Here is a 288358-nt window from a genome sequence, read left to right on the forward strand (position 1 = left end):
TCTGCAAATGTTCCCACCCTGGAACTGCATATCTGTCTCTCCCTCACTCCCTGGCAGTGTCTGCGGCTCCATTATCCCTCAGCTCACTGTTCCTGGGAATGCTTGGGCAAATCCTCCTATGTAAAGCTGCCTGGTTGTCAGTGCTGTGACTTTACAAGACACTTAAGTATTCTACCTGCCTTTTTTAGTCAGTGTTAGTTAAGAAAGAGTGCACTTAGTCAGGGTTTCCTAGTACAATTACCCTGTGATATACATCCAGTTCTTACTGTGTACTGTTATATCTATTGTTATATAGCTGTGTAAGCTAGTCCAGTGCAGTATTATTGTTAGTAATAACCTCTGCATTGTACAGACTGTGACTATTTGTGTGTGCTTTGACAGCTGAGTGGTGTCCATTTCGTGTCTTTCACTCAACCTGCTATCCCTATATTCTATAACCTGAGGGGGCTTGGTGCGTCAGGTTTTATCTAATATAGGATTTTCACAAAGATATACTGTTTTACGTATTTTTCTCTGCGCTTTAGTCACCATATCTCTCCTTTATCTATGCTGGTGCTGACTACACTGCGCAGGAGTTTGGGCTAGAAGTATTGTGCTGCTGACAAATTGTACTGTGTTACCTGATACTGCAAGTTATATCATGTCTGCTTCTGAGGGTAACGGTTCTGGGGCTGAACACACTGCCGGTGTTGCTGAAGCCGCAGATACCTATGAGGAGAATATAGCAGCTTTGGGCTCTGGTTCTGGGGGCTCCTTGCCCCCCAGTGGGACGGTGGCAACGGGGGCAAATAATGACCCGCCGTGGGCCGCTTTTTCCACGCTTCTGCATACGCTAGTTCATAAACTAACACCCCCTATGGGACCCCCAATGCCGGTGCAACCGTTTGTGGTCCCTGCAGCTAACCCGCCGTGGGCGGACGATTTATCTGCTCAAATAAAGAAGTTGAACCAGTCCCTGACTACTAAAAAGTCTGACCGTCGCTCGCCTACGTCCAAGGGGTCCTCACAATCCACTGCTGTCACTGACACCTCGTCGGATGAAGACGGCACTTACACTGACCCCACAGGTTCTGACTCAGATACGGCTGATGGGGCGGGTGGTTCACACGTGGATGTTCCTGATCTTTTGGAGGCTATTAAGTTAATTTTACAGTTTACGGATGATCCCGAGCCATCCGTTCCTCCTAAGAAACCAGATAGGTTCAAGCGTCAGAAGGTGATTAAACAAGTTTTTCCTCACTCTGACCACCTAATTGATATACGTCAGGAATCCTGGGAAAACCCGGGTACGAAGTTTGTGCCTCAAAAGAAGATGCTGGCTCGCTATCCCCTCGCGCCGGAGCTGTCTAAGAATTGGGAAACGCCTCCTCCAGTGGACTCACATGTGGCTAGGATGGTGGTTTCCTCAGCTCTACCGGTCACCACCGTCACGTCTCTAAAAGAGCCTACGAATAAACGTGTGGAGGGTTGTCTGAAAGAGATTTACACCCTCTCGGGTGCTGCACAAAGGCCCACTATTGCAGCTACTTGGGCTGCAGAGGCCATTGAAGCATGGGCCTTGGAGTTAGATGCTGAAATCTCCTCTGACCATGCTAGACAATCAGTGGCGGAACTAGCGAGCGGTGGGCCCAGGTGCGACAAAATGCTTTGGGCCCCCCATCCCATCCAAGTCCACCCCCTCACCCCTGGAGAGGACCTGGTGAGGTGGACCTGCTCAGGGCCAGAGAAATGGATAACTAGCAACAGTGCCGTAACTAGACATTTTAGCACCGTGTGCAAGAAACGGCATCGGAGCCCCACCCCTGCATGCAAAACAGGGGCAGTGCGCGCCGTTGGCGCGCGCAAAAATACATAGTGGCGTGGCTTCGTGGGGAAGGGGTGTGGCCACAAAATAATACCAATTCATAAAACGGTGAATAAATAAATAATGAAAAGCGCTGGTAACCGAGTAAAAAGGACTCTTTTATTTTAATCTATTTGTTCCTTTCTAAAATAAGATTTATATCTCATACATATTTTAATATAATCTTAACATATAATATGCAATATTTGTAAACCATATATTCCAGTTTTGTTTTATCTATCCAAGTTCAGAGATGCATTAATTTAACAGATTTAGTTATACTGACATCTTCTACTGAGCCTGGACAGATAATGGCCCTCATTCCGAGTCGTTCGCTCGGTATTTTTCTTCGCATCGCAGCGTTTTTCTGCTTAGTACGCATGCGCAATGTTCGCACTGCGACTGCGCCAAGTAATTTTGCTATGAAGATAGTATTTTTACTCACGGCTTTTTCTTCGCTCCGGCGATCGTAGTGTGATTGACAGGAAATGGGTGTTACTGGGCGGAAACACTGCGTTTTATGGGCGTGTGGATAAAAACGCTACCGTTTCCGGAAAAAACGCGGGAGTGGCTGGAGAAACGGAGGAGTGTCTGGGCGAAAGCTGGGTGTGTTTGTGACGTCAAACCAGGAACGACAAGCACTGAACTGATCGCAGATGCCGAGTAAGGTTGAAGCTACTCAGAAACTGCTAAGTAGTTTGTAATCGCAATATTGCGAATACATCGTTCGCAATTTTAAGAAGCTAAGATTCACTCCCAGTAGGCGGCGGCTTAGCGTGTGTAACTCTGCTAAAATCGCCTTGCGAGCGAACAACTCGGAATGAGGGCCAATGTTACAATTGTTGCAATTTAGTCTCTACTAACTATTCACAGCTAAAACAGACACTATTCAACCGCTTTAAAAAAGGTAAAATGTATCCTCAATGTATTTATTAGGGAAACTGTCCACAGCTGTGTGGTTAAAACACTTTATCATGAAGCGTTTTCAGTTGTTTAACCACTGTGAGTTTTAATCCATTGCCGGCAATTTATTATACAGCGTATTGATCAGTCTTTTTTTACGTGCAGACATAAGTCCTCAATAGTCACTTATGGTATAGCTCTTAGTGTAGTAAACAGCACCAATGTAATTATGACATGGCCATGTTTGGTGATTTTTTAAAAAGATGGATATTACCACATCCGTCCTGGGAACCCTGGTCCGTTCACTCCGGCCCTGGTAGCAAAATTCCTTTTAGCGGGTCATGGGGGTAATTCCAAGTTGATCGCAGCATGAATTTTTTTAGCAGTTGGGCAAAACCATGTGCACTGCAGGGGGGGCAGATATAACATGTGCAGAGAGAGTTAGATTTGGGTGGGTTATTTTGCTTCTGTGCAGAGTAAATACTGGCTGCTTTATTTTTACACTGCAATTTATAAGATTGCAGATTGAACACACCAGACCCAAATCTAACTCTCTCTGCACATGTTATATCTGCCTCCCCTGCAGTGCACATGGTTTTGCCCAACTGCTAACCAAATTCCTGCTACGATCAACTTGGAATTACCCCCCATATCCGGAGGTCCGAAGCAGGTTCCACAACCAAGGAGATATTAGAATAGTGCAGAGTTTCCCAAACTGTGTGCCGTGGCTCCCTGGGGTGCCTCGGGACACTTGCAGGGGTGCCCTGGGTTGGTGGTCCGGGACCAATTCAAATTATTCATGGTCAATATAATAGGTAAAACCAGTTCTGGTGGCTGGCAGTCATAAAATATGTGGCCAAACAGAAGCAAATCTTGTCCCTCACCACACAACTGACCCTAAGGATGACATATAAACGCGATCTACTTAATGTAATATTTCTTTCTAAATTTCTCAATAAGAAATTTTTGGCCTAGGGGTGCCGTGAAAAAAATTCTGATATTCTAGGGCGCCGTGATTTAAAAAAGTTTGGAAACCACTGGAATAGTGTGATCTCCCTTGGTGTCCACAGCTGTGGACAGTTTCCCTGATAAATATATTGAGGATACATTTTACCTTTTTTAAAGCGGTTGAATAGTGTCTGTTTTAGCTGTGAATAGTTAGTAGAGACTAAATTGCAACAATTGTAACGTTATCTGTCCAGGCTCAGTAGAAGATGTCAGTATAACTAAATCTGTTAAATTAATGCATCTCTGAACTCGGATAGATAAAACAAAACTGGAATATATGGTTTACAAATACTGCATATTACATGTTAAGATTATATTAAAATATGTATGAGATATAAATCTTATTTTAGAAAGGAACAAATAGATTAAATTAAAAAAGTCCTTTTTACACGGTTACCAGCGCTTTCCATTATTTATTTATTTTTCTTTATTCTGATTTACGGGCTGAGTATTCCCTAATTGAAAGCTGCGGCAACTGTGTAGGTATTTGGTTGGTGCCAGGAAATTTTTATTGTGTTCATAAAACGGTGCACAGTAGTCTCCATTATTCAAATTACGCCGCACAGTAGCACCACTACACCAGGTAGAGACCCTTTACACATTACGGCAGGCAGATTCCCCCTTTTTACACATTACGGCAGACAGCGTCCCCCTTTTTACACATAACGGCAGACAGCGTGCCCTTTTTACACATAGCGGCAGACAGCATGCACTTTTTACACATAACGGCAGACAGCGTCCCCCTTTTTACACATAACGGCAGACAGCGTGCCCTTGTTACACATAGCGGCAGACAGCGTACACTTTTTACACATAACGGCAGACAGCATGCCCTTGTTAAACATAGCGGCAGACAGTGTACACTTTTTACACATAACGGCAGACAGCGTGCTCTTTTTACACATAACGGCAGACAGTGTGCCCTTGTAACACATCACGGCAGACAGATTCCCCCTTTTTACACATTGCGTCAGGCAGATTCCCCCTTTTTACACATTGCGTCAGGCAGATTCCCCCTTTATACACATTACATCAGGCAGATTCCCCCTTTTTACACATTGCGGCAGGCAGATTCCCCATTTTTACACATTGCGGCAAGCAGATTCCCCCTTTTTACACATTGCGGCAGGCAGATTCCCCCTTTTTACACATTGCGGCAGGCAGATTCCCCCTTTTTACACATTGCGGCAGGCAGTCCCCCATTTTTACACATTGCGGCAGGCATCCCCCTTTTTGTACATGGAAAGACAGAAAGAAAGAAAGAAAGAAAGAAAGAAAGAAAGAAAGAAAGAATTATACTTACCCTCTCCGCTGGCTCAGGCTCCTCGGTGCAGCTTCTGGTCACGATTCCCGGGCAGGAGAGAAGGAGGAGGAGGAGGGAGCCGCAGCAGCACAGGGTTATTGGTGGAGGCGCTGCTGCTGCTGCCCCTCTGCTTCACTATAGGCTGTTCTCAGAAGACAGCCTATAGTGAAGCAGAGGGACAGCAGCAGCAGCGCCTCAACCAGTAGTAAAGCGCTGCTGCGGCACCCTCCTCCACCTCCCTCCTCCTCCTTCCCCTGTACCGCTGCGCTCCTCTCCTCTCTGTCCGTGCGGCTGTGTGCTGCAGGCAGCGGTTGCCCGCAGAAAACAGCGGCATGTAATGAGTCAGTTTGACTCATTACATGCTTTGGGCCCCTGGACAATGGCGGGCCCCAGTGCAACGCACTGGTTGCACTGGCTGTAGATCCGCCACTGTAGACAATGCTTGTCTTATATTGTCACAGCTTCTCGTTATATTAAAGAGGCGGCTTCTGATGCCAGTGTCCTGGCAGCCAAGGCCTCTACTACGTCAGTCCTGGCTCGCCGGATATTGTGGCTGAGATCCTGGTCTGTGGTTCTGGACTCTAGAAAAACCCTGGAGGTACTTCCTTTTAAGGGAGATATTCTGTTTGGGGAGGATTTAAATAAGATTGTGGCTGACTTGGCTACTGCCAAGTACTGCTTCTTCTGTGTCGAAGGCTAAAGGTACTTCCTTTCGCCCCTTTCGTCCTTCAGGTAAAGCAAAAGGTCAGGCGTACAACAAGCAGGCCCGCACTTCCAAACCTGGTAAGCCTAAGCCCAAAAGAGCCTGGGCGGCCCGTCAGCCAGCTTCCAAGACAGATAAGCCTGCCGCATGACGGGGCGGGCCTCCCTCTGGGGGATCCCAGGGTGGGGGGCCGGCTTCTAGGGTATACTCAGGAATGGTTGAAGACCACTTCAGATGCCTGGGTACGGGAAGTCGTCACTCGAGGTTACGCCATAGCCTTCAAAAACCGACCCCCTCATCGATTTTGCCAGACAGATGTCCCGTTGGACAAGACAAAGGCAAACACTATACATTTGGTGGTACAGACCCTCCTGGATACAGGAGTCATAGTACAGGTGCCTCTTGCGCAGAGGGGCCGGGGGTACTATTCTCCGCTGTTTCTAGTCCCGAAACCGAATGGGTCCTCCCGGCCCATTCTCAACCTCAAGGCATTGTACAGGTTTGTGAAGGTTTCCAAGTTCCGGATGGAAACCCTTCGCTCTATAGTTCTGGCCTTGGAACCTGGGGACTTCATGGTCTCCCTGGATAAACAGGATGCTTACCTGCATATTCCTATAGCAGTGTCTCATCAGCAATACCTGAGATTTGCGATTGGCAACTGCCATTACCAGTTTCGGGCGTTACCTTTTGGTTTAACAACGGCTCCGCGAGTCTTTACAAAAGTCATGGCGGTGATGACGGTGGTACTCCGCCGTCAAGGGGTCAGGATACTGCCGTATTTGGACGACTTGTTAATCCTGGCAAATTCCACAAAACTTCTCCTGCGTCATCTAGATGTGACGGTCCGGTTTCTGTAAGCCCACGGGTGACTCATCAACTGGAAGAAGTCATCCCTGATACCTGCTCAGAGCATGGTGCATCTGGGAGCACTATTGGACACTCACAACCAGCGGTTGTTCCTGTCTCTTGAGAAAGTCCTGAAACTTCAAGACAGGATTCGTTGCTTCCTATCTCGTGCGCAAGTGTCGATACATTCGGCGATGCAGTTGCTGGGCCTCATGGTGTCAGCATTCGACATGGTGGAGTACGCTCAATTTCACTCTCGCCCTCTCCAGAGGCTGATTCTAGCCAAATGGGATGGCCTGCCTCACCGGATCAGGTCTCAAATGATCTCATTGACTCCGGAGGTCTGTCTGTCGCTGCTCTGGTGGCTCTGAGACCAACAACTGTGCAGGGGCCGTCCGTCCTGGATATCCGACTGGGTCCTGTTGATGACAGATGCCAGTCTAAGAGGTTGGGGTGCGGTGCTGGAGCAACACTCCCTTCAGGGGCAGTGGACCAAGGAGGAGTCCCTCCTCTCGATCAATATTCTGGAGTTGCGGGTGGTCTTCAATGCGTTGAACCTAGCCCGGCATTTAATTCAGAACCGTCCTGTTCAAGTACAGTCGGACAACGCCACCACAGTGGCTTACATAAATCATCAAGGTGGCACTCAAAGCCGCCTAGCAATGAAGGAAGTCTCATGGATTCTACAGTGGGCAGAACGCCATCTACCGGCCATATCGGCAATTTTCATTCTGGGAGTCCTGAATTGGGAAGCGGACTTTCTTAGTCGTCAGGACGTGCATGCCAGCGAGTGGGGCCTCCATCCAGAAGTGTTTCAACTCCTAGTGGAAAGGTGGGGCCTTCCAGACGTAGATCTGATGGCGTCTCGACACAATCATAAGGTTCCGGTCTTCGGAGCAAGGACAAGGGATCCTCAAGCAGCATTCGTGGATGCGCTGGCGGTACTGTGGAGATTTCGGCCGCCATACGTGTTCCCTCCGGTGTCAGTCCTGCCCTGGGTAATTCGGAAGTTCAAGCAAGAAAAAGGAATTCTGCTTCTCATAGCTCCAGCGTGGCCCAGACGGCACTGGTTCTCAGACCTGCAAGGCCTATCATCAGAGCATCCAATTCTACTTCCACAACGCCCAGACCTCCTCGTTCAGGGCCCCTGTGTCTACCAGGACCTAGCCCGGCTGTCTTTGACGGCGTGGCTCTAGAAGCTTCCGTCATAAGGGCTAAAGGGTTTTCTGAGGTGGTCATTCAAACTATGTTGATGGCCCGGAAACCGGCTTCGGCTCGGATTTACTATAGGGTCTGGCATTCTTACTTTGTTTGGTGTGCATCTAATGATTATGACGCTTCCAAGTTTAGTATAGCCAAGTTGTTGGCTTTTCTTCAGCAGGGCCTGGACTTAGGCCTGCGTCTGGCCTCCCTCAAGGTTCAAATATCTGCCTTGTCGGTGTGGTTTCAGAGAAAAATTGCGACCTTACCTGATGTGCATACCTTTACTCAGGGCGTGTTGCGTATCCAACCTCCCTATGTCCCGCCTGTGGCTCCTTGGGACTTGTCGGTGGTTTTGGAGGCGTTACAAGAGTCTCCGTTTGAACCTCTTGGTTCAGCTGACTATAAGTGGCTTTCCCTTAAGGTGGTGTTTCTGCTGGCTATTGCTTCAGCTAGAAGAGTGTTGGATTTGGGTGCCCTGTCCTGTAGTTCCCCATATCTGATATTTCACCGTGACCGGGCGGTTCTTAGGACTCGTCCCGGCTATCTGCCTAAGGTGGTTTCTTCGTTCCACCTTAATCAGGAGATTGTAGTTCCGGCACTTGTTTCTCCTGATCTGTCTCCCAAAGAGCGGTCTTTGGATGTGGTACAGGCTCTCCGTATCTATGTGAAGAGAACTGCTCCTATTAGGAAATCTGATTCTCTTTTTGTTGTGTTTGGGTTTTACAAACAGGGCTGGCCTGCTCACAAGCAAACTCTGGCCAGATGGATTAGAATGGTGATTGCACATGCTTATGTGAAGGCTGGTCTCTCTGCTCCTGATCACATTAAGGCCCATTCTACTTGGTCTGTTGGACCTTCTTGGGTGGCCCAACGTGGTGCGACCCTTGAACAATTGTGCAAGGCGGCTACGTGGTCCTCTGTGAACACGTTCATAAGGTTCTATGCCTTCGATACTGCTGCTTACCAGGATGCTTCCTTTGGACGCCGGGTTCTTGTGCCCGCTACAGTGCATCCCCTCCCATAAGGAACTGCTTTAGGACATCCCCATTGTCCATTCCTTGTGGAGCCCAGTGTACCCCGTAGCAGAAAACGAGTTTTATGGTAAGAACTTACCTTTGTTAAAACGCTTTCTGCGAGGTACACTGGGCTCCACAAGGCGCCCACCCTGACGCACTTAGCTTCTTTGGGTTGGTATGGCATTAGCCGCTGACACGTCTCCTGTCGTGAGAATGCGGTGTTGTGGCTACTAACCGTTGTCGTCTCTTTCCCTGCTACTGCATTGGACTGGTTAACTGAGCTCCTGTGCAGGGAGGCGGGGTGATATAGGAGGCGGCGCTATGCATTCTGGGAACAGTCAAAGCTTTGAGCCTGTTGGTGCCTTGGATCAAGATCCTTCTCTACACCCCATTGTCCATTCCTTGTGGAGCCCAGTGTACCTCGCAGACATAGGCGTGCGCAGGGGGGTGCCTGGTGCGCACAGGCACCCCCTAATGTCTGGCACACCGATCTCAAATGCCTGATGCAGCGATCGCTGAGCAGGCTGATTACTGTCCCCTCTGCGCTGCACCCTGTCAGGACTGCATTACTGACCAGACGCCTGGGTTAATCAAGGGTGCCACTGCCACCGCCACCGGCTTTCAAACTCCCGGCTCCACCTCCATGTACAAAAACAGCGTGATGTCATGCTGCTCGCACGCCCACCCGTCACACCCGCCCACCTCACTCCTTCTATGCTATGCCAACACCAGCCACTGATGAGCTGCAGCATGCAGCCAGCGTTCCTCTTAGGAAGACAAATTCAATACTGGCAGGCGGTCGGCAGCAGCATTGACACGTTACTCGTTTTTCCAGCAGCGGCAGTACTAGTCTGCGACTGTCAGTGTCAGTGAGTGACTGACTTGTAAGTAAGCTGCTGCAGCTTGCAGGGGAAATAGAGGGGGAGCCAGACCAGGCTGAGGAGGAGCAGTGTAATTGCAGTGAGTGCCATCAGGGGTATTTGTTTGGTGCACACCACAACATCTGACAATGTATCTGCATTATTAGGATTGGTACAAGGGTAGATATTTTATATTGTGTTGACCATCAATAGATGGTACTAGACACGCCCAAAAGGCGGTGCTAGACACACCCCTCCACTGGTGCACCCCCTAATAAAATGTGCTGCGCACGCCTATGCTCGCAGAAAGAGTTTTAACAAAGGTAAGTTCTTACCATAAAACTCATTTTCATGGCACATGGCCGTGCCCTAACACAACAGTGACAGGAATATAATAACAGTCATGGCCTCCCCAGCCCCCACATAAAATAATATACATATCATCAACACATACCCTCCAACATTTTACACATAAAAATCGGTACAAATTAGAAATGGGGGCATGGCCACTGGTAAAAGGGGCGTGGTCACATCCCTTTTCCTATATTTTCAATGGAAGTTTGGAGAGCCACAAATCGGTACAGACCTTAAAAAAAAAAAGGTACTGTACCTATTAAAAAGGTACAGTTGGAGGGTATGTCAACATTTCATGGACCAGCGGCCCAGCCCCTCAGGAAAAATATAAAACTCATGCACACAGAGTCACACACTCCTCCCCCAGAGGTATAAAATAACGTCTTGTCCCCCCCCTCCCCCCTCCCCCAGCCAGCCCAGCTCCAGGCCCACAGAATAATCATTCACTCACCCTTCAGCCTTCACCTAAAACACGTTAGTCCACTCCAAGGGCAGGGTATTTCACTTCAGGTCCACCGTTCAGGCAGGATTCTTCAGTCCACTTCTCCACAGTCCACTAGTACATAACCTTTGGCACTGCAGAGTGCAGGCAAAGCAGGAGTAGAATGTGGCACCATGCAAGTCTGACTGGCAGTGACCAGCAAAGACAGTCCAGACTGAGGCAGACAGGAACTGTCTGTGTGTCCACTGTCCACTCTGCGTGGCTATCTTACTGGGTGCGGGCAGGGTGACAGCAGCAGTGTGATAAATTTAATGATAAACAGCTAGGCCTGCAACAAACCCATTTCTTGCCAATGGCCGCAGCCTGGGCAGGAGCCGCTAGTGTGAGTGACACTGACACACTGTAGTGTCACCTGTTGTGTCACTCACCACCAGTCCCATGTGACTCTGTCTGGGCTCACTGGCATCATACTCTGCTTAACTTGATGGCAGGCGGGCATGGCTGAAGTGGAGGCTACCATGGGGCTGTGCAGCGTGACCTCGCTGACATCACACCACGCACCTCTCAGACCCCCCCTTCACAGCAATGGCACCAGTGTGCCTCACAGACTCTCCCTCCACTTCAAAGTAATGGTGCCAGCAACCCCCCCCCCCTTCACAGCACTGGTACCAGGGCACGTCACAGACTCACCCGCCCCCCCCCCCCCCTTCACAGCAATGGCACCAGTGCACCTCACACCCCACCCCTCACAGCAATGGCACCAATGCAGCTCACATCGCTCCCCTCCCCCACACACCTTCCCAGTAATGGCAAAAGGCACCAGCACAACTCACAGTAAATGCACAGTGGCATTGGTGCAAAGGCTCACCTTCTAATCTGCTATCCAGTCTCTGGGCCGGGCGGCAGTGAACCTCAGTCTTCTCGGCCTGATCTTCTCACCATGCATGTCACGTGAGGTAGACGTGCAGGAGACACAGCCACGTGTGCTGGAGCCGGCTCCCAGCAGCTGTCAGTTCAAAGCGCTGAAAGCCTGTTGTGGCAGACGGAAGTGAAGTATATAGCAACACAGCCACACAGCATCTAGTGCTCTACGGGGCAGCGTGTGCGAGAGGGGTGCCGGATATTAGGGGGTGCCTGTGCGCACCAGGCACCCCCATTAGCACGCCTATGGCTTGACTCCTCCCCGACCCTTGCTGACATAATAGCGCTGATTCCAGCAGTAGCGGAATTAGTGATAATGCAGGGCTCACTGATAGAGCCTGCAGTAGGATGAACAATGCAGGCTTGCCCCTGTTATAGTAAACCTGGAGCTGGTGCCGTATGCCCCGCCCTCTCACAAAAGAGTTTGTGTCTAATAATCAGTAGGGCCTACCGGTGGTTTCACGGGCTCCCTGGTGGCCCAGTCCGAGCCTGCCTACCGGTAAATCCTTTTCTCGTAATCCGTAGAGGATACTGGGCGCCCGCCCGGTGTTTTGTTCTTCCTGCACTGTTACTTGGTTAAGTATTCTGGTTTGTTCAGCTGTTGCTGTTCCTGTTTCAAGTTTGGTTTGCATGGCTTTCCTATTGTTCTGTGTGTGCTGGTTCGTAATCTCACCACTTTCCTTATCTATCCTCTCAAAGTATGTCCGTCTATTTGGGCACAGTTTCCTAGACTGAGTCTGGTAGGAGGGGCATAGAGGGAGGAGCCAGCGCACACTATCAAATTCTTAAAGTGCCCAAGGCTCCTAGTGGACCCGTCTATACCCCATGGTACTAAATAGATTCCCAGTATCCTCTAGTACAGGCTTTTTCAAGCAGTGTGCCGTGGCACACTAGTGTGCCGCGACCAGTTGCAAGGTGTGCCACGGAGCCAGAGCAGCTTCCTGCACCTTCAGAGTGAACTGTTGGCCCGGGCCGTTCTTAGAGGATCATTCATGCTCCGGCTGTGACCTGTGCCTTGATGACGCGGCGGTGTGATATCATAGGTCACGACCGCCGCATCTCACCACCCAGCCAGCCCACCCGTCTGCATACACATCTTCCAGTTCCCGCCTGCATCCACAGCTTTCCTTGCCCACCCACATCCACACCTGCCCGACCGCCCGCTGCTCAATATTCGCAGCAATCCACTATGAACAACCCCCGCCACTGAGGGACAGGGAGGAGGTCAACTGACCGGTAGGGGCTAATATTTGTTATGTTATTTCTCCTGTGGGGAGCAATAGGATTTATGGGCGGAACAATGTGAATAATTAATGTGGGGAGCAATAGGATTTACGTAAGGAGCAACATGATTTATGTGGGCAGCAATGTGATTGTTTTTTCTGTGTAGGCCAATGTATGTGTGGATTTTTTATTACTGTGAGGGCCAATGTGTGTTTTTTTGGGTTTTTTCTGTGGGGAACAGATGGCGTGCCTTGGCAATTTTAAAATATTGTTCGGTGTGCCGCGCGTAAATTAAAGGTTGAAAATCACTGCACTACAAGAAAAGGATTTACCGGTAGGTAATTAAAATCCTATTTTCTTTCCTTCTAAGCTGCAGGTTTAACTAGCTTCCTTAATACACCATGGTGGTCATTCCGAGTTGTTTGCTCGCTAGCTGCTTTTAGCAGTTTCTGAGTAGCTGCAGACCTACTCCTAGATTGCGATCAGCTCAGTCCGTTTAGTTCCTGGTTTGACGTCATAAACACGCCCTGCGTTCGGCCAGCCACTCTCCCGTTTCTCCAGACACTGCTGCGTTTTTGCCTGACACGCCTGCGTTTTTTAGCACATTCCCGGAAAACGCTCAGTTACCACCCAGAAACGCCCCTTTCCTGTCAATCACTCACCGATCAGCAGTGCGACTGAAAAGCGCCGCACGAACAACAGCAAAACTGCTAAGTTTTTCGTTAAATAACTAAGCGCATGCACGCTGCGTACCATGCTCATGCGCATTTAGCAACAAATCGCAGCATAGCGAAAATCGGCAGCGAGCGAACAACTCGGAATGACCACCCATGTTACATTTGTGCGTGGTTACTCTGTCTATTTAGGGCCTGATTCAGCATGGATCGAAAATTAGAGAATTCGCAAATCAAGCGATTATTGAACGACTTCATGCATTGCACTTGCATTGTGCACACGCCTGGGGTAATAACGACAGAAAATGCGTACAGATCGTAAACGCAATGTAGCCGCTGTTTGACTGACAGGAAGCCAGTGTTTCTGGGCAAAAACATTCAGTTTTCTGGTTGTGTCAGAAAAAACGCAAGCATGCCCAGGTGTAATTGGGGAGGGTCTCTGACGTCAGTGTAGACAACTTCCAGCCCGTCTCAGTCGCATATTGGTGGAAGCTTCAGACCTACTCACATTTGCTCAGACGGCAAAGATTCTTCGATGTTCCGGGATTTGCATATGCATCTGTGTGTGGATATCGATCTGCGATGCATTCGCAAGTCGCTATGGGGGGAGTTTTTTCTTTCTGTCAGGGAGGTGCCTTTCTACTCGCAGACAACTGCAATTTCCCAGATTAACGATCCATGATGAATTAGGCCCATAACGTGCATAACGTGTTGTCTTTGTCTACCTGCTAAATCTTAATAAAAAATCTACTTGCAGCTCCACTTTGTGTGTTTAAGGATCAATCTAAAACAGCTCATGTTTTGCCTACACCATATGAGTAAGAAGAAAAATATGTAAAAACAAAACCAACATCTCAGGAAAAAAAAAAATCTTAGTTTAAACGGCAGCTGCTAAGACGAACGTGTTGGACAGCCATTACAACAGTTCCATCTTATGGTACAAGAAAGTATTACAATTTAAATAATCCTTATTCTTCAGCTGTCGGTAATCAAACTCATGAGGTTGAATCCATAGAGTAGCTGAGAGTTTCAAGCCCATATTAGGTCAAAATTGCTACAAAGCAGGAGGAGCTTTTTAAATCAAAAAGTCTCGCTGTTATAGCATGTTGACATAATTGCTAGGATTTATACAACTTTAATTAAAATATGAATAACAAAATAGTAATAATATCAATAGCAAAAGTTACATTTTTATTTACTGGTTGTTTTGTGAGTCTTTACGTATAACTGCAGTTATAACTGGCAAACATTCTTTGTACCATTGGAATCAAATATGGGGGGTAATTCAGACCTGATTGCTCACTAGCTGTTTTTTGCAGTCCTGCGTTCGCACACTTGCCTACTTGTGAAAAAGCATTTCAGGGAGATTGTGAAAGTAACACCTATCAGCACTGACGTGTACTGCTACATCTGAGAGGCGTGTCATAAAAATGACTTATAGCCAAATGTTAATGAGCCACAAAGTTTGTAAGATCTACTTGTTGAAGAAAAGACACTGATATTTTTCAGGAATTATTTGTGTATTGTGTTTTAGAAGAGCTTCCATATACTGTAAGTGGCCAAGAGAAACCTTATTTAAAATGCATGTAGCCATAGCAATGCAGGAAATAGCACTGATGAACTAATTTGAATGTATGTATCTCTGATTTATTTTTTTACCCCAAGAGTGTAAACTAAAATCAGGGAGATTGCTGGTCTATTCAGGGAGTTAGGGAGATTGCTACTATTTCAGGGAGTCCCCTGCAGAATGAGGGAGGGCAGGCAACTCTAAATTGACGTCAGACACCCTCCCTGCAAACGCTTGGGCATGCCTGTGTTTTTCCAACCATTCCCTGAAAATGGTCAGTTGCCACCCACAAACGCCTTCTTCCTGTCAATCTCCGACGGCTGTGTGAATGGATTCTTCGTAAAACCAATCGCACAGCAATGATCCGTTTTGTACCCGTGCAACACGCTTGCGCATTGCAGTGCATACGCATGCGCATTTCTGACCTGATCGCAGCGCTGCAAAAAATGCTAGCAAGCGATCAGGTCTGAATTACCACCATGGTTCAGTAAATTCTACCCAAAAGTGTTACAGAAGTTCCCACATACAGTATGTATTGCACTTGCTTTGCTTTCACCCTTCTGTCCAATTCATCCATAACCATCTTGATTGGGTTTAAGTCTGGAACATATTCAGATTCAAGAAAAAATTGATATTCCCTCTAGATACTTTTATCAGTTTTTACAACTCAGACACTTTCATTCCTCACTGGGCCGCGTCCTCTCTAGCAGACCCCTGACCACGTTTGAGACTATATGTTTCAGACGCCACTCAACCAAAGGCCTTATTTCCCTCTTATATACTACTCTCACTGGGGACCCTCCCTCTCAGTGTGATCCTCATGAGAGAGCATGGGAGATGGACCTAGGCTCGGCTTTAGATGACGAGGAATGGTCTGAAGCCTGGGATAACGCGGCGTCTAGCTCCATCTGCGTTAGAATCAAAGAGAATATCTATAAATTATTATATAGATGGTATTATGTACCGTCTCGCTTGAGCAAAATGTACCCAGATACGTCGGATAGGTGTTGGAGAGGATGTGGCGCAGAGGGCATATGGTGGTCATGTCCTAAAATAGTGCATATGTGGAGGGAAGTGATACATTTTATTTCTAGCTTATTGCAGATTCCTATTCCTTCCGACCCTAAATACATTCTCCTCCCCTTAAACCTGCCAACGCTAACAAAATGTCAAAATAAACTGATGCGTCATATAGTCTCTGCAACGACATGTCAACTAGCTGCAGATTGGAAAAACCCTATCCCGCCTTCCATGCAATCTATAATTGCCCGTATCTGGTACGTTTAGCGCATGGACTACATGACTAGCATCATAAACCGCTCCTCTAAGTCATTCGATAAAATATGGAGTCCATGGCTGGCCTCCCAGCACGCCCCTTCACCTTTCAACTTGTGATACTCTGTACTATATTTGATGGGACCCTCCCGGGGACTCTACCCCATCGTATTTTGTTTATTTCTCTCTTTTTCTTTCTTCTTCTCTGTCTTTCTTTCTTCTCGACCTCTCTCTATTTTTACTTATCAATGTCAGTCGGTCAGCTGCGTTGCTGACTGCCACATTTTCTGTTTTATACTACCCGCTCTCTGGGTCAAAAATGGATCACTGTTCCTTTTTTTTGGTTATCTTTATAATTACCAACTATTATACTGTATTTGCAACGTAATATGCTGTAACCACTGTCTGTTGGTATCTGTTTGTTTTTGTGATCCCATGAATAAAAATTATTTAAAAAAGATATAAAAAAAAAAAGCCTGGAACATATGGTGGCCATTAGACTACTATTTTGTTATTTTCCTCCTATTTTCTGATATAGGCTGGAGGAATGTTTTGTGTCATATTCCTGCAGTATGATGAGCTCTTTACCAACTAGGCGTAGAACAGAGGGTATTGCATTGCACTGCAAAATGCTGAGGTAGCCCTTTTGGATCAGGGGCAAGTCACTCTGCAATTCAACAACTCAGGATCCAGCAAAAGAGCCCCGACCATCCCACCTCCTCCTCCGTGTTTGATTGTTGATGTCACATAGGTTTATTTACTAAGCAGTGACCTCTAAAAGTCGCTACTTCCTGGTGTGTTTAAGCTCAAAATGTTAAAAGGCAATGCTTAAAATAAAATATAGGGCGTTTTGCTATTAAAAGCACTATCACTTTATAAATTACCCCCACAAATCAAGGAACCATCCATTCGCCTATTCAACAGCTTCCTTAAACCTCTGTCAGGCTTACAGAGCCGGGTTGCACTCGGGAATTTGTACACGGGTGCTTCCCGGGTATGACCTGGCTTGAGACCCCTTTCAGACTTGTGGCCTGTCCCGGCATATTGCCGGGTTGGTGACGTCACTGCCGACAGTACAGGAGGCGGTGCTAGGAGATGATCATCTCCAAGCGCCGCCTCCTCCTTTGCAGAAACAGATGCCAGGTCGTCTTGACCCGGCTTACCCACTCACACTGCACGCATTAGGGGTCAATTCCGCTTCAACCCAGATCGCGACCTGGAATACATTTCAAGACTGATGCGTGTTCACGTGCAATAACACGGGAAATTTTTGCTAGTCTGAAAGGGGTAGAACTGATATAAGGAAGAGTCTGAGAGTTGTTTGAAATAACAAGTGTCACCCAGGAGGGAGACTAGCTGGCTGCCAAATAGGTCAGGACCAGTTGATGGGTACTAGTAGTCAATGAGGAAAGGAAGAATGTTTACTTCTGGGTTCATGGCAAATAGCTTCTCTCTGAACATAACGGGATATTGTATTGCGCATACCTCCCAACATTTGGCATACATAACCCAGAACTCCTGCACGTGTGGCTTCGGCAAAAGGGGGCATAGCGTCAAGAGACTGCTTGTGACTGCGAGTCACACCTACCATCTACCACTAGTTGTGGAGGCATTCCAACGCTCTGGCAGCTGCTGGCATGTCTCCTGTCCCTCTATTCTGTGAATAGACACACAGGAAGCATACAGCATCTATTCACCGCTGCTCTGCTAAGCAGAGCAGCAAGTGACAGGGGTCTTCCCAACTTCGCCACCACCGTGGGACACTGTGGTCCGCAGGTGAGACAGCGGGACAAAGTCAAAAACACGGGACAGTTGGGAGGTATGCTTGTAGCACTAAGTGGCACATCTTCACTAATTGAATTGATTCCAAGAATCAAAATAAATATTGGGGGGAATTCATTATCCCCCATGGGGGGAATTGAATATCCCCCATGTTTCAAGAGGAGATAAAGTGAAGCAGCACCTAAAATAGTGGGAAAAGGGAGCTCCGATACAGTACACACTAAACAGCTGCAAACACAAGCTGTTAATTATCACATAATAAAGCTGTAACCATACCCCATTTAGTTTCTTTGAAATAAGGTGTAATTCTGGATCATCTGTATTATGAGGATGTAGCGTAGGACCTTTTCCTCAAAGACTGCAGTAGATTGTGTTCCATTCTCAAAACTAGGGACGTGCAAGCAGCATCCCTTCACTAGATAATTCCTTGATGCTGCTAAGCAAAGTGAATTTAAAGACAACTTGGGAAGGTGATTCTCAGCCTGTCCTAAATATATTAGCCTGTAAAATTCTGAGGCAAAAGTGGGTCATACAGAGACACTATGGACTACATGTGCTACATAGGCTGTGTGGATGCACTGTACTCATACTGTGGTATCAGTGATTAGTTAGACCAAAGGTGGGAAATGATGGATAATGCACATACAGTAGATGTTTTTTATATTCAAGCTCATTGATCTCTATGAAGAGATGGTGGTGACCGAGCAGTGATGAGAAAACATAGGACCTATTTCACTTTCTTGCCACTGCGCAACTGACCATTTTGATAAGATGCACTTGCACCTCTCCGTAGAGGTCAGTAATCTCTATGTGAGGACCTGTCTCTACTCCATTCAATTGTAAAAAAAATGTAAATAATGCATAAAATATTGTATGGTAAGAAAGTGTGTGACTCCCCTGAGGTCACATGCATTTTGTTTGCACTTGTTTGTGACCCGTCTGAGGTCACATGCATTTCTCTTACACTTGTTTGTGACCCCCCTGAGTTCACATGCAGTCCTCTTGCACTATAATTATTGTGCTTGTCATTGATCTTTGTTTTCTTTCATCCATACTTGCCAACTGTACCAGAATGTACCAGAGTTTCATCTTTCAATGGGCTTTCCGAGACTTCCGAAAAAGTGGGCTAATCACCTGTGAGTAAGCAAAGCTAAAAACACACCCATTCTTGTTAAAGAGGTTTTAATTGATGAACTGAATTATAGTCATAACAAGATGAAAACGCAAATAATTGTTGCTTGTTGCATTTCATTGACTTGCCACTGGCAGACATATTTTCTTTAATGTTACTTTCCTCTTAAACTGATTATCCTTAAAGCACCAATGAATCTATTTTATACAAATGCGGCCCCATCAGGATAAATATAAAGCAAAGACAGTGAAATGTATTTTATCAATACACAATGCCACTTTGGACCATTGGAGAAAAAGGCTCATGTTTACTTGTGAAGTTAACCTACTTCCTGTGTTTGTCATATCAAACCTAAACTGTATTATACTGCAATTGAGTGAAAGCAAAAATAACACTGTTTAATCATAGTGGAGTATATCTCTCTAGGTTTAACTCTGTCATATGTTGTCACTACAACCAAATGGTCAGCATGGCTACTTGTCAGGTGACAGAAATGTTATCTGATGAGCCAAGCACATTACATCGCCTACAACAGGCAATAATGATACTCCATTCAAAAGCTGGGTTGTAGACATGGTGACCTGGGAATTAGCAGAGGGGTATCATCTTCTCTAGCTTCTTCTTGTTACCTGTATTAGTAACAGGTCACTCTAGAGGAGGGCTTCTCAATCTTTTTTTAACACACATCCACTGATGATGGCAAATGTACCCCCTCCCCCCCACCACCCCCACCTTAGGGTGTTGCTACTAAGAACCCCTGGGTGTGAATTTACCCCTTTTATCTCATTAGCATTAAGCATTTGCATGTAAAACTACCACTTCAGATTAGTTTTGAATGGTTTATGTTTTACTAAGGAAACTTATTTTGATCTATATTTAACTCACTGAAGTGCACCTTACCTCTATCCGAGGCACTGTGGTGCATGTACACCCCTTTGTGTATATGCAGGACAGGTTCAGAACCTAGGCTCTAAGTACTTAATTGACTATAATCCAGACATCAGTTACAGAATCCAAGAGGTGCAAAGACAGTTTATCAAAAGGCACACTGAGATGGCATGTATGTAAAGCACCTCAAATTTACACTATGACCTTATGCACTTTTGGGCTGATTCGGAGTCAAACAGGTGCCTGTTTGCGGAGTGCATCTGGCATCAGTACGCACTGCACATGTTCAGAAATGCTGGCACAGTTCAATGAGGGCACGTTCATGCCAATGCAGTCTATGCAGAGCCATAAATGAAGACATGCCTTTATGGCGCCTATCTTTCGCATCTAGTAAAAGGCAGGTGCTAACCCGCACTGATAATGATGATTCCTAGCAGTAAACTAGGCAAGTTTGTGGTCATATCTGGAAATGCATACAACTCCGAATATGTGCAAATCTATGCATTTTATGTGTACATATATTTTCATCAAAGTATGCCCACACTACTTCCAACTCTGTAACAGGCCCTGTGATGCTAACCACAGCCACTGCTGCTGGGGCACCACCACATAATGCTGTTACCTTGTTTCTCTTATTCCAGTACTTCTCTCCCTTTGAAAGTATCTTCACTATACTGAATCTGCATCTTGTATAATTGCGCATTAAAGATTTCATCATTTAGACTCACATCTATATAACAGCCCCTTAGACATGCCTCTCTTCAACTAGAACAACATTCCTAACCTTAAATAAAACCTTTCCAGTCTGCACCAAGACCTTACCTGTTGAAAATATAACATTTTCTTAAATAGAACTGTCTACATCTGAGGACTTACAAACTATAGCAAAGAGAAAATGGTCTAGTGTATACTGCTCCAATGCTTTTATGTATCAATGAGTGCTAATGGTGACTATGATCCATTCTTTGGCATAAGCCTTGGTTGGTCACAAAATAGTTTAGCTAAATAGAGGAAAGGTTTTCTCAATTACATTCCAATATAGCTGCTGCTTATTATCCTCCTAGGACTGAAAGAGATACTTTCTAAAGAGTGGATGCATTATTGCCCTGTATTTTAATAAAGACAAACTTTGTAATATAATGGCCAGTGTGATAGTTTTATCAGCTGATTATTAGGAAAGGCACGTGTGCTGCGTTTATACATATATATATATATATATATATAATTATATCGCAATGATAGGATCAGTTTTATTAACCTTTTACAGAAAGTGCAGCCTGCTTATTAGAAAGACAATTATATATATTTTTTTCTTGTGTTATGAGCTGCAAAAATGTTTTAAAAATATATATGTGAATATGAAAAAGAAATAAAATGAATCTGAAATGTGAAGAAGGTTATAAACTGAGCTGTCCAAATGGAAGGAGTCCCTGTACCCTTCCTAATCGCTGTCGCTTCTCTCAGCCAATACCGCATCAGTGTCCTCTGTGATCTGCAGTAGTGCATTGGGATCAGGGCTTTCTCCTCTCAGCAACTCGTCTACCTCTCCTTCTTCATCGCCATCCCCTCCAACTTCCACCATTTCTGTGGCCTGTACTTCAACTTCCCCTTCACGGATTTTCTTGACATAGAAAGTAAACGGAGGCACCTTGTAGACAGCAGTTTTGGAACGAGCATAAACTGGGTGATCAGGTGTGAAGGACTTCTTTAACTTGTCTCTGGAGGTCTTCATCTTCTCTCGCCTCTCATTTGTAACTATCTTGGTTCCAAGCTTGGTCATCTTCTTCTCAATGTTATGTCTAGTCTTCTCTATGTTCTGCTTGGTCTTTTCTAAATTCTCTTTGGTTTTCACCTTTGTCTTTTCCATTTTCTCCTTTGAGAAAGCTTTCTTTATGTTATCGACTCTCTGCAGTCCACTTCTCTTGATGCGCTCAGCCCTAGACTCTTCAATGATTTCTTCTACCTCAACCTCTTCATCTGAGGAAAGCTGGATATTTTCTGTATCTTCCTTGTTCTCCTTCTCCTGATCTTCCTCTTCTACCTCCTGCTTCTCGTTGTCTTTTAGAGATTTGCTTATGCTAAGCTTGGATGGCAGCTTCACTTCATCCTGGAATAAACAGATTAAAAACATGAAACGTTTAGAGAAAGAGGTAACTGCCATGGTCATCAAAATCTAGTATATTTTAATTAAATAAATTATGTACAGCTCAAGTGCCAATTATTCTGCGCCAATAAAAACAATGATAAAAAATCTTATTATGCATTATGTCTCCACCCATACATTATAAAGACATTATATCCATTATTCTTTGTTTAAAGAAATTACATCCTATATAATAAAAGACTAACGCTGCTCCTCACCTCAATGGGGGAAATTCAAGTGCTTTGCACGTCGAAAGTCACTAGATGGCGCCTGACGGAGCAATTCAAGTGTTGCTCTATTCGGGCATGCACAGTTGCTGGCGCTGACATTACTATTATGATGTTCAGTCATTTTGATGGGCTGATAAGTAGTTGAAACATATTTGTTTTAAAAAGTAAAGAAATAAAAAAAGTAAGAACTTCCTCTGGTGGACATTTATAGTAATAAAATAACTAGCTCACCTTACTATTATGTTGTTTATATGTAAAAAATGTAAATAATCAAAATAACTATGGGGGTAATTCAGAGTTGATCGCAGCAGCAAATTTGTTAGCAGTTGGGCAAAACCATGTGCACTGCAGGTGTGGCAGATATAACATGTGCAGTAGAGATGAGCGGGTTCGGTTCTCTGAATACCGAACCCCCCGAACTTCACTACCCGAGCTCGGATTCGAGCCCAGCTCGGGTTTTCCCACCTGACTCGGAAACCAGAATGAGGCATAACGTCATCATCCCGTTGTCGGATTCTCACGGGTTTTGGATCCCATATAAGGTTGCCACCATTTTCCCTCCGGCATTGAAGAGTGTAGCGAGGGGACGTGTCTCCACCCTCAGTGTCTGTACGAGAGTGAAAGTGGGGTGGCGATTCCAGTGCTATCTTGTGCTGCTCAGTTCAGTGTAGTGTCTTATGCTGCATCAGTCCAGTCACAGTGGTGGTGTCCTCTGCTGCCATATGTCCAGTGTAGCTGCATAAATCTAGTGCAGTGGTGCTGTGTTGTCCTGCATCAGCACAGTGGTAGTGTCTTGTGCTGCATCAGTCCAGTCACAGTGGTGGTGTATTGTGCTGCATCAGTCCAGTCACAGTGGTGGTGTACTCTGCTGCCATATGTCCTGTGCTGCTGTATAAATCTAGTGCAGTGGTGCTGTGTTGTCCTGCATCAGTACAGTGGTAGTGTCTTGTGCTGCATCAGTCCAGTCACAGTGGTGGTGTACTCTGCTGCCATATGTCCTGTGCTGCTGTATAAGTCCAGTCCAGTGGTACTGTGTTGTGCTGCATCAGTCCAGTGGTGGTGTATTGTACTGCATCAGTCCAGTGGTGGTGTCTTGTGCTGCATCAGTCCAGTCACAGTGGTGGTGTCCTCTGCTGCCATATGTCCAGTGCTGCTGTATAAGTCCAGTCCATTGCAGCGGTGCTGTGTTGTCCTGCATCAGTCCAGTGGTGGTGTCCCTGTGCTGCTGTATATGTCCAGTAGTACTGCCGTATATGTCCAGTGATTCTGCCGTATATGTCTAGTGATACTGCCGTATATGTCCAGTGATACTGCCGTATAATTCCAGTGGTACTGGCGTATAAGTCCAGTGATACTGCCGTATAAATCCAGTTCAGTGGTACTGCTGTATAAGTCCAGTGGTACTGCCGTATATGTCCAGTGGTACAGCCATATAAATCCAGTCCAGTGATACCGCCGTATAAGTCCAGTGATACTGCCGAATAAATCCAGTGGTACTGGCGTATAAATCCAGTCCAGTGATACTGCCGTATAAATCCAGTGATACTGCCGTATATGTCCCGTGGTACTGCCGTATAAATCCAGTGATACTGCTGTATATGTCCAGTGGTACTGGCGTATATGTCCAGTAATACTGCCCTATATGTCCAGTGGTACTGCCTTATAAATCTAGTGGTACTGCCGTATATGTCCAGTGATACTGCCGTATATGTCCAGTGATACTGCCGTATATGTCCAGTGATACTGCCGTATATATGTCCAGTGATACTGCCGTATAATTCCAGTGATACTGCCGTATAATTCCAGTGGTACTGGCGTATAATTCCAGTGGTACTGCCGTATAATTGCAGTGGTACTGGCGTATAAATCCAGTGGTATTGCCGTATAAATCCAGTGGTACTGCCGTATAAGTCCAGTGATACTGCCGTATAAATCCAGTCCAGTGGTACTGCCGTATAAGTCCAGTGGTACTGCCGTATAAGTCCAGTGATACTGCCGTATAAATCCAGTCCAGTGGTAATGCCATATAAGTCCAGTGGTACTGCCATATAAGTCCAGTGATACTGCCGTATAAATCCAGTCCAGTGGTACTGCCTTATAAGTCCAGTGGTACTGCCGTATAATTCCAGTGATACTGCCGTATAATTTGTGGGCGCAGTCCAGCCAACGCAGGCGTGGCCAGACCGTGCGGAGGGCGGGCCACAGTGGATCCGTGACATCACACGCAGCCGCTGCGGACCAGGGAGCGACGAGTAGCTACCGGCCAGCACGCTAAAGCTGCGCTGGTCGGGAGCTACTCCTAAAGTGCAAAAACATTGCCGCGTGTCCTATGGTCATGATCGAAGCCCTGCAAAATTTTTACCATTTGGTATCGATCTACTGTGGACAATGTAGATCTATTGAACCAAAACCATCATCCCTCCCTCCTTCCTTAGGCACAGTTACCAGCTCCCCCTCTCTCCCTCCTAGGGCACAGTTACCAGCTCCCCCCCCCCCCCCCCCCCGCTCCTTACTTGGGCACAATTACCTGCTCCTTCCCCCATCCCTCCTTCCTTGGGCACAGTTACCAGCTCTCCCCCTCCACACTGTGCCTGGACCTTAGCTTATATCGCTTCAAGATATGGTAAAACATCTGAGCGCCAGTGGTGAGCTATAAGGGCTTTTGTGACTATTAAAATATTTCCCATCACATATCTATCCCCTGAGGCAACATCCCGGACAAAAAGATTAAAGGGGATCTGGGAAATACAGTAATCCCTGTGGTTTTAGAAGTTGAGAAGATCCTAGTGCCCCAAAAGATATATCCTGGGGCATGCCCAGAAGATATGAAATATGTTCCATAGTTGACCACAATTACGCTAGTATTGACTGGAGACAGAGGGCCATATTTAATGTAGTCTATCAGAAGACAAATACAACTTTATACATCATTTCAGTATGGAAAATGCATTTAGATCACATGAAACACATTTGAAATATGGAATTCCAATAATTCTCTGTAAGAGATCTGGTGAATCCACTTTCTATTTTGAAAGAGCTAGTATAATACCAGATATAGAAGAACCTATAATAAACTGTACCACCAACCCCTCTTGGCTCCAGGCTAGGAAAGCTTCTGTAGAATATACTTCTGAGCAGCCTGTATAGATCAAGAACCTAAATGAAGCCTTTCGAAGCCATATTATGATGGTGCTGTAAATATTTGTAAAATTCTCTAGGGCAGAGGTTCCCAAACTGTGTGCCGTGGCTCCCTGGGTTGCCTCGGGACACTTGCAGGGGTGCCCTGGGTTGGTGGTCCAGGACCAATTCAAATTATTCATGGTCAATATAATAGGCAAAACCAGTGCTGGTGGCTGCCAGTCATAAAATATGTGGCCAAACAGAAGCAAATCTTGTCCCTCACCACACAACTGACTCTAAGGATGACATATATAAACGCGATCTACTTAATGTAATATTTCTTTCTAAATTTCTCAATAAGAAATTTTTGGCCTAGGGGTGCCGTGAAAAAAATTCTGATACTCTAGGGTGCCGTGATTCAAAAAAGTTTGGAAACCACTGCTCAAGGGGAAATGTGAAACCGTTCTTGAATAATAGCAAATGGAAGTAGCTCTCCATCCAGAATAATATCTCCTAAAGTCCATGCCCTTAAAGGCGGCCAAGTGTCCAGACATTAATGTTGCTATAGCTTCTAGTGTAAGGTTGGAGGTAAGAAGACAAAACTTGTCCAACCAAGATATTGCCTTATGCCCAGCAGTTACAGACGGAATTTTAGCCATGGGGAGAGAGGGTAGGTTAATTTTACAGGACTGCGGTAACCATAACAAATCGGGGAGCTGAAAGAGATAAATCCTACACTGTTCTAGATGGACCCAAGTCTTAGAGTGGTCCCCAATAATAGTTTTAATTCACCGCAGTGAGAGATTGACAATTTCAGATACACATCACAGACCACATAGAAAAAATACATTTGTTTTATAACCTATACAAAAACAAATAAACAGATAACATAGGGAAAATAATACAGTCAGGAACATATCCATATTTAGGGGGGAAAACGCACAGCAGCGATCAGGTCTGAATTATCCCCTAGATTCCTTGTATTACTATAATAATCTACAGATAGTTAAACTAATTTAGACACAATATTATGCCAAACTCAAGGACACTGGTATGTATTTAGAAAAGAGCACACACAAAAAAACTTAAGACAGAACTATTTTAAATGTGAGTGCATCTGAACAAAAAGTTAGTACACTGCATTTTCTCTATCGCTATGCACTATAGGGGGGTCATTCCGAGTTGATTGCTCGCTAGCTACTTTTAGCAGCCGTGCAAACGCATAGTTGCTGCCCACGGGGGAGTGTATTTTCGCTTTGCAAGTGTGCGAATGCCTTTGCAGCCGAGCGCAGCAAAAACATTTTGTGCAGTTTCAGAGTAGCTCTGCACTTACTCAGCCCTTGCAATCACTTCAGTCTTTTTGGTGCCGGAATTGATGTCAAACACCCACCCTGCAAACTCCTGGACACGCCTGCGTTTTCCCTACCACTCCCAGAAAATGGTCAGTTGACGCCCATAAACGCCCTCTTTCTGTCAATCACCTTGCGTTTGGCTGTACGAATGGAATCTTCGCTAAATCCATCGCCCAGCACAGATCCTCTTTGTACCCATATGACGCACCTGCGCAATGCGGTGCATATGCATGTACAGTTTTGCTATTTTTTTACATGATCGCTGCGCTGCAAAAATCGTCAGCGAGCGAACAACTCGGAATGACCCCCATAATGCTATGTGGTGACGTGCTCCACGCCAACTACCCTAGCAGAAAGCACAAGTTTCTGTCTAATCAGCTGAAATAAAAAAAAAGTCTTGAATTAATGATAAAAAGGATTTAAATTATGGAACGATATACCGCACACATAGCCTGATTCAGAGGGGACACAGTAGCGATGACGCACACAAATGGTCAATGTTATCTGTGCAGTCGCACTGCACATGCATTCTGATTGCTACTTCTCAGACACCCAGTACAGAGTCGGACTCAGGGTCTGTAGATTTTAGTAGGTGTATGGGGCAGATGCGGGTGTGATGCTGAAAAGCGTCTGCGTCCAAAGATGCTGAACCGCTCACACAGGAGGCCATAGTCAGACAGAGGAACTGCACCAGCCATAGGGCTGCTGCAAGTTTCATTGGTGTGTCTGATGGTGCACCTATGGTATGTCTAATGCGCTGAGACAGATTTCCACAAGCACCGGGCGCTGCAAGTGGGTGTCTCAGTTTAGAAGCATTAGCATAAATGAACCCTGCAGGCCACGGTAGCTGTGGATTTAAGAATATATAGTAACATATGGTAAGCATGTTAGCCAGAGCCGGCCCTAACCAATATGATGCCCTAGGCAAGATTTTGGCTGGTGCCCCCTAGCACCGCCGCTAGTTCTGGCAGCTGGCAGCTCTGCTAACGTCGGTCGCCTTTTGTTTATGAAAATGCATCATAATATTTGCATGACTATGTGGCTAGGATGCACAGGCAGCTTCTGCTGATTAAATTGATATGCAGCATGCCTATATTCTGTGTGCGACTGCGGCTGTATCTGCATACGAAATGCTACATTACAGTGATTCACAGGACTACACTGCAACGTAGCATTTCGTATGCAGATACAGCTGCAGTCACACACAGAATATAGGCATGCCGCATATCATTTTAATCAGCAGAAGCTGCTGGTGCCCCTAAGCATACCAAATGCCCTAGGCATTTGCCTAGTTTGCCTATGTCTAAGGCCGGCTCTGATGTTAGCTATGTACCAGTATGGCTAAATAAACTTAAGTACAAGTAATCCTGATATTGAAGTCCAATAAATGAATGCAGAGGTGGACGCAATGGCGACATCGGACACAAACGCCCAATGTTTTCACTATGCATTATGCGACTGAGTCGCACTGCATATGCTTCCTGATGGTTACCGCTCACAGACACAGATCGAGCTTGCACATAGATAGATGCAATTTCGGTGGGAGCTTCTGGGCAGCTAGCCAGATGCGAGCATTTCGCAAGCGTACCACGTTCAGTGGCGGTGTGTAAAAATGCAGTTGCACTAACACAGCGGCCATGTTCAGAGTGAGATTCTTTGTCTCCATAAGGCTGGTGCAATCTCCGATGGTGCGTTTAAGAAGTATACAGAGGTGGATTAGTGCTGCAGCCGGTGGGCATCTCAGTAGGAAGCCCATTAGCCACAACATTAGCATAAAGAAGGAGTAGCAGTTGTGGCAAAAGATGCAGTCGCAGCTGCATGCACCTTTGACTCTGGCCCACAGGGGTATACTTACTAAAGTGTGGGTTTTTAGAAGTGGAGATGTTGCCCATAGCAACCAATTAAATTCTACTTATTTATCTAGAACCTTCTAGAAGATAATAGCTAGAATCTGAATGGTTGCTATGGGCAACATCTCCACTTCTATAAACCCGCACTTTAGTAAATACACCCCATAGTGTCTCAGAAGCTTGGAAAATATTTTATAGGAGGTCAGACTGCAAGGTTTAGTATTCTTGTCTTCTTGTAAGTATATAAGTACTTTAATGGGGTTATAGAAATGCTCACCCCTCACCTAGCAACACATGTAATAAAGGCTGCGAGTCTGACACAGATTCTGTTTATTCATAACTTTAACCTTCGGCTGGATTTACACAATTTTCTGCAGCGCATAGCTGGCTAGTAGTGGAATAATTAGATTTTCTTTCCATGTGCATATTATTTTCCATGCCTTGGCCTGAGTCAGAATCTTCCGTACACATGGAACACTTAGTTCCATCTCCCATTTAATCGTGAAAGTTGCTTTATAAGGGCAGTTCTCATTTTGTATGCTTTTGGTTTTTGTGATATCACGAGAAGACCAAATATTTAAAATTATATTCTGGAAACTATCTCTAAACTGTGTAAACCAACCTGCTCAGTAAATCGTGCCTGAGATTGTCTTGATGACTGTTTACAAAGAGCAGGTCATATGTGTATGTTGCACTTTTGTTGTAAAAGTGTACCTACTTGGAGCGATTATTGTATACATAGAGGGTCTAATTCAGAGTTAATCGCAGCAGCAAATTTGTTAGCAGTTGGAAAAAACCATGGGGGTCATTCCGAGTTAATCGCTAGCTGCTTTCAGTCGCTGCGCAGCGATCAGGCAAAAAAATCGGCACTTCTGCGCATGCGTATGCGGCGCAATGCTCACGTGCTAAGTACTTTTACAACGGCCGATGTAGTTTCACTCAGGGTCTGGCGAAGCTTTTCAGTCGCACTGCTGACCGCAGAGTGATTGACATGAAGTGGGCGTTTCTGGGTGTCAACTGACCGTTTTCAGGGAGTGATCGAAAAAACCCAGGCGTGCCAGGAAAAACGCAGGCATGGCTTGGGGAACGCTGGGCGTGTTCGTGACGTCAAAACAGGAACTGAATAGTCTGAAGTGATCGCAAGCGCTGAGTAGGTCTGAAGCTACTCTGAAACGACACAAAATTATTTTGTAGCCGCTCTGCGATCCTTTCGTTCGCACTTCTGCTAAGCTAAAATACACTCCCAGTGGGAGCGTTTGCACGGCTGCAAAAAACTGCTAGCGAGCGAACAACTCGGAATGACCACCTATGTGCACTGCAGGGGGGCAGATATAACATGTGCAGAGAGAGTTAGATTTGGGTGGGGTGTGTTCAAACTGAAATCTAAATTGCAGTGTAAAACTAAAGCAGACAGTATTTACCCTGCACGGAAACAAAATAACCCACCCAACTCTAACTCTCTCTGCAAATGTTATATCTGCCACACCTGCAGCGCACATGGGGCCTAATTCAGAGTTGATCGCAGCAGCAAATTTGTTAGCTAATGGGCAAAACCATGTGCACTGCAGGGGGGGGGGGGGGGGCAGGTGTAACGTGCAGAGAGAGTTAGATTTGGGTGGGGTGTGTTCAAACTGAAATCTAAATTGCAGTGTAAAAATAAAGCAGCCAGTATTTACCCTGCACAGAAACAGTATAACCCACCCAAATCTAACTCTCTCTGTACATGTTATATCTGCCACCCCTGCAATGCACATGGTTTTGCCCAACTGCTAACAAATTTGTTGCTGCGATCAACTCTGAATTACCCCCACAGTATGTTCACTACAGAACTGAACACTGGGTCAGTCATAGAAACATAGAATTTGACGGCAGATAAAAACCGCTTGGCACATCTAGTCTGCCCCTTTTTTTTATCCTTAGGTAATCTCAACCCTTTTTGAACCTTAATTCTTTGTAAGGATATTCATATGCCTATCCCAAGCATGTTTAAATTGCTCAACAGTCTTAGCCTCTACCACCTCTGATGGGAGGCTATTCCATTTATCCAGTACCCTTTTTGTGAAGTAATATTTTCTTAAATTTCCCCTGAACCTGCCTCCCTCCAGTTTCAGTGTATGCCCTCGAGTTCTACTACTTCTCTTCCTTTGAAGAATGTTTCCCTCCTGAGCTTTGTTAAAACCCTTGATATATTTGAAAGTTTCTATCATGTCCCCCCCTTTCCCTTCTCTCCTCCAAACTATACATGTTAAGATCTTTTAGCCTTTCCTGGTAAGTTTTGTGATGTAAGCCATGCACCATTTTAGTTGCCCTTCTTTGTACACGCTCTAATGTATTTATATCCTTCTGGAGATATGGTCTCCAGAACTGGACACAGTATTCCAGATGAGGCCGTACCAATGACTTTTACAGTGGCATTATTACTTCTTTTTTTCCTGCTACTGATTCCTCTGCCTATGCAACCAAGCATCTGACTTGCCTTTCTCATTGCTTTGTTGCATTGCTTCCCTGCCTTTAAGTCACTTGAAATAGTGACTCCTAAATCCCTTTCCTCATCAGTAGTTTCCATTATAGTACCCTTGATACTATATTTAGCCTTTGGATTTTTGAGACCCAACTGCATGATTTTGCATTTTTTAGCATTAAACTGTAGTTGCCACGTTCTTGACCATTTCTCAAGCCTAGCTAAGTCATCAATTTGTTTGACCCCTCCTGGTGTGTCTACCCTGTTGCATATCTTTGTATCATCTGCAAAAAGGCATACTTTCCCTTCAATACCATTTGCAATGTCACTAACAAAGATATTAAAGAAAACTGGTCCAAGTACAGATCCCTGGGGTACTCCACTGGTAACATTTCCCTCCATAGATTGCACTCCATTTACTACAACTGTCTGTTTCCTATCCTGCAACCAGGTTCTTATCCATTTAACTGTTTTATAATCCACCCCCACACTTTCAAGTTTATTTAGCATTCTGCGATGTGGGACAGTGTCAAATGCCTTACTAAAGTCTAGGTATGCTACATCTACAGCTCCCCCTTGAGCTATTATTTTCATCACAGAGTCAAAAAAGTCAATAAGATTTGTTTGGCATGATCTCCCACCAGTAAGTCCATGCTGTTTTGTATCCTGTAAGTTGTTTGATTTAAGATATTCCACAACTCTTTCTTTTAATAGTTTTTCCATTACTTTCCCTACTACTGATGTAAGGCTTATTGGTCTGTAGTTACTTGCTACTTCCTTGCTTCTACTTTTGTACAGTGGAACTACGTTCGCTCTTTTCCAGTCCTCCAGAACGGCACCTGTATTTAGTGACTGGTTAAATAATTATGTTAATGGTGCCACCAGAACATATTTTAGCTCTTTTAGTATCCTTGGGTGTATCCCATCTGGCCCCATTGATTTATCCACTTTTAGTTTTGAAAGTTCCGCTAGGACCTTCTACTCTGTAAATGTACTTTCATCTATTTATTTTTATAAATGTCCTTGCAACTTAACTGTGGCCCCTTCCCTTCTCCTTCTGTAGTAAATACTGAGCAAAAATAATTATTTAGGTGCTCTGCTATTGCCTTGTCTCCCTCCACCAAATTCTCACTCTCTGTCCTAAGTCTTATTATTCCTCCATTTGATTTTCTCCTTTCATTTATAAACTTGAAAAAAGTTTTGCTCCCTTTATCTACTGACTGGGCCATTTTCTCCTCAGCTTCTGCCTTTGCATGTCTGATCACTTTCTTAGCATCCTTCCATCTGTCAAGATACACCTCTTTGTCGTTATTATTTTGAGTCTGTTTGTATTTCCTAAAAGTCATCTTTTTTGCTTTCACACTAGTTGATACTTCTTTTGTGAACCTCACAGGCTTCCTTTTCCTGGTGCTTTTCCTAACCCTTTTGATACAAAGGTCTGTTGCCCTTAGTATTGCACTTTTCAGTTTTTCCCACCTCTCCTGCACTCCTTCAGAGTTCCTCCAGTCCGCCAATGACTTACTTAAACATCTCCCCATTTTTGTAAAATCAGCATTTCTAAATTTCAACACCTTTGTTTTTGTGTGACAGGAGTTGGATCCTGTCTGTATACTAAACCATACTACTTGATGATCACTGGATCCCAGGTGCTCACCCACATATATGTCTGATATCCTGTCACCATTTGTGAGAATTAAATCTAATATTGAGTCTTTGCGAGTGGGCTCCCTCACTAATTGCTTGAAGATGCTCCCTGTAAGGAATTTAGAAATTTGCCACTTGTAGCTGAACTTGCAAAAGACCCCTCCCAATTTACATCAGGTAAATTAAAGTCTCCCATGATTATGACTTCTCCCTTTAAAGCCATTTTAGTGATGTCCATCAATAGGTTCCTTTCCAAATCCTGCCCCTGGCCTGGTGGTCTATAGATCACCCCAATGTGAATAATGTCCTTCTCCCCGGTTTTTGTGGTGATCCAAAGGGCCTCCGTGTTGTCTTCAATATTTTGTATTAAAGTAGGATTTATGCTTTTTTTCACATACATTGCTACCCATCCTCCTATTCTTCCCATTATATCCTTCCTAAATAAATTGTATCCTGGTATAGCTATGTCCCAGTCATGATTCTCATTGCACCATGACTCTCTAATTGCCACAATGTCCAGGTTATCCCTTGACATTATCACAATTAGCTCTGCAATTTTTGGGGTCATGCCGACCCGATTACTCGCTGCAGTTTGACGCAGCGCAGCGATCGGGTCAGAACTGCGCATGCGCCGCAGTACGCCAGCGCATGGCAGTCGTCGGTGCCCAGCAATCGCCTCTGAGACAGAGGCGGTCGCTGGGCGGGAGGGGGCTGAACGGCGGCGTTCATGCAGGCATGGCCAGACCGTTGGGGGGGGGGCATGGCGCGGCGGCTACGTGATATCTCACGCAGCCGCTGTGGCCAGCGGCAGCGATACACAACTCCTGGCCAGCCGCAGGAGCTGTGCTGGCCGGGAGTTACTCCACAAATACAAAGGCATCGCCTCTGTGCGATGCTTTTGTATTTGTGTGGGGGGACCGGCACTGACATGCGGGGTGGACTAGCCCTGTGCTGGGCGTCCCCCCGCATGTCTGGAAACATGATCGTAGCTGTGCTAAATTTAGCACAGCTACGATCAACTCGGAATGACCCCCTTTGTCTCCTAAGCTCCTAGCATTTGCACACATAGCTTTAAGAATTTTGTCTGTGCATCTGTTATTAGTAGCCATGTCCAGACAGTACAAAATAAATGACAAGTTTAAAGTTGAAATTACCTGTTTGGTGATGTTGCTCAGTGTTATTTTTTTTATTTTTTTTACTAATCAGGAATCACACTCTGTCCTTTACACCACGACTACACCTCACTAAATGTAAAGATATAGGGGGTAATTCCAAGTTGATCGCAGCAGGAAATTTTTTAGCAGTTGGGCAAAACCATGTGCACTGCAGGGGAGGCAGATATAACATGTGCAGAGAGAGTTAGATTTGGGTGGGTTATTTTGTTTCTGTGCAGGGTAAATACTGGCTGCTTTATTTTTACACTGCAATTTAAATTGCAGATTGAACTCACCACACCCAAATCTACCTCTCTCTGCACATGTTATATCTGTCCCCCCTGCAGTGCACATGGTTTTGCCCAACTGCTAAAATATTTGCTGCTGCGATCAACTGAGAATTAGGCCCATAGTACACCTGACCACAATGGCCAAATGATCAAAAGGAGGTAAACACCAGCATGCAACAATAAACTATGTTTCACTGAGCAACTTCTTCACACATGCAATGTCAATTACAAGCAAATTATTACATCAAAAAACATACATGAGTTTGCATAAGAGAGAACTGTAGTGAGCAGATTGGGGATGTCTTTTCATAGTTTAAAAAGACAGATAATATGCATAAGATGAATTACATTCTTTTGAGGCATTAAGGCAGTCCATATGTGGTAGTTTTGGAGTGTTGATGTTTTCCTTCTGTTTAACGCAGGTATAACGCTAATATTATAATAACACTTTTATGTCAGCACTTCTATGGAAGCACTACCATCCTACGGCTACCAGCCTTATACTGAACTTTAAATAGTAAATGTTGCCATGTGAATGCAATGATTGCAAACTCCTCCCAATACAATCCCACTTACATGAGCGTGCATAACCCGTGTTGCTGTGCGGTCTAAAAGTGCCCAGCTGGAATAATCCGGGTCGAGCGACCCGTTATTCCAGCTCGCGTAGCGAGCAGGGTTGAACACGAGTTCAACCCAGCTCGCTGTGCTGTGTAAACAAAAACCCTGATTGACAGGCAGCTGTTGTTTGGGGGAGGGGAGGGGGTGGTGCTAGGCAGCATTCTACAAAACAGGGGGCATGTCATCCCCATTTTGTAGGTAAGCCGAGGCCAGGGTCTGTGTATTCTGATGCTGACTTCCTAGCCCTGGCAGTGTGAGTAGCTCGGCTATTATGATTAACATAAGGGTTACTTAGTTGGCTGATGTGCACGCAAGTAAACCTATTCTATGTCCTCAGGCAGGGGATCGCAGAAGCTGGCAGGAGGTGCCTATTAACACAAAACGCCTCCTTCTGTATTTGCATTTGCATAATTTAGCAGTAGCAGCTGATTCACCCCCAGACTCACAGCTGATTCACCCCCAGACTCACAGCTGATTCACCCCCAGACTCACAGCTGATTCACCCCCAGACTCATTACTTGCAAAATTGCCTCCATTCTGCTGGGCGTCAGTGGAGGAAAGCAAGAGCCAAACGTATGACAATCACGCCATATAGGCTCTGCCCCTTCTCCGCAAATAGTGTCAAACAGCTGTAAGAGGGCAGAGCTCTGGTTGCAGGCCATATGACTGACTTCAAAGAAATTTGTTCCATCAGGATCGGTTTCTCGGTACTCAGAATCGTTCGAGTGCGCCACTGCCCATGCTGGTGAGGACACCCCAGCTGCGCTGTTATTAATCCTGCTCTGTGTGCTGCTCCCAACTTCTGCATGAAAAACTGAAAAACTTACCTTTTCCCAGAAGCTACTCCCTCTTCTCCTTAAGGGGGGTACTCACGGAGCGATATTCTAAGCAATCTGACTAGATTGCTTAGAATATAAGCCTGATCGCTCCGTGTGTAGCCCTTACAGCGATAGCGATGCGCAGCCCCGCGCATCACTATCGCTGCTGCTAGATTGGCCTGCCGTGCAGGCCAATCTAGCGGGTCGCTCACTTCACCCGCTGGGTGAAGTGAGCGCCCCCCTCCCCCCCGTCTCCCCCCGTGCGCCCAGCACAGATCGCGCTGTGCTGAGCGGCAAGAGAGATGTGTGCTGAGTGGTTCGCTCAGCACACATCTCTCCCCGCATCGGCCCGTCTATATGGGCCTTAACTCTCCAGATTCTGCACTCCACTGCTCTGCTCCCCTGTACTTGTTTGTGTATGCCCATTTCCCATTCAGTATATAAACTCACAAACAAGGACCTCGCTCCTTCCATTGTCTATACATAATTAATTATGTAATCTGCGGGTTGTAATTATGCATTATGTAAATTTGTACAAATGTATGGTATGTAGTCAGGAACTATCCCAGCTCCAAAATCCTGAAGGTCACAATGCCAGTGGATCCTGACGGTGAGTATTAGGGTTAGTTTTAGGGTTCGGCGCTAGGAGGAGAGTTAGGTGTAGGCTGCAGGTTGGGACATTTAGGGTTAAGCTGCTGAAAGGAACATTTAGGGATAGGCTGTCGAAGGTGACGATTAGGGTTAGACTACAGGAGGGGTAGGTTAGGGCTAGAATACTTACCGTGATCCGTCTCCATTGTAGCTGTAGGGTCTCTGCTGGGATTCTGACACTACTGGTACTGTACACATAGCTGTAGTGTCTTAAAATAGCATTTATTTTTGTATTTAGGAGTGCCTCTAAATTTCTCCTTCATGCTTGTGATTAATCTGGTTACAAGCAATGCCCAGCAAAACCAGGGTTTAGGTTTATTCAACAAGTTAATCTCTCTTCTATCATATAACTAGTACATTCTGCTGTCATAGTAACCCCACACTGTTTGGCGAGGAAAGATTTATGGGAATGTGCTTTCTTTGAAGCAGCTGCTTCTACCTGTCACGCTGACACAGTGCAGGAACCGTGCCGGGCACAGATGTGGTGATCTGTGCTTCAAATCTCATTCAGGTCTGAGGCTAAACTCACTAAACCAACTGTAGTTTCTATCTTACTGAATAAATAAGTTAACTTTGCGGCAGTATGCAGCTACAAATGAAAGTCTAGGATTTCACTGGTAACCATGGAGCTGATGAAATTGCTATTTATTATGCTACATGATCCAAAATACTGGTATTCGTTACTGAATGGTAATTTTTCCAGTAGATCTGCAGTAGTCAGCTAGCCCCTCACAAGGGGTCATTCCGACCCGATCGCTCGCTGCAGTTTCTCGCAGCGCAGCGATCGGGTCGAAACGGCGCATGCTGGACGGCCGAAGGCTGTAGTTCCCTAGCGATCGCCTCTGCCTGATTGACAGGCAGAGGCGGTCGACGGATCGGAGGGGGCGGCACAGCAGCGCCTGGCCACCGTTTTAAGGGCGCGGTCTGGCCAACTCAGGCGTGGCCGGACCGTGCAGGGGGCAGGCCACAGCGGCTGCGTGACGTCAAACGCAGCCGCTGCGACCAGGGGCAGCGACGAGCAACTTTCGGTTAGCCGCAGGAGCTGCGCTGGCCGGGAGTTACTCAACAAGTACAAAAGCATCGCCGCTGTGCGATGCTTTTGTACTTGTGCGGGGGGATGGCGGACAGACATGTGGGTCGGGCTAGCCCTGTGCTGGGCGTCCCCCCGCATGTCTGAGAACATGATCGTAGCTGTGCTAAATTTAGCTGCGATCAACTCGGAATGACCCCCATAGTAACAAGCTGTCTGTGAACAAATACAGACATCAGTTATATCATTTCTCATCAGTAGCAAGACTGCGGCATCACCCTTCGAGCCCATTTTTGGTTAATAGTTGACAAGCAGGGGATGCAGTTAAAATGCCGGCGGTCAGGATCCCTAATTCTATCGCTCGCCACCGAGCCTACAGCCTGGCGAACGCAGCAAGCCTACAGGGGGACTTGCTGCTTCGCTGCCAGTATTCCAGTAGACGGGATGCTGCTGTCGGTATACTGACACCTGGCATCCTGTCTGCCGGTATATCATACTGAACCCGGCAAGGAGACCTCTAAATAGTAAATAGGTAAATGTTTGCATTCTGAGTTTAGAGGGCATATTTGCCAGCTGTCTGTCCTCACTTGCACAAGTGGTGATTAACGGAGATGCATCCCTTTTTGAGAACAAAAAATTGAAAGTGGCGCTTACAGGCTACAAAGGCTAACGTTGTATACTGAGATCGCAGTCCCCACACTCTCCTTCAGGGACTGCATTGTGATCACAGATATAGGGACTACAGCAGGTACTCTCTTATTACATTTGGGGGACAATTAATACAGACATCTTCTGAAAGCAGCTGTTAAATAGGCCCTTAGTGCTGCCAATGGTATGTGTTTCCAACACACATGAGAGCACAGGTGTATCTATAATAGGTACAGGGTGTGTGGTGCGCACAACCAGGAGGGCCTGCACCCATACATTATACTTACCTCTCCGGAAACCGGCATTGCAAAAATCAGTCCATAGTCCAGAGCTGCAAAAAGATTTGCCCATGTGTAGTAGAGAAATCACTGGGGACATGGCACAGGTGTAATGTTCCCAGAGACATGTGCATGCATACACAGTAGACTCTGGCATAGTGCAAGAGTCAGCTCTGCAACTGCGCCGGCAAGAGAGCGTAACAGAGATTGCACACGGGTCCCCTCCTCTTTTAACCTGCATTGGAGGTAGTCATTGTGTGTGCTGAAATAACATTCTCAGGAATTTGTCCTATCAGTCCTAAAGAACTATTAGTGACAGCAGGCTTAGATTTATTTTTCTACTCTTTCATCACCACAGAGCTCCATGGTCCACGTTAAACATATCACACAAGCCATGTATTTAAAGTATTGCATTCGCCCAGTTATTTAAATTGTTTTACACTGGCAATTGATACAATGGAGCTATGACGTCTTTAAAAATTTAGGGGCAATTTTAAGTGATATTCTTGTTATCACTCGTTACTAATCTGAAATGGTGTACCAACCAATCAGCTCCTGTCATTTTTTGTAACACATGACGGTCAGGAACTGATTGGTTGGAACACCATTTAAGATTAGTAACAAGTAATGACAAGAATATTACTTGTTAAATCTGTCCCTTCATGTCTGAGTGCTATAACTGAAGCATGAGGTACAAAAATGCGTCTAAATTTAGGTATGTGTGCGAGGCTTAGGTCAGTGATGGGCAACCTGATACACTTCCAGAACCAGATGTGCTGACCTCTAGCCGTCAAGAGCCGCACATTGCCTATAATTTAACTTTAAAAAAAAAACAGCCTTAAGAAAACAGCTACAAATCGGGTGTGGTATGCAAGGTCGACAGTAACTAGGTCGACCACTATTGGTCGACAGTAACTAGGTTGACAGGGTCTGTAGGTCGACAGGTCAAAAGGTCGACATGTTTTTTTTAATGTTTTTTGGTGTTGTTTTCTCCGTACAGTGACCGAGAACCCCAATTAGTGCACCGTGTCCCCTCACATGGCTTCGGGCAAGGTGCTTCACTCCGCTACCGCTGTGTCCGGCACAGGTTGTTATTCCTAATCGTAGTCCGTGTGGTTCGTTAAGTATGAAAAAGGTCAAAAAATTAAAAAAATAATGACAAACTCATGTCGACCTTTTGACCTGTCGACCTAGAGACCCTGTCGACCTAGTTACTGCCGACCAATAGTGGTCGACCTAGTTACTGACGACCTAGTTACTGACGACCTAGAGACCGGATACCCCACAAATCATCCTAAAATGACATCCTACTTGTGCAGCCTGCCACAAAAAAAGTCCACATACTGTATGCACTAAACCCTACTTGTCATAAAATGTCCCTACCCCTGCTTAGTCCTCCTCCCATGCCATTCACACCTTCCCACATGTAAATCAGACATACCCACATAACCCTCAGGTTTTCCACGTGTCTCTCAAAAGTTCCCATGTGACCCTTACACCTCCCCACATGTTCCAGCTCACTGGCAAACCTACAGGCTAAAAATGTCTGTAAAAGAAAAAAAAAAAACTCTGCGCACTCCCTCCTCTTTCTCTGATTCTATGTTCTGCGTAACCGCCCTGCAGTGCGCACAAGAGGTCGCACAGGGCCTGATTCAGAAGTGCTATGTCTTTGTACACAGTGGTTCTATGAAAATATGTTAGTGCTGCAGCCACTGTATTTTGTACTGAGATGCCCACAGGCTGCATGTCTACTCCACTGCTTTCGTACAAAAGACGCAACATCAGTCGCATGTTTTTCACACTATCAAACATCTAAAATCCCTGTGGCTACTCAGAAAGTCCATCAGAACTAAGCAACTGGAGTTATTGTAACTGCATACACACTGGCTGCTACATGCCCACAAAACACATGCGTTTGACTAGCCACTCCCCTCACAAATCCCTGAGTATCCATATGATGGCCCAGAATGGCAGCGGGAACTGAGACAATGGTGTCACGTTTTCTGCTTACAGGATCCCAGTTGTAGGCTGACACGCCCCAAAAATAGTCGTGACAGGCCTGCGCTTTTGCCACCACTCCCTGTTACCTCCCCAAACCATCCGTGACTGCGAGCGGCATCGCAAGCATACCTTGACGTTTGAGCAGTGTGACTATGATACATGTGCAGGCAGCCAATATCCGCTCAACTCTGTAACTATTGGCATTGTGTAAATCTCTGAATCAGGCCCATAATGCAGAGAATAATACCCCTTTCACATCACCAATGCCGGATCCCACCCGGGAATTGGAAACGGGTCCTTCCCGAGTGGGATCCAGCATTGGACCCTACCTGTAGGCTTCCCGACCCAGCAATTTGACATGTTGGTTGCCATAGCGGCGGGGGCGGAGCCGGCAGTGGGGACGGAGACGGCGCTGGGAGATGAGCTCATCTCTGCGCCGCCTCTCCCTATGCAGTGAACGGGTCCCAGGTCGCATCAACCCAGGAACTCGTTCACGCTGCCACTGACCCGGTATTCAACCCGGGAATAACACTGCTTTATTGGGAATTCGTCCATGGCCCTTTCACATCACACACCGACCTGCGTCGTCCCGGGTCAATACCGGGTTATTTGTGCGGTGTGAAAGGGGTATAAGTGTATGCAAGCTCCAGGTGAAGTATTGCCAGGCCGCGGCGGACTTGCATGCCACTTATTGACTTGCTTTCACCTGCTCAACGTATGTGTATATAATAATTATGCATGAATATACAAATCTATTTTCAAAATGCTTCTTAAATATAATGATGATCTTATTACACCTTTTTAACTCATATGAACAAAGGGTTTACTTGTTTGTTTTTAAATGAAATGGCATCTGGTAAAGATAGTTACATTTACTGCCAATGTGCTTCCCCACAATGCTTTGCAGGAGGTGTAAATAATGGCCCAGGAAGCTATTTGTGGAGCGACTGTGTTATTCCTGTGTTATTCCCAGACCATATTTTGGCTTTCATCCATAACCCAGTTAAGCTCACACAACTGTCTCTCTTCCATACATTCATGGCTCACACATCACAACCAATAGACACAATAAGTGAATCATTAAAAAAAATTCCCAAAAGAAGCATATGAGCTATAGTACCTATTATCTGTTAATGAACATGTGTCTAGGAAATTATAAAATTACACTGTTTGAAAAATGGAGCTAAAGACCCCCATACATCTAACCGCCGCAACCACCGCCTGGAAAGGCCGATCAGTTACCACTGGTGATAGTCAATCTGTCGAGGAATCTGGGAAATTCTTCATGATAAAAAATCTTGACATTTTTGGTCGGGATGAGGGAATTGAGATTTTTAAACTTAACTACTCTCCCAGAATATCTCGAGAGACTTCTAGTTTTTCAGCTACTGTAGTTCCCTGTAGGGATGGCCATGGTTTGCCACTAATGGTTGATGGTTTTCCAAACGTTGGTGGAGGTGTGATAGTTCTCCCCAATCAGTAACATCCTGTTAGGAATGGGTTTTTTTTTTTTTTACCAGATGAATGGAGCATAATGAATTTGATTGGTCTGCAGCCCACATAGGGATGGCCATCAATGGGTGCAAACGATCAATGGTTCTCGGGTTTATGCAGGGCAGTAAATAGCGGAGTGCCAGTGGTGGAGAGTGGAGAAATGATGTCTCTCTCAGCCCGACCAGCCAACCCATAGTGCCCTGCACTGCAAAGAGCTGCAGCATTAGGGCGGGAAGGACAAGAGGCTGGTGTAAGCTGCTGCCTCGGATCCAAACGTAAGTAGAACACACACTCTCTCTCTCCCCGATCTCTCTGTCTCTCTCTCCGTCTCCCTCCCTGGCTTTGTAAAAGGGGGGCTCTGCCTGCCGTAAAGTGTAAAAAAAAGGACTATTCCTGGCGTAATGTGTAAAAGGGGCTCTGCCTTCTATAATATGTAAAAGGGGGACTCTGTCTGCCGTAATGTGTAAAAAAGGGCTCTGCCTGCCGTAATGTGTAAAAAGGGGACTCTACCTGGCGTAATGTGTAAAAAGGGGACTCTACCTGGCGTAATGTGTAAAGGAGCTCTAATTGTCGTAATGTGTAAAAAGGGGACTTTACCTGGTGTAATGTGTAAAGGGGCTCTGCCTGCCATAATGTGTAAAAAGGGGACTCTGTCTGCCGTAATGTGTACAAAAGGGGCTCTGCCTGCTGTAATGTGTAAAAAGGGTACTCTGGCGTAATGTGTAAAAGGGGGCTTTGTCGGGCATAATGTGTAAAAACGGGACTCTACCTGGCGTAATGTGTAAAAAGGGGACTCTAACTGGCGTAATGTGTAAATTGAGCTCTGCTTGTTGTAATGTGTAAAAAGGGGACTTTACCTGCCATAATGTGTACAAAAGGGGCTCTGCCTGCTGTAATGTGTAAAAAGGGGACTCTGTCTGCCATAATGTGTACAAAAGGGGCTCTGCCTGCTGTAATGTGTAAAAAGGGTACTCTGGCGTAATGTGTAAAAGGGGGCTTTGACGGGCATAATGTGTAAAAACGGGACTCTACCTGGCGTAATGTGTAAAAAGGGGACTCTAACTGGCGTAATGTGTAAATTGAGCTCTGCTTGTTGTAATGTGTAAAAAGGGGACTTTACCTGCCATAATGTGTACAAAAGGGGCTCTGCCTGCTGTAATGTGTAAAAAGGGTACTCTGGCGTAATGTGTAAAAGGGGGCTATGTCTGGCATAACTTGTAAAAAGGGGGCTCTACCTGGTTCCCATGAAGTCACTCCCATATATTTTTACACACTGTCCTGATTTTAAATATGAGGGTGGCACCAATTCTCTTTCTGGCACAGGGCCCCAAAATGTCTAGTTACGGCTCTGGTTTTATGCAATCAATGTTAACCACCGATGGGACCATCGATGGCCATCCCTAATCCCCCAGACCCCTGGAAGAGTGGATGGTCCTCCTGCATCCTACACACTTCCAAGTAAAGTAGACAGGAAGGAAAAGGCAATTGCGGATTAGTGGGGATGGGGTGGTGCCAATATGACACAACATAATGAGAAATGCATAATATTGGCCTCACCCAATCCTCATCCGTTATTCGCAGCTTATTGATGTGCTAGTCAAGTGATATTTATTGCCACATTATGACAAGATTCATAATTACATATTTTCTCAAACTGCTAGCTCAACCTCTGAAGTACCTGTTATCTAAACTTCACGATTACAAGCCTTACGACTTACTCCAGAGTCTTCTAATGGGGCACATTTGTCATTAAATATTTGTGGCTTACTCCCCCAAAACACCCGTTTCAGGGAGTAATTGCAAATATTTATTATCACCGGAGATATCTGCTGCAATACCTCCATTCCTGTTTGCAGTCGCAACCCCAATAGGTTTTTAATGGGGATGCAATGCTGTGAGATTTACCAAACTCCTATTCCAGAGATTGGCACCCAACTGAAGATGGCATTAGCCCGTTGTAGCCTATGGTCTACTCATCGCAATTATAGCTGAGATAAGGTTCTCCCAGAACCCTCCCCGACAATGGTGGCCGCACAGGCGCAGTAAGGTATAGTGACAGCTAATGCAATTAATTTAGTACTGAATGCAGGAGATACTGTATCTACTGTGTTAGAGGATTTATAAATAATTTATTTACTAATTAATGGTAAATACTGCAAAAACAGACATTCTCACAGTATTTAAGGACTGAGAGTTTCACAAATAGCCACTTAATATGTAGGTGTATCAATCGTTTTTTCCCATTAATATTTATATCATTGGTGCTCATCAGTTAATTAAACTAGAACATAGTATGTGACCTGCAGATGATATGCGTATTTGTTCCTTGCAAATCCCTAGGTTCCTTAATCCAGTAACATCCAGAACATAAAATCTGCTTTTGCAATTAACACCTAACAGGAATATAATGGAACAATGGAGAGGGTTTGGGCGGGCGTCATTCACTGAACAATGAGTGTGAACAGGGGCCGGATACACAAGGTTTCACAGGCTGAATATTCATTCCATTACTGTAATGTACATTAACTCTTCTTTTGTCACTCAGCCCAGTGTAGTTTCCACCAGTTATCACTTGTTATAATATCTGTTAAAATATATATTGTTTTTAAAGAGGAACTAAGCCCATAAACAAAGACATTGCAAAGTCCCGTAGGTTATACATGTAAAAAGAAGTTCTACAAGTGAAAGTGATCTTTGGATATTTAAAAATTAGTTTTACTTCAGTTTTGCAATCTTAGCTACAACCGGCAGGAAGTCTCTCTTATAGATGTTGGTACTGGGCTGCATATAGTGGCAGTATTGGGTGAACGCCAAATACATGTACTACCACATTGCATGCACACTAAAATTTGGGCATAATCGCCCTTATGACGCACACCCGTCCCCATATAAAAGATAAGCCTGGAAACAGCCATATTTATGCTGCAGCTTACATACAGCTCTGCATAACCCACAATTGTGCTGACATCCCCTCACTTTGCCTACATGAGAACAGCCATAAGTGTATCGCTTTGATTCCATTTGCATACAATCTGTTCCAGAGAACGTGCAGTAAGAACACATTGATTGACAGGCAGAGGCAGTCGCTGGTCGGGGGGGGGCGGAATGTTTCGTTGGCGCGGTCCGGCCAATGCAGGCATGGCCGGACCGTGCGGGGGGGGGGGGCAGTGGCTGCGTGACGTCACACGCAGCCGCTGCGGGCCAGGGAGCGACGAGTAGCTCCTGGCCAGCACGCTAAAGCTGTGCTGGCCAGGAGCTACTCCTAAAGTGCAAAAGCATCACCACTGTGTGATGCTTTTTCACTTCTGCGGGGGGGGGGGAGGAAGGGGGGGGCGGCACTGACATGCGGGGCGGAATAGCCCTGTGCTGGGCGTCCCCCCACATGTCTAATTTTGCAGGGCTACGATAAACCCGGAATGACCCCCAAAATGAGAGCAAACAAGAACCTTACGGACATTATTTAGATAAGCAGTGTGAAAACCCTTCTTTTTTCTCTGGTGAGTAGTGTCATAAATTCAACCCCCTGCTAAATCTGCTTGGTTTAGACTCATTTATGGCTGCAATTACAGTGAGTGAGGAGACATTGGCATTGTCTGTTGCAGACTATGCTTCTCTGTTCAAGCATCAAACAAACAGGGAAATATTGTAGAATAACCTATACTACTGTGGCCAGTCCTGGTAAAAGATTAATATATGACATGGTGGAATACCAACAAGATTCTACAGGACAGTACACTAAAGGGCCCTACACGTTAGCCCCCCCCCCTCCCCCTCCCCCCTGAGCTGCCCGACGGCCGATACGGCAGACGGGCGACCCGGCAGTGGGGGAGAGGTGACGGGGGAGTGAAGTTTCTTCACTCCCCCCATCATCTGGCTCCATAGCAGTGCATGCTAATATGGACAAGATTGTCCATATTGGTTTGCATTCACAAGCGACCCGGCACTAACGATGAAAGAGCGCGGGGCCGTGCATCGTTCATCGTTGGTGCCTACACACTGACCGATATGAACGAGTTCTCGTTCATTAATGAACAAGAACGTTCATATCGATCAATGAAATAGCTAAATGTGTAGGGCCCTCTACACATCAAAGAGAGCATCTACAGTGATAGCCAAAGTCATAGTGCCCCTACTGTCCCTCCAGTATAGCTTCACATGTTTTATGTAGATTATAGCTTTTGCTATACTTCAGCATCCCTTTTCAGCAGCTGCAGTTTAGCCCACTAAACCTATTTTTCCTTAGTAACTAGTGATCTTTCCCCAGACTGCTGGTAGTTTAGTGTGCATCCAGACTTGGTAGATGTGAATGGACTTTAATTTCTCTTCAACAACTTTTGGCCATCTGTTGGCTTCCCTTTCTGAAAGATAAGACATGACTTGCCAGGGTGGGGGCTCACATATACTAATTGTACTTGTTTTATGTGAGAGATGTACAGGTGGGTTTCCCTTGCTGAATGCCATCCTCTCTCCGTTCTCTGCACTTGACTGTGTGCTCTTATCCGTGAATGATGCCTAACTTAACACTGAACTCAACCTATCCGACGGCCCTATAGTGTGACGGTCAGGATCCTGGGTGTGAGCATACTGGCGCTGGGATTGTGGTTCCATTCGGGATTACGACGCCGGCATTCTCGGCTGTGTTGGGGTCCCATTTAGTGTTCAATACCGTCTCCATTCTAAGTCTAACGAGACCACTGCATTAGTTCTTCAACAAAAGTCACACTGTTGCTGGTAGACACCTTGTTTGTTTTTGGGTCTATAATTACTTTGCAACTCTCACTCTTTCCAACAAGGATCTCTTCCAGTGCCCAGACAATACAGGTGTTCATCAGCCTTAGCTCTAGCTATCTTTCAGAATAATATACTTGTCATCTTGGAATCTGAGAGTGAGTCCTTTAGTTTCCATGCTGCAAGCTAGGAATAGTCAAAAAGTCAACAGGGTCAAAAGGTTGACAGGGTCAAACGGCCGACAGTCAAAAAGTCAACATCATTTCTTTAGGGTTTTTATTGCTTTTACAACTTTTGCTTCATTTACCACCATGTAACAAACTATTACTTTTAGTAATCTTGTGGCAAGCGAAGCGAGCCACCGAGCCCAAAGCATGGCGAGCGAATGCATTTCAACTATTTTTGGAAAACTGTAAATACAAAATAACACAGAAAAAATGTTAACATTTTGACTCTGTTGTCCTTTTGACCCTTTCGACCTTTTGACTGTCGACCTAATGGCTGTCTATCTTTTAACTGTCTAACTTCTATACCACACCCCAGTGAGCATGGGATACACTTTACTGTGATCAGTACAGGAAAAACTTCATAATATAGAAATAATATCCCTTTTACACCACCTGAAATATCCCGGGATTCTGCGCGGGAGCGCACAAAATCCTGGGATTGCAGGCAGTGTAAAAGGGTTCTTCTCCAAAACCCCGGGTCCATTTTTCCAGGAATCCAACTCTGCTTGCACGCAGGGTTGGACACTGGTAAGACCCGGGGTAGGAGGCGGTGTAAATGGGTAAGCCGGGTCCATGGCCGCCATCAGGGGGGTGCAGGGGGCACAGCTGTCCCGGGCCCGGCCTCTCTGTCAGAGAGTATAGGGCCTGGCATGCTCATGTAGCCCCCTGCCTGCCCGCCCGCCCGCCGCCGTCCCCGCCGTCCGGCTGTCATCCCCGCTGTTCTACCGCTGTCCTCAGCCCTCCAGCAGCTCTGTATTGAAAACGTCACAACCAAAATGGCCGCCGCCACAGAGGAGACAGTTATTCAAGATACTAGGGGAGCCCTCTAGTATCTTTAATAACTGTCTCCTCTGAGGCAGCAGCCATTTTGGGAGGGACCATTTCAATACGGAGCTGCAGGAGGACAGCAGCAGAATAGCGGGGATAGAAGTGGGTGGGCAGGCAACTGCATGAGCATCCCGGACCCTCCCTACAGCAACAACAGCAATGGGGGGGAAGCCCCTGACAACAAGTAGGTACTTGTGTGGCCATAATATGGTATCATGGCCATTACTGTGTGGGGCATAATATGGTGACAGGCATTACTGTGGGGACTTAATATGGTGCAAGGGGCATAATATGGTGTTGCTCCGTGTGTGCATAGAAATTTTATTTTTTATTTTTTTAAAATATTTATTTATTTTTATGTAACTTTTTTTTTCCGGGAGGGGGGCCCTGACTATTTTGTCAGTCTCGGGCCCCACAATTTGTGATGGCAGCCCTGAGCGGGTCATCCAACCCAGTTCCCATTTACAGCATGGCAGACCTCCCCAACCGCAGTGTCCAGGTGGAGCGGTCGGGAGGCTGGAGGTCGCGGCGCATGCTATCTATGCAGACAGCAGCCCCGTGCTGGCTTCCATGCAGCGCCGGAGACTGGGGACACAGCGCATGCTGTGTATGCAGACCGCAGCGCTGTATCAGGTGCCCGGCAAGGCAGGAGGCTGTGGGCAGCCCAGCAGCTTCCAGATTGCTGGGCTTGCCCCCAGCGTGACACAAGGGAGTCCCGATCTGCCAGGTTTCCCAGTGCTTGGAGATGATGTCATCTCTAAGTGCTGGACCCAAAGACACTGCAGTGTAAATGGTACCGATCTATTCCCGGATCGGCTCTGCGTTGTAAAAGGGTGAGTCTCGGGTCTGTCCCGGATTGGAACCGTGTTTCAAAACCTGGGTCAGACGCGGGATTTTTGTGTAAAAGTGATATAAGTCTAACCAACAGGAATCTACAAGAGAGTATGCTACACATCAAAGAGAGACTACACAGAAACAGATTAAGAAACAGTGATAAGACACAGAACCTCCAGTGTCGCTTCTCATGTCTTACTGTGTCTTTGGCTTTTACTGTTTGTGCGTGTGAAGCTTTTTATACAATCACTTGGAGTGCAACTAGAAATACACTTTTTATTAACTTAGTTGTAGTGCACCTAGAATTATGCTTCTCTGCTGCAACATAAAGACGTGAAATGTGTCTTATTAAAAATATAGGACAAGACCTGAATACTGCCATGATGCCAACACTAAGCAAGTGCCATTTCTTTCAACCTCATGTCACAACCTGAAACTTCTTTTGCACTGCTCCGTAAACGTAGACACATTGGGCTTAATTCAGGTTGGATCACAGTGTGCGATCCAGACAGAATTTTTGAGAAAAAGATGCAGGCGCATGAGCAGCGCCCGTCCTGCGCATGCACCCGAATTTTCTGCGGGGAGGCCTCAGAAAATGCAATTGCCTCTGCCTGTCAATCAGGCAGAGGCAGTCGTGGGGCGGGCAACGCTCTGTTTCCATGGAAGAGACGGAGTGTTGCGGAGGCAGAGTCGTATGAACAGGGGGCGGAGCGGTGTGAACAAGGGGCGTGTCGGGGGCGTGATCACGGTAGCTGCGTAACATCACATGCAGATGCCGCGATCGGGAAGATGGCGGTGGGTTTCCTGTGGGCGCAGCTATGCTGTGCCAGCAGGAGGCTTCCTCTATTTCTGCTAACAAGCAAAAATTGCGATGCCATCGCAATTTCTGTTTGTTAAAGTGGGGAGGCTCCAGTCAGCATGCTGGGCGGCCTTGTCCAGTGATGGACGGCCCTCAGCATGCGCTCCAAAGGATAGCAAATTCTGCTAATTATCAGAATTTGCTATCCTTACTGAATTAGGCCCATTAGCGGGGCTGCTTCATACTGAGCATAGAATACTCTCCTATTTTGCTCCTCTGGAAACGTACTTTGCAAACCTACAGTATGTATTTAGGTGGAAATCTAGGTGTAATGTGGGACCAAAAGTAAAAAAGTAATTTTGTTCTGAGTCGCTACTTTTTTGCAAGTTGTAAATGAGCTTGTTGGATTTCACAAATGATTTGTTCTGTTGTTCTCTATGTGATATTTAAACAGATAGACTAGAACATTTTAAATTGTAGAATTTATTGTTGATCGCTTTATTTATAAATTAAAGTCAGTGATTGGAACATTGAACAGACTTTTTACAGAATCATGACAATGGTGCATAATTATTAAAAACTATTTGTGGGACATCCCCCCAATACAGCCATTTTTTGTGGGGCACCTGCAAAGATTAAGGATTCCCCCGAATGTATCGTGGAGGGAACTCGGCAGATGTCTCCAATAACTGCCACCGGTCTCTCCATTTCTGGCAGCAGAAGCAGCTTGCATAGGTTTCTATGGAGCTGCTTAACTGTGTGATTTACTAAGCATTCCGGAGCTTGGGCCCAGAAGTTAACGCCTTCTTCTTTACATTTACCACGTAATTGTATATTATTTATTTGTGTCATAATCCCCTCGATCTACAGTACTATGTAATATGTTGGAGCTTTATGAAGAAAGGATAAAATTAAACTATAACATCCAATCATCTATTAGGCCCTACACACTGGGCGATAATACTCAAAAATATGAACGATCTCATTCATTAATGAACGAGATACCGTTCATATCTTTGAGTGTGGAGGCTCCAGCGATGAACGATGCGCGGTCCTGCGCTCGTTCATCGCTGGTGCCCCGTCAGCTGTGCATGCAGGCCAATATGGACGATCTCGTCCATACTTGCCTGCACTTCTATGGAGCCGGGTGACGGGGGGAGTGAAGAAACTTCACTCCCCCCGTCACTGCCCCCTGCCGCTGGGTCGCCCGTCGGCCGTATCCGCTGTCGGGGCAGGTCGGCGGCGGATCGCTCAATGTGTAGGGACCTTATGACTACAGACTTGCTATTCTTTCCATTGATTGGCAGTAATTATTGAAAGACTGCTGCATGCTATTATGGTTTTATCAGCAAGATAATTTAACACACATCACATGCAAAACAGTTATAGGTAACAATCTTGCAGTTTGCCCATTAATCGTACAATTATATTATATATATACATTTCTATTAACCACTTGCCTGGCATGATCTGATGCCACCAGTCAGAAATTCCCACTGGACAGCTGGCGGAAGATAATCTTCCAGTAGCTGCCAATCTCAGAGGGATCTCCTGCCCGTCTGCATCCTTGTACCCTCCCCCAGTGCCTGCTGTGCAGTCGATCACTGATGATTGGGCAGCCCGACAGCACCATCCACCAGGCGGCTGCAGAGAGGAGCAGCAGCCAGGGAAATGTAAATGTAGCAACCCTCAACCTCCTAGTGTACACCTAGTGGCTGCAAAGAGCAGCAGACTTGGGGATATATAAAGACACAATGTTACAATGTTCCAGTCATGGACCAATGTATCGTCAGTCAATGTTATGTGTTTAAAAATATATATTTCTGCTGCGGGGTACACTGGGCTCCACAAGTCTGGACAATGGAGTGTAGAGTAGGATCTTGATCCGAGGCACCAACAGACTCAAAGCTTTGACTGTTCCGCCTCCTATATCACCCCGCCTCACAGCACAGGAGCCCAGTTTGTTAGTTGGTGCTGCAGTAAGCAGGCACTTAACAGAGGGGCTGCTCCAGGCAGCCCTAAGAAAGGCTTTTTTTCTGAAGAAAAAGTGAAGACTTCAGGGCAGCAGCGGTGGTAAATGTCTTGTGACATTCTCTGCTGCGGCTCCAGCTCCCCCCAGCGGCGCTGCACACTCCCGAGCCCTGGTTGCCGGGTACCTACAGCGGAGGCTCCGGTTTACTTCACGTTAGGCACACACGGCTGGGGCTCTCCAGGATCGCGTGGCCGCGCTTCGGAAAGGTGGTAAGTTGGTCCAGCTTGCGGGACCCTGTTTTATCGCAATCCGGTGCAGTGAGCGGCAGGGCATGGGCTCAGGTCAGGTTTTCCCTCAAAACCGATTTTAATATCGCCCACAGTACCCGGTGGTTTTGCCAGCAAGGGGGATAAGGCTTAGACCTGAAGCCCCACCCCCAGGGCGCTATTTCCAGCAAGTGTTCCCGCCCTGGAGCTGCATCTCTGTCTTTTCCTCACTCCCTGTCAGTGTCTGCGGCGCCATTACTCCTCAGTTCACTGTTCCTGGGAATGCTTGGGCAAATCCTCCTATGTAAAGCCGCCTGGTTGTCAGCGCTGTGCCATTACATGACACTTAAGTATTCTACCTGCCTTTTCAGTCAGTGATAGTTAAGAAAGAGTGCATTTAGTCAGGGTTTTATATAGTACAATTACCCTATGATATACATCCAGTTCTTACTGTGACTGTTATATCTATTGTTATATAGCTGTGTAAGCTAGTCCAGTGCAGTATTATTGTCAGTAATAACCTCTGCATTGTACAAACTGTGACTTTCTGTGTGTGCATTTGATAGCTGAGTCCATTTCGTGTCTTTCACTCAACTTGCTATCCCTATATTTCATAACCTTAGGGGGCTTGGTGCGTCAGGTGTTATTTAATATAGGATTTTCACAAAGATATACTGTATTACGTATTTTTCTCTGTGATTTGGTCACCATATCTCTCCTTTATCTCTGCTAGTGCTGACTACATTGCGCAGGGGTTTGGGTTTAGAGGTATAGTGCTGCTAATAATTGTACTGTGTTGCCTCATATTGCAAGTTATATCATGTCTGCTTCTGAGGGTAACGGTTCTGGGGCTGAACACACTGCCGGTGTTGCTGCAGTCACAGACCCATATGGAGGAGAATATAGCAGCTGTGGGCTCTGGTTCTGGGGGCTCTTTGCCCCCCAGTGGGACTGTGGCAACGGAGGCACATACTGACCCTCCGTGGGCCGCTTTTTCCACGCTTCTACATACGCTAGTTCACAAACTAACACCCCCTATGGGACCCCCAATGCCGGTACAACCGTATGTGGTCCCTGCAGCTAACCCGCCGTGGGCGGATAATTTATCTGCTCAATTAAAGAAGTTGAACCAGTTCCTGACTACTAAAAAGTCTGACCAACGCTCGCCTAACTCCAAGAGGTCCTCTAAGCGAGCGCTCGTCTACTCACAATCCACTGCTGTCACTGACACCTCGTCTGATGAAGACAGCACATACACTGACCCCACAGGTTCTGACTCAGATACGGCTGATGGGGAGGGTAGTTCACATGTGGATGTTCCTGATCTTTTGGAGGCTATTAACTTAATTCTGCAGATTACGGATGATCCCGAGCCATCCGTTCCTCCTAAGAAACCAGATAGGTTCAAGCGTCAGAAGGTGGTTAAGCAGGTTTTACCTCACTCTGACCACCTAGTGGATATACGTCAGGAACCCTGGGAAAGCCCGGGTACGAAGTTTGTGCCTCAAAAGAAGATGCTGGCTCGCTATCCCCTCGCGCCAGAGCTGTCTAAGAATTGGGAAACGCCTCCTCCAGTAGACTCACATGTGGCTAGGATGGTGGTTTCCTCAGCTCTACCTGTCACTACCGTCACGTCTCTAAAAGAGCCTACAGACAAACGTGTCGAGGGTTGTCTGAAAGCTATTTACACCCTCACGGGTGCTGCACAAAGGCCCACCATTGCAGCTACATGGGCTGCAGAGGCTATTGAAGCATGGGCCTTGGTGTTAGAAGCTGAAATCTCCTCTGACCATGCTAGACAATGCTTGTCATATATTGTCACAGCTTCATGCTATATTAAAGAGGCGGCTTCTGATGCCGGTATCCTAGCAGCCAAGGCCTCTACTACGTCAGTGCTGGCTCGCCGGATATTGTGGCTGAGATCCTGGTCTGTGGATCTGGACTCTAGAAAAACCCTGGAGGTACTCCCTTTCAAGGGAGATATTCTGTTTGGGGAGGACTTAAATAAGATAGTGGCTGACTTGGCTACTGCCAAAACTGCCTGTCTGCCTAATACAGCTCCTTCTGTGTCGAAGGCCAAAGGCACGTCCTTTCGCACCTTTCGTCCTTCAGGTAAAGCAAAAGGTCAGGCGTACCATAAGCAGGCCCGCCCTTCCAAACCTTGTAAGCTGAAGCCCAAAAGAGCCTGGGCTGCCCATCAGCCAGCTCCCAAGACTGATAAGCCTGCCGCAGGAATGGTTGAAGACCACTTCAGATGCCTGGGTACGGGAAGTCGTCACTCGAGGTTACGCCATAGCCTTCAGAAACCGACCCCCTCATCGATTTTGCCTAACAGACGTCCCGTCGGACCAGACAAAGGCAAACACTCTACATTCGGTGGTACAGACCCTCCTGGATACAGGAATCGTAGTACAGGTGCCTCTTGCTCAGAGAGGCCGGGGGTACTATTCTCCGCTGTTTCTAGTCCCGAAACCGAATAGGTCCTCCCGGCCCATTCTAAATCTGAAGGCACTGAACAGGTTTGTGAAGGTATCCAAGTGCCGTATGAAAACCCTTCGCTCGATAGTTCTGGCCTTGGAACCTGGGGACTACATGGTCTCCCTGGACATACAGGATGCTTACCTGCATATTCCTATAGCAGTGTCACATCAGCAATACCTGAGGTTCGCTATTGGCAACCTACATTACCAGTTTCGGGCGTTACCTTTTGGTTTAACAATGGCTCCGCGAGTCTTCACCAAAGTTATGGCTGTAATGACGGTGGTACTCCGCCGTCAAGGGGTCAGGATACTGCCGTATCTAGACGACTTGTTAATCCTGGCAAATTCCCCAGATCTTCTCCTGCGTCATCTGGACATGACGGTCCAGTTTCTACAAGCCCACGGGTGGCTCATCAACTGGAAGAAATCCTCCCTGGTCCCTGCTCAGAGCATGGTGCACCTGGGAGCGCTGTTGGACACTCACAACCAGAGGTTGTTCTTGTCTCAGGAGAAAGTACTGAAGCTTCAGGACAGGATTCATTGCTTCCTTTCTTGTCCGCAGGTGTCGATACATTCGGCAATGCAGGTGCTGGGCCTCATGGTCTCGGCATTCGACATGGTGGAATATGCTCAATTCCATTCTCGCCCTCTCCAGAGGCTGATCTTAGCCAAGTGGGACGGCCTGCCTCACCGGATCAGGTCTCATATGATCTCTTTGAATCCGGAGGTCCGTCTGTCGCTGCTCTGGTGGCTCCAGGACCAACAATTGTGCAGGGGCCGTCCCTTCTTGATATCCAACTGGGTCCTGTTGACGACAGATGCCAGTCTAAGAGGTTGGGGCGCGGTGCTGGAGCAGCACTCCTTGCAGGGTCGGTGGACCAAGGAGGAATCTCTCCTCTCGATCAACATTCTGGAATTGTGGCCGGTCTTCAATGCGTTGAACCTAGCCCAGCATTTGATTCAGAACCGTCCTGTTCAAGTACAGTCGGGCAACGCCACCACAGTGGATTACATAAATCATCAAGGCGGCACTCGAAGCCGTCTGGCAATGAAGGAAGTCTCACGGATTCTACATTGGGCAGAACGCCATCTACCGGCAATATCGGCAATATTCATTCCGGGAGTCCTGAATTGGGAAGCGGACTTTCTCAGTCGACAGGACGTACATGCCGGCGAGTGGGGCCTCCATCCAGAAGTGTTTCAACTCCTCGTGGAAAGGTGGGGTCTTCCAGATGTGGATCTGATGGTGTCTCGACACAATCACAAGGTTCCGGTCTTCGCAGCAAGGACAAGGGATCCTCAAGCAGCATTCGTGGATGCGCTGGCGGTGCCGTGGAGGTTTCGGCTGCCGTACGTGTTCCCTCCGGTGTCACTCCTGCTCAGGGTAATTCGGAAGTTCAAGCAGGAAAAAGGAAATCTGCTTCTCATAGCTCCGGCGTGGCCCAGACGGCACTGGTTCTCAGACCTGCAAGGCCTATCGTCAGAGCGTCCACTTCTACTTCCACAACGCCCAGACCTCCTCGTTCAGGTCCCCTGTGTCTACCAGGACCTAGCTCGGCTGTCTTTGACGGCGTGGCTCTTGAAGCTTCCGTCTTGAGGGCTAAGGGTTTTTTCTGAAGAGGTCATTAAAACTATGTTGCGGGCACGGAAACCGGCTTCTGCTCGGATTTACCATAGGGTCTGGCATTCATACTTTGTTTGGTGCGCATCTAACAATTATGACGCTTCCAAGTTTAGTACAGCCAAACTGTTGGCTTTTCTGCAGCAGGGCCTAGATTTAGGCCTGCGTCTGGCCTCCCTCAAGGTACATATTTCTGCCTTGTCGGTGTGGTTTCAGAGAAAAATTGCGACTTTACCTGATGTTCATACTTTCACTCAGGGTGTGTTGCGTATCCAACCTCCCTATGTCCCGCCTGTGGCTCCTTGGGACTTGTCGGTGGTTTTGGAGGCGTTGCAGGAGCCTCCATTCGAACCTCTTTGTTCAGCTGACCTTAAGTGGCTTTCCCTTAAGGTGGTGTTCTTGCTGGCTATTGCTTCTGCTAGAAGGGTGTCGGATCTGGGTGCCTTGTGTTGTAGTTCCCCATATCTGATTTTTCACCGTGACCGGGCGGTTCTTAGGACTCGTCCCGTATATTTACCTAAGGTGGTTTCTTCGTTCCACCTTAATCAGGAGATTGTGGTTCCGGCCTTTGTTTCTCCTGATTTGTCTCCCAAAGAGCGGCCTTTGGATGTGGTACGGGCTCTCTGTATCTATGTGAAGAGAACTGCTTCTATTCGAAAATCTGATTCTCTCTTTGTTTTGTTTGGATTTCACAAACGTGGCTGGCCTGCTCACAAGCAGACCCTGGCCAGATGGATTAGAATGGTGATTGCACTGCTTATGTGAAGGCTGGTCTCTCTGCTCCTGTTCACATTACGGCCCAGTCTACTCGGTCTGTTGGACCTTCTTGGGCGGCCCAACGTGGTGCGACCTTTGAACAATTGTGCAAGGCGGCTACGTGGTCCTCCGGGAACACGTTCATAAGGTTCTATGCCTTCGATACTGCCACTTCCCAGGATGCTTCCTTTGGACGCCGGGTTCTTGTGCCCGCTACAGTGCGTCCCCTCCCATAAGGTACTGCTTTAGGACATCCCCATTGTCCAGACTTGTGGAGCCCAGTGTACCCTGCAGCAGAAAATGAGATTTATGGTAAGAACTTACCTTTGTTAAATCTCTTTCTGCGAGTTACACTGGGCTCCACAAGGCGCCCACCCTGACGCACTTAGCTTCTTTGGGTTCATTTGGCATTAGCCGCTGACACTTCTCTTGTCGTGAGAGTGTGGTGTATGTGGCTACTAACCGTTGTCGTCTCTTTTCCTGCTACTTCATTGGGATGGTTAACTAAAACTGAGCTCCTGTGCTGGGAGGGGGGGTGATATAGAAGGCAGCACTGTACATTCAGGGAACAGTCAAAGCTTTGAGTCTGTTGGTGCCTCGGTTCAAGATCCTACTCTACACCCCATTGTCCAGACTTGTGGAGCCCAGTGTACCTCGCAGAAAGAGATTTAACAAAGGTAAGTTCTTACCATAAATCTCGTTATTTTATTTTTTTTATAAAAAGTTTTAGTTGCCTGTGCATGCAGCTCAATTTGAACTATATTATCCAAACCTGCGTGTTCTGGCCAGTGGCGGAATGATGTCACTGAATGATATCATTAGCGATATTGTTCAGTGTGTACGCACTGTATCGTCTGCCCGGGAGTCAAGGGAAAACACTAGGCGATGACACTCGTGGTACTTATCGCCTAGTGTGTGCCCACTTTAGCATAGATATTTCAACACAATGTTATATGTTCTGCAGTTTCACTTACTAATTTCACATTTTAACCATGCAATCTTGCAATGAGACAATCACTGTTCACTTTACACAATGTACACAATCTTATAACAAAACAAAACAACAAATTCAGTATAGGAATATCACTGTTGTCAGGCCCTCTTGTGTGTAAGGGGTACAGAAGCAGCTAACACACAGTATTTGATCTGCTACCACCACTCTCAGGTCAGTGACTCACTGCAATAATCAACATTTTTCCATGGTGACAGTTACCATAACACTTCCAAAAACAGTCTTCAGTGAATGTAAACTCTCAAGCTGGCCCACATAACTAAATTTCACAGATTTATATAACTTTTTTTATAAAACCTATTCATGAGTCACAGGAACTGTTCAGAGCCTGGAACAAACGTCCTGCTAGTCTCATGGGTACACCAACTTTTAAAAACTTTTCTCTCATAGGTTTACCTCCGGAAATATAATATTTTCAAGATGTACAGCACTGCATACCTTGTAACAGTCCAGCTTTTCAGTCGATATTCAACTGATATATTGCACTCGATATCCCGTCTAAAGTGACGGGAGATCACGGGGCAAAATTCAATTGTCCCCCGTTATCGCCCATATCTCGCCCATAGTAGTCGGGTTTAGCCGTGAAATGCGGCAAAATCCGACTAAAGTCATGGGCGCGTTTGCCAAAAGTCCAAACGGGTCACTTTTTGCGCATTTCAGCTTGCCGCTCCCAGTGGTAGTGAGCTGAAATGCTAATTGCACCCATCAGCAGAAACAATTTTGAATAGCTGCAGGGTTGCGATAGGGGGCAGGAAGGAGTGGAAACAATTGAGGGGCATAGTGTGCTTGGCAATAGTTATGACCTCATGAGAAATACGCAAGATTTGGGCAGATTGTTAAGATAACTGAAAGACTTATCAGTGGCGATTTGAGAGGACGGTGCCACTGTCCTGTTTGCCTGGACTTGCAATGAGTTGGGCAGCATTTCAAGAGGAGAAGGGTGCTTGTGCAACGTACCTAGTTGTCTCTGATGTGTGTGTGAAATCAGGATGGGGCTGAGCGTACCACAGGAAATGTTGCATGACCCAATGTTTTCTGGTATCCCTATTTGTGTGCCCACTTCCACTTAGTGGTGCATGATAATTTTATTTTCCATTTGCTCAAGGGATAAAGATGGGAGCTGGGAGGTATGAGCAAAGGGGGTAATTCCAAGTTGATCGCAGCAGGAAATTTTTTTAGCAGTTGGGCAAAACCATGGCCCTCATTCCGAGTTGTTCGCTCGGTATTTTTCATCGCATCGCAGTGAAAATCCGCTTAGTACGCATGCGCAATGTTCGCACTGCGACTGCGCCAAGTAACTTTACTATGAAGAAAGTATTTTTACTCACGGCTTTTTCTTCGCTCCGGCGATCGTAATGTGATTGACAGGAAATGGGTGTTACTGGGCGGAAACACGGCGTTTCAGGGGCGTGTGGCTGAAAACGCTACCGTTTCCGGAAAAAACGCAGGAGTGGCCGGAGAAACGGTGGGAGTGCCTGGGCGAATGCTGGGTGTGTTTGTGACGTCAACCAGGAACGACAAGCACTGAAATGATCGCACAGGCAGAGTAAGTCTGGAGCTACTCTGAAACTGCTAAGTAGTTAGTAATCGCAATATTGCGAATACATCGGTCGCAATTTTAAGAAGCTAAGATTCACTCCCAGTAGGCGGCGGCTTAGCGTGTGTAACTCTGCTAAATTCGCCTTGCGACCGATCAACTCGGAATGAGGGCCCATGTGCACTGCAGGGGGGGCAGATATAACATTTGCAGAAAGTTAGATTTGGGTGGGTTATAGTGTTTCTGTGTAGGGTAAATACTGGCTGCTTTATTTTTACACTGCAAATTAGATTGCAGATTGAACACACCACACCCAAATCTAACTCTCTCTGCACATGTTAAATCTGCCTCCCCTGCAGTGCACATGGGCCCTCATTCCGAGTTGTTCGCTCGCAAGCTGCTTTTAGCAGCTTTGCACACGCTAAGCCGCCGCCTACTGGGAGTGAATCTTAGCTTATCAAAATTGCTAACGAAAGATTAGCAGAATTGCGAATAGACACTACTTAGCAATTTCTGAGTAGCTCCAGACTTACTCGGCAACTGCGATCAGTTCAGTCAGTTTCGTTCCTGGTTTGACGTCACAAACACTCCCAGCGTTCGCCCAGACACTACTCCGTTTCTCCAGCCACTCCCGCGTTTTTCCCAGAAACGGTAGGGTTTTTTCGCACACACCCATAAAACGGCCAGTTACCGCCCAGAAACACCCACTTCCTGTCAATCACATTACGATCACCAGAACGAAGAAAAAACCTTGTAATGCCGTGAGTAAAATACCTAACTGCATAGCAAATTTACTTGGCGCAGTCGCACTGCGGACATTGCGCATGCGCATTAGCGACTAATTGCTCCGTTGCGAGAAAAATATAACGAACGAACAACTCGGAATGACCCCCATGGTTTTGCCCAAGTGCTAAAAATTTCCTGCTGCGATCAACTTGGAATTACCCCCAAAGACTCATTTACAAGATTTTTTTTATTTTTTTTAAGATATGCATTTCTGTCCTGTGCATGTACATCAAAAGTGTCTTCGAAGAAGAACCACAGCGGGAAAGCATTTGGCAACAACAGTAAAGTTTGTCCACTTAGATGGATCTTCAAATACATCATTGTGGAGGTGTATCACCCCAAAGTGATACACCTCCACAATGCACCACAATGCTGGTGCACCGATATGCAATGATGATGATAACTGTCAATATCACTAACTAGTCACAGCTGATTGGCTGATTGCATATTGACCCCTCATCAGCAAAGGACAACAGTGGGTAGAAAATAATGTTTTATGATACTGACTACTATTATATGCAGTAACTTAAACTGCAATAAGACAGAAGTGTTACTTCAGATTAAATATATTGGGTATCTTTTATTCTCAAGATATTGCATTGCGCTTTAGCTAAAGGCATTAGGAGCATAGGTGTGCGCAGGGGGGGGGGGGGGGGTTTGGTGCGCACAGGCACCCCCTAATGTCTGGCACCCCGATCTCACATACCTGATGCAGCGATCACCGAGCAAGCTGATTACTGTACCCTCTGCGCTGCACCCTGTCAGGACTGTATTACTGACCTGAAGCCTGGGTTAATCAAGGGTGCCACTGCCACCAGCTTTCAAACTCCCGGCTCCACCTCCATGTACAAAAACGGTGTGATGTGATGTGATTACGTCATGCTGCTCGTACGCCCACCCGCCATATGCCCACCTCTCTCCTTTTATGCTATGCCAACGCCAGCCACTGATGAGGATCAGCATGCAGCCAGTGTTCCTCTTAGGAAGACAAATTCAATACTGGCAGGCGGTCGGCAGCAACATTGACACATCACTCGTTTTTCCAGCAGCAGCAGTACTAGTCTGCGACTGTTAGTGTCAGTGAGTGACTGACTTGTAAGTAAGCTGCTGCATCTTGCAGGGGAAAGAGAGGGGGAGCCAGACCAGGCTGAGGAGGAACAGTGTAATTGCAGTGAGTGCCATCAGGGGTGTTTGTTTGGAGCACACCACATCTGACAATGTATCTGCTTTATTAGGATTGGTACAAGGGTGGATATTTTATATTGCATTGACCGTCAATAGATGGTGCTAGTCACGCCCAAAAGGCGGTGCTAGACACACCCCTCCGACGGTGCACCCCCTAATAAAATGGTCTGCGCACGCATATGATTAGGAGTACATCAGAGGGGAACGTCCTGACTACCTTGATCTTTCCATATAATTATTTCAATGTATTTATCCTGTTCCCTTGTCTTCCTCTGTGCTGTAGACTGTAAGCAGACACTATATTGGTGTTCACTTGCCAGAAGCTGCAATCCATATTTAGCTTTGTGATTCACGTTCCAGACATGCAGGATCCCTGCATTCCTGCAGCCTACGGGAACTAGGAAATAGCAGCACTCCCAGAGCTGGACACTTCTGTCAGACCACTCTATGCCACTGACTTCATACTGTGGGTCTGTCACAATCTAAGGACTTGGTGTAGCTGGTCATCAGTTGTCCTCAGGACACCTCTAGAATTACATTTTGTATTTTTATAGAAAACTTAACAACCAATATGTTTCCTAAAATGTTAAATAAAGTGTGTCACAAATAGACACTCTGCTCATAGATCCTCTCCTAAATTGTATATATTTTGTAGCCACACCTGTTAGCCCATTATTGATATGATTGTTTTGTTTGTATACCCTATGGTTTCCATCTGTTCGATTTACAAATGTAGACACTTCCTACTAACACAAAGGCATCAGGAAACATATCTCTGCCACCCATCTGATACACAGACAACAGGTACATTCCCCGGCCCCATGGGCCGTAACAATGCACCACTGGGTCCCAAAACAAATTTGGGTAGGGCAGGGTTGGATTTGCCCACATGGGTAAAGTGGAAAACTCCAGTGGGCAGCACTTCCTGAGGGTGTCGTCGCCCCCCTCCCCCTCTAGGGTCAGGTTCCAGACTATGCACTTGATTTATGCATTATTACTCTATTATAGGATTGGTTAGGTTACAGTACCTTGTGGATCAGACACAGTGGTGTACATTGGTGCTTAGTTTGCTTCTGTAGAAACTACACCAAGGTTTGCCCTCCTGCCAATCAATGTAGGTGGTCACAACACTGCCCTGTCCCCTCCTCATGTTGGCTGTAGGATTTATCATAATGAACATAGTAGCTCTGCATCATTCACTAGCCTACAATAAAATCATCCTCCTAATATACTGACATCAGGACTTGTTATTCTTTCCTCCTCCTAATACGCAGAAACATATACATGGTCGAGTCACATTATTATGACCACCTCCTACATTTGACGTTGGTAGCATACTTTTTCTTAAGAGTATTTGAAGCATCAAGAGCAATGCAGTGCAGATACACAATTTCAGCAAGCAAAGTGAATGAGTTAATGGCTTTTACTAACGTATCATTGAAATGGCAAAAAAAACTGATGAATATATTCAAACGATGCCAACAACTATTTTAATTAAGATAAGGGAGTGGTAGAGTACTGGGGCCTTGAGGGGGATTTGGAATGGGAACAAGGGTGGAAAGGTAAGGGCAGGGGATTGAGAAAGGATGGGTCAAGTCGGTGACTGCTGAAGGTAAAACTAATGCTAATGAACCCATGACACCTTTTAATACATCATAAACAGCAAGAATTATCTGTACCATCCACCCACACACAGCCTCTCATATTTGATGCCCACAAAAGAAAAAGTACTTCTGCCTCACAGTTCAAGAGACTGTATGTTCTTTCTCACCCACTCCTCCCACACACTGACCAATACATCTAGCAGAGCATTACACAACCTCTGCAGGAAAACCCATCTCTAACCATCCTGCAACAGAACAATCACTGGCAACGTTATTATAAAGGACAGCTTGGCTTTTCACAGATACATTAACTACAGTAGACAATTAGGAACAATTTAGAAATTACTTTTACAATGCTAAACATTTAGAAGCAGGGGTTTGCGGCAAAACACATAAAGAAAGGTCCAGAATGGTAAGCATAGTAGGAATCATCCCACATCAGACAGTTGTTGGTTTCAGAGCCATAGGGGAAGAGCTGAAATTGATTTTCATTTAATTCAAGAATCCCTCACCATACCCAAGTCAGGCAGAAGCTCATGTGATACTAGAAATGTGTAAAATGTGCTATTTAATTAATGTTGTGCCTATATCTTACAAGTAAGTCTGTAACAACTCTCTGTAACAACTCTGTCTATGTGAAATAACCTGAGCTGGTTGCAGAAGATCTGTTCATGGATATAACTGTACATCTAGTGCTGTATGCTTATTGCTGTATAGTGTATTAGTGTAGGTATATAGCATGGTGTGAGTGCTGAAGTATTAACATATACATTTCTCAAATCGGAACATTGAGTATAACAGGATACAAATACTGCCAACAGACCTAATATACTTGCCTGTATAAAAATTGACTAGTATGTACTGTTTCTGAAATTTATATGTGTGCTTGTGTATGAACACTATTGTTATCACATTCTGTACATATAATATCCAACTGTAAAACTTAATAACTTCAAATGAAATATATTTCAAATTGCATGTTTTCCAGCTTAAAGAAATAGAAGGGTGTTTCCCACCAGCTAAAGACAATAATAAGCATTTATGGGAAGAAAAGTCTGGCATGACATATAGGGTGGTATTCAAATTATATATCACACCCAATCTCCTTTATAAAGTGATCCCCATTATCGCGCATATAGAGGTACATTTACTAAGCAGTGATAAGAATGGAGAAGTGAGCCAGTGGAGAAGTGCCCATGGCAACCAATCAGCACTGAAGTAACATCTATAATTTGCATACTATAAAATGATACAGAGCTGCTGATTGGTTGATGGGGAAATTTCTCCACTGGCTCACTTCTCCGCTCTTATCACTGCTTAGTAAATGTTCCCCATAGTGTCCATAGTAATCAGGTTTAGCTGCATAAAGGGTTAGGACGCCTCACTACCGCTGAAATGATGATACCACGCCTGTCAGCAGAAACAGAATGGGTGTGGAAGGGGATGGAAAAAATTGAATACCGGCGCCCATAGAGTCCCACGCAAAGACGCTTGTAACAGCGTGTATTGGCAGTCGCCCATCTGCAGCTTTATGCAATTGTCGCTACAAACTCCTGTCCTTGTGTAAATCTGTGTGACGAAATGTGCAGGGACTGAGATGCCCAGCACCCGTGAATGCTATTATACCGACTGGTGCATCCTTATACACCGACATCAGTTGTACCATTGAAACTTTCAGCAGCCCTATGGCAGGTACAGTCTCTCCGTTTGACTATGGTCTCCATGCCTGTGTTTGTGCTTCTGTGCGCGCACCCGCTTTCATTGACACACCCGCGACACTCCCATAATACGCCCACTGAATGGACCATGTTTGCGTGCACTACTAGCCACCTCCCAATCACCGCCCAGACAGGCCCATCACTTTCCTGCCACATTTCTGATACGGTCGGAATTGCTCGAACAGCACATTCTGGATAATGCATGGCCGTAGGGGTTTTCACAAATTATCACATATGTGCAGTTGCAAAATATTGCTGAACTATGTGTGCAGCGGCACTGCATGCAGGGGTAAATGTATAACCCTCCGTTATGGGGGAGAAGTAGTATCAGCGAACGTTATGTGCACTGATACTGCTTCTCCCTCATGTATGACTGCAGCGGTGTGAGCAAGATGACAGGGGTGCTATGTGCCCCTGTCATTATCGGCACTGCTATCTGCATGATAGCGTGCTGGTGTGCAGGGCAATGTATGAACAGTCAGTAGCATAGGTCGTTCCGACACCTGCAGCTATCGATTTCAACCACTGCAGGTGTCGTTGCCCCATACACAGCCAGTTTTACCTGGCTACCGGCTCCGGATTCTTACTAACATAGCGGAGAGGCCCACTGTCTCATATCCACACTGAGCGCTGGGATAGTTTACTAACCATTCACCAGCCAGAGCTAAGCAGCTGTGTGTTTAATCCCAGCAGGGAAGAACAGGTGGTTGCTATGGACATCGCTTAATGACCTGCAAGATATGATGTCCAGCTTCCTAAACTGGATAGAATGGTAAAAAGAAATGGCAGGCTAATGCTGGTGTAGTGGGGATCAGGGGAATACCTAGCAGCATCTGCTGGTGCATTTAAGGTAGTGGCAAATCTCATCCTAAGAGACAGCTTGGTTGTGCCAGTGCTTACAAATCTTTGCAGTCTAGAAGTCATTTAGGTTGTTAAGTCATAGTGGTGATCAGTGCTAGTTTAACAACAGGTTGGCCAGGTAGGCAGTTGAGTTGCCGGCAATCGGGATCCCAGTGGTCAGGATACCGACGGCAGGAACCCGACAATGCCGACAACTGGAATCCGTTGGCTGGGGCGGTGGCCCAGGGGCACTGACACATCGCTGCGTCACCTTTGTGGAAGCACTGTGTCATAATGCGAACTGGTAGTTCTGTATGGCATAATGCGAGCTATAGAAAGGGCACTACACAACACGTTGGATTAGGCCCTGGTGATGATCCACTATGCTGTCATTTATACACCTTTTCTCATACGTCCTAGAGGATGCTGGGGACGACATCAAGACCATGGGGTATAGACGGGATCCGCAGGAGAAATGGGCACTCTAAAGACTTTTCATTGGGTGTGAACTGGCTCCTCCCTCTATGCCCCTCCTCCAGACCTCAGTTTTAGAAATGTGCCCAGGTCGACTGGATGCACTCTGAGGAGCTCTACTGAGTTTCTCTGAAAAGACTTATGTTAGTGTTTTTATTTTCAGGGAGATCTGCTGGCATCAGACTCCCTGCTTCGTGGGACTGAGGGGGCAGAAGCAGAACCAACTTCCTAAAGAGTTTCATGGCTCTGCTTCTGGCTGACAGGACACCATTAGCTCCTGAAGGGAACTGAACGCTAGCCGTGTCTAGATGCTCACTCCCACAGCACACCGTCACCCCCCTCGCAGAGCCAGAAGTCAGAAGACAGGTGAGTATGAGAAGAATGATCTTCAATCAAGTAAGTGACGGCTGAGGTGCGGCGCGGTTGGCGGGAGCGCAGAGCGCCATTGCTGCCCACACACACAGGCACTGCAGGGTGCAGGGCGTGGGGGTGGGGGGGGGCCTGGGCAGCAAGAAAAATGCCTCAAACTGGCTAAAAGGGGGCATAAGATGGACTCCCACCAGTATAAATAATAGGTCATGTACTGAGTGTAAGGACGTGCCATTGTGAGGGAGGAGCTTCTTCCTCAGGCAGCCAGCACATTACTCTGTGCCATTTTCTCTCTCTCCTCAGGCTGCAGAGAACACGCTGGTCCTCTCCTCCACTTCTGACAAGTACAGGGTGCTATAAAGGGGGGGCACAAAGCGATTGTGGTGCATTTGATAGTGTATATTACTATTTAAAAGCGCTTTTGGGCTGTGGACATACTGTGTTCACAGGCAATACTGGCGCTGGGTTTGTGAACTGGCTGCTCCTATCCTGTGTCCCTCTAACAGATTTTACTGTGGGTCTGTCCCCAAAATAAGTCCCAGTGTGTCTGTGAGTGTGGTGTACACGTGTGAGGCATGTCTGAGGAAGGGAGTTCCTCCCCGGAGGAAGCCATTTTAGGGACACAGAGTTGTACTGTGGTGGCGCTATCGGCACACCAAGAGCCTGCTTGGGTGAAAGAGCTACGTGACAGTATGCATCTGATTAACCGTAGATTGGATAAGTCTGAATCTAAAAACCCGCAAGCTGGCTTTGAACTGTTTCCACAGTTCATACCATCTGGTAATTTCCTCACCACTCCCCACCCAGGGCCGTCTTAACAGCAGTGTGGGCCCCTGGGCACAGCAATACACTGGGGCCCCTACTCATCCTCCAGCGGTAGGGGTGGGGGTGCTATCAGCGGCAGCTTTGATGTCCTGCGGGTGGTAGGGGGTGTTCTATCTTCCGCTCAGCATGTAGGACCTGGAGCAGTAATTTCTGCTAATTACTCCTTTACTGAACAGATGGGGCGGGAGGGAGAACACTAAACTGTAGAAGGAGGCATTGGGCTGAATGAAGGGGCCCCGGTACATGACTTCCAGGGTGGTATGGGGTGTTTAATACATAAGGGAGGGGTAGATAGTGGAGTGGGCTTAATTTTCATCATTTTCTGGTGAGAGAGTAGCTTACTTGACTGCAGATATCTCAAGTTCCTTAGCTTTGAATGGGATAAAAAAAAATAGAGAGTCCCACCTGTTAGGAGGTACTGGGAGTTGGGTATCACAGTTCAGGAACCAGAGCAATCCACCAACAAATATATAAAACTGCATATTAGGCATGTGGAGCTGGAGCAGGGACCGGCTGCTGGAAGGCTGATATCTCTGGTTCTGGGCATAGTAGAGAAAAGCTGCCAGTGTCCACAGAGAGTGGAGAGTCACAGATTTTGAAATGTACCCTCAGAAAAACTCTAAGTCATACAGAGCCCGAGATATCTGGCTGGGAAGAGCAGTTAACAGGCTCGGATGGGGACCACTGCTTTGAAGTCCGATATCTCTGGTTCCCCAGGGCCGATTTTCAAAAATCTGGTACCCCTGGAAAGAGGGGACTCTCAGCTATCAGCCTAGGGCCCTTATACTCCTGGGGCCCTTGGGCAAGAGCCCATTGAGCCCATACGAAAAGACGGCCCTGTCCCCACCCCAGCCTGATATGCTGCTATTCTGACAAAACTACTGTCATTTAAACTACTGCTATACTTGTCTACATGTTTTTAATGCCTATTAAATTGTTTTATATGTAAGAAAGACCAAACTGTACATCACTATATGTACATTATTTTTCTCTTTCATATGGCATTTGTATGAGTTCTCAAACGACTTCGGAACCTATTGAGACGTTACTCTATTGTGGAGCGCAGGATAAGTCCCTTTTCTCATTTTTTTCTGTTTGACACGTGTGGTGAAGGGTTGGGAACCTTCAATTGAGAAAGGGGGTGGTATCCAGCAGCTCTAATTTTGCGCACTGAGACCTTCCTTGTATTTCTTTTGCAAATAAGTCTGAATCTAAGGCTGCTTGCTGGAGAAAATCTGTGGAAGATGTGATTTTTTTCAGGATGCTGTTATTCCTTATGCGGGCGGCCCCTCTGGGTCACATAAGAGACCATTTGCAAATGTTGTAAACACTGATACCGACACGGATTCTGATTCTTGTGTCGACGATAGTGAATCCAGAGACATAGGCCCTCATTCCGAGTTGTTCGCTCGCAAGCTGCTTTTAGCAGCTTTGCACACGCTAAGCCGCCGCCTACTGGGAGTGAATCTTAGCTTATCAAAATTGCGAACGAAAGATAAGCAAAATAGCGAATAGACACTTCTTAGCAGTTTCTGAGTAGCTCCACACTTACTCGGCATCTGCGATCAGTTCAGTGCTTGTCGTTCCTGGTTTGACGTCACAAACACACCCATCGTTCGCCCAGACACTCCTGTTTCTCCAGCCACTCCCGCGTTTTTCCCAGAAACGGTAGCGTTTTTTCGCACACACCCATCAAACGGCCTGTTTCCGCCCAGAAACACCCACTTCCTGTCAATCACATTACGATCACCAGAACGAAGAAAAAACCTCGTAATGCCGTGAGTAAAATACCTAACTGCATAGCAAATTTACTTGGCGCAGTCGCACTGCGGGCATTGCGCATGCGCATTAGCGACTAATCGCTCCGTTGCGAGAAAAAAATACAGAGCGAACAACTCAGAATGACCCCCATAGATCATAAATTGGCAAAAAGTATACAATATATGATTGTGGCTATAAGGGACGTGTTGGTGGTTACAGAAAGCACTCCTGTACCTCAGGAGAAAGCTTATTTATGTTAGGAAAAGAAATCCAAAGTCACATTCCCTCCTTCACACGAACTAAATGCTCTGTTTGAAGGGATGTGGGTGAATCCTGATAAAAAATGTTGTATTCCCAAAAGGATTCACATAGCTTATCCTTTCCCTGTTGAAGACAGGAAAAAATGGGAGTCACCCCCTGTGTTAGAAAGTGCACTTTCCAGGTTGACAAAGAAGGTAATTCTCCCTGCTCCTGGCACGGCTTCTCTTAAAGAACCGGCAGACCGCAAAATGGAAACGACATTGAAATCCATTTATGTTACCAATGGTACACTGCTCAGGCCCACTATTGCCTCCGCATGGGTGAGTCGCGCTATTGAAAAATGGTCAGAAAGCGTGTCATCAGAAATTGACACGATTGATAAAGATGAGATACTCCTTAAGTTAGGGAATATCAAAGACGCTGCCGCCTACATGCTGGAAGCAATGAAGGATATTGGACTCTTGAGTTCACAAGCCGCTACCATGGCAGTATCGGCTAGGCGGGCGTTGTGGATTCGCCAGTGGAACGCGGATGCAGATTCCAAAAGAAACATGGAGGCTCTCCCATATAAAGGTGAGGCCTTATTTGGCGATGGCCTGGATGCGTTAGTCTCGGCGGCTACCGCAGGTAAGTCAACATTTTTGCCCTCTGCGCCTGCACCAGCAAAAAAGACCTATCACCCGCAAATGCAGTCCTTTTGGCCCAATAAATACAAAAAAGCGAGAGGATCCCCCTTCTTTGCAGGTAGGGGAAGGGGAAGGGGAAAGAAGCCGACACCGGCTTCTGGTTCCCAAGATCAGAAGTCTACCCCTAATTCTGCCAAATCCCCAGCATGACGCTGGAACTCCCTTGCGGGAGGCCGCTCGGGTGGGGGCACATCTCAAACTCTTCAGCCAGGGTTGGATTCTGTCTGGCCTGGATCCCTGGGTGTTGCAAATAGTATCCCAGGGATACAAACTAGAGTTTCAAGACGTTCCCCCATGCCGATTTTTCAAATCGACCTTGCCAGCTTCTCCGCTAAAGAGAGAAGCAGTAACAGCGGCAATCTAAAAATGATGTCAAGACCAGGTCATAGTCCTGGTACCGTTGTCACAACAAGGGCAGGGTTTTTATTCAAGCCTCTTTGTTGTCCCGAAGCCGGACGGCTCGGTCAGACCGATTCTAAATCTAAAAGATCTGAATTTCTTCCTGAAAAGGTTCAAGTTTAAGATGGAATCACTTCGGGCGGTGATTGCCAATCTGGAGGAGGGGAATTACTTAGTGTCAGTGGACATAAAGGATGCTTGCCTGCATGTTCCCATTTATCCTCCTCACCAGGCTTATCTGAGATTCGCAATTCAGGATTGCCATTACCAATTCCAGACGTTACCTTTCGGTCTCTCCACGGCACCAAGGGTATTCACCAAGGTGATGGCGGAGATGATGGTCCTCCTTCGTCAGAAAGGAGTCAATATAATCCCTTATCTGGACGACCTCCTGACAAAGGCGAGATCCGGGGAGCAGTTATTACAAAACATATCCCTCTCCCCGTCAATACTCCAACAACACGGGTGGATCATAAATTACCCAAAGTAACAATTGGAACCAACGACAAGGTTGTCTTTTCTCGGGATGATTCTGGACACAGAAGTTCAGAGAGTATTTCTTCCGCTGGAAAAGGCTCTGGAAATCCAGAAAATGGTAAAACAGATATTGAAACCATCGAGTGTGTCGATCCATCAGTGCATTCGGTTGTTGGGGAAGATGGTGGCGGCCTACGAGGCCATACAGTTTGGCAGGTTCCATGCCAGAGTATTCCAGTGGGACCTGTTGTACAAGTGGTCGGGGTCACACCTACACATGCACAGAAAGATAATTCTGTCGTCAAAAAACAGGATTTTACTCCTGTTGTGGTTGCACAGCTCTCACCTGCTAGAGGGACGCAGGTTCGGGATTCAGGAATGGGTCCTAGTAACCACGGATGCAAGTCTCCGAGGCTGGGGAGCAGTCTCTCAGGGAGAAAACTTCCAGGGACGTTGGTCACAACAGGAAGCCTGCCTTCACATAAACGTTCTGGAGCTAAGAGCCATTTACAACGGCCTTCAACAAGCGGTACATCTTCTTCAAGACCGTCCCGTGCAGTTCCAGGCGGACAATGTAACAGCAGTCGCATACATAAACAGGCAGGGTGGAACGAAAAGCAGAGCGGCAATGGCAGAGGCGACAAAAATCCTCCGCTGGGCAGAAAAACATCTACAAGCTCTGTCGGCAATATTCATTCCGGGAGTAGACAACTGGGAAGCAGACTTCCTCAGCAGACACGATCTCCATCCAGGAGAGTGGGGCCTCCACCAAGAAGTCTTCGCAGAGGTGACAAGTCTTTGGGGAGTTCCTCAAATAGACATGATGGCATCTCATCTCAACAAGAAGCTTCAGAGATACTGTTCCAGGTCGAGAGACCCTCAAGCAGTAGCAGTGGATGCACTGGTGACCCAGTGGGTGTTTCCGTCAGTGTATGTTTTCTCTCCACTTCCACTGATCCCAAAAGTACTCAGGATCATAATAAAGACAAGGGTTCAAGCAATCTTCATTGCCCCAGACTTGGCAAGGAGGGCTTGGTACCCAGATCTTCAGCAGTTACTCATAAGAGATCCTCAGCCTCTTCCTCCTCGGGAGGACCTGCTGCAGCAGGGGCTGTGTGTGTACCAAGACTTACTGCGGCTACGTTTGACGGCATGGCTGTTGAGCGCCGTATCCTAGCCAGGAAGGGTATTCCTAAAGAGGTCATTCCCACCCTTATTCAGGCCAGAAAGGGAGTAACGTCAAAACATTACCACCGTATTTGGAGAAAATATGTATCTTGGTGTGAATCCAAGAAAGCTCCTACGGAAGAGTTTCGGCCTTGTCAGTGTTCTTCCAGAAACAATTGGCCTCCCTTCCAGAGGTTCAGACCTTCGTGAAAGGGGTTCTGCACATCCAGCCTCCATTAGTGCATCCAGTGGCACCATGGGACCTTAACGTGGTATTACAGTTCCTTCAATCGGATTGGTTTGAGCCTCTACAACAGATAGAGTTGAAGTTTCTCACTTGGAAAGTGGTGATGCTTTTGGCATTGGCATCCGCAAGGCGGGTGTCTGAATTTGGGGACTTGTCTCACAAGAGCCCTTACCTGATTTTCCATGAAGATAGGGAAGAGTTGCAAACTCACCAACATTTTCTTCCAAAGGTGGTTTCTGCTTTTCACATAAACCAACCTATTGTGCTACCAGTAGTTACTGACACATTCACTGATTCAAAGTCTCTAGATGTGGTTAGAGCTCTGAAAATCTATGTTGCTAGAACAGCTCGTATACGGAAAACAGAGGCTCTGTTTGTACGGTATGATCACAACAAGATTGGCTGTCCTGCTTCCAAGCAGACTATTGCACGTTGGATTAGAAATATGATTCAGCAAGCTCATACTACGGCTGGATTGCCGTTACCGACGTCGGTAAAGGCCCACTCCACTAGGAAGGTGGGCTCATCCTGGGCGGCTGCTCGGGGGGTCTCGGCATTACAACTTTGCTGAGCAGCTACTTGGTCAGGGTCAAACACATTTGCTAAGTTCTACAAGTTTGACACCTTGGCCGATGAGGACCTAAAGTTCGGTCAATCGGTGCTGCAGGGTCATCCGCACTCTCCCGCCCGTACTGGAGCTTTGGTATAGACCCCATGGTCTTGATGTCGTCCCCAGCATCCTCTAGGACGTATGAGAAAATAGGATTTTGATAACCTACCGGTAAATCCTTTTCTCCTAGTCCGTAGGGGATGCTGGGCGCCCGTCCCAGTGCGTACTTTACCTGCAGTTTAGTTATTACAGTTACACAAGTTGTGTTATCTTGGTTTCAGCATGTTGCTGCAATTAGTTCATGCCTGTTGGCGTGTGTTATGTTGAATGCCATGTGTGCGGCATGGTTGAGGATGTGAGTTGGTAGATATCTCACCACTAGTTAAGTAATTCCTTTCCTCGAAATGTCAGTCTCCCTGGGCACAGTTCCTACAACTAAGGTCTGGAGGAGGGGCATAGAGGGGGGAGCCAGTTCACACCCAATGAAAAGTCTTTAGAGTGCCCATGTCTCCTGCGGATCCCATCTATACCCCATGGTCTTGATGTCGTCCCCAGCATCCTCTACGGACTAGGAGAAAAGGATTTACCGGTAGGTTATCAAAATTCTATTTTCCACTGCCGCTAAAACCAAACACAGCTCCCCTTTACACCACGGGGAGATTTGCTGTAGGGACGCTGCTTCCTGCTGCGCTGTCACGCATCTGGGGAGGTGGGGGAGCAGTGACATTGTGGGGTGGAGCAAGAGTCTCTATTGCTGCTGAGAGACCCCGGCTGCTGCTGCACCTGTGTGCAGTGTAAATAGCTCTTGCCTGTGAATAATCCAGGTCGGAGCTGCAATGGAAAGGGTCAGACCCAGGACTTGGGTGGAAAAGTGGTATTAGTAAGAGGAAGGCCAAGGGGCAGATTTAATTAGCTGCAGGGTTTAAACAATGCACGTCAACACTATGAACAATTTGTCGACATTATAAATGTTATCATTACAGTGTCAACATTCATGACTACATGATTTTGCAGCCTGTGGATGTTATTGTTTACGTTTAGGAAAGTGAAAAAGTTTAGTCTCTAGTGTAGTCTGTAGCATACTGTACAAGGCAGGAGTGCTAACATAAAAATACATGTATTCAATATTGTTTCTTTAAATAAATTGTAACATTCAATTAAAATTTGTAATTAATGTTTTAGTATGTTTTTCATTAGCTAACATGATAACAAATATCAATGTGGCTGTGTTTTATTATTATTATTATTATTATTATTATTAATTAATTAATTAATTAATTTATTTATTTATTTATAAAGCACCAAAATATTGCACAACGCTGTATGTAGCGGGCATTACAGTATAATACAGACAAATTAAGAATTAAACAGATGCCACTGTTTAGCTTATCATTTAGCATTATCAGCCACCAATATTAAAGCAATCAATGGCAACTGCCATTTGTGTGCAACCACTAGTGGTGCAGTATGACTGGAATGAATTAAGAGACAATGGAATGTGGAGGTTAGAAAGGTTGCTTTATATAGTACATGGGTAAATGTTTAAAATTAAAGACAAGAAGAACACTATGGCTTTCTGGTTGATGTGGAAGTACAGCTTTAAGGTTATATCCCACTGACATTTCTATATTCCTTTTAAAGATACACGTATAATTTTTGATATATGTAATACTCTAATGCACTGCATCAAGTTGAATTAATGTAAACACACACACACACACACACACACACACACACACACACACACACACACACACACACATTTATACTTCAGATTCATGAGTAATGCACAGTTTTAATATGTGTATTTCATTTTGTGAGATTCATTCATGTAATTGATTCCCCAAGATGTTGAGTAGATGGCTGAACGTTTTGGAGTTCCAAAAATAAATTTACTAAGAGAGAAACAAGTAAGTTCCTCTCTGATTAAGTGTACTTAGGGGCCTATTTATCAAATAATATTTGTGGAGTATCCCCTGAAAACAAACATTGTCAGAATCCCCCAAATGCAATATGTATGGTCGTCATCAGATCTATCCAATATTTACAGTAGTCCTGACATTTCTGACAGCAGAAACCACCCCCATACTGTATGTTTCTATGGGGGCTGCTAGTCTGTCGAATTTACCAAGCTCTGGAATATGAGCATGGTCCTGGCAGCTCACGCTATCAAAAGATGCTGTAGCCTATGGCAACAGATAGCTGAAAATACCAGGAGAGGGTTTTGTAGCAATGTGTGCCGTAGATGTGTGGTCAGCAGATTGCACGTGTACAGTAGTGCTATGGAGTGCCGAAAGAGAAGAAAAGTGTTAGCATTAGCAATCATTTCACTTCTTACACTCCTTTTCATGCCTCTGTACCTGCATGTGTATTTTCATACATTTGGATGGTACAAAATGTATTTTTACCTCAAATAGTGGCAATAAGAAATTATAGTTATGTGGTCTAAAATCCAATAATCAATAAATCTGCCCTTTAGTCTCCGTGGTAGCACAGAAGTAAAAGGGGAACTGATGTGTAGTGAGTCCCCCTCAGGGATGGTGATGATGATGCTGATGAAACGGGTGAATGAGTATGACACTTTAAGGGTTATATAGCAATGAGAGAAAGAATATGATTGAGGTAGGGTAGGAGAAGGTAATGATGTGTACTGAAGAGTACTGCATCTAGTGTCTGTAACAGGGATGAGCTATGGGGAGGGTTGGGTGTGGATCAATGCATCGACAATATTATGGTCAACAGTCAATAGGTCATCACCAAATGATCGATATACATTAGGTCGACAGGTACAAAAGGGTGAGAGGTACAACAGGTTTAAAAGGTCGATATGAGAATGGTCGACAAGTTTTTTGAGAATTTTTGGGCCAAATCATGTATATTTCATGTTATATGACCACCATCAGTACACACATGTATCCCTGCGGGCTCGCTGCACTCGCTACGCTTCCGGCAAGGATACTATTACCAATAAATTTATTAGTAAAAAACAAATAAACATGTTTTTAAATTCGCCTGGATAATAAATTTTTAGTATGGCTCCTAGTCTAAAAATTGGTTGATCCCTGACATACCATACTTAACATTGAAGATGCAAAGTTTATCTTTATTCTCATGCGGAGAGAGTACATGCCATCTCTATGACTCATGACTGGCAACATGAAGAAGAGGTGGAGTGGGCGGTACGCACTAATGAACACTCAGAGATTTTGAATGCAGCGAAGAGTGTGGCCTTGTAATAGGTATCTAGCTAGGAAAGAGAGTTCTATTCCTTTCAGTGATTCATTAGTCACACACATTTGCATGCTTTTGTATAACTCCAACCACAGAGTAGCGTCATACAGTAGCATCAATGATTTATCTAATGCACTAGCATGTTACTTGCATCTGGGGCCACTTTATTGTATTGGATGAGTTATAATTGCCATCTTGCTGGTGCACTGTGACTATGCTGTGATATCACAGTACAGTACACTTCAGCATTTCTCCGTGAGTGTGCCTCCATATTAGTATACCCTGCTGTGCTAGAGCAGTGGGGAATCAGTATTTTTATTCTGCTTAAAAAGAAACATATGTTGGCCACATACACTGGTGTGTTTGTGTGTGCCCACCTGGACCACTGTCCACTGCCAGCCCCATACTGGCACAGACCTCAACTTCCCCTCTGATGATCCTGTCTGCCTTCGCTGCCCTGGAGGTGACCATAGCATGTCAGCAAAATGACGCTAGTAGTGATTATCAGTGTGTGCCTGTCGTTATCTATGTGTAGACTGTGTGATAATAACTGTTTTTTTACACTGAATATGAGCTACAGTGCAATAGAGAGGGAAATGTTTGACCATCTATGTATGAGAGTATGAGTGTGCACAGCAGAGGTGCAGCAGGTGCATTGCACCGGGGCCCCTGAGGACTAAGGGGCCTGCTACTGCCCAGACCAGCAATGAGTTATCCCCTGCCCCCCCCAGAAAAAAAAACAACAACAAAAAAACACACCCGCAGACCATATGAGTAACGTCAGATGAATGGTCCAGTGCAAAGACTGGGATGGGCACCACTGCCTGAGGGGACCTGCCTCTTACCTTAGGGATGCATTCTGCTTATACCCCTGTCATCCACTGACTCCCCATCACCCTCTACCTCCCCCTACTTTATGCTGTCACCCTCTGCCTCTCCCTGTCACTCACTGCCGTGTGACATATTGTGAACTTGGGTTGGGGTAGACGAGGGGGGCCCAAATTATATTTTGCACTTGGGCCCACCACTCACAAGTTCCGCCACTGGTGCACAGTGCCCATGTGTGACTGAAAGTGAGTGCAAGCTGGATTTGGGAGAATAAACTTTAGAATGTCCCTGGTAATGACACTGTCCATGTGAGTATAAGCTACACAATATGTAGGAGCTGAAGGGCCTGGCACTGGTTCTGCACCATTTTGCCGGTAGCAACACCACTGTCGTTGAGATAACACCAACATTAGTATTGTACTGTATGTCAGTTTCTACATTTGTAGGTTTTGTTATTGTCTTCCCACTTCCCACCAATTACTTCTTTGTATAGCTCTGTAGAGAAAGATTCATGAATTGAGAAAACTGGATAGCACCCTGTCATAGTTTCTTGTGTTTTTCATCCCACTATTTCAACTCTACAAAAAGACTTGGGGGGATATCCAATTAGCCCCGGTAATTTTCCAGGGCTAATTGTCCCGCCGGGGCTATCCTATTGCTCCCAATGAGCCAGCACGAGCAGTGGCTTATTGGGGGTTACCTGATGCTACACCGGGTGCTGGCTGCTGACAGCTCCCAGTGCAGCGCTACTCCTCCGGTCACATGGGTACTCCCCCGTCATGTGACTGCTGCTGGGGGTAGGGGAGAGGGGGGGATGCGGTCACAGCACTGCCCCGGCTTCTCCGACGGGGGTCACCGCGCCGAGGGCAGCTTCCAGGCCGCGGCGCCATGCCTGTAGTCTCAGCCTGCTTCTGCTGCAGTGGCCATGGGACACTGCAGGTTGTCCCAGTGATTGGGGATTTTGTTTCGCCTGCCTCGGGCAGGCAAAACCAAATCCCCAGAAACAGCCCTGTTTCCTTGTGAACCTGTGTGTGTTTTCGGGAGAAAGGGCATTTTTTTTACAGGCGATCAATCTGGGTAGCCTGTAAAAAAAAAAAAAAAATCGGGGAAACACCGGGGGGAAAAACGCGAAAAACATACGTTTTTTCGCATCCAATGTTTTACCGGGCCTAATAGGATATCCCCCTTGATTTTTATACTAGATCATCCTATATTTTAATGTTACATTGGGCCTGATTCAAGTCTTGACGCTGTAGCGGAGCATGCCACAAAGTACCAATGTTCGGTATGTTGCGCATGCACCTGACCCATATTGAACTTGTGCAGTACGGGTCTGTGACGTCGGTCGCAGTACGGCATCAGACTGTAAATGATTAACAGTCTGATGCCAAGTTGCCAACTGGGGGCAGAGACAGCCTTCATTTCTCAAAATCAGAATCAGAACCATTGAGCAGCACAGTAACCTAGGTTTGGGGAATGTCCTAGGGGCACCTCTTCCCCCTCGGAAATGGATACTTCCCTCGGGTATTGTATCCTCATTACTGTATGTCACTCATTTAGTGTTTCAGACAATCCCTAACAATGAATGCATAACTAAGAAATTGTATATGTTCGCTATTGTTAGGTGCATTTATGTGCCCAATGTTAAACATACAGGAGTTTCTATGTCCCATCTTCTTATGATTAATGCAAGGTATATATGAGGCTTAATTGAGCTGTAACACCCAAAGACACTTTAATTTGCAGAAGTGTCTCCTGACAGAAGAGAGTAGATGTGCATCTTGACCCAGGGAAGATATTGGCGTTTCTATAATGGGTGCACACACTTGCACCCATTTTTTAAGACTTACCTTTCTGGAGTCCCGCGTCAGTCACTGCAGCTGTGGTAATAATCACAGCCAAAATGGCCGCTGTGTATGAGCTGTAGTAAAATTAGTCTCCAAAACATGTCAGACGCCATGTTTCAGAAGACCTGAGCTTGCACAGTAGACTTCGGCACAATGCCGGAGCCTACTGCGCCATGGAGAGGAGGGGGTCCACCCGGAATCTGCACACGGGCTCCCTCCTCTGTTAAAACACCCCTGAGGGAAGACCATCAACGCAAATGACTGCCAAAGTAATGCACTTTGAGTTGTGTGATAAATGAAATCCAGTAGAGGCAGCCATTTTGTGGGCTCTGCCTCTGATCATGGTAATAAGGAGCTATTTGTGCATATTTACTTGAATGCTTACCAGAGCCAAAGAATTTTGTTTTGGATGACCCCAGACCTAGCATGTGCAGTAATAGAAGCTTTGTTTTATAAGGAGATACTTTTACACAATAAATTAACAGCACCACATCTGCAATACAGTATTTAGAATTATAACAGATGGTGGGTCCCGCCCCATTCCACTGCCTATGGGCACACCCCAGTTTTTGGAAAAGCCACTGATCTGTGAGTCATAGGAGAATGCTAGGGTGCGCTCATCCCTTTGGCAGGATTCCCTACAAACACGCTTCATATCTACAGGTAAAAAATACAAGATAACAGATTTCTGCCTTTTTGTGGGAAATTCATTTCTAGATAGCAATGATTCTCTTAGCGGAGACTGTTTATAATTATAATACACAAAGTACAGACATTGCAATGAACCGGTAGGAAGTGAGACAATGGTACAGTAAAAATTCCTGCCCTCAAGCTGTAAAGTTTAAAGAGAAACCTGTTGTTCAGAAGCCGGAGGGACAAGATGTAATTGCTTATACAAAGGCTGCATTACATTTACTTACAGTTTAGGCTGTAGAAAAGATAACAACAAAATAGGTGCGGAGAAATAAAAAAGAAAAAGAAAAGATTAATCGAAAAGAAATGTTTGTATAAATTAAACATTTATTTGCAGAATTTTCAAACTTTGCATTTATGTAGAATAGCCTATTAGCAGTTGTGCTAAAACAAAAACTAAAGGTGGTATTTAAATGATCTATCACACCCATTCTCCTTTCTAAAGTGATTCCCGTTATCGCGCATATCGCACCCATAGTAATCAGGTTTAGCTGCGTAAAGGGTTGGTCGCCCTCGCTACCCCGGGGGTTGTGAGCTGAAATGATTATACCATGCTCGTCAGCAGAAACAGAACGGGTGTGGAAGGGGGTGAAAAGAATTGAATACCGCCCTAAATATGAAATAGATATAATGTATGTTGCCACTAAAAAAGGGCATAAGAATCCTGTAAGATTCTAGCAACAAATCAGATTGTAAATGCGACCTTTGTGGTGCAGTACTGATACTAATATTGAATTATCAGGTTGCTAGCAGCACGTCAGCGCACGCATCACCATGTTACTAAATAAGCTCCTAAATAGTTCTAAATTAGTTTTGAAGAAAGAGGTACTAAAGTATTTCCTTATGAAAATTTCTGCAGGGTCGGGAGGTCCTTGTTACTTGTCCCATGAATCTAAACATTAATGCATAAGGTAGAACCCACTTCAGTTGGTGTTTCTATGGCTGAGAGAGAATATAAACCATAGCGCTTAAACACACAACTACAGCCACTTGGACACACAAATACTCATGAGCAAACACAGAGGCAGAGTACATCTAAGGGCTCGTTCGTATGGCTTATTCGGCCTGTAACAATCCCATTTCTGTTCCAGCGTGCTCCCTGTGAACTCCATAAAGAGTATTCTTCTGCAAGCACAGCTATAATTGATCCATGTAATAGAATAAATGGGATATTCATACATCATTTTCAGCAAAAAGAACTAAATGATGCAGGAATTGATGGTATGCTTGCAGTGTTTAGGTCCATTTCAGTTCACTACAATGGGGAAGGGCACCGAAGAAGAATGGATCTCACTTCCCGTGTGGCAAATACCATATGTTAATAACAGGCTCAAAATTTGCCAACTTTGCTGGGAAAATATTACTTAGCCTTTTTAAATGATTGATTAATTACTGTTAGCATCCCAAATATTTTCCAGCCTGTCAGTACAGTCACAGGTTAAATTACATATCAGTGGGATGAAAATCGAACACAGGTGTTCCTGCATTGTGTGCATTAAAAAACAAATGTGTAATTGTCCATTTGCAGAGTATTGTGCAATTTGTCTTGTAATGCGCAAACTACTATCCATACACTTGTTTGGCTACTGGTAACGATCATCAGGGCGTATCCAAGGTGCAAAAAATGTGTCTGAAAACAGGCGTATCTACTCTCATTTCCAACTCTGCATAGCCTAGATATGTGACAAAGTGCCCTCCCTGAACTCTGCCTACTTGGAAACGCCCTGTTACAGCCCAGTTACCCGTCTTCAGTCATAAATGCAGAAGCTGGCGAAATGCGTAAGAATTTGCTAGTACTTGCATACAATTGTTTATAGAGCATGAACAGTGAGAAAACACACATGATATGCTCCAAAAACAGGCATACATTCAACTCAGCATCACACCCACTGTCTTCTGAGTGGAATTTCCGTCAAAAAACACTTAGGGGCCTATTTCATAAAACAAAGCTTTAGAGCAGTTCCCTATCATCACTTCTGTCAACGATAGAAATCCACCACGATTTATCAATAAAATCTCACTGAGACAGCTGAGCGATACTGTCTGCATTATCAAACTCGCTAGGCCAGACACAAAGTATATGGTTTTGCATGACCTGGCTATTGGAGACAGATCTTTTCGCCATTTGATAAATAGACCTCTTTGTGTTCTAATAGTTTGCTTATCTGGATTTTTATTAGTGGAAACTATCTGAACAGATTACAGTTGTCACTAACTTGATCTGTCAAAATTGTAGCACTATATTGTTGGTATTCGACATTGTGTGACTCGTAATTTGGCGCCAAAATTCTGCATTGCACTAATGTGTATTGATATGCATGCTGGGGAACAAGTTACATTTATTGTATGACGCTGCACTGACCAACATAGACCAAGTAGATGTACTATCTTCTGTCAGATTCGGCAGGTGCATTGCTGCACATCCTATGTCACTTTCAGTTTCTTATAAAACAGACCATGGTTATACAGTATTACCATTAATCTGAAGAATCCCAACTGATTTTAGCGGACATGTTGTTTACCAAGATGGTCCCCAGAAGAGATTTATCTGGAACATACCCATCAGTCACACCCATTAACCCTGTAATGGCTGAACAGGTATGACAAACTTAAAATATCAAACACTAGAAATTTAAAGTAAAGAAAACATAGGCAATACGTCAATTAAATGAATTAAATATTTACATGAGAGACCAAAACTGATGAATTGCATGGATTAAAATCTCATATATTTGTATATATTTGGATGTGCTCACAGATCACTTTATTTTACAGATAAAGTGAATAATTCTGATAACATAAAGATAACTGTCTATCTGGAGTCATCATTTGTGAGACTGACATTAATGGACCATTAAACCTAAAATAGAAATGAATCCAATACATAATTTAATCTCAGAAATAAACATTCCATGACAGCGCATATGGTGTTTGACACTGCATTTATCATTGTTATGTAGTTGAATTAAAGCCTTTGTTCTCTGTTAACAGCCATTTTAGGCTCTGTAAGGCTGTTATGACATTTTATGTATACAGTATATAGCTATTATGCTACATATGTGTTGTTAATGTGAATATCTATTAGCAATCTATAGGTTAAGACTCAGGTAACCAACTTTTACTAGGCGATGTTAGCGGAGTACCAGTGGAGATAGGTCTCCTGCAATAGTGCAAAAATGAATGTGGATGACCTGTTAAAGACTCTATAAGGCTGACAGCATGCACAGATGTACAGACACGGTTCTCACCTGGTAGATCATAACTTTGAAGTTCCTTCGTCTCAGGAGCTCGGACTCATTGGTTTCCAACTTTTTGATCTGTGATTGCTGCCTCTCCAGGTTTTGTCTCACTGTCTTGACATTGACGCTCACCTTCCTCACTTTCTCTAAAAGTTTACTGGCTGTGTTACTGGTGGTGGCATGGGACTTGGTCAGCTTTGTCAGTTCTCCTTGAATGCTGCCCACTACATTTTCCATCTCTTGTTGTCTTGTCTCTAGTTGGGTTTGGGTCAGCTGAATCTGGTCCACTGCTCCTATGATCTTATCTAGCAGACTCAGCACCAGTACCCCATTGATTTGGTCTGCCTTGATGAGCTCGTTGTCAGAAGTTTCTCCTGGAGGGGTGTCGGGGATGATGGTGGGCTGCTCAACAATCTGCAAGGTTGTATCTGCCATTGTGACAGCTGTCGTAAATGGGCAAAGTTTTAAATTAGTTCAAATTAGAACGAGAATAGAGAGGAAAAACAAGCGGTGTGGGATCCAGAAACTTTGATAATGCTGGTTACTGGGATGCTGGCCAGAAATAGCGAGCATGGGATGTGTGTGTATGTGTGTGTGTGAGCTTCTATGCAGAATAGCAGTGCTCTGCATAACTGTACTGGCAGGGTTGGACCTGAGAAAATGGGGAGTGACTATGATCACTGAATCCCTGCCATTGGGTAACTCCACCCAGAGTATATTGGAGAAGCTAACTGCTGAGCCAAACTCTCCCTCTTCTCCTTCTGAAATGATTAAAATAGTTATAAGGGAGGTGACTGGTCTCCTTGCATGCAAACACAGGCTGAGGAATGCACCAGCAGAGGGAGAGCACAGAACACTCAGGCTTATCATGCAATGGGGATTCCTGATGCATTAACCTCTTCACTGACAGGGAGATAGTTTTAGTGTTTAGTGTTTAGTGATAGACAAAGGTTTGCATAATGTTAACTGTTCATTCAATATAATAGTTATTGTTTATGATGTTAACCATTTCCATTCCAGGAAGCAATCACATTACAGTACATAATGAAATAACTTATTTTGTATACAGTAAGAGAGAAAAGCAATGGTTTGTTTTGTTCCAGAAGTGCTGTATGTAGCAATGTTTCCCAGTAGTTTGATAAAGGCTAATTCAATAAGGTATACAAGTTCTATAATTTCACTTGGCCAAATAGATTTAAATAAAATATATTTATTGTACTTAGCTATAAAAGTATTCAAGCAGGAAGAAACTCACCGACAGTCACCACTTGTTCTAAAGTATTCTCTGGAAAATTACTTTTTTGTGCAATCGGAGGAATGTGCGTACACTTTGCCAGGCTGTTAGATACAAATTACAACATCATCATCAAACATGGGTTACTATACACAACAACCCCCACCACCACTATGCATTGCATTACATAACTAATACCGTACAAGCGGCTTTCCACTATACATTTAGGAGCCAACCCAATGCTTCGGGGTATCTAAAGCGGAAACTATGTATTCACGAGTAGGACTGATCATTTGTTTGTTAAGGGAATCTAAAGATACATATAGGGCGGTATTCAAATGATATATCACGCCCAATCTCCTTCTAAAGTGATCCCTGTTATCATGCATATTGCGCCCATAGTAATCAGGTTTAGCTGCGTAAAGGTTTAGGGCGCCGGGGGTAGCCAGCTGAAATGATGATACCACGCCCGTCAGCAGAAACAGAACGGGTTTGGAAGGGGGTGAAAAGAATTGAATACCACCCTTAGAGTATTAAAGATCAGATTGATCTGCTTTAACGCGTGTCTGGCAGTAGTGGTGTTAACGCATGCAAACAATAGAGATAAAAAAATTCTTGTTCAAATATACTGTACATTACAAACTGTTAGTTTTAGATAATGTTCAGCTCTTTATTTGTGTACACAGTAAGGATAGCAAATTCTGCTAATCAGCAGAATTTGTTATCCTTTGGATCGCATGCTGGGGGCCGGCGTCTCCCCCCCTTGATGAAGCAGAAATTGCGAGCGCCTTGCAATTTCTGCTTTATCGTAAAAATGATTGATGCCTCCTGCCGGTGCAGCTTAGCTGCGCCTGCAGGAGACCCGACGCCATCTTAACCATCACGGCGGCTGCGTGTGACACTCCGCAGCCACCACGATCACGCCCACAACACGCCCCGTTCGCGCTGCACCGCCCACCGTTCGTGCCGCCCTGCCCTTGCAGAAAGTATGGGTGCATTCGCAGGACAGGCGCTGCACATGCGCCTGCTGGGCCAGCGTAAAAATTCCGGTTGGATCGCGATTTGCGATCCAACCTGAATTAGCCCCATAACCTGACTGATCTTATCCAATTACTCCTTTTAATATGTAGTATATATTGGAAAAGAAAAATCCAAAGCGTTAATATGATACCACTGCCACAGTATAAAATAATATAAAGTATTAAACACCTATAAACTTACTATGGGATACAGAAGTGATATTGGAAACTTAGCAGATGCAAACTTTAGAACTGAATTCTGTATTTGGCAGGTGGGTGGGCTCAGCTGGAAGGAGACTGGAAAACTCTGCTTATGGCAAGTGGAAAAGTGCTTGAAATCATTAAAGTCAGATGTTTCCCCTCTGGGAACACTCCTTGTGACCACCAGGGACAAGTAAACTGTTTGGGGGTAGTCACAAAGCAACAATGAATGTATTGGAAGCCTGAGGATCACATATGAGTTAAGGTTTTTAGAGCAGGTAGGAAAATGACACAGGTCAGATGTCAGACTCACGCTGACATACAGATGTGTTCTCTTACATCTTTGCCGCAGTCACGCTAAATAGCCCTTGAAGTCGCGCCATGCCATGGTGGGACTCGATATTGCTGAGCTTCTTTTTTCCGTCTTTTTTTCAGCTAATATGCGTCTTAGATGCCAAGTAAATAAATAATAGGACGCACAAGCAGCTTTTGCTGATTAAACTGATAAGCAGCATGCCTATATTCTCTGTATAGTATCTGCATCCAAAATGCCACTTTAGTGTTTTCCATGAAAACACATTAGCATAGTATTTTGTATGCAAATAAAGTCGCAGTCACACACAGAATATAGGCATGCCGCATATAATTTCAATAAACAGAATTTGCTTGTGCGTCCTAGTACTTTACTTTGTATCTAAGAAGCATTTTCATGGAAAAAAATGTTTAAAAAAATGCTATGCGCTACCGAGATACACGGAACTCACGCATTATGTGTAACGTGACTTGTAGCGCATGGAACAAAGATGTAACATCTGTACTGGGGCCTTTAGGCATTTAGCCTTACATTTCAAACTGACATAAAGGGACACTTACTACAGATAGAGCAATATTGCAATATGCTGCTTATGCATCCAGGGGCATCTTAATGTATAGGCACACTGGGCAGCTGCCCAGGGACCCACAATTCTTAGGGCATCCAAGCAGGAGTAGGTGGTGGTCACCACACAATCATAGCGGTGAGGTCGCATTCTCTTCCTGCCACCCAACCTGTAGCCAGACAGTGAATGGCTGCCAGCATGCTGATTGTGGCTGGCTGGAGCTATCCACCAATCAGAATGCTGACAGCTATTCACAGTATAAAACTATGTAGAGAAACGATGTGGAGCCACAAGAGGGGCAAGTTATAATTTTACAATTGCTTCCCGTGAATGGGTGCGTAGGGGCCCCAGTGCATTGCATTGCCCAGGGCAGAGCCGGCCCTAGGCATAGGCAAACTAGGCAAATGCCTATGGCATTTGGAATGCCATGGGGCACAAGCAGATTCTGCTGATTAAAATGATATGCGGCATGCCTATATTCTGTGTGTATCTGCATATGAAATGCTACATTACAGTGTATTCCTGAAAATCACTGTAACGTAGCATTTCGTATGCAGACACAGCCACAGTGGCACACAGAATATAGGCATGCTACATATAATTTTAATCAGTAGAAGCTACTTGTACGTTATAGTCACATAGCAATGAAAAAAATATGCATTTTCTGCAAAAAAGGCGCCAAACGTTAGCAGAGTTGGACGGGAGCTGCATGGCATATTGAGGCAAGATGAATGAGGACACATCTGTATCCAAGCAGAGGAAGAGGTCATAGTGTTAGCGGCCATGTGAGTGCTGTGTGTGGGTAGGTTTGTTGTGCAGTAGCGTTCGGTATATGTGTAAGAGGCATTATGTGTGTCATGTGTATAAATGCATTAATAATGTGCAACATATGTGTAAGGGGCATTATGTATGTCATTATGTGTATAAGGACATTAATAAAGGTTGGCATAATGTGTAAGGTGTATTATGTTTATAAGGACATTAATAATGTGTGTCATATGTGTAAGGGGCATTACTGTGTGGTATTATGTGTAGAAAGGCATTACTTATGTGTGGCATTATGTGTATAAGGTGCTCTACTATGTGGAGTAATGTATAGAAAAGGCGGCACTACTGTGTTGTCTAATGTGAATAAAGAGCAATATGGTGTGGCGTAATTTGGATTGGGGGCACTATTGTGTGGCCATGCCCCTTCCCAAAAGAACACACCCCTTTTCTCATACGTCCTAGAAGATGCCGGGGACGACATCAAGACCATGGGGTATAGACAGGATACGCAGGAGACATGGGCACTCTAAAGACTTTTCATTGGGTGTGAACTGGCTCCCCCCTCTATGCCCCTCCTCCAGACCTCAGTTTTAGAAATGTGCCCAGGCAGACTGGATGCACTCTGAGGAGCTCTACTGAGTTTCTCTGAAAAGACTCATGTTAGGTTTTTTTATTTTCAGGGAGATCTGCTGGCATCAGACTCCCTGCTTCGTGGGACTGAGGGGGCAGAAGCAGAACCAACTTCCTAAAGAGTTTCATGGCTCTGCTTCTGGCTGACAGGACACCATTAGCTCCTGAAGGGTACTGAACGCTAGCCGTGTCTAGATGCTCACTCCCACAGCACGCCGTCACCCCCCTCGCAGAGCCAGAAGTCAGAAGACAGGTGAGTATGAGAAGAATGAACTTCAATCAAGTAAGTGACGGCTGAGGTGAGGCACGGCTGGCGGGAGCGCAGCCCGCCATTGCTGCCCACACACACAGGCACTGCAGGGTGCAGGGCGCCGGGGGGGGGGGGGGGGGGGGGGGGGCGCCTTGGGCAGCAAGAAAAATATCTCAAACTGGCTAAAAGGAGGCATAAGATGCCGCTGGCGCAGCCCTACCATTTTCTCTCTCTCCTTAGGCTGCAGAGAACACACTGGTCCTCTCCTCCACTTCTGACAAGTACAGGGTGCTATTAAGGGGGGGGGGGCACAAAGCGATTGTGGCACATTTAATAGTGTATATTACTATTTAAAAGCGCTGTTGGGCTGTGGGCATACTGTGTTCACAGGCAATACTGGCGCTGGGATTGTGAACTGGCTGCTCCTATCCTGTGTCCCTCTGACAGATTTTACTGTGGGTCTGTCCCCAAAATAAGTCCCAGTGTGTCTTTGAGTGTGCTGTACACGTGTGAGGCATGTCTGAGGCAGGGAATTCCTCCCCGGAGGAAACCATTTTAGGGACACAGAATTGTAATGTGGTTCGCTACCGGCACACCAAGAGCCTGCTTGGGTGAAAGAGATATGTGACAGTATGCATCTGATTAACCAAAGATTAGACAAGTCTGAATCTAAGGCTGCATGCTGGAGAAAATCTGTGGAAGATGTGATTTTCCAGGATGCTGTTATTCCTTATGCGGGCGGCCCCTCTGGGTCACATAAGAGACCATTTGCAAATGTTGTAAACACTGATACCGACACGGATTCTGATTCTTGTGTCGACGATAGTGAATCCAGAGACATAGATCATAAATTGGCAAAAAGTATACAATATATGATTGTGGCTATAAGGGACGTGTTGGAGGTTACAGAAACCACTCCTGTACCTCAGCAGAAGGCTTATTTATGTAAGGAAAAGAAATCCAAAGTCACGTTCCCTCCTTCACACGAACTAAATGCTCTGTTTGAAGGGATGTGGGTGAATCCTGATAAAAAATTTCGTATTCCCAAAAGGATTCACATATCTTACCCTTTCCCGGCTGAGGACAGAAAAAAATGGGAGTCACCCCCTGTGTTAGACAGTGCACTTTCCAGGTTGACAAAGAAGGTGATTCTCCCTGCTCCTGGTACGGCTTCTCTTAAAGAGCCGGCAGACCGCAAAATGGAAACAACATTGAAATCCATTTATGTTACCAATGGTACACTGCTCAGGCCCACTATTGCCTGCGCATGGGTGAGTCACGCTATTGAAAAATTGTCAGAAAGCGTGTCATCAGAAATTGACACGATTGATAAAGATGAGATACTCCTTAAGTTAGGGAATATCAAGGACGCTGCCGCCTACATGCTGGAAGCAATGAAGGTGTCAAAGTCGAAAAATATCGTTATTCTCATGCCTTGTACTAACCCCATGCGCTTGCCCGCTGCACATGCACATTCTCTCCCGTGCGTGCGCATATTCGCAGTTGCGTGACGGCGCCTCCACGGACATGCGCTCAAGCGCGTGGTATGTGCATTTACGGTAGAGTTTGTGTGCGTCTGGCGGGCGACTCAATTGTCACATAGTTAATCCAAATAGTGTATTTTGTAGGTTATGGTCTCCTTAATAATACCAGTAAGTTTGTTTAGTGTAACTGGTTCATGGACAAGGAAATCCCTCTTTACATGATACGAAGGGTCAGACAGGTTTTGAGCAGTGGTGTTTAGTATGCAACGGTAGAGTATATTATTGGTAACATTCCGGTGTTGGTTTGAAAGAGATTAATCGCTCTTGCGAATAGTTATGGTTATAAGAAGTTTATGGACATTTACTGTATTTGCAGTTCATTATCCATGCGGCGGGAATCCTGAGATTCCCTCCCACCTGAGCAGTATGAAATAGTCGCAGCCCACCTGTTTGAATCAACCTATGACCTTTTGTTATAATGTGAAGACAGATTCCTGTGTCCAATGAACAATGAGATTGTAGGCCCCTTTGTAGTATACTGTATGCAGTGTATATAAGGCAGCCAGTTTGGGCCAGCTCAGTCTACTCTCCACAAAAGGTTTTCATCACTGACTAACTTGAGAGCTGGTGACCAGGACTGCGCAGCGATCATTCCCCAGTGTGTAAGTTTTTCTCTGTAACCAACTTGTTCTCTGTTTGTATTTGCCATACTCTCTCTCTCTCTCTCTCTCTGTTATTGTTACGCTGTTGTATATTGTATATGTGTAGTTATTATGTTTAGATATTGATGTTAGTCTGTAGTGTATAAGATGTTAACTGTATTTTCCCTTTTTACATAACTAAATCTCGTTAGTAAAGGTTTTGGAACCTTAGCAAGGTATTGTGTGTTTATTACATCACTGAGGGTATTCGGAGCGTCTCAATCGCTCAAGCGGCTTTTATATAATAGAGGTTAATTAGCATTGCATTGTGTTCACATTAAAAAACCAAGGTTTATAGTATAGGCTCAGCCTTTCATTGTGTTGCATACAAGGTTCACTGTGTGTCATCCTGTGAGCGTCTGCGCCGCTTGTGTTCCTCTTGTGGGCACAGCGTCCGCTACGCTAGTAGCGTAGCATTACGGTACTCGGACCGCCTATAGCGTGCTCGATACCCAGCGTAAGCCGTGAGCGAACGTGCCACTCGTGCGTCTCGACCACGGCCTAGCGTCTGCTACGTTAAGTGCGTACCCTTACGGTACCCCGTATGCCCATTGCGTACTGAGTCTCTTACCAATATATATAGTGAATGTTATAAGATAAATATTTAGCTTTATCAATTGGCGGCTCGTCCGTCCTCCACATATCCGCTCTAGCGAACACAAGCAGACTTTATCTGTCAGCAAAGGGCGGGAAGGCGTATCCCTTTGTGTCCGTGTTGGTGGTGAGGGATACGGTAGTGCTGACTAGATAAGCGTCTGCATCGCTACGCTGTAGGAGTGCTGGTGGAATCCGGAACCGGAAGGTAAGAACAGTACGCTATTGTCTTTTAAAACTGTTTTATTTCTGTTTGATACGCATTGCGTACGCAACACACGCACACACCTGCATTTTGTCATTTGTGTAATTTCACATCTCGCTTTCCTGTTTGCCATTTATCATTGATAACGTGCTGAGAAAGATTTGTTGCTATTGGTAGTTAAAAGTAAAATTAATACGTAAGGGAGTAATTTGTAAAACACGCACACGGCTTGCCTAAGATACAAGGAAGTTCTGTGTGGTGCTTGGTAGATGATTACAGTTAAAGATCATTTACATTGATATAAACGTGTTACTTGTGTTACTGTGGACGTGTCAGGCCTGTGTACACGTGTCCCTAACAAAGGGCGGGACAAGCGTACGCGACGCAAGGGCTGACGCACGTAGCGTATATTACGCAACGGAGCGTATGGGTACGCCCACGTAATACAAATCACACAATAGTATTGTTTTAGTAGGCGATACGGAAGCAACGCGATAATAGCGCAAGTCAATCTCAGTGTCCTAAATTTTAGCGTAAATAATCCTTCTCTAGTTGTAACTCCTTTCGGGACTAGACTGTGATACTGAATGAAAGGGATTTCTGCGCAGAAACGAAAGTAAAGAGTGTATGAGGTGAAAGAGTGTGTATACATATATATATATATATATATATATATATATAAGTTTCTCATTTTTGGGTGGAACCACAGGAAATCGAGTTCTCGTGAGGTACATACGTGAAAGTGACAGCACGGTGGCTTGGGAGGCATCCCTTGTTAACATATTAAAATAAGAGCATTAGAGTATAACGGACCAGGAGGTCCAGAGACAGACCAGGAGGTCTAGGTACAGCGGACTAGGAAGTCCGCTACAGATAGAGTCAAGAAGCACAACACCAGGAGGGTTGGTGCAATACCCATATAGGCCATTAAGCTCTGGCTGAAGGAATTCGCAGCCACAATTTTCGATTCCACTGGTCGTTCCGCACATAAGATTAGTTGCTTATGTGCAGAACGATTGTACCGCATGTAATTGTGTGCATTAGTTAGTAACTTGACCCAGTACCATTTGCGTACGCTAGAGGGGTCATAAACGCTATTTGTACATTCTAACGTGATTTGTGTAATTTTTTTTATTTTAAGGGAGGTTCGCTGGTCACTCAGGAATTCTCCAGCAACTGATGTTTACTGGGAAGGGTTAAGTGCTCTTCGGATCACACCCACATGTTCCAGTAAATAGAGGTTCAGGTCGCAGGGGCCCTAGGTTGAGTACGCCAGCGCTAAGGCAGTGTGTGGGCGTATTGGTCGACGTGGGCGAGTGAGTGGAGGTACTCGGTAAACTTTCACCGTCAGCCTACCCCGGACATCTTGGTTTTTGTAAGGGTTCGCTGAAGACCCTGATTTGAAGGTCAGAGGTAGCGAAAGCAACACCTGCAAAGATGGGGGCCAGTTGTTCAGGTAGGGGGCGATCAACTCTGGTCCAGGTTGATTCAGTAAACCGACCAATCGGGTCGGCAAGGTATATCATGTGTGAGAAATACGGTTCACACACAGAGGTTTTGTGCGATGAATGGGAAAGAATGACTGTGCATGATGGGGAAAAGTTCCTACGGGTAGGCAGTTTTAGCCCGAGGTGTTACAAAATCTAAGGAGAAGGATATGTCTCATTAAATCTGCAAAGAGACGGATCAAACATTATGATTATTTACAATTATGGCAACAGGAAGGTGAAATACAGAGAGGATTGGCTCAAGCGGCTGGATCTAACCCTATCAGGAAACTGATAGCCACCGCTCCACCACCACCATACATAACGGGAGAGAAAGTGGTTACAGAGAATGGCACACTGGTGTATGATAAACATGCACTTAGTAACTGTATAGATGTTAAGAATAATGTAACTAAGATTGTTGATGCTAATACTAACTCGTGCAAGCTGTACCCTGTTTTAAACTTTCCCCAGGATTGTGACCAAGAGGATGAACCCACAACAATATCGGCACTCTCTCTAGCAGCCACCATAGCAGAAACAACAGTGGGCACGTCCCAACCAGTAAGAGCAGTATCAAAGGCCCCTAGTGGAGGGACAGGTGAGGTCGTATCAACTGGTAAGTACGGCACTGTACACTATGCTGAAACCATTACACCACATGTTGTAGAATCTACTCAGAATGATGTTATTGAACTTAATCCCGTTAGGGTAATTGCAGTACCAAATGGGAAGACTGACACTTCAGGAGTCACTCCTGTCAGAAACATTGCCATGCACTGCCCCTTTTCCCGAACGGAATTAAGATCAATGGTGTCTGAATTCCCTGATCCTAGGAAAGATCTAGTTGCAAGCCAGAAGTACATTAGAGAGCTAGGACATACTGTGGAGCCCAATAACAAAGATTGGCGGACATTGCTGAGGGCATGTCTACCCTCCAATGTCGACTCAGCAAGTTTTATAACTGACTGTAGACTAGATGAAGAAGTACCCCTTACTGAGGAGTACAATCAAGATAATGTGAAAAGAATTAACTTGCAGCTGGGAGTATATTTCCCAGCTGTTGCTAAATGGAACAAAATTTTCTCCATCAAGCAAAAGGAGGGAGAAACAGCTGCTGATTATTTTCATCGGGCACTACAGGAAATGGCTAAGTATACAGGGATAGAAGACATTAAGACAAATGTGAATCATAGAGAAGTAGCAGTATCTGTGTTAATGGATGGTTTAAAGGAAGTATTGAGGACGAGGGTACAGACCACCCAACCATGTTGGCGAGGTTTGTCGGTGGCTACTTTGAGAGAGGCCGCTATTGATCAGAGTGATAAGCTGATGGCTGTAAGTATACAGGCCCTTACCACAAGGCCAACTCAGCATAAGTCTCAGACCCCTGTGGGTAAGTCAAATGTGGTAACTTGTTATTACTGTCATAAAGAGGGACATTTTGCACGAGACTGTAGACTGAAAAGTGCACCAAAATCATATCAACCCCCTACACAACGACATGACACATGAAATTGGGATCAAGGACCGCAGAGACGGAGTTATGAGCCACACGCAGGGGAAACAAAAAGGTATCCCCCAAGAAGAGACTGGCAAGTCTCTGATAGTTCCCATTTACCCCCTTCACAGGTAATAGCTGCCAGCGCAATGCAGGGAGGTCACCACATACAATAGGGGTGGGGCCACACCTGTAGTCTGCAGCCAGTGAAATTAATTGCGAGCCTTGGAAGTGAACCCGAGGTCACAATTGATGTAGCTGGTAAATCTCTAAATTTCCTTGTAGGGACGTGGGCGGCCAAGTCAGTGATAAATTCGACCGTGGGCATGAGAACCACTGGTAAAACAATTCCAGCCATGGGAGTAACAGGAGTAGTACAACACTACCCTTTAAGCAAACCTGCAGAGATTACGATAGGGCCTTTGCATACCAAGCATTCTTTTCTGCTGGCTGCATCGGCTCCGACTAATCTCCTAGGGAGAGATTTACTGTGCAAAATGGGATGTGTCATATATTGTACTCCTGAAGGTGTGTTCTTGGACATACCCGAAAACCACGCTCAGGAAGTGCAGGATATGCTAGACTCCCAAACAAGATTAATGTCACACACTGTTATTGTAAATAGGTGTCCATTCAAGGTAGAGGAAATGATTTCCCAGATACCGGAATCACTTTGGACCAAGGATGGACAAGACACTGGATTAATGGCAAACGTAGCTCCAGTAGTTGTACAAGTAAAAGATGGTAGGATAGCTCCAAAAATCCCACAATACCCTCTGAAGCCAGAGGTGGAGTTAGGAGTTTTCCCTGTAATAGAGCGCTTGCTACAACAGGGCACTCTGGTAAGGACATCCAGCACTGCCAACAGTCCCATCTTCCCTGTTAAAAAGAGTGGGGGGAGGGGTTACAGATTAGTGCAGGATCTAAGAGGGATCAACAAAATAGTTGAGAGTCAATTCCCCGTAGTGCCAAATCCAGCTGTCATCCTTATGCAAATCCCTCCCACTGCCAAATTTTTCACTGTGATTGACCTCTGCTCCGCCTTCTTCTCGGTACCTCTGCACCCTGACAGTCAATACTTATTTGCATTTACATACAGAGGAGTTCAGTACACCTGGACTCGATTACCACAAGGTTTCATTGACAGTCCAAGTATTTTCTGACAGGCTTTGCATGATTGTTTACAGTCTTTTCAACCTGAGAGTGGATCAATATTAATACAATACGTAGATGACTTACTGCTATGTTCGGATTCGCTTGAATCGTCCCTGAGAGATACAAAACAACTCCTGTTTCATCTTTCAGACACCGGACACAAGGTTTCCAAAGATAAGTTACAATTATGCCAGACCAAGGTAAAATATTTGGGACACTGTCTGACACAAGGACCGAGACACCTTACCGCTGATAGAATTCAAGCAATTCGTGACATGACCCTGCCACAAACCCAGCAACAGATTAGAACGTTTTTAGGAATGTGTGGGTATTGCCGTAACTGGATCCCAGGTTTTTCCATACTGGCTTTGCCTTTACAGGAGATGGTCTCCTCAAACAAACCTGATCGGATTTTGCACACAGACGAGTCTGAAATGGCATTTGAGAGACTTAAACAGTGACTAACGCAGGCACCAGCATTAGGCATGCCAGATTATGGAAAACCCTTTGAGCTGTACGGAACAGAGAGTGCTGGGTGCGCGGCAGGTGTCTTAAACCAGAAGCATGGTGATGCCAGCAGGCCGGTAGCCTACTATAGCGCTCAGCTAGACACGGTAGCGCGATCCCTCCCCACATGCTTGCGAAGTGTTGCAGCAATAGCAAAAGCGAAGATGTAGTGCTAGGACACAACCTCACAATTCATACACCACATGCAGTGTCAGCTTTACTGAATTCGGCCCAAACCAGACACGTCTCATCAGCACGGTTTACAAGATGGGAATTGGCGTTGATGGCCCCCGTAAACATCACCATAAGGAGATGCAGCGCACTAAATCCTGCAACATATCTCCCAGGTGTGCCTGGACAGGCACAAAGGGTGGAGGATGAGAGTGATGGTGAAGGAGGATTTAGTAAGGAAAATGACACACATGATTGTATGGAATATTTGGCCCAAAATTTCACGGCAAGGCCTGACATCAGTGACAACCCACTGGAAGATGTAGATTTTACTTTCTACACTGACGGCAGTTGTCACAGACAGACGGACTCGGGAGACTTGTGTACTGGATACGCAGTCGTAGATGACCAAGGTACCATAGAAGCGGCACCCCTAGGCCCACCACACTCAGCACAAGTTGCTGAACTGGTTGCCCTAACCAGAGCATGCGAACTGGCTAAAGGCAAGTCAGCCAATATCTACACAGATTCTAGGTACGCCTTCGGAGTAGTCCATGATTTCGGGGCCCTATGGCGCCTCAGAAATTTCATGACGGCAGCTGGCACACCCGTAGCACATGCAGCCCACATCAAAAGACTTCTAACAGCGATACAGGAACCCGACAGAGTGGCTGTTATCAAGTGTAAAGCTTACACGTATAGCCAAGACCCGGTATCACTTGGTAACAGCCGAGCAGACGAAGCTGCTAAATCAGCAGCCAGTAACCCCATACCGACAGACAGCACACAACTGATGGTATTTAATACTATAAACACACAGAAATTATATGAAATGCAAAATTTGTGTTCACCACAAGAAAAGGCAGTTTGGAGGTCAAAAGGATATGGCCAGGAGTCCTCAGGACTCTGGACAGATGGACAGGGTAAGCCAGTGGCACCCAGAGCATACCTTCCAAGTCTAGCGGAAGCGGCACATGGACTGACTCATCTAGGCAAATAAGGAATGTGTAAGTTGGTAAGAGCTTATTGGTGCGCCCCAGGATTTTCTTCCCATGCGGGTAAAAGAGCGATGACATGTCTCACCTGCTTGAGGAAGAATATCGGAAAGGCAATACCAACAGAGCCATCCCATATCCCTCCTACAGATGGTCCTTTCCAGGTAATACAAATTGATTTCATACAATTGCCACCTTGTAGAAATTTAAAATATGTATTGGTTTGTATTGACGTGTTCTCAAATTGGGTTGAAGCATTTCCCGCGGCCACAAATACCGCTGTGCTTACTGCAAAGAAAATTGTGCAGGAATTTGTGTGTAGGTACGGTATCCCTAGAATCATTGAGAGTGATAGGGGTACCCATTTTACAGGTGAAGTTTTTCAAGCAATGTGTAAGTTAATGGGAATTAATAGTAAGCTGCACACTCCGTACCGCCCCAGGCGAGTGCGAAAGTGGAAAGAGTAAACAGCACTATTAAAAACAAATTAAGCAAGGTAATGGCTGAAACAGGATTGTTGTGGCCCGAAGCTTTGCCAATCGTATTATACAGCATCAGAACCACTCCCAGGTCCCCTCTTAATCTGTCTCCTTTTGAAATTCTGTTTGGTCGACAACCCCATGTTATGATTAACCCCCAGGATGATTTGAAATGTAACAATGAAGTCACTGTAAAGTATTTGGTTAAAATGAGCAAGCAATTGAGGAATCAGAATGATAATCTAAAGTTGGTGATTCCTGATTTACCAGACAGTAATTGTCATGACATTGAACCTGGGGATTATGTAATGATACGGAATTTTCTACGCTCAGGTTGCCTTATTGACAGATGGGAAGGACCATATCAAGTCTTATTGACCAGCACGACAGCATTGAAGGTTGCCGAGAGAGAGACTTGGGTCCATTCGTCTCATTGTAAAAAGGTTGCTGACCCAGAGAGGTCCCGTGATAAAGAACAGACGGTAGAGGTTGTATCACTAGAGTGTCTGTTCCGGGAAGGTTGAGACGACACCTGAGCGCTGAGAATAATAAGACTGGAGGCGTTTGTCGAGCCAGATTTCTTTTTCCCTTTTGTTATTTTCTCCAGTTCCCATCTCCCTCCTATTCTCCTTCCCCCTTCTTATTTTTCTCCTTTTCCTCCTATAAGATGGACTTGCCCCAAGAGACTGTGATCCGGATTTTCCTGTTGACCATGATGTTGACCAGAGCAGTCTGTTTCGGTGAGAGTACCATGGAGGTCGAGAAAGGATCTGGAATGGGTTCTGATGACCAGGATGGAGGCGTAGTTTTCCAAGAGCAACATAACCACCGAGTAAAGGCGAGTATCAGAAAACGATCTGGTAGCATTGACAATAGAAGGAATTGTGAAGGATTGTTAGCTGAAGAGAACTGCATCTGTAGGCATTGTGACAATATAGTTGAGGATGGGTGCATCAAGAAATGTCAGTCCAGTTTTAATGTCCACATGGACCGGCATCCATTGAGTGACTATCACTCCTTAGTGGGTAAAGTGTTAAATCAGACAGACTGTTGGGTATGCTCTCAAGTACCTCAAGGTCATAGCAAATCAGGACTAGTACCATTCCCTTTAACTGTAGGAGAGGTACTTGAGTTAAGTGGGGGGAGGCCGGTGGACAAGAGGTTTAATATCTCTAGTCCTCCTAGTTTGAAGCTCCACCAGTATCATGTGGATAAGTCCTTAGTATGCTTTAACATTTCCAATCCCCGAAAGCCGGGAAATTGGGAAGTGTCATGGAGTAATCAAACCATGACATTTTAATATAGAGCCGATAGAATGCCCATAGACACAGAGCTTATACGCCAGATCGCCAACAGTGGAAAATATTTCCGGTATAGGTATACTCTAGGAAGTAGGACCATGCGAGTTGGAGAAGTATCACCAGGATACTGTGCACATATCGTACAACCTGATACGTGTACTAGACAGATGGGAGAGTTAGGGTTAGGAGATTTCACATGGAAAATTTGTAACATGGTAATGTCATACTCCGTCCCATATGTTCTCCCCGATGATGCATATTTCATATGCGGGAGAAAGGCGTATAAGTGGCTTGCCCCAAACTCAGAGGGATTGTGTTACATTGGAAAAGTACTGCCTGAAGTAATGACTGTATCCCATAACAAAATGAAAGACATTCACCGCGGTGCCCAAGCTCCTTATACTCACACTCATTACGAGCACGTCGTTAAAAGGCACCTGATAGAGAGGACAGAGCACTCGGCCTTTGATCTGATCCATGAATCCACCGGGATTCAATTCCTGCTCGCGTTAGATATCACTCGTACCGCCAGAGGAGTGATAAATTATAAATATATATCTGCGCTAGTGAACTTGTTAGACAATATCACCGAAATGTATGACGACACGTTCAGGTACACTGGGAAAGAGTTACAAGCCTACAAAACAGAGCTGGTTCAGCATAGGATGATTCTCAATTATCTCACAGCAGTGACAGGCGGGTATTGCGTTACCCTAGCAACTCAATATGGAGTAAAGTGCTGCACGTATATTACAAACAGCACTGAGGACCCGACCGAGGTCATAGACCAAAAGATGGATGACATTTTGCAATTGAAGTGGGAGTTTCGAAGGAAACACAATCTCACACTCGCTGTTGTGGGTAATGAGCTGACCAGTTGGGAGTCATGGTTGAACTCACGAAATTGGTTCTCTGGTTTAGGAGAATGGGCCCAAGGTATTATAATGGATGTAGGAAAATTTCTCTTGTGTATTCTGGGAGTCGTTATATTGGTTGGCCTGATATTAAGATGCGTTCGTGCTTTAACGAAGTGTAAAGGTAGTACCAGAGTGATGAGTCTGAGGAGCGAGGACACTGTAATAACAACAACTAATTTGATTTATGACCCAACGATAGAGACAATGTTGTGATGAAAATGTGATTCCACGGTCCGTTTCTTTCACCCGTTTCTCCTTTGTTTTCCTCCAAGGTACAAAGACATCCGCTTGGAAGAAGAATTTGACAACCTCTTTTATACAGACCATTGATGAACTATGCCACAAGCCCCCAATATCCCTAGTGACTTTAACTTTTACGATGGCCCAATACTTTAGAGACTGTAATTTTATGGACAATGGAACAGCTTTTGCTCGCTATTTATAGCAAAAGCCCCGAGAGACATCAGACAACATGTACATCAAGACAAGACATCAGACAAGACCTCAATCGGCGACTGTTTATTTAAACTCACATAGTTTACGACTGCATTTATAACGATTGTTTCTTATCTTCATCTCTACAACCTCCAGGTAGTATCTCACATAGTCGACAGGTGATTCTCACATATTAGCATTCACATGTCCCCCCCCTTCATGTATCATCAACTAAATGGGCTCCCCCATTTGTTGCAACCAAAAGCCGAAAAGAGCTCGGTAGAGTTTGACAGCCCATCCACAGACCCTTGATACGGGATAAGAAGGATTCAAATGTATACTTCGCAATACCTCGAAGCTTGATTTAAAACACGTACGGCACGATGATACATGACCCCTCAAACATGGATTTCATACACACATGCTTTTACTATCTCACTAGGTCATACTTTTCCCACCTTCTCCTCTCCTCCCCTTACCCAATCATAAAAAGGTGTTTACATAATGACATATATTTTTCTGTTTTGTTTAGGAAGTGGCAGTTATTGGTGACTGCCAAAGGGTGGACTGTCAAAGTCGAAAAATATCGTTATTCTCATGCCTTGTACTAACACCATGCGCTTGCCCGCTGCACGTGCACATTCTCTCCCATGCGTGCGCATATTCACAGTTGCGTGACGGCGCCTCCACGGACATGCGCTCAAGCGCGTGGTATGTGCATTTACGGTAGAGTTTGTGTGCGTCTGGCGGGCGACTCAATTGTCACATAGTTAATCCAAGTAGTGTATTTTGTAGGTTATGGTCTCCTTAATAATACCAGTAAGTTTGTTTAGTGTAACTGGTTCATGGACAAGGAAATCCCTCTTTACATGATACGAAGGGTCAGACAGGTTTTGAGCAGTGGTGTTTAGTATGCAACGGTAGAGTATATTATTGGTAACATTCCGGTGTTGGTTTGAAAGAGATTAATCGCTCTTGCGAATAGTTATGGTTATAAGAAGTTTATGGACATTTACTGTATTTGCAGTTCATTATCCATGCGGCGGGAATCCTGAGATTCCCTCCCACCTGAGCAGTATGAAATAGTCGCAGCCCACCTGTTTGAATCAATCTATGACCTTTTGTTATAATGTGAAGACAGATTCCTGTGTCCAATGAACAATGAGATTGTAGGCCCCTTTGTAGTATACTGTATGCAGTGTATATAAGGCAGCCAGTTTGGGCCAGCTCAGTCTACTCTCCACAAAAGGTTTTCATCACTGACTAACTTGAGAGCTGGTGACCAGGACTGCGCAGCGATCATTCCCCAGTGTGTAAGTTTTTCTCTGTAACCAACTTGTTCTCTGTTTGTATTTGCCATACTCTCTCTCTCTCTCTCTCTCTCTCTCTCTCTGTTATTGTTACGCTGTTGTATATTGTATATGTGTAGTTATTATGTTTAGATATTGATGTTAGTCTGTAGTGTATAAGATGTTAACTGTATTTTCCCTTTTTACATAACTAAATCTCGTTAGTAAAGGTTTTGGAACCTTAGCAAGGTATTGTGTGTTTATTACATCACTGAGGGTATTCGGAGCGTCTCAATCGCTCAAGCGGCTTTTATATAATAGAGGTTAATTAGCATTGCATTGTGTTCACATTACAAAACCAAGGTTTACAGTATAGGCTCAGCCTTTCATTGTGTTGCATACAAGGTTTACTGTGTGTCATCCTGTGAGCGTCTGCGCCGCTCATGTTCCTCTTGTGGGCACAGCGTCCGCTACGCTAGTAGCGTAGCATTACGGTACTCGGACCGCCTATAGCGTGCTCGATACCCAGCGTAAGCCGTGAGCGAATGTGCCGCTCGTGCGTCTCGACCACGGCCTAGCGTCTGCTACGTTAAGTGCGTACCCTTACGGTACCCCGTACGCCCATTGCGTACTGAGTCTCTTACCAATATATATAGTGAATGTTATCTGATAAATATTTAGCTTTATCAAAGGATATTGGACTCTTGAGTTCACAAGCCGCTACCATGGCAGTATCGGCTAGGCGGGCGTTGTGGATTCGCCAGTGGAACGCGGATGCAGATTCAAAAGAAACATGGAGGCGCTCCCATATAAAAGTGAGGCCTTATTTGGCGATGGCCTGGATGCGTTAGTCTCGGCGGCTACCGTAGGTAAGTTGACATGTTTGCCCTCTGCGCCTGCATCGGCAAAAAAGACCTATCACCCGCAAATGCAGTCCTTTCGGCCCAATAAATACAAAAAGACGAGAGGTTCTCCCTTCTTTGCAGGTAGGGGAAGGAGAAAAAAGCCCACAGCGGCTCCTGGTTCCCAAGAGCAGAAGTCTACCCCTACTTCTGCAAAATCCTCAGCATGACGCTGGAACTCCCTTGCGGGAGGCCGCTCGGGTGGGGGCACGTCTCAAACTCTTCAGCCAGGGCCTGGATCCCTGGGTGTTGCAAATAGTATCCGAGGGATACAAACTGGAGTTTCAAGACGTTCCTCCATGCCGATTTTTCAAATCGACCTTGCCAGTTTCTCCGCCAGAAAGAGAAGCAGTAACAGCGGCAATCCAAAAATTATGTCAAGACCAGGTCATAGTCCTGGTACCGTTGTCACAGCAAGGGCGGGGTTTTTATTCAAGCCTCTTTGTTGTTCCGAAGCCGGACGGCTCGGTCAGACTGATCCTAAATCTAAAAGATCTGAATTGCTACCTGAGAAGGTTCAAGTTCAAGATGGAATCACTTCGGGCGGTGATTGCCAGTCTGGAGGAGGGAGACTGCTTGGTGTCGGTGGACATAAAGGATGCTTACCTGCATGTTCCCATCGATCCTCCTCACCAGGCTTATCTGAGATTGCGGTTCAGGATTGCCATTACCAATTCCAGATGTTACCTTTCGGTCTCTCCACGGCGCCGAGGGTATTCAACAAGGTGATGGCGGAGATGATGGTCCTCCTTCGTCAGAAAGGAGTCAATATAATTCCTTATCTGGATGATCTCCTGATAAAGGTGAGATCCAGGGAGCAGTTGTTACAAAACATATCACTCTCTCTGTCAATACTCCAACAACACGGGTGGATCATAAATTACCCAAAGTCACAATTGGAACCGACGACAAGGTTGTCTTTCCTCGGGATGATTCTGGACACAGAAGTTCAGAGAGTATTTCTTCCGCTGGAAAAGGCTCTGGAAATCCAGAAAATGGTACACCAATTGTCAGCAGGCACAGAAGCCAGGAGAAGTGTGGAGAACCTACCCTACACAGGTCAGGCTCTTTTTGGGGAAGCGTTGGATGCGTGGATTTCCACGGCAACTGTGGGCAAGTCACCTTTCCTTCCCTCTGCTACACCTTCTACGAAGAAACCATTTTCTTCAGCTGTGTCGCAGTCCTTTCGGACCGCTAAGGCAAAAAAGTTCAAGCCACCTACCACTTTCTTTAGAGGTGGTCGTTCAAAATCCAAAAAGCCTGCACCCGCAGGTTCCCAGGACCAGAAACCTGCTTCTGGTTCCTCAAAATCCTCAGCATGACGGTGGACTGCACAGCCTGGAGGACAGGCTGGTGGGTGCGAGACTGGATCCCTGGGTACAGGATATTGTGTCCCAGGGGTACAGACTGGAGTTTCAACAACTCCCGCCTCACCGATTCTTCAAATCAGGCTTGCTAGCTTTGCTGACAGACAGGGCTATCCTATGGGAAGCCATCCTAAAATTGGAAAAGTCACAGGTCATTGTCCCAGTTCCACCTCATATGAAAAACAAGGGTTATTATTCAAACCTTTTCGTGGTACCAAAACCGGATGGTTCGGTCAGACCAATTTTGAACTTGAAATCGTTGAACCCTTACCTGAGGGTGTTCAAATTCAAAATGGAGTCTCTCAGAGCGGTGATTTCAGGTCTAGAGGAGGGAGAATTCCTGGTATCCCTGGATATCAAGGATGCGTACCTCCACATTCCAATTTGGCCACCACACCAGGATTATCTCAGATTTGCACTGTTAGACAGTCACTATCAATTTCAGGGACTGTCATTCAGCCTCTCCACAGTACCGAGGGTGTTCACCAAGGTGATGGCAGAGATGATGGTTCTCCTCCGCAGACAGGGGGTGAACATAATCCAATATCTGGACGATCTGCTGATAAAGGCATCGTCCCGGGAGACGTTGTTGCAGTCCATTGTTCACACGACTCATCTGCTCAGGGAACACGGTTGGATCCTGAACCTCCCAAAGTCACATTCGGAGTCGACAAGGAGATTATCTTTTCTGGGGATGATCCTCGACACGGAAGTGCAGAGGGTGTTTCTGCCAGAGGAGAAAGTGATGGTGATTCAAACAATGGTCCGGGATGTCCTGAAGCCAACCCGGGTATCGGTTCATCAGTGCATCCGCCTTCTGGGGAAGATGGTTGCCTCTTACGAGGCTCTACAGTACGGAAGGTTTCATGCTTGGTCCTTCCAACTGGATCTCCTAGACAAATGGTCGGGATCTCACCTACACATGCACCAGAGGATACGTCTGTTGCCGAAAGCCAGGATTTCACTCCTCTGGTGGCTGCAAATGCCTCACCTTCTGGAGGGCCGCAGGTTCGAGATTCAGGACTGGGTCCTTCTTATCATGGATGCAATTCTACGGGGCTTGGGGCGCAGTCACTCAGGGGGAAACCTTCCAAGGAAGGTGGTCAAGCCTGGAATCCAGTTTACAAATAAACATTCTGGAACTAAGAGCTGTCTACAACGGTCTTCTCCAAGCAGCTCATCTTCTGCGAGATCGAGCCATTCAAGTGCAGTCAGACAACGTAACGATGGTGGCCTACATAAACCGACAGGGCGGAATGAAGAGCAGAGCTGCAATGTCAGAGGTAACAAGAATCATCCTCTGGGCAGAAAAGCATGTGGTAGCACTGTCTGCAATCTTCATTCCGGGAGTGGACAACTGGGAAGTGGACTTCCTCAACAGACACGATCTCCATTCAGGAGAGTGGGGACTCCATCCGGAGTTGTTCACGGAGGTAACAGATCTTTGGGATGTACCTCAAATAGACATGATGGCCTCTCGTCTCAACAAGAAGCTTCGGAGGTATTGTTCCAGGTCAAGGGACCCGCAAGCTGTGGCGGTGAACGCCCTAGTGACTCCGTGGGTGTTCCAGTCGGTGTACGTGTTTCCTCCACGTCCACTTATTCCAAGGGTTCTAAGACTCATAAGGAGAACAAGAGTTCAGGCAATCCTCATTGCTCCAGACTGGCCAAGAAGGGCTTGGTACGCGGATCTTCTGGATCTACTGCTGGAAGAGCCGAGGCCTCTTCCTCTTTGGGAGGACCTGCTGCAGCAGGGGCCATTCGCTTATCAAGACTTACCACAGCTACGTTTGATGGCATGGAGGTTGAATGCCAGATATTAGCTCGGAAGGGCATTCTGAACAAAGTTATTCCTACCCTGATACAGGTTAGGAAAGGAGTAACGTCTAAACATTACCATCGTATTTGGAGAAAATATGTATCTTGGTGTGAGTCCAAGAAGTTTCTTACGGTGGAGTTTCAACTGGGACAGTTTCTCCTCTTCCTGCAAGCAGGTGTTGATATGGACCTGAGGCTGGGATCCGTTAAGGTCCAGATTTCGGCCCTATCCATTTTCTTCCAGAAACAATTGGCTTCCCTCCCTGAGGTTCAGACTTTCTTGAAAGGGGTTCTGCACATCCAGCCTCCCTTTGTGCCGCCTACGGTGCCCTGGGATCTTAATGTGGTGTTACAGTTCCTCAAATCGGATTGGTTCGAACCTCTACCGGAGGTTGAGGTCAAGTTTCTCACGTGGAAGGCTGTCAGTTTGTTGACCTTAGCTTCTGCTAGACATGTGTCGGAGTTGGGTGCTTTGTCTTGTAAGAGACCCTACTTGATCTTCCATGAAGATGGAACTGAGCTCTGGACACGTCAGCAGTTCCTTCCGAAGGTTGTGTCGGCATTTCATATCAACCAACCTATTGTGGTGCCAGTGGCTACTGACTCCTCAATTTCATCAATGTCCTTGGATGTCGTAAGGCCTCTGAAAATCTATGTGAAGAGGACTGCTCATCAGAAAATTGGACTCTCTGTTTGTCCTGTATGATTCCAAGAAAGCAGGAAATATATATAACAAGTATATATAATCAGGCGCTGTGACGAGTGGCTTGATCCAGCAGCTGTATAGATGAGGGATAGTCAAACCCTTAGAAACCAAGGTAAGGAAAAAATAAATTTATACAGCGCTAATTGACACAGAATAGTTTCACAATATAATTGTTTAATATAATAAAAAGTCAATTACACTATTAAAAACAATTCAACGCTAAAATATATAGAACTTCATAAACGTGTATGTCTCACTAGTGTGACCTTGGTGTACTTAATGACCCTTTTAATTCTTGCACCAATAGTAATAACGTATATACAGTCACTAATTAGGACCAAGTGAGGATGAATCATCCAAATGGATATGTTTACCAAAGCTGTGTTCCAATTGAAAGGCTCCTGTAGATACTGATTCGTATGGCAACGGCAACAGATAACAGAGTCCTGGTTCACAGTGAGCAACAGGAACCAATGACGAAGTCCTGATTTTGGCAAGTAATTCTGTGTTCCAATAAATGAGATCTCCAAAGGAAAGGTTGTAGACAGTTGCACTGCCGGCACTGGAGTCCTGGTCCACAGAAGGGGGTAAATCCACAGAGTACTGACTGTAAACGTTTGGATGGTGATGGTGCTGGTCACAATTGGTCCACCTAAGGTCTCAACCTGACGCGTTTTGCTGCACCAGGCAGCTTTATCAAAGGTGGTATAATGTGGAGACTGATGCCCTTTTTATAGGGGAAATGATGTCATGAGTGGAGACAGCTGATTCATAATTAGCACAATAAGCTTTTTTCCTACATATAAAAATCAAGTGGCGCTATAATAGATCCATTTATATTTACACTAAAGAGCTATTTCATTATATATAGAATTAAAATGAAACTGGAGAGGAGAATAACCAATGTTTTTATTTCTAGTTCTAACAGTGATTTTAGTCATGTGATCTTAAGTTCGATCACATGTGAAGGAAGGTCCAATAACACAGAACACAATTGGTCATGTGAATAGAGTCAGATCACATGATCTATCAGTAAAAAGGCTTACATAATCCAGGAATTACTCTGGTCGGGGCTAATGCACATGTGACGTCAGACCACATGACCGGGATCCCGATCATGTGACGTTAGTCACATGTTAATGGTCACCAATCAGACTGCCTGGTGTTTTAATCCAGGAAGATTAATATGGTTGCTAAGCAACTCGTATCTATAAAACAAAAATGACCTATTAAAAGCGGGCCTATAGTAAGGGTCCCAATGGGTCATATGAATAAAGTCAAGTACACACGATCTTGTGATCAGAAAAGAAAAGCTTAAATAATTAAAAAGTTACTACGATCGGAACTAGTGGGCATGTGACGTCAGGACACGTGATCGGGATTCCGGTCATGTGTCCTGACGTCACATGCCCACTAGTTCCGATCGTAGTAACTTTTGAATTATTTAAGCTTTTATTTTCTGATGACAAGATCGTGTGTCCTTGACTTTATTCATATGACCCATTGGGACCCTTATTATAGGCCTGCTTTTAATAGGTCATTTTTGTTTTATAGATACGAGTTGCTTAGCAACCATATTAATCTTCGTAGGATCAAAACACCAGGCAGTCTGATTGGTGACCATTAACATGTGACTAACGTCACGTGATCGGGATCCCGGTCATGTGGTCTGACGTCACATGTGCATTAGCCCCGACCAGAGTAATTCCTGGATTATGTAAGCCTTTTTACTGATAGATCATGTGATCTGACTCTATTCACATAACCAATTGTGTTCTGTGTTATTGGAGCTTCCTTCACATGTGATCGAATTTAAGATCACATGACTAAAATCACTGTTAGAACTGGAAATAAAAACATTGGTTATTCTCGTCTCCAGTTTCATTTTAATTCTATATATAATGAAATAGCTCTTTAGTGTAAATATAAATGGATCTATTATAGCGCCACTTGATTTTTATATGTAGGAAAAAAGCTTATTGTGCTAATTATGAATCAGCTGTCTCCACTCATGACATCATTTCCCCTATAAAAAGGGCATCAGTCTCCACATTATACCACCTTTGATAAAGCTGCCTGGTGCAGCGAAACGCGTCAGGTTGAGACCTTAGGTGGACCAATTGTGACCAGCACCATCACCATCCAAACGTTTACAGTCAGGACTCTGTGGATTTACCCCCTTCTGTGGACCAGGACTCCAGTGCCGGCAGTGCAACTGTCTACAACCTTTCCTTTGGAGATCTCATTTATTGGAACACAGAATTGCTTGCCTAAATCAGGACTTCATCATTGGTTCCTGTTGCTCACTGTGAACCAGGACTCAGTTATCTGTTGCCGTTGCCATACGAATCAGTATCTACAGGAGCCTTTCAATTGGAACACAGCTTTGGTAAACATATCCATTTGGATGATTCATCCTCACTTGGTCCTAATTAGTGACTGTATATACGTTATTACTATTGGTGCAAGAATTAAAAGGGTCATTAAGTACACCAAGGTCACACTAGTGAGACATACACGTTTATGAAGTTCTATATATTTTAGCGATGAATTGTTTTTACTAGTGTAATTGACTTTTTATAATATTAAACAATTATATTGTGAAACTATTCTGTGTCAATTAGCGCTGTATAAATTTCATGATTCCAAGAAACTTGGGTGTCCTGCTTCTAAGCAGACAATCTCTCACTGGATCAGGTTCACTATCCAGCATGCGTATTCTATGGCAGGATTGCCGTGTCCTACGTCTGTTAAGGCCCACTCTACTCGTAAGGTGGGTTCTTCCTGGGCGGCTGCCCAGGGTGTCTCGGCTTTACAGCTTTGCCAAGCGGCTACTTGGTCTTGGTCGAACACGTTTGCAAAGTTCTACAAGTTTGAAACTTTGGCCTCTGAGGACCTAAAGTTTGGTCAATCAGTTCTGCAGGAGCCTCCGCGCTCTCCCTCCCATTCTGGGAGCTTTGGCACATCATCATGGTACTAATGTGGACCCCAGCATCCTCTAGGATGTAAGATAAAATAGGATTTTACTTACCTACCGGTAAATCCTTTTCTTGTAGTCCGTAGAGGATGCTGAGCGCCCGCCCAGCGCTTCGTGATCCTGCAGTGGTTACTTAGTTCAGTACTGCTTAGTTCTTGGTTAAGTACTGTTTTGTTACTTGGTTAAGTAATATTATTCAGCCATTGCTGATTTTTCAAGCTTGTTAGCTTGGTTTGCCTTGTATGTGTGAGCTGGTGTGAATCTCGCCACTATCTGTGTAATATCCTTCTCTTGAAGTTGTCTGTCTCCTTGGGCACAGTTTCTAGGCTGAGTCTGGTAGGAGGGGCAAAGAGGGAGGAGCCAGCCCACACTCTCAAGCTCTTAAAGTGCCAGTGGCTCCTAGTTTACCCATCTATATCCCCATGGCACTAATGTGGACCCCAGCATCCTCTACGGACTACGAGAAAAGGATTTACCGGTAGGTAATTAAAATCCTATTATTATTACCCTGCTTCTCCACACTTTCCTATAATGAGATACACTAGATGCCCTAGTGTACCATAACGTTGCTGGAAGCTTTATACTTCCTGAAGTGTAATCTGGTGACTGGTGTTCCGTGTCTCTGAACTATTATACAGCAATGTCTATGGGAATTATGCTCACTGCTGTGGATGATTCCTGCTGCTGTGTCTGTGTGCGGCTACAGTGCATGAGAGTGTTTACAGACCTCAGCAATCCTCCACCAATAATCTGCCTATTGCTCCTCGTCAGGGGTGTATCTAGGGGTCCGGGCACCCCTGGAAAGTAAGGAACTGGCGCCCCCAAATTTGAAATAGGGAAGTTGCATGTGCAAAAAAGGGACATGATCTTTTGGGAAAGGCGCCTGACCATACAATAGTTCCCCCAATTCAAATTACGCTACACAGTAGTAACCCTTATACACATTATGCCCACACAGTAGCAGTTTCCTTTACACATTATGCCCACACAGTAATTTTTATAACACTGAGGAGACATCAGCAGTGCCTGGCCTGGCTGAGGAGGCAATGTCACCCAAGGCCAGGTAGTATAATCAAATAGTAGTGCAAAGAAGTGCAGTGCAGTGCAGTATCCAGTGGTGCAAGTAGAAAACAAATCTTAGTGGTACTGTGTGGCCAATGAAAATGGGGGCATGATACACATATGACTCCATTAGTGCAGTGCCAGATACACATATGCCCCCAATAGTGCCAGATACACACATGCCCCCACAGTGCCAGATATTCCCCCGTGGTGCTAGATATGCCCCTACAGTGCCAGATACACATATGACCCCACAGTGCTAGATATGCCCCCAGAGTGCTAGATATGCCCCCATGTTGCCAGATATGTCCTGACATTGTGCCAGATACACATGTCCCCACAGTGCCAGATATGCCCCCATGTTGCCAGATATGCCCCAACATTGCCAGATTCACATGCCCCTACGATGCGAGATATGCCATCATAGTGCCAGATATGCCCCCACGGTGCCAGATACATATATGCCCCCGCAGTGCCAGATAAGCTCCCACAGTCATAGTCCCCATCACCCTCCCAGCACATAGCCATAGTCCCCTCCCAGTAAATAGCCATAGCCCCCACCTCCCCAAGCAATAGCCGTAGTCCCCCAGCACATAGCCGTAGTCTCCACCTCTCCCAATACAGTAGTCGCCACCCCACTCCCATCACATAACAATAGTTCCCTGCCAGCATAGATAGCCATTGTCCCCATCCCTGCACATAGCCCCTCACCTCCCCAAGCACATAGCCATAGTCCCCATCCCCCTCTGAGCACATAGCTGTAGACCGCTCTTAGCACATAGTAGTAGTCTCCCCCACTCCCAGCACATACATAGCCTCCCCACACAGTACACAGCCTTAGTCCCCACCCCACAACATCCCAGCAGATAGCCATAGTGTCTGGTAATACCTGCTGTGCCGAGCTGCCAGGGATGAAGGGCGGAGGATCGCTAATGCCTGCTGAGCGATCCTCCGCTCAGCAGGCTTGAGCTGGCACCGCACCAAACTACGTGAAGAAACTGAAAATAAACTACAGCTCCCAGCAGCCCTTGCCGCCGGGAGCTCCCGACAGCAAGGGTTGCTGGCAGTTGTAGTTTATTTTCAGTTTCTTCCCTGTAGTGCATTGTGGTGCCGGACACCGGCGCCAGCTCCTGCCTGCTGAGCGATCCTCTGCCCTCCATCCCAGGCAATGCACAGGCAGCTCGGAACAGCAGGTATTGCCAGACACTATGGCTTAAGGGATTCCTCCCATTGGCCGAGGGTGGTACCGTCGGGCGGCACCCCCTACTCGGCTGGCGCCCCTGGCGAGTGCCATCCTGGCCAAAGGGTAGATACGCCCTTGCTCCTTGTACACTCTCCTGACTCTGTGTGGTCGTGGTCAGTGCCATGTGGGTGTGGTCAGTGCTGTGTGAGTGTGGTCAGTGCTGTGTAGGTGTGGTCAGTACTGTGTAGGTGTGGTCAGTACTGTGTGGGTGTGTACAACCCTACACTATCAGACGCACTGACTCACAACATACATAAAAAAAATAAGAATTTACTTACCGATAATTCTATTTCTCGTAGTCCGTAGTGGATGCTGGGAACTCCGTAAGGACCATGGGGAACAGCGGCTCCGCAGGAGACTGGGCACAAAAGTAAAGCCCTAGGACTACCTGGTGTGCACTGGCTCCTCCCCCCATGACCCCCCCCCCCAAGCCCCAGTTAGGACACTGTGCCCGGACGAGCGTACACAATAAGGAAGGATTTATGAATCCCGGGTAAGACTCATACCAGCCACACCAATCACACCGTACAACCTGTGATCTGAACCCAGTTAACAGCATGATAACAGAGGAGCCTCTGGAAAGATGGCTCACAACAACAATAACCCGATTTAGTTAACAATAACTATGTACAAGTATTGCAGACAATCCGCACTTGGGATGGGCGCCCAGCATCCACTACGGACTACGAGAAATAGAATTATCGGTAAGTAAATTCTTATTTTCTCTGACGTCCTAGTGGATGCTGGGAACTCCGTAAGGACCATGGGGATTATACCAAAGCTCCCAAACGGGCGGGAGAGTGTGGATGACTCTGCAGCACCGAATGAGAGAACTCCAGGTCCTCCTCAGCCAGGGTATCAAATTTGTAGAATTTTGCAAACGTGTTTGCCCCTGACCAAGTCGCTGCTCGGCAAAGTTGTAAAGCCGAGACCTCTCGGGCAGCCGCCCAAGATGAGCCCACCTTCCTTGTGGAGTGGGCATTTACAGATTTTGGCTGTGGCAGGCCTGCCACAGAATGTGCAAGCTGAATTGTACTACAAATCCAACGAGCAATAGTCTGCTTAGAAGCAGGAGCACCCAGCTTGTTGGGTGCATACAGGATAAACAGCGAGTCAGATTTTCTGACTCCAGCCGTCCTGGAAACATATATTTTCAGGGCCCTGACAACGTCCAGCTACTTGGAGTCCTCCAAGTCCCTAGTAGCCGCAGGTACCACAATAGGCAGGTTCAGGTGAAACGCTGAAACCACCTTAGGGAGAAATTGAGGACGAGTCCTCAATTCTGCCCTGTCCGTATGAAAAATCAGGTAAGGCTTTTATAAGATAAAACCGCCAATTCTGACACGCGCCTGGCCGAAGCCAAGGCCAACAGCATGACCACTCTCCATGTGAGATATTTCAAATCCACAGATTTAAGCGGTTCAAACCAATGTGATTTTAGGAACCCCAAAACCACATTGAGATCCCAAGGTGCCACTGGAGGCACAAAAGGAGGCTGTATATGCAGCACCCCCTTGACAAACGTCTGCACTTCAGGAACTGAAGCCAGTTCTTTTTGGAAGAAAATCGACAGGGCCGAAATCTGAACCTTAATGGATCCTAATTTTAGGCCCATAGACACTCCTGTTTGCAGGAAATGCAGGAATCGACCCAGTTGAAATTCCTCTGTAGGGGCCTTCCTGGCCTCGCACCACGCAACATATTTACGCCAAATGCGGTGATAATGTTTTGCGGTTACATCCTTCCTGGCTTTGATCAGGGTAGGGATGACTTCATCCGGAATGCCTTTTTCCTTCAGGATCCGGCGTTCAACCGCCATGCCGTCAACGCAGCCGCGGTAAGTCTTGGAACAGACAGGGTCCTTGCTGGAGCAGGTCCCTTCTTAGAGGTAGAGGCCACTCTTACTCCTCTCCGTCTTATAATTCTCAGTACCTTGGGTATGAGAGGCAGAGGAGGGAACACATACACTGACTGGTACACCCACGGTGTTACCAGAGCGTCCACAGCTATTGCCTGAGGGTCCCTTGACCTGGCGCAATACCTGTCCAGTTTTTTGTTGAGGCGGGACGCCATCATGTCCACCTTTGGTTTTTCCCAACGGTTCACAATCATGTGGAAGACTTCTGGGTGAAGTCCCCACTCTCCCGGGTGGAGGTCGTTCCTGCTGAGGAAGTCTGCTTCCCAGTTGTCCACTCCCGGAATGAACACTGCTGACAGTGCTATCACATGATTTCCCGCCCAGCGAAGAATCCTTGCAGCTTCTGCCATTGCCCTCCTGCTTCTTGTGCCGCCCTGTCTGTTTACATGGGCGACTGCCGTGATGTTGTCTGACTGGATCAGCACCGGCTGACCTTGAAGCAGAGGTCTTGCTAGGCTTAGAGCATTGTAAATGGCCCTTAGCTCCAGGATACTTATGTGAAGTGATGTCTCCAGGCTTGACCACAAGCCCTGGAAATTCCTTCCCTGTGTGACTGCTCCCCAGCCTCGCAGGCTGGCATCCGTGGTCACCAGGACCCAGTCCTGAATGCCAAATCTGCGGCCCTCTAGAAGATGAGCACTCTGCAACCACCACAGGAGAGACACCCTTGTCTTTGGTGACAGGGTTATCCGCTGATGCATCTGAAGATGCGATCCGGACCATTTGTCTAGCAGGTCCCACTGGAAAGTTCTTGCGTGGAATCTGCCGAATGGAATTGCTTCGTAGGAAGCCACCATTTTTCCCAGGACCCCTTGTGCATAGATGCACTGACACTAGGCCTGGTTTTTAGGAGGTTTCTAACTAGTTCGGATAACTCCCTGGCTTTCTCCTCCGGGAGAAACACCTTTTTCTGGACTGTGTCCAGGATCATTCCTAGGAATAGAAGACGTGTCGTCGGGATCAGCTGCGACTTTGGAATATTGAGAATCCAACCGTGCTGCCGCAACACTACTTGAGATAGTGCTACCCCGACTACCAACTGTTCCCTGGATCTTGCCCTTATCAGGAGATCGTCCAAGTAAGGGATAAATAAAACTCCCTTCCTTCGAAGGAGTATCATCATTTCGGCCATTACCTTGGTAAAGACCCGGGGTGCCGTGGACAAACCAAACGGCAGCGTCTGAAACTGATAGTGACAGTTCTGTACCACAAACCTGAGGTACCCTTGGTGAGAAGGGTAAATTGGGACATGGAGGTAAGCATCCTTGATGTCCAAAGACACCATATAATCCCCTTCTTCCAGGTTCGCAATCACCGCTCTGAGTGACTCCATCTTGAATTTGAACCTTTGTATGTAAGTGTTCAAGGATTTCAGTTTTAAAATAGGTCTCACCGAGCCGTCCGGCTTCGGTACCACAAACAGCGTGGAATAATACCCCTTTCCCTGTTGCAGGAGGGGTACCTTGATTATCACCTGCTGGGAATACAGCTTGTGAATGGCTTCCAATACCGCCTCCCTGTCGGAGGGAGACGTCGGTAAAGCAGACTTTAGGAAACGGCGAGGGGGAGACGTCTCGAATTCCAATTTGTACCCCTGAGATACCACCTGCAGGATCCAGGGGTCCACCTGTGAGTGAGCCCACTGCACGCTGAAATTCCTGAGACGGGCCCCCACCGTGCCTGAGTCCGCTAGTGAAGCCCCAGCGTCATGCTGAGGACTTGGCAGAAAACGGGAGAGGGCTTCTGTTCCTGGGAACTGGCTGTTTGCTGCAGCCTTTTTCCTCTCCCTCTGCCACGGGGCAGAAATGAGGAGCCTTTTGCCCGCTTGCCCTTATGGGGCCGAAAGGACTGCGCCTGATAATACGGCGTCTTCTTATGTTGAGAGGCTACCTGGGGTAAAAATGTGGATTTCCCAGCAGTTGCCGTGGCCACCAGGACTGATATACCTACCCCAAATAACTCCTCCCCTTTATAAGGCAATACTTCCATATGCCTTTTGGAGTCAGCATCACCTGACCACTGCCTCGTCCATAACCCTCTTCTGGCAGAAATGGACAGCGCACTTACTCTTGATGCCAGTCGGCAAATATCCCTCTGTGCATCACGCATATATAGAAATGCATCTTTTAAATGCTCTATAGTCAGTAATATACTGTCCCTATCTAGGGTATCAATATTTTCAGTCAGGGAATCCGACCACGCCACCCCAGCACTGCACATCCAGGCTGAGGCGATTGCTGGTCGCAGTATAACACCCGTGTGAGTGTATATACATTTTAGGATATTCTCCTGCTTTCTGTCAGCAGGTTCCTTAAGGGCGGCCGTATCAGGAGACGGTAGTGCCACCTGTTTAGACAAACGTGTGAGCGCTTTATCCACCCTAGGGGGTGTTTCCCAACGTGCCCTATCCTCTGGCGGGAAGGGGTATGATGCTAATAACCTTTTAGGAATTATCAGTTTTTTATCGGGGGAAACCCACGCTTCATCACACACTTCATTTAATTCCTCAGATGCAGGAAAAACTACAGGCAGTTTTTTCTCACCAAACATAATACCCTTTTTAGTGGCACTTGTATTATCAGAAATATGTAAAACATTTTTCATAGCCTCAATCATGTAACGTGTGGCCCTACTGGAAGTCACATTCGTCTCTTCATCGTCGACACTGGAGTCAGTATCCGTGTCGGCGTCTGTATCTGCCATCTGAGGTAACGGGCGTTTTAGAGCCCCTGATGGCTTTTGAGACGCCTGGACAGGCACAAGCTGAGTAGCCGGCTGTCTCATGTCATCATTTTTGTCACGTAATTCCTTCCATAAGCTCAGCCACTCAGGTGTCGACTCCCTAGGGGGTGACAACTCCATTACAGGCAATTGCTCCGCCTCCACACCATTTTCCTCCTCATACATGTTGACACAATCGTACCGACACACAGCACACACACAGGGAATGCTCTGATAGAGGACAGGACCCCACTAGCCCTTTGGGGAGACAGAGGGAGAGTATGCCAGCACACACCAGAGCGCTATATATATACAGGGATAACCTTATAGAAGTGTTTTTCCCCTTATAGCTGCTGTTTTATTAATACTGCGCCTAATTAGTGCCCCCCTCTCTTTTTTAACCCTTTCTGTAGTGTAGTAACTGCAGGGGAGAGCCAGGGAGCTTCCCTCCAACGGAGCTGTGAGGAAAAATGGCGCCAGTGTGCTGAGGAGATAGGCTCCGCCCCTTTTTCGCGGACTTTTCTCCCGCATTTTTATGGATTCTGGCAGGGGTTAAAATACATCCATATAGCCCTGGGGGTTATATGTGATGTATTTTCGCCAGCCAAGGTGTTTTTATTGCTGCTCAGGGCGCCCCCCCCCAGCGCCCTGCACCCTCAGTGACCGGAGTGTGAAGTGTGCCTGAGGAGCAATGGCGCACAGCTGCAGTGCTGTGCGCTACCTTGGTGAAGACTGATGTCTTCTGCCGCCGATTTTCCGGACCTCTTCTTGCTTCTGGCTCTGTAAGGGGGCCGGCGGTGCGGCTCTGGGACCGGACTCCGAGGCTGGGCCTGTGTTCGGTCCCTCTGGAGCTAATGGTGTCCAGTAGCCAAGAAGCCCAAGCTGGCTGCAAGCAGGCAGGTTCTCTTCTTCTCCCCTTAGTCCCTCGATGCAGTGAGCCTGTTGCCAGCAGGTCTCACTGAAAATAAAAAACCTAAAACTAAACTTTTTCTAAGAAACTCAGGAGAGCCTCCTAGAATGCACCCTTCTCGGCCGGGCACAAAAATCTAACTGGGGCTTGGGGGGGGGGGGGGGGGGTCATGGGGGGAGGAGCCAGTGCACACCAGGTAGTCCTAGGGCTTTACTTTTGTGCCCAGTCTCCTGCGGAGCCGCTGTTCCCCATGGTCCTTACGGAGTTCCCAGCATCCACTAGGACGTCAGAGAAAGAAAAATTGCAGAATTTTGTGAGAAAGCTAGAAATACAATTGTAGAACTTATGATTTATGGCCGACCGTGTGGACAGCTAGGTGGCTTGTTTTCATCATACTGTCATGATGATGGGCCTAATTTTATGTGGAGGCCTGGAGCTGGAGCTCCATTCGCCCCATTGTTTATCTGGCCCTAAGCACTGTCCTGGCTTTTGGTGGCTATTAGGGCTCTTGCTTTCAAACATCAGCAGATATGGCGTCCAGTCTGATGAGTGGCAGCTGATGGTGATTGACAGCTGGCTGTCTGCAGGTGCTGGTGGAGAGTGGTACATTAAGAAGGGTGGACAGCTATAGTGACTGACATCCGGCTGTGTAGAGGGCCTGGACTGTGGGGGAGATGTACTAAGCCTTGGAGAGAGATAAAGTGCCAGCCAATCAGCTTTTAACTGACATGTTACTGGCTGTGTATGTAAAATGACAGTTAGGAGCTGACTGGTTGATAGTTTCTCTCCACCTTATCACTCTGCAAGGCTTAGTACATCTGTCCCTTTCTGTGGTAACCAGTGGCGGGTGTGTATCAGCGGCTGTCATTGCTGCTCCACTCTCTGGGTAACCAGAGATCCTGCGCTCACAGACAGCTTCTTATTCCCCCCAGATACTCAGATTCTCCTGGTCAATGTACCAAGTTATCAGCACCGCTCTCTGGAAACTTCAACACCTGTCACCAAAAACTTCAAGACTTGTGCACGTCACCCTTGCCATACCCCCTGCATGTATTAACAGGGCACCAGCATAAGCACGAGGGCCACTGGAAAGTTCTCCATCCCCCAATGTTCAGGTGACTATTAGTGTCCACTCAATATTTCCCAGTAAGTCCTTTAGTGCATGGTCACTTTTCCCTACTAAATAAATACTTTAAATTAAACTATTATTACATTAATTACTAAACTGTAATGATTAATAATTCAATTTTATTTTTTCAAATTTATATAATCCTTAACAATTTATTACAAAACAGCAAAAATATTTTGATATGAAACATAAAAGGGTCACAGCTATAACAAACTCTCCTGCCCTGGTAGTGCTGCTGCACAGTGCCCAGAACGGGATGCGGTCAAGATGCCGCCGGACGGAATCCCGGCGGTCGAAATACCGACGCCGGAATCCCGACCGCCACAATCCCGACATATTCTCCCTCCGTGGGTGTCCACGACACCCATAGAGGGAGAATATAATAGTGTGCCGAGCGTGGCGAGCGAAGCGAGCCCGCAAGGGGCTGCGTTCCGCTCACCACCCCTCTCGGGATTGTGTGATCGGGATTCCGGCGTCGGTATTTCGACCTCCGGGATTCCGACCGGCGGCATTTAGTACTGATCCCCCTAGAACACATGATGTCATAGTAACTAAGCTTCATGGGTCCTAGAACTACTCTCATACTGGCAGGCACTGTGACGTAGTGTCTGCGTCAGTGTCTGGGAAGCCGGCATTGTGGGTTCGAGACCCACCTCGACCACTTCGCCCGGAATGCTACCCGGGAGTGTGATAAGACCTGGCACGCCTACCCGGGAGTGTGGTAAGCATTAGCATGCCTCAGACCGGGAAGAGTGGTAAGTCCTAGCACACCTCTGACAGGGTGGCCCCTGAGTTGAGTCGCAGGGCGTGGATCTCGAACCTGGATCCCAGATACATTTTTTTTTCCTGACATAAAATAAAACTGGACCTTGGAGGGCAGAGTTTATACAAAAGGGGCATCAGTTGGATTTTGACAAAATATTAAAACATGAAATGCAAATAACTAAAAATATTTTTATTGCCCCTGCTCAAGTTATGACCCTTTGTGGAGTGATGAAGTGAATTCACCCACTCACCTATCTGCACTAATAAGGAGTATTGCTCTTTTCCATGTTATAGAAATTGTTTATCACAGAATTTTGTTCGTTAAATTACTGTTAAATTAGTCCACTTTATACCATTCGGGTATAAAGCAATAAATATATGAATTAAAATAAATATGAGAAAAGGAAAATTGTATTTTAAAACCCTAATGGGGTTCGAACCTGTGGCCAAAGGTGAAGTACTACATCGCATTAACCCACATAACATTTAGCAGCGCCCCATAACATTATGGGGCGCTGCTAAAATCTGGAGACCAATAAAACTAGATAAACCCTAGGGTCACTTTTCGACTACCAAAAGGGCAGCAGCTGGCATATTGATTTATACATGGTCTCTACCAGAGCCGGCCCTAGGCATAGGCAAACTAGGCAAATTCCTAGGACATTTGGAATGCCACGGGACACAAGCAGATTCTGCTGATTAAAATGATATGCGGCATGCCTATATTCTGTGTGTGACTGTGGCTGTATCTGCATATGATATGCTACATTACAGTGTATTCCTGGAAATCACTGTAACGTAGCATTTCGTATGCAAATATAGCCACAGTGGCACACAGAATATAGGCATGCTACATATAGGGGGTAATTCCAAGTTGATCGCAGCAGGAATTTTTTTAGCAGTCGGGCAAAACCATGTGCACTGCAGGGGGGCAGATATAACATTTGCAGAGAGAGTTAGATTTGGGTGTGGTGAGTTCAATCTGCAATCTAAATTGCAGTGTAAAAATAAAGCAGCCACTATTTACCCTGCACAGAAACTAAATAACCCTCCCAAATCTAACTCTCTCTGCAAATTTTATATCTGCCCCCCCCCCCCCTTGCAGTGCACATGGTTTTGCCCAACTGCTAAAAAATTTCCTGCTGCGATCAACTTGGAATTACCCCCATAATTTTAATCAGTAGAAGCTGATTGTACGTTCCAGTCATATAGCAATGAAAATTAGATGAATTTTCTGCAAAAAAAGGCACCCAACATTGGCCCTCATTCCGAGTTGATCGCTCGCTAGCTGCTTTTAGCAGCAGTGCACACGCTAAGCCGCCGCCCCCTGGGAGTGTATCTTAGCTTAGCAGAAGTGCGAACGAAAGATTAGCAAAATTGCTACTAAAAAAATTCATGCCGTTTCTGAGTAGCTCCAGACCTACTCCTATCTTGCGATCACTGCAGTCAGTTTAGTTCCTGGTTTGACATCACAAACACGCCCTGCGTTCGGCCAGCCACTCCCCCGTTTCTCCAGCCACTCCTGCGTTTTTGCCTGGCACGCCTGTGTTTTTTTAGCACACTCCCGGAAAACGCTCAGTTACCACCCAGAAATGCCCCTTTCCTGTCAATCACTCACCGATCAGCAGTGCGACTGAAAAGCGTCGCTCGGCCGTGTGTAAAATTGCATAGTTTTGTGTGAAATTACTTAGCGTGTGCACCCTGCGGCCCATACGCATGCGCAGAACTGCCGGTTTTTAGCCTGATCGCAATTCTGCAAGAAACGGCAGCGAGCGAACAACTCGGAATGACCACCATTAGCAGAGCTGGACAGGAGCTGCATGGCATATTGAGGCAAGATGTATGAGGACACATCTGTATCCAAGCAGAGGAAGAGGTCACAGTGTTAGCAGCCATGTGAGTGTTGTGTGTGGGTAGGTTCATTGTGCAATAGTGTTCGGCATATGTGTAAGAGGCATTATGTGTGTCATGTGTATAAATGCATTAATAATGTGCGACATATGTGTAAGGGGCATTATGTGTGTCATTATGTGTATAAGGACATTAATAAAGGTTGGCATAATGTGTAAGGCGTATTATGCTTATAAGGACATTAATAATGTGCAACATATGTGTAAGGGGCATTATGTGTGTCATTAATAAAGGTTGGCATAATGTGTAAGGCGTATTATGTTTATAATGACATTAATAATATGTCATACGCGTAAGGGGCATTACTGTGTGGTATGTTTAGAAATACATTACTAATGTGTGGCATTACGTGTATAAGGTGCTCTACTGTGTGGAGTAATGTATAGAAAAGGCGGCACTACTGTGTGGTATAATGTGAATAAAGAGCAATATGGTGTGGCGTAATTTGAATTGGGGGCACTATTGTGTGGCCATGCCCCTTCCCAAAAGAACACGCCCCTTTTTGGGCTGCGCGTTGAATGTGCGCACTGCTCCTATTTAAAATATAGGAGGTAGGAGCACCAAAATGAGGACTCCTATGACTGAGGGGTGATGGGAAAAGGGTGCAGGGTCAGAGGCGGATCTAGCAACGGTGCTAGGGGCACCACCCAAAATCTTGCCTAGGGCATCATATTGATTAGGGCCGGCTCTGGCCCATGGCCTACTTTGCTGTAAAGACGGCTCTGGTCGCATCAAAGTAACATACAGTACACCTGAACATGCATGAGTGGGGCTATTTTAGCCCCACTATCTGGTATACATCCTTCATCCTGATCAGGGCCAGAGTTGTGCCAACAGGCTAAAATGTCACAATGCGCAAAGTATTATATTTAATTTAGGAGCTACAAATTTATATGTAGAATAAAGTGAGATACAACAGGCACATTAAGTATTACATAGCTAATAAGGCATTTGATACCATTCTTTGGTGGCATCTGTACAAAATAATTTTGCACAGATCCATACTTGCCTACTTTCCTGGAATGGCTGGGAGGCTCCCGAAAAATGGGTGGCCCTCCCGGTCTCCCAGAAGAATAGGAGAGTCTCCCAATTATAGCAGCCCCCAGACCCGGCCAACCACTTAATGAGTGAAGTGGGAGGTCCGGGCAGCCGATGACGTGATTCTCGTTGAATCGCATCATTGTAGCCTCACCCCCTACTTTATAATGTCGGCAATCTCTGCATTATAGGGCATGGGATGTGGCTACGATGATGTGATCGCGCCCACCACGCCCCTGTGCAGTCTAATTTGCATAGCCCCACCCTCGCTTACACCCTGTGATGTCCTGGAGAGAGCAGCCATGAAGTCGCAACTATGCGCAGATCATTTTGCCAAGACTTTATTGGTGTGTTCTACTATTTCCATATCTCTCCACATACACCGCTTCTACCGAATGGACTGCAAAGGGGGTGAGGTGAGGATGTATAGGGGTACCAGTCTGGGATGTCCCTTGTTCCCCTTTCTTTTTAACTTATCCTGGACCCACTTTTCCAATTAATCCAACAGGCCTCCAACATTCAGGTTCAAGGACAATTAAAGTCACAGCATTTGCGGACTATGTGTTTCCTTACTTGCCTCAGCCCACCGCCTCCATACTACATCTGGTGGCCTTACTGGATTTTGGAGATATTTCAGGACTTCATGTTCATGAAAAGTCCTTTGCTTTATATTTGTGGCAAGGATTTGCCCGCCCATATTGGCATGCTAGTGTATCATTTAACTGGGCTAGAGAGAGTTTACATATTTAGGTGTGCAAATTGCTAAAGAAAATCCCCTCTTCTCTTTATCATATGAACATATCTAAGGCTATCACGGCTTTAGTTAGGGATCTGGATGGGTGGCATTGTCTCCAGCTCTCTTATTTGGATAGGGCCAGCTTGCTCAAAATTATAGCACTTCCAAAATTGATTTATTTACTAGAATCACTGCCTTTATTGCTCATGATGGAAGATGCTACAAAGCTTAATTCGGTCTTTGTTAAGTTTATTTTGAACCACAAACGTCACAGAATAGGCCTAATTCGACTTCAACAGACTAAGGGGGTCATTGCGAGTTGATCGCTCGCTAGCTGTTTTTAGCAGCCGTGCAAATGCATAGTCGCCGCCCACAGGGGAGTGTATTTTAGCTTTGCCAGTGTGCAAACGCCTGTGCAGCCGAGCAGTACCATAACAGTTTGTGCAGTTTCTGAGTAGGTCTGAACTTACTCAGCCGATGCGATCACTTCATCCTGTCCGGTCCCGGAACTGACGTCAGATACCCGCCCTGCAAACGCTTGGACACGCCTGAGTTTTTCCAACCACTCCCTGAAAACGGTCAGTTGACACCCATAAACGCCTTCTTCCTGTCAATCTTCTTGTGATCGGCTGTGCGAATGGATTCGTTGTTAAATGGATTCTTTGTTAAATCCATCGCCCAATATAGTCAGATTGCTTAGAATTTAAGCATTGATCTCTCAAGCTAATTGCATACCATTTTCTTGGTTAATCAGTCAGTGACAGATTCAGCCCCCCAGTAAAATCTACCACCTCAGTGAGTCAGTCGGAGTGCATGACTACACTGGCAACTCTGTGACTGGCAGTGACTTCCCATTGGAACTGTTTCCTGCCAGTCAACCGCAGGACAGGCAGTTCCATTGGGGGTGTTTTTTGCCTCTGGGACTGCCAATACGGGCTGCGATTAGCACTAACTGCCTTTCAGGCAGCCCTACCTGGTTTCTATGGACTGCAGCCGATGCAGTTCTAGCGAGCGATCAGGTCTGAATTACCCCCTTTGTGTGTCGGTGTTGATAATCAGAAGAAAGGATTTTAAAAGAGCAGTCTTTTACTTTTTAAAGCACTGGATGGATATAGTTCTGCAATGTTTGAATTGAACTGGTCCCTTTGGTCAATACTTAGCATAAGATATGTATGTCTGTACCAGGGACGTGCAGTCAGGGGAGGCGGGGGAGGCAGTGCCTCCCCTGTCATAATGATTGAAATAATAAAAAGAAGATATTTATCACAGAGTCTGTGATAAATATCTTCTTTTATTATTGGAATCATTTTTCCCCTATTACTGTGGCTGCATGTTAGGGTTGGAGGCAGCGGGAGAGGTGCCTCCCGCTGCTAACATTAAAGTCCGGGCAGCGGGGGGCGGGCAGGGGGCGGAGCGCAGCAATGGGCTATGAAAGCCCATTGAAAAAGAATGGAGAAGCGGCACCACTACAGGTGCCTCAATGACAGGGGCGTGCATTCAGCCCCGATGAATGCACGCCCCTGTCACTGCCCCAGATGTGATTGGCCCAGCGGATCCAGTGTCCAATCACTAGCGATCCCCCTTCACGGCTGCAGCAGACGCCGTGGGCTGTGTGGGCGCCCGCTGCAGCCAGCGCCGCTGACTGACACCAGAGGTCATAATTGACCCCTGGTGTCTGAGTGGCGCTACTAAGGGAGAGACGTCATGAGTCATGACGTCTCTCCCATAGTAGTGAGGAGCCGGCGGCCAGAGACGGAGGACAGCGCTGCAGGATCGGTAAGTATTGTGTGTGTGTGTGTGTGTATTTTTTTTTATGTGTTTGTGTTGGGGGCACAACTACAAGGGGCACCACTACAAGGGGCACAGCAAGTGGGGGCACAACTACAAGGGGCACAGCAAGTGGGGGCACCACTATAAGGGGCACAGCAAGTGGGGGCACAACTACAAGGGGCACAGCAATTGGGGGCACCACTACAAGGGGCACAGCAATTGGGGGCACCACTACAAGGGGCACAGCAACTGGGGGCACCACTACAAGGGGCACAACTACAAGGGGCACAGCAACTGGGGGCACCACTACAAGGGGCACAGCAACTGGGGGCACCACTACAAGGGGCACAGCAATGGGGCACCACTACAAGGGGCACAGCAACTGGGGGCACAACTACAAGGGGCACAAGTACAAGGGGCACAGCAACTGGGGACACAACTACAAGGGGCACAGCTACAAGGGGCACAGCTACAGGGGGCACAGCGACTGGGGGCGCAGCTACAAGGGGCACAATTACAGGGGTTACAACTACTGGGGGCACAGCCACAAGGGGCACAGCTACTGGGGGCACAGTTACAGGGGTCACAACTACTGGGGGCACAGCCACAAGGGGTACGCTACTGGGGGCACAATTACAGGGGTATCAACTACTGGGGGCACAGTTACAGGGGTCACAACTACTGGGGGCACAGCCACAAGGGGTACGCTACTGGGGGCACAATTATAGGGGTTACAACTACTGGGGGCACAGCTACTGGGGCCAAAGCTTCAGGGGGCACAGCGACTGGGGGCGCAGCTACAAGGGGCACAATTACAGGGGTCACAACTACTGGGGGCACAGCCACAACGCGCACAGCTACTGGGGGCACAGTTACAGGGGTCACAACTACTGGGGGCACAGCCACAAGGGGCACAGCTACTGGGGGCACAGCTACTGGGGGCACAGCGACTGGGGGCACAACTACTCGGGGCACAGCTATGAGGGGCACAGCTACAGGGGGCACAGCTACAAGGGGCACAACTACAGGGATCACAACTACTCGGGGCACTGCTACTGGGGGGCACAGCTACTGGGCTCACAACTATTGGGGGCGCCTGCTCCATCCTCCCAGCCAGCAGCAACACTCTCCCCTGTCTGTGCTAACGTCCTTCCGCGTCAGCGAGTGCATAATATTCATTAATTTCTCTCTATTTCTCTCTCTCTCTCTCTCCTCTTGTGGATTACTTCATTTGTAAGTATAATTTTCATTTTTACAGTTACTGGCCCTATTGGATTCTACTGGACAAGTGGACGTGACCGGCGTGGGATGTAGGTAAGTAATCTCTCTCTCATTTATACAGGAACCACCTATTGGATTCTACATGGACAAGTGGACCTTGGGTGTCTGGAGGGGGGGGACCCCTTGATTTAAGGGGTCCCCACTCCTCCAGGGAACCCCGGCCAGGGGTGACTAGTTGGGGAGGTAATGCCACGGCCGCAGGGACCTACATAAATGTGTCCCCCGGCTGTGGCATTATGTCCCTGGCTAGTGGAGCCCGGTGCTGGTTTTAAAAATATGGGGGACCCCTACATCTTTTGTCCCCCGTATTTTTGGAAACAGGACTGGTCTAAGAGCCCGGTGCTGGTTGTCTAAATACGGGGAACCCCTGTCCAATTTTTTCCCAGTATTTAAACACCCAGGACCGGCTCAAGGAGCCCGAGGCTGGTTATACTTAGGAAGGGGGACCTCACGCATTTTTTTTTTTAACCCATTCAGACCCTTCTCCATTAAGTTAATAGAAGCCGTGGACAACAAAATTGCATTTATGTCCTCCTCCCACTCCCTTCCCAGTCCCAAACACTAATTTTTATTTTTTTTCTATAAAAATGTACAATATATCACAAGTATGATGAGCAGGCAGGCAGCGGGCATTGGCGGCATCAGATTGAGATGCAAATTAGTGGCAGAGGGCTGGGTCAGTTGATGGTGGGCAAGTTTGTAAGCCATTGGCGGTGGCAGCAGGCATCGGCTCAGAGGCAGTAGCGGGCATTGGCTCAGCGGCGGTAGGGGTCATCGGCAGAATCCGGCGGACATTATGGCTGTAGTGCCTCACCAGCCACTGACCTCACCGCACGGCACTGGTCTGTACTGTGCATGTGCAACAAAAATGCGTAGTCATATACATTATTCTGGTACATTGACTTGTGTCCCTTGCGTCTGGAGAGGAGAAACATGGGCAGGCAAGCCTAAGCATAGTGCAGTATGCAGGGGCATTTTAAGAGAGGAGGAGACCCGCGTGCAGCCTCCGTTGCGGGCCCCCTCCTCTCTGACAGTATAATGCCAGTCTACTGTGCATGCGCAGGTCTCCGGGAACATGGCGCCTTGTTCCTGGGGACATCTCAAGTATGCATGCGCAATCACTCGGAAATGGTCGCGGCGCCCATTTTCCAAGTGATTTCTGTCTGCTGTGCAGGGCCGCTGTTGTGGGAAATTACAAAGAAACCCTCAAGGCGCCAGAAAATAGTTTACTTATAATGATTGGATAAAATATCCAACTAAAATATCTTGCTGCAATCCTCAAGAACCCTTCTGTAAGAATTCTAATGCAAAATTCAACCACCACTATAAAAAAGAAGATTGCGCAGTGCAGTAAATGAATTGAATATAATAAGGAAATGTAAACTGCCAGTGGTTTTTTAATAAGAATATTTATACTTTATAGCACGTTTTTTAAAAACATATACATAAACAATTATTACAATAAAAATAAAAACATATATGTAATTACTCTCTCAGATACATCCGTATCTCGGTTTTAGCACACACAGGTATGGGTCATTAGGTCGACAAGACTTAGGTCGACCACTATTGGTCGACATGTATTAGGTCGACATTGTCATTAGATCGACGTCTACTAGGTCGACGTGGAAAAAGGTCGACATGATTTTTTTTTTTAAACTTTTTTGGGTGTTGTTTTCTTCGTAAAGTGACGGGGAACCCCAATTAGTGCACCGTGTACCCTCACATGGCGAGTGAACAAGGTGCCTCGCTCTGCTACCGCTGCGCTCGGCACAGGCTACCGTTTCCAATCGTAGTCCACGTGGATCGTAAATTCTGAAAAAGTTCAAAAAATGTACAAAAAAAATGTGAAAAACTCATGTCAACCATTTTCCGTGTCGACCTAGTACATGTCGACCTAATAACCATGTCGACCTAGTGACAATGTCGACCTACTGCATGTCAACCAATAGTGGTCGACCTAATGACTATCGATCTAATGACCATATCCCACACAGACTTGTGACGCATTGAAAAGATACTAAGTTGTAACCGTTTTGTGTGATGACAGTCACTACTGTAATATTTATATGGATGTCCAGAAACTTTGTATCTTATTTCAGTGGCTGGGATATGGACTAAAAAAGTCAGTAAACAATTGGCCAGTAAACAAATGACTTTTGCGTAGCCAGCTGCATTATATACTCACAGCACCAGTTAGCAGTATCACTTTCTCCACGTGTGTGTTAGTCTGCCTGCATACGGAATAACTGCCTTCACTGGGTCAGAATCCCCCCCAGCGGTGAGCAGTGTCTGAGTGCCGTGAATCACAATTCTATAAGCCGAGCGTCCTCGGCTATTTCGGCTACCGCTGTCCTCGCTGCTCGGGCTGCAGCGTGTTTTCCAGAGTTGGCAAGGGAATCCTTGGGTACTGGTGCTTGGTCTATGTCTGAAGCTTCACTAAGCCTCCCCAGTTTCTACAACGGAGTAGTAAGTAATAGTATATCATATGGGTGTAGTTTGTGCGGTGTGGGCCCCAGTGGATCCAGTGTGTACCGCACATACTGCACCCATTATAGAAACTGCCTATTGCAGTATGGACGATGACACATAATAGCAACACAATTAGTAACATAGTAACATAGTCAGTGAGGTTGTAAAAAGACTAGTAGTCCATCAAGTTCATCAAGATGTGAACATACACCCAGACACGCTGTTTACTAGGTTTATATTTTGATGGTGAAATGATTTTATGAGGAGTATCCGCAACACTATCTAACTGCGTCTGTCTGATTGCAGAGGGATAGCAAAACATCAGCATACCTCCCAACATATTGTAATCTTGGTTCAGGAATCTTGCGCATGTTGAAGGGTGCGTGGCCTTTACAGAAGAGGATGTGGCTTAGTGGTAATGCCGAATCTGTGAGCATGCCTTCCATTTTACGTTACTGTGGGGTCATGCCCATGCTCCGGGAGTTGCTGGCCATGTTCCCTGTCGCTCTCTCTCTCGAACAGACACTGTGCGCAGGCACACAGCATATATTCACTACTGCTTTGCTAAGCAGAGCACCCAACTGTCCTGTCCCAACAGAGCACCCAAACCCTGAAAAACAGCCCCATACCATTGTCCCACCAAACTTCACGACATAATGTAATCAGGCAGGTATTGTTCTCCTGGTATTCGTCAAACTTAGACTCGCCCACCTGACTGCCAATCACTCCACAGAACACGTTTCCACTGCACCACAGTCCAGTGTCTGTGTGCTTTACACCACTCCATCCAACGCTTGGCATTGGTGATGAGAGGCTTGCGTGTAACTGCTCAGCTATGGAAACCCATTCCATTAAGCTCCCGTCACACAATTGTTGTGTTTATATTAAATGCCACCGGCAGTTCGGAACTCTTCAGCTATGGAATAAGCAGAGCGTGCACGACTTTAACCCACCATGCGCCATAGCTGTCGTTGACCACGCTTTGTGATTTTACGTGGTCTTCCGCTTCATGGCTGAGTTGCTGTAGTTCCTAAATGCTTCCACTTTCTAATAATATCACTTATAGTTGACCATGGAATATCCAGCAGGGATGAAATTTCACGAACTGTCTTATTGCAAAGGTGGCATCCTACCACAGTACCATGCATGAAGTCACTGAGCTCTTCAGAATTACCCACTTCGTATCACACATTTATGCAAATGGAGACTGCATGGCTAGGTGCTTGATTTTATATACCTGTGGCAACAGGTCTGATTGAAACACCTAAATGTAATAATTAACAGGAGTGGCCAAATGCTTTTGTCCATATAATGAGAGAGAGTGTGTATGTATGTATGTATGTATGTATGTATGTATGTATGTATGTATGTATGTATGTATATATATATATATATATATGAACAGAAAGTATGAGCGCAAACAGACGGTAATATACTTTCTTAAATATGTGTATACATATATAAACACACATAGAAAGTCCAGTAGAACTAAAATGTCCACAGAATTAGATGAGAAACAATGTTCCTTAGGTTCACTGACAACCAATATCGTTTGGAAAGGAAAATTTGTCAGTGTGCACTTCTGGAGCTTCCAGCTGTCGCCTCCCCAATGTTACCCGATCCCGAACGGGTGATAATCCTGACAAAAAATTGAAGAAACAGGGAGCGCCAATAGTGCATTAAAAGAGTACAATGGTTTTTATTTTTTATTTTTTAAAAATCCAGATCGGTCACAAGTAAAAAACCCGTACCATAAAAGGCGGTCAAACCACCGCTTGTATAACCAGCATAAGATTTTACCCCACTGTGCGAAGCAGTATTCTCGATTTCAAATCCACGACGTCAGACCACGCCCGGCGATTGTGACCGATCTGGATTTTTAAAAAATAAAAACCATTGTACTCTTTTAATGCACTATTGGCGCTCCCTGTTTCTTCAATTTTTTGTCATATATATATATATATATATATATATATAGTAAAAGTTGACAATATTTAAAACCCAGTGCAATAGTTAATGTATCCGGACGCAACTCTGCGTCAATTAGCGTACGGCACCTCCGGTGCTATGAATGTGCAAACTCAAACCTGTGAGCATATGGATGCAACTCTGATGAGGAGAAGTGTAGCACTTTACCTTAAATGAACACGGGAAAATAGATACAGAATGCAGTAACCGTTGATCAAACAATAAACACAAATATACAGAAAAATGCAAGTACAGTATAATATCACCAATAGGGGCTTACAGGTAACAGACCAAATACGCTGGTGCCACTGGATCCAGGACTCAGTCGTCTAGCAAGATGACCTCTGAGAAAGGTGACTGAAACCTGGACCAGGTGCGTGTACTTTTATACAATGTTCCAAAAACAGTACAATGGGGAATATAAGATCTTCTTCCATTAGTGCAGGGGCGGGACATATTCAGTACACCGTGGGTCGTTGGTCAGTTCGAACACTGGGCGATGCCTAATCTTGGGATGTGATTACAGTTGTTTACCTCTGAGCTCCCGCCTAAAGACCAGTTCAAACTGACCACAGTATCATACAAGAATATATATGAATCCAGTATCACTAATAACTTGTTGCCGCAATGTGTGACAATATCCTCACAACCACCGGATTAATACTTATGTGACCCTGAAAAATTTAATCCGACACACGGTGTCCTTATGCAGTACTACACACGCATGGCTGAATATCTAATGAAACAATATATATATATATATATATACTGTTGATCAACTGTGTAAAGACTATGTGTAACTCATTGTGTAGGGGGGACAGGTCAGTACTGTGTAAGCCATAAAGCCAGATTAGATAATACATTTGACATATCACTAGTAATTTAAATATCAATGTCTGGTCTGTATTATATTGAATATCACTTAAGATGCACACAAAATTCTGGTATGTGCAGGGGTGTGTTTAAGAATGCAGAGTTTAGAGCACACATTCAGAAGTCTGCATTTCCTTAGCAATTGTGTGGTATCTGGCTTCTTGTCTGTTATACTGCAATTCAGAGACAATGACAGCCCATGAGCAACTGACTCACCACCAAGTCCCAATTGTTCATGCTAACAATTGAGGCAAACATTGGTATTTACACATCCAATCAGTTAAAGGTCTATCTTCCAAGGGCCACTTCTCTCTGCTCATCCTTCTGGACCTCTCCTGTCTTTGACACCGTAGATCATCCTCTCCTCCTGCGCACACTCCAAAACGCTGGCCTCTCTAGCACTGTCCTTGACTGGTTTTCTTCTTACCTCACTAACCGCTCCTTCTGTGTGTCTGCCTCCAGAACCACCTCACACCCTTCCATCCTTCCTGTTGGTGTCCCTCAGGGTTCTGTCCTTGGACCCCTTCTGTTCTCCCTGTACACCTCTTCCCTGGGTGCGCTCATTAACTTCTTTGGCCTTCAATACCACCTCTATGCTGATGACACACAACTCTACCTCTCCTCTCCTGATCTGTCCCCCTCTGTCCTCTCCCAGGTTTTCATCTGCCTCTCCGCAATCTCCTCCTGGATGTCTGAGCGCTCTCTGAAGCTCAACATGGACAAAACTGAACTCCTCATCTTCCCCCCATCCAGAGCAACACCCGCGACCAATATCTCTATCATTGTTGACAACACCACCATCTCCCCCGTTCCCCAACTTCGCTGCTTGGGTGTCACTCTTGACTCCTCCCTCTCCTTTGCACCCCACATCCAAGCTCTGGCACAATCCTGTCATTTCCAGCTACGCAACATTGCTCGTATCAGGCCATATCTCTCCCAGAGTGCAACTAAACTCATCATCCACTCACTGGTCATCTCACGACTTGACTACTGCAATGTTCTCCTCACTGGCCTCGCTTGCTCCCATCTTGCTCCCCTCCAATCTGTCCTAAACTCTGCAGCTAGGCTTATCTTCTTCTCCCGCCGCACCACATCTGCCACTCCCCTTCGCCAAAATCTACACTGGCTCCCATTCCCCTACAGAATCCTCTTCAAACTCCTCACCCTCACATACAAGGCCATCTCTAATTTCACTGCTCCCTACATCTCCAACCTCCTCTACCTTCATACTCCCTCCCGCCTCCTACGGTCGACCAGTGACCGTCGCCTCTCCACTGCCCTGGTCACTGCTTCCCATGCTTGTGTTCAAGACTATGCCCGTGCTGCTCCCCTTCAGTGGAACGCACTCGCCCACTCCATTAGACTCTCCCCGACCTTGCAAAGCTTCAAACGGGCACTAAAAACCCACTTATTCATCAAAGCATACCCTCCCGATGCATAACCCAGTCCTGAAGCTGCGCCTCCACCCCCTTGCCTCATGCCGTGAACATCTCAGCTTTGCTTGCACACTGCCATCAGGCTAACTCCCGCTTGCCTGCACCTCTTGTCATCTGTCTGTCGCCCCTCCCCACTAGATTGTTAGCTCTTCAGAGCAGGGCCCTCTTTCCTCTTGTTATCTAAGCCCTCGTCTCAACACATTTCACTCGCAGCTCTCCCCTACTCAAAGACCATCTTTACCCTGCAAGTAAAGGCTCATCTCCATCTATGGCCACCAGCCTCTAGTAGTACGATGATCAATCCCTCAATACTTACATCTTAGCTGTATTATGTCTTGAGAATGTGTGGTGCTCTATGTTACCTGTACACTATTTCTGTTATTTGTTTACTGTAATGCTATGTTTTGTCTCCCTGTACTGTCCTTTGTACGGCGCTGCGAAACACATGTGGCACCTTATAAATAAAATGTAATAATAATAATAATAATAATGAATAAAGGAATACCACATTTTATGACCCAATGCCTGTTTGGACAGAAACATTTGCTATGTGTTACAGTATGATATTTATTAACAAATGCATCTTCTACTGTACTGTGCACAGTAACTCACCACTATGGTCATTCACGCCCCACCGTATTACCTATAGCATGCGTCATAGACGCGTCCATTAGTTAATGCCATAGTGTATTCGAAATATCAAAACATGCAATTTGACTTTGACAATGTGTGTGTGTGTGTGTGTGTGTGTGTGTGTGTGTGTGTGTGTGTGTGTGTGTGTGTAAAATAGTGAAATAGTGACAATATGGGGTATTTAGCTCAGTAGAGTCTCTGGAGGTGCAATGTTTAGCTGCTCAAATCAGGTCAATATACAGCTTTTTCAAGTTTTCTGCCTTGTGTGGGTGGATATCTCCAGACCCACACAGCATCCATTCCTCACTATTGCCACCTTGTTTGATATTTCCACTATATAAATATATAATGATGTAATGGTTAGCATTACTGCCTCTCAGCACTGAGGTCATGGGTTCGATTCCCACCATGGCTCTAACTCTGCAGTTTGTATATTCTCCCTATGCTTGCATGGGTTTCCTCCGGGTACTCTGGTTTTCTCCCACAATCCAAAAATATACTGGTAGGTTAATTGGCTCCCAACAAATTAACCTTAGTGTGAATGTGTGTGTGTGTGTGTGTGTGTGTGTGTGTGTGTGTGTGTATACATGTAAGCTCCACCGGGGCAGGGACTGATGTGAGTGGGAAAATATTCTCTGTAAAGTGCTGTGGAACATGTATGTGCTATATAAATAACTGGAAATAAATTATATATATATATATATATATATATATATATATATATATATATATATATATATATATATATATATATATATATAGTGGAGGGATAAAGGTACCGGCGACCAATGTTGTGTAAATATGCAAATAATTAATATTAAAAGCTTAAGATTTATGAGCCAAAAAATATAAAATCGAACAAACAGTTTTAATAGCATCAGACTTACCCTTTGAAGAAGTCTGATGTGACGAAACGCGTTGGGTTCCCTGCAGTGACCCCCTTGCCTATTTTAAAGCTAAGTCTCTTACCTTGTTACCTTTTTACCTGATTCGGATATTATATGACCTTTTATGTATTCTATCTATATATGCTATTAAAACTGTTTGTTCGATTTTATATTTTTTGGCTCATAAATCTTAAGCTTTTAATATTAATTATTTGCATATTTACACAACATTGGTCGCCGGTACCCTTATCCCTCCACTATATCTTTTCTCTGGCAGCACCGTACTAGTGCTGCACCCTTAAGGGGTGGCTGACACCTCTAACAAGGTGGTTGTGTATCTTATACCTTTTTATTACATCATATATCCTTTTATTACAACATATAAATCAAGTTAGTACTGAGACTATACCCCACAAGTGGCGCTGTATCACCCTTTTGCAATATATATATATATATATATATATATATATATATATATATATATAAGTTGTAACACTGTAAGGGTACAAGGTGCCGTTTCCTGGGGTAAATGGCAGCACGCAGCAGCTGAGGAATCACACAAGTCCAGTTTGTGGTGCAACTGGCCACAGCCAGTTTTATTAAACAGAAAATAAAACACCAAAAGAAAATACCTTGCCTGTCCGGCACTAACTAAACACAAGACGTTCCTAACTATCACTAAACAACAACACAGAGTTCTCCAGTAAACACTGTATAGCTCACTTGTATAAGGAAGCTCCTCTCACAGAGATTCTGCAGTCTCTCCCCAGGCAATCTGCACACACTAATCAGGATAGCAGCCCTAAAAGGCTCTTGCACAGCTGAAAGCCCTGATTAGCCCTCTGTGAGGCCAAAGACCCGAACTGGGCCCAATGTCTGGAACTTGCCCTATCTCTCTTTCAGGGCCCTTATCCAGCTTTTCCAATACACTAAAAAGGTTCTGACAAAACAAAACATTTTCCTAGAAGTTTTCATTTTTCTAATACATGTAAGACAAGAACCTGGGACAAACATACCTGCCCTCAGGCTCAAACACTATTCCAGTGTTCTTGTCACAATATATATATATATATACATATATATATAGCAATATCAATGTATATATCAATGTATGAAGCATCCTCTTAATATCCCTTTAGTACCTCCATGCTCTATTTTATGAAAAGCTGTTGTGTACTTCATTGTTTCTATAATATATTATGGTCATTCTATCTGTTAAGCGCCTTGAATCCTATTGGAGAAAGAGCGGTATGTAAATAAAAGTATTATTATTATTATTAGATGTATTCATTTAAAATCAATATAAAACAGAAGGGTGAGAGTCGTCAACTTAAGTAAATACTACATTGATAAATGTACGTCTAAAGAGATTATTTTGTTCTACTCACTACACACTGTCTTATATGCTCAGTTTGTTCCTAAATACCTCCATTGTTCATTCAAACCTACACAACATTCTTTAACACAGAAGACAAACAGACACTTGGTGCAAGACTAGCCTTGTTGCTGGGGTGGCTGCTGCCAGAGCATGCTTTTTCTTATATGGCCACATCTATTTTGCACAAACTGCACAGCTGCAGTACCAAGACCTACCTATCTAGATGCAAAAATGTACCTAACTTCATGTATGTGGAGACAACTATCATATCATGCAATAACTTTTACTTTACTATGTCATTTTAGTTTCTCCCTCTTTCCGTCTCTCTTCAGCATTCCTCCTTCTCTTTCTGCCCTTCTTAGGCAATCTCTCTTTTCCCCCTCATCATGTTTCATATTAGCACTTGAATTTGTTTAGCATTACCTTTTTTCTTGTCATTGTTACTACTGTACAATACATTTTGATATGGCCTTACTTTTTATCCTCTACAGGGTGATTTTCTTTTCTGTATTTGGCCTGTGCATCCTAGTGTGCTCTTTTCCATTTTACTATAGTGTTATATAATATAATTGTGGATAATGTGATGTTGATATTGTGTGATTGACAGGAGTGTCTGTACTCTCACCATGAGTGCATACCTACCCAACTTTACCATAGTTGAAAGAGGGACTCCGTGCCCGGTGAGGAAAAGGGGTGTGACTTTAGAAAAGGGGACATATCTTTGGAGAAAGGGCGTCACTATGGCTGCATGGCCAGCGCTCTGTGAGCTGCTGGCGTGCCCCCAGTCCCTCTGCCTTTGTGAATGAAAGCTGTGTGCGCATGTGCACAGCATCTATTCACCGCTGCTCTACAGAAGAGCAGCGAGTGCAGGAGCCTCCCAACTGCCCCCAACCACCACAGGATTTGGCGTCCCACGGGTGGGACAGACCCAAAAAACGTGACTGTCCCGTGAAAATCGGGACAGGTTGGAGGTGTGATAGTGGCATATGATAAGTAAGTTTGGAGATTGTAGATGTGTGTTATGCCTGAACTGTCTGGGAGTAACATCACTGTCACATGTGGTCAGAGTTCAGACCAACTGTCCCTAAATTCCAAAGTGATGACATCATTTTTAGAACTTTTCAGCTATATATATATATATATATATATATATATATATATATATATATATATATATAAACGTGCAAAAGGAGGTGGCACTCGGAGGCTTGAATACAATTGCAAGTGGTGCTTTTTAATTCGACGTTTCGGGCATCAGCCCGTCATCAGGAGTCCTGATGAAGGGCTGATGCCCGAAACGTCGAATTAAAAAGCACCACTTGCAATTGTATTCAAGCCTCCGAGTGCCACCTCCTTTTGCACGTTCATTGTGGGCCGCCATACCCGTGGGAGGCACCGGAGCACTATTCTTGCCTGAGACACTAGTGCCGGATTCTTGGATCCATATAATATTATATATATATATATATATATATATATATATATATATATATATATATATATATATATAGAAGTTTGTTTATAGGTCGGTGCGCTTATCCAACGTTCAGAAGATCCCTTTCCTAAGGAGGGATTCACCGAATTGTTTATAAGCTGCGACTCGATTAGTCGTATCTGGGTTCGTATCTTCAGCCTTCCTGCAGGGATTCTATACCAAAAAACACCTCCCAAACCTCTTTGGTGGCAGCTCGGTTCTTCAGTGTATGACCTAGGTCAGTTCAGTCGTGCAATTCTGTGGAAGTAGGGAAGAAGAACAAGCGCCATATGGTGTAGTAATTTTAGGACACAAATGTGACCGAAAGCTAGATAAAATTTGGTAAGTACCGGATAACGTCTTGGTGTTAGGCCTGTCAAACTCAGTCTTTCACATCGGCTGTCCCCACCTATAAGGAGACAGAAATTGTCGCCGTATAGTGAAGTACCTTTGTAAACAGTTTAGGGTGTTCCCCCCTATATTAAGCGTACCACATCAATATTCAAATATAGCATGTAGGATATGCTTATATCCAGTAGATTCAGGTAGGTCCGGTAGGTGTGCTCCTTCAAAAAATTCCCAGTCACTGCACTGTATGATCAGGCAATGTTTAATAACAAAAAAATATATATAATAAAAAATACTTTAAACACAATAAATAAATGAATAAATAATAAGTCTTAGCTTAGTGGTACAGGCAGTGGGTAGGTCAGTCAGGTTTCTCAGAAACCTGACTGACCTACCCACTGCCTGTACCACTAAGCTAAGACTTATTATTTATTCATTTATTTATTGTGTTTAAAGTATTTTTTATTATATATATTTTTTTGTTATTAAACATTGCCTGATCATACAGTGCAGTGACTGGGAATTTTTTGAAGGAGCACACCTACCGGACCTACCTGAATCTACTGGATATAAGCATATCCTACATGCTATATTTGAATATTGATGTGGTACGCTTAATATAGGGGGGAACACCCTAAACTGTTTACAAAGGTACTTCACTATACGGCGACAATTTCTGTCTCCTTATAGGTGGGGACAGCCGATGTGAAAGACTGAGTTTGACAGGCCTAATACCAAGACGTTATCCGGTACTTACCAAATTTTATCTAGCTTTCGGTCACATTTGTGTCCTAAAATTACTACACCATATGGCGCTTGTTCTTCTTCCCTACTTCCACATATATATATATATATATATATATATATATTTTCCAAAAACTTGCCCCGTCACTCCTCTAAAGTAGCTGGCTGTGGTGCCCTTCCTTGTGAACCAGCAGGCCCACCGGTATGTAGACAAAGAAATTAGGTGGCACTCACAGGCTTGTAATAAACGTGAAAACTCCGTGAGGAGATTTATTGTGCAAAAACAGTAACGTTTCGGGGACGTGTCCCCTTCCTCAGACAATTGAATCGTAACACATGCAATGTATAAATAGTGTACAGTGACCCCACTTACCCCCTTCATCATGACTCCCAGCTGCGTGGACCACGGCTTGCCTCGGCGCCTCCCGACCCGCACTTCCGGTTTCGGCGTCACCGCCCAGCCGGAAGTGACGCATGCGGGCTTCGCCGGTCACCATGGAGACGCGCCGGGAGCCCTGTCAATGCAGAAACAAAAACAAAACAAGACACAATTAATTACAGTGAGAAAATGACACATAATAAAGCAGCGCTCGGTCAGAGCTAGAGTGTCAGAAAAACCAATAACAAATGAAAACACTATTAAAACACAAACATCTAAAAACAGGAATAGTGTTAAAAAAATGTTTAAAAGTGACCAGTGAGTCAGGTGCTGTGTAAAAAATTACTCTTTTCTTCTAATAAATAGACCTGGGTGGCAAAGAGCCCGAATGGCTCCTAATCTGCAGGGCAGTATACATGTGTCGGTGGTATAGGTTAACCCTCAACTGTGAAATCTGTCACTAAAAGGCCCTACTCATTCTCAGAAGTAGTTCTTGGGTCGGCGTACTTAAAATTGATAGCCACAGACTTTGGACTCATGCCGATCTGGAATGATTCATAGAAAATTGATTAGTCCAAGGGACTCATTTAACCCTTTAGGGGCTAGGCAATCCAGGCGGTAGATCCACCTGGATTCCAACTGCACGACGTGTTCATTTTTCTTAGTGGGAGATTCCTTTCCCCATCCACATACCGGCCAGAGATTGAAGATAGGGTGGCCACTTACCTGCACGTCCCGTTTTGTCATCTACATAATAGTGTGCCCGTGTGGGCTCTATTATGTGGGCAAAACGGAGTGCCAATTAAAAGTCAGACTTACTCAACATAGGTCAGCCATACGAGCAGCATTGGCAGCAGGGACTAGTGACCAACCGGTTGCTAGACACTTTGCCACAAAGCACCATACCTTGGCTAGTCTGAGATATAGGGCCATTGACCATGTACCAGCATCTCTAAGGGGTGGCGATAGGGGAAAAAAATTGTTGCAGTTGGAATCCAGGTGGATCTACCGCCTGGATTGCCTAGCCCCTAAAGGGTTAAATGAGTCCCTTGGACTAATCAATTTTCTATGAATCATTCCAGATCGGCATGAGTCCAAAGTCTGTGGCTATCAATTTTAAGTACGCCGACCCAAGAACTACTTCTGAGAATGAGTAGGGCCTTTTAGTGACAGATTTCACAGTTGAGGGTTAACCTATACCACCGACACATGTATACTGCCCTGCAGATTAGGAGCCATTCGGGCTCTTTGCCACCCAGGTCTATTTATTAGAAGAAAAGAGTAATTTTTTACACAGCACCTGACTCACTGGTCACTTTTAAACATTTTTTTAACACTATTCCTGTTTTTAGATGTTTGTGTTTTAATAGTGTTTTCATTTGTTATTGGTTTTTCTGACACTCTAGCTCTGACCGAGCGCTGCTTTATTACGTGTCATTTTCTCACTGTAATTAATTGTGTCTTGTTTTGTTTTTGTTTCTGCATTGACAGGGCTCCCGGCGCGTCTCCATGGTGACCGGCGAAGCCCGCATGCGTCACTTCCGGCTGGGCGGTGACGCCGAAACCGGAAGTGCGGGTCGGGAGGCGCCGAGGCAAGCCGTGGTCCACGCAGCTGGGAGTCATGATGAAGGGGGTAAGTGGGGTCACTGTACACTATTTATACATTGCATGTGTTACGATTCAATTGTCTGAGGAAGGGGACACGTCCCCGAAACGTTACTGTTTTTGCACAATAAATCTACTCACGGAGTTTTCACGTTTATTACAAGCCTGTGAGTGCCACCTAATTTCTTTGTCTATATATATATATATATATATATATATATATATATATATATATATATATATATATATATATATATATATATATATATATACACACACATACATACAGTATGCAGGTGGATCAATCAGAACCTCCTCTCATGTTAAATATTTCCTTTACATCCTTTCACTCTAACACATACCTCCCAATCCATATGTCCTGATTTCCACAGTACAGTGCCAATTTCAGGTTACTTTCACATAGTCAGAACCTTAATCCCAATTTCTGGGTGCCTCCTTTGTGTGTACAGTCAAATTAATACTGTTTTAGGATGATGGGACACATGCCTATTGTATAGTATCTACTTTACAGACTATAGATGATCCTTGCAGAAAATCTAGAGAGATTGGAGGTGTGGGGGCATGACTGTATTTATATCTTCTCATCGCAATTTACTGCTTCAGACAGCAGAGTGGAAAGGAAGGGGTCCAGATTTGCCAGGAATAGCATCATCAAGCCCTTAGGCAATCATCTTCACTGGAAAAGTGGCTGGCATCTGGGAGGCTGATTTACTCTCATGGAGTGAGGAATAACTGTAGCTGGGTACACACTAGGACAACAGGGATTTGTTCCGACATAGGAACGAATCCCCGTCAGCCCAGAACGCCCGAACACACTGGGGCAATGGTAATGAAGGAGGGAACGACCATGTTCCGTACTTCATTAACAGAACACAGGAGGCTAGCAATGGATGCTTGGTTTGATGTGCAGCACATCAAACCAATCATCTGTCGCATATGACCACGGGAGCGCGCATTCCTGGGTACACACTGCGCGATATAGTGCACCAAAACTGCATTTTTGGGAGTTCCCTGCCTTACTCCCAAAAATACAAAACTCTTTTGAACATTCTGGGGAGTAAGTAAGTATGTAAAGATGGTTGGTTGCAGCACAGAAATTCCGTTTTAAGCATTCACACTATAATGTAGTCCCATTTTGGACTTTGTTAGAAAGGTCTTTACTGGAATATTAAATATATATATATATATATATATATATATATATATATATATATATATACACATATACACTGCTCAAAAAAATAAAGGGAACACTAAAATAACACATCCAAGATCTGAATGAATGAAATATTCTTATTAAATACTTTGTTCTTTACATAGTTGAATGTGCTGACAACAAAATCACACAAAAATTATCAATGGAAATCAAATTTATTAACCCATGGAGGTCTGGATTTGGAGTCACCCTCAAAATTAAAGTGGAAAAACACACTACAGGCTGATCCAACTTTGATGTAATGTCCTTAAAACAAGTCAAAATGAGGCTCAGTAGTGTCTGTGGCCTCCTCGTGCCTGTATGACCTCCCTACAATGCCTGGGCATGCTCCTGATGAGGTGGCGGATGGTCTGAGGGATCTCCTCCAAGACCTGGACTAAAGCATCCGCCAACTCCTGGACAGTCTGTGGTGCAACGTGACATTGGTTGATGGAGCGAGACATGAAGTCCCAGATGTGCTCAATTGGATTCAGGTCTGGGGAACGGGCGGGCCAGTCCATAGCATCAATGCCTTCGTCTTGCATGAACTGCTGACACACTCCAGCCACATGAGGTCTAGCATTGTCTTGCATTAGGAGGAACCCAGGGCCAACCGCACCAGCATATGGTCTCACAAGGGGTCTGAGGATCTCATCTCGGTACCTAATGGCAGTCAGGCTACCTCTGGCGAGCACATGGAGGGCTGTGCGGCCCCCCAAAGAAATGCCACCCCACACCATTACTGACCCACTGCCAAACCGGTCATGCTGGAGGATGTTGCAGGCAGCAGAACGTTCTCCTTGGCGTCTCCAGACTCTGTCACGTCTGTCACATGTGCTCATTGAGAACCTGCTTTCATCTGTGAAGAGCACAGGGCGCCAGTGGCGAATTTGCCAATTTTGGTGTTTTCTGGCAAATGCCAAACGTCCTGCACGGTGTTGGGCTGTAAGCACAACCCCCACCTGTGGGCTTCGGGCCCTCATACCACCCTCATGGAGTCTGTTTCTGATCGTTTGAGTAGACACATGCACATTTGTGGCTTGCTGGAGGTCATTTTGCAGGGCTCTGGCAGTGCTCCTCCTGTTCCTCCTTGAACAAAGGCGGAGGTAGCGGTCCTGCTGCTGGGTTGTTGCCCTCCTACGGCCTCCTCCACATCTCCTGATGTACTGGCCTGTCTCCTGGTAGCGCCTCCATGCTCTGGACACTACTATATTTTGTTTTCACATTAACTTCAAATAGCAACTGGTACTATCCACCCATGTATTCAAGGTCAAATACATTAAAAAAGACTCTTTATTCCAATTTTTCTGAAGTTTAGTCCAGGGGGCCGTGCAAACCTCTGGATTGTGGAAACCTTCAGGGAACATCAGAGACCGCCATTGTTTGGACTTAAGAACAACCAGCCATTTCATCAAAACACATTGGGATTTCTCAGAATCAAAAACTTGGTTCCAGGCACCATCCAAGCAGGATATACCCACCTGCGGTCAAACCACACTGAGTATGCCCAACCTCGTCTGATCTTGGAAGCCAAGCACTGTGGGCCAGGTCAGTACCTGGTTGGGAGACCACCAGGGAATACTTGGTACTGCAGGTATTTATATCCAAATCCAGGACACAAGACCTGGAACCAAAGTATTATTCTGTGATAAGTCATCTATTGATACATTACTAATTATAATTGTGGAGCCCAGCTTATCAGATTTGTGAATATTCCTTTCTTCCACTACATTGGTATTCTTACCAGCAAATTGCATTTTACTATTATTTGGAAGAAGAAAACAATAAAATTATATTGTTGACAGGATTTATCCTTTTCAATATCGGAGACATACATATAATTTCGCGCAACGGAGCTATTTAGTTTGATTTATATCATCTAACCCTAACCAATTATTTTTCTTTTGGGATAGATACCATTCTATGACAATTGCGTATTAACAATACTGATACCTGCTTTTTGCCTCATAGCCATTTTTTTTAGAGGACTACTAATAAAAGTTAAATTTTAACCATTACAAGATTAACCATTACTTATCAATAAAAGTGTGCCCCAGAAAAGACATATAGTCTTTCTTTTCTCTTTTGGCTCCTGTACTACACAGGAACCATACACTTTCCTTAGACCAGTTTACTGAACTATCTCTGGGAGCACCGCCAACCTAGTGCCAAATAGTAATTATTTGTTTTTCTCTATGGCCATATGTTGGTTTATTTTAGAGCTATAGCTTAAAATTACAATCTATACAGTACCAAGTATTTCATTAAGAGATCCTGTGCAGACTCCACCAGACCCTTCTCTAGACATCTTTTCAAAATTATCTTATGCAATTCAGATGTTGCCAATAAAATTGTTACGCTCATATGTGGTCTTGCTTACTAGGCTATTTCTTTAACATGTTTGGAGCAATAAACTGCCCAGAATTGCACATGCCAAATTCAAAGCATTCAGGAAATATGAAGGTGTGGGCTTCCTTGCCAGTTTCTTACATGTAGTGCATTTATGATACATTATGTATGGTGTAGATTGTGTCTTATTGGCATCTTTTTCCCCAGAGGTGCTTTTTCATTCTCCATAGGCTGAAACCCCCACCCCCTCCTTCTATTTTAAATAATATACTGTTTCTTGACATCATCTTGCTTGGTGCTGCATACATAAAAAACTAAACAGGAAACCTAGACATTCTAAACTTATACCACCGTGGGGTAACTCTCTGTTCCCACCAGCATTGGACGATTCCACATACCTGAGACTAAGTTTAAAGGAATACGGTCCACAGATGTTTTTGACCCTGTTATTAAGTTTGATGTATTATAACAGACATTCTACCCTTCCATACATTGACCTAGAAACACAAAATAAAATCTTTCAGCTCTTTGAGTATACAGATTGGTTTCTTCACAGAAAGTTAGCCTTGGCACTTTAGATTTCTGTGTTCATGTAAGAGAATATTAATGGCAGTTTTATGTGGGTACAAGGATTGCTTTTGAAGACACCATTAAATGTATGTAAAGGAATGTTTGAACACGTGACATTTGGATTTCCCTTTGCCCCTCCCTTTTGTATTTTTCCTTCGTCTCATCCTGTTTGTCCAGCATGGATCATTTACAGTGTTTTAGATCCTTGACTATATTTTTCCTGGATTGGAAACGGGATGCTGGTGGTCAGAATACTTACCCCAGCATCCTGACTGCCATAATCCCGACAGGGCCATGTACGTAAACTAACCCTAATGATGGGTACACACTGATAGATATATCTGCCGAGCAATTGATTGGCAGATATATCTATGGACGGATCGGTAAGTGTGCTGTGCATACACACTGCCTGATCTGTCGGGGACTGACATCATGAACTGGGTGGGTGTGTACAAACGCTAGCCCAGTTCAGCTGTTAATCACCGCCGGCTGCTGCAGCATGTGTACGGGCGGTCGGCCGACCGCACGTACACACACATCAATGTGCCAATATATTGGCCATCGGCTGTGCTGCGGGGCCGACGCGATATGTCTGTGAACGACAGAGTTCACAGACATATCGCCCGTACACAATGGCCGATGGACCAGCGATATATCGGCCGTTCAATAGAACGGCCGATATATCGGCCAGTGTCTACCCACATTAACCCTTCCCACAGCCTAACCCTCCCCGGCACACTTACATTTGAGATTCCGGTGATGGCATTCTGACAGGTGTTGGGATTCCAGCACTGGTCTCCTGACCGCTGGCATCCCGTATGCCGGGATACCAATTACATCTCATTTTCCCTTCTGTAATGTATTAATTACAGTCAGGTCTCTATCAACATTGTTCTTATCTAAGTGATACAAGAATGAATGCTACTTTTTTGGAATGCATTATCCGGGATAACGCAATATGTACTACCTTTACACTTGATGCTGTGATCATTTTACAGTTACCTCTAGCTAGGCTGAGATTTTATTTTCTGTATATGGTATTGCTCAACCTGTATTATGACTGTGATTGAACTCATGGAAATTGGAACTATTTACTATATTTTGTACATTTGTGCAAAAAAAACCACATACTTTAAAAGTTTGGAATTTGCTTATAAGGAAATTAAATTAGTTATTATTTTAAAGAATGATGTTAAAACGTATTTAATACAATAGATAAAGAGCAGGAAGTTACCAACAGGATGGCATTTCCTACAGAAATACCTGGTAAAAATGATTGTCAAAGTACCCCAGTAAATATGTGATAATATAACATATGTCAAAGTTATAAATTCTAATTATATAATTATAATTAGACTGTCATTCACATTCTAAAACATGAAGTAAGGTACAATGTGGACTACCAAAATTTGGACATTAGGCAAAAATATTTTTAATATGAATATGAATAGTAGGTACACTTGTAAATAAAATCTTGTATGTAATCTTGTAACAGCAAATCAATTATCTGTGATGCAGCTGAGCAATATTGCTACTTTTACTGCACCCCCTATGGCAATGTTGTGCCCAAGATGGGCTGCTATTCTGATGGCATGCTGTAACTATTGCTACTGATTGAATTGCCCTCTTAGATGATTAAGGGGCAAATTCAGTAAGGATTGCAAAAAATAAGATTTTACTTACCGGTAAATCTATTTCTCGTAGTCCGTAGAGGATGCTGGGGACTCCGTAAGGACCATGGCGATAGACGGGCTCCGCAGGAGACCTGGGCACTTTAAGAAAGAATTTAGTTCCTGGTGTGCACTGGCTCCTCCCTCTATGCCCCTCCTCCAGACCTCAGTTAGAGAAACTGTGCCCAGAGGAGATGGACAGTACAAGGAAAGGATTTTGTTAATCCAAGGGCAAGATTCATACCAGCCACACCAATCACACCGTATAACTTGTGATAACTACCCAGTTAACAGTATGAAAGCAACATATCATCAGTGCAAGACCGATGCAACTATAACGTAACCCTTATTGAAGCAATAACTATATACAAGTATTGCAGAAGAAGTCCGCACTTGGGACGGGCGCCCAGCATCCTCTACGGACTACGAGAAATAGATTTACCGGTAAGTAAAATCTTATTTTCTCTAACGTCCTAGAGGATGCCGGGGACTCCGTAAGGACCATGGGGATTATACCAAAGCTCCCAAACGGGCGGGAGAGTGCGGATGACTCTGCAGCACCGATTGAGCAAACATGAGGTCCTCCTCAGCCAGGGTATAGAATTTTGCAAAAGTGTTTGAACCCGACCAAGTAGCAGCTCGACACAGCTGTAGTGCCGAGACCCCCCGGGCAGCCGCCCAAGAAGAGCCCACCTTCCTAGTGGAATGGGCCTTGACCGATTTTGGTAACGGCAATCCAGCCGTAGAATGCGCTTGCTGAATCGTGTTACAAATCCAGCAAGCAATAGTTTGCTTTGAAGCAGGGGCACCAATCTTGTTGGATGCATACAGGACAAACAGCGCTTCAGTTTTCCTGACTCTAGCCATTCTGGCCACGTAAATTTTCAAAGCCCTGACCACATCAAGTAACTCGGAATCCTCCAAGTCACGTGTAGCCACAGGCACCACAATAGGTTGGTTCATATGAGAAGATGATACCACTTTCGGCAGAAATTGTGAACGGGTCCGCAATTCTGCTCTATCCATATGGAAAACCAGATAGGGGCTTTTATGTGACAAAGCCGCTAATCTGACACACGTCTAGCCGAAGCCAAGGCTAATAACATGACCACCTTCCACGCGAGATATTTTAACTCCGCCGTTTTAAGTGGTTCAAACCAGTGTGACTTTAGGAAACTTAACACCACGTTAAGATCCCAAGGTGCCACCGGAGGCACAAAAAGGAGGCTGGATACGCAGCACTCCTTTTACAAACGTCTGAACTTCTGGTAGAGAAGCCAACTCTTTTTGAAAGAAAATGGATAGGGCCGAAATCTGAACCTTAATGGAGCCTAAGTTTTAGGCCCAAATTCACTCCAGTTTGTAGGAAGTGAAGGAAACGGCCCAGATGGAATTCTTCCGTAGGAGCATTCCTGGCCTCACACCAAGAAACATATTTTCGCCATATACGGTGATAATGTTAAGATGTCACGTCCTTCCTAGCCTTTATCAGCGTAGGAATGACCTCATCCGGAATGCCTTTTTCCGCTAGGATCCGGCGTTCAACCGCAATGCCGTCAAACGCAGCCGAGGTAAGTCTTGGAACAGACATGGGCCCTGTTGCAACAGGTCCTGCCTTAGAGGAAGAGGCCACGGATTTTCTGTAAGCATTTCCTGCAGATCCGGATACCAGATTCTTCGTGGCCAATCTGGAACAATGAGGATTGTTCTCACTCCTCCTTTTTCTTATTATTCTCAACCCTTGGGTATGAGAGGAAGAGGAGGAAATACATAGACTGACTGGAACACCCACGGTGTCACTAGGGCGTCTACTGCTACTGCCTGAGGGTCTCTTGACCAGGCGCAATAACTCTGCAGCTTTTTGATGAGGCGGGACGCCATCCTGTCTATCTGTGGCAGTCCCCACCGAACTGCAATCTGTGCGAAGACTTCCTGATGAAGTCCCCACTCTCCAGGACGTATGTCTAGTGAGGAAGTCTGCTTCCCAGTTGTTCACTTCCGGAATGAACACTGTTGACAGTGCTCTTACATGATTCTCCGCCCAGCGAAGAATTCTGGTGGATTTCACCATCGCCACTCTGCTCCTTGTGCCGCCTTGGCGGTTTACATGAGCTACCGCGGTGACGTTGTCTGACTGGATCAGAACCGGTTGGTCGCGAAGAAAGGTCTCCGCTTGACGTAGGGCATTGTATATGGCCCTTAGTTCCAATATGTTGATGTGAAGACAAGTCTCTTGACTTGACCAAAGACCTTGGAAATTTCTTCCCTGTATGACTGCTCCCCAGTCTCGGAGGCTTGCGTCTGTGGTCACCAGGATCTAGTCCTGAATGCCGAATCTGCGGCCATCTAGAAGGTGAGCACTCTGCAGCAACCACAGGAGAGATACCCTGGCCCTGGGGGATAGGGTGATCAACTGATGAATCTGTAGATGTGACCCGGCCCACTTGTCCAGTAGGTCCCATTGGAAAGTCCTCGCATGGAACCTACTGAAGGGAATGTTTTTCCCAGGACTCGAGTGCAGTGATGCACTGACACCTGACTTGGTTTCAATAGGTCCCTGTCATGAGTTCCTGGGCCTTCTCTATCTGAAGGTAAACCCATTTCTGGTCTGTATCCAGAATCATACCAAAGAAGGGCAGACGAGTTATAGGAACCAACTGTGACCTCGGGAAATTGAGAATCCAGCCGTGTTGCTGTGACACCTTCAGTGAAAGTGACACGCTGTTCAACAACTGCTCTTTTGATCTTGCCCTTATTAGGAGATCGTCCAAGTATGGGACAACTGTGACTCCTTGCCTGCGTAGGAGCACCATTATTTCCGCCAATTACCCTGAAATTGGTCATGACAATCCAGTACCGCAATTGTCAGGTACGCCTGATGGGGTGGATAAATGGGAACATGAAGGTATGCAGCCTTTATATTTAGATACACCATCAAATCCCCCCCCCCCCCCCCCTTTTAGGCTGGCGATGATCGCTCTGGGCGATTCCACTTTAAATTTGAACCTTTTCCCGTATAGATTCAGAGATTTTAATTTTAAAAATAGGTCTGACCGAACCGTACGGTTTCGGGACTACAGCCAAGGTTGAGTCATATCGCCTTCCTTGTTGCAGGAGGGGAACCTTGAGCACCACCTGTTGGAGATACAATGTGTGAATTGTATTTAATATTATCTCCCTTCCTGGGGGAGAAGCCGGTAGGTCCGATAAGGAAAAACCGGCGAGGAGGCACCTTTCGAATTCCAGCTTGTAACCGAGAAACAATTTTTTATTGCCCCTGGAACCACCTGTGAGTGAACTCAGATGTGGCTGAAGAGTCGAAGACGTGCTCCCACTGGTGCGGACTCCCTTAGCGGAGCTCCAGCGTCATGCGTTGGATGTAGTAGAGGCCGGGGAGGACTTCTGTTCCTGGGAACTAGCTGTGCCCTGTACCCTTACCTCTGGTAAGAAAGGAAGCTCCTCGTACTTTCTTGTTATTCTGCGACCGAAAGGACTGCATTTGATAATGTCGTGCTTTCTTAGGCTGTGAGGGAATATAAGGCAAAAGATCAGAATTACCAGCTATAGCTGTGGACACCAGGTCCGAGAGCCCTTCTCCACACAATTCCTCAGCCTTGTAAGGTAAACCTTCCATATGCCTCTTTTAGTCGGCATCACCTGTCCATTGCATGTTCCACAGGACACTTCTAGCAGAAATTGACATAGCGTTGACTCTAGAACCCAGTAGACTAATGTCTCTTTGGGCATGTTTTATATATATATAAGACAGCATCTTATATATATATATATATATATATATATATATATATATATATATATATATATATATATATATATATATATATATACACACACATACATATACTAGGGTCAATACCATGGTATCCTTATCTTGGGTTTCAATCTCCGCTGATAAGGTATCTGTCCACCCTGCTACAGCGCTATAAACCCATGCCGACACAATCGCCGGTCTGAGTAGTGTACCAGAATGTGTGTAAATGGAATTCAAAGTACTTTTACTGCAAGCTACCTGCAGGATCCCTAAGGATAGCTGTTAAGTCAGCGCTACCTTTTGGGTAAACGTGACAAAGCTTTATCCCCCCTAGGGGAAGATTCCCATCGTATCCTGGCCCTAGTAGGGAAAGGATACTCCCTGAGAATTCTTTTTGGGAAGCTGCAGCTTCTTGTCTGGAGATTCACGCTCTTTTTCTTCATGAGAGGAGGGAAATTTACCTCAGCTTTCTTCCCCTTAAACATGTGTACCCTCGTGTCAGGGACAGATGAGTCATCAGTGATATGCAAAACATCTTTTATTACAATAATCATATATTGAATACTTTTCTGCCAGTTTTGGCTGTAACTTTGCATTATCGTAGTCGACACTGGAGTCAGACTCCGTGTCGATATCAGTGTCTATTATTTTGGATAGTGAGCATTGTGAGACTCTGAAGGTCTCTGTGACATAGGGACAGACCTGTGTAGATTCACTGTCTGTTCTCTAATCTTTTGTGCAATAAATTTACCTCAGCACTTTATTTCACATATCCAATCAGGTGTCGGCGTTGTCGACGGAGACACCACTCACACACACATTTGCTCCATCTCCTCCTTAGGAGAGCCTTTTACCTCAGACATGTCGACACACACGTACCGACACACCACACACTCAGGGAATGCTCATCTGGAGATAATTCCCCCACAAGGCCCTTTGGAGAGACAGAGAGAGAGAGTATGCCAGCACACACCCCAGCGCTATATGACCCAGGAAAAAACACAGCAATTTAATGTTTACCCAGTAGCGCTGTTATTATCCGAATTATGTGCCCCCCCTCTTCTTTAAAACCCTCTCTTCTACCGTGGTATAAGCAGGGGAGAGTCCGGGGAGCTTCCTCTCAGCAGTGCTGTGGAGAAAAACATGGCGCTGGTGAGTACTGAGGGAGAAGCCCCGCACCCTCGATGGTGGGCTTCTGTCCCGCTAAAAGTGTAAAATTGGCGGGGGCTCATGCATATAAACAGTGTCCAGCTGTATATATGCTCCTTTTGCCAAATAAGAGGTTTATATTGCTGCCCAGGGCGCCCCCCCCCCCCCCCCTCCGCGCGCCCTGCACCCTTACAGTGACCGGAGTATGTGAGGTGTGTGGGAGCAATGGCGCACAGCTGCAGTGCTGTGCGTTACCTCAGTGAAGATCATGAAGTCTTCTGCCGCCTCTGAAGTCTTCTTTTCTTCTCATACTCACCCGGCTTCTATCTTCCGGCTCTGCGAGGGGGACGGCGGCGCGGCTCCGGGACGGACGGCGAGGGTGAGATCCTGCGTACCAATCCCTCTGGAGCTAATGGTGTCCAGTAGCCTAAGAAGCAGGTCCTAGCTTCAGAGAGTAGGGCTGCTTCTCTCCCCTCAGTCCCACGATGCAGGGAGTCTGTTGCCAGCAGAGCTCCCTGAAAATAAAAAACCTAACAAAAAACTTTCTATCAGTAAACTCAGGAGAGCTCACTGAAAAGCACCCAGCTCGTCTGGGCACAGTATCAAACTGAGGTCTGGAGGAGGGGCATAGAGGAAGGAGCCAGTGCACACCAGGAACTAAATTCTTTCTTAAAGTGCCCATGTCTCCTGCGGAGCCCGTCTATCCCCATGGTCCTTACGGAGTCCCCAGCATCCTCTAGGACGTTAGAGAAATTACAAATTGCAAAAATTGCGAGCAAAAGCAAAATTGCGAAAGCACGCCCAAACGGAAAAACTACAACACTCATTTAATTGAGCAAAAATAAGGTGGCCTTGTGAAATGTGCAAATATTACGAAAACCATCCTAATAATCGCAATTTTTGCGTACATATTACAAATGCTTACATGTTTCTAATGTTGCATTTTTTTGCTAACAAAAGTGTTTTTCCCTTAAAAATTGCACAACCTACTGTCCTGCTGGTGTGGTATAAAAGATAGACAGTGTATAGACAGTCAATAGATAGACACCATATGTTAGACAGACATTAGGTCAACAGGGTCAAAAGGTCGACATGAAAAAAGGTAGACAGTACAAAAGGTTGATGGGGTCAAAAAGTCGACAGGGTCAAAAGGTCGACATGAAGATGGTCGACATAAAAAAGGTAGACACCATGTTTTTTGCATTTTTGTAGTTTGTGTGGATAGTTTTGTCATCTGGGACCCCCAATTGTAGAAAGCCATACGCTCACCACGGTTCGGGCTCAGTGGCTCGCTGTGCTCGCCACAAGGTTTATAACCAATTCTATGCTGACATGGATAGAGAAGGTATGAAATAGTTCAAAAACATGTTACATTTAAAAAAAAAACATTTGTCTATCTTTTTTATGTCGACCATTTTCATGTCATCCTTTTGACCCTGTTGACCTTTTGTACTGTCTACCTTTTTCATGTCGACCTAATATCTGTCTAACATATGGTGTCTATCTATTGACTGTCTAACTAGACACTATCTATCAACCGGATACCCTGTCCTGCACCCAAATTAAATAAATTACTCAACAATTGTAAATCAATTCAATCATCACTTAATTGGTCAAATGATCTTGTGGTAATTTAGCAATTATTATGTTAAAGACACCATAGTGTTTTTCTTCAAAAATTGACTAATGCCCATAACTGTGTTCAAATATATTTAACCAGAGAGAGTGTGAATTCTAGCCTCTAAACCCTACACAACAGCAATTATTGGTATATGTTTTAACAAACACTTTTTTTGGAGTCAAAATATTTTAATTCGGAAACAACCGTAACATTTTTATCAAAAAATAAATAAATAGGGTTTTTTTGATTGTGAAGTGGTCAAACATTACTTATTATTGTTTCTTTGCTTTTATTTACATACCTTACTTTAAGGTATTATGTGTAAATATTTGTTTAAATAAGTTTACAAATGGAGCAGAATTTGCAAAACTTGAAAATAACGAGTTTTATGGTAAGAACTTACCTTTGTTAAAACTCTTTCTGCGAGGTACACTGGGCTCCACAAGTCTGGACAATGGGGTGTAGAGTAGGATCTTGATCCGAGGCACCAACAGACTCAAAGCTTTGACTGTTCCCAGAATGCACAGCGCCGCCTCCTATATCACCCCGCCTACCAGCACAGGAGCTCAGTTTTAGTTAACCAGCCCAATGCAGTAGCAGGAAAAGAGACGACTACGGTTAGTAGCCACATATACCACACTCTCATGACAAGAGAAGTGTCAGCGGCCAATGCCATATCAACCCAAAGAAGCTAAGTGCGTCAGGGTGGGTGCCTTGTGGAGCCCAGTGTACCTCGCAGAAAGCGTTTTAACAAAGGTAAGTTCTTACCATAAAACTCGTTTTTTGCTACGGGGTACACTGGGCTCCACAAGTATGGACAATGGGGATATCCTAAAGCAGTTCCTTATCGGAGGGGACGCACTGTAGCGGGCACAAGAACCCGGCGTCCAAAGGAAGCATCCTGGGAAGCGGCAGTATCGAAGGCATAGAACCTTATGAACGTGTTCCCGGAGGACCACTTAGCCGCCTTGCACAATTGATCAAGAGTCGCACCACGGTGGGCCGCCCAAGAATGTCAAACAGACCGAGTAGAATGGGCCGTAATGTGAGCAGGAGCTGACAGACCAGCCTTCACATAAGCATGTGCAATCACCATTCTAATCCATCTGGCCAGGGTCTGCTTGTGAGCAGGCCAGCCACGTTTGTGAAATCCAAACAAAACAAAGAGAGAGAATCAGATTTTCGAATAGAAGCAGTTCTCTTCACATAGATACGGAGAGCCCGTACCACATCCAAAGACAGCTCTTTGGGAGACAAATCAGGAGAGACAAAGGCTGGAACCACAATCTCCTGATTAAGGTGGAACGAAGAAACCACCTGAGGTAAATATCCGGGACGAGTCCTGAGAACTGCCCGGTCATGGTGAAAAATCAGATATGGGGAACTACAAGACAAGGCACCCAGATCCGACACTCTTCTAGCAGAGGCAATAGCCAGCAAGAACACCACCTTAAGGGAAAGCCACTTAAGGTCAGCTGAACCAAGAGGTTCAAATGGAGGCTCTTGCAACGCCTCCAAAACCACCGACAAGACCCAAGGAGCCACAGGCGGGACATAGGGAGGTTGGATACGCAACACACCCTGAGTTAAAGTATGAACATCAGGTAAAGTCGCAATTTTTCTCTGAAACCACACCGACAAGGCAGAAATATGAACCTTGAGAGAGGCCAGACGCAGGCCTAAATCTAGGCCCTGCTGCAGAAAAGCCAAAAGTTTGGCTGTACTAAACTTGGAAGCGTCATAATTGTTAGATGCGCACCAAACAAAGTAGGAATGCCAGACCCTATGGTAAATCCGAGCAGAAGCCGGTTTCCGGGCTCGCAACATAGTTTTAATGACCCCTTCAGAAAAATCCTTAGCCCTCAAGACGGAAGCTTCAAGAGCCACGCCGTCAAAGACAGCCGGGCTAGGTCCTGGTAGACACAAGGGCCCTGAACGAGGAGGTAGAAGTGGATGCTCTGACGATAGGCCTTGCAGGTCTGAGAACCAGTGCCGTCTGGGCCAAGCCGGAGCTATGAGAAGCAGAATTCCTTTTTCTTACTTGAACTTCCGAATTCTCCTGGGCAGGAGTGACACCGGAGGGAACACGTACGGCAGCCGAAACCTCCACAGCACTGCCAGCGCATCCACGAATGCTGCTTGAGGATCCCTTGTCCTTGCTCCGAAGACCGGAACCTTGTGATTGTGTCGAGACGCCATCAGATCCACATCTGGAAGACCCCACCTTTCCACGAGGAGTTGAAACACTTCTGGATGGAGGCCCCACTCTCCCCGGCATGCACGTCCTGACTACTGAGAAAGTCCACTTCCCAATTCAGGACTCCCGGAATGAATATTGCCGATATTGCCGGTAGATGGCGTTCTGCCCACTGAAGAATCCATGAGGCTTCCTTCATTGCCAAACGGCTTCGAGTGCCGCCTTGATGATTTATGTAAGCCACTGTGGTGGCGTTGCCCGACTGTACTTGAACAGGACGGTTCTGAATTAAATGCTGGGCCAGGTTCAACGCATTGAAGACCGCCCGCAACTCCAGAATGTTGATCGAGAGGAGAGATTCCTCCTTGTTCCACCGACCCTGTAAGGAGTGGTGCTCCAGCACCGCGCCCCAACCTCTTAGACTGGCATCTGTCGTCAACAGGACCCAGTTGGATATCCAGAAGGGACGGCCCCTGCACAATTGTTGGTCCTGGAGCCACCAGAGCAGCGACAGGCGGACCTCCGGAGTCAATGAGATCATGTGAGACCTAATCCGGTGAGGCAGGCCGTCCCACTTGGCTAGAATCAGCTTCTGGAGGGAGCGATAATGGAATTGAGCATACTCCACCATGTCGAATGCTGACACCATGAGGCCCAGCACCTGCATAGCCGAATGTATTGACACTTGCGGACGAGAAAGGAAGCAACGAATCCTGTCCTGAAGCTACAGGACTTTCTCCTGACACAAGAACAACCTCTGGTTGTGAGTGTCTAACAGCGCTCCCAGGTGCACCATGCTCTGAGCAGGGACCAGGGAGGATTTCTTCCAGTTGATGAGCCACCCGTGGGCTTTTAGAAACTGGACCGTCATATCCAGATGACACAGGAGAAGATCTGGGGAATTTGCCAGGATTAACAAGTCGTCTAACTATAGAGCGAAGGGTTTCCATACGGAACTTGGAAATCTTCAAAAACCTGTTCAATGCCTTGAGGTTGAGAATGGGCCGGGAGGACCCATTCGGTTTTGGGACTAGAAACAGCGGAGAATAGTGCCCCCGGCCCCTCTGAACAAGAGGCACCTGTACTACGATTCCTGTATCCAGGAGGGTCTGTACCACCGAGTGTAGAGTTTTTGCCTTTGTCCGGTCCAAAGGGACGTCTGTCTGGCAAAATCGATGAGGGGGTCGGTTTTTGAAGGAAATGGTGTAACCTTGAGTGACGACTTCCCGTACCCAGGCATCTAAAGTGGTCTTCAACCATTCCTGGGTATACCCTAGAAGCCGGCCTCCCACCCTGGGATCCCCCAGGGGGAGGCCCGCCCCGTCATGCGGCAGGCTTATAATCTTGGCAGCTGGCTGACGGGCAGCCCAGGCTCTTTTGGGCTTCGGCTTACCAGGTTTTGAAGTGCGGGCCTGCTTATGGTACGCCTGACCTTTGCTTTACCTGAAGGACGAAAGGATGTACCTTTAGCCTTCGACACAGAAGGTGCGGTATTAAGTAGACAGGCAGTTTTGGCAGTAGCCAAGTCAGCCACTATCTTATTTAAGTCCTCCCCAAACAGAATATCTCCCTTAAAAGGGAGTACCTCCAGGGTTTTCTAGAGTCCAGATCCACAGACCAGGATCTCAGCCACAATATCCGGCGAGCCAGGACTGACGTAGTAGAGGCCTTGGCTGTCAGGATACCGGCATCAGAAGCCGCCTCTTTAATATATCGAGAAGCTGTGACAATATATGACAAGCATTGTCTAGCATGGTCAGAGGAGATTTCAGCTTCTATCACCATGGCCCATGCTTCAATAGCCTCAGCAGCCCATGAAGCTGCAATAGTAGGCCTTTCTGCAGCACCCGTGAGGGTGTAAATCGCTTTTAGACAACCCTCCACACGTTTATCAGTAGGCTCTTTCAGAGACGTGACGGTAGTGACAGGTAGAGCTGAGGAAACCACCATCCTAGCCACATGCAAGTCCACTGGAGGAGGTGTTTCCCAATTCTTAGACAGCTCTGGCGCGAGGGGATAGCGAGCCAGCATCCTCTTTTGAGGCTCAAACTTCGTACCCGGGTTTTCCCAGGGTTCCTGACGTATATCCACTAGGTGATCAGAGTGAGGTAAAACCTGTTTAACCACCTTCGGACGCTTGAACCTATCTGGTTTCTTAGGAAGCACGGATAGCTCGGGATCATCCGTAATCTGCAGAATTAACTTAATAGCCTCCAAAACGTCAGGAACATCCACATGTGAACTACCCTCCCCATCAGTCGTATCTGAGTCAGAACCTGTGGGGTCAGTGTAAGTGCCGTCCTCATCATACGAGGTGTCAGTGACAGCAGTGGATTGTGAGGAGACGAGCGCTCGCTTAGAGGACCTCTTGGACTTAGGCGAGCGTTGGTCAGACTTTTTAGTAGTCAAGGACTGGTTCAACTTCTTTAAATTGAGCAGATAAATCGTCCGCCCACGGTGGGTTAGCTGCAGGGCCACATACGGTTGTACCAGCATTGGGGGTCCCATAGGGGGTGTTAGTTTATGAACTAGCGTATGCAGAAGCGTGGAAAAAGCGGGCCACGGTGGGTCAGTATGTGCCTCCGTTGCCACAGTCCCACTGGGGGGCAAGGAGCCCCCAGAACCAGAGCCCACAGCTGCTATATTCTCCTCATATGTGTCTGTGGCTTCAGCAACACCAGCAGTGTGTTCCAACCCAGAACCGTTACCCTCAGAAGCAGACATGATATAACTTGCAGTATGAGGTAACAGCACAATTATCAGCAGCACAATATCCCAAACCCAATCCCCTGCGCAGTGTAGTCAGCACTAGCAGAGATAAAGGAGAGATATGGTGACCAAATCACAGAGAAAAATACTTAATACAGTATATCTTTGTGCAAATCCTGTATTAGATAACACCTGACGCACCAAGCCCCCTCAGGTTATAGGATATAGGGATAGCAAGTTGAGTGAAAGACACGAGATGGACAACACTCAGCTATCAAATGCACACACAGAAGGTCACAGTCTGTACAATGCAGAGGTTATTACTGACAATAATACTGCACTGGACTAGCTTACACAGCTATATAACAGTAGATATAACAGTACACAGTAAGAACTGGATGTATATCACAGGGTAATTGTACTATAAAACCCTGACTAAATGCAAGCTTTCTTAACTATCACTGTCTAAAAAGGCAGGTAGAATACTTAAGTGTCATGTAAAGGCACAGCGCTGACAACCAGGCGGCTTTACATAGGAGGATTTGCCCAAGCATTACCAGAAACAGTGAGCTGAGGGATAATGGCGCCGCAGACACTGACAGGGATTGAGGAAAAGACAGATATGCAGCTCCAGGGCGGGATCATTTGCGGGAAATGGCGCCCTAGGGATGGGGGAGGGGCTTCTGGTCTAAGCCTTATCCCCCTTGCTGGCAAAACCACCGGGTGCTGTGGGCGATATAAGAAGTGGTTTAGAGAGAAAACCCGACCTGCGCCCATGCCCTGGTGATCTAGTGGGATCGCCTGTACTGCCACAGTGTCCACCACCAGCGCGCGCGGCCCACCTCCCACTGACCACGCCGGATCGCGATAAAGACCGGGTCCCGCGAGCGGGACCCACTTACCACCTCCCGATGCACAGCCACGCGATCCTGGAGAGCCCCAGCCGTGTGTGTCTAAAATGAAGAAAACCGGAGCCTCCGCTGTAGGTACCCGGCAACCAGGGCTCGGGAGTGTACAGCGCCGCTGGGGAGAGCTGGAGCTGCAGCAGTGAATGTCACAAAACATTTACCACCGCTGCTGCCCTCGAAGTCTTCACTTTTTACCTCATAAAAAGCTTTTCTCAGGGCTGCTTGGAGCAGCCCCTCTGTTAAGTGCCTGCTTACTGCAGTACCAACTGACAAACTGAGCTCCTGTGCTGGGAGGCGGGGTGATATAGGAGGCGGCGCTGTGCATTCTGGGAACAGTCAAAGCTTTGAGTCTGTTGGTGCCTCGGATCAAGATCCTACTCTACACCCCATTGTCCAGACTTGTAGAGCCCAGTGTACCCCGCAGCAGAAAAAAAGATGGTGTTGCTGTTCTTCAACATATGTTTATGTGTGTAGCGCACAATTAAAATTTCTAAAATAAATAAAACGTATGCATTAGTGATGAGCGGGTTCGGTTCCTCGGAAACCGAACTTCACCCATTTTACATGGGTCCGAGGCATACTCGGATTCTCCCGTATGGCTCGGTTAACCCGAGCGCGCCCGACCGTCATCATCCCGCTGTCGGATTCTCGCGAGATTCGGATTCTATATAAGCAGCACGCGTCACCGCCATTTTCACTCGTGCATTGGAAATGTTAGGGAGAGGATGTGGCTGGCGTCCTCTCCGTTTATTAATGTTGATGCAAGTATTTGTGCTTATTGCTTAATTGTGGGGACTGGGGAGCAGCTGTATTATATAGGAGGAGTACAGTGCAGAGTTTTGCTGACAGTGACCACCAGTATACGTTGTCTGCCTGAAAAACACTCCATATCTGTGCTCAGTGTGCTGCATATATCTGTGCTCACACTGCTTAATTGTGGGGACTGGGGAGCAGCTGTATTATTGTTAGGGTCTCCTGCTCTGTGCTGCCACGTCGTCATGGCAACCGGGAGACAAGTGCTAGCGGAGTAACCTGAGCGTAGCTGATACTCCGGTTCGGGTCTTTTGCTGTGCAGTGGTTACAGGCTCTGTGCACGGCAGGGGATCCGGTGCTGGTTTTTGTGCTCACAGTCTGTGAGGTCTGAGTGGGGCGTGGACAGCACCTGCTATATAAATCCTCTTCTCAGGTTAGGCAGATGCTGCTGAATCTTTGTTGGTTAGTCAGTTCCTGAAAGCTAGCTAGTACTGTGTAAACTTTGTATTTGTTTGTTGCTTACTGCAAATAGGCCTTGGGATTTGGTATTACACTCTGCCAATCCAGACCTAGCAGTAAGACTGGAGTCAGTCGTTTAACCTGCTGGGGTTCTTTTGCTACTCTGTGAACCTAGCAAGTTTGCGGCTGTATTCTCAGACTTGCCTGCCAAAATCCTTTCTCACTGTGCAAGGTGTTCAGGTGTCAGTTTAGTGGCAGTAAGCTGAACCAGTGCACTGCAAGTGAGGACTAGGATTGTGGAGACTCTCCTTGTGTCTATTATTCCATCTCTGACCAAGGAGTTTACTGCCACACCCGTTGGTAACCCTTTAGGGTTTTGCTGTTGCCCTTAGCAACAGCATTTCGGGTTCTCTACGTATTAAATCACTACATCTCGCTTCTTTCCATCTGAGCATTCCTAATACTAGGGAGACACCCAGTTTCTTAGCCTTTGGGCTTCTCTGTTCACTTTGTGTTTATTTTGTTACCCTATCACCTTCTGTGTATGTAATGTCATATTCCCCAGTCTGTCTGTGAGTTCATTTGTTTTGCATCCCTCACCGTTCAGACACCAGTACATTCCTGCTGGCACTGGTGTGCATAACAATTATATAGGAGGAGTACAGTGCAGAGTTTTGCTGACAGTGACCATCAGTATACGTTGTCTGCCTGAAAAACACTCCATATCTGTGCTCAGTGTGCTCCATATATCTGTGCTCACACTGCTTAATTGTGGGGACTGGGGAGCAGCTGTATTATATAGGAGGAGTACAGTGCAGAGTTTTGCTGACAGTGACCACCAGTATACGTTGTCTGCCTGAAAAACACTCCATATCTGTGCTCAGTGTGCTGCATATATCTGTGCTCACACTGCTTTATTGTGGGGACTGGGGACCACCAGTATATTATATAGGAGGAGTACAGTGCAGAGTTTTGCTGACAGTGACCACCAGTATACGTTGTCTGCCTGAACAACATTCCATATCTGTGCTCAGTGTGCTGCATATATCTGTGCTCACACTGCTTAATTGTGGGGACTGGGGAGCAGCTGTATTATATAGGAGGAGTACAGTGCAGAGTTTTGCTGACAGTGACCACCAGTATACGTTGTCTGCCTGAAAAACACTCCATATCTGTGCTCAGTGTGCTGCATATATCTGTGCTCACACTGCTTTATTGTAGGGACTGGGGACCAGCAGTATTATATAGGAGGAGTACAGAGCAGAGTTTTGCTGACAGTGACCACCAGTATATGTTGTCTGCCTGAAAAACACTCCATATCTGTGCTCAGTGTGCTGCATATATCTGTGCTCACACTGCTTTATTGTGGGGACTGGGGACCACCAGTATATTATATAGGAGGAGTACAGTGCAGAGTTTTGCTGACAGTGACCACCAGTATACGTTGTCTGCCTGAAAAACACTCCATATCTGTGCTCAGTGTGCTGCATATATTTGTGCTCACACTGCTTTATTGTGGGGACTGGGGACCAGCAGTATTATATAGGAGGAGTACAGTGCAGAGTTTTGCTGACAGTGACCACCAGTATATATAGCAGTACGGTACGGCAGGCCACTGCTCTACCTACCTCTGTGTCGTCAAGTATACTATCCATCTAGATTCTATACCTGTGGTGCATTTTAGTTTTGCAGTTTGCTGACAGTGACCACCAGTATATATAGCAGTACGGTACGGAAGGCCACTGCTCTACCTACCTCTGTGTCGTCAAGTATACTATCCATCCATACCTGTGGTGCATTTCAGTTGTGCGCAGTATATATAGTAGTAGGCCATTGCTAATGATACTGGCATATAATTCCACACATTAAAAAATGGAGAACAAAAATGTGGAGGGTAAAATAGGGAAAGATCAAGATCCACTTCCACCTCGTGCTGAAGCTGCTGCCACTAGTCATGGCCGAGACGATGAAATGCCATCAACGTCGTCTGCCAAGGCCGATGCCCAATGTCATAGTAGAGAGCATGTAAAATCCAAAAAACAAAAGTTCAGTAAAATGACCCAAAAATATAAATTAAAAGCGTCTGAGGAGAAGCGTAAACTTGCCAATATGCCATTTACGACACGGAGTGGCAAGGAACGGCTGAGGCCCTGGCCTATGTTCATGGCTAGTGGTTCAGCTTCACATGAGGATGGAAGCAGTCATCCTCTCGCTAGAAAACTGCAGTGCCACTCCTAGATGGGCCAGGTGTTTGTGTCGGCCACTTGTGTAGCTTAGCGTAGTCACACAGCGACCTTGGTGCGCCTCTTTTTTTCTTTGCATCATGTGCTGTTTGGGGACTATTTTTTTGAAGTGCCATCCTGTCTGACACTGCAGTGCCACTCCTAGATGGGCCAGGTGTTTGTGTCGGCCACTTGGGTCGCTTAGCTTAGCCAAATTTTAGGACTAAAAATAATATTGTGAGGTGTGAGGTGTTCAGACTAGACTGAAAATGAGTGGAAATTACGGTTATTGAGGTTAATAATACTATGGGATCAAAATGACCCCCAAATTCTATGATTTAAGCTGTTTTTGAGGGTTTTTTGTAAAAAAACACCCGAATCCAAAACACACCCGAATCCGACAAAAAAATTTCAGGGAGGTTTTGCCAAAACGCATCCGAATCCAAAACACGTCGCGGAACCCAATCCAAAACCAAAACCCGAAAAATTTCCGGTGCACATCACTAGTATGCATACCTCCCAACATGACCCTCTCCAGGAGGGACAGAACGCTCTGCTTCTGGACTTCACTCTCAATTTATGATTGCCATCACCTGTGCTGAAACACCTTTCTTATCCATTAACCTGTTCAAAACACGTGTCATTAACAGGGACGTGCAGTCAGGGGAGGCAGTGCCTCCCCTGTCATAATCATTAAAATAATATAAAAGAAATACTTATGACACATATTCTGTGTCATAAGTATATGCATTAGGCTTTATATTATTTTAATGATTCTTGGTGTCTATATATTCTTTATAAATGAGTTTCTGAGGCACCGCTGTTGGTGCCTCCCGCTGTCAGTGTAAAGGGAAGGAAGCGGGGAGGCGGGACCAAGAATTGGGCAGTAAAAGCCCATTAAAAAATGCAGCTGAAGCGGCACTTAGTGGAAGTGCCGCTTTGACAGGGGAGTGGCAGGGGCGTGCTTTCAACCCAGAGCACGCCCCTGTAGCTAAGACTGACCAGCAGCGGCAGCGGTGGAGCGGGAAGCTGCCGGCTGCCCGTCAGCCCGGAATCAGCAGAGCGGGATGGGAGCTGTCCCGGAGCGCAAGTCTCTGTCCCAGCGCTGCAAGGGGTGTGAGGCGCACCTTCCCCTTGTCCCTCCGCCGTCGGTGAGTCCCGCCGCCGCCGTCCCTACTCAGCCCCAGAGAGCAGCTTCATGCTGCCGCCGGCTGTCTTCCGCTCTAAGGGGCTCCGGAGCGTCGCTGCAGCTGCCAGGCTCTGCGTCCTGTGGATGGTGGATCGTTGCCCCCCCCCAAGGTGAGTACCACACACACACACACACACACACACTCACTCTTCTCTCTCGCTGATGTAATGTGTAAGAAAAAAAAGGGGACGTCTGCCGTAATGTGTAAAAAAGGGGGACTGTCTGCCGTAATGTGTAAAAAAGGGGGACTGTCTGCCGTAATGTGTAAAAAGGGGATGCTGTCTGCCGTAATGTGTAAAAAGGGGACGCTGTCTGCCGTAATGTGTAAAAAGGGGACGCTGTCTGCTGTAATGTGTAAAAAAGGGGACGCTGTCTGTCGTAATGTGTAAAAAAGGGGACGCTGTCTGTCGTAATGTGTAAAAAGGGGACGCTGTCTGTCGTAATGTGTAAAAAGGGGACGCTGTCTGCCGTAATGTGTAAAAAAGGGGGACTGTCTCCCGTAATGTGTAAAAAGGGGACGCTGTCTGCCGTAATGTGTAAAAAGGGGACGCTGTCTGTCGTAATGTGTAAAAAAGGGGACGCTGTCTGCCGTAATGTGTAAAAAGAGGGACTGTCTCCTGTAATGTGTAAAAATAAGAATTTACTCACCGGTAATTCTATTTCTCGTAGTCCGTAGTGGATGCTGGGTACTCCGTAAGGACCATGGGGAATAGACGGGCTCCGCAGGAGACTGGGCACTCTTAAAAGAAAGATTAGGTACTACATCTGGTGTGCACTGGCTCCTCCCTCTATGCCCCTCCTCCAGACCTCAGTTAGGGAAACTGTGCCCGGAAGAGCTGACATTACTAGGAAAGGATTTGGAATCCAGGGTAAGACTCATACCAGCCACACCAATCACACCGTACAACTTGTGATAACTATACCCAGTTAACAGTATGAACAACAACTGAGCCTCATTCAACAGATGGCTCATAACAATAACCCTATAGTTAAGCAATAACTATATACATGTATTGCAGAAAGTCCGCACTTGGGACGGGCTCCCAGCATCCACTACGGACTACTAGAAATAGAATTACCGGTGAGTAAATTCTTATTTTCTCTGACGTCCTAGTGGATGCTGGGTACTCCGTAAGGACCATGGGGATTATACCAAAGCTCCCAAACGGGCGGGAGAGTGCGGATGACTCTGCAGCACCGAATGAGCAAACTCAAGGTCCTCCTCAGCCAGGGTATCAAACTTGTAGAATTTTGCAAAAGTGTTTGATCCCGACCAAGTAGCAGCTCGGCAAAATTGTAAAGCAGAGACCCCTCGGGCAGCCGCCCAAGAATAGCCCACCTTCCTCGTGGAATGGGCTTTTCTGATTTAGGATGCGGCAGTCCAGCCGCAGAATGTGCAAGTTGAATCGTGCTACAGATCCAGCGAGCAATAGTCTGCTTCGAAGCAGGAGCACCCAGCTTGTTGGGTGCATGCAGGATAAACAGCGAGTCAGTTTTTCTGACTCTAGCCGTCCCGGAAACATAGATTTTCAGGGCCCGGACTACGTCCAGCAACTTGGAATCCTCCAAGTCCTGAGTAGCCGCAGGCACCACAATAGGTTGGTTCAAATGAAACGCTGATACCACCTTTGGGAGAAATTGGGGACGAGTCCTCAATTCTGCCCTGTCCATATGGAAAATCAGATATGGGCTTTTACAGGACAAAGCCGCCAATTCTGACACACGCCTAGCTGAGGCCAAGGCCAACAGCATGACTACCTTCCACGTGAGATACTTCAAATCCAAGGTCTGAAGTGGCTCAAACCAATGTGATTTTAGGAAATCCAACACTACGTTGAGATCCCAAGGTGCCACTGGAGGCACAAAAGGGGGCTGAATATGCAGCACTCCCTTAACAAACGTCTGAACTTCAGGTAGTGAAGCCAGTTCTTTTTGAAAGAAAATAGACAGGGCCGAAATCTGGACTTTAATGGATCCCAATTTTAGGCCCATAGTCACTCCTGACTGTAGGAAGTGCAGAAATCGACCCAGCTGAAATTCCTCTGTTGGGGCCTTCATGGCCTCACACCAAGCAACATATTTTCCCCATATGCAGTGATAATGTTTTGCTGTCACATTCTTCCTAGCTTTTATCAGCGTAGGAATGACTTCAACCGGAATGCCCTTTTCCATTAGGATCCGGCGTTCAACCGCCATGCCGTCAAACGCAGCCGCGGTAAGTCTTGGAACAGACAGGGCCCCTGCTGTAACAGGTCCTGTCGGAGCGGCAGAGGCCAAGGGTCATCTGAGATCATTTCTTGTAGTTCCGGGTACCAAGTTCTTCTTGGCCAATCCGGAATGATGAGTATAGTTCTTACTCCTCTCTTTCTTATTATCCTCAGTACCTTTGGTATGAGAGGAAGGAGGAGGGAACACATAAACCGACTGGTACACCCACGGTGTCACTAGAGCGTCCACAGCTATCGCCTGAGGGTCCCTTGACCTGGCGCAATATCTTTTCAGCTTTTTGTTGATGCGGGACGCCATCATGTCCACCTGTGGCCTTTCCCAACGATTTACAATCAGCTGGAAGACTTCTGGATGAAGTCCCCACTCTCCCGGGTGGAGGTCGTGCCTGCTGAGGAAGTCTGCTTCCCAGTGGTCCACTCCCGGAATGAACACTGCTGACAGTGCTAACACGTGATTTTCCGCCCATCGGAGAATCCTTGTGGCTTCTGCCATCGCCGTCCTGCTTCTTGTGCCGCCCTGTCGGTTTACATGGGCGACAGCCGTGATGTTGTCTGACTGAATCAGCACCGGCTGGTTTTGAAGCAGGGGTTCTGCTTGACTTAGGGCATTGTAAATGGCCCTTAGTTCCAGAATATTTATGTGTAGGGAAGTCTCCTGACTCGACCATTGTCCTTGGAAGTTTCTTCCCTGAGTGACTGCCCCCCAACCTCGGAGGCTTGCATCCGTGGTCACCAGGACCCAGTCCTGAATGCCGAATCTGTGGCCCTCGAGAAGATGAGCACTCTGCAGCCACCACAGCAGAGACACCCTGGCCCTCGGGGACAGGGTGATCAGCCGATGCATCTGAAGATGCGATCCGGACCACTTGTCTAACAGATCCCACTGAAAGATCCTTGCATGGAACCTGCCGAAGGGAATTGCTTCGTAAGGAGCTACCATCTTTCCCAGGACTCGCGTGCAGTGATGCACCGACACCTGTTTTGGTTTCAGGAGGTCTCTGACCAGAGATGACAACTCCTTCGCCTTCTCCTCCGGGAGAAACACCTTCTTCTGTTCTGTGTCCAGAATCATGCCCAACAACAGCAGACGCGTCGTAGGAACCAGCTGCGACTTTGGGATATTCAGAATCCAGCCGTGCTGTTGTAGCACTTCCTGAGATAGTGCTACTCTGACCAACAACTGCTCCTTGGACCTCGCCTTTATAAGGAGATCGTCCAAGTACGGGATAATTATAACTCCCTTCTTTCGAAGGAGTATCATCATTTCGGCCATTACCTTGGTAAATACCCTCGGTGCCGTGGACAGACCAAACGGCAACGTCTGGAATTGGTAATGGCAGTCCTGTACCACAAACCTGAGGTACTCCTGGTGAGGTGGGTAAATGGGGACATGTAGGTAAGCATCCTTGATGTCCAGTGATACCATAAAATCCCCCTCTTCCAGGCTTGCAATAACCGCCCTGAGCGATTCCATTTTGAACTTGAACTTCCTTATCTAAGTGTTCAAGGATTTCAAATTTAGAATGGGTCTTACCGAACTGTCTGGTTTCGGTACCACAAACATTGTGGAATAGTAACCCCGTCCCTGTTGAAGGAGGGGAACTTTGATTATCACCTGCTGAAGGTACAGCTTGTGAATTGCCGCCAGTACTACCTCCCTTTCCTTGGGAGTAGCTGGCAAGGCTGATTTGAGGTAACGGCGAGGGGGAAACGTCTCGAACTCCAGCTTGTATCCCTGAGATACCACTTGTAGAACCCAGAGATTCACCTGTGAGCGAACCCACTGGTCGCTGAAGTTCTGGAGACGGGCCCCCACCGCACCTGGCTCCACCTTTGGAGCCCCAGCGTCATGCGGTGGACTTAGTGGAAGCAGGGGAGGATTTTTGTTCTTGGGAACTGGCTGTCTGGTGCAGCTTTTTCCCTCTACCCCTGCCTCTGGGCAGAAAGGACGCGCCTCTGACCCGCTTGCCTTTCTGAGGCCAAAAGGACTGTACTTGATAATACGGTGCTTTCTTAGGCTGTGAGGGAACCTGAGGTAAAAAAGTCGACTTCCCAGCTGTTGCTGTGGATACGAGGTCCGAGAGACCGTCCCCAAACAATTCCTCACCCTTATAAGGCAAAACTTCTATGTGCCTTTTAGAATCAGCATCACCTGTCCACTGCCGAGTCCATAATACTCTCCTGGCAGAAATGGACATTGCATTAATTCTAGATGCCAGCCGGCAAATGTCCCTCTGTGCATCCCTCATATATAAGACTACGTCTTTAATATGCTCTATGGTTAGCAAAATAGTATCCCTGTCAAGGGAGTCAATGTTATCTGACAGGGAATCAGACCATGCTGCTGCAGCACTACACATCCATGCTGAAGCAATAGCAGGTCTCAGTATAGTACCTGAGTGTGTATACACAGACTTCAGGATAGCCTCCTGCTTTCTATCCGCAGGCTCCTTTAAGGCGGCCGTATCCTGAGACGGCAGTGCCACCTTTTTTGATAAGCGTGTGAGCGCCTTGTCCACCCTAGGGGATGTTTCCCAACGTAACCTATCCGTTGGCGGGAAAGGGTACGCCATTAGTAACCTCTTAGAAATCACTACTTTCTTATCTGGGGAACACCACGCTTCTTCACACAATTCATTTAACTCATCAGATGGGGGAAAAGTCACTGGCTGCTTTTTCTCCCCAAACATAATACCCTTTTTAGTGGTAACCGGGTTAATGTCAGAAATGTGCAACACATTTTTCATTGCCGTAATCATGCATCGGATGGCCCTTGTGGATTGTACATTTGTCTCATCCTCGTCGACACTGGAGTCAGACTCCGTGTCGACATCTGTGTCTGCCATCTGAGGTAGCGGGCGTTTTTGAGCCCCTGACGGCCTCTGAGATGCTTGGGCAGGCGCGGGCTGAGATGCCGGCTGTCCCAAAGCTGTTACGTCATCGAACCTTTTATGCAAGGAGTTGACACTGTCGGTTAATACCTTCCACATATCCATCCACTCAGGTGTCGGCCCCGCAGGGGGCGACATCACACTTATCGGCTCCTGCTCCGCCTCCACGTAAGCGTCCTCATCAAACATGTCGACACAGCCGTACCGACACACCGCACACACACACAGGGAATGCTCTGACTGAGGACAGGACCCCACAAAGTCCTTTGGGGAGACAGAGAGAGAGTGTATGCCAGCACACACCAGAGCGCTATATAACAGAGGGATTTACACTAATACAAAGTGAATTTTCCCCCAATAGCTGCTTATATCACCTTTTGCGCCTAAATTTATGTGCCCCCCCCCCCCTCTCTTTTTTACCCTTCTTGTAGTGTATACTGCAGGGGAGAGCCTGGGGAGTGTCCTTCCAGCGGAGCTGTGAAGAAAAAATGGCGCTGGCTGTGCTGAGGAAGATAGCCCCTTCAGCGGCGGGCTTCTCCCGCTTTTTTAATAATATTTATGGCGGGGGATTAGGCACATATACAGTTTATAACTGTATTATGTGCATTTTGCCAAGAAGGTATACATATTGCAGCCCAGGGCGCCCCCCCAGCGCCCTGCACCCACCAGTGACCGGAGCGTGTGGTGTGCTGTGGGAGCAATGGCGCACAGCTGCAGTGCTGTGCGCTACCTTATTGAAGACCGGAGTCTTCAGCCGCCGATTTTCTCCTGGAATCTTCCGTCTTCTGGCTCTGCAAGGGGGACGGCGGCGCGGCTCCGGGAACGGACGATCGAGGTCGGGCCCTGTGTTCGATCCCTCTGGAGCTAATGGTGTCCAGTAGCCTTAGAAGCACAAGCTAGCTGCAAGCAGGTAGGTTTGCTTCTCTCCCCTCAGTCCCTCGTAGCAGTGAGTCTGTTGCCAGCAGATCTCACTGAAAATAAAAAAACCTAACAAATACTTTCTTTTCTAGGAAGCTCAGGAGAGCCCGCTAGGTGCATCCAGCTCTGGCCGGGCACAGATTCTAACTGAGGTCTGGAGGAGGGGCATAGAGGGAGGAGCCAGTGCACACCAGATATAGTACCTAATCTTTCTTTTAAGAGTGCCCAGTCTCCTGCGGAGCCCGTCTATTCCCCATGGTCCTTACGGAGTACCCAGCATCCACTAGGACGTCAGAGAAAAGGGGAATCTGTCTGCCGTAATGTGTAAAAAGGGGTACCGTCTCCTGTAAGGTATAAAAAGGGGTACCTAACTCTGATCCCAAATCCCCCAACTATTTCAACTCAAGGGCTACCTAAAACACATATTTAAAAAAATAAAAATAAATGTTTAAATAAAAAAATAGAAGTAGGCAGGCACTGTCAGCCTACTTCCATGACATCACAAGTGGCGGTAAGGTTCATCGCCGGACTTTGCGGATCATTGTGCCTCACCAGCCAATGACCTCACCGCACGCCACTGGTCATTAATTATTATTATTATTATCCTTTATTTATATGGCGCCACAATGGTTCCGCAGCGCCCAATTACATAGTGCATAAATAATCAAACAGGAAAACAGTAACTTACAGTTGATGACAGTATAGGACAAGTACAGGGTAAATAAACATAGTTACATCAGCAGATGACACTGGAATAAGTATCAGGTGGCAGAAGACTGCTGGATGTGGTGCAGTTGAAGATTATTAAAGTAAGAAAGGATAAGCACATGAGGGAAGAGGGCCCTGCTCGTGAGAGCTTACATTCTAAAGGGGAGGGGTAGACAGACAGGGGTGACACAGATGGGGTACATAGAGAGCATAGAACAGAGGGTTAGGATGAGATTTGGCTGGGTTTGGTGAAGAAGTGTGTCTTGAGAGCCCGTTTGAAGTTTTGTAGAGAGGTGGAGAGTCTGAGGGGGAGAGGTAGGGAATTCCAGAGAAGTGGTGCAGCACGCGAAAAATCTTGGAGGTAGGAGTGGGAGGAGGTAATCCGTAGGCAGGAAAGTCGTCGTGCATTAGCAGAGCGAAGCGGACGGGTGGGAGTATAAAGGGAGATAAGATCAGAGATGTAGATGGGAGAGGGCTTTGTAAGCAAGTGTGAGAAGCTTGAAATGGATTCTGAAAGGGAAGGGGAGCCAGTGAAGGTCTAGTGAGAGAGGAGAGGTGGACGTAGTGCGTTTGGTGAGGAAGATGAGCCGGGCAGCAGTATTGAGGATAGATTGGAGTGGAGAGAGGTATTTGTCAGGAATGCCACTCAGGAGCAGATTACAGTAGTCCAGTCTGGAGATGACCAGTGAGTGGATAAGAGTCTTAGCAGCATCCTGGGTCAGAAAGGGTCTGATCCTGGAAATATTTTTTAGATGAAAACGGCAGGTTTGTGAGAGGTGCTGAATGTGTGGTTTGAAGGAGAGGGAGGAGTCAAGGATTACTCCAAGACAGCGCACTTGGGGGCTAGAGGAGATAGTAGTGCCATCAATAGATAATGAGATTGTAGGAGGTGAGGTTATGCGGGAGGGAGGGAAGATGATCAGCTCGGTCTTAGCCATGTTAAGTTTAAGAAAGAGCTGGGACATCCAGGAAGAGGTAGCAGAGAGACAGTTGGAGATACGAGTGAGGAGAGCAGGGGAGAGGTCTGGAGAGGAAAGATAGATTTGGGTGTCATCAGCATAGAGATGATATTGGAAACCAAAAGAACTAATGAGCTTACCTAGTGAGGATGTATAGAGAGAGCAGAGGAGAGGACCAAGGACAGAACCTTGGCATACACCTACAGTTAGTGGAAGTGAGGGGGAGGTGGAGTCATGAGAAGAGACAGAGAATGAACGGTCAGAGAGGTAGGAAGACAGCCAAGAGAGGTCAGTGTCGCGCACACCAATGGAGTGAAGGATTTGCAGTAGGAGAGGATGGTCCACAGTGTCAAAAGCAGCAGAGAGATCAAGTAGAATAAGTAGAGAGTAGTGTCCCTTAGATTTAGCAGCATGGAGGTCATTGCATACTTTTGTAAGGGCAGTTTCAGTGGAGTGGAGAGGACGGAAGCCAGACTGGAATGGGTCAAGTAGTGAGTGTGAGGAAAGAAAGGAAGTAAGGCAGTTGTAGACAATACGCTCAAGGAGTTTGGAGGCAAAAGGGAGGAGAGAGATGGGTCGGTAGTTGGAGAGAGTGTTTGGATCAAGGGTAGGTTTTTTTAAGAATAGGAGAGATGAGTGCATGCTTGAAGGCAGAGGGGACAGTGCCTGATGAAAGGGAGAGATTGAGAAGGTGGGAAAGATGGGAACAAGCAGAAGGAGAGAGGTAGCGGAGGAGGCGGGAGGGGATAGGGTCAAGTGGGGAGGTGGTGAGGGGACAGGAACGAATGAGGGCCATGACTTCCTCTCCAGTTGCATGGGAGAAAGAGGTCAGTGTAGGTGGGAGGGATGGGGAGGTGTGGTAAGGGATGGGGGAAAGCTGGTTACTGATGGTCTGGTGTGATGTAATGTCCTTACGTATGGAGTCAATTTTGGATGTGAAGTAAGTGGCAAAGTCAAGAGCAGAGAGTGAGGAAGTGAGACGAGGTGGAGGTGGGCAGAGGAGTGAGTTGAGAGTGGCAAAGAGGCGCCGGGGGTTGGAAGACTGAGAGGAGATGAGGTTCTTGAAGTATGACCAGTGGCGTAACTACTGCCCCCGCAGCCCTCGCGGTGGCTTGGGGGCGAGGGGCTGCGGGGGCGCCACTGATTTACAGCAGACTGACATGCGGACGAGCGTCCGCATGTCAGTCTGCGGTCTCCTTCCCTCCGCCGCTTGAACTTGGAGGGACACGGAGGGCACAGCGCGCCTCCCTGTGTCCCTCCTGCATCATCTCCGGCGGCCGCGGGTCTAATAGGGGGAAGTGCCGTCCGTGAGCTCTAATTGGCTCACGAACCGGCACTTCCCCCTATTAGACCCGCGGCCGCCGGAGATGATGCAGCAGGAGGGACACAGGAGAGGCGAGCTGTGCCCTCCGTGTCCCTCCAACCAACAGGCGGCGGCGGGAAGTAATATCTGGCACTGGGGGCATATATGGCACTGGGGGGGGGGGGTTGAATATCTGGCACTGGGGGCATATATGGCACTGGGGGGGGGGTTGAATATCTGGCACTGGGGCATATATGGCACTGGGGGGAAATATCTGGCACTGGGGCATATATGGCACTGGGGGGGAATATCTGGCACTGGGGGCATATATGGCACTGGGGGGGAATATCTGGCACTGGGGGCATATATGGCACTGGGGGGGAATATCTGGCACTGGGGGGGAATATCTGGCACTGGGGGGGGAATATCTGGCACTGGGGGGGGAATATCTGGCACTGGGGGGGGAATATCTGGCACTGGGGGGGGAATATCTGGCACTGGGGGGGGAATATCTGGCACTGGGGGGGAATATCTGGCACTGGGGGGGAATATATGGCACTGGGGGGGAATATATGGCACTGGGGGCATATCTGGCACTGGGGGCATATCTGGCACTGGGGGCATATCTGGCACTGGGGGCATATCTGGCACTGGGGGCATATCTGGCACATGGGGGGGGCTATATTTGGCACTGGGGCATGTGAGTACCTGGCACCGTGGGGGAATATCTGGCACTGGGGACATATGTGGCACTGGGAGCACAGCCCTAGCAACAAGGACTACCTCATAGCAACGAGCATGACACCCAGTGCATGAAACACCTGGCAACGAGCATGACACCCAGTGCATGAAACCCCTGGCAACGAGCATGACACCCAGTGCATGAAACCCCTGACAACGAGCAGGTAATTGAAAAGTAATTAGAAGCCTTACTGTAGGACTTAATGTGTAATGGGCATTACGGTGTATGGCATAATGTATCACGGACATTGCGGTGTGTGTCATAATGTGTCACAGGCATTACAGTGTATGGTATACTATATCGCGGGCATTGTGATATGTGGTATAATGTCTCAGGGTCATTGCAGTGTGTGGCATAATGTATCACGGACATTGCGGTGTGTGTCATAATGTGTCAGGCATTACGGTGTGTGGTATACTATATCACGGGCATTGTGGTATGTGGTATAATGTCTCAGGGTCATTGCAGTGTGGCATAATACATAACGGGCATTGCAGTGTGTGGCATAGGGTATAACGGGCAGGGCATTGCGGTATGTGTCACAGGCATTACGGTGTATGGTATACTATATCACGGGCATTGTGGTATAATGTCTCAAGGTCATTGCAGTGTGTGGCATAATGTGTCACAGGCATTGTATGTGCTATAATGTATCGGGCATTGCAGTGTGTGGCATAATGTATCATGGACATTGCGGTGTGTGTCATAATGTGTCACAGACATTGTATGTGCTATAATGTATCAGGGGCATTGCAGTGTGTAGCATAATGTATAACGGGCATTGCGATTCCTGTCATAATGTGTCACAGGCATTACGGTGTGTGGCATAATGTGTCACAGGCATTACGGTGTGTGGCATAATGTGTCGGGGGCATTACAGTGTGTGCATATTGTGTCATGTGCATTATTGTGTGCGGCATAATGTCTAAGGGCCATTGCAGTATGTGGCATAATGTATACTGGGCATTACTATAAGGAGGAAAAATGACAAATAATGTAAGGGGCATGAATCAGGATTATTTTTCTTTCCTGTGGTGGCCAACGTATGGGCGTGCAGGTTGCAAAACTGGGGTATAAGGTAGTCTTTTCCTGCAATGCCACGCCCCTTTATGCGAAACCACGCCCATTCCAACGAAACCACGCCCCTTTTTGACGCGCGACGGCGCGCGCATATTTATCCCTTTCTTGCTCCCGATTATGGAGCATGAAGGGGCGGGGGGGCGCCGAAGAATTTTTTGGCTTGGGGGGAGAAAAATTTCTAGTTACGCCACTGAGTATGACTGTTTAGCAAGAGAAAGGGCAGCACTGAAGGATGAGAGCATAAGTTTGAAATGGAGGAAGTCTGCCTTAGAGCGTGATTTCCTCCAGTGTCGCTCAGCAGTACGTGAGCATTTTTGCAGATATCTGGTGCATTTGGTGTGCCAGGGTTGAGGTGTTAATTTGCGAGGGTGAATAGTGGTTGGTGGAGCAACAGAGTCAAGAGCAGAAGTAAGGGATGCATTGTATATGGAAGTGGCTTGTTCAGGGCATGAGAGAGAGAGAATAGGAGAGAGAAGTGAGTCAAACAGGGAGGAAAGGAATGTGGTGTCAATAGCCTCAATGTTACGCTTAGTGATGGTAGCCTTGGGAGGTTGAGATGGGGAAGTCGAGAGAGATAGGTTAAAGGAGAGCAGGTGGTGGTCAGAGAGGGGAAATGGGGAATTGGAAAAATCAGAAATATCACAGTGGAGAGTGAAGAGAAAATTCCAGAAGCAGAGCATTGTGTCCCTCCTGGAGAGGGTCATGTTGGGAGGTATGTGTATGTGGGTATGTTTTGTTTAAAAAAAAAAATGTTAGGAAGCTAAATGTCATTCAGCAGATACTACTAAGCAAAATGCTTGTAAAGGTTATTTTACATTTGCTTCTATCAAATTGTGTGGTTGTCAAACCTCGATTGTTAGTAAGTGTAAACACAAATCTGTTAGTAACATACATTTTCACAATCAACATGTGTTACAGAGTTAAACAATACCTTACATGTTTCTGAGGGTGTGTACACACGGTGAGATATTTTCTTTCGATTTTGACTATATAATCAAAATCGCTAGAAAAGTTAGTGCAGATCGCAAGGTGAAAGTCACCTTGCGATCCCGATGCGCGGTCCCGCCAGGTCGGCATCGCAAGAAAAGATAGACTGTGCAGGCAAGTCAATCCTTGCTAGATCGGTGTACTATCTTCTAGTTCATCTCACATGTCAATGACATCTCACATAAGCCAAAATCGTAAACACACATTGGGGGTCATTCCGAGTTGTTCGCTCGCAAGTGGATTTTAGCAGATTTGCTCATGCTAAGCCACCGCCTACTGGGAGTGAATCTTAGCATCTTAAAATTGCGAACGAAGTATTCGCAATATTGCGATTACACACCTCGTAGCAGTTTCTGAGTAGCTCCAGACTTACTCGGCATCTGCGATCATTTCACTGCTTGTCGTTCCTGGTTTGACGTCACAAACACACCCAGCGTTCGCCCAGACACTCCCCCGTTTCTCCGGCCACTCCTGCGTTTTTTCCGGAAACGGTAGCATTTTTTCCCACACGCCCATAAAACGGCCTGTTTCCGCCCAGTAACACCCATTTCCTGTCAATCACATTACGATCGCCAGAACGATGAAAATGCCGTGAGTAAAATTCCTAAGTGCATAGCAAATTTACTTGGCGCAGTCGCACTGCGGACATTGCGCATGCGCATTAAGCGGAAAATCGCTGCGATGCGAAGATTTTTACCGAGCGAACAACTCGGAATGACCCCCATAGTCCAGATCTCAAGAAAAGTTACTCAAAATCTGTGCTATCTGGGCTCCAGGGAGTTCAAGGGAAATCGCAAGTGAAAATCGGGCATAGCAAGGATCTCACCGTGTGTACACACCCTAAGTTCCAATACAGCTGAATGAAGTGATTTGTGGTCAGCAGTGTGAGCTGCTTCAGCTGGGTGTAATGAAGCAATGATTGCAGTATACATTGAACATGCTACAACTGAGGTCAGCTTGTGCAGTTTTTAAGGTATACCTGTAGTCACTCAGAAACTGCACATCAGAAATGTGCGATCTGTTGTAAAAATTGCGAATGCACTACCCACCGACCATCAGCATATGCCCACAACACACCCCTGATCGTAGTTTTTGCGAGTCCAGCCCTTTAGTACGTCCCCTGCATGCCTACTTTTCGTAGAGCATACGCAGTTTTTGCTAAGTCTCAGAAATTATTTTTTTCCTCATGTTTTGTTATTTAAGCTGCAGAATTTGCGTGTTTACGCTTTTTTTGCTGATTTGCGATCCATGCTAAATTAGGCCCTAAATCAGGCATTCCCAACCACGGTCCTCAAGGCACACCAACAGTGCAGCTTTTAGTGATATCCAGGCTTCAGAACATATAGTTAAATCAAAATTACTGAGGTAATAATTAAGTCACCTGTGCTGAAGCCTGGATATCACTAAAACCAGGACTGTTAGTGTGCCTTGAGGACCGAGGTTGGGAAACACTGCCCTAAATAGAGAAAGCTCATACTGCAATTTGAGAAGCAGAAGCTAACAGGGCTGACAGCAACAAGTCGTTACTGTTCCTACTGGTGCTGCTCGGCCAAATTAACCACTTGTCAACTGTGTCAAATGTGCACCAATGTTGTGTCAGTTAAAGGAGGGTATTCGTTACCACCACCAAAATACTTCACTGACACATGGAACTGCATATGCTTCTTGGGTAGTGTCAGTGGGGACTAGGGGCAGGCAAGCAGGGCTAGTGCCAAAGCCTCCAACATGACCCATTCCATTAGGTACAAAATGCTCTGTTCCTGGACTTTCTTGCCAGTGGTAGTTACAGAGGTGAGGCTGCAGCACAGTCCAAAATTCAAATAGGGGAGCCACACCAACTGCTGCCCCAAACACGGCCAAACATCGCCGGCCGGGACTCACTGGCAGTTGGTGTGGCTCCCGCAAAGTAACAGGGAAAATTATGATAACAGAGAGCCGACATGTATAAAAAGGGGTTTATTAAACAAAGAAAATAAAAACATGTATACACAAAATGATTAGTAAAACCTAGGCATACTTGCCTACCTGACCCTCTCCATGAGGGAGAAAATGCTCTGTTCCTGGACTTTCCTGGTAATGTATGATTGCCATCACCTGTGGTGAGCTAGTTTATTGATAAGAAAGGTATTTCACCACAGGTGATGGCAATCATACATTACCAGGAAAGTCCAGGAACAGAGCATGTTCTCCCTCATGGAGAGGGTCAGGTAGGCAAGTATGAACCTAGGGGTATATTTACTAAAATTTCGTGTTTGTCCGATTTGTGTTTTTTCCCAACACGGGAATTTACCAAGCACAAATCTCGGCAGTGTTGGTGCAATTCGTAATGGTTTTCAGGGCTAAGTTCAGAAATACGAATGAATAGACCATCGGCCAAACGCGGTTGTTTGTTCATACAAAACGGGAATTTACTATTCATTCGTATTTGGGTGTTAGTCTCTGAATGCTGAAGTGCGGGTGTATTTTTTTGCGAATCGTTACAAAAAGCAGCAAAAAAATAGACCTGCTTTTTCCAGGTGAGTTTGGATAATCATGCACGGATCAGTGAGATCTGTGCATGGTTATCTATGGGAAAGGGTCTGTTTAGTGTAAAAAAAAAAAAAAAAAAAAAAGCATAACCAGCCTCTGGCTCTTTGAGCCGGTCTTGGTTGAAAAAATTGACAGGGGTTCCCCCATATTTTAACATCCAGCACCGGGCTCTGCACCTGGTCCTGGTGCAAAAAATACGGGGGACAAAAGACGTAAGGGTCCCCCGTATTTTTTCCACCAGCACCGGGCTCCACTAGTCAGAGAGATAATGCCACAGCCGGGGGACACTTTTATATTGGTCCCGGCGGCCCTGGCATTAAATCACCAACTAGTCACCCTGGTCGGGGTACCCTGGAGGAGTGGGGACCCTGTAAATCAAGGGGTCCCCCCCCCCCCCCTCCAGCCACCCAAGGTCCAGGGGTGACCGGCTCAAAGAGCCCGAGGCTGGTTATGCTTAGGGGGGGGACCCCACGCAAAAAAAAAATTCTGTTTTTAACCCATTCTGCACTGCTCACAATGCACACAAAGAAGCCCTGCCCGGATCTCACAGATCCGGCCGGGATTCCTTGTGTTTTGTCAGGCAGTGTTTTACTAATCACTCCCGTAAAACACTGCCTGACATTACGAATCACATCGACATCGGAAAATACGAATGTGGAAAACTTGGCAGCTTAGTAAATGACCGTATCAGGATTCAAAAAGTTGCAGTAAAATGCACCCAATACCATTCGAGATCAAACACCCTTAAAAACGGCTAAAACACGAATATTAGATACCGTGAGATAATGATATTGCTTTGCACCCTGATGGTATAAAGGCAAGACTTATCTACCAATAATAGTGACTGAGTAACAGCTGGAGACCATATAGCACTGATTGTACTCTGAATAGGGATAGTGAATAATGGATAAGTATGAGTCCACAATGGGTACAGTTCAGTTTGCCACTAATTAGCAGTATAGAAATGTTGCAGTTCCGTGATACAATGTAATTGCCGTATTGGAGATAGGCTGAGTGTGTTATGCTGTTAAAGGACGCTCGGTTGTACCAGCCCACATGAGAGGTATTTTAACAGCATAACACACTCAGCCTTTGATTTGAGTGTGGACTCATACTTATCCATTAATCACGGTGTCTATCTAAAGGGCCCTACACATTTAAAGATCCGCCGCCGAGCTGCCCGATGGCGGATACGGCCGACGGACGACCCGGCGCCGGGGGGGCAGTGACAGGGGGAGTGAAGTTTCTTCACTCCCCCCGTCACCCGGCTCCATCGAAGTGCAGGCAAATATGGACGAGATCGTCCATATTGGCCTGCATGCACAGCCGAAGGGGCACCGGCGGTCCTCTTCTTATAAGTTATAATCCAGGGACTTGGCAAAATAAAAAAACGAAAAACCCGAACCAAGCACTGAAAGGGGATCCATGTTTACACTCTCCTGATTGGCTGTGCGCGCCTGAGCTGTCAGTCAGGCTGCGCACTGGAGATACAATGTAGCGCAGAGGCGCTCCATTGTATCCAATGGTGGATCCCCGCTGCAGGAGGAGATTCCAGGAAAACTGTCTGGGGGGTATTGGGGGGTGTGGGCTGAAGAGCAGCCAGGATGGAGGATGGGTTCCCTAGCTACAGCAGCAGCTTGCACAGGCGTGCGCAGAGACTGACTGGCGGGTGCCGCTCCGGACTTCCCCCGCTCCACGGCATTATAGTGTTCTCTCACCTCCCCTGTCCTGGATATAGACTGCTCACCTGGTCCGCTCACCTGGGCCGCCCAGGTGAGCAGTTTATATCCAGGACAGGGGAGGTGAGAGAACACTATAATGCCGTGGGGGGGGGGGGGGGGGGGGGGAGTCCGGAGCGGCACCCGCCAGTCAGTCTCTGCGCACGCCTGTGGCAGCTTGTATGACACCACCCCCCTCTTCAGTTCTGCAATGGTGAGTACAGGGCAGGGGGGAACTTTCAAAATAAGGGGGTAACTCATCCTTTGCAGGCATACCAGGGAGCAGCAGATTGTCCTTTCACTCCACCATCCCCACCCTGGTACTCAATAGGTGCCAGCAGTTGTTGGGGTACTACAAGTCCCATCATGCTCATCTCTGTCACAGTAAACTGGTACTTTTAGTTCCTTTGCTGCCGGATGGTCATGATCTCCCCTCCTCCTATCATGTAATGGGGCTCTCCTGCTGTGTTTTTGGATGGTAAATAGTTGTCACTGATTAGGTGTGTGTGTGTGTGTGTGTGTGTGTGTGTGTCATACTTGCCTACTTTTGAAAAGTAGTTTCAGGGAGATTATAGATCGCACTCTTAATGTGCCGCTCGGCGCACCATTGAGGAGGCGTGTCACATACCACCCAAGGGGTGTGTCTATATCCACCTATGGGCGTATCTGTCAATCAGGGGTGTGTCCTGCAGTGGTAGGTGAAAACCGAAGTACAAAGCTCAGTACTGGCTACACAATGACATTGCAGCTATATTACACAGCAGGGCGACACACTGACATCACAGCTACATTACATGGCTACAAACTGACATCACACCAACATTACACAGCAGGGCTACACATTGACATCACACATGGGGGCTATATATGGTCATCACACCTACATTACACAGCAGAGCATAATACTGACATCACATCTACATCATTATACACATACAGTATATGTGTCATATACGGGATGTAGTCATGTGACCGGCAGACACACAACCTCCACCTACATCCCGTGACCAACAGGGACTTTTCCCACTTGGCACGGTTGCCACCGAGCCTGCAAGGGGCTAGCTAAACTTGCCCCCCCTCCCTCCCGCCGGGATTCCACTATCGGGATCCCGGCATCGGTATGCTGACTGGCGGTCTCCTGACCGCCGGTCACGCTTACCACTCCCGTCATATACATTTGACAGACTTCAATCCGGCCCTGGTGAGTACTACTAAGTTTGACTTCTAATGTTGATTATTTACGTGCCACATGGGGTGGGGGGATCTTATTCAGTGTCAGGGAGAGGGGAGGGGGGGTCAGAGAAAGTGATGAAATGAGAAGCAGAGCACGAGAGAGTGTCAGGGTGAGAGAGAGGGGTGAGAGGGGGAGAGAGGAATGCGAGAGATAGAGGATGTCAGGGAAAGTGAGGTAATGACAAAGTGAGAAGGGAGAGCGAGAGTGTCAGGGATAGAGTGGTGAGAGAGAGAATGTGTCAGGGATAGAGAGAGGGGGTGAGAAAGAGTGTGTCAGGGATAGAAAGACAGGGGGGTGAGATAGAGGGTGTCATTGATAGAGAGAAGGGGTGAGAGAGAGGGTGTCAGGGATAGAGAGAGGGTGGGTGAGAGAGGGTGTCATTGATAGAGAGGGGGGTTAGAAAGAGTGTCATTGATAGAGAGAGAAGGGGTGAGAGAGAGTGTGTCAGGGATAGAAAGATAGGGGGGGTGAGAGAGGTTGCACGGGATAGAGAGGGGGAGTGAGTGAGAGAGAGAGAGCGCGGGGGTGAGAGTGGGTGTCAGGTATAGAGAGGGAGAGAGAGTGTGCCAGGGATAGAGAGAAAGAGAGAGGGAGTGTGTGTGAGGGCTAGAGAGAGAGGAAAGAGAGAAAGGGGGTGAGAGACGGTGTCAGTGATAGATAGAGGGGGTGAGAGGGAGAGAGAGGGAGTCAGGAATAAAAAGAGAGAGTGAGAGAGACAATGTCAGGGATAGAGAGACAGGGAAGAGAGAGAAGGGGGTGAGAGACAGTGTCAAGTATAGGGAGAGAGGGAGAGAGAAGGGGATGACCGAGAGAGGATTGCAGGGATAGAAAGGGAGGGAAGAGAGAAAGGGGGGTGAGAGAGACGGTGTCAGAGATAGAGAGAGGGGGGTGAGAGAGGGTGTCAGGGATAGAGAGAGGGGATGAGAGGAAAGAGAGAGAAGGGAGTGAGAGGGAAGAGAGAAAGGGAGTGAAAGAGATGGTGATAGAGAGAGGGGTGTCAAGAATAGAGAGAGAGAGGGGGTAAAAGTGTCAGGGACAGAGATGAGAGAGACGGTGTCAGGGATAGAGGGGGTGAGAAAGATGAATGAGAGAGAAGGGGGTGAGAGAGGGTGTCATTGATAGAGAGAGGGGGAGAGAGGGTATCAAGGATAGAGAGGGGGGTAAGAGAGAGGGAAGAGAGAAAGGGGGGTGAGAAAGAGATGGTGTCGGAGATAGATAGAGAGAGAGGGAGTGAGAGAGGGTGTCAGGAATAGAGAGAGAGGGTGTCAGGGTTAGAGAGAGAAGGGGTGAGATGGTATCATTGATAGAGAGAAGGGGCGTGCGAGAGGGGGTTGAGAGAGTGGGTGTCAGGAGTAGAGAGAGAGAGGGAGTAAGAGAGAGATGGTGTCAGGGATAAAGAGAGAGGGGATGAGAGGAGAGAGTGAGCAGCAGAAGGGAACCTGTGTCGGGGGTCGGGGGTGCCGTGGATGGGGGATGGGATGTGAGGAGGGGAGGGTCAAGGGTGCCGTGGATGGGGGAGGGGATGTGAGGAGAGAGTGAGCAGCAGAGGGGAACCTGTGTGCCAGAGGGGTGGTGGGCTGTACTTCAATTTGCGGGGCAGTGGGGGACTCTGGTAAAAAGCAGGAGCCTGCCCCAATATTACCCCCAGTGCAACATTACACACAGCATACACAGCCTCCCTTCTCCATAATACACCCTGCACATTAAAGTATACACAGCATACATCCCCCATATTACACCCAGCAATTACATTACACAGTACCCCCCATATTACACCCAGCAATTGCATTACACACAGTACCCCCCCCATACTACACCCAGCAATTATATCACACACAGTACCCCCCCATATTACACCGAGCAATGACATTACACACAGTATCCCCCCATATTACACCCAGCAATTACATCACACACAGTACCCCCCCATATTACACCCAGCAATTACATCACACACAGTATCCCCCCATATTACACCCAGCAATTACATCACACACAGTACCCCCCCATATTACACCCAGCAATTACATCACACACAGTACCCCCCCATATTACACCCAGCAATTACATCACACACAGTACCCCCCCATATTACACCCAGCAATTACATTACACACAGTATCCCCCCATATTACACCCAGCAATTACATTACACACAGTATCCCCCCATATTACACCCAGCAATTACATTACACACAGTATCCCCCCATATTACACCCAGCAATTACATCACACACAGTACCCCCCCATATTACACCCAGCAATTACATTACACACAGTATCCCCCCATATTACACCCAGCAATGACATTACACACAGCCACCCCCCATATTACACCCAGCAATTACATTACACACAGTACCCCCCCATATTACACCCAGCAATTACATCACACACAGTACCCCCCCATATTACACCCAGCAATGACATTACACACAGCCACCCCCCATATTACACCCAGCAATTACATTACACACAGTACCCCCCCATATTACACCCAGCAATTACATCACACACAGTACCCCCCCATATTACACCCAGCAATTACATCACACACAGCCACCCCCCATATTACACCCAGCAATTACATTACACACAGTATCCCCCCATATTACACCCAGCAATTACATTACACACAGTATCCCCCCATATTACACCCAGCAATTACATTACACACAGCCACCCCCCATATTACACCCAGCAATTACATTACACACAGCCACCCCCCATATTACACCCAGCAATTACATTACACACAGCCACCCCCCATATTACACCCAGCAATTACATTACACACAGCCACCCCTCATATTACACCCAGCAATTACATTACACACAGCCACCCCCCATATTACACCCAGCAATTACATTACACACAGCCACCCCCCATATTACACCCAGCACATTACATTACACATAGTCCCCCCCATATTACACCTAGCACATTACATTATACACACAGCCCCCCCCCCCCCCCCCATATTACACTCGGCACATTACATTATACATACCTCCTCCCCATATATGTACTAGATTACACCCAGTCCCTGTGCCACATTACAGGACACACAGCCCCCATTCCACACAGCACCCACCTGGCTATGTTGTTCCTTCCGATAAGGACAGGGGGCTGGCCCCAGGACAGTGTGGGTCTGTGGGAAGGCAGCACAGCGCAGGCACATCCTATGCAGGAGCAGGAGGAGGGAATGTGCTGCTACACGCTGCCATCTGACTCAGTGTGGTGGGAGGGGCCAGCAACCAGGAAGCAAAGCCCAGCTTCAGACTGCCTCGCTCTCTGTGTACACGGCAGGGGGGAGATCGCTGCACACAACCCTGCGGTGGCCGGCTCTGAAGTCTCCCGTGCCGGCCCCGCCCCCCCGATCTCCGGACTTGCGTGTGTGTGTGTGGTGTGTACGATCAAAGCACAAGTAGTGTCATTTATAATACAAGGGTACAGTGTCATACTTGCCTACCTGACCCTCTCCATGAGGGAGAAAATGCTCTGTTCCTGGACTTTCCTGGTAATGTGTGATTGCCATCACCTGTGGTGAAACACCTTTCTTATCAATTACCTAGCTCACCACAGGTGATGGCAATCATACATTACCAGGAAAGTCCAGGAACAGAGCATTTTCTCCCTCATGGAGAGGGTCAGGTAGGCAAGTATGCAGTGAATGGTAATATCAGCTGAAGAATAATTCATGAACACATAGTCACGCAGGAGCAGAGGTGTAGCGTGGAGCCATGGCACCCGGAGCAGGCTCATGTCATGGCACCCCCCCCCCCCCCCACATATATATAAGCATTTGTACCCGCAGGTTGGGGGGACGGGACACAAGAGCCCCTATGGGGGGAAATAAACATACACAATGGGCCTAATTCAAATCTGTTTGCTCGCTAGCTATTTTTTGCAGCGCTGTGAACAGATAGACGCCGCCTATAGGGGAGTGTATTTTAGCTTTGCAAGTATGCGATCGCATGTGCAGCCGCCCTGTGCAAAAACAGCTTGTGTAGTTTCTGAGTAGCTCTGACCTTACTCAGCTGCTGCGATCACTTCAGCCTGTTCGAGGCGGGAACTGACGTCAGACACCCTCCCTGCAAACGCTTGGACACGCCTGCGTTTTTCCAGACACTCCCTGAAAACGGTCACTTGCCACCCACAAACGCCCTCTTCCTGTCAATCTCCTTGTGATCGGCTGTGCAAATGGATTCTTCGTTAAATCCACCGGACAACGACGATCCGCTTTGTACCTGTACGATGCGCCTGCACACTGCGGTGCATACGCATGCACAGTAGTGCCCTGATCGCTGCGCAGCAATAAACACTAGCAAGCGAACAGATCTGAATTAGGCCCAATGTCCCCCACAGGGAAAAAAACACACACATTGTCCCTAACCGGGGGAAAAAATCACACACAGTGACCCCCACAAGGAAAAGACACATACATTGGTCTACACAAAAAAATTATGCACCTAGTAGTGCCCAGAGGCGTAGCGTGGAGCCATGGCACCTGGAGCAGGCTAATGTCATGGCACCCCGCCTCACCCCCCCCCCTCCCCACACAAACACACACATATATATATATATATATATATATATATAAGCATTGGTACCCACAGGATAATAAAAAATATTGATTCATCGCACGCACAGCCAGACAAAAAAATGAAACAATCATTGATTCCCCCAACCCCCTACAGAAGTCTGACCTCATTTACTGGGCTGTCATAGATACTGTAGCTGCAGAGCTAATTGCAGGAGACCAGCCTCCAGTCGCTCCAGAAAGTCTAGACCAGTGAGTGCCTTCTTTCAGAGAGTCTAGACCAGGACAGCGGCTTGGAAACTGGTCCCACTCCCTACCTCCCTGTCCTCAGCCCTCATCACCTCATCCCATTTCTCAGCCCCTCATCACCATTCTCAGTCCCTCACCACCATCCTCAGCCTACCATCAACATCCTCAGCCACAGCCCCCATTACCTTTCTCAGCAACAGCCCTCATCAACATCCTCAGTCACAGCCCCATCACCTTCCACAGACCTATCACCTTCCTCAGCACCATCATCTTCCTCAGTCACAGCCCCCTATCACCATCCTCAGCCACAGCCACCTTTACCATCCTCAGCCAAGCCTCCATTACTGTCCTCAGCCCAATCACCTTCCTCAGCCCACAGCCCCTTCCAGTAATTAGTGTAACATGCAACCAAATGTACACATCGATGCAAGTGCAAACCCAATTTCTGCACTACAATGTGTGTTTTTATGATAGACAGTGGCAGTGCCCCCCCCCCCCCCCTTCACTTATTGTAGCAGGTCCCCATCCATTATTTCTCTATCGTCCTAGTGGATGCTGGGGTTCCTGAAAGGACCATGGGGAATAGCGGCTCCGCAGGAGACAGGGGACAAAAAGTAAAGCTTTAGGATCAGGTGGTGTGCACTGGCTCCTCCCCCTATGACCCTCCTCCAAGCCTCAGTTAGATTTTGTGCCCGGCCGAGAAGGGTGCAATCTAGGTGGCTCTCCTAAAGAGCTGCTTAGGAAAGTTTAGCTTAGGTTTTTTATTTTACAGTGAGTCCTGCTGGCAACAGGATCACTGCAACGAGGGACTTAGGGGAGAAGAAGTGAACTCACCTGCGTGCAGGATGGATTGGCTTCTTTGGCTACTGGACATTAGCTCCAGAGGGACGATCACAGGTACAGCCTGGATGGTCACCGGAGCCTCGCCGCCGGCCCCCTTGCAGATGCTGAAACAAGAAGAAGGTCCAGAATCGGCGGCATGAAGACTCCTCAGTCTTCTTAAGGTAGCGCACAGCACTGCAGCTGTGCGCCATTTCCTCTCAGCACACTTCACACGGCAGTCACTGAGGGTGCAGGGCGCTGGGAGGGGGGCGCCCTGGGAGGCAATGAAAACCTATTTTTGGCTAAAAATACCTCACATATAGCCTCCGGGGGCTATATGGAGATATTTAACCCCTGCCAGAATCCGTTAAGAGCGGGAGACGAGGCCGCCGAAAAAGGGGCGGGGCCTATCTCCTCAGCACACAGCGCCATTTTCCCTCACAGAAAGGCTGGAGGGAAGGCTCCCAGGCTCTCCCCTGCACTGCACTACAGAAACAGGGTTAAAACAGAGAGGGGGGGCACTAATTTGGCGTTAAAAATATATAAAAAAGATGCTATAAGGGAAAACACTTATATAAGGTTGTCCCTATATAATTATAGCGTTTTTGGTGTGTGCTGGCAAACTCTCCCTCTGTCTCTCCAAAGGGCTAGTAGGTCCTGTCCTCTATCAGAGCATTCCCTGTGTGTGTGCTGTGTGTCGGTACGTGTGTGTCGACATGTATGAGGACGATGTTGGTGAGGAGGCGGAGCAATTGCCTGTAATGGTGATGTCACTCTCTAGGGAGTCGACACCGGAATGGATGGCTTATTTAGGGAATTACGTGATAATGTCAACACGCGGCAAGGTCGGTTGACGACATGAGACGGCCGACAAACAATTAGTACCGGTCCAGACGTCTCAAAAACACCGTCAGGGGTTTTAAAACGCCCGTTTACTTTAGTCGGTCGACACAGACACAGACAGGGACACTGAATCCAGTGTCGACGGTGAATAAACAAACGTATTCCTTATTAGGGCCACACGTTAAGGGCAATGAAGGAGGTGTTACATATTTCTGATACTACAGGTACCACAAAAGAGGGTATTATGTGGGATGTGAAAAAACTACCGTAGTTTTTCCTGAATCAGATAAATTAAATGAAGTGTGTGATGATGCGTGGGTTCCCCCCGATAGAAAATATGGGCGGTATACCCTTTCCCGCCAGAAGTTAGGGCGCGTTGGGAAACACCCCTTAGGGTGGATAAGGCGCTCACACGCTTATCAGAACAAGTGGCGGTACCGTCTATAGATAGGGCCGTCCTCAAGGAGCCAGCTGACAGGAGGCTGGAAAATATCATAAAAAGTATATACACACATACTGGTGTTATACTGCGACCAGCGATCGCCTCAGCCTGGATGTGCAGAGCTGGGGTGGCTTGGTCGGATTCCCTGACTAAAAATATTGATACCCTTGACAGGGACAGTATTTTATTGACTATAGAGCATTTAAAGGATGCATTTCTATATATGCGAGATGCACAGAGGGATATTTGCACTCTGGCATCAAGAGTAAGTGCGATGTCCATATCTGCCAGAAGATGTTTATGGACACGACAGTGGTCAGGTGATGCAGATTCCAAACGGCACAAAGGTGTATTGCCGTATAAAGGAAGAGGAGTTATTTGGGGTCGGTCCATCGGACCTGGTGGCCACGGCAACTGCTGGAAAATCCACCGTTTTTACCCTAAGTCACATCTCTGCAGAAAAAGACACCGTCTTTTCAGCTTCAGTCCTTTCGTCCCTATAAGAGTCATATCTGCCCAGGGATAGAGGAAAGGGAAGAAGACTGCAGCAGGCAGCCCATTCCCAGGAACAGAAGCGTTCCACCGCTTCTGACAAGCTCTCAGCATGACGCTGAGACCGTACAGGACCCCTGGATCCTACAAGTAGTATCCCAGGGGTACAGATTGGAATGTCGAGACGTTTCCCCTGCGCAGGCTCCTGAAGTCTGCTTTACCAAGGTCTCCCTCCGACAAGGAGGCAGTATGGGAAACAATTCACGAGCTGTATTTCCAGCAGGTGATAATTAAATTACCCCTCCTACAACAAGAAAAGGGGTATTATTCCACACTATATTGTGGTACTGAAGCCAGAAGGCTAGGTGAGACCTATTCTAAATCTAAAAAAATTTGAACACTTACAAAGGTTCAAATCAAGATGGAGTCACTCAGAGCAGTGATAACGAACCGGGAAGAAGGGGACTATATGGTGTCCCGAGACATCAGGGATGCTTACCTCCATGTCCCAAATTTGCCCTTATCACTAAGGGTACCTCAGGTTCGTGGTACAGAACTGTCACTATCAGTTTCAGACGCTGCCGTTTGGATTGTCCACGGCACCCCGGGTCTTTACCAAGGTAATGGCCGAAATGATGGTTCTTCTTCGAAGAAAAGGCGTCTTAATTATCCCTTACTTGGACGATCTCCTGATAAGGGCAAAGTCCAGGGAACAGTTGGAGGTCGGAGTAGCACTATCTCGGATACTGTTACAACAGCAGGGGTGGATTTTAAATATTCCAAAATCGCAGCTGATCCCGACAACAAGTCTCCTGTGCTTAGGGATGATTCTGGACACAGTCCAGAAAAAGGTGTTTCTCCCGGAAGAGAAAGCCAGGGAGTTATCCGAGCTAGTCAGGAACCTCCTAAAATCAGTGCATCATTGCACAAGGGCCATGGTAAAAAAAATGGTGACTTCCTTCGAAGCAATTCCAGTCGGCAGATTTCATGCAAGAACTTTTCAGTGGGATCTGCTGGACAAATGGTCCGGATCGCATCTTCAGATGCATCAGCGGATAACCCTATATCCAAGGACAAGGGTGTCTCTCCTGTGGTGGTTACAGAGTGCTCATCTTCTAGAGGGCCGCAGATTCGGCATTCAGTTTTGGATGTTGGTGACCACGGAGGCCAGCCCGAGAGGCTGGGGAGCAGTCACACAAGGAAAAAATTTCCAGGGAGTGTGATCAAGTCTGGAGACTTTTCTCCACATAAATATAGCTAAGGGTAAATTTATAATGCTCTAAGCTTAGCAAGACCTCTGCTTCAAGGTCAGCCGGTATTGATCCAGTGGGATAAAACATCACGGCAGTCGCCCACGTAAATAGACAGGACGGCACAAGAAGCAGGAGGGCAGTGGCAAAAACTGCAAGGACTTTTCGCTGGGCGGAAAATCATGTGATAGCACTGTCAGCAGTGTTTCATTCCGGGAATGGAAACTGGGAAGCAGACTTCCTCAGTAGGCACGACCTCCACCCGGCAGAGTGGGAACTTCATGGGGAAGTTTTCCACATGATTGTAAACCGTTGGGAATTACCAAAGGTGGACATGATGGCGTCCCGTCTGAACAAAAAACGGGACAGGTATTACGCCAGGTTAAGAGACCCTCAGGCAATAGCTGTGGACGTTCTGGTAACACCGTGGGTGTACCAGTCGGTGTATGTGTTCCATCCTCTGCTTTTCATACCTAAGGTACTGAGAATTATAAGACGTAGAGGAGTAAGAACTATACTCATGGCTCCGGATTGGCCAAGAAGGACTTGGTACCCGGAACTTCAAGAGATGCTCACAGAGGACTTATGGCCTCTGCCGCTAAGAAGGGACTTGTTTCAGCAAGTACCATGTCTGTTCCAAGACTTACCGCAGCTGCGTTTGACGGCATGGCGGTGGAACGCCGGATCCTAAGGGAAAAGGCATTCAGGAAGAGGTCATTCCTACCCTGGTCAAAGCCAGAAAGGAGGTGACCGCACAACATTATCACCACATGTGGCGAAAATATGTTGCGTGGTGTGAGGCCAGGAAGGCCCCACGAAGAAATTTCAACTCGGTCGATTCCTGCATTTCCTGCAAACAGGAGTGTCTATGGGCCTCAAATTGGGGTCCATTAAGGTTCAAATTTCGGCCCTGTCGATTTTTCTTCCAGAAAGAATTGGCTTCAGTTCCTGAAGTCCAGAAGTTTGTCAAGGGAGTATTGCATATACAACCCCCTTTTGTGCCTCCAGTGGCACTGTGGGATCTCAACGTAGTTCTGGGATTCCTCAAAATACATTGGTTTAAAACCAGTCAAATCTGTGGATTTGAAGCATCTCACATGAAAAGTGAACATGCTCTTGGACCTGGCCTGGACCAGGCGAGTGTCAAATTGGTGGTTTTTTTCTCAAAAAAGCCCATATCTGTTTGTCCATTCGGACAGGGCAGAGCTGCGGACTCGTCCCCAGTTCTCTCCCTAAGGTGGTGTCAGTGTTTCACCTGAACCAGCTTATTGTGGTGTCTTGCGCCTACTAGGGACTTGGAGGACTCCAAGTTGCTAGATGTGGTCAGGGCCCTGAAAATATAGGTTCCAGGACGGCTGGAGTCAGGAAAACTGACTTGCTGTTATCCTGTATGCACCCAACAAACTGGGTGCTCTTGCTTCTAAGCAGACTTTTGCTAGTTGGATGTGTAATACAATTCAGCTTGCACATTCTGTGGCAGGCCTGCCACAGCCAAAATATGTAAATGCCCATTCCACAAGGAAGGTGGGCTCATCTTGGGCGGCTGCCCGAGGGGTCTCGGCTTTACAACTTTGCCGAGCGGCTATTTAGTCAGGGGCAAACACGTTTGTAAAATCCTACAAATTTGATACCCTGGCTAAGGAGGACCTGGAGTTCTCTCATTCGGTGCTGCAGAGTCATCCGCACTCTCCCGCCCGTTTGGGAGCTTTGGTATAATCCCCATGGTCCTTTCAGGAACCCCAGCATCCACTAGGACGATAGAGAAAATAAGAATTTACTTACCGATAATTCTATTTCTCGGAGTCCGTAGTGGATGCTGGGCGCCCATCCCAAGTGCGGATTATCTGCATTACTTGTACATAGTTACAAAAATCGGGTTATTATTTGTTGTGGCCATCTTTTCAGAGGCTCCGCTGTTATCATACTGTTAACTGGGTTCAGATCACAGGTTGTACAGTGTGATTGGTGTGGCTGGTATGAGTCTTACCCGGGATTCATAAATCCTTCCTTATTGTGTACGCTCGTCCGGGCACAGTATCCTAACTGAGGCTTGGAGGAGGGTCATAGGGGGAGGAGCCAGTGCACACCACCTGATCCTAAAGCTTTACTTTTTGTGCCCTGTCTCCTGCGGAGCCGCTATTCCCCATGGTCCTTTCAGGAACCCCAGCATCCACTACGGACTCCGAGAAATAGAATTATCGGTAAGTAAATTCTTATTATTTATTATTACACCCATCAGTAACTGCCCCTAAAAATGATATTGCCACTCAGATATATACAAAGTGAAAGACAGTGTACTGTATGCCTGTTTTTTTCATACTAAAGAGCAGCAGGCAGGCGCAGCAAGAACGCAGCTCTTTTCTTTTTACAGTTTGGTTTGGTGCATCCCGGCTCCTCTCTCCTCTCCATTGTCTGACATTATATGCACGTGTGTGTGACGCATGACGTGGGAGTGCAGAGGGAGGAAGCTTATGTGGGGTACACACGTAGCGATGTGCCCAGAGATGTGTGCTGAGTGATATAGCACAGAACACTCAGCACACAGCGCGATGTGAAAAGAGCTGAGCGAGGGGGGGAGACGGGGACGACGACGCTCACTTCACCCAGTGGTGAAGTGAGCGATCTAACTAGATTGAGATTGTGCCTGCATACAAGCCAATCTAGAGTCGGCGATAACGACACGCGGCTATCGCTATGGGGCATACACACGGAGAGATGTGTGCTTCATTTCTAAGCAATCTAGTCAGATTGCTTAGAATTTAAGCACACATCGCTACGTGTGTACCCCCCTTTACTTTGCTCAGGCTATAAGTGAGTAGATAGCTGTAAACTGAGAGCTGTGGGCTCTCAGCATGCCCTCTAACCCTTTTGGCGGCCGAAGCTTGAGCTCCACCAAAGCCACCCTCTCTACTGCCCTGTGCATGAGTACACTAAAGCTGCATACACACTGTGCGATGTAGGCTTTTGGCCAATACTGACTACCAGTGCTTAAAGTGGTCCTAGGGAGGTGGTGGAACTCACCTCCCCAGCCCCTGCCTTGTGGGTGCCATATCACTAGCCCCTCCCTGTCTTGCCCACCTGGCAGAAGCCACACACCTAGCCCCTCCCCTTCTTGCCCACATTGCAAAACATACATTTTCTGCTGCTCCACTCTGCCAGTCCCTTCATTGGCTGCCTCTAGTTTACTGATTTCCATATGAAATACTTCTGACACAATTCCATTAACAGAACTACACCAACATACATCTCTTCTCATATCCTACAATATTTCCCAACTCGCACATCCGTTCTGCACGAGTTCTGCGTATCTCACACAGTTGCAGTTACAGGACTTTTTCCGTGCAGCACCCACTCTGTGCAATGCCCTCCCATGCACAAGACTTTCCTCAAGTCTCCAAACCTTTAAGCGTTCCCTGAGAACTCAAGCACTTTATCATATTCCAGATCCACCATTACCTCCATAAGCTATCCTACCCAATAACCTTCTACACAGTCCACACATAACTTTATTTTCTCTTTCTAGAATCACACATCCCATTGTCCCCAGACCAACATTTCTGTGTAACTGGATCATACAGCCCACCAAACACCTCTGCAAACTGGCTAGACTTGTATTACAGTATGTGTAGGCCAGATCTGGGAGGTGGAGTGTCCCTGACGTACCCAGCCAAAAGGGACCCCCAAAACACATATCATCGTCCTAGAGTATCATATTTTTTACTGCACCCCTAGGCCAAACGTTTTTTGAGAAATGTAGAATTTTTTTTTTAAATTAAATAAATTATGTTTATATGCCATCCTTAGGTTCAATTATGTGGTAAGAAACAAGATTTGCTTCTGTTTGGCCACATATTTTATGATTGGCAGCCACCAGCACTGGTTTTGCCTTTTACATTGACAAATAGTTTGATGTGGTCCTGGACCACCAACCTGAGGCACGCCTGCACGTGTCCCACGGCACCCCAGCGTGTCACAACACACCCACTGCCCTAGCCTATTATATCCCTCACACAGCTCTTCCTCCTGACACAGTTTATCCCTCACACATTTTATCCCAGACACTGCTCTCCCCACCTAACACATTTTATACCTCACATAGGGGGTCATTCCGAGTTGATCACTAGTTGCATTAATTCGCTGTGCAGCGATGAGGCAAAAAATTGGCACTTCTACGCATGCGTATGCGGCACAATGCGCACGCGCGACGTACTTTTACAACGGCCGATGTAGTTCCACACAAGGTCTAGCAAGGCTTTTCAGTCGCACTGCTGACCGCAGAGTGATTGACAGGAAGTGGGCGTTTCTGGGTGTCAACTGACCGTTTTCAGGGAGTGTTCGAAAAAACGCAGGCGTGCCAGGAAAAATGCAGGTGTGGCTGGGCGTGTTTGTGATGTCAAAACAGGAACTGAATAGTCTGAAGTGATCGCAAGCGCTGAGTAGGTATTGAGCTACTCTTAAACTGCACAAAAAAACTTTGCCGCCGCTCTGCGATCCTTTCGTTCGCACTTCTGCTAAGCTAAAATACACTCCCAGTTGGAGGCGGCATAGCGTTTGCTAAAAACAGCTAGCGAGCGAACACTTTCATATGGAGGTATATTAAATCTTCCAAGGAAATACGGCAGCTCCCTGGATTCTAATTCATCCTGAATTTATTCAGATAAACTCTGCCAAACCTAGCATCAGGTGCCTTGTTTTTCTAGAAGCTAGAGTCCTAAAATGTACAGCGTATTGGCCCATGGATTGGGTCAGGAGCAAATTGGCGAAGAGTGACAAAGAAAATACACAGCACTCTAGTATGGTAATAAATATGCTGTGGTGATAATAATTATCACTTTTTAATTCATTGAAACATATATGAATCAATACATTGATAATACAGGTTTAGTATCCCTTATCCAAAACGCTTGGGACCAGAGGTATTTTGGATATTGGATTTTTCCGTATTTTGTAATAATTGCACACCATAATGAGATATCATGATGATGGGACCTAAATCTAAGCACAGAATGCATTTATGTTTCATATACACCTTATACACACAGCCTGAAGGTCATTTAATACAATATTTTTAATAACTTTGTGTATTAAACAAAGTTTGTGTACATTGAGTCATCAAAAAAATAGGATTTTGGTACTTACCGGTAAATCCTTTTCTCCTAGTCCGTAGAGGATGCTGGGGACTCCAAAAGGACCATGGGGTATAGATGGGATCCGCAGGAGCTTGGGCACACTGAAAAGACTTAAAACTGGGTGTGAACTGGCTCCTCCCTCTATGCCCCTCCTCCAGACCTCAGTTATAGGAACTGTGCCCAGGAGAGACGGACATTTCGAGGAAAGGTTTTTTTTTGTGTAAACTAAGGGCTACAAACATACCAGCCCACACCACAACGATACCGTACAACCGGAGTAACAGTAAACCAGATAACAGTATGAATAAACAACAGCAACAAGCTGAAACCAGAAATACACAACCCGTGTATAAACCAAGTGAACCAACAAGAAAACACAGCAAGTAACAGTCCGCACTGGGATGGGCGCCCAGCATCCTCTACGGACTAGGAGAAAAGGATTTACCGGTAAGTACCAAAATCCTATTTTCTCTTACGTCCTAGAGGATGCTGGGGACTCCAAAAGGACCATGGGGTTTATACCAAAGCTCCAGACCGGGCGGGAGAGTGCGGACGACTCTGCAGCACCGACTGAGCAAACGCAAGGTCCTCATCAGCTGGATTTATAGTACGATTCAGCAGGCTCATTCTTCGGCCGGGTTACCGGTGCCGAAGTCAGTGAAAGCCCATTCTACCAGGAAAGTGGGCTCGTCTTGGGCTTAGCAAAAGTGTTTGAACCTGACCAGGTGGCCGCTCGGCAAAGCTGTAAAGCGGAGACGCCCCGGGCAGCCGCCCAAGACGAGCCCACTTTCCTGGTAGAATGGGCTTTCACTGACTTCGGCACCGGTAACCCGGCCGAAGAATGAGCCTGCTGAATCGTACTATAAATCCAGCGTGCAATAGTCTGTTTTGAAGCAGGATGACCAATCTTGTTAGAAGCATACAGGACAAACAGCGCCTCAGTATTTCTGGCAACAGCCGTTCGGGCGACGTAGATCTTCAAAGCCCTCACCACATCCAGAGACTTTGGAACTGCCACAGCATCCGTAGCCACAGGTACCACAATAGGTTGGTTAATGTGAAACGAAGACACCACCTTCGGTAAAAATTGTTGACGAGTCCTCAATTCTGCCCTATCTGAATGAAAAATCAAGTACGGGCTATTATGAGATAAGGCCGCCAACTCTGACACTCGCCTGGCAGACGCCAGCGCCAACAGCATGACTACCTTCCAGGTGAGAAACTTCAACTCAACCTTACGCAAAGGCTCAAACCAGGAAGACATGAGAAACTGTAAGACCACGTCAAGATCCATGGGGCCACAGGAGGCACAAACGGAGGATTGATATGCAAAACTCCTTTCACGAACGTCTGAACCTCTGGGGGACAGCTAATTCCTTCTGAAAGAAAATAGACAATGCCGAAATCTGCACTTTGATGGAGCCCAATTTCAGGCCTGCATCTACACCTGCCTGCAAAAAGTGGAGAAAACGCCCCAAATTAAAATCTTCCGCAGGAGCCCTTTTAGTCTCACACCAGGAAACATACTTCTTCCAAATACGGTGATAATGTTTCGCCGTAACCTCCTTCCTAGCCTTAATGAGAGTAGGAATGACCTCCCCGGGAATACCCTAACGAGCTAAGATATGGCGCTCAACTTCCATGCCGTCAAACGCAGCCGCGGTAAGTCTGGAAACACGCATGGACCCTGCAACAATAGGTGTCACAACTGAGGGCCTGAGCTGACGGGAGGCAGCCTCAGTTGTAGGGGCTGAGATGTACCGGAACCTGGGAGGTTGTATCAGACCCCTGGACATGTAAGTAACATGAATAATAACTGCCCGAAGGCGTGACCACGACAACTTGGATAAAAGTCAATGATGTTTATTATGACAACTCCGCAACACAGCAGCAGTAAAAGAAAACGTAAAAGTCAGCAAAGAATAAATACAGTTCCTGGGTACTACAGGATGGCAGGAGCCACAGGGCACTGGTAGTGTGAGATAGTTCTTATGATCTTCTAGATGGAAAGTCCTTACCAGGCCCGACTGTAGCAATGGAGATAACCCAGGATTGTGCCAGCTGGTGTTCCAGGAAAAGCTGGGTTGCTGAAGGTAAAACAGCTGCTGTGGATACTGGCTGGAACCAGACTGTTGTTAGCACGGAGTGGATACTGGCTGGAACCAGTTAAATAATAAATGAACTTGGGAGCGATGAAATATGAACTGAAATGTAGAACTTGAGAGCGGAGAAATAATAATACCGGTGGAGAGTGGTAAAGTGTAGAAAGGACACCGGCCCTTTAAGGGAAGCTGTACTCTGCTGAAAGCTGAGCTGGAAGCAGGTAATGTTGTAGCTGGAAACAGATGAATCCACAATGGATTGGACAGTCAGGCTACACCGCAGGTGGAATGCTGGTGCGGGTCTCTATGGTGGAAGTCTTGAGACAGGAGCTGGAACCTGGAAGACAATCACAGGAGAGAGACAAACAGGAACTAGGTTTGACAACCAAAGCACTGACGCCTTCCTTGCTCAGGCACAGTGTATTTATACCTGCAGCAAGGAAGGGATTGGCTAGGCAATTATGCAGATTAACAATACTGACAACAGATTGGAGGAAATGATCAGCTGACAGAATCCAAGATGGCTGCGCCCATGCAGACACTTGGAGGGAAGTTTGGTTTGTAATCCATGTGGTAATGAAAACAGTAATGGCGGCGCCGGCCACTGGAGACAGGAGACGCCAGGCTGACAAGTGCACATCCAACCACGCGGACACAGCGGAGGCCGCGGCTGACGTAATCGCCACTCTGACACTCTGCATGCAGAAGCTCAGGGACGGCGGCGGAGGCCGCGGGAGACGCCATGCCAGATGTAATAAGGCGTTACTGTGACAGCGTCTCAGAGAGACAGGAGAGGATGCAGGAATGTGAACATTAGGATAACAGATGGGATCCGGTCCTGGAGCGCTGAGCCAGCCTTAGGAGGCATCTGATGGGTAAGAAATGGCGTCCAGATACCCGGATCGTGACAGCACCCCCCCCCCCTTTAGGAGTGGCCCCAGGACACTTCTTTGGCTTTTGAGGAAACTTGGAATGGAATCTCCGGACCAAGGCAGGAGCATGGACATCAGAAGCATTGGTCCACGACCGTTCCTCAGGACCATAACCCTTCCAGTCAATAAGATATTGTAGTTGACCGTAACGGTGACGTGAGTCCAGGATCTTGGCCACTTCATACTCAACGCCTCGTTGAGTTTGGACTTTCGGAGTTGGAGGAAGTGAGGAATGAAACCGATTCAAGATCAGCGGTTTCAACAGGGAAACATGGAATGTCCTGGGTATTTTTAAGAAGGGAGGCAACTGGAGTCTGTAAGCAACAGGATTGATGACTTGTTCAATCTTGAAAGGACCGATATAGCGAGGCGCAAACTTCATACTGGGAACTCTTAACCTCAAATTCTTCGTGGATAACCATACCCGATCACCCACCTTGAGAGCAGGAACTGCTCGACGCTTCTTATCCGCAAACTTCTTGTACCTGAACGATGCCTTGAGCAGAGCTGATCGTACGCTCTTCCAGATATTGGCAAACTGATGCAAGGTGATATCCACTGCGGGAACAGAAGTTGCTGGAAGCGGTTGGAACTCAGGGACTTTAGGGTGGAATCCAAAGTTAGTGAAGAATGGTGTTGAAGCAGATGAAGAATGATACTGGTTGTTATGACAGAACTCGGCCCAGGGAAGTAATTGAACCCAGTCATCTTGAGAGGAGGACACATAGATGCGGAGGAAGGCCTCCAAGTCCTGATTCACCCTCTCGGTTTGACCATTGGTCTGAGGATGGTAAGCCGTGGAAAACTTTAGCTTGACTTGGAGGACTTGACATAGACTTCGCCAGAATTTGGCTGTGAATTGAACTCCTCGATCTGAGATAATTTCTTCAGGAAGACCGTGGAGTCGGAAGATCTCTTGTATGAATACTTGAGCCAACTTGGAAGCTGACGGAAGACCGGTGAGAGGAATGAAGTGTGCCATCTTGGTGAACCGGTCAACTACCACCCAGATGGTATTGAACTTGTTGCACATGGGTAAGTCTGTAATGAAATCCATCAACAAGTGGGTCCATGGTCGACGGGGAACGGATAGTGGAACCAGTTGCCCCGCAGGCGACTGGCGGGATACTTTATGTTGGGCACACTTTGGGCAAGATGCAACAAACTCCAAGACGTCTTTTTTCAGAGTTGGCCACCAATAGGACCTAGAGATAAACTCCAGGGTTTTTTGGATACCTGTATGTCCGGCAAAACGGGAAGCATGGGCCCAATGCATGAGCTTCTTCCTTAGCATCGGCTTCACAAAACTTTTCCCTGATGGGGGCGTAGAGTCCATCCCTACCGTGGAGAATGCCAACGGATTTATAATAGGATGCTTGTCTGAAGACTCTGACTCATTTTCTTGCTCCCATGAGCGGGAAAGGGCATCGGCCTTGCGATTCTGAGAGCCCGGACAGAACTGGAGTTTAAAGTCGAACCTGGAAAAGAAAAGTGCCCATCTGGCCTGACGAGGGTTGAGACATTGTGCGCCCTTCAGGTATAAAAGGTTCTTGTGGTCTGTAAGTATGGTGATTAAATGAGAAGCTCCCTCCAACAGATACCTCCACTCTTCTAGAGCGAGCTTGATGGCTAGCAACTCCTGGTCGCCAATGGCATAGTTGCGCTCAGCTGGGGAGAACTTCCGGGAGAAGAAACTGCAAGGATGTAAATGGCCATCTTTAGCCCTCTGAGATAACACTGCTCCTACTCCAACGGAGGAGGCATCCACCTCTAGGATGAAAGGAGAGTCGATGTCAGGCTGTTTCAGGACAGGCGCAGAGATGAACCTCTGTTTTAAAAGATGAAAAGCTTGCATGGCTTCTTCAGACCACTTGGACGGGTTAGCACCCTTCTTGGTGAAAGCAGTAATAGGCGCCACAATGGTGGAAAAGTCTCGTATAAACTTTCGGTAATAATTGGCGAACCCTAAGAACCTCTGGACCCCTTTGAGGGTTAAGGGTACCGGCCAATTCTGAATTGCTTGTAGTTTCTCAGGATCCATCTCTAGTCCGGAACCGGACACAATGTACCCTAGAAACGGAATGGACTTGACTTCAAAGACGCATTTTTCTAATTTGCAATAGAGATGATTGACACGGAGACGGGACAGAACCTCTTTAACCCAAAAACTATGTTCCTCTAAATCGTTGGCAAAAATGAGGATATCGTCTAGATAGACCACGACATGACGGTATAGAATGTCTCTGAAGATCTCATTGACAAAATGCTGGAAGACAGCTGGAGCATTGCTCAATCCGAAGGGCATGACGAGGTACTCATAATGTCCGTCACGGGTGTTAAAGGCGGTCTTCCACTCGTCACCCTCACGGATCCGGATGAGATTGTATGCACCTCGCAAGTCCAGCTTTGTAAAGATGGTAGCTCTGCTAACTCTGTCAAAGAGCTCAGTAATCAGGGGTAAAGGATAACGGTTCTTGATGGTAATGTCGTTCAAACCTCTGTAGTCGATGCACGGCCGCAGACCACCATCTTTCTTTTTTACAAAAAAGAAGCCTGCGCCGGCTGGGGAAGAAGAAGGTCGAATGAACCCCTTTGGTAGGTTCTCTTTAATGTATTCCTCCATAGAATGCGTCTCAGGCAGAGACAACGGATAAGTTCGGCCTCGAGGTGGAACCTTCCCTGGAACGAGATCAATCGGGCAGTCCCATTCTCTATGAGGAGGAAGGATATCAGCAGAAGCTTTACTGAACACATCCGTGAAATCTTGATATGGAGGAGGTGGAACATCAGACGACCTGGGGGAGGAAGAACAGACAGGCAATACTTTAAACAAACATGTCTCTGCACAGGAGGAACCCCATGCCAGGATTTGCGTAGTCGTCCAATCAATTGTAGGATTGTGAAGACGGAGCCATGGAAGGCCCAGGACCACAGGATGTGTGGCTCTTGGAATCACTAAAAGTGAAATAAGTTCGGAATGAAGAACTCCCACTCTCAGACGAACTGGTAGAGTCCTTAGAGCAATAACAGTATCAAAAATTTTACTGCCATCCACGGCAGTTAAGGAAAAGGAGGAAGGAAGTCTCTCGGTGGGTAGGGACCACCGTTTAACATAGGCTTCAGTAATAAAGTTCCCAGCTGCTCCGGAATCAAGGAGAGCAATGACGTTCCGATAACGTTGAGCAACTTGAAGCGAGACTGGGAGATTACAATCATGAGGAGATGGAGAGGAGATCATTACTCCTAGCCGGCCCTCTCCTGGGCGAGCTAGGGTTTGGAGTTTTCCCGGACGTTCGGGACAGGCATTGATGGTGTGAGACGGAGCTGCACAGTAAAGACAAAGAGACTCAGAGAGACGTCTTCGGCGCTCAGCAGGAGTTAAACGGGAACGGCCAATTTGCATGGGCTCATCTTTAGATGGTGACAGTTGACGAGGAGGAGGAGCAGAAGATTTTGGAGCAGATGATCTTCCACGCTCAGTTGCTCTCTCTCTGAAACGTAAATCAACTTTCGTGCAGAGTGAGATTAGCTCATCTAACTTAGAAGGTAAGTCTCTGGTAGCTAACTCATCTTTAATAAGCTCAGATAAGCCATGCCAGAATGCAGCATACAGGGCCTCGTCGTTCCATGCCAGTTCGGATGCCAGGATCTGGAACTGTATCAGATATTGTCCTACAGTACGTGACCCCTGGCGTAAACGGAGAATCTCGGATGAAGCTGAGGTTACCCGGCCTGGCTCGTCGAAGATGCGCCTGAATGTTGACACGAATGCAGTGTAAGAAGATAGCAGGGTGTCGGACCTCTCCCATAACGGTGATGCCCAGTCAAGGGCGGAGCCACTGAGAAGAGAGATGATGTAGGCAATTTTTGTACGGTCACTGGGAAAATTGCCAGGTTGTAGCTCAAACTGAATCTCACACTGGTTGAGAAATCCCCTGCAGAATCTTGGAGATCCGTCAAATTTTGCTGGCGTTGGAAGATGAAGACGTGGAGCAGAAATGGGTAAGGTGGGTGGGGTTATAGCTGGAGTCACTGTGGTTGACGCACCAGATGCGCCTGATCCATGGAGAGTTGTCTGAATCCCATCCAGCCGAGTAGAGAGATCCTGGAGACAGCGGATGATGTGGCCCTGTGCAGCCTCCTGATGTTCTAGTCGGGCTGCCAGTTCTTGCATCGGCCTGGCCGCTTGATCCTGGTCTCCGGCTGGATTCATTAGGTCAGTGCTTACTGTCACAACTGAGGGCCTGAGCTGACGGGAGGCAGCCTCAGTTGTAGGGGCTGAGATGTACCGGAACCTGGGAGGTTGTATCAGACCCCTGGACATGTAAGTAACATGAATAATAACTGCCCGAAGGCGTGACCACGACAACTTGGATAAAAGTCAATGATGTTTATTATGACAACTCCGCAACACAGCAGCAGTAAAAGAAAACGTAAAAGTCAGCAAAGAATAAATACAGTTCCTGGGTACTACAGGATGGCAGGAGCCACAGGGCACTGGTAGTGTGAGATAGTTCTTATGATCTTCTAGATGGAAAGTCCTTACCAGGCCCGACTGTAGCAATGGAGATAACCCAGGATTGTGCCAGCTGGTGTTCCAGGAAAAGCTGGGTTGCTGAAGGTAAAACAGCTGCTGTGGATACTGGCTGGAACCAGACTGTTGTTAGCACGGAGTGGATACTGGCTGGAACCAGTTAAATAATAAATGAACTTGGGAGCGATGAAATATGAACTGAAATGTAGAACTTGAGAGCGGAGAAATAATAATACCGGTGGAGAGTGGTAAAGTGTAGAAAGGACACCGTCCCTTTAAGGGAAGCTGTACTCTGCTGAAAGCTGAGCTGGAAGCAGGTAATGTTGTAGCTGGAAACAGATGAATCCACAATGGATTGGAGAGTCAGGCTACACCGCAGGTGGAATGCTGGTGCGGGTCTCTATGGTGGAAGTCTTGAGACAGGAGCTGGAACCTGGAAGACAATCACAGGAGAGAGACAAACAGGAACTAGGTTTGACAACCAAAGCACTGACGCCTTCCTTGCTCAGGCACAGTGTATTTATACCTGCAGCAAGGAAGGGATTGGCTAGGCAATTATGCAGATTAACAATACTGACAACAGATTGGAGGAAATGATCAGCTGACAGAATCCAAGATGGCTGCGCCCATGCAGACACTTGGAGGGAAGTTTGGTTTGTAATCCATGTGGTAATGAAAACAGTAATGGCGGCGCCGGCCACTGGAGACAGGAGACGCCAGGCTGACAAGTGCACATCCAACCACGCGGACACAGCGGAGGCCGCGGCTGACGTAATCGCCACTCTGACACTCTGCATGCAGAAGCTCAGGGACGGCGGCGGAGGCCGCGGGAGACGCCATGCCAGATGTAATAAGGCGTTACTGTGACAGCGTCTCAGAGAGACAGGAGAGGATGCAGGAATGTGAACATTAGGATAACAGATGGGATCCGGTCCTGGAGCGCTGAGCCAGCCTTAGGAGGCATCTGATGGGTAAGAAATGGCGTCCAGATACCCGGATCGTGACAATAGGTCCTCTCTTAGAGGAAGCGGCCAAGGATCTTCCACAAGCAATTCCTGAAGATCCGGATACCAGGCCCTTCTTGGCCAATCTGGAACGACGAGAATCGCCTAAACCCTTGCTCGACGAATGATCCCCAGTACCTTTGGAATGAGAGGAAGTGGAGGGAACACATACACCGACTTGAACACCCACGGAGACACCAGGGCGTCCACCGCACTGGCTTGGGGGTCTCTTGACCTGGAACAATACCTCGGGAGCTTCTTGTTGAGACGAGATGCCATCATGTCGATCAACGGAATTCCCCAACGCTTCGTCACCTCCGCAAAAACCTTTTGGTGAAGAGCCCACTCTCCCGGATGGCGATCGTGTCTGCTGAGGAAATCTGCTTCCCAGTTGTCCACTCCCGGAAGGAAGACTGCTGCGAGGGCGCTCACGTGTTGTTCCGCCCATTCTTGTGGCCTCCGCCATTGCTGCTCTGCTCCTTGTTCCGCCTTGACGGTTTATATGCGCCACCGCTGTGATGTTGTCTGACTGTACCAGGACAGATCGACCCTGAAGAAGGCGTCTTGCTTGTAGCAGGCCGTTGTAAATGGCTTTTAACTCGAGAACATTTATGTGGAGACCCGCTTCCTGGAGCGACCATCTCCCCTGGAAGTTTCTGCCTTGGGTGACTGCACCCCAGCCACGGAGACTTGCATCTGTTGTCAGAAGTACCCAGTCCAGGATACCGAACCGACGTCCCTCTAGGAGGTGAGAACTTTGTAGCCACCACAGGAGAGAAATTCTGGCTCTGGGAGATAGACTTATCTTCCGGTGCATGTGCAGGTGAGACCCGGACCATTTGCTCAGCAAGTCCCACTGAAACACCCGGGCATGAAACCTGCCAAACGGAATGGCTTCGTACGCCACAACCATCTTCCACAGAACCCGCGTACATTGATGGATGGACACAGTCTTCGGCCTCAGAAGTTCCCTGACCATCGACTGCAGTTCTAGAGCCTTCTCCTGTGGAAGAAATACTCTCTGTAACTCCGTGTCAGAATCATGCCCAGAAAAGACAGCCTGGTGGTCGGAATCAACTGAGATTTTGGCAAATTTAGCACCCAACCGTGCTGTCGCAGCACCAACAGCACCAAATCTACACTCCTTAGCAATCTTTCCTTGGACCTCGCCTTTATCAGGAGATCGTCCAAGTACGGGATAATTGAAACCCCTTGCTTACGAAGGAGAACCATAATTTCTGCCATGACCTTGGTGAAAACCCTCGGGGCCGTGGAAAGGCCAAACGGCAACGTCTGAAACTGGTAATGAGAATCCTGTATCGCAAACCTGAGGAAGGTCTGATGCGAAGGAAATATCGGGATGTGTAAGTAGGCATCCTTTATGTCAACTGACGCCATACAATCCCCCCCTTCCAGGCTGGAAATCGCAGCTCGAAGAGATTCCATCTTGAACTTGAAAACTTTCAAGTATGGATTGAGGGATTTTAGATTCAGAATCGGTCTGACCGAACCGTCCGGTTTCGGCACAACAAATAGGCTTGAGTAGAACCCCTACCCCCGTTGCGACGGGGGAACGGGAACAATGACCCTCTGCTGACACAATTTTTGTATTGCTGCCAGCTCCAGCTCCCTGTCTGGAAGAGACGCTGATAAGGGCAAAACGAAAAACCGGTGAGGGGGCACCTCCCCGAAGCTCCAGTTTGTATCCCTGAGATACAATCTCTAGGACCAAAGGATCGAGGCCTGAATGCATCCAGACCTGACTGAAGACTCGGAGATGGCCCCCCACCGGTCCGGACTCCCCCAGGGAAGCCCCAGCGTCATGCGGTGGACTTGGTAGAGGCAGGGGAGGACTTTTGGTCCTGGGCGCCGAACACGGCAGGCGACTTCCTACCCCTTCCTTTACCTTTTGAAGCGAGGAAGGACGAACCTTTTCCACGCCTGTATTTGTTGGGACGAAAGGACTGCATCTGCTGATGTGGTGCCTTTTTGTGTTGTGTGGGAACATAGGGAAGAAAAGAGGACTTACCCGCCGTAGTGGTAGAGACCAGGTCCGCCAAGCCGTCCCCAAACAAGACACTACCTTTGAAGGGTAAAGCTTCCATAGCTCTCTTGGAGTCGGCATCTGCATTCCATTGATGGATCCACAATGCCCTCCTTGCCGATATTGACATGGCATTGGCTCTTGATCCCAAGAGACAAACATCCCTCGCCGCATCCTTCATGTAATCTGCAGCGTCCTTGATATAACCAAGAGTCAAAAGAACATTATCTTTATCAAGGGTATCCATATCAGCAGCTAAATTCTCAGCCCATTTAGCAATAGCACTACTCACCCACACCGACGCCACTGCAGGCCTGAGCAATGCACCCGTATTAGCGAAAATGGACTTCAGAGACGTCTCCAGCTTGCGATCCGCCAGATCCTTGAGAGCTGCCGTGTCAGGAGACGGAAGCGCCACCTTCTTAGACAAACGAGATAGAGCTTTGTCAACATTTGGAGAGGACTCCCATTTTTCCCTGTCATCAGCGGGGAAAGGATACGCCATGTAAATCCTCTTGGGAATCTGCCACCTCTTATCTGGCGACTCCCAAGCCTTTTCACAAAGAGTATTCATTTCATGAGAGGGCGGAAACTTCACTTCAGGTTTTTTCCCTTTGAACAAACAAATCCTTGTTTCCTGCACCGCAGGTCCATCAGAAATGTGTAAAACATCCTTTATAGCCACAATCATGTACTGAATACTCTTCACTAAACGTGGATGCAAAGCAGCCTCAGAAAAATCGACCTCAGAATCAGAGTCCGTGTCGGTATCAGTTTCTACCACTTGAGTAAACGGCCGCTTTTGTGAGCCCGATGGGGTCTGTACCTGAGACAAAGCCTCCTCAATGGACTTTTTCCACACCTGCGTCTGTGACTCAGACTTATCTAACCTCTTTGATAAAGAAGCTACATTCGTATTGATTGTACTTAGCAATGTGAGTAAATCAGGTGCCGGCTGCGCCGACAGGCCCAAATCTAGACCTGCATCCACTCCCCAATAACCTCCTCCGGTGAATAACATTCAGCCTCAGACATGCCGACACGTGTAATCGACACACCAACACCCAGGGGACAGGCCCACAGTGAAGCCCAGACAGAGGACCCAGAGGGAGTATGCCAGCTCACACCCCAGCGCCCATATATCCCTATAAGAGAAATATATGACCAGCGCTGCTATAAATAATAGTAATAACTGCACCACACTGCGCCCCCCCCCCCCCCCTGAAATATCTCCCCGTTACTTGTGAGGAGAGATGGAGGTCCCGGGCCAGCGTCTCCTTCAGCCGCGTGGAGGAGAAAAAGATGGCGCTGGTGAGCCGTGCGCTAAGCTCCGCCCCTTCCCGGCGGGCTTCAGCGCGCCAGATTTGAAATTGCCGGCGGGGGCTGAGAAACGGTGCAGAGGCACAGAAAAAGCTTTTGCCGGCTTCGCGGACCCCAGTAACCTGCTGCCCAGGGCGCCCCCCCCCCAGCGCCCTGCACCCTCTGAGTGCCGTCAGTGATCGTGTGTGGGAGCATGGAGCGCAGCGTTACCGCTGCGCTGTACCTGGTTACCGAAGTCTTCTGCCGTCCTGAAGTCTTCTGATCTTCTCATACTCACCCGACTTCTTTCTTCTGGCTTCTGTGAGGGGGTGACGGCGTGGCTCCGGGAACAAGCAGCTAGGCGCACCAAGTGATCGAACCCTCTGGAGCTAATGGTGTCCAGTAGCCGAGAAGCAGAGCCTTTAACTAAGAAGAAGTAGGTCTGCTTCTCTCCCCTCACTCCCACGCTGCAGGGAGCCTGTAGCCAGCAGGTCTCCCTGAAAATAAAAAACCTAACAAAAGTCTTTTCCAGAGAAACTCAGGAGAGCTCCCCTAGTGAGTGTCCAGTCTCTCCTGGGCACAAAGTCTAACTGAGGTCTGGAGGAGGGGCATAGAGGGAGGAGCCAGTTCACACCCAGTTTTAAGTCTTTTCAGTGTGCCCAAGCTCCTGCGGATACCGTCTATACCCCATGGTCCTTTTGGAGTCCCCAGCATCCTCTAGGACGTAAGAGAAACAAAGGTTTCACTATCTCACTCTCACTCAAAAAAGTCCGTATTTCGGAATATTTGGATATGGGATACTCAACCTGTAAAATATTGCAATAAAATGTTGTAGGTACAAATATAAATCCCATATCCTCACCATACACACTAATAAACATGATTAATATGTACCAATACAATAATCATTTTTAATAATTGGCGAAGGCTGCAGACATCACTTGTCCATACTAAAAGGATTGTTGTAAACTCAGAACAGAGGCTAATATATCGGTTGCCTCCACCACGGATCCCCGCAAAGGGGTTTAAACTTCACTGTAGAGAGTTAAAGCAAACTGTATGACTACTTGCCGTGAGGTGTACTGGAGTGTAGTCATCAAGAATGAGTCAGAACTAGACAAGTGGTACCAAGCACCCGAAAAGGAAAGGGGTGAAGCCTCATTGCACTCCTGTTTGCTTAACTTTGGGAGGCTTGCCTAGCACTCTCAGATGAGGTTCTCCGAGCACTGTGTATAGAGATGTACTCTCAGAGATGCTGGGCTGCCCCCAAACTCTCCATGCACAGTGTATACATGCTGTGCACATGAGCACAGCATCTATTTCACTTGCAGTAACAGTTCTCCTCACTGACTCACCACGTGGGACACTGCAGCCCGTGGATGGGGCAGAGGGATAGTTCCAGAAAAACTGGACTGTTTTGGGAGGTATGCAAGCTGGGCCGACTCCAGACACGTTTGACAGGGGCGATCGAACGGGGTGCAACGGCCCCGCGCTCGTTCGTTGGTGCCGGCTCGTTCATACCTACAGGCCAATATGTGACAATCTCGTCCATATTAGCATGCAAAGCTATGGAGCCGGCTGACGGGGGGAGCACTCCCCCTGTCACCCCGTTTCCCCGCTGCCGTGTTGTCCGATGGCCGTATCGGCCGTCGGGCAGCTCGGCGGCCAGTCGCCGAGTGTCTAGGGCCTTTAAATGGAGCATACAATGTAGAAAATATGCTGCTACACCATCTCTGTTTCCGGCTGCAGGTACAAGTTGGCAGGGGCGCCAGAATGTTTTGTGGTTGGGTGAGGGTGCAAAAAAACATACATATTGGCGCTCCACCCAATCCCCACCCACAGTGGGGGGGGGGGGGCGCTTACCTCCGATACCTGCGGTAAAAAAAAGTCTGCTGTCGCACAGCCGCAGCGTGCTATGCTGTGCGCTGTCCAAGCCGGCTCTTCACTGATGCATTATTGGGAGGAGGCGTGGCCATGCTAAGCCTGCTGGAACATCCCCAGAGGTAAGCCGCTCCCTCTCACCAGCGCCTGCGCCTGTCATATTTGGGGGGGGGGGTGCTGCCACCTTGCCCCCCCGTTCTGACGCTACTGCAAGTTGGTGAGATAAATCTGCATTTTATTTATTCTTTCTTATTATTGTTTATTTACATAGTGCCAATGATTTTCTGCAGTGCTGTATTGAGCATAAGTAATCATTCATTGCATTCTCTGCTCCAGTGGAGCTTACATTCTAAATTCTCTATAACACTGAACACTATCTTGTTTTGTCAGAAGCCAATTAAAATAACAGTATGTTTCTGAAAAATGTCTATTCTGTATGCTAATTACTTAGCACATTAATGCTTCTTTCAGACCGCAAATGCCGGATCCTACCCGGTAAGACAAACGTGTACTTACTGGGTGGGATCCGGCATTTGCGCTCCGCTGCTGGCTTTCCGACCCGGCAATATACCGGGTCGGTTGCCATAACAGCGGAGGGAGCAGCAGCAGCAGGGGCGGGGGTGGAGGCGGCGCCGGGATATGAGCTCATCTCCTGCGCCGCCTCTCCCTATGCTGTGAATGGGAACCGTGTCGCATCGACACGGCTCCCATTCACACCGCACCTGACCCGGTAATCAACCCGGGTAAAACCCTTCTTTTTTACCGGGTTGAATTACCGGGTCAGGCGACCCGCTAAAACGACCAAGGACCTTTCACATCGCACACTGACCCGGGTCGACACGGCAATATGCCGTGTCGATACCGGGTTATTTGTGCGATGTGAAAGGGGTATTAGTAGCAACTGTACCTGGAATGTACAGATACACAATTGACACAAGGAGATTCCAGAACAGTCACATTTGCAGCTACCAACCAGGACAAGCCATTATGAATTTCGGGCTGGTGGTGATTTGCTATTTGAACAATAAGGATGGCACATACGTACAGAAGTGAGTTCATTTAGGGGGTAATTCAGAGTTGATCGCAGCAGCAAATTTGTTAGCAGCTGGGCAAAACCATGGGCCTAATTCAGATCTGATCGCTCGCTAGCTATTTTTTGCAGCGCTGCGATCAGATAGTCGCCGCCTATAGGGGAGTGTATTTTTGCTTTGCAAGTGTGCGAACGCATGTGCAGCCGAGAAGTACAAAAAAAGTTTTGTGCAGTTACTGAGTTGCCCAGAACTTACTCAGCCGCTGCGATCACTTCAACCTGTCAGGTCCCGGAATTGACGTCAGACACCCGCCCTGCAAATGCTTGGACACGCCTCCGTTTTTTCCAAACACTCCCAGAAAACGGTCAATTGACACCCAAAAACGCCCTCTTCCTGTCAATCTCCTTACGATCGTCTGTGCGAATGGATTCTTCGTACAATCCATCGCTGGGGAACGATCCGCTTTGTACGACCTGTACGACGCGACTGCGCATTGCGGTACATACGCATGCACAGTTCTGACTAGATCGCAGCGTAGTGAAAAAAACTGGCGTGCGATCAGGTCTGAATGACACCCCCCCATGTGCACTGCAGGTGGGGTAGATATAACATTTGCAGAGAGAGTTAGATTTGGGTGGGTTATTTTGTTTCTGTGCAGGGTAAATACTGAGTGCTTTATTTTTACACTGCAATTTAGGGATTTCAGTTTGAACACACCCACCCAAATCTAACTCTCTCTGCACATGTTACATCTGCCCCCCCCCTGCATTGCACATGGGGGGTAATTCCAAGTTGATCGCAGCAGGAATTTTGTTAGCAGTTGGGCAAAACCATGTGCACTGCAGGAGAGGCAGATATAACATGTGCAGAAAGAGTTAGATTTGGGTGGGTTATTTTATTTCTGTGCAGGGTAAATACTGGCTGCTTTATTTTTACACTGCAAATTAGATTGCAGATTGAACACACCCCACCCAAATCTATCTCTCTCTGCACATGTTATATCTGCCTCCCCTGCAGTGCACATGGTTTTGCCCAACTGCCAACAAATTTGCTGCTGCGATCAGCTCTGAATTAGGCCCTTAATTTGTAGTCCACCTCCTTCATGTAATAACAGTCCCACTGGGTAGCATTAGAGGGGAGGTACGGTACAGTACATTGCATTGGCTTTATTTTCAGCCGAAAAGATAGGGCGGCATCTCTGCTCTACTTGGATACTTATATAGTAGGAATGTTTATACATGCCCAGCCCAGTTACAGGAATCTGTCTTTGCTGGTTGGTACTGCATCTCCCTCCTCCTCACAAGACAGTGTGAAAGTTTGAGGAGCCTCTGGGGTTCTGACCCAGGCAGCCTCTCCCAGGCTGGATTACAGACATTTCCATGGTGACTGATCTTGCCTGGAATGCTGGGAGGGAATGGAATTCTTGACTCCACTGCTCCACTCAACACTCTCCAGGTACCTGACAAAGAAAGGTGCCAACTGTGTGAGGGCAAGAGTGGTGATAGCCAATGATCAGACACATTCCGGACATAGCTGTGAATTACACTCCTACATGTCAATGCCAAAGTTCGAGGCAGAGACTATTGGAGTGGCTTCTAAAGTGCAATAGTGAGAGCTAAATGTGAAAAAAATAATCTATCTATCTATCTATCTATCTATCTATCTATCTATCTATCTATCTATATATATATAAAATATATATATATATATATAGGAATTTCATAGCGGATTTAAAGCATCTCTCTCTCTCTCTCTCTCTCTCTCTCTCTGTATATAAATAATACGAGTATAGCTATTACAGACCATAGCAATATACTTTAAATATCTGTGGTATTTTCCTGAATAAAGAGTTTTTACTGATTGGCTACATTGTTAAACTGATATCTCAATGCTACTATATGTTCCAAACTCAAACCTACAGTAGTTAAGAGGTAACACAATAGTGAAGTCAACAAAACTACTCACCAGCAATTGTGCAAAAAAAACAACACAATCTCTTTACTTTTTTTTTTTCACAGCAGAAAGTTTTCTCTGCAATAGACCCTTATACTGTTGCCTCGATGTTCCATTTTTCACCCAAAGGAGAGATAAAGTGGACAAGTATGAGACAGCAGAGTTGATGGAGTGGTTAGCATTACTGCCTCACAAATCTGAGGTCATAAGTTCAATTCCTGAGCATTGCATTATCAGTGTGGAGTTTGTATGTTCTCTCAATGTTTATGTGGGTTTGCGCTGGGTGCTCTAATTTCTTCCCACACTCCAAAAACAACTAGATGAATTTGATTTTGAAAAAAAGAAAAATAACCCTTATGTGTCTATGCGTGTCCATATAAGCGGGAATATAGAGTGTAAGCTTCAGTGAGGTAGGGACTATTGTGAATGATGGACATTTTATCTGTAAAGTGCTGTGTAATATGTGGGCACTGTATAAATAACTATAAAAAAAATTAGACAAGCTATGTTGCAGCAATCCAGCCACAGTTCCTCAGCCACATAGCATAGACCACCATTAATATTGCCTAGTGCCACATTACACAGCAGTAAGCCATTCCAGACTGACTCTCAGCCACATGGGAGTAACAGTCATATTTACTGCTACCAACCAGGACAAACCATTCATACTGTAACTCCCAACTGTACTGATTTTGTCATGCCCATTCCAGTATTGGGAGTTATATCCTGAGGTAGGGAAGTAATATACTGCAGACTAAAAGGTGTTTTTATACTTTGACGCAGTCACAGCTTTAGGCCTGATTCAGAGGGGGTCACTACTGCATCCGCGCTAGCATCTGCTCCCGGAGTCTTGGTTGCAATAATATACATATTATAGTTACAGCCTTCCCCTTATGTACTAGCGTGCGCCAAATGTGCAAACCCTGAGATGCCCATTTTCTGCACACAGCAGCAATGCCGGTGGTTCTAGACCAGAGATTTTCAACCTTTTACAACTCGCGGCACAATGAACAAGATTTAAATATTACCAAGGCACACTCAAATATAATGGTGATGCATGGTGCAGTTGCATGTCCTAGGATATCATGTCGCAACTTCTCCATAGGTAACGCCTGAGCCACATCTGAGAAAGCCAGAAGAGCCAACACTGCCCTGGCCCAAAATTAGAACTGGCCCTGCAACCACTAAACCCACCAGTATTGATCGTTCCAGGTCCTCAGTAGTGGCAAAACACTGACGGGCCTGGCTCTGCTTCTATGGCGGCACACCTGGAGACTGCTTAGGGCACACTAGTGTGCCACGGCACAGTGGTTGAAAAACACTGTTCTAGACAGTCCACCATTGGCACACCATCGCATTCACCAACAAGAGTTGCACCAGCCTACAGCAGGCATAGTATCTCCATCTGTTGAAGTGACTGGTCGTCCGAGAATGCAGCTCGCTTGCAGTAACATGCCCATAACACTCCCATTATATGCCCATCCAGGCCACCTCCCAGTCACTGCCCAGGAACACCCATCGCTTTGCCTCTCGAGTTCTATTACCAGCTCTCCTGTACGTAACAGTGCAAGCGTAATGCAGAGTCTGACTGGCCCACAGGTGTACAGAGTTAAACCCCCAGTGGGCCCCACTGCCTGGGGGCCCCACCCCCTCCTCTAGGGATCAGATTTTGAACTTGAATTATACATTATGCATATGTTATATTTTACTGCAAAGGACTATGATGCATTGCTATGATGCATTGCTGTTATTAATCTGGCATACCTCCCAACTGTCACGATTCCAGCGGGACAGTCCCGCTATTTGGAGACTATCCCGCTGTCCCTCCTGCGGGTCACTGTGTCCTGCGGGTGGGCAGTTGGGAGATCCTGTGATCACCGCTGCTTTGCTTTGCAAAGCTGCCGGTGATCACTGAATGCGCATGGCATCTAAACAGTGCAGGGAGTGAGGCAGGGGCTGCCCAGCTGCTCAGGGAGCGCTGGGCACACCCCAAAAATGACGAAAAATGGGGGTCGTGCGCCGAGGCCCCGTCCTTTCAGTGAAGCTCCGCCCCTTCTGATAAAGCCCATCCCCTTTTTTAACGTGGTCACGCCTCTGGTGAAGCATGTCCCTCCGGGATCCGGTCTGAAGATCGACAGTGTCTAGGTCGACAATGTTTAGGTCGACCACTATAGGTCGACAGTCACTAGGTCGACATGGATGGAAGGACGACAGGGTTTCTAGGTCGACATGTGCTTATGTGGCATACTGGAATGTTAGGAGACAACAGATTTTAGAAAGTTCCAAAAGCCTTTTGATTCTTATCAGTGAGTGGGGGGGTTTATGGCCCCAAAACCAGTTACTTGCAGACCCTGTGACATGTAAAGAGTTAGGACAGGAAGTGTAGGGGGTTTTAGTAGAAGGAACAAAGCAGAGGCTACAGTTCAGTGTGAGCTGAGGACTGAGATGGAGGGCACAGGCTAGTGTCCAGGAGAAACGCAGTCTGGGGACTGTGGAACAAGCATCTATAACTCCACAGTCCCTGGCATTATGGAACAGCAAGTAGGTGCTGCTAGGAAGAGCAAGAGATATCCATATGTGCAGTGTGAGAGCCACAGTATGCAGTGTACAGTGGAAGGAACCAGAAACAAAGGCATCTTCAGGGTTACCCAAGAAGCAGGATGGGAGGTGTGAGTCTGCGGGAGAGGACGAGCTGGGTGAATGGTAGGAACCACGTTTGGCGGAAGGCCCCCAGTAACGTGTCCATGAGAGATCCCGTTTAGATAGAGCCCCTAGAGAATGGGGGAGAGCACACTGAAATGAATCTCAGTTTGCGGAAGCCGCACTACTGATTCCCAGAGACTGCGCTGGTATGTACTGTACTGTAATGCTGCCACATCACTGTAAATGCTGTTATTGCCAGTGAAGCAAATAAAAGGAGATGTAACCTGATGTAACCCATATGAATATTGTGCTGGAGAGGAGAATGAGGAGTTAAATGTTATTGTCGTGATAACTCTGACTGAACTGTGAATAAACTGCTTGCTTATGTGATGAAATGGCCTGGTGGACAATGCTTTTAAAATCACTGATGGATCGGCCGCTCCCCGGCTATCACAACTTGGCGTCACGAACAGGATCGGTACTGAAGATTTATTTCACAATTTGGGGAAACCTTTATTGGGAGGGGCCCATGAAAGCCACCTATCTCTTTTGACCCAGCGAACTGGGGGAGACAAGGGTCGGCACAGGCAGGTTCTATGTGTTTGGCACAATTGCCAGAAGATGTTGGAACATTCATGATCATCTGTGACCCAGGACTGTAATTCACAGGAAAAAGACAGCAGTATATGTGATTGGTGTTTCATGTGATGTTTTGCATGCCATGTTTTTCTGCTCATGTAATTGTTATATTGAGTGTTTGCATGCCATGTTTTTCTGCTCATGTGATTGTTATATTGTGTGTTTGCATGCCATGTTTTTCTGCTCATGTGATTGTTATATTGTGTGTTTTCATGCCATGTTTTTCGGCTCATGTGATTGTTATACTGTGTGTGATGCATACTGCCATTTTGCTTGTTTATTGTGTGTTATGTTTTGACCTTGCTGTAGAGTATAAGAGACTGTTCCTTGCTAGACTTTTTGCAAGCTCATAGGTATATTGCGTGGGGACACGCAAGATTTTAGCAGGGGTGTATGTGGCATACTGGAATGTTAGGAGACAACAGATTTTAGAAAGTTCCAAAAGCCTTTTGATTCTTATCAGTGAGTGGGGGGGTTTATGGCCCCAAAACCAGTTACTTGCAGACCCTGTGACATGTAAAGAGTTAGGACAGGAAGTGTAGGGGGTTTTAGTAGAAGGAACAAAGCAGAGGCTACAGTTCAGTGTGAGCTGAGGACTGAGATGGAGGGCACAGGCTAGTGTCCAGGAGAAACGCAGTCTGGGGACTGTGGAACAAGCATCTATAACTCCACAGTCCCTGGCATTATGGAACAGCATGTAGGTGCTGCTAGGAAGAGCAAGAGATATCCATATGTGCAGTGTGAGAGCCACAGTATGCAGAGTACAGTGGAAGGAACCAGAAACAAAGGCATCTTCAGGGGGAACCCAAGAAGCAGGATGGGAGGTGTGAGTCTGCGGGAGAGGACGAGCTGGGTGAATGGTAGGAACCACGTTTGGCGGAAGGCCCCCAGTAACGTGTCCATGAGAGATCCCGTTTAGATAGAGCCCCTAGAGAATGGGGGAGAGCACACTGAAATGAATCTCAGTTTGCGGAAGCCGCACTACTGATTCCCAGAGACTGCGCTGGTATGTACTGTACTGTAATGCTGCCACATCACTGTAAATGCTGTTATTGCCAGTGAAGCAAATAAAAGGAGATGTAACCTGATGTAACCCATATGAATATTGTGCTGGAGAGGAGAAAGAGGAGTTAAATGTTATTGTCGTGATAACTCTGACTGAACTGTGAATAAACTGCTTGCTTATGTGATGAAATGGCCTGGTGGACAATGCTTTTAAAATCACTGATGGATCGGCCGCTCCCCGGCTATCACACTAGGTCGACAGGTCTAAAGGTCGACATGAGTTTTTCACATTTTTTTTCTTTTTTTGAATCTTTTCATACTTAACGATCCACGTGGACTACGATTGGAACGGTACAGTGTGCCAAGCGAAGCGAAGGCACCATGCCCGAAGCATGGCGAGCGAAGTGAGCCATGCGAGGGGACGCGGTGCACTAATTTGGGATCCCGGTCACTCTACAAAGAAAACGACACACAAAAAAAAATCCTCATGTCGACCTTTAGACCTGTCGATCTAGCACATGTCGACCTAGAAACCCTGTCGATCTTCCATCCATGTCGACCTAGTGACTGTCGACCTATAGTGGTCGACCTAAACATTGTCGACCTAGACACTGTCGATTTGATGAACCACACCCGTCCCTCCATACCCGAGGCCAAAGTTGGGAGGTATGATCTGGTACATTACCATCCACGCACTAGCAGTATTTACTATATATTTTTAACAAAGGGGCCCAGACCATGCACTAATAGTTAGCCAAGCCTCTAAGCATGGGCCGCTAACACTGCATTTCTCTGGTGGGCCCTTCATGACCCAGTCCGACACTGGGGTAATGCATGTGCCATAGGGATTGCCATAATATTTTGCGCATGTGCAGTAGCAAATAATCACTCAACTACTCAACATCGGCATTGCATTCAGCTAGTGTGCACCTGTGAATCAGGCCTTAAGGTGGGTATGAAAATGGTAACTGGTGATGGAGATAAAATAATAACAAATAACAGAAAGTAGTTGTAAGTTTCAAATAGACAGTCTAATTTCCATATAACCTTACCTTATATGGCCAGTAAAAAAACATGGATACATTGTAAAAGTTCTATACACTATACAAATATGTATACAATATACATCTATACCGGTAGCTATAGTGGAACATACCATAGTGCTTGCTTTACAAAGCATCATCCATACCCAGAAATAGAATAATGCCACCTGGTGGCAACATTATAAAAACATTTGCAGAGCACTTGTTGTCGGTCAGTTAAAATAAAAATTTATCTGGAGAAGATGTGCCATAGATTACTTGTTGTAAGCATATACAAATAAAGGAAATCGGGGGAGGGGGGGGGGGTTTCATACATAACATGGTCATACACAACAATAAAAATACAGTAGTATATCACAAAAGTGTTTTACACCCTGCAATGCACAAATTTGTTAATACTGTTTTTACAGAATGGTGGTTGGACTATCACAGCAGAATGGTGATGAACCTATAGCATGGCCGTAACTAGGTGTGTGCAGTAGGTGCATTGCCCACAGCGCATTTGCCCTCTTGGCGCACCCTCTACATACACCCTGAGTGGCCGCTTATTCCCCCCTGCTGACGTCCACTCCTCCCGCGCTCCCGTGCCTGGCGCCCACAGCCCCAACCTCCTGGTCTTTGCCACTGCTCCGGTGAAGCACAAGGGGAGGTCAGTCACTGCTCTCCAAGTCCCCCCTGGGACTGCCTCTCAGGGTGGGCTGCGCCTAACACCACCGACCTCCGGTGTTCTCAGCCACAGCTGCTGCTTCCCCGCTTGATCACAAGCCTCCGCCAGGAGCAGGTAAACACTGGGCTGGTGAGGAGACACTCGGAGTTGCTGGAGCCTGTCAGTGCTGCCGTAACTCGCAGGGCACATTTGTGTTTTGTTATGGCTCTACTATAAAGGATTGCAATCCCCATTTGTTCCCAATTGTAAAGCACAACTGAATATGCTGGCACTATGTAAGTGTTAAATATAAATGTTAACAATAAAATAGATGAATGCTGCAAATATTTGTTCATGATGATGGGCCACTTTGGGCACATCTGGACTTTCACATGGAATGCTGGATATCAAAAAATGTACAGGCTTACGTGTACTGTAGATATGCAAAAATGATATTTCAATTAATCAAATATGTCAAAGGTTATTTACAAAAGTGTCAAAATATAAAGCTTTTGTTTTTGCACAAACATGCCCATTATTTATTATATTATTTACTTATGCAGCACCAATCATATGCAACACTGTCATAGAATATCAGTTCCTGCCTTACTGGAGCTTATATTCTAAATTAGCTATCACACAAACTATTTTGCAAGAGGTAATGTACCTATAAATATTTCTTTAGAGTGTGGAAGGAAACTGGAGTATCCAGAGGAAACCCATGCAAGTATAGGGTGAACATAAAAAAAATCCACACATTCAGTATATAGCTGTGGTCAGAATTGAATCCATGGCCCTAGTCCTATAAGACAGCCATGCTAACCAAGCTCTCTACAGCAACGGTGCTTTAATAGCTCTAAAACAACAAATCAAACAAAGCTAAATATGCGGGCCAAATGTTCCAACCATTCACAATCTCAACTGGCGTCAAGCAAGGTTGTATAGTATCGCCCATGCTCTTCAACACAGCACTCACAGATCTAATCTAGGCTGGTGATATTGTTTTCCTAGCTGAAAACATGCAGTATGCCCAAAACATCCTAAATAAGCTCCACACAAATGCATTAAAGTTTAGCTTACAAATAAATGTGGAAAAAACAAATACATTTCTGCTGCGGGGTACACTGGGCTCCACAAGGAAATAACATTGGGTGTAGAGTAGGATCTTGATCCGAGGCACCAACAGGCTCAAAGCTTTAGACTGTTCCCAAGATGCACAGCACCGCCTCCTCTATAACCCCGCCTCCATGCCAGTGAGCTCAGTTTGTAGTTGGTGCCTGCAGTGTCAGGTCACTTAACAGGGGTCTGCCTCAGGCAGCCTATTTCTTAGCTTTAGCTTAACAGAAGAAGAGGATTTTACCCAGGGCTGCAGCAGGCTGTGTCAGACAAGACGTCCCTGTAGCAGCTCCATCACCCCCAGCGGCGCTGTATACTCCCGCGCTGTGGTTGCCGGCTCACTACATCGGAGGCGTCGGCTTTTCTTCCTCTGTCCTCGTGAGTCACGCACACGCCGCCATCTCCCGGAGTGCGGGGCTGCTGTCAAGGGGGCGGTAAGGGGCTTCTGTGCCACGCTGTACACTGCCATCCCGCGCGGCCGTAGGAGGCGGGCCGCGCAAGCGCTGGAGTGGACACAGATTACTGGGCTGCTGTTCCACTAGCCACCAGGGTGTTTTTTTTAGGGGCACAGGTCAGAGGGGACATTTGTACCATTACCCCCCGCTTCTTTTACTGCCCGCACGCCCGGTGGGGATGCCAGCAGGGGGAGTAGGCCGGACCTGAGGCCCCTCCCCCCAGCCCCAGGGTGCCATTTCTGTAATGTTCCCGCCCTGGAGCTGCATATCCCTCCCTCACTCCTGATCAGCGGCCATAACAGGTTGAGCTGAGCTGTTTCTAGGACTGCTGGGGCAAATCCTCCTCTGTGGAACCGCCTGACTGCCAGTGCTGTGCTTCCTACAGGACACTTGAGTATTCTACCTGTCACTGTGACTGTGCTAGTTAAGAAAAAGTGCATACTGTCAGGGTTGTATGGGTCAAACACCCTGTGATATACATCCAGTGCTTACTGTGTTTCTTATATCTATTATTATCATATATAGCCATACTGAGTATTACTGTTACGTTCACTGTACTTGGAACTATAGAGGCAGAGTGGATAAGCCCCAAGCACAGGAACGTGACTCTGCAGTTAGAAAGGAGTACAGCAGCAACCCCTACGGAACCCTGACTCCGTTGTCTCACCCACGTGGTCAGTCTATGCCTGCGAGACTATGTTTGCTTGGGCCCAAGGCAGCCGCATTTGAAGGGCGGATTAGGTCTGCCCAACTCCGATGCCCCCCGGTCTTAGTTTGAGACAAGGCGTAAATCGAGACGGGGCGAGAACAAGGGGAACTTCTAACTAAACAGAAACACAGAGTAGGGGCAACTACTGAACACTAATAACAAAAGTATGTGCGGCGCGGCCGCCAAGACAAATGGTAACAAAAAGTGATGCTGTCCTACGCCAACACGACACCGTAGGATTCCGGCGAAGACAGCTATAGCGGAAACCACCACAGAAAATGCCAAAGCACAAAATAAAAAGAATAATACGGCCGAGGCAAAGCCGCTACTCACAACACCAGTAAAGGTACACGCAGGTGAACTGGGACCCCGAGGCCGCAGGCACTGGCTCACAGGACTGGAAAGCTGGATAGATTTAAAATATCAAGCTCCAGACACCAGGACTCAGGACTACTGGATCACAGGATAACAGGACCACAGGTCCTTGCTGGTTAATATTAGACCCAGATTGGGGTAATGGAGGTGTGAGGTGTGGTGCCTCTGGACTGGCTGAGCTGGATGGCTTTAGTATGGCATACCTTTACATTCTATTAACACTTTTCACTTATTAATTTTCTAACACTATTTCTCTATTTTAATTACATTTCATGTTTGTATCACCCTCTCTATAGCTTCGGCTTCCTAAATACTAATTTATTAACACTATAGTTTTTTACACTGGTATGCCATGCTGGGCTTTCTGGCTCATTCTGGTGTTTTGGGGTGCCACACCCTGCACCTAGATATAGCGCTAGGGACCCCAAATATACAGAGAGGCCTTTATGCGGCTTTGGGGCTTAACCACACATTTGCGCAAATATGTGTAACGAAGATCTCTGAATTCTATTATCATGTGGGATTTATATCTGGTTACTGTTATCATTCAGGGTGCTGGGGAAACCAATTGCTTTTTTTCTTGCTCAGAAATACCCCTTCCTTTCGAGCACCTGAATGATATCACTAAGCTAATTGAGCATTTACCAATCTATATGGCCACAGGACCACATGACAGGAACACTCCAGGGCAGGAAGCAGCTCCACAAGAAGCTATCACCGGCGGGGCAGTGCTGATCTGGCTCCCATAAAAAGCCCCTGTGGCCCAATCAGCAGGCAGCCCAGCCCCTGATCCAAATTAGCCAGCTGTCAGCTGGCGCAGAGCAAGCGGCTGCCCGGCGTCTTCGGTTGCTAGTCAACCGGCGGGGAGCAGGGAGTTAGCGACGGAAGTGACGCGCCGGCCCCGTTGCTTAGCAACGTCCAGGAGCCGGCGCGACCCGCCGCTAACAATTACTTTGTATTGCTAGTCCAGTGCAGTTTATGGTACATAATATCTGCATGGTACGTTTGTGACTATGGGGGTCATTCCGACCCGATTGCTCACTGCAGTTTGTCACAGCGCAGCGATCGGGTCAGAACTGCGCATGCGCTGGTGCCGCAGTGCGCCGGCGCATGGCAGTCGTCGGTGCCCAGCGATCGCCTCTCAGACAGAGGCAGTCACTGGGCGGGAGGAGGCTGAACGGCGGCGTTAAGCCGCCACTTAGTAGGCGCGGTCCAGCCAACGCAGGCGTGGCCGGACCGTTGGGGGGGCGTAGCGCGGCGGCTGCGTGACACCTCGCGCGGCCAGCAACAGACAACTCCCAGGCAGCCGCAGGAGCTGCGCTGGCCGGGAGTTACTCAACAGATATAAAGGCATCGCCTCTGTGCGATGCTTTTGTATTTGTGCGGGGGGGGGGGGGGGGCGGCACTGACATGCGGGGCGGACTAGCCCTGTGCTGGGCGTCCCCCCGCATGTCTGAGTTTACAATCGTAGCTGTGCTAAATTTAGCACACCTGCGATCAACACGGAATGACCCCCTATATACGTGTGTGTGCATGTAGCTGCTGTGTGGTTGCCTTATTGCAGGGTATTTCACTCAGCATGCTATTCCTATATTACTATACCTGTGGGGGCCAAGTGTTTCAGGTTTTTCTCTGATAATATAGGTTTGTCTCACAAGATATACTACTGGAGTATTTTTTCCTTGTGAATTATAGTCATTGTATATTTTATTCCTATTGAACCCTCGGTCTGTGCCAGCTGCGGCTGTTATTCTGAGAGTTCTTACTGGGTATAGTGCTGCTAAATATAAAAATACTGTTTGTACCGAGTTGCCCATTACTGTGCGCATTGTTATGTCTGCTACGCGTGGCAACGACGTTGGGGCCTCTCCCACACTGCATGGTAGTGAGGCCACTGAAGGAAATGGAGGATAATTTAGCAGCTGAGAGTTCAGGTTCAGGGGCTTCCTTGCCCCCCAGTGGGTCGGTAGCACTCGGGGCATCACAAGAACCACCTTGAGCTATATTTTCCACATTGTTAAACACGCTTGTAACTAAATTGACGCCCCCTGTGGGACCACCTGTGCCGTTACCACAGATTTTGGTCCCCACTGTGAACCCGCCGTGGGCGAATCAGCTTTCCACTCAGTTACAGCATTTGAACCGATCTATGTCCAAATCTAAGGGTCACTCTTGCCCGCATAAGACTAAGTCGTCTTCTAAAAGGGCCATTACCTCCTCCCGATCCGCGGCCTTAACTGACACGTCCTCCGAAGAGGACGGTGCTTCTACTGACCTCTCGGACACTGAAGCTGACGCTGATGTTTCAGATGGGGAGGGGAAATCGTCCGTGGATGTCTCAGATTTGATAGAGGCGATATGGCTCATTCTTCAGGTGGCTGATGATTCTGAGCCCTTGACTTTCTCCAAGAAACCTGATAGGTTTAAGCGTAAGAAGGTGGTTAAGCAGGTCCTACCCTACTCTAAACACCTGATTGACATACGTCAGGAATCCTGGTAAAATACGGGGACAAAGTTTACACCGAATAAGAGACTGTTCACTCGATATCCTCTTTCTGCGGAGGTGTGTAAAAATTGGGAAACCCCTCCGCCTGTAGATTCTCATGTGGCGCGTATGGTTGTTTCCTCTGCCCTACCAGTAACTACCGTCACTTCTCTGAAGGAACCGACGGATCGTCGGGTGGAGGGCTGTTTAAAAGCGATTTATACGCTGTCTGGGGCTGCTCAAAGGCCAACTATCGCAGCAACTTGGGCTGCTGGAGCTGTTGAGGTGTGGGTTCAGGAACTCGAGGCAGAACTGCCTTCGGATGCTTCTGAGCATGCTCGACAATGTCTCTCATATATTGCCACGGCTTCTCTGTACCTTAAGTAGGCGGCCTCCGATACCGGGGTGCTCGCGGCCAAGGCTGCTACTGCATCCGTTTTGGCCAGGCGCATTCTTTGGTTGAGATCCTGGTCGGTGGATTTGGATTTCAGAAAAACCCTGGAGGTTCGTCCTTTCAAGGGAGACATTCTCTTTGGAGAAGACCTCAATAAGATTGTGGCTGACCTGGCTACTGCTAAAACACCCTGCCTACCTAGTACGGCTCCTTCCGCACAGAAGGCTAAAAGTACTTTCCCTTGGCCCTATCATACTCCAGGTAAAGCAAAAGGTCAGGCGTACCCAAAGCAAACCCGTACTTCCAGGCCTGCCAAGCCCAGACTGAAGCGTGCTTGGGCCGCCCATCAGCATGCTTCAAAAGCTGATAAGCCGGCCACATGACGGGGCGGGCCTTCCTCTTAGGGATCCCAGGGTGGGGGGCCGACTTCTAGGGTTTACCCAGGAATGGTTGAAGACCACTTCGGATACCTTGCTGAGGGAAGTCGTTGCTCGAGGTTACGCCATACCCTTCAAGAATCGCCCCCCTCATCGATTTTGCCTAACAGATGTACCTCTGGATCTGGCAAAAGCAAACACGTTGCCCTCGGTGGTACATTCCCTCCTGTCCACAGGAGTGGCGGTACAGGTGCCTCTGACTCAGAGGGGCATGTGGTTCTATTCACCGCTGTTCCTAGTCCCAAAACTGAACGGGTCCTCGCAGCCCATTCTCAATCTGAAGTCCTTGAACAAGCATGTGCGACTTTCCAAGTTCCGTATGGAAACGCTGCGCTCTATTGTTCTGGCCATGGAGCCTGGGGACTATATGGTCTCCCTGGACATACAGGATTCCTACCTACATATTCCTATTGCAGTATCTCATCAGCAGTACCTACGGTTTGCAGTGGGCAACCTTCATTACCAATTTCGGGCGTTATCATTTGGTTTGACTATGGCTCCGCGAGTCTTCACCAAGGTTATGGCGGTCATGACGGCCACACTACGCCATCAAGGGGTCAGGATACTACCATACCTAGATGATTTGTTGATCCTGGCAAGTTCCCCAGAACTTTTCTTGTGTCATCTCGATTTGACGATCCAGTGCATGAAAGCACACAGATGGCTGATCAACTGGAAGAAATCCTCCCTGGTTCCGGCTCGGAGCATGGTACACCTGGGAGCATTATTGGACACCCACAACCAGCGGTTGTTCCTGTCTCAGGAGAAAGTTCTGAAGCATCAGGGCAAGATCCGATGCTTCCTATCTCGTCCGCAAGTGTCGATTCATTCGGCGATGCAAGTGCTAGGTCTCATGGTGTCGGCTTTCAATATGGTGGAGTATGCTCAATTCCATTCTCGCCCTCTGCAGAAGTTGATTCTGTCCAAGTGGGACGGCCTGCCTCAGCAGATTAGATCTCACATGATCTCCCTATCTCCGGAGGTCCGTCTGTCACTGAGCTGGTGGCTTCAAGACCAACGATTGAGCAGGAGCCATCCCTTCTGGATATCCAACTGGGTCCTGCTGACGACGGATGCCAGTCTGAGAGGTTGGGGCGCGGTGTTGGAACAACACTCTCTCCAGGGTCGGTGGACCGAGGAGGAGTCTCTACTCCCGATAAACATTCTGAACTGCGGGCAGTGTTCAATGCGTTGACAATGGCCCAGCATCTGATACAGAACAGACCTGTTCAAGTACAATCGGACAACGTCACCACGGTGGCGTACATCAATCATCAGGGCGGCACTCGAAGCCGCATGGCAATGAGGGAAGTATCAAGGATTGGTCAGTGGGCAGAACGCCATCTGCCGGCCATATCAGCAGTGTTCATTCCGGGTGTTCTGAACTGGGAGGCGGACTATCTCAGTCGTCAGGACGTGCACGCTGGAGAATGGAGCCTACATCCGGAGGTGTTTCAACTTCTTGTGGACAAGCGGGGTCTCAACACAATCACAAGGTTCCGGTCTTCGGAGCAAGGAAAAGGGATCCTCAAGCAGCGTTCGTGGATGCTCTGTCAATCCCGTGGAACTTTCGGCTGCCATATGTGTTCCCTCCGGTGTCCCTCCTGCCCAGAGTGATACGGAAGTTCAAGCAAGAAGGAATAAACCTACTTCTGGTTGCTCCAGCGTGGCCCAGACGGCACTGGTTCTCCGATCTACAGAGCCTCGTTGGATCGCTCCCTTCTACTTCCACAACGACCAGACCTCCTCGTTCAGGACCCTTGTGTTTACCAGGATTTGGCCCATCTGGCTTTGACGGCATGGCTCTTGAAGCTTCCGTCCTGAGGGCCAAGGGTTTTTCTGAGGCGGTCGTTCAAACTATGTTGAAGGCCCGTAAGCCAGCTTCTGTTCGGATATACTATAGGGTCTGGAATGCTTACTTTACTTGGTGTGCGTCTCACAATCATGACGTTTTCAAGTTTAGTACGGCCAAACTATTGGCCTTTCTGCAACAAGTCCTGGATTTAGGCCTGCGTCTGGCCTCCCTCAAGGTTCACATCTCAGCCTTGTCGGTTTGGTTTCAGAGAAAGATCGCTACCCTATGTGATGTTCATACATTCACTCAGGGTATGCTGAGGATTCAGCCTCCTTATGTGCCACCCGTGGCCCCTAGGGATCTGTCGGTGGTCTTGGAGGCCTTACAAGAGTCTCCGTTTGAGCCTCTTACCTCTGCTGACCTTAAGTGGCTATCTCTTAAGGTGTTGTTTTTGCTGGCTATTGCTTCAGCTAGAAGGGTATCGGACTTGGGTGCCTTATCCTATAAGTCCCCCTATTTGATTTTTCACCGTGACCGGGCTGTTCTTCGGACGCACCCAGGTTATTTACCCAAGGTGGTGTCTTCTTTCCACCTTAACCAGGAGATTGCGGTTCCGGCCTTTAATTCTCCTGAGTTGTCTTCCAAAGAGCGGTCTTTGGATGTGGTACGGGGTCTCCGTATCTATGTGAAGAGAACTTCCTCCGTTAGAAAATCCGATTCTCTTTTTGTGTTGTTTGGTTTTCACAAACGTGGCTGGCCTGCTTCTAAGCAGACATTGGCCAGATGGATTAGAATGGTGATTGCACATGCTTATGTACAGGCTGGTCGTCCGGTTCCTGCTACCATTAAAGCCCATTCTACACGGTCGTTTGGACCTTCTTGGGCGGCCCACTGTGATGCGACCCTTGAACAATTGTGCAAGGCGGCTACGTGGTCCTCGAGGAACACATTTATTAGGTTCTATGCCTTTGATACTGCCGCTTCCCAGGATGCTTCCTTTGGACACCGGGTTCTTGTGCCCGCTACAGTGCGTCCCCTCCCATAAGGAACTGCTTTTGGACATCCCCGATGTTATTTCCTTGTGGAGCCCAGTGTACCCCGCAGCAGAAAACAAGATTTATGGTAAGAACTTACCGTTGTTAAATCTCTTTCTGCGAGGTACACTGGGCTCCACAAGACGCCCACCCTGACGCACTTAGCTCTTTTGGGATGGTATTGGCATAGCCGCTGACATCTCCTGTGGTGAGTGTGTGGTGTTATTGGCTACCAGCGGTTGTCGTCTCTGGTACCTGCTACTGCATTGGGCTGGTTAACTAAACTGAGTTCACTGGCATGGAGGCGGAGTTATAGAGGAGGCGGCGCTGTGCATCTTCGGAACAGTCTAAACCTTTGAGCCCGTTGGTGCCTCGGATCAAGATCCTACTCTACACCCGATGTTATTTCCTTGTGGAGCTCAGTGTACCTTGCAGAAAGAGATTTAACAACGGTAAGTTCTTACCATAAATCTCGTTTTTTACTGGAACTCCGCCTGTGCAGCTAAACCTAGATGGAAACATCATTGAACAAGGACATACTGTTAAATACTTGTGTTCAACTATCAATGGTCAACAGAGAGCCTCTACAAGCAGCATCACAATTCATATAGGTTGTACCACAGCTGCCTTTGCATCTCTGAAAAAAGCCCTCTGTAACCAACAGGACATTTCCGTTGCCACAAAAATTAAGGTTCAACACATAGGTTAGAACAACATTACTTTATGGTCCAGAATCATGGACAATCCTTAAAAATTACCTAAAAAAAGCTAGAACGTTTCCAAATGAGGTGATTACAAAACAATCCACAAGTAAAACTAACAGACCGCTGGAGAAATTAAAACATTTGAAAACTATGCTGAGACCAACCCACAATTAAATCCAATATTAAAAGGCAGCATTTAAAGTGGTTCGGACATGTCTGCAGAATGGAGCCTAAAAGAATACCATGCCAATGCCTAAATAACACATACCCATACAGATGGAAAATGGCACGTGATGCACCAAAGAAACATGGCTAAAGCATATTGCCCAACACCTTCAACCATTACACTTCCATATTGATGATGCCAAGCAAGCCACCCTAAACCGACCCCAGTGGCGTGCGATTATTAAGGATTCCCTGCCTTTGGCTGTCACAGTGCCAGCAAGCTTACCCTACCAGCGCTACAACAATTAAGTCTAAAGTCTGTATATGCTAACCACTGTGACACCATGTCTTTATGTCCACCTACTCTAGGAGTTCTAAACTCCAATCATCAAATACCACCAACATGTCATGTTTTCAGTATCTATATATGTTGAAATAGGTAAGATAATTACTGACTCACAAAATATATTAACTCACCTGTGCACAAATTAAGGAAATCCTGTGGACATGACCTGCGGGTGGGACTGAGTTGAGAACCCTTGAGTTAAAGCATTTATAGGTGTGCCTATAGGTGTGCTTGAGAAGTTCAAAAAGAAATCCTCATGGTGGAAAGAGATCCAACTAAAAATCCTCATGGTAGAAATTGGTCCAACTGGAAAATCTAATCCAATTGGATATCCTCATGGTAGAAAGCGGTCCCACTAGAAATCCTCATAGTGGAAAGGCAAGTAGTCTAGGAGTTAATCATCATAGTGGAAATAGGTCTAACTATATTACCTCAAGGAAAACCCAAATGGAAATCCTCATAGTGGAAAGTGTCCCAACTGGAAATGCTCATTGTGGAAAGAGGTCGAACTGGAAATCCTCATGATGGAAAGTGGTCCTCCTGGGAATTCTCATACTGAAAAAGATTCACTGGAAATCCTCATAGTGGAAAGAGGTCCAACTGCATATATTCATCGCGAAAAGAGGTCCAACTGGATATTCTCATGGTGAAAAGAGGTCCAACTGGATATCTTCATGGTGGAAAGAGGTCCAACTAAAAATCCTCATACTGGAAAGAGGTCCAACTAAAAATCCTCATACTGGAAAGAGGTCCAACTAAAAATCCTCATACTGGAAAGAGGTCCAAATGGAAATCCTTTGTGGAAAGAGGTCCAAATGGAAATCCTTAGTGGAAAGAGAACCAACATGATATCCTATACTAAAGGTGGAAAGCGGTCCAACTGGAAATCTTCTTTGTCAAAAGGAGTCAAACTGAAAAGCCTCATATTGGAAAAAGGTCCATCTGGATATCCTCATTGAAAAAAAAAATCCAAATGCAAATCCATATGGGAAAGCATTCCAAATGGAAATCTTCATAGTTGAAAGAGGTCCAGTTGGATATCCTCTTGGTGAACACCTGTCCAACTAGAAATCTTCATGATGAAAGGCACATCTTTTGTTGTACCTCTCGCACATTTGTGTCACATTTTACACCCTTGACCTTCTTCCCATCAGGGGTGTAGAAAGCAGGGCGAGCACGGGTAATGTAGAAGTCCAGGCCTAATCACAGAAGCATTGACATGCTCCCTAAAAAAATATTTAAAAAAAAATGACTTGCTCATGAGCTACAGAGGGGGTGCCATGCTCCCCTCAGTCAGGGACAGATGGAAGGGGACGGGGGAATCAGCAGCCTCCCTAAACCCACTGCAAGTCATTACATACTGTAGCAGCTGGGTTGCTGCCACTGATAATTAAGAAGGGGGTTCCTGAGAACTTGGACCCCTCCAAAAAGCCAGTCCCAGGAAATTAGTACCCACTCCCCGAACCTCTCGACACCCCTGCTTTCCATAGACAGGAATGAACTATGCCATCTTTTGGAGTTTGATAAACTGCACAACCACTATGTTCACATACATTGAATGGGGACTGTGGTGGGTTCTGGTATTTGCCAAAATACCGGCAATATCTGTGATAATTTTCGCTGTTAGAGGCTTAATAAATAGCCTTTGATACTTTAAATAAAGACAATGCTGTTTACAGATGATTACTGGGGCAAAAAGGGTTGACAAATAAGGTCCTTAGTCTTGTTCATTCCACCTCTGAATTTCGCTGCCCTGCTCCATCTTGAATGGGTTGAGACCAAGGGTGCTCCACAGAAAAAAAATGATTTACCTTATTATACCATCAGTCCTAGTAGCTGAGTGTGAGGGAAATGTAGTTTCTCCAGAGCTTGTTTCTAGAAAGCATATTGCGCTTGCGCGAACAGGTTGCATTCGCAATCTCCCTGAAATCCTTTTTCAAAAGTATAATTTACCATTACTGCCATACTTATTTAAACCATTCTTTAGGCTGCAGGGAATTCAAATAAAGACTTCTATGCATTTATACACTTATAATGAGGTATGCAGAAGAGCTAACTGATAAATGAATTCCGTGTACTAGAGTGCTAGGAACAATTTCAAATTTGTGCTAGATACTGACAAATGGAGAGCAGTGTGATAAGCTCAGTGTGAGAGGTAAGGTCAGTATTTTAATGGTTAAATCTGTAGAAAGGCATTCCCTCTTGGCAATTTTCCCAGAAAAAATAAGTTTTCCAACAACATAGGAAAAGTGGAAAGGCTGAAGCAATAAATGTGTTTATTCTTGCACTCCTGCTGGTGAATCGGAATCCCAGAGCAGGCCTGGCCCTGCTGACTAATGTTTGTATTGTGGAGAGATAAGGCAGTTAGGAGAGTATTTGCAATGGGAGAGCACACAGTGGGAGATCACACATTCCAGTGAGGAAAAACTGATGCAGTCTGATCCCACTCAACTAGCATATTTAACAGTACATATTCATCAGTAAATCTAAAGAGCAAGTGTGTGTTTGTGCTCCGATAGGTACTGTATGTAAACAGGCAATACATTTAGAGGTGTATATAACATGGGTCCAGGATATGCATACCCATGAGTCAAGAGTTTCCACCTTGCATCCAGCATGGTACATGTAACATATACAGTTTATTGCTATTATATGGCATCAGAGAAAGAATAGTGAGCACTGTGTCACTGATGATGGCGCACACTTCTGTCACTCATCCTAATAGGTAATCCACTGTTGGTCTGCCTGCCATCAGTGCGTACTTCTTTTTGTAGCAATGATTCAGTAGTCACTGGTCAGTAGACTTCTAGTAGGTACCGCTGTCCTGGTATTGGGTGCGCTACTGTGCTGCCTCAGGGGTGGGTAGGGTGTCTACAGCAGTGTTGTATAGGCCTCTGTGCCTCCTACTCCTAGGTGTCTGTGGTGGCAAGAACAGTGAAGGGCTAGTGCAACACAGCATTGTGCGACATTAAACTGTCATGGCAACATCAATAACTAGCGGTTGCTTGTTTGTTTGTTTTATTCTTTTGTTTTACCTAGTATTGCATTGGCTAGCAAAAATGTTAAGTGTTGTGGGCCCATCCAGACTCAAGGTCCCACAGCACATTGGGCCCAGCACAGGTGTCTCCTTTGTACACCCTTGTTGGAGGGCCTGCACTTTATATTGTCACAAGCAGTCAATATGGTTGTATGCTAACTCTTCTCTGCAGATCACATAATTTCAGAGCCGGCCCTAACCAATTTGATGCCCTAGGCAAGATTTTGGCTGGTGCCCCCTAGCACAACCGCTGGTTCCGCCTCTGACCTTGCACCTCTTTACCAGCACCATCACCCCTCACCCATAGCAGTCCTTATTTTGGGGTTTGTACCCAGAGCCGGCCATAGGCATAGGCAAACTAGGCAATTGCCTAGGGCATTTGATATGCCTAGGGGCATCAGCAGCTTCTGCTGATTAAAATGATATGCGGCATGCCTATATTCTTTGTGTAGCATTTCATATGCAGATACAGCCACAGTCTCACACAGTATATAGGCATGCTGCATATCAGTTTAATCAGCAGAAGCTGCTTGTGCATCCTAGCCACATAGCAATGCAAATAAGATGCATTTTCATAAAAAAAAGGTGCCCGATGTTAGCATTGAGGCAAGATTTATGAGGACACATCTGTATCCAAGCAGAAGCAGAGGTCACAGTGTTAGTGGCAGTGTGAGTGCTGTGTGCATGTGAGTGGGTTGGTTGTGCAGTAGTGTTCGGAATATGTGTAAGGAGCATTATGTGTGTCATGTAAAAATGATTTAATAATATGCAACATATGTGTAAGGGACACTATGTGTGTCATTATGTGTATAAGGGCATTAATAATGTGTGGCATATGTGTAACAGAGTACTACTGTATGTGTGTCATTATGTGTATAGGGGCACTAATAATGTGCAGCAAATGTGTAGGGGGCACTATGTGTGTCATTATGTGTATAAGGGCATTAATAATGTTAATACTACTGTGGGATGTAATGTGAATAATGGACACTATTGCATGATCAAATGTGAATAAAGTTGCTGTACTGTGTGGCGTAATTTGAGTTGGGGTTACTATTGTGTGGCCATGCCCCTTGCCAGCAAAAACACACCCCTTTTTGGGCTGTGCGCCAAATAAGCGAACTGTTCCTATTTAAAATATAGGGGGTACAAACACCAAAATAAGGACTGTTATGGGTGAGGGGTGATGGTGCTGGGAAAGAGGTGCAGGGTCAGAGGCGGAACTAGTGGTGGTGCTAGGGGGCACCAGCCAAAATCTTGCCTAGGGCATCATATTGGTTAGGGCCAGCTCTGTTTGTACCCCCTATATTTTAAATAGGAACAGTTCGTACATTTTGCACACAGCCCAAAAAGGGGGGGGGGGGGGGTTTGCTGGCAAGGGGCATGGCCACACAATAGTAACCCCAATTCCAATCAGGCCACACAGTACTGCAACTTTATTCACATTTGATCACGCGATAGTGTCCATAATTCATATTACATCCCGCAGTAGTATCACTTTACCTTAAACATTACTCCTCACAGTAGAGCCCCTTATTCACATTACATCACACTGAATTGCACCTTATTCACATTACACCACACCCTATTGCCCTTTATTCACATTAGACGACACAGTAGTGCCCTTTCTATATGCAACGCCACATAGTAGAGCACCTTATACACATAATGCCACACATTAGTAATGCATTTATACACATAATTCCACGCAGTAATGCCCCTTACACATATTAGACACATTATTAATGTCCTTATAAACATAATGCGCCTTACACATTATGACAACCTTTATTAATGCCCTTTTAGACATAATGTCCCTTCCACATATGCCGCACATTATTAATGCCCTTATACACATAATGACACACATAGTGCCCCCTACACATTTACTGCACATTATTAGTGCCCCTATACACATAATGACACATATACAGTAGTACCTTGTTACACATATGCCACACATTATTAATGCCCTTATACCCATAATGACACACATAGTGCCCCTTACACATATGTTGCACATTATTAATTCATTTTTACATGACACACATAATGCTCCTTACACATATTCTGAACACTACTGCACAACCAACCCACACACATGCACACAGCACTCACACTGCCACTAACACTGTGACCTCTGTCTCTGTTTGGATACAGATGTGTCCTCATAAATCTTGCCTCAATGCTAACGTCGGGCACCTTTTTTTAATGAAATGCATCTTATTTGCATTGCTATATTTCTAGGATGCACAGGCAGCTTCTGCTGATTAAAATGATATGCAGCATGCCTATATACTGTGTGAGACTGTGGCTGTATCTGCATATGAAATGCTACACACAGAATATAGGCATGCCACATATCATTTTAATCAGCAGAAGCTGCTGATGCCCCTAGGCATATCAAATGCCCTAGGCAATTTTAATTGCAAGCACCTGTATTATTAAACCAATTGGAGAAAGATTATCATTCAGCCGAAATACTTCTCATACAGAAATAGGCAAAGATACTGTTATTTCCAAAGCAAATGGTTGTTAGTTCACAAATTAATATGTGGGCTGTATGCACTCATGCAATGAAGTGTTAATATGCCTCCTTCGGCTGAGTAGATGTGAAATCATGCACCAATCTTTGAGAGAATTTGACTCCAAACAAACTGTCTGTAATGACGTGCAACAGATACTTCACTTAATAAAGGATGCTGTTCATATGGGGGGTGTAGGTGTGTAGATACTTCACCCATCCGTTTGTGTCAGGAGCGCTCCTGGGTGGTGCAAGCCCGTATATCCTCCTGGTGTTTCCTCCTGCCTGGTCCACAATGCTGGTATCGGGCGCAGGGGATGGGGGACTCGTAGCTGAATCTACGGGTTTCTTGCACTGCCACAGACTGTGTGATGGTGGACTGTTTGCACATGTCGCGTCTCGCGACTTCCGGGTTCGGGCTTCCGGCTTCCGGACTTTGCGTTCCACTTGCGGTTCACAGAAAATCCTCTGATGAAACCGCCATCGTTGTGGGCGGAGAAACGCGTCAGGTGACCAATTTTCTGTGAACCGCAAGTGCAAGAAACCCGTAGATTCAGCTACGAGTCCCCCATCCCCTGCGCCCGATACCAGCATTGTGGACCAGGCAGGAGGAAACACCAGGAGGATATACGGGCTTGCACCACCCAGGAGCGCTCCTGACACAAACGGATGGGTGAAGTATCTACACACCTACACCCCCCATATGAACAGCATCCTTTATTAAGTGAAGTATCTGTTGCACGTCATTACAGACAGTTTGTTTGGAGTCAAATTCTCTCAAAGATTGGTGCATGATTTCACATCTACTCAGCCGAAGGAGGCATATTAACACTTCATTGCATGAGTGCATACAGCCCACATATTAATTTGTGAACTAACAACCATTTGCTTTGGAAATAACAGTATCTTTGCCTATTTCTGTATGAGAAGTATTTCGGCTGAATGATAATCTTTCTCCAATTGGTTTAATAATACAGGTGCTTGCAATTAAGCTTTCTAAAGGAGCTATATCAATCAAAGTGCAATCTGTGTGGAGTTTACACTTGCTTGCTCATAGAGTAATTGTTTTAATTATTGTTTTATGGTAATATGAAATTTATTGGCTAAATGAATTTGCCTTACTATCTATATAAGATTGATTTTTAATTAGTAATTTTAATAAACTAGATAAATTGTATCAAAGAAGCAGTCGGTTATTACATTGTGCGCCTTCACTCATATTTTCTTTAGGTACACATTAGATGTTAAGTGGATTTCCAGGTCCATTTTGTGAAGGCAACCTACTTTGGGTTGTTCTCTATGTTAAGAGGCTACAGTTGGGAAAGACTTAGCGCCAGACACACATATTCTTTTCTCGTGTTGCCCTAGGCAATTGCCTAGTTTGCCTATGCTTATGGCCGGCTCTGCATAATTTTATCAAAATCCTTTAGTTTCCTCTTCAATATCTTTATAGCATGGATAGAGGAGTCATAGTATGGAGCCCACATGGCAAAGATAGGAACATAAGGGCAAGGCAATAAAAGTTAATTTATAGGATTTTTAGGTCAGACTGGAGTTGCAGAGCTCACCGGGGAATGCATTTGTAGGAGCCAACTGACATGGTTATAGGCAGCCACAAGATTGGCAGAAGGAAAGAAGAACAAGAACTGTCACCTCAACTTCTTTTGTTTTGGCACAGTGCAACAGTCAAGGGCAGGGCCTGTGCTAGGGTGTTCAGTGACCCCCTGCAAACTATAAAATATAAATTTGCACCCTTGCTCCCATAGTTAAAAAAAGGACATCACGTGCCAAAGGCGGGTATGGCAAAAAAGGGGTGTAGTCTCACAAGGAAGGGGCATGGCCACACAACAGTACCCCGAATTCAATTATGCCACACAATAGTACAATCTTATTCACATTGCACAGCATGTAGTGCCCCTAATTCACATTACTCCACACAGTAATGCTGCTTATTCACGTTTCAACACACAGTAGTGCCCCTTATACACAAAGCCACCAACAGTGCCCCTTATACACACAGCCCAAAGTAGTACCCCTTATACACAATGCCCATACTTGTGTCCCTTATACACATAATGTCGTCAGTAGCAGTGCTCCTTACACATAATGCCCACAGTAGTAGTGCCCCTTACACACATAATCGCAGGGGAGGTAGCTGAGGTGCTCCTTTACTTTAAGGGGAGTATTACATCCATGTCGAAAACATAGCATTACCACCCTTTCTAATATAAAGAGGCTGCATACTGTTATTTTGTATGCAGACTACACCAGTGGTGGATTAGATAACCCTGGATCCTGTGATGAAATCTAGAACTAGGTAATGGGTCACTCTTAACTTGATTGTTAAGAGGAAAATTTAAATTCATACACACTATAATCAAACTAAGTGCACCAAAATGTGCACACAGCATAGTTATGCTGAATGCTGGTTTTAACAGGACTGGTTCAACGTTTCTTTATGTCATAGGCAAAGCTTCAACCTACTGAGCCTCCTCTCCCAGTACCCACTTTCCGACCCTTCCATACTTGACTTTTGTAAAATAAAAAATAACTCCTCCTTGATAGTTGGCTGGCAAGGTTGCACTCCAGATGTTCTGATGTCCAGTGGAGGCTGCTGTCCCTGGGCTGCAGCGCAGACCACACATAGCATGGGGGGAGCTGGTTAAAACATATAAACATACCTTTAATGTTACATGTAATATGTGTGATGGCTATCTGACCCCCGATGATAAGCAGCAACGCTATGTATCACAGCTGCACTCAGGACACAGCACTCAGCTACAGTTCTCCGTCCAGGGCCGGAGCTTCCACTAGGCAGCTTTAGGCAGTTGCCTAGGGGCACCGGGACCTGAGGGGGCAGCCTGCTACAGCTACCTGAAAAAGGTACCATGGTTCTACCTCTTACAGCCGCAGCAATCCCCCCAGCACTCATCTTACAGTAGCCGCGACTGCCAAGCTCCGCCTTCACCCACCACAGGCAGTAACTTTGACATCTCCTGGAGTCCTGGCCAGGGGTGACATACGGTGCTACTCTTCATATCAGGTTCTTTCACAGTCTACTCTGCAATGCAGCCTGCAGGTAAAGGTGGCTGCACAGTGCACTCTCTGCTTTTGATAAGGATAAGGAAAGAGGGGGAGAGCAGCAGTCTGGGTGTGTGTGCGGAGGGGGGGGGGGATGAGCAGCAGGCATGCACACAGTCTTAGGGGGATAAGCAGCAACATGCACACAGATGGTGGGGGATAGACAGACATTTAATGGGGGGGGGAGGTGAGAGCAACAGGCACCCACAGAGACTGGGGGGATGGGGAGAAGAGAGCAGCCATGCAACAGACTGAGGGTTGGGGAGGGCAGCAGCATGCCTTTCACCTGAAGGGTGGGTATGGGGAAGCGGCAGTAGGCAGAAGTTTTGCCTAGGGTGCCAAGAAACCTTGCACCAGCCCTGTCTTCGTCCTGTATATGCCCACCCCCAAACTCCCATTAGGTAGATACATAAGAGTCCGGGGGCTGGTTTATTTAGGAAGGAAAACTGAAGCTGAGTGCTGTGTCCCAAGTGCAGCTGCAGCTGTGATACATAGCAGCGCTGCTGATCCACGGGGTCAGACAGCCATCACACATATTCACATATTACACGTAACATTAAAGGTATGTGTGGTCTGCACCCCCATGCTATGTGTGGTCTGCACTGCAGCCCCCACTGCTGATGTCTGATTGGGCCCTCCTCCGCTCTGACGGTGCAGTAGACTCTGGCATTGTTCCAGAATCTACTGCGCATGTGCAGGTCTTCAGAAACATGGGGCCTCATTCCGAGTTGATCGCTCGCTAGTTACTTTTTGCAGCCTTGCAAACGTATAGTCGCCGCCCACGGGGGAGTCTGTTTTCGCTTTGCAAGTGTGCGATCTCATGTGCAGCTGAGCGAAACGAAAAAGTTTTTTGCAGTTTCTGAGTAGGTCTGAACTTACTCAGCCCTTGCGATCACTTCAGCCTGTCCGGTCCCGGGAATTGACGTCAGACGCCTGGACACGTCTGCGTTTTCCCTACCACTCCCAGAAAACGGTCAGTTGACACCCACAAACGCCCTCTTTCTGTCAATCTCCTTGCGATCGGTTGTGCGAATGCATTCGTCGCTAGGAGCAATGCACAGCAATGATGCTGTTTGTACCCGTACGATGCGCATGCGCATTGCGGTGCATACACATGCGCAGTAGTAACCTGATTGCTGAGCTGCGAAAATCGGCAGCATGTGATCAACTCAGAATTACCCCCATGGTGCACACACCACGTTCCTGGAGACATCTCTATTGCGAATGCGCGAATCACAGGAAAATAGCTGTGGCTGACATTTTCCCTGAGATATTTGCAGCTTTGCAGCCAGTGCAGGGCCGAAGTGTCAGGTTTCTGATTTTGTCTGTCCCCGGAGGGGGCACTAGTGGGTCAGTGTTGGTACAATATATGAAACGTGGAGGCAGAATAAAAGTCCTGCACATATGCGCTGATGTTTAATGCACACAGAGGTCACAGAGTAAGGATGTAACAACAAATTGTACTCAGCATTGGTAATGGCAGAAAAGAAATAGTAACGGTAACAGAATCCAAGGTAAAAAGTCTCTGGCAACACAAACATATATTGGGGGTGATTCCGAGTTGTTCGCTCGCTAGCTGCTTTTAGCAGCATTGCACACGCTAAGCCGCCGCGCTCTGGGAGTGTATCTTAGCTTAGCAGAATTGCGAACATAAGATTAGCAGAATTGCGAAAATACATTTCTTAGCAGTTTCTGAGTAGCTCGAGACTTACTCACAAATAGCGATCAGTTCAGTCAGTTTCGTTCCTGGTTTGACGTCACACACACGCCCAGTGTTTGGCCAGCCACTCCCCCGTTTCTCCAGACACTCCCGCGTTTTTCCCTGGCACGCCTGCGTTTTTCCGCACACTCCCAGAAAGCGGTCAGTTTCCGTCCAGAAACACCCACTTCCTGTCAATCACACTACGATCACTTCAACAATGAAAAATCTTAGTTCGAGCGTGAGTAAATCTACTAAGTTTTGAGTTAAAATACTAACCGCATGCGCACTGCAAACCATGCGCATGCGCATTTTTGCCTTAATCGCTCCGCTGCGAAAATCGGCAACGAGCGAACAACTCGGAATAACCCCCATTGAAAACAACTTGATGGCTGAATGCAGAAGAAGCAAATAAAGTCTCTGATAACAAAACGTAGAATAACTTGGTAACTGAATGTAAATGGTTTGGAAAACAGAACTCCGGAAACATATATAAAACGCACAGTCTCTGTATAGCTCAGTTCTTATTACCTCACAGGGCCCAGGCAGGAGACAGTCCCATTACAACAAGCTTGCATAAGTTGAATAAGGTTGACGAGGTACCAGTGCTGTAACTAGGCATTTTATCGCTGTGTGCAAGGAACGGCATTGGCGCCCCCCCATGCAAGATAGGGGTAGTGCGCGCCGCAGGCGCGTGAAAAATATATAGGGGCGTGGCTTCGTGGGGAAGGGGCGTAGCCACAAAATAATACCAATTCATACTACGGTGCACAGTTGTCTCCATTATTCAAATTACGCTGCACAGTAGTGCTACTACACCAGGTAGAGCCCCTTTTGCACATTACGGCAGAAAGCGCCCCCCTTTTTACACATTACGGCAGGCAGCGCCCCCCTTTTTACACATTACGGCAGGCAGCGTCCCCCTTTTTACACATTACGGCAGACAGCGTCCCCCTTTTTACACATTACGGCAGACAACGTCCCCCTTTTTACACATTACGGCAGACAGCGTCCCCCTTTTTACACATTAAGGCAGACAGCGTCCCCTTTTTACACATTACGGCAGACAGAGTCCCCTTTTTACACATTACCGCAGACAGCGTCCCCTTTTTACACATTACGGCAGACAGAGTCCTCTTTTTACACATTACAGCAGACAGCAGAGAGTGCAGAGTAGGGAGCAATGTTGGTGGGTGAGTGATGGTAACAGAGAGAGTGGGTGTAGGGATCAGTGAGGGTGAGAGTAGGGAGCAATGTTTGTGGGTGAGTGAGGGTAACAGAGAGAGTGGGTGTAGGGATCAGTGAGGGTGACAGTAGGGAGTAGTGAGGGAGCAGAGAGTGGGTGTAATGAACAGTGAGGGACATCAGTGTGGACTGTGGAGGCGCTGAGCAAAGTGTGTGTTCCCAACTTCCAGCTGTTACCACTCCACCCCCACCCCGCTCTGTGACTTACCCCACGCTGCCTCCGCTCCTGTGCTGGACTCTTCCTCTGGCAGGCCATGTGTGCGACACTACCGAGTGCAAGGTCGCACAGCAGTTCTCTCAGGGGCGCAGTCAGGAATGAGGGGATGCAGTGCTGCGGCGTTTGTGGCCACTCCCAACGCCGAGATGTGCTGCTGCAGTGAGCTGCTTGCTGCTCCTCTTCTATGTTCTCCCGCTGCTGCTCCCAGAATGCCATGCGCATCCCCGGCTTGAAACGCTGGGAGTGCAGCGCAGCACGGCACTGCGGTTTCCAAATTTGTCTGACTGCGACGGGGGATGGCGGCACCTACAGGTTAAATACTAATACCCTGCTTGCCCGCTTCCTGTGTGTACTAGCGGGTGCGCCCCCAGTGCACATGCGCTGTGTGCAACGCAACGCTAGCACACACCTAGTTACAGCACTGGTCGGGGGTGCTACGGATAGAGAAGGGGGGGGGGGGGGTTAGAGCTGTGAAGAGAGAGAAAGTAGGAGAAGGGAATCTGGCTGGGGAACAGGGGGGCGGGGATGCCGCGGATGGAGGAGGGGGTTGGAGCTGTGAGGAGAGAGAGCCAGCAGAAGAGAGGAATCTGGGTGGGGGACAGGGGGTTATATGGATGGAGAAAGGGGGGTGGCGGCAATTAGACATGTGAATAGAGAAAGAGACCAGGAGAGGGGAATCTAGGTGGGAGACAGAAGGTCATGTGCTACGGATGGAGAAGGGGGGGGGGGGTTAGGGGCTGTGAAGATATATATTTGGGGGGTGCATACGATTACACACACACACACACACATATATATATATATATATATATATATAGTACATGCATACACACACACACACACACACACACACACACACACACACACACACACACACACACATATATATCAATATACCATACACACATACATATATAACACACACACCTCCCCACTCACCAAGCAGGGGATCAGCTGCGTCCAGGGTAGATGCTAGAATCAAGTGGGCTAAGGGACCTTTTCCATCTGGGGGAGGAGCCACGACACAAGGGGGAGGAGCTAGGCCAGCGGGATAGTTCCTCTACTATCCACGCCACCAACTATTACCTTTAGTAATCAGGTGGCGAGCGAAGCGAGCCACCGAGCCCGAAGCGTGGCGAGCGAAGCCCGTAGCTCGTAGCTCCTCCCCCTGGTGACGTGTCTCTTCCCCTAGATATGTCAGAAGGTCCCTTCTCCCACTCCGAAATAGAATCAACCCTGCGTCCAGGTCAGGACAAGGCACCATTCGATTAGGCTCCGCCCCCAAAATGGCACGATTTGCGGGTCTTCCGAAATTTGGGCTGATGGGACCGCAGTGACTCTGCTGCCTGTCACTGATTGTGGTGCTGGCAACTCTGAGCGGATGCTGGGGGGACTGGTGACTGGAGGAGCTCCACAAATTCCTCCAAACTGCAGGCCTCTGGAAGGTGCCGGCATACAGTATAGCATGGTGACTGACGTGCTACTGGGAGCGGGGCCACATATGGCATTCGGTCCCTCCGTCCTGCTGGCTTCGGTAGGTAAGGGAGTAGGGAGGGGAGGGGAGCCGCGTGCAGTGGGAATCCGGAGGTTGCTCTGCACTCTGGCAAAATACGGGAGCCTCCCGCGGGCAGGCAAGTCTGCTTGGTGGGTGGTGTGAGACTCCGGAGTCAGGCAGCATTTCCCCCCCTGCAGCCCGCCCCCTCTCCTTTACAGTCTGCGCTGCCGCTGTTAGAAGCTCTGCCCACGCTGTTACACAAACAGCAGACACAGCCAGCCAGAGTGCTCACCTGCTCCGGAGCTGCTGCCGACTGCCCCCAGCTAACCCCACAGACAGGTGTGCCCGCACCCGCAGCGGAACACACGTCTGCCCAGTGGGGGATTCGCCAGTGCTGCCACCTTAATACACAACAGGGCATCCAATTCAGGGGTCAGCGCACATTGCGGCTCCATCACAAGTGCGCTATGTGCAGTGCCCACTCTGCACACACGTGGTTACGGCCCTGCGAGGTAAACAGGCAGAGCAGTGGAACAAACACCTCAGGAGAGTCTCTTACTGCCGATGAGCTGCGGCTAGCTGTGGCTGGAGTCTGTAGCAGAATGAAGGAAATGCAGGGTGATGAAAAGAAGCGATGAGAAGAATCACGGGGAACCACTGAAGACAGGAACACGGGAACCAGGAGAACCTGAGGCACCAATGTGACTCATTGTCCAAGGCGATGTGTCTGAGCCACGGACCGAACTTTATACCCCTTGCTCTGCGATGATTGGTTCCTGAACTCTGAGGGTAAGCACAGGACTGGATTGGATGCCTGGATCAGTTGAGAGCAGGTGTAATGGTGGAATCCACACGGCCGGACACCGGCACACAGCAAAGCACACTTGGGACTTGAATCAGGGGCACTCAGCGAAAAAAACTACGCTCGCAGTCAGCACATCCATGCAGCCGTGACTGGCGCCATGACCTCCGGAGGCCCGCACACCAGCGCGCTGGTAGGTGAGACGTTGCTGAACGCCGATTCCTGACACGAAGGAGTGGTGAGTATAATTAAATGGGTGCAGGTGTACAGTGTGTGGGCTTCCCTGTACTCAGGAGCCCGTGTGCACCACACACCTTGCACCCATTGTAGATATACCAATGTGTGGATCGCTGCACAGAGGCAAAGACAAGATTTGTAGTCAGGGTTCCAAATACTAGATTTCTGACACACAAAAATAGCAACAGATACTTTTTTGCGTCCTTTGAGAAAATAAATAAATGAAAGCATAAAAATCTACACCACCTTTTCCTACATATGCCCCTTTTCCATCAGTTTTTGTCTCACATGCCAATCCATATCCATTTTTCCCTCACATGACGCTCTACCAGTATGATTTTTCCTCATAACCCCGTCAACTTATCTCTCACATTCCCCTTTGCTCACCAGAATTTCCCTCACATGCCTATCTGCCCACCAGTTTTAGTCTCATATGCCCCTGTGCTCATCAGGTTTTCACTTGCTTGCCTCTCGATTTCTGCTGTACACACATTCAGGCATACTGTGCCTAACAACTTTTCTTGTGCACAGAGAGGGACAGTTGCAAGCACCTTTTGGCTAAGGGGCATGGCCTTTTGGCTAAGGGGCTTGGTATGAATGAAAATGACGTGCCCGCAAGACGCCCCTCCTCCCTAGGTCATGCCCCCAGTCCCTCTCTCTTGTTAATAGATGTCGTTCACATGCACATAGCATCTATTCACCGTCACTTTGCTGAGCCAAGCAGCGAGTGAGAGGAGGCCTCCCAACTCCTCCACACACACACACACACACACACACACATACATACACATACACACACACACACACACACACACACACACACACACACACACACCATGGGACACTGTGGCCCACAGGTGGGATGGCAGGACAGTGCCTGAAAATTGGGACTGTCCCACCAAAATTGGGACAGTTGGAGGTTATGCACCCAGGGGATTCTTAGTATTTGCAGTATCCGCTCAAAATACAGATGGGTCCACATTTATCTTGACCTTTAATAGGATTAACTGAGACTGGCCAGTCGGATTTAATCCCCTGCTGTAATGACTTAATCCCCTGATGTATTGTTCTCTGTATTGTATTGCAGTTGAGAACAATAGATGAAGGGTTTATGCTAATAAATCATGTTGTGTTGTGACTAGGCGCAGAAAACTAGTCAAGATAACGGTGGACACATCTGTAGGTGTTATTGGCGGATATTCCACGTTCTATTTTCATAGATAAGTTCCTTAGTGAGTTAGTAGGCTGAATTCTCATAAATATTGGCTAACCCCACAAAATGACTACCCCCCCCCCCCCCCTCAATGTGTGTATACAATAAGAGCACTTATTAAAGAAATAAAAAAGGGAACTCAAGCTGTGTCTTAGTGTTTAATGGTTTCACTGCTGTATGTCTCAAGGTAGAAAATGATCTCTGGCATCAACATAGACCATTTATTCACTCTTTCCATTTCCTTTTATATTGTTTCTGCAAAACTGGGAACTGAGCCACAAGCCTCCCGGACATGAATACAAAATTAATGTTTGAATATTGCCCCTTAAATGTTCCCCCAGCTGCCCTTACCTCCACATTTCTCAGCACATCATGAACCTAAATAGTCTGTATCATACATGTTCATAAATCTGACTACATCAAATCAATTGCATAAACCTACTGAATTATTTCTAGGAAGTGAGTCCGATATTGTATTCTGTAGCTATTGTAAAGCATGGCCTTCACCTTCAGTTGCTTCCTATTCCATAAAGCACATAGAATACCATTACTTATTTGCAGTTTGGGTTTAATAAAATGGTCCTACATGTTCAGTAGTTAGACAAATATGGAACCAGATATAAGGACAAGAGTAAACCGTTCAAATTGAAACAGGCAAAGGTTATAAACAGTCTGGTCATACTGCAGTCAATAATTTAAGAAAGCATGTGCTCATTAAGGGATCTATTAATCAAAGGCAATAAGCTCTAAATCCATTAACAACAGCGTGTTTTCACAGGATTTATGGCAGTCCTCCTAAACTACCTAAACTACCTGAAATGTCCAAGTGGAGGGTCCTGTGCAGGTACTGTACTTCCTCCTGAAAAACTGTTGGTTCCAGTGGTTGTTTAGGAAAGTTGTCCCCACAAGAAGAACAAAATAATCAGTGCAACCACTTCGCTGAGTGTGAGAAAGAACACAACAGAATGAAGGTACCCGTAGAAGGTAAAAGGTGATCACAGAAGCAAAATGGTATCAGACCAACAAATGTCACCTAATGGTATTTTCACACCTGGAAGAAATTGGTAACTTGCACGGGTGTGTACAGTTCACCTAAGCCTGAAAGGTTAAGGGTGATAGTACTCACATAAAAAGGACATTCACCATTAGGATACTTGTCACCTTGATCTGAAGTTATGTGGATCAGTGACCTGTGGAATGCAAAAAAATATTCACTTGCATGGCTAATCTAACCACTAGATCCTAACAGTGTGCCCAATCCACTAACTAACAAAACACACTGACCCTAAACACACAACTGGCCTACTGGAAAAAAAAAACCAATGCTTTACCCTTGGTGTGGTGTACTTCACTATAACTCTGTTCTCTCAAACTACTCAAGAAAACTAAACCCATACAGGACAGGACAATCTCAGTGTCAAGGCAACAGCAATCACAATAGACAAAGAAATATGCCCCTAAATATGCTTCTGTTGAGATGTGGTCTAGAATGGCCAGCGTAAAGCCAAACACCCTTGGAGTATCCTTAAAGATTGGGCTGGTGTCTGAAATTAGGGGGAAACAGGACTATTTATTTACTGTGAAACAATACCCAAGTAGGGGATGATGTGGAATCCAAAAGCGCCACAACCTACTGCTGACACAACAAAGTAGGTCTTACCATGTCATACAGTTGCTGACAACTGGCCCAGCAGGTATCCAGACTATAGGTCGACCATGAAAAGGACGACAGTCATTAGGTCAACCACTAGTAGTCGACATGCATTCGGTCGACATGTAAAAGGTCGACAGTGCTTATGGTCAACAGGTACAAAAGGTCAACAGTTTCAAATGGTCAACAGTTTTTGTGGGATTTTTAGCATTTGATTCAACTTTTCATACTTTACCATCTACGTGGACTATGAGGGGTGGAAACGTATCAGCTGGAGAACACAAGTATCAAGGACCTTGTTATACAAGAGCTGCATCCAATATCCATTCCCATGAAAGCGGAGTTGAAATTGCCAGCTCACTCATTCACCAACAGAGACCATCAGGAAAGACAGCAGGGAATAGTGATCGTCTGCAGTGGAAATCCCGGGCTACCCTGCATGAATTTAAGACCTGCATAATAGTGCTTCCTGAAGGTTAGGTGAGACGTAACTTTACCATCATGTCAGTGCCGTAACTAGACATCTTAGCGCTGTGTGCAAGAAACGGCATCGGCCCCCCCTTAATGTAAACAGGTGGCAGTGCGCGCCTACGGCGCGCGCAAAAAAATTAGAATTTACTCACCGGTAATTCTATTTCTCGTAGTCCGTAGTGGATGCTGGGACTCCGTAAGGACCATGGGGAATAGCGGCTCCGCAGAAGACTGGGCACAACTATAAATAAAGCTTTAGGTCTAACTGGTGTGCACTGGCTCCTCCCACTATGACTCTCCTCCAGACTTCAGTTAGGATACTGTGCCCGGAAGAGCTGACACAATAAGGAAGGATTTAGAATCCCGGGTAAGACTCATACCAGCCACACCAATCACACCGTATAACTCGTGATATCATATACCCAGTTAACAGTATGACAACAATTGAGCCTCTCAACAGATGGCTCAACAATAACCCTTTAGTTAAACAATAACTATATACAAGTATTGCAGACAATCCGCACTTGGGATGGGCGCCCAGCATCCACTACGGACTACGAGAAATAGAATTACCGGTGAGTAAATTCTTATTTTCTCTGACGTCCTAAGTGGATACTGGGACTCCGTGTAAGGACCATGGGGTTTATACCAAAGCTCCCAAACGGGCGGGAGAGTGCGGATGACTCTGCAGCACCGAATGGGCAAACTCTAGGTCCTCCTCAGCCAGGGTGTCAAACTTGTAGAATTTAGCAAATGTGATTGACCCCGACCAAGTAGCTGCTCGGCAAAGTTGTAAAGCCGAGACCCCTCGGGCAGCCGCCCAAGAAGAGCCCACCTTCCTCGTGGAATGGGCATTCACTGACTTAGGATGCGGCAGTCCAGCCGCAGAATGTGCAAGCTATATCGTACTACAGATCCAGCGAGCAATAGTCTGCTTTGAAGCAGGAGCACCCAACTTGTTGGGCGCATACAGGATAAATAGCGAGTCAGTCTTTCTGACTCCAGCTGTCCTGGAAACATAGATTTTTATGGCCCTGACTACGTCCAACAACTTGGAAGCCTCCAAGTCTGTAGTAGCCGTAGGCACCACGATAGGTTGGTTCAGATGAAAGGCTGATACCACTTTAGGAAGAAACTGGGGACGAGTCCTTAATTCTGCCCTATCCATATGGAAAATCAGATAAGGGCTTTTACATGACAAAGCCGCCAATTCTGATACACGCCTGGCCGAAGCCAAGGCCAACAACATGACCACTTTCCACGTGAGATATTTCAATTCCACGGTTTTAAGTGGCTCAAACCAATGTGACTTTAGGAAATCCAACACCACGTTGAGATCCCAAGGTGCCACTGGAGGCACAAAAGGGGGCTGAATATGCAGCACTCCCTTAACAAAAGTCTGAACTTCAGGTAGTGAAGCCAGTTCTCTCTGGAAGAAAATCGATAGAGCCGAAATCTGGACCTTAATGGAACCCAATTTTAGGCCCATAGTCACCCCTGACTGTAGGAAGTGCAGGAAACGGCCCAGCTGAAATTCCTCCGTTGGGGCCTTCCTGGCCTCACACCACGCAATATATTTTCGCCATATGCGGTGATAATGGTTTGCGGTTACTTCTTTCCTAGCTTTAATCAGCGTAGGAATGACTTCCTCCGGAATGCCCTTTTCCTTCAGGATCCGGTGTTCAACCGCCATGCCGTCAAACGCAGCCGCGGTAAGTCTTAGAACAGACAGGGCCCCTGCTGCAGCAGGTCCTGTCTGAGCGGCAGAGGCCATGGGTCCTCTGACATCATTTCTTGAAGTTCCGGGTACCAAGCTCTTCTTGGCCAATCCGGAACAATGAGTATAGTTCTTACTCCTCTTCTCCTTATTATCCTCAGTACCTTTGGTATAAGAGGAAGAGGAGGGAACACATAAACCGACCGGTACACCCACGGTGTCACTAGAGCGTCCACAGCTATCGCCTGCGGGTCTCTTGACCTGGCGCAATATCTTTCTAGCTTTTTGTTTAGGCGGTACGCTATCATGTCCACCTGTGGCCTTTCCCAACGGTTTACAATCAGTTGGAAGACTTCTGGATGAAGTCCCCACTCTCCCGGGTGGAGGTCATGCCTGCTGAGGAAGTCTGCTTCCCAGTTGTCCACTCCCGGAATGAACACTGCTGACAGTGCTAACACGTGATTTTCCGGGGTGGTAGTCATGTGACCGCCGGTCGGCTGACCGACAGTCACATGACCTCCTCCGTGAGCCCGACGGCTCACTATCCCGATGGTCGGCATGCCGACCAACAGGGACTATTTCCACTCGTGGGTGTCCACGACACCCATAGAGTGGGAATAGAACCCGTGGCGACCGCAGGTTGCCACCGAGCCCGCAGCGTGGCGAGCGCAGCGAGGCCGCAAGGGGCTTGCTGCACTCGCCCCTCCCCACCGGGATCCCGGCGTCGGTATGCTGCCGGGATCCCGGCGTCGGTAAGGTGACCGGCGGTCAGGAGACCGCCGGTCACCCGTACTACACCCGATTTTCCGCCCATCGGAGAATCCTTGTGGCTTCTGCCATCGCCGTCCTGCTTCTCGTGCCGCCCTGTCCATTTACATGGGCGACCGCCGTGATGTTGTCTGACTGGATCAGTACCGGCTGGTTTTGAAGCAGGGGTTTTGCCTGACTTAGGGCATTGTAAATGTCCCTCAGCTCCAGAATATTTATGTGCAGGGAAGTCTCCTGACTTGACCATAGTCCTTGGAAGTTTCTTCCCTGTGTGACTGCCCCCCAGCCTCGAAGGCTGGCATCCGTGGTCACCAGGACCCAGTCCTGTATGCCGAATCTGCGGCCCTCTTGAAGATGAGCACTCTGCAGCCACCACAGCAGAGGCACCCTGGTCCTTGGAGACAGGGTTATCAGCCGATGCATCTGAAGATGCGATCCGGACCACTTGTCCAACAGGTCCCACTGAAAGGTTCTTGCATGGAACCTGCCGAATGGAATTGCTTCGTAGGAAGCTACCATCTTTCCCAGGATCCGCGTGCAGTGATGCACCGACACCTGTTTTGGTTTTAGGAGGCCTCTGACTAGAGATGACAGCTCCTTGGCCTTCTCCTCCGGGAGAAACACTTTTTTCTGTTCTGTGTCCAGAACCATCCCCAGGAACAGTAGAGATGAGCGCCTGAAATTTTTCGGGTTTTGTGTTTTGGTTTTGGGTTCGGTTCCGCGGCCGTGTTTTGGGTTCGAACGCGTTTTGGCAAAACCTCACCGAATTTTTTTTGTCGGATTCGGGTGTGTTTTGGATTCGGGTGTTTTTTTCAAAAAACACTAAAAAACAGCTTAAATCATAGAATTTGGGGGTCATTTTGATCCCAAAGTATTATTAACCTCAAAAACCATAATTTACACTCATTTTCAGTCTATTCTGAATACCTCACACCTCACAATATTATTTTTAGTCCTAAAATTTGCACCGAGGTCGCTGTGTGAGTAAGATAAGCGACCCTAGTGGCCGACACAAACACCGGGCCCATCTAGGAGTGGCACTGCAGTGTCACGCAGGATGTCCCTTCCAAAAAACCCTCCCCAAACAGCACATGACGCAAAGAAAAAAAGAGGCGCAATGAGGTAGCTGTGTGAGTAAGATTAGCGACCCTAGTGGCCGACACAAACACCGGGCCCATCTAGGAGTGGCACTGCAGTGTCACGCAGGATGGCCCTTCCAAAAAACCCTCCCCAAACAGCACATGACGCAAAGAAAAAAAGAGGCGCAATGAGGTAGCTGTGTGAGTAAGATTAGCGACCCTAGTGGCCGACACAAACACCGGGCCCATCTAGGAGTGGCACTGCAGTGTCACGCAGGATGTCCCTTCCAAAAAACCCTCCCCAAACAGCACATGACGCAAAGAAAAAAAGAGGCGCAATGAGGTAGCTGTGTGAGTAAGATTAGCGACCCTAGTGGCCGACACAAACACCGGGCCCATCTAGGAGTGGCACTGCAGTGTCACGCAGGATGTCCCTTCCAAAAAACCCTCCCTAAACAGCACATGACGCAAAGAAAAAAAGAGGCGCAATGAGGTAGCTGACTGTGTGAGTAAGATTAGCGACCCTAGTGGCCGACACAAACACCGGGCCCATTTAGGAGTGGCACTGCAGTGTCACGCAGGATGTCCCTTCCAAAAAACCCTCCCCAATCAGCACATGATGCAAAGAAAAAGAAAAGAAAAAAGAGGTGCAAGATGGAATTGTCCTTGGGCCCTCCCACCCACCCTTATGTTGTATAAACAAAACAGGACATGCACACTTTAACCAACCCATCATTTCAGTGACAGGGTCTGCCACACGACTGTGACTGATATGACGGGTTGGTTTGGACCCCCCCCAAAAAAGAAGCAATTAATCTCTCCTTGCACAAACTGGCTCTACAGAGGCAAAATGTCCACCTCATCATCACCCTCCGATATATCACCGTGTACATCCCCCTCCTCACAGATTATCAATTCGTCCCCACTGGAATCCACCATCTCAGCTCCCTGTGTACTTTGTGGAGGCAATTGCTGCTGGTCAATGTCTCCGCGGAGGAATTGATTATAATTCATTTTAATGAACATCATCTTCTCCACATTTTCTGGATGTAACCTCGTACGCCGATTGCTGACAAGGTGAGCGGCGGCACTAAACACTCTTTCGGAGTACACACTTGTGGGAGGGCAACTTAGGTAGAATAAAGCCAGTTTGTGCAAGGGCCTCCAAATTGCCTCTTTTTCCTGCCAGTATAAGTACGGACTGTGTGACTGTCAGACTTGGTTTTGTCTGTGTCCCCGGAGGGGGCGCTAGTGGGTCAGTGGAGGTGGATGGGAGAAAACGAGGAGGCTGGATTATGTTTCTGCGCATGAGCGCAATGATATTTATTATACAGATGATTCACAAACGGCAGCAGAAAATAACAGTAGAAATGCAAATGTCAATTGTACAGCGTAATAGCTGAGAGTCTATGGTAACAGAATGAATGGTGACTGATGAAATAATAACCGGTAGAGATGATAACAGATGAGTGATAATTTGGCAGAGAATATTCTGGTATGGAAACCAGAGCAGATTAAAACATGGAACCAGCAGAGATGGTGTTGTATGGCAAACCTGGTAGCAGAGGCAGGAGTCTGACTATGTCCACAGTGCAGGTGATGAGGCACTGGCAGCGAGCAAGCTGCATCACAGGTGGGGAGATGGAACACACCTGGAGTCAGTCTCTACTGCTAGGCTGAAGCACACAGAGATGGTGATGAGTGTGAAGCCTGTAGATGGATGCAGGTATTGCTGGGGCTTGAAGTTCCGCGGAGCTGTGAAAAGTAACCAGGAGTACAAAGTCTCAGGTAGAAAGCCAGGAACACGGAACAGCAGGTAGGTATCCAGGTACACGGAGGAAACAGGAACCAGATCCTTACACGTGAGTCGCAGGAGTGACACAAAGTTCAGGATGCCTGCAGACTGATCCTGCAGCTTCATATATACCCCTTGTTAAACAGTCATTGGTGGAGTGAGGAAAAGTGGGTGCGGCCAAGCACCGGATTGGCCGCCGTATGCTGACTGCTGGAGGCTGTCATGGCGGCGCCCATGCCGCGGCCTAGCGGGAACGTGGCGTGCTACACGCCCGCTATCACAGGAGCGCTCCCAGGCCCAGGATGGCGTCTGATGGCAGAGACGCGGATGACAGATGAACGCAGGGACCCAGGACGGAGTCCGCAGCGGCGGACAGATGTCAGCTTGGTGAGTCGATTCCTGACAGTACCCCCCCCTTTAAGGGTGGGCACCGAACACCCACGTGGCTTGGAAGGATGAGTGTTATGGAAGACACGGACCAACCTTGGAGCATGGACATCCAACGAATTTACCCAACTTCTCTCCTCTGGGCCATAACCGGACCAATCGACAAGGTATTGAAGACGTCCATACCGGCAACGGGAATCCAGAATCTTGCCAATCTCGAACTCCACGCCCCGCTGAGTTCGAACTTTGGGGCCAACTGGAAGAGCTCTTTGGAAATGATTCAGGACTAAAGGTCTGAGGAGAGAAACATGAAAAGCATTAGGTATTCGCAGAGAAGGTGGTAACTTCAGCTTGTAGGCCACAGGGTTGATGACTCTTTCGACAGGAAAGGGGCCAATGAAACGTGGTGCAAATTTCATAGACGGGACCCTAAGACGGAGGTTCCGGGTAGATAGCCAAACCTTGTCCCCAGGTTTCAGGCTAGGAACTGCGCGTCTTTTGCGATCAGCAAAGTATTTATACCGGCTGGAGGCCTTTTTGAGAGAAATGTGAATCTTCCTCCAGATTGAAGAAAACTGACTCAGGGCAGTAGTGGCAGCAGGAACATCCATGTGAGGGAGTTCTTGGAAGTCTGGAACACGAGGATGTTGCCCATATACTGCAAAGAATGGAGTTGTCTCAGTAGCAGTGTGGTAGCGGAAGTTGTGGGCAAACTCGGCCCATGGGAGCAGATCAAACCAGTCATCCTGAGAAGATGAAACATACAATCTTAAAAATGTCTCTAGTTCTTGATTTACCCTCTCTGTCTGCCCATTCGTCTGAGGGTGGTAAGATGACGAGAACTTCAGTTTAACCTGCATGGCAGAACAGAGAGCCCTCCAAAACCTCGCTACAAACTGTACACCTCGGTCGGATATTATTTCTGAGGGTAGACCATGTAAGCGGAAAATCTCCCGTAGGAAGATTTGGGCGAGTTTTGGGGCAGAAGGGAGACCCTGGAGAGGAACAAAATGGGCCATCTTGGTAAATCTGTCCACTACAACCCAGATGGTATTGTATCCTTGAGAAGGAGGAAGGTCGGAGATAAAGTCCATGGACAGGTGTGACCAAGGGCGACTAGGAATAGACAATGGTTGTAACTGACCCGCTGGAGACTGACAAAGAGTCTTGTGCTGCACACACTTAGGACAGGATGCTACGAAATCCTTGATGTCAGCTTTCATCTTTGGCCACCAGTATGTCTCAGAGAGGAACTTGAAGGTTTTCAGGACACCGGGATGACCAGTGAACTTGGATTGATGGGCCCAAGACAGCAACTTGGGACGGAGTTCTGAGGAAACAAAAGTCTTACCAGGAGGAGGAGCTGGGGAGACTTGAGATGCAGCAAATACCACTGGACTCAGGATGGAATGTGGAACTGAGTCAGGCGTTTCCTCTTCGGATTCCATAGATCGGGATAAGGCGTCAGCTTTAACATTCTGCGAACCTGGGCGGAAATGAAGCTTAAAGTTAAAACGTGAGAAAAACATAGCCCACCTGGACTGGCGAGGATTAAGGCACTGGGCTGCCTTTAAATATAGCAGATTTTTATGATCCGTGTAGATGTTGAACGGATGTTTGGCCCCTTCCAGGAGATACCTCCATTCCTCGAGGGCCAGCTTAATCGCCAGTAGTTCTTGATCTCCAACGGAGTAGTTAGCTTCTGCAGGGAGGAATTTACGAGAATAAAATCCACAGGGGTGGATTTTCCCATCGGTTCCCTTCTGGGAGAGAACAGCTCCAACTCCAACTGTAGAGGCATCCACCTCCAACTCGAACGGTCTGTTTACATCTGGCTGGGACAGAACTGGAGCAGACATAAAGGCCAGTTTGATCTTCTGGAAGGCCGCTAAAGCCTCTTCTGACCAGTTGGAATGGTCTGCCCCTTTCCGAGTTAAGTTGGTAATAGGAGCGATGAGAGTGGAGAATCCCCGAATAAATTTCCTATAGTAGTTGGCAAATCCCAGGAACCGCTGAATAGACTTGAGAGAATTTGGAATGGACCAATTGGCAATGGCTTCCAACTTTGTCGGGTCCATCTGGAGATCCGATCCGGAAATTATATAACCCAGGAAGGGTATAGAGGAAACTTCAAAGGTACACTTGGATAGTTTACCGTAGAGCCGGTTCTCACGAAGACGTCGGAGGACTTCACGGACTTGTAGACGATGAGAGGGAAGATCTTGGGAGAAGATGAGGATATCATCCAGATAAACAACGAGGTATTTATACAGAACGTCACGGAAGATTTCGTTCACAAAGTGTTGGAACACTGCTGGGGCATTACTCAACCCGAATGGCATTACCAGGTACTCGTAATGACCATCTCGAGTGTTAAAAGCTGTCTTCCATTCGTCACCACTCCGGATTCTGATGAGGTTGTAGGCACCGCGGAGATCTAGCTTGGTGAAGATGCGGGCTCCTTTAACTCTGTCAAATAATTCGGTAATGAGTGGTAATGGATAACTATTTTTAATGGTAATGTCATTGAGACCCCGGTAGTCAATGCATGGACGCAGTCCTCCATCCTTCTTTTTAACAAAGAAGAAGCCTGCACCAGCGGGTGATGATGAAGGACGGATGAATCCCTTCAGTAAATTCTCCCGGATGTAGTCACTCATCGCTTCAGTTTCGGGAACAGATAACGGGTAGGTACGACCCCTAGGTGGCTTCTTGCCAGGAAGGAGATCGATGGGACAATCCCATTCTCTATGGGGCGGCAGGACATCCGCGGCCTTTTCACTGAAGACATCAGAGAAATCTTGATAAACCGCAGGAAGACTTGACTGGGTTTTTACTTCAGTAGACTTGATTGGACAAACTTGGGCTAAACAGGACTGATGGCAATGTGAACAACATGAAGTAAGTTGTAACGTTGACCAGTCAAACTGTGGATTGTGTAGCTGGAGCCAGGGCATGCCCAAAACGATCTCCTGGGTGGCTTGAGGAATGACTAAGAACTTTATTAATTCTGAGTGTAGGAACCCAACTCCCAAAACCACTGGTGCAGTTTGGTGAGAAATATTCCCCTTGGAGATTCGGCTACCATCCACGGCGGTAATGTAGACTGGGTAAGAAAGTTCACATACAGGCAAGCAAAATTTATTTACCGCAGCTTGGGTGATGAAATTTCCTGCGGCTCCACAGTCCACTAATGCTGATGCAGACTGAAGCCCAACTGAAGTCTCTAAAGTCACAGGAAGGATAAGGTCTTGATTAGAAGGAGCTTGTCTAGAAGATCCCAACTTGACTCCTCCTTTACAAGTCAGGATCTGGCGTTTCCCGAATGCACTGTGCAGGAATTAATCTGGTGACCTGCAGCCGCACAATAAAGACAAAGTCTCTCACGAAGTCTTCTTGACCGCTCCTCAGGAGTTAGGCGGGACCTATTTATTTGCATAGGCTCATCAGAAGGTGGAGACTGGAACTGTACGGAAGGTATCATCCTTGATCTGCGTGGCTCACTCCGAGCACGTTCATTGTTGCGTTCGCGGATGCGAGAGTCCAACTTGATGCACAGGGAAATTAAATCAGACAATTGTACAGGAAGATCGCGGGTTGCCAGTTCGTCCTTGATCCGATCAGAGAGTCCATGCCAGAAAGCTGCTACCAGGGCTTGATTGTTCCACTGAATCTCTGCGGCCAACGTCTGGAACTGGATGACATATTGTCCCATAATACGGGTACCTTGACGAAGTTGGATTAGGTCTGCAGAAGCTGATGTTGCACGACCAGGCTTGTCAAAGATCCGTCTGAAGGTTGACACGAATTCTGTATAGTTGTTAATCAGAGGGTCGGCACGTTCCCACAGAGGAGACACCCAACTCAAAGCAGATCCAGAAAGTAGAGAGATGATGTAGGCAACCTTGGATCTTGACGTGGGGAAATTATGTGACAACAATTCAAACTGGATTTCACATTGGTTGAGAAACCCGCGACATAACTTTGGGCTGCCATCATACTTGCTTGGCACGGGCAGGTGCAGACGTGACACTGGAGCTGATGCAGCCGGCATAGAGGAACTCACAGTACTGGCAGGTGCTGGAGTAACAGGAACTGTAGAAGTGTGTACACTAGGCAGGGATTGCTGTAGTGTATCTATCCGGGAGGACATCCCTTGCAGGAACTGGAACATCTGCTGCTGCGCAGCCTCTTGACCATCCAGACGGGAGACCAGATTTTGCAAGGCCTCTGACCCCACACTCCGTCCACCATCCGAGTCCATCGATCCTGAACTTACTGTCAGACTTGGTTTTGTCTGTGTCCCCGGAGGGGGCGCTAGTGGGTCAGTGGAGGTGGATGGGAGAAAACGAGGAGGCTGGATTATGTTTCTGCGCATGAGCGCAATGATATTTATTATACAGATGATTCACAAACGGCAGCAGAAAATAACAGTAGAAATGCAAATGTCAATTGTACAGCGTAATAGCTGAGAGTCTATGGTAACAGAATGAATGGTGACTGATTAAATAATAACCGGTAGAGATGATAACAGATGAGTGATAATTTGGCAGAGAATATTCTGGTATGGAAACCAGAGCAGATTAAAACATGGAACCAGCAGAGATGGTGTTGTATGGCAAACCTGGTAGCAGAGGCAGGAGTCTGACTATGTCCACAGTGCAGGTGATGAGGCACTGGCAGCGAGCAAGCTGCATCACAGGTGGGGAGATGGAACACACCTGGAGTCAGTCTCTACTGCTAGGCTGAAGCACACAGAGATGGTGATGAGTGTGAAGCCTGTAGATGGATGCAGGTATTGCTGGGGCTTGAAGTTCCACGGAGCTGTGAAAAGTAACCAGGAGTACAAAGTCTCAGGTAGAAAGCCAGGAACACGGAACAGCAGGTAGGTATCCAGGTACACGGAGGAAACAGGAACCAGATCCTTACACATGAGTCGCAGGAGTGACACAAAGTTCAGGATGCCTGCAGACTGATCCTGCAGCTTCATATATACCCCTTGTTAAACAGTCATTGGTGGAGTGAGGAAAAGTGGGTGCGGCCAAGCACCGGATTGGCCGCCGTATGCTGACTGCTGGAGGCTGTCATGGCGGCGCCCATGCCGCGGCCTAGCGGGAACGCGGCGTGCTACACGCCCGCTATCACAGGAGCGCTCCCAGGCCCAGGATGGCGTCTGATGGCAGAGACGCGGATGACAGATGAACGCAGGGACCCAGGACGGAGTCCGCAGCGGCGGACAGATGTCAGCTTGGTGAGTCGATTCCTGACAGTGACGTGCCTACTTGGATGCGGTCACTCATATAATCCTCCACCATTCTATCAATGTTGAGAGAATCATATGCAGTGACAGTAGACGACATGTCCGTAATCGTTGTCAGGTCCTTCAGTCCGGACCAGATGTCAGCATCAGCAGTCGCTCCAGACTGCCCTGCATCACCGCCAGCGGGTGGGCTCGGAATTCTGAGCCTTTTCCTCGCACCCCCAGTTGCGGGAGAATGTGAAGGAGGAGATGTTGACAGATCGCGTTCCGCTTGACTTGACAATTTTGTCACCAGCAGGTCTTTCAACCCCAGCAGACTTGTGTCTGCCGGAAAGAGAGATCCAAGGTAGGCTTTAAATCTAGGATCGAGCACGGTGGCCAAAATGTAGTGCTCTGATTTCAACAGATTGACCACCCGTGAATCCTTGTTAAGCGAATTAAGGGCTCCATCCACAAGTCCCACATGCCTAGCGGAATCGCTCCGTGTTAGCTCCTCCTTCAATGTCTCCAGCTTCTTCTGCAAAAGCCTGATGAGGGGAATGACCTGACTCAGGCTGGCAGTGTCTGAACTGACTTCACGTGTGGCAAGTTCAAAGGGCATCAGAACCTTGCACAACGTTGAAATCATTCTCCACTGCGCTTGAGACAGGTGCATTCCACCTACTATATCGTGCTCAATTGTATAGGCTTGAATGGCCTTTTGCTGCTCCTCCAACCTCTGAAGCATATAGAGGGTTGAATTCCACCTCGTTACCACTTCTTGCTTCAGATGATGGCAGGGCAGGTTCAGTAGTTTTTGGTGGTGCTCCAGTCTTCTGTACGTGGTGCCTGTACGCCGAAAGTGTCCCGCAATTCTTCTGGCCACCGACAGCATCTCTTGCACGCCCCTGTCGTTTTTTTAAAAATTCTGCACCACCAAATTCAAGGTATGTGCAAAACATGGGACGTGCTGGAATTTGCCCATATTTAATGCACACACAATATTGCTGGCGTTGTCCGATGCCACAAATCCACAGGAGAGTCCAATTGGGGTAAGCCATTCCGCGATGATCTTCCTCAGTTGCCGTAAGAGGTTTTCAGCTGTGTGCGTATTCTGGAAAGCGGTGATACAAAGCGTAGCCTGCCTAGGAAAGAGTTGGCGTTTGCGAGATGCTGCTACTGGTGCCGCCGCTGCTGTTCTTGCGGCGGGAGTCCATACATCTACCCAGTGGGCTGTCACAGTCATATAGTCCTGACCCTGCCCTGCTCCACTTGTCCACATGTCCGTGGTTAAGTGGACATTGGGTACAACTGCATTTTTTAGGACACTGGTGAGTCTTTTTCTGACGTCCGTGTACATTCTCGGTATCGCCTGCCTAGAGAAGTGGAACCTAGATGGTATTTGGTAACGGGGGCACACTGCCTCAATAAATTGTCTAGTTCCCTGTGAACTAACGGCGGATACCGGACGCACGTCTAACACCAACATAGTTGTCAAGGCCTCAGTTATCCGCTTTGCAGCAGGATGACTGCTGTGATATTTCATCTTCCTCGCAAAGGACTGTTGAACAGTCAATTGCTTACTGGAAGTAGTACAAGTGGGCTTACGACTTCCCCTCTGGGATGACCATCGGCTCCCAGCAGCAACAACAGCAGCGCCAGCAGCAGTAGGCGTTACACGCAAGGATGCATCGGAGGAATCCCAGGCAGGAGAGGAATCGTCAGAATTGCCAGTGACATGGCCTGCAGGACTATTGGCATTCCTGGGGAAGGAGGAAATTGACACTGAGGGAGTTGGCGGGGTGGTTTGCGTGAGCTTGGTTACAAGAGGAAGGGATTTACTGGTCAGTGGACTGCTTCCGCAGTCACCCAAAGTTTTTGAACTTGTCACTGACTTATTATGAATGCGCTGCAGGTGACGTATAAGGGAGGATGTTCCGAGGTGGTTAACGTCCTTACCCCTACTTATTACAGCTTGACAAAGGGAACACACGGCTTGACACCTGTTGTCCGCATTTCTGGTGAAATACCTCCACACCGAAGAGCTGATTTTTTTGGTATTTTCACCTGGCATGTCAACGGCCATATTCCTCCCACGGACAACAGGTGTCTCCCCGGGTGCCTGACTTAAACAAACCACCTCACCATCAGAATCCTCCTGGTCAATTTCCTCCCCAGCGCCAGCAACACCCATATCCTCCTCATCCTGGTGTACTTCAACACTGACATCTTCAATCTGACTATCAGGAACTGGACTGCGGGTGCTCCTTCCAGCACTTGCAGGGGGCGTGCAAATGGTGGAAGGCGCATGCTCTTCACGTCCAGTGTTGGGAAGGTCAGGCATCGCAACCGACACAATTGGACTCTCCTTGTGGATTTGGGATTTCGAAGAATGCACAGTTCTTTGCTGTGCTGCTTTTGCCAGCTTGAGTCTTTTCATTTTTCTAGCGAGAGGCTGAGTGCTTCCATCCTCATGTGAAGCTGAACCACTAGCCATGAACATAGGCCAGGGCCTCAGCCGTTCCTTGCCACTCCGTGTCGTAAATGGCATATTGGCAAGTTTACGCTTCTCCTCCGACAATTTTATTTTAGGTTTTGGAGTCCTTTTTTTTCTGATATTTGGTGTTTTGGATTTGACATGCTCTGTACTATGACATTGGGCATCGGCCTTGGCAGACGACGTTGCTGGCATTTCATCGTCTCGGCCATGACTAGTGGCAGCAGCTTCAGCACGAGGTGGAAGTGGATCTTGATCTTTCCCTAATTTTGGAACCTCAACATTTTTGTTCTCCATATTTTAATAGGCACAACTAAAAGGCACCTCAGGTAAACAATGGAGATGGATACTAGTATACAATTATGGACTGCCTGCCGAGTGCAGACACAGAGGTAGCCACAGCCGTGAACTACCGTACTGTACTGTGTCTGCTGCTAATATAGACTGGTTGATAAAGAGATGTCTATGTAACTATGTATGTATAAAGAAGAAAGAAAAAAAAACCACGGTTAGGTGGTATACAATTATGGACGGACTGCCTGCCGAGTGCAGACACAGAGGTAGCCACAGCCGTGAACTACCGTACTGTACTGTGTCTGCTGCTAATAATATAGACTGGTTGATAAAGAGATGTCGTAGTAGTATGTATGTATAAAGAAGAAAGAAAAAAAAACCACGGTTAGGTGGTATACAATTATGGACGGACTGCCTGCCGAGTGCAGACACAGAGGTAGCCACAGCCGTGAACTACCGTACTGTACTGTGTCTGCTGCTAATATAGACTGGTTGATAAAGAGATGTCTATGTAACTATGTATGTATAAAGAAGAAAGAAAAAAAAACCACGGTTAGGTGGTATACAATTATGGACGGACTGCCTGCCGAGTGCAGACACAGAGGTAGCCACAGCCGTGAACTACCGTACTGTACTGTGTCTGCTGCTAATATAGACTGGTTGATAAAGAGATGTCTATGTAACTATGTATGTATAAAGAAGAAAGAAAAAAAAACCACGGTTAGGTGGTATACAATTATGGACGGACTGCCTGCCGAGTGCAGACACAGAGGTAGCCACAGCCGTGAACTACCGTACTGTACTGTGTCTGCTGCTAATATAGACTGGTTGATAAAGAGATGTCTATGTAACTATGTATGTATAAAGAAGAAAGAAAAAAAAACCACGGTTAGGTGGTATACAATTATGGACGGACTGCCTGCCGAGTGCAGACACAGAGGTAGCCACAGCCGTGAACTACCGTACTGTACTGTGTCTGCTGCTAATATAGACTGGTTGATAAAGAGATGTCTATGTAACTATGTATGTATAAAGAAGAAAGAAAAAAAAACCACGGTTAGGTGGTATACAATTATGGACGGACTGCCTGCCGAGTGCAGACACAGAGGTAGCCACAGCCGTGAACTACCGTACTGTACTGTGTCTGCTGCTAATATAGACTGGTTGATAAAGAGATGTCGTAGTAGTATGTATGTATAAAGAAGAAAAAAAAACCACGGTTAGGTGGTATACAATTATGGACGGACTGCCTGCCGAGTGCAGACACAGAGGTAGCCACAGCCGTGAACTACCGTACTGTGTCTGCTGCGACTGGATGATAAATGATATAAAAAATATATATATATCACTACTGCAGCCGGACAGGTATATATTATATATTATATAATGACGGACCTGCTGGACACTGTCTGTCAGCAGAATGAGTTTTATTTTTATAGAATAAAAAAAAAAACAACACACAAGTGAAGTCACACGACGAGTGTTTAACTTTTTCAGGCAATCACAATATAAGTATACTACTAACTATACTGGTGGTCAGTGTGGTCAGGTCACTGGTCAGTCACACTGGCAGTGGCACTCCTGCAGCAAAAGTGTGCACTGTTTAATTTTAATATAATATTATGTACTCCTGGCTCCTGCTATAACCTATAACTGGCACTGCAGTGCTCCCCAGTCTCCCCCACAATTATAAGCTGTGTGAGCTGAGCAGTCAGACAGATATATAATATATATAGATGATGCAGCACACTGGGCTGAGCCTGAGCAGTGCACACAGATATGGTATGTGACTGAGTCACTGTGTGTATCGCTTTTTTCAGGCAGAGAACGGATATATTAAATAAACTGCACTGTCTGGTGGTCACTCACTAGTAAACTCTCTGCACTCTCTACACTTCTACAGTACTCCTCCTAGTCCTAAGCTCCAGTAAATCTCTCTCTCTTATAATCTAAATGGAGAGGACGCCAGCCACGTCCTCTCACTATCAATCTCAATGCACGTGTGAAAATGGCGGCGACGCGCGGCTCCTTATATAGAATCCGAGTCTCGCGAGAATCCGACAGCGTCATGATGACGTTCGGGCGCGCTCGGGTTAACCGAGCAAGGCGGGAGGATCCGAGTCTGCTCGGACCCGTGAAAAAAACCATGAAGTTCGGGCGGGTTCGGATTCAGAGAAACCGAACCCGCTCATCTCTAAGGAACAGTAGACGTGTCGTAGGGACCAGCTGTGACTTTGGAATATTTAGAATCCAGCCGTGCTGTTGTAGCACCTCCCGAGATAGTGCTACCCCGACCAACAACTGCTCCCTGGACCTCGCCTTTATCAGGAGATCGTCCAAGTACGGGATAATTAAAACTCCCTTCTTTCGAAGGAGTATCATAATTTCGGCCATTACCTTGGTAAAGACCCTCGGAGCCGTGGATAGACCGAACGGCAACGTCTGGAATTGGTAATGACAATCCTGTACCACAAATCTGAGGTACTCCTGGTGAGGATGGTAAATGGGGACATGCAGGTAAGCATCCTTGATGTCCAGTGATACCATGTAATCCCCCTCGTCCAGGCTTGCAATAACCGCCCTGAGCGATTCCATCTTGAACTTGAATTTTTTTTTATATACGTGTTCAAGGATTTCAAATTTCAAATGGGTCTCACCGAACCGTCCGGTTTCGGTACCACAAACATTGTGGAATAGTAACCCCGTCCTTGTTGAAGTAGGGGCACCTTTACGATCACCTGCTGGGAATACAGCTTGTGAATTGCCTCTAACACTGCCTCCCTGCCTGAGGGAGTTGTTGGCAAGGCAGATTTGAGGAAACGGCGGGGGGGAGACGTCTCGAATTCCAGCTTGTACCCCTGAGATACTACTTGAAAGATCCAGGGATCCGCCCGTGAGCGAGCCCACTGATCGCTGAAATTTTTGAGACGGGCCCCCACCGTACCTGGCTCCGCCTGTGGAGCCCCAGCGTCATGCTGTGGACTTAGAGGAAGCGGGGGAGGACTTTTGCTCCTGGGAACTGGCTGTATGCTGCAGCTTTTTCCCTCTACCTCTGCCTCTGGGCAGAAAGGACGCGCAGAGCCGGATTAAGGGGGGAGCCCTGGGGGTACGTACCCCGGGCCCCCCTTTTTAAAAGGGCCCCCCGCAGCCCCACAACCCACCACAAATCGGATCTCTGATCCGATCTGCAGTACTGTGCCTAGAGCCGGAGCTAGCTGCTCAGCGAGGTCATCACTGCAGGGAGGCGCCGGTCTGGACGGAGAAGCGCTCTCCCCGCTCTTCCGCTTGCTGCACCTGTCAAACTAACAGGCCGCGGCAAACTAAGGCAGAGCTACGAGCCCTTCAGCCCATCTCCCCCGGCGCGGATATTAGTGTGTAGAATACTCTCCCCGCCCTGTTACAGTAAAGGCGCCTGTCAGTATAGACACTGAGGGGTGATCGGGAGCGCACGGTGGCTGCAGGTCTGTCCCCAGTATCCCCCTCCCTCCGGCTGGGAGGAGAGGAGCTACAGCTGCGGAAACCCCGCTCCGTCCACCTAACTGCTGCTGAGTGCTGAGAGGAGCAGGTAACGGGACACGGACACCGGAGACCCCGAGCTGACACACAGAGCTTTCCCCGGAGCCCCGTGCATTCGCTGGACACATTCAGCATTAGCCCCTGGAAGAGACATTCAGCCAGATCTGTGAGTCTCTTGGGGGGAGGGGGGGGGGGGTAACTGTATACCATAGGGAGCAGATAACTGTGCACCTTGGGGGGGGGGGGGGTAACTGTATACCATAGGGAGCAGATAACTGTGCACCTTGGGGGGGGAAGGGTAACTGTATATCATTTAGAGATGAGTCAAAAAGTAAGGCTGACTTATATATATAATATGTGTGTGTGTGTGTGTGTGTGTGTGTGTGTGTGTGTGTGTGTGTGTGTATATATATATATGTGTGTGTGTGTGTGTGTATAATATATATATATACGTGTGTGTGTGTGTGTGTGTGTGTGTGTGTATATATATACACACACACACACACACACACACACACACATATATGTATGTGTGTATATATGTATGTATATATACACAACTTGAAGAAAAGGACTGCGGCACTCGGGACGTTTTGAAAAATCACTGTATTAAGTGCAATACATCGTACATCGACGTTTTGGGGATTTTAACCCCTTCCTCAAGATGTGGTAGAGACACATCTTGAGGAATGGGTTAAAATCCCCGAAACGTCGATGTACGATGTATTGCACTTAATACAGTGATTTTTTAAAAACGTCCCCGAGTGCCGCAGTCCTTTTCTTCAAGTTGTGTGCATTTGATCCTGAGGGCACCGGGGCACTCTACATCCTTTAATACTAGAGAGTGCCGGGCTGTTGTTACCTGTATGTATATGTGTGTATATATATATCTATATCTATATCTATATATCTATCTATGTGTGTGTGTGTGTGTGTGTGTGTGTGTGTGTGTGTGTGTGTATATATATGTATACACATATATGTGTGTGTGTGTGTGTGTGTGTGTGTGTGTGTGTATGTATATATATATATATATATATACACATATATGTATGTGTGTATAGATGTATGTATGTATGTATATGTATATATATATATATATATATATGGGCCCCCCTGTCTTAAGTACCCCGGGCCCCCTGAAGCCTTAATCCGGCTCTGAGGACGCGCCTTTAACCCGCTTGCCCTTATTGGGCCGAAAGGACTGTACCTGATAATACGGTGCTTTCTTTGGCTGTGAGGGAACATGGGCTAAAAATGTAGACTTCCCAGCTGTTGCTGTGGAAACGAGGTCCGAGAGACCATCCCCGGACAACTCCTCACCCTTATAAGGCAAAACTTCCATGTGCCTTTTAGAATCTGCATCTCCTGTCCACTGCCGAGTCCATAACCCTCTCCTGGCAGAAATGGACATTGCACTTATTTTAGATGCCAGCCGGCAAATATCCCTCTGTGCATCCTCTTTAATATGCTCTACGGTTAGCAATATAGTGTCCCTGTCTAGGGTATCAATATTTTCCGACAGGGAATCTGACCACGCAGCTGCAGCACTGCACATCCATGCTGAAGCAATAGCTGGTCTCAGTATAACACCTGTGTGTGTATATATAGACTTCAGGATAGCCTCCTGCTTTCTATCAGCAGATTCCTTCAGGGCGGCCGTATCCGGAGACGGTAGTGCCACCTTCTTTGACAAGCGTGTGAGCGCTTTATCCACCCTAGGGGATGTTTCCCAACGTGACCTATCCTCTGGCGGGAAAGGGTACGCCATAAGTAACCTCTTAGAAATTACCAGTTTCTTATCGGGGGAACTTCAACCCTCTGAGGAAACGACCAGTGTTGTCGGTCGAGAAACGCGTCAGGGCTCAAAGGATCCAGGCACTCGTCAGTCCTACGAGTTTATTTATTCTATACCCTCAATCTCTGCCAGAATTGATTGACCAGCTCCGTAGCCACCTGCATTGGTCCCGCTTGCTATACGGGGACCGTGGCTTTCATTTGATTCATTCTACAGTGCTCAAATCATCTGGAGCACCAGCGATCCGTTTTGGAGGCGGCAGTGAAAGAGATATCCTGCCATACTGGTCCGGCAGGAGAACGGGAGGTCGAGCCGCTAGAAAGAGCGGCGCCCGGTTCATGGTCAGTACCGCTGGGACATCTGTGGAAGCGGTAAGCAATTCAGCTCCGGATACTAGTCACAGTGAGAGAGTGACAGACGGAGCTCATGCACTTTACTTCACCTAATTCCAGTATGATATCTTTACCAAACCGGTTTATCCAATAGCAAGAATATCACTACTATATAGAATAAAGGAAAACATTCATTTTGGAACTGTTTCTAAAGTGCTATATATTTTTTTAAAAATTTGCATATCAAATTATCAGCCACCATTAATCACACCAGACTGATGGATCATTGGTTCTAACAAAGAACGTATACCGAATATTGCATCATTTACTAGTGCACTAGTACTGTGGGACTATTATATATCATATGCCGAGTGTGGATTCTTTGTTGAATTGAATATATTATTAGTTCTAACTAATGTCACTTTTTAACTGATTGTGATTTAACTTATTTTATGAATAAATTTGTTCAAATGTACATGTAGTCTGCTTGCGCTCTCTCTTCTTCTTTTTTTCTTCCAATTGTTTAGTGTGTGCTAATACCCTTTTCCCTTGAGAGCAGCAGGCAGCATTTTCAACCTAGGCTCAGTAGGGCGCTTTTTCTTTGTTTTTTCTTCTCTTATCGGGGGAAGCCCACGCTTCTTCACACACTTCATTTAATTCCTCAGATGGAGGAAAAACAACTGGTAGTTTTTTCTCTCCAAACATAATACCCTTTTTTGTGGTACCCGGGGTAACATCAGAAATATGCAACACATTTTTCATTGCCTCAATCATATAACGTGTGGCCCTATTGGAAGATACATTAGTCTCATCGTCGTCGACACTGGAGTCAGTATCCGTGTCGACATCTGTGTCTGCCATCTGAGGTAGCGGGCGTTTTAGAGCCCCTGATGGCTTTTGAGACGCCTGGGCAGGCACAGGCTGAGAAGCCGGCTGTCCCATATTTGGTATGTCGTCAAACCTTTTATGCAAGGAGTCGACACTGTCGCGTAATTCCTTCCATAGAACCATCCACTCAGGTGTCGACCCCGCAGGGGGTGACATCACATTTATCGGCATCTGCTCCGCCTCCACCTAAGCCTCCTCATCAAACATGTCGACACAGCCGTACCGACACACCGCATACACACAGGGAATGCTCTGACAGAGGACAGGACCCCACAAAGCCCTTTGGGGAGACAGAGAGAGAGTATGCCAGCACACACCAGAGCGCTATATAACACAGGGATCCCACTATAAATGAGTGTTTTTTCCCTTATAGCTGCTTATATTATATATATATATATATATATATATATATACTGCGCCTAAATTTAGTGCCGCCCCTCTCTTTTTTACCCTTATGTAGCTTGACACTGCAGGGGAGAGCCAGGGAGCGTCCTTCCAGCGGAGCTGTGAGGGAAAAATGGCGCCAGTGTGCTGAGGGAGATGGCCCCGCCCCTTTTCCGGCGGACTTCTCCCGCTTTTTCTGGAATTCTGGCAGGGGTATTTTTACACCTATATAGCCTTCCTGACTATATATGGTGTAGATTTGCCAGCCAAGGTGTATTATATTGCCCACAGGGCGCCCCCTTCCCCAGCGCCCTGCACCCATCAGTGACCGGAGTGTGAGGTGTGCATGAGGAACAATGGCGCACAGCTGCAGTGCTGTGCGCTACCTTGTTGAAGACAGAAGTCTTCTGCCGCCGATTTTCCGGAACACTTCTTGCTTCTGGCTCTGTAAGGGGGCCGGCGGCACGGCTCCGGGACCGAACGATCGAGGTCGGGTCCTGTGTTCGATCCCTCTGGAGCTAATGGTGTCCAGTAGCCTAAGAAGCCCAAGCTACCACCAGTTAGGTAGGTTCGCTTCTTCTCCCCTTAGTCCCTCGCTGCAGTGAGTCTGTTGCCAGCAGATCTCACTGTAAAATAAAAAACCTAAAATATACTTTCTTTCTAGGAGCTCAGGAGAGCACCTAGTGTGCATCCAGCTCAACCGGGCACAAGATTCTAACTGAAGTCTGGAGGAGGGTCATAGTGGGAGGAGCCAGTGCACACCAGGTAGACCTAAAGCTTTCTTTATAGTTGTGCCCAGTCTCCTGCGGAGCCGCTATTCCCCATGGTCCTTACGGAGTCCCAGCATCCACTTAGGACGTCAGAGAAATATAGGGGCGTGGTTTTATGGGAAAGGGGTGTGACCACAAAATAATACCAATTCATAATGGTGCACAGTAGTCTCCATTATTCAAATTATGCTGCACAGTAGCGCCACGACACCAGGTAGAGCCCCTTTTTACACATTACGGCAGACAGCGTCCTCTTTTTACACATTACGGCAGACAGCGTCCCCTTTTTACACATTACGGCAGACAGCGCCTCCTTTTTACACATTACGGCAGACAGCGTCCCCTTTTTATACATTACAGCAGACAGCGTCCCCTTTTTACACATTACAGCAGACAGCGTCCCCTTTTTACACATTACGGCAGACAGCGTCCCCTTTTTACACATTACGGCAGACAGCATCCCCTTTTTACACATTACGGCAGACAGCGTCCCCCTTTTTACACCTTACGGCAGACAGCGTCCCCTTTTTACACATTGCGGCAGACAGCGCCTCCTTTTTACACATTACGGCAGACAGCGCCTCCTTTTTACACATTACGGCAGACTGCGTCCCCTTTTTTACACATTACGGCAGACAGCGTCCCCTTTTTACACATTACAGCAGACAGCGTCCCCCTTTTACACGTTACGGCAGGCAGAGTCCACCTTTTACACATTACGGCAGGATAGGTCCACCTTTTACACATTATGGCAGGCAGCGTCCCCCTTTTACACGTTACAGCAGGATAGGTCCCCCTTTTACACATTATGGCAGGCAGAGTCCACCTTTTACACATTACGGCAGGATAGGTCCCCCTTTTACACATTATGCCAGGCAGAGTCCCCCTTACACCCCTTCCCCCTACCCTTAGAGTGTAGTGTAGTGAAGTGTACTGTGGTGTAGTGTAGTGTACTGAAGTGAAGTGTAGTGTAAAATACGGTAGTGTAGTGTAGTGTACTGTAGAGAAGTGTAGTCTAATATAGTGTAGTGAAGTATAGTGTAGTGTAGTGTATTATAGTGTAGTGTAGTGTCTGTGTAAGCACTTACGTGCTGTTGCCGGCTCCTGACTCCTCCTGTCCACTTCACAGGCAACAGAGATCAGCCGCAGCGCTGCCGGGACCTCCGCAGCAGCGGCGGTGGCTTAAGCTGGACACGGAAGAGACTACAGCCATGGAGACGTCATGGGAGGAGACACTAGAGGGGGGCGGAGACTTGGCATGGCTTGGGGAGAGACTCAGCTGGGAGCCGTAGACCATGGGACACCTGCATCTGATTGGCTGCGGCAGGCGCCACATTTGAAAGTCCGCTGGCGCTGTTGTCTCCGTGACAACCCGATGCCCTCCTAACTGTGGTGCCTCACTCAGCCACGTAGTCGGCGTATGGGGCGGGCAGGCACAGGGGGAATATGCGCTCTAACTAGGTGTGCGCTGTGGGCAATGCCCCTTCTGCACACACCTAGTTACGGCGCTGCATCATGTACCTGCATTGGAGGAAATGAGGTCTGTAACAATTAATATAGCTATGCCTCATTTCCCATGTCAAATATGTACTTTTTATACCCATATCCGTATGCATTCAATTCATCTGTTTGTTCATTCTCCATAACATGTCCATTGCTGCTCTCCCAATATTGTGCTGAAATCAATCTTAATATTGTTAATATATGCAATTGTGTTATGTTATCTGTTACCCTTTAGATAATTGACTGGACATTCAAAGGGTGAGTCATATAAAGTACTATTGTCCCTTTTTGTTTATTCCCAATTGTCCAACAGTGAGCTGACTAGACATGGTGGCTCTCTGGCTGATGTAATCACCTTGATTAGAATATGTACTAAATTCCAATGCTGTAAGATCCTAAGACAAAGAAGTCACACACACCCCTGCAATATGAAGCTTCTGGGGGTAAGAGTAGAGTTACCCAGAGAGCTGGAAGAGAGAATCTCTGCTCCTTGACTAAGAAGTAATGTTCTGTCAGGAGTTTGTGGTGGGAATTGTTGTGTGGAATTGGATTACAGAGGTGTGCTGAGCTGTTTATAACCCATTCTGTTCAATAAACCACTCTTGATTTCTCATCTACCATCGTGCCTGAGTGAGTTGGAACCCAGTATCTTCACACTGCATAAGTGGAAATTTATGGTGCAAGCACTCTTGTTAATTCAATCTGGAAACAGCCTATGTGACAACTTTATGCTTGAAGTAATGCTCTTTTTATAATTTTCGGAATAAATGATACATTTTTATTGAACTTGAACTGTTTTTTTCCTTTGTGGACAATATATTATCTGCATTTGTCCCATATTTAACAATATATGGAACTACATATATGTCAAATCCATTGGTCCCAGAGCTGAAAAAATAGGATTTTAATTACCTACCCATAAATCCTTTTCTCGTAGTCTGTAGGGGATACTGGGATCCATTTAGTACCATGGGGTATAAATGGGTCCACTAGGCGCCTTGGGCACTTTAAGAACTTGATAGTGTGCGCTGGCTCCTCCCTCTATGCCCATCCTACCAGACTCAGACTAGGAAACTGTGCCCGAGGACACGGACATACTTTGAGAGAAGGATAGATAAGGAAAGTAGTAAGATTACGAATCAGCACACACAGAACAATAGGAAAGCCATGCTAACCAAACTTGAAACATGAACAGCAACAGCTGAACCAACCAGAATACTTAAATAAGTAACAGTGCGGTAAAGACGAAGCACCGGGCGGGCACCCAGTATCCCCTATGGACTACGATAAAAGTATTTACTGGTAGGTAATTAAAATCCTATTTTCTCTTATGTCCTTGGCGATACTGGGAATCCATTTAGTACCATGGGGAAGTACCAAAGCTCCCAAACCGGGTGGGAGAGTGCTGTGGTTCCTGCAGAACTGATTGGCCAAACTGGGGTCTCTGTGGGCCAAAGTATCGAACTTGTAAAACTTTGCAAACGTGTTTGAACCAGACCAAGTAGCTGATCGGCAGAGCTGTAAAGCCGAGGCAACCCTGGCAACCGCCTAAGAGGAACCCACCGACCTAGTAGAGTGGGCCTGTACAGATTTTGGAACTGGCAATCCTGCCGTGGAATACTCATGCTGGATAGTGAGCCTGATCCAGCGTGCAATAGACTGCTTTGAAGCAGGAGACCCAATTTTATTAATTTTATTGGGATTTCCTGTGATGTGCTGTTCTCTTTACATACACCTTCAAAGCCCTCACAACATCCGAAGACTTTGAAGTAGCAGAGGCGTCCGTAACAGCCAGAACCACAATAGGTTGGTTGATGTGAAACGCAGACACCACCTTAGGAAGAAATTGCTGACTCGTTCTGAGTTCAGCTCTGTCCTCACGGAAAATTAAGTAGGGACTCTTATGAGACAATGCCCCTAGCTCTGACACACGTCTTGCTGAAGCCAAGGCCAACAGTGTGACGGTCTTCCACATAAGGTACTTTACGTCAACCTCCTGTAACGGTTTGATAATGCTGATGTTTAATTACCTTATAACCTTCACTATATGGGTAAGAGACTTAATACGCAATTGGCGTATGGGGTACCGTAAGGGTACGCACTCAGCGTAGCATACGCTCGGCCGTGATCGAGACGCACATGCGGCACGCTCGCTCACAGCTTACGCTTGGTGTCGAGCACGCTATAGGCGAGCGACTACCGTAATGCTACGCTACCAGCGTAGCGGACGCTCGAGACCACGAGGAGATCACGAGCGGCGCAGACGCTCACAAGATGACAATCAGTAAACCTTGAATGTAACACACAGAAAAAATACTCTTATACTGTAAACCTTGTACTGAAACACTGTAGCGATATAACGCTGCTTAACCTTGTTAATACTAAAGCTGTTTGAGCGATCGAGACGCTCCTATTACCCACTGCAATGTAATGAACACACCATACCGTGCTAAGGTTCCAACACCTTTACTAACAAGCTTTTAAGTTATATCGAAAAAGGTAAACAGTTCACAAGTCATACACTACAAACTAACATATAATTCTAACAGATTATCTAGACAGAAATATACAATAACGTTACAATCTTATACTAAACAGAGAGAGAGAATGTGGCCAATACAAACAAAGAGCGAGATGATTACAGAGAATTACTTACACACACTGGGAATGATCGCTGCGCAGCCTGGTACCAGCTCCGAGTTAGTCTATATGAAAACCGTTTGTGGAGAGTGAGGGAGCTGCCCAGGCTGGCTGATCTTATATACACTGCATACAGTATACTACAAAGGGACCTATAATCTCATTGTTCATTGGACACAGGAATGTCTCCTCGCATCATAACAAAAGGTCATAGGTTAGTTTGAACAGGTGGGCTGTGACTATATCAAACTGCTCAGGTGGGAGGGAATCTGAAGATTCCCGCCGCATGTGTAATGAATCGCAAATATATGAAATGTCCAGAATCTACTAATGGCCATAACTATACGCAGGAGCGATTAATCTTTACCTAACCAACACCGGATTGTTGCTATTAAAATGTTCTTTAGTTAGGTACCAGACACAGCTGTTCAAACCCTGTCTGACCCTTCGTACCATACAAAGAGGAATTCCTCTGTCCAGCGACCATTTACATTAAACAAACTTACAGTCATTATTAAGGGGAACATTATCTATAAAACATACTATTTGGTGTTATTATTTAACGATTGAGTCGCCCGCTAGACGCACACAAACTCTACCGTAAATGCACATACCACGCGCTCGAGCGCATGGCCAAGGCGCCATCACGCGGCTGCGAGTATCCGTACGCACGGGAGAGAATGTGCACGTGCAGCAGGCACGCGCATGAGGTGAATATATGGCAACGTGCAGCGTGATATTTTTCTGACTTTGACAGGTTCAAACCAGTCCGATTAGAGGAACTGCAGCACCAAATTGAGATCCCAAGGTGCTGTGGGAGGCACAGAGGGAGGCTGGATGTGTAGAACACCTTTCAAGAACGTCTGGACCTCAGGGAGAGTAGCAAATTGTTTCTGAAAGTAAACAGACAAGGCCGAAATCTGGACTTTTATGGAGTCTAGACATAAGCCCACATCCACTCCTGACTGCAGAAAAAGCAGGAGATGTCCCAGATGAAATTCCACTGCAGAATATTGTCTGCTCTCACACCAAGAGACATACTTCTTCCATATACGGTGGTAATGTTTAGAGGTTACCCCCTTCCTGGCTTGGATCATAGTCGGGATGACCTTGTCAGGAATCCTTCTCCTGGCTAGAATCAGCCGCTCAACCTCCATGCTGTTAAACATAGCCGTAGTAAGTCTTGATAGACGAACGGGCCCTGTTGCAGAAGATCCTCGCAAAGAGGTAGAGGCCACGGATGTTCGATCAGCATCTCGAGAAGATCCGCGGACCAGGCCCTTTGAGGCCAGTCCGGAGCAATGAGGATTGCTGGAACCTTTTCCCTTTTTATTCTTTTTAGAATTCTTGGGATCAGAGGAAGTGGAGTAAACACGTACACCAGCTGGTAGACTAACTGAGTTGTCAGAGCATCTTTCGACCTGGAACAATACAGCTTGAGCTTCTTGTTGAGTCAAGAGGCCATCATGTCGATCTGTGGATATCCCCACCAATGTGTCAACCACCGGAACACCTCTGGGTGGAGGCCCCACTCCCCCGGGTTCAGGTCGTGTCTGCTGAGGAAGACTGTTTCCCAGTTGTCTACTCCCGGAATGAAGACCGCCGACAACGCCACTGCATGTTTTTCCGCCCAGAGGAGAATTCTTGACACCTCTGACATTGCTGCTCTGCTTTTCGTTCCGCCCTGTTGGTTTATGTATGTTACCGCCGTTACATTGTTCAACTGGACTTAAATTGCCTGATTCTGAAGTAGGGATGAGTGCCTGCAGAAGGGCATTGTAGATTGCCCTGAGTTCCAACATGTTTATTGGAAGGATGACTTCCCGACTTGACCATCTTCCTTGAAACTGCACCCCCTTCGTGACTGCTCCCCAACCTCTGAGGCTTGTGTCTGTGGTTAGCAGAATCCAATTCTGAATCCCAAACCTCCGACCCTCAATGAGGTAAGAAGTCTGTAGCCACTACAGAAAGGAGATCCTGGCTCTTGACGACAGACAGATCCTCTGGTGCATGTGAAGATGTGATCCAGACCATTTGTCCAATAGATCCAGCTGGAAGGGCCTCGCATGAAACCTTCCGTACTGAAGCGCCTCGTAAGAGGCCACCATTTTCCCCAGAAGGTGAATGCACAGATGCACCGAGATCCGGGTTGGCTTCAGGACAGCCCGAACCATCGACTGGATTATCATAGCCTTCTCAAAGGGAAGGAACACTCTCTGCGACTCTGTGTCCAGTATCATTCCCAGGAAAGGAAGCCTCTGCGTTGGTTCCAGGTGAGCTTTTGGTAAGTTCAGAATCCACCTGTGATCCAGAAGTAGTTTGGTTGAGAAGCCAATGCTGTCCAACAACCGCTTCCTGGACGGTGTCTTTATCAGAAGATCGTCCAGGTATGGAATTATGTTCACTCCCTATTTGCAGAGTAGAAAGATCATCTCTGCCATCACTTTGGTAAACACTCTCGGTGCCGTGGAGAGACCAAATGGCAGGGCCCGGAACTGGTAGTGACAATCCTGCAGTGCAAACCGTAGATAAGCCTGATGAGGGGGCCAGATCGGAATGTGAAGGTACACATCCTTGATATCCAGAGACACTAGGAATTCCCACTCCTCCAGACCTGAGATCACCGCTCTCAGATACTCCATCTTGAATTTGAACACTTGTAAGTTACGGGTTCAACGATTTGAGATTCAAAATCGGTCTTACCGAACCGTCCGGTTTCGGTACTACAAACAAATTGGAATAGTACCCCTTGTTTTGCAAATGAGGTGGACAATGACCTGGGTCCGTACCAGTTTTTGAATGGTGTCCTGTAAAGTTATATCTGCCTCTTGTGAAACTGGTAAGCTTGATTTGAAGAATCTGTGAGGTGGGAGCTCCTGAAACTGTAGTGTGTAGCCCTGGAAAATAAGATCTATACCCAGGGATCCTGGCACAATCCTGTCCAGATGTGACTGAAAAACTTTAGTCAGGCTCCCACCCGCCACTCTTCCAGGCATCGTGGTCCACCGTCATGCTGAAGGCTTTGAGGAAGCAGAGCTTGACAGAGGCAGAACTCTGGGAGGCAACGGAGTCATCTGCCGCCGGGCTCCTGCTCTGAAGGGGGGCACCTCTCCTCCCATTCTATGACACCATTGAATTAAGTTAATTGATAGCTGCTGCTGTCTTTTCAGTGGCCGACTTCCTCACTGGTCCCTGCACCTTACAAATCACACCCACTTTATTATACTGAATATACACATTTTACAAGTGTCATACCCAGGATTAGAAACCACGACCTATTACACTGGATGCGGCACCTTACTGATGAACCTGTTTGCTCCTGTATAGGAAATATGAGAATTCTAACTATATGAAGATACTTCTCTGACAATTACACGTAACTTCATATAGTTAGAATTCTCATGCTTCCTGTACAGGAGCAAATAGCTCCATCAGTAAAGTGTCTGCTGTTAGTGTAACAGGTCATGGGTTATAATCCTGAGTATGACTGCTAAGAAGTGTGTGATTTAAAATAAAAGACAATTAAATGTGTAAATACAGTATATAATTTTGTTTCAGAACACTCCATATACACACACACACACATATATATACACGCACACATACATACATACATACATACATACATACATACATACATACATATATTTATCTTAATGTAGGAAATAGGGGGGCACCAATATTTATCTTGCCTCCGGGCGACTGTGACGAACTTACGCCACTGGAGCTTGAGCTCTGTTCCTGAGAACCGACAGTTGATGGATTGCGTGGTTTACCTCTAGCGCCTCTGGTGGCTGTAGAAGAACCTCTGGTTTTGCCCTTAAATTTGGCAGTCCGAAAGGACTGTAGATTAGGTCCTGAGTAGGCCTTCCTGGCTGGGGGAGCTGCAGAAGGAAGATATGTGGACTTACCCGCAGTTGCTTTGGAGGTCCATTTGTCTAGTTCATCTCCAAATAAGGCCACTCCTGTAAAGGGTAGGCCTTCCACGCCTTTCCTGGAGTCCACGCCAGCAGTCCACTGGTGTAGCCATCAGCCTCTGCATGCTGACACTGCCATAGCAGTGGTGCGTGCATTAAGCAAGCCTATTTATTTTATTGCTTCCACCATAAAATTCGCAAAGTCCTGTATATGTTGCAGGAGTAAAATAATCTCCCCCTGAGGCAAGGTATTTACCCCTCAATTAGGTTACCTGACGATTTGGCGATGGCCTTAGTAATCCACCCACATGCTATAATGGATCTCTGGGCCACCCCAGCAGCTGTATACAAAGATTTGAGTGTAGTCTCAATTCTACGATCAGCCGTGTCTTTTAGGGAGGCTGCACCCGGGACTGGCAATACAATTTTCCGTGACAGCCCGGATACTGATGCAGTATGTTCTATAGGGCCCAATGAAACATAATGAAACACATTGGACCTTACAGAACACTTCACATTGGCCCCTACAGAAAACAATAAAACACATTGGCCCCCCACAGGAAAAAAGATAAGTACATTAGCCTTAATCTGGGAAAAAATAAAATACATTGGCCCCCGACAGGAAAAAAAAACACACTGGCCCCCACAAAAAAAAAAAAAAACACTTTAGCCTCAATAGGAAAAAAATTAAACAAAAACAGTTGCCCCAACATGAAAAAAAAAATGTTGTCCTCCATAGGAAAATAATAAAAAAAATTGGCCCTGAAAAAAATATTCATGATTGCTCCAGTCCCCCACAGAAGAAAGACCTGTCTGTATTGCTTGCTGACATGCTTGGCTCCGCCGACGAGAGTGATGTGTATTCAGCTGTTTAACTCCCAGCACAAGAGCTTACAGGAGCTGTAGTTTATTGTGATCACTGCGGTCCCCAGGCTGGCAACAGTAACAACACAGGTGCTGCAGGATGAATCAGGCTGGACCCATTTGCCTTGAAGGCCGCCACTATCATATAGATTCTTCAATTAAGTTTGCTGTGTGTGTGGTTCAGAATCCTCAATCAGTGCTCTGGACCAAAGAGTAGCTGCCAGGAAGAAGAGACAGGAGCCTTACCATGAGGTGGGGGAATGTGTGCTTAGAAAGTGCAGTACTGGTTCTATTATGTTTTTGTATTTATTTATAAGTGTATTTTTAATCTTTTCCTGACCACTTATTTATGTTATTTAAATATGTTTAATATAGCCTATACCATAGACCATTTGTAGTGCTAAATATTAATACTGCATTCCATACAGTATCCAGTATATAAAAACAAAATATTTACATTAATGTCCAGGGTCGTTACTAGGTTCTCTTCTACCGCTCCCCCAGACTCCTGAACTTGCTTCAATGTTCTGCAGAGTGGAGAATTGTGGACTTTTGGAAATTGTGGAACTTTTGGAATTGTGAAAATTGTGGCATTTGGAAACCCCCCTCTAGAAATCCTGCGTTTGCCACTGCAGTGAAATATATAAGTGAATCTGTCTGAGCTGAATAGCCAAAAAATATTATATAATCATCGAAATATTTCATAAATGAGACACGAATATCATTTTATATACATTTATTATGAGAACTGAATAACACGTAGACCTTCAATGTGCAGCATTTCATTTTAATCACATCTCTTTTTCTTTATACTTATCTCTGATTTTAATTTATATTTTGCTAGCTTTTAAAATATACACTATACAATAAAAGTTATGTTTTATTTGATGTTTATTACTGTGCACCACTTTAGGGCAATCGGTCTTTTCCCCATACCCTTTCCCGAGTGTTTCCAATTGATACTTCTTTGCCTGTGGTAGCACCCCCCTGACATGAATATATAATGTTTAGAGCCATTCTTAAAATGGGGGTTTAGTCTTTAATATATACAAACCAGTGCGACCAGTAATTCATATAACCATTGTTCAACAAACGGAAAAGACTATTACTAACCAGCTTTTCGCTTACTAGCTGAGATGTGCAGTGCATACCCCATATAGACTGGAATGTATATACATGCAGTGATAAAGGATACAAGGAAAAAGGCTAATAGCAAATACAAACAAGCGAATGTAAAGCCCAGTACACACGTGGTGATGTGTGCTGAGTGATCTACAGTATCACAGACCGCTCAGCACACATCTCTCCCCCGCTCAGCACACAGCGCGATGTGTGCTGAGGTAGGTGGGGGGCAGGGGGCCGCTCATTTCACCCAGCAGTGAAGTGAGCGATCTACTAGATTTGGCATGCTCGCAGGCCAATCTAGAGTCAGCGATAGCGACAAGCGGGGACGCACAACGCTATCGCTATGGGCATACACACGGGGAGATCAGTGCTTCATTTCTAAGCAATCTGGTCAGATTGCTTCGAATTTAAGCACAGATCTCTCCGTGTGTACCCCCCTTAAAAAAGTGACATATTGTTATTGAATGCAAAATGTTAAATGTTGACTGTTGTTAGTGTGATAGCCCACTAGTTCTAGGTATGACAGATCTGCAGTCACTGTGTATAGTACATCACCCTTACCTTGCCCCGGCTGGTCATGGGTTCAGGCACGGATACCAGAGGGCGCCCTGAAGAATCAGGTCTTTAACTACAAGTACATTGTGGGTGTGGACTACAGGTGTCGGTGCAGCGCATAAAGAATTGGGCGCCAGGCCATCTCAGATAAACAGCATAAAGTTTATTTAAACATCAAGCAGGGAGATTGCAGGGATAACTTGTGAACACTCCTCCAGCACAAAGCATAAGTTACAGTGGATCACACATCAGGGCACCTCCTCCAGCGCATCTGATAAGGCCAAATATTTGTCCTATTAAAAACACGTTAAAGGTTAAAGAACACAGTACGCAATTGGCGCAAAAAGTACCGCAAGGGTACGCCCTTAACTATACCTTAAGGAATGTACTTATACTGTAAACATTTGTGCAGTGATAATGTGTAGATGTAATGCAGTGTAACCTTGTTAGCTTAAAAGCTGTATGAGCGACTGTGACGCTCTGAGAACCTTTGTGCAATATAATAATCAATCAAATACCGGTCTTAGGGTCTAACGCCTTTTAAGGAAATGAATGAACGTTCAATTGCAAAAGAATAATACAATACAAGTTATACACTACCAAGATAACATAAAATACCTAACCAAGTAACTACACATAAAATACAATAAAGACACAAGTACGTTTAAGGGGGAGGGGAGAGAGAGGGGGAGAGAGAATGTGGCTTACAATAACAATAAAGGCAATATGGTTATATGGCTGCAGAGAAGCTTACACATGTGAGGAACAATCGCTGCGCAGTTAGTCAATGCTGAGAATCTTTGTGGAGAAAATACTTGAGCTTACCCAGGCTGCCTGTCCCTATATACACAACACCCAGCAACACAATTGTCCCTACAATGCCGCATGGGGCAGAAGCTAGACTCCATTTTGGGAAAAACCTCCCATGATTCCAAAGACTGCAACACATGATTTAAAAGGGAATGCTAGCAGCCATTTTAGATTTGCAAGTCCAAACACATGGCACTCTCTGCTACACCACAATCACATAGCAGAAGACACAAGACTCCACTATATTCCAAAATGTCCAAGCCTCAACACAATGCATATGTGCTGATTTTACAATTCCAAACCACCTAACTCACCTTTCACAATTTCAAGCCAACACAGTATCTCCATAACCAGGTACCCACAAGTATCAGCCTGCTATTGCTACAAGCACATGACTACAGTAACAAAAGGAAGTATGTTTTGACTTCAAACCTTCAGCAAGATGTATCATGTAAAACTACTATAATCTGTTATAAATCACCATCCATAAATGTATACCAGGAAATGCTATGCTACAGATTGTCTACTGTTCCAATTCATTACAGATTTCATAGAGTATTATCACCAACACATAACAATCACACAACTGCACAAGTCTCATTAACCTTAAGCCATTTGTATCTCCACTAACTATTCAATACCAATCATTTCACAACTACTTTACCTCAAACACATATCTAAACTATTCTATGCCAATCAGCCATGTGAATTCTATACTTAGCCTTTCGCTTGGAGGTCAGTCCTGGTGATGATCCAGCCATGCTTCTGGGTGCAAGGTAGCTGTGTGAGTGAGTGAGAGTGCCCTGTGATTTCCAGTGGGTATATCATACCTGCATTACAGCTGTGGGGGTGTGTCAACCACAGGAAGTGTGTGTCTTTCACAGAAAAATGTTGGGTGATGACTAACAAATTCCTGTCTTGTGGGAAGCTATTGTTTGGCGAATACTGTCTCACTGTCCACTTTCAGTTGAGACAATGACATCTCAGCAATCATTCTTCTGGAGACAAATCCAGCCCCATTTCGTAAACACAGGTGTTGGCCCTCCTCATTGAGTCTCAAAGCTCAGTGTAATTAAAGGCTATTGTATTCCGTCTGCGGGACAGAAACTGACTATTCTTAGGTGTAATTTATTCGGAATACAATTAATCTTCAATTACTATTCCTGTGCTTAACTATGCATAAGAACACGTGAAGCCCTCCCAACATGAAAGCTATTGTTTGGGGAATCTCTAAGGTCAAAGAGCCATCTTGAGACCCACTGATACCTGTTGAACTCAGGGGAATATTAACTTATAAAATACATTATTTTGATTAAATATGCAGCGTACACACATGAAGTGCATATATGGCAACGTGCAGCGTGATATTTTTCTGACTTTGACACATCGCTTAGTCGCAGCGGCATATACATGGCAAACAGCATTATGTACTAGGGCATTCTGTGACCAGTAGTGCTACACATCAGGTGACCGTCTCTCTCTCTCTTACTTAGCGAGGATTCTTTTCCTTGGGGGCGCTTACTCACGCCGCGTGGCTTTCCGACCACTTCACCCAGATACCTCTCGAGATACTTTTCCATGGCGGCGCTTACTCACGCCGCGTGGCTTCCGACCATTTCACCCAGATACCTCTTGAGACTCACACCATTAGCACACTTTTCTCCTGGCATCACCCTTTCACTGGATTCTGCATACTGCTGCTCTTACACTGCGATGTCTCCCTCTGTCATCAAGTGCTTTGCTGTGGCTGGCATCACTCCCCACCTAAACATGTGGGGAGCCCTCACTGGGGCTACATCTTTCTGGCTAAATTCACCTCACTGTCTGCTCACTCTCCTCACTGACTGTCCTCCTTCCTCACTGACTGTCCTCTCCCTAGGCTGCTGCAGGACAACCTTTTTATAACCCTGCATTCCCAGGAACACATTCTATCTGGGATTTCCCGCTCTGTGTTTCCCGCTCTCAGTTTCCCGCTCTGAGTCTGCAAATGAGTGAGTCATGCCCTTTGCATTTTGCAGACTAATCTGTATAGCTATGAGCTGTGCTGTTAACTCCTTCTGTGCTGCAAGCCGTAGGCTGCTGGCACAGTGCTATGCAACTCCAGCAAACATTTTACTTTTATTAAAGTCATGCTGGCACCTGTAGTGCCACAGTTGATTTGGGCTGCAGTTTCAGGGTATCACATTAGTAGTTGCAATGAATTATGTCAGGATTGAAGCGACATGAGATATACATTAAACTGTTTATGTATAATAAAATTGTAGTTATGATTGAGAACAAGATCAGGATATCTGAACATGGAATCTAGACACAGTAATTCTGTCCAGAACCACAGAGAGGAGGAGATGCTGGGATCCTGCAGGAGCATTCTGCTAAGAGCTTATTTTTTTCTATTTCTCTGATGTCCTAGTCGATGCTGGGAACTCCGTAAGGACCATGGGGAATAGACGGGCTCCGCAGGAGACTGGGCACTCTAAAGAAAAGATTAGGTACTATCTGGTGTGCACTGGCTCCTCCCTCTATGCCCCTCCTCCAGACCTCAGTTAGAATCTGTGCCCGGCCAGAGCTGGGTGCTCCTAGTGGGCTCTCCTGAGCTTACTAGTAAAGAAAGTATTTATTAGGTTTTTTATTTTCAGTGAGCTTCTGCTGGCAACAGACTCACTGCTACGTGGGACTAAGGGGAGAGAAGCAAACCTACCTGCTTGCAGCTAGCTTGTGCTTCTTAGGCTACTGGACACCATTAGCTCCAGAGGGTTCGAACACAGGCACCTGTCCTCGATCGTCCGTTCCCGGAGCCGCGCCGCCGTCCCCCTCGCAGAGCCAGAAGAACAGAAGCTGGAAGACAACGAAATCAGTGGCAGAAGACTCCTGTCTTCATTTAAGGTAGCGCACAGCACCGCAGCTGTGCGCCATTGCTCCCAGCACACTTACACACTCTGGTCACTGTAGGGTGCAGGGCGCTGGGGGGGGGGGGGGGGGGCGCCCTGGGCAGCAATTGAAGTACCTTTTGGCAATAAAAATACATATATACAGTCTGGCACTGTATATATGTAAAAAACCCCGCCATTTTTTTACACAGAAAGCGGGACAGAAGCCCGCCACTGAGGGGGCGGGGCCTTCTTCCTCAGCACACCAGCGCCATTTTCTCTTCACAGCTCCGCTGGAAGCAGCTCCCCAGGCTCTCCCTGTAGTATCCAGGTACAAGAAGGGTAAAAAAGAGAGGGGGGGCACATAAATTTAGGCGCAAATAAAACATATAAGGCAGCTATTGGGTAATCACTTATTATAAGTGAAAATCCCTGTGTTATATAGCGCTGTGGTGTGTGCTGGCATACTCTCTCTCTGTCTCCCCAAAGGACTTTGTGGGGTCCTGTCCTCAGTCTGAGCATTCCCTGTGTGTGTGCGGTGTGTCGGTACGGCTGTGTCAACATGTTTGATGAGGAGGGTTACGTGGAGGCGGAGCAAGGGCAGATAAGTGTGGTGTCGCCCCCGTCGGGGCCGACACCTGATTGGATGGATATGTGGAAGGTCTTAAACGACAATGTAAGCTCCTTACATAAAAGGTTTGATGACTCTGCAGCCTTGGGACAGCCGGGGTCTCAGCCCGCGCCTGCCCAGGCGACTCAGAAACCGTCAGGGGCTCATAAACGCCCTCTATCTCAGATGGTGACACAGATGTCGACACGGAGTCCGACTCCAGTGTCGACGATGATGAGGCACATTTACAGTCTAAAATGACCAAGGCCATCCGATACATGATTATTGCAATGAAAGATGTATTACACATTTCTGATATTAACCCTGGCCCTCATTCCGAGTTGATCGCTCGGTTTTTTTCATCGCATCGCAGTGAAATTCCGCTTAGTACGCATGCGCAATATTCGCACTGCGACTGCGCCAAGTAATTTTACAATGGAGATAGTATTTTTACTCACGGCTTTTTCATCGCTCCGGCGATCGTAATGTGATTGACAGGAAATGGGTGTTACTGGGCGGAAACAGGCCGTTTTATGGGCGTGCGGGAAAAAACGCTACCGTTTCCGGAAAAAACGCAGGAGTGGCCGGGGAAACGGGGGAGTGTCTGGGCGAACGCTGGGTGTGTTTGTGACGTCAAAACAGGAACGACAAGCACTGAACTGATCGCACAGGCAGAGTAAGTCTGAAGCTACTCTGAAACTGCTAAGTAGTTAGTAATCGCAATATTGCGAATACATCGGTCGCAATTTTAAGAAGCTAAGATTCACTCCCAGTAGGCGGCGGCTTAGCGTGTGTAACTCTGCTAAAATCGCCTTGCGAGCGATCAACTCGGAATGAGGGCCCCTGTTAATACCAAGAGGGTTTATATGTTTGGGGAGAAAAAGCAGCCAGTGACTTTTCCCCCATCTGATGAATTAAATGAATTATGTGAAGAAGCGTGGAGTTCCCCTGATAAGAAACTAGTGATTTCTAAGAGGTTACTGATGGCGTACCCTTTCCCGCCAACGGACAGGTTACGTTGGGAAACATCCCCTAGGGTGGACAAGGCGCTGACACGCTTATCTAAAAAGGTGGCCCTGCCGTCTCAGGATACGGCCGCCCTAAAGGAGCCTGCGGATAGAAAGCAGGAAGCTATCCTGAAGTCAGTGTATACACACTCTGGTACTCTACTGAGACCTGCTATTGCTTCAGCCTGGATGTGTAGTGCTGTAGCAGCATGGACAGATACTCTGTCAGACGACATAGATTCCCTCGATAGGGATACTGTTTTGCTAACCCTGGGCCATATAAAAGACGTTGTCTTATATATGCGGGATGCTCAGAGGGACATTTGCCTGCTGGGCTCTAGAATTAATGCTATGTCCATTTCTGCCAGGAGGGTCTTAAGGACTCGGCAATGGACATGAGATGCTGATTCTAAAAAACACATGGAGGTTTTGCCTTATAAGGGTGAGGAATTGTTTGGGGACGGTCTATCGGACCTCGTGTCCACAGCGACAGCTGGAAAGTCGACTTTCTTGCCTCAGGTTTCCTCACAGCCTAAGAAAGCACCGTATTATCAAATGCAGTCCTTTTGTTCTCAGAAAGGCAAGAGGGTCAGGGGCGCATCCTTTCTTGCCAGAGGCAGGGGTAGAGGTAAGAAGCTGCACCATGCAGCCAGTTCCCAGGAACAAAAGTCCTCCCCTGCTTCTACTAAGTCCACCGCATGACGTTGGGGCTCCACAGGCGGAGCCAGGTGCGGTGGGGGCGCGTCTCCGAAACTTCAGCAACCAGTGGGTTCGCTCACAGGTGGATCTCTGGGCTGTACAAATTGTATCTCAGGGATACAAGCTGGAATTCGAAGCGACTCCCCCCCGCCGTTACCTCAAATCAGCCTTGCCAGCTTCCCCCATGGAAAGGGAGGTAGTACTGGCGGCAATTCACAAGCTGTACCTCCAGCAGGTGATAATCAAGGTCCCCCTCCTTCAACAGGGAAGGGGTTACTATTCCACAATGTTTGTGGTACCGAAACCGGACGGTTCGGTGAGACCCATTCTGAATTTAAAATCCTTGAACACTTATATAAAGAAATTCAAGTTCAAAATGGAATCGCTCAGAGCGGTTATTGCAAGACTGGAAGAGGGGGATTTTATGGTGTCGCTGGACATCAAGGATGCTTACTTGCATGTCCCCATTTACCCACTTCACCAGGAGTACCTCAGGTTTGTGGTACAGGACTGTCATTACCAGTTCCAGACGTTGCCGTTTGGCCTGTCCACGGCACCGAGGATATTTACCAAGGTAATGGCCGAAATGATGATACTCCTTCGGAAGAAGGGAGTTACAATTATCCCGTACTTGGACGATCTCCTCATAAAGGCGAGATCCAGAGAGCAGTTGTTGATCAGCGTAGCACTCTCTCAGGAAGTGTTGCAACAGCACGGCTGGATTCTGAATGTTCCAAAGTCGCAGCTGATTCCTACGACGCGTCTGCTTTTCCTGGGCATGATTCTGGACACAGAACAGAAGAAGGTGTTTCTCTCGGTGGAGAAGGCCCAGGAATTAGCATCTCTGGTCAGGGACCTCCTGAAACCAAAACAGGTATCGGTGCATCACTGCACGCGAGTCCTGGGAAAGATGGTGGCTTCATACGAAGCCATTCCCTTCGGCAGGTTCCATGCAAGGATCTTTCAGTGGGATCTGTTGGACAAGTGGTCCGGATCGCATCTCCAGATGCATCGGCTGATCACCCTGTCCCCAAGGGCCAGGGTGTCTCTTCTGTGGTGGCTGCAGAGTGCTCACCTTCTCGAGGGCCGCAGGTTCGGCATACAGGACTGGGTCCTGGTGACCACGGATGCAAGCCTCCGAGGATGGGGGGCAGTCACTCAGGGAAGAAACTTCCAAGGGCTGTGGTCAAGTCTGGAGACTTCTCTACACATAAATATATTGGAACTAAGGGCCATTTACAACGCCCTGAGTCAGGCAGAGCCCCTGCTTCAAAACCGGCTAGTGCTGATTCAGTCAGACAACATCACGGCAGTCGCCCATGTAAACCGCCAGGGCGGCACAAGAAGCAGGATGGCAATGGCGGAAGCCACAAAGATTCTTTGGTGGGCGGAGAATCACGTGCAAGCACTGTCAGCAGTGTTCATTCCGGGAGTGGACAACTGGGAAGCAGACTTCCTCAGCAGACACGACCTCCACCCGGGAGAGTGGGGACTTCATCAAGAAGTCTTCACACAGATTGCAAAGCGATGGGAACTGCCACAGGTGGACATGATGGCGTCCCGCCTCAACAAAAAGCTAAAAAGATATTGCGCCAGGTCACGGGACCCTCAGGCGATAGCTGTGGACGCCCTAGTGACACTGTGGGTGTACCAGTCGGTATATGTGTTTCCTCCTCTTCCTCTCATACCCAAGGTACTGAGAATAGTAAGAAAGAGAGGAATAAGAACAATACTCATTGTTCCGGATTGGCCAAGAAGGACTTGGTACCCGGAACTGCAAGAAATGCGCACAGAGGACCCATGGCCTCTGCCTCTCAGACAGGACCTGCTGCAACAAGGGCCCTGTCTGTTCCAAGACTTACTGCGGCTGCGTTTGACGGCATGGCGGTTGAACGCCGGATCCTAGCGGAAAAAGGCATTCCGGATGAAGTTATTCCTACGCTGATAAAGGCTAGGAAGGACGTGACAGCAAAGCATTATCACCGTATATGGCGAAAATATGTTGCTTGGTGTGAGGCCAGGACGGCCCCTACAGAGGAATTCCAGCTGGGTCGATTCCTGCACTTCCTACAGTCAGGGGTGACTATGGGCCTAAAATTGGGGTCCATAAAGGTCCAGATTTCAGCCCTATCCATTTTCTTTCAAAGAGAACTGGCTTCACTGCCTGAGGTTCAGACGTTTGTTAAGGGAGTGCTGCATATTCAGCCCCCTTTTGTGCCACCAGTGGCACCCTGGGATCTTCACGTTGTGTTGGATTTCCTGAAATCCCACTGGTTTGAGCCACTTAAGACCGTGGAACTAAAGTATCTCACGTGGAAAGTGGTCATGCTGTTGGCCTTAGCATCTGCTAGGCGTGTGTCGGAATTGGCGGCTTTGTCATGTAAAAGCCCATATCTGATCTTCCATATGGACAGGGCAGAATTGAGGACTCGTCCCCAATTTCTCCCAAAGGTGGTATCATCGTTTCATTTGAACCAACCTATTGTGGTGCCTGCGGCTACTCGGGACTTGGAGGACTCCAAGTTGCTGGACGTAGTCAGGGCTTTGAAAATATATGTTTCCAGAACGGCTAGAGTCAGGAAGACTGACTCGCTGTTTATCCTGCATGCACCCAACAAGCTGGGTGCTCCTGCTTCAAAGCAAACTATTGCTCGCTGGATCTGTAGCACGATTCAGCTGGCTCATTCTGCGGCTGGATTGCCGCATCCAAAATCAGTAAAAGCCCATTCCACAAGGAAGGTGGGCTCTTCTTGAGCGGCTGCCCGAGGGGTCTCGGCTTTACAGCTTTGCCGAGCGGCTACTTGGTCGGGTTCAAACACCTTTGCAAAGTTCTACAAGTTTGATACCCTGGCTGAGGAGAACCTTGTGTTTGCTCATTCGGTGCTGCAGAGTCATTCGCACTCTCCCGCCCGTTTGGGAGCTTTGGTATAATCCCCATGGTCCTTACGGAGTTCCCAGCATCCACTAGGACGTCAGAGAAAATAAGAATTTACTCACCGGTAATTCTATTTCTCGTAGTCCGTAGTGGATGCTGGGCGCCCGTCCCAAGTGCGGACTTTCTGCAATACGTGTATATAGTTATTGCTTAAATAAGGGTTATTGTTATGAGCCATTCGTTGAGTGAGGCTCAGTTGTTGTTCATACTGTTAACTGGGTAAGGTTATCACAAGTTGTACGGTGTGATGGGTGTGGCTGGTATGAGTCTTACCCTGGATTCCAAAAATCCTTTCCTTGTAATGTCAGCTCTTCCGGGCACAGTTTCCCTAACTGAGGTCTGGAGGAGGGGCATAGAGGGAGGAGCCAGTGCACACCAGATAGTACCTAATCTTTTCTTTAGAGTGCCCAGTCTCCTGCGGAGCCCGTCTATTCCCCATGGTCCTTACGGAGTTCCCAGCATCCACTACGGACTACGAGAAATAGAATTACCGGTGAGTAAATTCTTATTTTTTCTATTATTGCAGATATCAGTTATACTGTATTTAACACTACAAAGTTTCTACATATTTTTTTACACTGCTGGTCATACCAGTTGGAGATATTACGAACATCTTGATCAAAGTAAGGAAGGACCCACTTATTTGAAATATGGGACCTCAGTCAGGTTGGATCGCAACTAGCGTATGCACCCACATTTCCTGTGGGCGCCCCACAGTAAACGGGAACGCCTCTACCTGTCAATACGCAGGGCGGGAGGGGGACGGCAACGCTCCATTTCCTATGCGGAGATGGAGTGTTGCGGGCCAGCGTCATCGAAACGGGGGTGGCAGCAGTCGAACAGGGGGCATGGCAAGGGTGTGATCGGGGCGGCTGCGTGACGCCACACATCCACCCTGATTAGAAAGATGGCAGTGGCCATCCTGCCATCACAGCCAGGCTGCGCCGGCAGGAGGCTACCCTTCATTCTGCGATCACGCAATTTCAGCGTGGTCACAGGGGGGGAGGCGGCGGGTAGCATTCTGGGCGGCCCCCAGCATGCGATCAAAAGGATTGCAAATTCTACTAAAAAGCAGAATTTGCAATCCTTACTGAATAGGGTCCATGGTCCTTTCCAATTTTGAAGCATATAAAATGATTAGCTGAAAACAAAATACTCCAAAAATGAAAGTCTGCTTGAGCTTTCACTTGCGTTTGATTAAAGGTATCTTTCTTCAGCTTCCTCTTCCTCTACATATTGATTCTCCTGTGTAAGGATGGAGATGTGTCAGAAAAACGCACAATGTGAAATAAGACGCTGTGACTAAATGTGGGAGCACTGTGGCACAATGTGAACTGGTGGAACTACTATGTGGCATTATATGAACTGGGAGCACTGTGGCATAATGTGAACTGGTGGAACTACTATGTGGCATTATATGAACTGGGAGCACTGTGGCATAATGTGAACTGGTGGAACTACTATGTGGCATTATATGAACTGGGAGCACTGTATGGCATAATACCAGGGCTTAAAGTGGTCTTGGAGAGGTGGGGGAACTCACCTCACCTGCAATGCCACAGAAAGGGTGTGGCCTCACAAGGAAGGGGCGTGGCCACACAAAAGTACCACCAATTCAAAATAATGCTTCACAGTAGCACAATCTTATTCACATTGCCCGCCCCACATACTAGTGCCCTTTACACACAATGCCCACAATTTTCAGAGTCCCCCCTTTTACACAGTACGGCAGACAGCGTCCCCTTTTACACAGTACGACAGGTAGAGCCCCTTCCAGGGGCAAACGCAGGATTTTATGAGGGTGTTATATATATATATATATATATATATATATATATATATATAAATATATATATATATATATATATATATACACACACACACACACACACACACACACACACACACACACACTCAGAGTCTTGAAAGTGCAAAAACAGACAAAAAGAGTGGCATGGCAAGAGAGGGTGAGAGAGACATGGAGATAGAGACATTGCAAGAGAGAGAGAGAGACATGGCAAAAGAGAGAGAGATGAAGAGGAGACATGGCAAAATAGAGTGACATGGAGAGAGAGAGAGAGAGAGAGAGGGACATGGAGAGAGAGAGAATATCAGCAGCAGAAAGACTGGGCACCCAGAGCTGTGAATTGTGGCAGCAGTTACCTGGAGGTCTTCATGAGGAGGGAGAGTTGACTCTCCTACCAGACGCCCAGGCAGGGGCAAACGCAGGATTTTCTTGGGGGGGGGTTCCGTTCACGTATGCATGTACATATGTTGTGATAGATAGATATATATATACACACACATACATACACTTCTGTACATATACATACATACTTACACACAGCATACATACATTCATGGCGTACTTTCAAAAACATATATACAATACATAACTACTCGGATCAAACATACACACTGCAGACACACACACGGAGCATACATGCATGCATACACACAGAGCATACATACACACAGCATATACACATACACACATAGCATGCATACACACACACAGCACATACACACACATAGGATACATACACACGGCACATGATACACACACAGGATACATACACACGGCACATGATACACACACAGGATACATGAACACAGCACATGATACACACACAGGATACATGAACACAGCACATGATACACAGGATACATGAACACAGCACATGATACACACAGGATACATGAACACAGCACATGATACACACAGGATACATGAACACAGCACATGATACACACAGGATACATGAACACAGCACATGATACACACAGGATACATGAACAAAGGCCATGATACACACACAGGATACATGAACGCAGCACATGATACACACATAGGATACATGAACGCAGCACATGATACACACATAGGATACATGAACGCAGCACATGATACACACATAGGATACATGAACACAGCACATGATACACACATAGGATACATGAACACAGCACATGATACACACACAGGATACATGAACACAGCACATGATACACAGGATACATGAACACAGCACATGATACACACAGGATACATGAACACAGCACATGATACACACAGGATACATGAACACAGCACATGATACACACAGGATACATGAACAAAGGCCATGATACACACACAGGATACATGAACGCAGCACATGATACACACATAGGATACATGAACGCAGCACATGATACACACATAGGATACATGAACACAGCACATGATACACACATAGGATACATGAACACAGCACATGATACACACATAGGATACATGAACACAGCACATGATACACACACAGGATACATGAACACAGCACATGATACACACATAGGATACATGAACACAGCACATGATACACACATAGGATACATACACACAGCACATGATACACACACAGGATACATACACAGCACATGATACACATACAAGATACATACACACAGCACATGGTACACATACAGGATACATACACACAGCACATGATACACATACAGGATACATACACACAGCACATGATACACACTGGATACATGCACACAGCACATGATACACACATAGGATACATGAACACAGCACATGATACACACATAGGATACATGCACACAGCACATGATACACACATAGGATACATGCACACAGCACATGATACACACATAGGATACGTGCACACAGCACATGATACACACGTAGCTTATAAACACATAGCACCCCCCCCCCCCTCTTCCTTCCAAACACCAGGGCAGTGGGTTCCTCACCCGGCCAACTAAGCCCCCACCTACACTTAAAACAAATACCTGTGCTCAACTGCAGTACAGTTCACTGTAAACATTTCCGTCCTGCCTCACCCGGCCGGCCAGCTCTGTCACATGGGAGGTCTGCCTGGGAGGAGCTGCAACTTTCTCTGCAGCTACTGTTGCTCCCCGTACATTCAGCCAGCCTGCCTCCGTCCTCTCCTCAGTTAGTGGAGGCAGCTGCCGGCAGCCGCACCGCACAGTCTATTTGCGGGGGGGGATGGGGGATCGGGCGTTACAGCCCGCAGCTCAGTCACACTCCGGCGGCTGTGGCTGTGGCTGCGGCAGAGGGGGGGAGTGAGGGCACTTTGAACCTGGCGCCGGCTGAGCGCCATTCACGGCTCCTGGACCGTCAGCTAATGAGAAGCTGCCACTTGGCAGCTTTTCATTGGCTGGCGGTCTGCGAGCCGTGATTGGCTCACGCCAGATTTTGAAAAAGCCTCATCTACTTCTAATTGGTGCTGCAGCCGGTCCACGAGCCGTGATTGGCTGGCGGCCGCTGCCACCTTTATAATGGAACAGGGACATGATGCTGTGGCCGGGCGGAGGCGGAACTGGTTCCGCCTGCAATTAGAGGTGACGGA

The 288358-nt window shown here is 46.9% G+C and overlaps 1 protein-coding gene and 1 pseudogene across 3 annotated transcripts; one reads left to right on the plus strand and one right to left on the minus strand.

Moving 5' to 3' along the window:
- Nucleotides 1-19089: 19089 nt before the first annotated feature.
- Nucleotides 19090-242019, minus strand: CAVIN1 (caveolae associated protein 1). Of its 3 annotated transcripts, none has more exons than XM_063959436.1 (4): nucleotides 241985-242019; nucleotides 83289-83371; nucleotides 82043-82476; nucleotides 19090-22051 (listed from the first exon to the last, which is right to left on the minus strand). In XM_063959436.1, the coding sequence occupies exons 1-4, from the start codon at nucleotides 242002-242004 to the stop codon at nucleotides 21386-21388; spliced, it is 1203 nt and encodes a 400-aa protein (XP_063815506.1). In that variant the 5' UTR covers nucleotides 242005-242019; the 3' UTR covers nucleotides 19090-21385. The 3 variants fall into 3 exon arrangements, with proteins under 3 accessions (XP_063815506.1, XP_063815508.1, XP_063815507.1); XM_063959438.1 differs by lacking the exon at nucleotides 241985-242019 and adding an exon at nucleotides 181862-181945; XM_063959437.1 differs by lacking the exon at nucleotides 241985-242019 and adding an exon at nucleotides 181778-181803.
- On the plus strand, nucleotides 141381-141498 carry LOC134897164 (5S ribosomal RNA; annotated as a pseudogene).
- Nucleotides 242020-288358: the final 46339 nt, after the last annotated feature.

This window comes from Pseudophryne corroboree, chromosome 3, assembly GCF_028390025.1.
Source record: "Pseudophryne corroboree isolate aPseCor3 chromosome 3, aPseCor3.hap2, whole genome shotgun sequence".
NCBI classification, from domain to species: domain Eukaryota; kingdom Metazoa; phylum Chordata; class Amphibia; order Anura; family Myobatrachidae; genus Pseudophryne; species Pseudophryne corroboree.

Bases quoted from the DNA above. Each gene is read 5' to 3' on its own strand.
- CAVIN1 (XM_063959436.1), bottom strand. From the start codon at position 242,004: ATGGTGAATGTCCTTTTTAT. The intron at 83,372-241,984 runs GTGAGTACTATC...TGTATCTAACAG, and splicing joins ATGGTGAATGTCCTTTTTAT to CCTGGCAAAGTGTACGCACA. The intron at 82,477-83,288 runs GTGAGTTTCTTC...CATTTACGACAG, and splicing joins AGAACAAGTGGTGACTGTCG to CTGTCACAATGGCAGATACA.